The 288,358-nt window shown below is 37.8% G+C and overlaps 17 protein-coding genes and 1 long non-coding RNA gene across 43 annotated transcripts in view; 13 read left to right on the forward strand and 5 right to left on the reverse strand.

Moving 5' to 3' along the window:
- The first annotated feature begins 2,193 nt into the window (after positions 1–2,193).
- Positions 2,194–60,404, forward strand: slc8a3 (solute carrier family 8 member 3). 4 transcript variants are annotated; one of them, XM_065296365.2, is made up of 8 exons: positions 2,194–2,402; positions 16,646–18,502; positions 37,007–37,113; positions 49,722–49,739; positions 52,455–52,579; positions 52,668–52,767; positions 54,818–55,090; positions 55,237–60,404. In XM_065296365.2, the coding sequence occupies exons 2-8, from the start codon at positions 16,731–16,733 to the stop codon at positions 55,611–55,613; spliced, it is 2,772 nt and encodes a 923-aa protein (XP_065152437.1). In that variant the 5' UTR covers positions 2,194–2,402; positions 16,646–16,730; the 3' UTR covers positions 55,614–60,404. The 4 variants fall into 4 exon arrangements, with proteins under 4 accessions (XP_065152437.1, XP_065152438.1, XP_065152436.1 ...); XM_065296366.1 differs by lacking the exon at positions 2,194–2,402 and adding an exon at positions 2,429–3,016 and having other exon boundaries at positions 54,821–55,090; XM_065296364.1 differs by lacking the exon at positions 2,194–2,402 and adding an exon at positions 2,430–3,016.
- A 938-nt stretch (positions 60,405–61,342) lies between these two features.
- map3k9 (mitogen-activated protein kinase kinase kinase 9) lies at positions 61,343–73,390 on the forward strand. 2 transcript variants are annotated; one of them, XM_065296368.2, is made up of 11 exons: positions 61,343–61,993; positions 64,135–64,548; positions 65,306–65,486; positions 68,410–68,558; positions 68,747–68,922; positions 69,263–69,503; positions 70,011–70,133; positions 70,250–70,373; positions 70,462–70,574; positions 71,572–72,306; positions 72,481–73,390. In XM_065296368.2, exons 1-11 carry the CDS (start codon positions 61,618–61,620, stop codon positions 72,888–72,890), a joined length of 3,042 nt encoding a protein of 1,013 aa, XP_065152440.1. In that variant the 5' UTR covers positions 61,343–61,617; the 3' UTR covers positions 72,891–73,390. The 2 variants fall into 2 exon arrangements, with proteins under 2 accessions (XP_065152440.1, XP_065152441.1); XM_065296369.2 differs by lacking the exon at positions 70,011–70,133.
- A 4,280-nt stretch (positions 73,391–77,670) lies between these two features.
- Positions 77,671–80,501, reverse strand: LOC135786791 (tetratricopeptide repeat protein 9A). Its single transcript, XM_065296370.1, has 3 exons — positions 79,430–80,501; positions 78,854–79,036; positions 77,671–78,626 (listed from the first exon to the last, which is right to left on the reverse strand). Exons 1-3 carry the CDS (start codon positions 79,872–79,874, stop codon positions 78,544–78,546), a joined length of 711 nt encoding a protein of 236 aa, XP_065152442.1. The 5' UTR covers positions 79,875–80,501; the 3' UTR covers positions 77,671–78,543.
- Positions 80,502–81,408: 907 nt separating this feature from the next.
- On the forward strand, positions 81,409–84,761 carry med6 (mediator complex subunit 6). The gene is made up of 8 exons (XM_065296371.1): positions 81,409–81,558; positions 81,829–81,988; positions 82,117–82,208; positions 82,677–82,759; positions 82,854–82,962; positions 83,064–83,179; positions 83,292–83,319; positions 84,276–84,761. The coding sequence occupies exons 1-8, from the start codon at positions 81,537–81,539 to the stop codon at positions 84,428–84,430; spliced, it is 765 nt and encodes a 254-aa protein (XP_065152443.1). The 5' UTR covers positions 81,409–81,536; the 3' UTR covers positions 84,431–84,761.
- Positions 84,762–85,353: 592 nt separating this feature from the next.
- pcnx1 (pecanex 1) lies at positions 85,354–124,624 on the forward strand. Of its 2 annotated transcripts, XM_065296372.1 has the most exons (35): positions 85,358–85,627; positions 89,032–89,243; positions 92,504–92,609; positions 93,338–93,371; positions 96,886–98,502; positions 102,289–102,418; positions 104,565–104,758; positions 105,108–105,201; positions 105,288–105,345; positions 106,352–106,584; positions 106,669–106,822; positions 107,021–107,053; positions 107,699–107,870; positions 108,079–108,189; positions 108,291–108,382; positions 108,464–108,573; positions 108,970–109,075; positions 109,160–109,252; positions 110,530–110,680; positions 110,760–110,901; positions 111,425–111,602; positions 111,714–111,822; positions 111,921–112,050; positions 112,142–112,200; positions 114,543–114,758; positions 114,838–115,091; positions 115,172–115,402; positions 115,502–115,602; positions 115,710–115,860; positions 120,303–120,533; positions 121,153–121,427; positions 121,511–121,683; positions 121,936–122,387; positions 122,466–122,606; positions 123,535–124,624. In XM_065296372.1, the coding sequence occupies exons 1-35, from the start codon at positions 85,475–85,477 to the stop codon at positions 123,673–123,675; spliced, it is 6,837 nt and encodes a 2,278-aa protein (XP_065152444.1). In that variant the 5' UTR covers positions 85,358–85,474; the 3' UTR covers positions 123,676–124,624. The 2 variants fall into 2 exon arrangements, with proteins under 2 accessions (XP_065152445.1, XP_065152444.1); XM_065296373.2 differs by lacking the exons at positions 121,936–122,387; positions 122,466–122,606; positions 123,535–124,624 and having other exon boundaries at positions 85,354–85,627; positions 121,483–121,618.
- A 1,942-nt stretch (positions 124,625–126,566) lies between these two features.
- Positions 126,567–134,450, forward strand: lgmn (legumain). 2 transcript variants are annotated; one of them, XM_065296374.1, is made up of 14 exons: positions 126,567–126,674; positions 127,053–127,211; positions 127,309–127,406; positions 128,130–128,211; positions 128,308–128,390; positions 128,631–128,706; positions 130,680–130,742; positions 130,836–130,902; positions 130,976–131,094; positions 131,187–131,276; positions 131,399–131,608; positions 131,828–131,998; positions 132,287–132,354; positions 133,453–134,450. In XM_065296374.1, exons 2-14 carry the CDS (start codon positions 127,065–127,067, stop codon positions 133,493–133,495), a joined length of 1,317 nt encoding a protein of 438 aa, XP_065152446.1. In that variant the 5' UTR covers positions 126,567–126,674; positions 127,053–127,064; the 3' UTR covers positions 133,496–134,450. The 2 variants fall into 2 exon arrangements, with proteins under 2 accessions (XP_065152446.1, XP_065152447.1); XM_065296375.2 differs by having other exon boundaries at positions 126,591–126,674; positions 127,056–127,211.
- Positions 134,451–136,955: 2,505 nt separating this feature from the next.
- Positions 136,956–168,031, forward strand: LOC135786796 (uncharacterized). 2 transcript variants are annotated; one of them, XM_065296377.2, is made up of 8 exons: positions 136,956–137,177; positions 144,661–144,746; positions 147,589–147,837; positions 162,403–162,531; positions 162,679–162,722; positions 163,300–163,432; positions 163,637–163,747; positions 163,847–168,031. In XM_065296377.2, the coding sequence occupies exons 3-8, from the start codon at positions 147,597–147,599 to the stop codon at positions 166,951–166,953; spliced, it is 3,765 nt and encodes a 1,254-aa protein (XP_065152449.1). In that variant the 5' UTR covers positions 136,956–137,177; positions 144,661–144,746; positions 147,589–147,596; the 3' UTR covers positions 166,954–168,031. The 2 variants fall into 2 exon arrangements, with proteins under 2 accessions (XP_065152449.1, XP_065152448.1); XM_065296376.2 differs by lacking the exon at positions 144,661–144,746.
- Positions 168,032–173,191: 5,160 nt separating this feature from the next.
- Positions 173,192–176,686, reverse strand: LOC135786798 (uncharacterized). 15 transcript variants are annotated; one of them, XR_010546996.2, is made up of 7 exons: positions 176,508–176,684; positions 175,466–175,566; positions 175,241–175,258; positions 175,069–175,126; positions 174,908–174,980; positions 174,716–174,829; positions 173,192–174,316 (listed from the first exon to the last, which is right to left on the reverse strand). XR_010546996.2 is itself a non-coding variant. In XM_065296388.2 (7 exons), exons 1-7 carry the CDS (start codon positions 176,548–176,550, stop codon positions 174,308–174,310), a joined length of 411 nt encoding a protein of 136 aa, XP_065152460.1. In that variant the 5' UTR covers positions 176,551–176,686; the 3' UTR covers positions 173,192–174,307. The 15 variants fall into 15 exon arrangements, 12 of the variants coding, with proteins under 12 accessions (XP_065152460.1, XP_065152453.1, XP_065152451.1 ...); XM_065296388.2 differs by having other exon boundaries at positions 175,074–175,126; positions 176,508–176,686; XM_065296381.2 differs by having other exon boundaries at positions 174,712–174,829; positions 175,074–175,126; positions 176,512–176,672.
- Positions 176,687–176,765: 79 nt separating this feature from the next.
- On the forward strand, positions 176,766–181,407 carry LOC135786797 (CD276 antigen-like). Its single transcript, XM_065296378.2, has 5 exons — positions 176,766–176,950; positions 178,207–178,551; positions 179,505–179,852; positions 180,576–180,863; positions 181,098–181,407. The coding sequence occupies exons 2-5, from the start codon at positions 178,485–178,487 to the stop codon at positions 181,313–181,315; spliced, it is 921 nt and encodes a 306-aa protein (XP_065152450.1). The 5' UTR covers positions 176,766–176,950; positions 178,207–178,484; the 3' UTR covers positions 181,316–181,407.
- A 2,939-nt stretch (positions 181,408–184,346) lies between these two features.
- Positions 184,347–187,383, forward strand: LOC135786800 (programmed cell death 1 ligand 1-like). The gene is made up of 4 exons (XM_065296391.1): positions 184,347–184,617; positions 185,658–186,005; positions 186,113–186,397; positions 186,630–187,383. The coding sequence occupies exons 1-4, from the start codon at positions 184,557–184,559 to the stop codon at positions 186,851–186,853; spliced, it is 918 nt and encodes a 305-aa protein (XP_065152463.1). The 5' UTR covers positions 184,347–184,556; the 3' UTR covers positions 186,854–187,383.
- A 928-nt stretch (positions 187,384–188,311) lies between these two features.
- Positions 188,312–191,058, forward strand: LOC135786483 (programmed cell death 1 ligand 1-like). The gene is made up of 4 exons (XM_065295951.2): positions 188,312–188,353; positions 189,630–190,017; positions 190,125–190,409; positions 190,641–191,058. Exons 1-4 carry the CDS (start codon positions 188,312–188,314, stop codon positions 190,853–190,855), a joined length of 930 nt encoding a protein of 309 aa, XP_065152023.1. The 3' UTR covers positions 190,856–191,058.
- Positions 191,059–194,842: 3,784 nt separating this feature from the next.
- LOC135787552 (uncharacterized) lies at positions 194,843–197,269 on the forward strand. 2 transcript variants are annotated; one of them, XR_010547099.2, is made up of 5 exons: positions 194,843–194,887; positions 195,089–195,173; positions 195,575–195,655; positions 196,278–196,334; positions 196,432–197,269. It is a non-coding gene; the product is annotated as an uncharacterized lncRNA (long non-coding RNA). The 2 variants fall into 2 exon arrangements; XR_010547098.1 differs by lacking the exons at positions 196,278–196,334; positions 196,432–197,269 and having other exon boundaries at positions 195,575–196,271.
- A 3,227-nt stretch (positions 197,270–200,496) lies between these two features.
- On the reverse strand, positions 200,497–208,348 carry LOC135787553 (uncharacterized). The gene is made up of 8 exons (XM_065297515.1): positions 207,740–208,348; positions 207,557–207,669; positions 206,689–206,792; positions 203,418–203,592; positions 203,215–203,329; positions 203,039–203,124; positions 202,846–202,934; positions 200,497–201,409 (listed from the first exon to the last, which is right to left on the reverse strand). Exons 1-8 carry the CDS (start codon positions 208,232–208,234, stop codon positions 200,682–200,684), a joined length of 1,905 nt encoding a protein of 634 aa, XP_065153587.1. The 5' UTR covers positions 208,235–208,348; the 3' UTR covers positions 200,497–200,681.
- A 1,570-nt stretch (positions 208,349–209,918) lies between these two features.
- Positions 209,919–224,411, reverse strand: mfsd2aa (MFSD2 lysolipid transporter A, lysophospholipid a). The gene is made up of 14 exons (XM_065296392.2): positions 224,082–224,411; positions 220,879–221,016; positions 220,255–220,379; positions 216,700–216,823; positions 215,706–215,784; positions 215,414–215,583; positions 215,207–215,297; positions 213,152–213,273; positions 212,754–212,837; positions 211,969–212,052; positions 211,773–211,885; positions 210,564–210,707; positions 210,144–210,323; positions 209,919–210,040 (listed from the first exon to the last, which is right to left on the reverse strand). The coding sequence occupies exons 1-14, from the start codon at positions 224,169–224,171 to the stop codon at positions 209,983–209,985; spliced, it is 1,602 nt and encodes a 533-aa protein (XP_065152464.1). The 5' UTR covers positions 224,172–224,411; the 3' UTR covers positions 209,919–209,982.
- A 7,679-nt stretch (positions 224,412–232,090) lies between these two features.
- mycla (MYCL proto-oncogene, bHLH transcription factor a) lies at positions 232,091–235,258 on the forward strand. Its single transcript, XM_065296393.2, has 3 exons — positions 232,091–232,439; positions 232,886–233,466; positions 233,987–235,258. The coding sequence occupies exons 1-3, from the start codon at positions 232,414–232,416 to the stop codon at positions 234,541–234,543; spliced, it is 1,164 nt and encodes a 387-aa protein (XP_065152465.1). The 5' UTR covers positions 232,091–232,413; the 3' UTR covers positions 234,544–235,258.
- Positions 235,259–238,799: 3,541 nt separating this feature from the next.
- On the forward strand, positions 238,800–248,245 carry tacc3 (transforming, acidic coiled-coil containing protein 3). 2 transcript variants are annotated; one of them, XM_065296395.1, is made up of 17 exons: positions 238,830–238,927; positions 239,593–239,632; positions 241,025–241,196; positions 241,523–241,641; positions 241,764–242,918; positions 242,993–243,059; positions 243,148–243,322; positions 243,422–243,483; positions 243,969–244,096; positions 244,298–244,379; positions 244,492–244,641; positions 244,723–244,790; positions 247,266–247,309; positions 247,392–247,552; positions 247,635–247,741; positions 247,869–247,989; positions 248,087–248,245. In XM_065296395.1, the coding sequence occupies exons 3-17, from the start codon at positions 241,026–241,028 to the stop codon at positions 248,156–248,158; spliced, it is 2,682 nt and encodes an 893-aa protein (XP_065152467.1). In that variant the 5' UTR covers positions 238,830–238,927; positions 239,593–239,632; position 241,025; the 3' UTR covers positions 248,159–248,245. The 2 variants fall into 2 exon arrangements, with proteins under 2 accessions (XP_065152466.1, XP_065152467.1); XM_065296394.1 differs by lacking the exon at positions 239,593–239,632 and having other exon boundaries at positions 238,800–238,927.
- A 1,985-nt stretch (positions 248,246–250,230) lies between these two features.
- kcnk1b (potassium channel, subfamily K, member 1b) lies at positions 250,231–263,168 on the reverse strand. The gene is made up of 3 exons (XM_065296396.2): positions 262,201–263,168; positions 258,795–259,190; positions 250,231–251,696 (listed from the first exon to the last, which is right to left on the reverse strand). The coding sequence occupies exons 1-3, from the start codon at positions 262,553–262,555 to the stop codon at positions 251,434–251,436; spliced, it is 1,014 nt and encodes a 337-aa protein (XP_065152468.1). The 5' UTR covers positions 262,556–263,168; the 3' UTR covers positions 250,231–251,433.
- A 3,314-nt stretch (positions 263,169–266,482) lies between these two features.
- Positions 266,483–288,358, forward strand: part of map3k4 (mitogen-activated protein kinase kinase kinase 4) — a 40,081-nt gene continuing 18,205 nt past the window's right edge. The window contains exons 1-11 of one of the 3 annotated variants that reach the window (XM_065296399.2): positions 266,483–266,726; positions 277,978–278,153; positions 278,884–280,163; positions 282,217–282,474; positions 283,803–283,955; positions 285,112–285,269; positions 285,690–285,806; positions 287,203–287,302; positions 287,390–287,473; positions 287,565–287,834; positions 287,921–288,070. In XM_065296399.2, coding sequence (XP_065152471.1) covers positions 266,704–266,726; positions 277,978–278,153; positions 278,884–280,163; positions 282,217–282,474; positions 283,803–283,955; positions 285,112–285,269; positions 285,690–285,806; positions 287,203–287,302; positions 287,390–287,473; positions 287,565–287,834; positions 287,921–288,070 — 2,769 coding nt within the window. In that variant the 5' untranslated portion in view covers positions 266,483–266,703. Of the gene's footprint in view, positions 266,727–266,881; positions 267,052–277,977; positions 278,154–278,883; positions 280,164–282,216; positions 282,475–283,802; positions 283,956–285,111; positions 285,270–285,689; positions 285,807–287,202; positions 287,303–287,389; positions 287,474–287,564; positions 287,835–287,920; positions 288,071–288,358 lie in introns of those variants that run through there. The other 2 variants (XM_065296397.2, XM_065296398.2) reach the window with 2 other exon arrangements.

The following is a 288,358-nucleotide window of genomic DNA, read 5'->3' on the forward strand; positions in this document are numbered from 1 at the left end:
ATGGCGGCACAAAATGGCGACTTCCATGTAAGGGGACCCTCGGTATATGTAGGTAAAAACGTCTCATTCTAAGGTAATAAATACATAACATTATAAAAGGTCTTTATACACCACTGATAATATAGTTTTGTGTATTATTTTACATTTCTGTCAAGAGATCCTTCTAAAAATTACACACTGCACCTTTAAATAAATCATAATAAATAATAATAATAAATAAATAATTCTATTCAAAAAGTGAAATTTGTATATTACATTCATTCATTACACACAGACTGATATATTTCAAAGGTTTATTTATTTTAATTTTGATGATTATAACTGATTATAACTAAGGAAAATCCCGAATTCAGAATCTCAGAAAATTAGAATATTGTGAAAAGGTTCAATTTTAAAGAGACCTGATGCCACACTGCAACATCTGCAAAGGGAAGGAAAAGATGTGGTAGAAAAAAGTGTACAAGCAACACTCTAAAAATGACCCATAAAGGGTAAATATTGGACAGAACACACCTCTAGGTTAAAATTGACCCAATGGCGGGTTGTTTTAATCCAGTTGATGGGTTATTATACCCCATGGTTGCTTAACATCAACCCAACATTGGGTAATTTTTAACCCAGCATGTGTTCTGTCCAATATTTACCCATTATAGGTCAAAAATAACCCAGCCATTTTTAGAGTGAATAGGGATAACCCTGGAGAGGATTGTCAAACAAAATATATTATGCTGTGGCTTTCCTCCAGCCAAGTAAAGTGTGCATGTGCGCAGCCCAAAGTAATCAACCCACTGTACCAGTCTCTTCTAATTATGGTTGCCCTTCACATGACCAAATCATTTATCACACATGTAACAAAGCTAAAACAAATCACCATAGACACACACACACACATAATGACCTGTTAACACAAGCACCAGCTGTTCTGTTGGGGAAGATTGTGGGTATTTACAGTGAAGGACAATCAGCTCAATTGGTAGAGCATTGTGTCTTTTGGTAGAGCATTGTGTCTTTTGGTAGAGCATTGTTGGTAGAGCATTGTTAGCAGCGCAAAAAATTCACGAGTTTCAATCCCCAGGGAACACACATGATTAAATGTACAGTTGTGTGCAAGGTCTTAGGGCACCATGAGTTTTGTTGTTTTGGCAATTGTATAGTGACCATATATATATATAGTGACCACCTCTTTACAGAATACAAACAGAAAATGTGTGTGTAGTCCTGCCGTTTTTTGTATTTAGTGTGAGCATTGCACTTGAGGAATAACAGGAACCTGTTAATTTCTAAATCTCATATAATGTCATTAAGACTTCAATCTCCTTAAAAGAGGAGTCTGTGCCCATAGCATCCATGGAGCAGCTGATGCACCGAGAGTCAGAGAACAGTAGATATAGACCTCATCTGTCTGACTCCTCCTACAGTGAGACAGGTGTGTGACAGGCAAAAGATTCATCAGCTGAATCAGCATGTATGTCCATCCTCACCCATCTCACTTACCGGGGACGACACCTTAGTGGCCAACTCTAATGCACGCTGATAGGGAATTACCACAACACGCACACAGCAGATAAAGAGACATTCATCTCTTTGTCATCATTAACAGAGGTCAAACTGTGTACATCCTCTGACTACACAAAGCTACAGCGCAAACAACACACTTCACACAGTAAGAATTAATGGGATAAAGATTAAAATATTGAAATGTTAATATAAATAAGCTATAAAACAGTTTAACTTGAATGTTCCCTAATGATAGATGAGTTCCTAGTTTAACACATTTACAAGGTTGAATAAGTCAACATAAAACAGCATTTGCAACTCATTTAACTTTGGTAATGACATCTTGCAATATTCTAATTTTCTGAAATACTAAATTTGGAATTTTCCTTAGTTGCCAGTTATAATCATCAAAATTAAAAAAAAAAAATAGACATTTGAAATATATCAGTCTGTGTGTAATGAATGAATATAATATACAAGTTTCACTTTATGAATGGAATTAGTGAAATAAATCAACTGTTTGATGATATTCTAGGACATTTTCTAGGCTTATTGTGCAACAGAAAGGTTCTTTATGAAAATTGCAAAGTGTACATTGGTCAAACGTGGTCTCTGAGGAGAATGTTTTAGCGCATCACCCGTCCTCCACGCGCACAGATGTGATGTTACATGCACATGAATTATAGTGCATCTTCTCGGTCCCAGCTGATGTGATGACGCAGACGCGTGTGTCCGCGTGCGTCCGGTGGAGGGTGTGTGTTTCCAAGGCAAAATCTAGGGAGGCGGAGACAGGGGGAAGAGGTGAGAATTGCTAGACGACTTTAATTCCCGGCATTTTTCATCTATCAAATCAACCCTCCAGTGATGAACGAAAAAACGAGCGGTTCACGCGCAGAATCCAAACGGTAAACGACAAAACGGGTTTGCTCAGCGCGTGGATGAAATGTACACGTGCTGAAGGAAGGTTATACGATTTCTGCTGAATCGGGATGCTTGGTCACGAAATGAAACGAGGCCCGATCGGTTGTAAAACAACAAACGTGTTTCCTGCGCTATAACGTAATACACAGGGAAAAAGAGAGAGAGAGAGAGAGGAGGGGGCGCGAGCGTTCGTCTGCCGCTGTTGCTCGTGGCTCACGTAAGAACCGATCACATGGATCTCACGGTTCCATTTTTCAACGGCGCTTCGATCTGAGCGCGCGCTGACAGCCCTGGTGACCGGCGCATCCATCAGACCCGCGCGAGGGTAAGAGGCGTCACTTCGCCGGTTCCATCGATCTGCCGGAACTGGGCAGGCACAGGAGTCGGTCGGTGTGCGTGCGCGTGTGTGCGCGCGTGTGAGGAGGGCGAAAGCGGCCCTGGGGTATTTCTGCCACCAAGGAGCAGCCAGCTGCGCGCTTAGCGGAGAGCCGGTGAGACGCACGGGAACGAGATCCGTATAACATCGGATCCGGCTGGAATATTTTGCGTCGCCCAACATCGTTTTGGAGGAAAGCGTTGTCATTTGCTCAAATCACAGGTACGTACCTTTGCGCGTCGCTATTGGTTAGTCAGCGATAATTAGTGCAGCTTGAGCCACAAGCGACTTTATTTACGGATAGCGGATTTTGCGGTCGACGCGCGCTTAGTGGATGTGATCGGCGCTGTGTGGAATTACTGTGGATGTCTCCAAATTTGCGTCACAGGTCTCTGATCGTTTCCAGCATACCACCCAAACCTTTAGCGATCACTGCCATTATAACGTTCGCAGAAATAATGACTATTGCATTGAATTGTTATGTTTAACAGAAGATTATATCAGAATTATCCAAAATTAGTGTAAGACTCATTTATCAGGAGAGGTGTCGGTCGGGGCGGGGGTGAGATAATTTATGATACGAGGCTCTGATTAGTGCATTAGTGTTTTTTTGCCGGATCCTCCTCCGTTTGCTGTTTAACAGAGGATGTGCGTTTGCCTTGTCAATCACTTGCGTCTTCATGCGCGTGTCTGAATGTCTCTTTGGCCCCTGGACTCTCATGGACGCATGGATGCAATTTGTCCCGTTCTCAGACGCATCACTTAAATTTGCACATTCCTGCCAAACAGACTGGCATCTTGTAAGATGGTCAGATGAGAATTGATTTAGTCATGTAATGCATGTTCCTCATGTGCTCTCTGGGTCCCTCTCCAAACAGGTAAGAAGCATTTGCTGAGATATGTGATTAATTCGGGACAGCTGACACCTGCCCCACTCTCTTACCCTCTGTTTATAACCCTATCAGGTGTCTTCCCAACTGGGCATTTCTTAAAATAGGTCGAGGGAGGCAGGGGCCCAGCTCCTGTTTGTAGGTGTCTGTAGTTTGCCCCTTTCTCCTGTTACCCAAAGAGACAAGTACTTTAGCAGGCCAAGGAGATTCGGGACTTTGGGAAATAGATATGCAGCCGATGGCAAACTTGCTGGCTCTTTAATTGTTGGGCTGTTGTCTGGCGTTCAGCTCGATTTTGTTTTAGTGGCATGATGTTTGTGCTTCTAACGCATCACTTGTGCGTGTGGGCATACAACACAGTTGTATAAATATGGATATACACAGACATGACTGGCTGCTTGCAATTTCTTTCTCTAATGAACACACAAAATTTGTTAGCTTAGAGGCCTCATTAGTATGTTAATTAGCCTGCGTTGTTCATTGGCCTTATGTGTGAATGTTTGTATTCAATAGTCTGATGTGAGAAACTAAGACTCCTCTCTCAGCAGCAGTTGTCAACAGTTGCGTACGTAAAGATTCACTGAGGGTTCTGGTATGCCGGCCGAGGTGTGATATACGAGATGGAGAGAGGAGAATGCGGAGGAGTCAGAAGGAAATTTTCCAAATTTACTTTTCCCACAATTTACAACTATAGAGTTATATCTGTATACTAGAAGCTCTTTGTAATGGCACGGTTAAAGGAACAATCCAGCCAAAAATGAAATGAAAATTCTGTCATAATTTATTTACCCATGTGTCTTTCAAAACCTGTGTAATTACATTCTGCATTGGAACACGAGTGGAGTTATTTATAGCAGAATGTCAAAGTGGCTTTTTTACATAATGGCAGTGAATAGTGACCACGACTGTCATACAAAATTTTAAAGGGCACCCATTATGCAAAATTCACTTTAACAAGGTGTTTAGATATAAATGTGTGTTGGCAGTGTGTGAACACAAACACCCTACAATGAAAAATCCACCCACTTCTTCTTTTTTAATCTCCATTAAACCAAATCAGTCTCATTAGACATGCCGTATTGAATCTCTTGTTAATGTGATGTCACACTGATAAAGCCCCGCCCACTGCCACTGACTTCAAGCCATGCATTACCATAGTTGTACACTGTCTGCCATACCTCAATAGTGAGATCAGTGGCAGCTCGTGACTGCTCTTCCGAGGGGCGCACATTCAAAATATGTGGGTGATTCTCACGAAAACCGTGTCCAGCATCAGAATTTTTAAAAAGCCCTTGAAGACAATTTTTTTGGTGCACATATAAGATTAAGGTCTGAACTTACTATAACCCTTATTTTTGGAGGATTTAGAAAATATTTCCTACAGAATTATTCACATTTGTTTAGATTATCATTATTGAAAATTATCATTACCGCAACATGATATTACATTTAATATATGCATTTACTAACTCAACTTTCGGTAATGAGAACTAAAAAGTTGTCTGGGTACTATGACAAACAAAATTTCAACTTTTATCTGGAGAGAAAAATAAGAACTGCTTACCTGGTAGCCATCTTGAGTGTCACAGTCAATTATGTCCCTTCCAGCAAATTTTTTTTTAAATGTTAGTTCCTTGAGGGCTTAAACAATCATTGAAAATTGTTGCGGAGGATGAGAATATTTTTCTTGGACACATTTATATTCCTTATTAGTGTCTCTACATTTATCAATGATCACCAAATACCACATGTTTCTTTACTGTAAATGTTTATAGTATAACATGCACTGAAGCTTTTTATTTTTTAGATTTTTTTTTAATTGTAAATTTTCCACCCAAATCCAGTCATGGACACGTTGCGGTAATGAAAATTTTCCCCTTAAATGTGGAAAAAACAACAAAATTGGTTTGTATGATGTCATTTGAAATCATGTGCAAAATATTACATGAAGAGATGTTTGTAGTATGTTTCTTATTTTGATACTCTTACTTTGCATTTAATTTTTTTTATCAAAATGTTTCATGACACCTCATAAGTCTAATTTCGCGAGAATCACCCATGTGTTCGTAGTGTCATGTGTGTTGCTCGTGTTTTCAAAATTTGTGTTTGTTGCGTCATGTTAACCTATGTGCATTACGTGTCTTGTCAAAATAAGTGCCTGCTGCACACGCGTCAAAATCGTTTATGATAAAAAGACGCTCACGTTCACAAAATACACACAGGACACTCCCTTAACAGTAAACTGCCTTACCTGGGTAACGTGAGCGTCTCTTTTATCATAAACCCTGCACATAGGTTCACTTGACGCGCCGAACACATATTTTGAAATTACGAACACCACGCATGACCGGCTACATACATGTTGTGACAAACTTCGCATCGGGCGCCCTCGAAAAAAGAAGTCACCGGCCGCCTCAGATCTATTTTAACTAAAAGTCTCTTTTTGGGTGTGAGGAGCAGTAGCTTATTTGCATTTAAAGGTACAGATACAAAAACAGCATGTTTTTGATCCCAGCCAAATTGGGGCATGCTGTTATAAAGATATGTTGGGTATTTTCAGCTGAAACTTTACAGACATGTTCTGGGCACATCTGAGACTTATATTTCATCATGTAAATATAGGCATAATAGGTGCCCTTTAAATGCAAGGGCTTCATTAATTAATTCGGTAAACCTGCTTGATACTGGAATACTTTTTGTCATTCCTTCAGCTTGACACCCCATGGCTAACCTTTACTTTCATTGGTATTCCTGTAGCTTAACTGTAGAGCCTTGCAAATTTGTCACCCTTAGTTCTTGTCTAGATAATAAACTTCAACCGAAGGAAATGATACAGCATGAGAAGATAACTTTATTTTCAGTTTTGGGGTAAACTATCCCTCTAAAGAAGATAATTCACATCCTCTTGTCTAGACAAAAAATTTCAACATGAGGAAATGATACGGCATGAGAAAATGATATCTAAATTTTTAGGGTGAACTGTCCTTTAAAATAACAAATTTGCGTCCTCTGGATAAAAAACTTGAATGCAACTGTTTGCAATGTTGCTCGTCACTTACTAGTGCCACTTGTGTGTGTTGAGATCCAAAAGATTGTATTTGCCTGCAACCTAGGTATTTCATTGCCATGGGAACAGCCGAGATAGTAGAAAGGTTGTTACCCATGATTGGCTCATCAACTTGAAATGCTGCCAATTATGATTCTTGAGAGGTCTGACCCGATCACACCGTGACTTAAATTCAAACCCTCCATCTGCGTGATGGGAACTCCATGGTTTCAGATGCTCAGACAGCTTTAGTAGTTTTGCTGAAGGCTCGTGGTTTAATCTGTTGATCTGTTTGGTTGGATCCTCCACTCAAAAGCAGACATTCAGCTAAGTCTTTTGAACATCACATCGGATTTATGGTTTTCGTATCATAAGATTATTTACGATACTAGCATGGCGGGCATTGCGATCTGTGCTCGTAGCCAAACACTACATGCACAAAATAACATCATACAATTTAAAAACGTACAACACTAAAAACCCTCCTGAAAACACTACACATCCTTAAAGGGACACTCTACTTTTGTTGAAAATATGCTCATTTTCCAGCTCCCCTAGAGAACATTTGATTTTTACGGTTTTGAAATCCATTCAGACAATCTCCCGGTCTGGCACTACCGCTTTTAGCATAGCTTAGCACAATCCATTGAATCTGATTAGACCATTAGCATCGCGCTCAAAAATAACCAAAGAGTTTCGATATTTTTCCTATTTAAAACTTGACTCTTCTGTAGTTACATTGTGTACTAAGACTGATGGAAATTAAAAGGTGTGATTTTCTAGGCAGATATGGTTAGGAACTACACTCTCAAACTGGCATAATAATCAAGGACTTTGCTGCTGTAACATGGTAACTTTCAATAGCAGGGGACTATTTTCAGGCACTGCACTACAAAGTCCTTGATTATTACGCCAGAATGAGAGTATAGTTCCTAGCCATATCAGCCTAGAAAATTGTAACTTTTATCTTTCCGTCGGGTACACAATGTAACTACATAAGAGTCAAGTTTTAAATAGGAAAAATATTGAAACTCTTTGGTAATTTTTGAGCGTGATGCTAATGGTCTAATCAGATTCAATGGATTATGCTAAGTTATGCTAAGTGTGATATCGCAAGACCTGGAAATTGTGTGAATGGATTCCAAAATGGTAAAAATCAAATGCTTAACATTTAAAAAATTAGCCTTTTAAAAAAAGTGGAGTGTCCATTTAAACACCCCTTGAAATGCTTGCACAGTTTCTTCTTCAGTGCTTATGTATTCGCTATTGAAAATAAGTGTGTGCAGGACTTCTAAAGTGGCTTATCTCTTTAAATTTAAATTAATAGCTGTCACAGGCACATGATCTATGATTTGGAACTTGGTAGTTTGTTTCACGTGGTCGTAGGATTAGGGTGGGACATTCTTATTTTGAAAAAGATCTGATGTGTAGTGCACAATGAGTCATCATCCGTTTCGTTGGTCCATTGTCCCAGATACACACATGAGCAAAAAACATCCAAATTCAGTTTGGATTTAGTGTGGTCTTTGATAAGCAGTTCTGAATGATTATCAGACAATCTCTTCATTTTAAATTGACTGTTCAAATACACATCATGTGTAACAGAACAGAATAGCCTCTCGTTCTCCAGCCTTCCTCCATGTGGACATTCTGAGGAAGGAACACAAACAGTGTAAAAGTGTTTGTGTGTCTGTTCTGCTGTATTTTTTGTGCATTACTTTTTAATGCTGGCATTGACTCCATGCTGAGAAAGTGAAAGAGACTGTATATTTGTGTGTGTGTGTGTGTGTGTGTGTGTGTGTTGTCCTCTCTGTCAGCACTCTGCTGCCTCATGGGTGTATTTGGAATTATGTATAAGATGTTTTTCATGTTCAGAAGTGTATTTACTTTCCTTCAGGACTCTCACACACAGGAGACCTGCTGCTTTAGAGACCTGGAGAATCAAATTGTGGTTTTATTAGATAGTGCTTTCGGAGGGTCATATTGGGAGTACACACACACACTGAGTTCATCTGACCGCAGAGCAGAAGATCTCATGGGGTTCTTCTGTGTGGGTGTATAGCAGTGAGATCTTTCATTTCAGTCCTTTATGCAGCTAACACACAATAATGCACCATGATCTTGTGAGCATCACCTTATTAGCATTATTAGACAGAGAAACCGGAAAGTTTCCTGGACAGGGTTTAGATTAATCCAGGACTAGGTCTTAGTTATATTAAGATATTTAAGTAGTTTTTACATCCAAAACTTACAAAAAACCTTACCGGTGTGCATCTTGAGAAAAAAACAATGGCACTGATATATATTAAGATATGATAGTGAAAGATGTTTTTAAATTAAAGGGACACTCCACTTTTTTTGCAAATATGCTCATTTTCCAGCTCCCCTAGAGTTAAACATTTGATTTTTACCATGTTGGAATCCATTCAGCTGATCTCCGGGTCTGGCGCTAGCACTTTTAGCATAGCTTAGCATAATCCATTGAATATGATAAGACCATTAGCTATTTAAAACTTGACTCTTCTGTAGTTACATCGTGTACTAAGACCGAAGAAAAATTTAAAGTTGCGATTTTCTAGGCAAAAATGGCGATATTTCGCAGTGGCCGAAAATAGTCCCCTGCTATTGAAGTTGCAACTTTTAATTTTCCGTCAGTCTTAGTACACAATGTAACTACAGAAGAGTCAAGTTTTAAAAAGGAAAAATATAAAAACTATTTGGGGATTTATTAGCGCGATGCTAATGGTCTAATCAGATTCAATGGATTATGCTAATCTATGCTAAAAGTGGTACCGCCAGACCTGGAGATCAGCTGAATGGATTCTAAAACAGTAAAAATCAAATGTTTGCAAATGAGCAAATTTTCAAAAAAAATGTCCCTTTAAGGCAGCTCAAACATGCATTTTAGTGTGGGAGTAGGATAAGCCCTGTCCTGGAAACTGCCCCAAAGTCTTTTAACTTAATGTATTGTTTAAATCTAACTTTGAGTTTAAACTTTTAGGCAAGACATGGAGCAAAGTATCTGATTGTAGACAACATTTTCAGTCACAGCATCAGATTAGGACTATTAAAGGAACAGTATGTAGGATTGTGGCCAAAACTGGTACTGCAGTAACAACTTGTGGCCAATTCACAACATGACAACATAAACATCAGTTGAGGGCTGCAACTCCACTTTTTAAATGACAATATCCTGGCCGGACCACTGTTGTGAGTGATATAAGTATTTGAAATGAAAATGATTTCTTAATGTCTAGTGACATATCAGGGCAATTTTATGATTAATTGATATACATTTCTTACATACTGTTCCTTTAAATAATCTTCAAAATTTTATTGTCCGACTTAATTCTAACCTAATCTGTGAAACCCAGCTAAAAGTCATTTTTTACAATTGACTATTTTCTACATGAAATGTAAAGAATATTCTGCAAAGATATACTGTAACCTTGATATTTCTAATATAGAGTAAGGTCATGTCAAAGATCGAAATCAATGTAAAATCCAACTTTGGTGCTTTAAATCATTAGATGATGAAACTTTAGGGCCCTATCTTGCACCCAGCGCAATTGACTTTGTCAGTGACGCATGTATCATTCGTATTTTGCGCCGTCGCACAGCGGGGTTTTTCCCTCCACAGATGCACGTCAGCAAACTAGGGAATGAACTTGCGCTCCCTGGGCGGTTCAGCGCAAAAAGGAGGCGTGTTGCGGCGCAAACCATCTCTTATGCTATTTTGCAGTTTCAAAAAACAATTGCGCTACTAACCAAAAAAAACTAGTCTAAAGTCAGTGGCGCGTTGCGCGTGGTTCATTATGCTATTTTAAGGGCGCATGCTTGACCATAATGTATAGCGTGCACAACGCGCATACACTTTGCTCATCTAATCTACACAGATGCAACAGTTATTTTTGCAAATCATAAATTGTTACACTTAAAAATATTAATACACGAGATAAGGGGAATCATAGTGGTGAGCATTGTGGTGATAGTTTTTATTTATTCTCATGCAAATAACGATTAAAATATTTTCATAACTTTGTTGTGTGGCTGTATTACGTTTATTTTATGTAAATAATAGTTAAAATGTTTTCATAAGAAACCTTAATGTATATGAACTTGATTTGTAAGAGTACTTTGGGGTTGGACCTTGCTTGCGTTTCTTGGGTCCGATTTCAAAGCCCCCAAACCCTTTCAGCGGTGAGGGTGGACGCAGCGATGTCCTCTGCTGGCGTCAAGTCCTGAGGCAGATCCACCTCCCGTTACACGGCGTGCCCGATTTATGCTGGCAAGCGTGGGATTCCCCCGTACAAGGACGTGGGTCTCCTCGGCTGTAAACCGCTCCTGGCGTGCGCCTGGTAAATCCGTCATAATAATAGCAACCCGCCATGGAACTTGCGCCCTTGCGTTTAAAGGGAATGTTGGCTAGCGTTCTGATTGGTTTATTTGACGTTATGCCCAAACCACACCTATGAATAATGAACCTACTTCAGACCAACCCCTTATTGATTTGCGCCCGGCGCAAGAGTTATTTCTCACGCCGGGAAAATAGCAACAGCGCCCAAGATCCGCCCACAAACTCACTTGAGCGTTGCGCTTCGCACTTGCGTTTCAGATCGTTAAAATAGAGCCCTTAGTCTGGATTTTTACAGACAGAGTCACAATTGTTATTAAGGTGTATGCTACAAGTTTTGTCAAAATCGAGGTACCTAAGATAAATTCCAGGCATTGTAAAAGGATTCCTGCGTTATTAAATCAAATAGTTGTTGGCGTGCTTACCAATTTCGAAATGAATGCCTGTTTTGATTAATCTTGGTTTTTGGAAGATTGTTGGCAGTGTCAAAAACATTGTAATTGTTTGTTTAATTAACAGCTGTTGATTCTGTACGTCGTACTGAGAAATACAAAGAGGAACTTTTAGATAAAATTATACTTACATCCCCATATAATGCTAAATTAACAATATGCATTTCCTTTATGCCGCAATAATGCTTTCTAATGATCCTGTGTTCTTTACAGAATGTTTAATAGTGTCAAAAATTCATCTTATACCCAACCATGACATATTTTAAAACTCTCTGACCTTTGTTTCGTGTTCTTTTTTTAATTTTTGTCCATGCAAAACATTTCAAACAGTAAAAATGAGCATGTCCAAAAGCCATGCTTATAGTCTTAATAGTCTTACTAAGATGTACAGTACTGTGCAAAAGTCTTAGGTCACCACCACCAGCTTTGTTGTTTTAGAAGTTTTTATGTCCATCCATATTTATTTTTCAATCTATTTTATTAAGATACAAACAGAAAATACAGGAAATATGTACAAAAAAAAAAATTCAGGACTAAATGTCTTCTTTAGGCATCGTCAGTGTTTAGTGTGACCTCTCTTGGCACTAAACACATCTTAAACGTTTTTGAGAACTTTTTTTTAGAAATTAGGATTTCATTTTATTTAGGTTTAAGAGATCCTGCAGTTTCCTGCTATTGCTCAAGTGGAAGGGGAGTTTACCCTAAAAATTTCACATCAGTTTACATTTTTATACAGTTTTTATACTATATACACATTTCCTGTATTTTCTGGATGTATTTTATTAAAGAGATTATATATGATCATCATTGCAAAAACAACAAATCTAATTCTGACATGATGGCCTAAGACTTTTGCACAGTACTGTATATCATACAGTCTTTTGTATGCAAGAAAACTAAGATTTCAGTTCTAACTATCCAAGAGTATGGGCTTTACAGGGGCAGTAAGACAATTAACCCCACTATGGATATGGGCAACAAAATATGATGTTGTGCTCCAGGGCTTCTGCTTAAAATAAATATGTATTCAGAATGTTAAAATTGCCCACTTAAGGGATGGTTTGCAGTGTTGCTCTAACAAACCGAGCATCGCTGCCAAAGCCAATGTTTTTTCACAATTTTTGTAAAGAAAACACGCATATACAGCCACAGAAAACTCCAGGCTGGACTTTAATCATCATTTCAGTCCAGTGTCCGTTGAAATTCAACAAAAAGAAAACTTTGGAAGTGATATAAAGTCATCCAACAGCAAATGTAAAAGACTGAGAGCATGCCAAGACTCATGAAAGATGTGACTAAAAATCACATCCAAAATAAATAAAAACATTTTCCGCAAAATACATTATAGAAATTTATTTGTACTTGTTATCTCTTCATTATTGAAAATCTGAAAAAACACTGCATCTTTTTTTGTTATTTTTACCATGATTTTTTTGTTATTTATACCATGTTTTTTTTTACCAATTCAGTAAATAGTCAGTGAATAAATTCAAATAAAAACATAATTTTTTATTAAGAATTTGGTAAAAATATTGTCGGTAGTTGCCAGCATGAAACAAAAATTGTGTGTGTGTGTGTGTGTGTGTGTTTGTGTGTGCATATTCATGATGTAAAATCACCAAAAACCTTCTTTCCACTGGTAAAATAGTCCTTGACTGACTTGACAGCAGTGATTCAAGTGTTTACTTGACTAAGGGTGGTTGCTTAGGGTACTGTGCAGTAATCGTTAGGTGCAGTGGTCATTGACCAATCAGAATTAAGGACTGGAACTAACTGCTTCAGTCCTGATGGTTGCACCACATGATATTTCATAAAATGAACATAATTGGACAACGTTTGTTTGTATAGTATGATTGCAACAATAATACAAATGCTCTGCCATTTCGTACAGGATTACAAAACACTTCATGCCAGTTAGTGCAGAAAATAAATGTGAATACATTTAGAGTACTTTCAAAGACAGTCGTGACATGATATTTTGACACTAAATAACAAAAAAATTACAAATAACCAGTGGTTTTTGAAAACTTAAAATGAGTACATAGACATACATGGTAGAAGTACTAAACATGATATTTTTATAAGAGACAGCTCCAAGATTATTTCCTTTTTTCTTCTGAATTTGTCTTGGCATGCTCTCAGTCGTTAACATTGCTTATGTTGGGTTTTATGACTGTCGTTTACATTGCTGTTTTTAAAAAAATTGGTTGTTTGTCAGTAAATAAACCATCTGGTTGCTGTGATCCAGTGGATCAGATTCAAATTCAACTGAGATTTCTTAGATGCGCAGACACAAACCCGCAAAAGGCCCAGAAGCACACACACATCCTCATCTTTGTAAGATTTTATGAGCGTGATTTTAGAGTCATAAAAATATTCCTGTCCCACGCGTTCTAGTGTGTTGCTATGGTAACAAGTGCTGACTCCACGGATAAGAGTGATCTTTAGCTTCAGACGCTCAGATCCTACACAGCGCCACCTCAGATCACACACGCATTCTCTCAGTGGAGCCGCACTTCTTGTTTTTGGATATTGCGTGTGTATAAGTTTTATAATGTGATGTATGGTATTGTAGTATTGTTTTTAAAGTTAAACTCAAATCATGTTGTCACTCATTCCAATCAGTGTGGCAATGCAGAACATCCCAGTAGTGCAGAGGCCATCTGAACTCTGTTCTTTTGTATATTTGGTAATGGAGAGAGAGAGAGTGGTACTGTAGGGCTGCTCAAGGCTTCAGGCAGGAATATTTGCTTTACAAAACAGTTTCCCCTCATTAGCCCTTTTGTTTCTACACTGATGATAAGTGATTACTTACAGCCAAGTGTGTGTGTGAGTGTTCATGTGTGAGTTTGTGTGTATGTTACAGTCTATGTGCATGTGCCAATGCATGTGTATGAGGGTGTGTGTACATTTGTGAGTGTTTTGAGAGTTTTGTATGTGTATGCATGTGAGAGTCTGTATGCATTTGGGTGGGTGTGTGAGTGTCTTTGTGTAAGAGTATGTGTGCATGCATGTAAGAGTTTTTTTGTGTGCGTATGTGTGTAAGTTTGTGTGTTTGATATGTCAGTGTGTGTGTGCCTGAATGAGTGCCTGCATGAATTGTGTGCATATGTGAGTGTGTGCGTGTAAGAGCGTATGTGTGCATATATGAGTGTGTGCAAGAGGTTGTGTGTGCATGCATGTGTGGGTGTACTTGTGAGAGTGTGTATGAGTGCAAGCTTGTGTGTGTAGGAGTTTGTGTATGTGTGCTTATGAGAGTTTGTATTAATATGTTAGTGTAAGACATCAAACTGAAGGGGCTTATTTCGCGATGACAACTGGATGCCTGTACATTATGCCGCTTATTACACGGTTATTTGCCTCATAAGTAGGGTAGGCTTATAAAATTTAGATTAAAAAAAAATTATTTTATCTGCTTATTTTTAACAAATGCAGACCTTCCGCAAAAACGCGTTTAGAAAAAGACGTTCAAATGTCACAAACACACTTAATTTGGCTTAATCATTTGTAAATATTATGTCATATATGTTATTAAAAAACATATTTATATTTAGTTTTTGTGTAATATTAAACTGTACCTGACAAAATTATTTGCAGCATCCGATTTACAGTGTTATTAGTTTTGAGTGGTTGTTATTTAGGAATAACAAACCTGCAAATGTCGCGAATGGCCAATCAAAATCAAGCATTCCAACGAGGTGTATAATAATTATATTTCATTCATAACTAATAAAAACTTTTTTTTAATAAAATACAATTGTTTTTTACGTAATACTTGCATTAATTGCATCCAAACTTTGGTTTTCCTTCAGTTTAAGTAATAATATAAGTAATACACAGCAAAAAATTATTTTCAAGAAAAAATTTGTCTTGTTTTTGTGTTGTGTTCAGTAAAAAATATCTAAAAATTCTTAAATTAAGATGATTTTTCTTGATGGGCAAAACGACCCAAGAAAATAAGTCTAGTTTTTAGACCAAAAATATCAAATTTAAGTGATTTTGTGTATAAAACAAGCAAAAAAATCTGCCAATGGGGTAAGCAACATTTTTTAAGCACTAAATTCAAGAAAAATTCAAGAAAATCTGCCCCATATGGCTTAAATTTGATTTAAATTTGATATGTTTGGTTCAAAAAACTAGACTTATTTTCTTGGGTCGTTTTGCTCATCAAGAAAAAGCATCTTAATTTAAGAATTTTTAGATATTTATTCTGAAAACAAGACAAAAATACTAAGTAAGAAAGTCATTTTTTTGCAGTGTAATGTTTTAACTGTGAAAAAAGGAAGACACAATGTATATATTAATCCACGATAAAAAATAAATTCAATTGTGCATTCAAAATTTTAATGTGGTGATCAGTAATATTTTGTTCTTCACACACACACACACACACACACACACACACACACACACACACACACACACACACACACACACACACACACACACACACACACACACACACACACACACACACGCACACACGCACACACGCACACACACACACACGCACACAAATAAACACACACTGCTTCCAACTCCATGTGGATTTAGCGGATCTGCACCCACACACACATTGGTCCCCACTGGTGCAGTGGGTTAAAAGTGTAATGAAATAATCTGTGTCCTTATTAGTTAATTATTTCCAGCTCTCTGGGATAACCCTACAGAGACAATCTCACATTTTATTACAGGAGAGACGCACACACCCGCTGCCCTTGGTCTGTTATTGATGTTTCCCGATGCGTCATTTCAGACATTGCTTATTCCGGCAACATTCACACCTGCTGAGTGAAGCCTTTTGGCTCTCCGCTGTGTAAAATAGACCTTTTACCATGTTATACAACACACACTACTTACAAATATCTGACCCTGTGTGTGAAATCCAGGCTAAAGTATTAAAATCTAATTTGATTTCAGTCATTGATTTCACTTTATTGAATATCAAGGTTAAATTGTCACAGAATGATCTTTACTTTATGTTGGATGATTTTATGTTGAAAACTAGGTTTTCACAGACTGGGTCACATGAAATAAAGTATAATGGCTCTATGAAAATTGACAAGTTAGTGTGTGAATCAAAGTTTTTCCTTTTCTCTTCTCTTACAGTTGGCAAGTGGAACCAAAGATAGCCCAGTGCTGGATTCCAGAGGGATAGCAAGAGAGCACAGACCCTTGAGGTGAAGGAGGGTGCATGGATCGCTCAAGGACACAGACTTATGCCTACCTCTGGTTGGGCGTGGTCTCCGTGGCGACAATCTTCCTCTGTGCAGAGGCCCGTGCCACACCAAGTCCACCCCTCCTCAACAACATCACATGCGTCGATGAGGTTCCTCGTTGCCAACCTGGCATCATCTTACCCATCTGGTACCCCGAGGACCCCTCCATGGGTGACAAGATCGCCAGGGTAATAGTGTATTTTGTGGCAATGATCTACATGTTCCTTGGGGTTTCGATTATTGCAGATCGGTTCATGGCTGCCATCGAAGTCATCACCTCCCAGGAAAAGGAAATCATCATCAAACGACCGAACGGTGAGACGACGACCACCACGATCCGCGTGTGGAACGAGACCGTGTCCAACCTTACCCTTATGGCATTGGGCTCCTCCGCCCCCGAGATCATGCTCTCCGTCATCGAAGTATGCGGACACAACTTCCAAGCCGGTGAGCTCGGCCCGTCCACCATTGTAGGGAGCGCTGCCTTCAACATGTTTGTGATTATCGGCCTGTGCGTGTCGGTGATCCCAGAGGGGGAGGTTCGGAAGGTGAAGCACCTGCGAGTATTTTTTGTGACGGCAGCGTGGAGCGTATTCGCCTACATCTGGCTCTACATGATCCTGGCCGTGTTTTCGCCCAACGTCGTGCAGGTGTGGGAAGGTCTTCTCACGTTGGCGTTCTTCCCTATCTGTGTTGTTCTGGCCTGGGTGGCCGACCGTCGCTTGCTATTCTACAAGTTCATGCACAAGAAATATCGCACAGACAAGCACCGTGGGGTCATAATCGAGACGGAGGGGGACCGCTCCAAAGGCATCGAAATGGATGGAAAGATGATGAATTCTCATTTTGTAGACGGTGGAGCTGCCAGTAACTTGATAGGCCTGATCGAGGGAAAGGAGGTGGATGAGTCGCGCCGAGATATGATACGAATCCTGAAGGACCTGAAACAGAAACACCCGGAGAAGGAGCTGGATCAGCTGGTGGAGATGGCTAACTATTACGCACTCTCACACCAACAGAAAAGCAGAGCGTTTTACCGTATCCAAGCCACGAGGATGATGACAGGAGCTGGGAACATTCTCAAAAAGCATGCGGCAGAGCAGGCCAAACGCAGCGCTAGCGTCCAAGAAGTTCACGTAGAGGAACCCGAGGAGTTTGTGTCTCGCATCGTGTTTGAACCTGCCGTTTATCAGTGTCTGGAGAACTGCGGAGCCGTCGCGCTCACGATAGAGCGTAAGGGTGGTGACATCGCTAAAACAATCTATGTGGATTATAAAACGGAGGACGGTTCGGCGAACGCTGGCGCAGACTACGAGTTTACAGAAGGCACCGTGGTGTTCAAGCCTGGTGAGGTCATCAAGGAGATCACAGTCGGCATCATCGACGATGACATCTTTGAGGAGGATGAGCATTTCTTCGTGCGACTCAGTAACGTGCGTGTTCTCGAGACTGAGGATGAGGTGCTTTCGGCCAGTAGCCTGCCGTACCCGAATGCTATGATAGGATTCCCCGCCGTCGCCACGATTACCATTCTTGATGATGATCATGCAGGCATTTTCACCTTTGAAAGTGAGTCGATGCACGTGAGCGAGAGCGTGGGCATCATGGAGGTGAAAGTGTTGCGGACGTCAGGAGCCAGAGGAACCGTCATCATTCCCTTCCGTACTGTGGAGGGACTCGCTAAGGGTGGAGGAGAGGACTTTGAGGACGCGTACGGAGAGCTAGAGTTTAAAAACGACGAGACCTGGTAAATATGTCATTATTTACTTTGCCTTACGTTGTTGTAGGCTTTTTTACACAGGATTTCTCCGGATTTTATACAGGGTTTTCCCATTAATTTGGCAGGTCATTGTCACCTTGGCTGTTAAGCTGCATGAACAGCTCCCCAAAAAAGTGAAGTTGTAATATTTGGGTAACCTACTTTCTGGGATTTTATGTTTCTTAAGGTTTTATGTTTGGATTCATGTGTCAGTTGCTCATATGTGGTCATGTGACACGGCTACAATGACTGTAGTGAAAGAGCAATCGTACAGTAAAGAGCCGAAAGCTTAAATCCTTTTTTTTCTGCTTGTTTCCTTTCTGTTGTAAATAATCTGAGGTGACAGACAGCAGTCAGGACGGACGATTTCATGACCAAGAATACTTGTATACACACAGGATAAGATCTGAGACTGCCTACATAAAGTCTTGTGTGATGGTGCGTTTCGGTGATGCAGGGTTCTTATCAGTGTCGGTTTGTGTGATATTACTTCATAGTCAAATGTATTTGTAAAAGACAGATCCCAATAGCATGCAATAATCACTCTGACATCCACACGTTGGTGTGTTTAATCTTCAAAACAACACATGCTGTCATTCCCATTAGGTTTGTGTCTCAGGTTTCTCTCTGGAATGTTGCTGTTTAATTAATCCAGTTTATTCGTATGAGGTCTGGGACGAGATCCAGTAAATCTGTAACACACAGACCAGAAAGAGAGACATGTGGTGCTTTGGTCCAGACATGCTGGTGGATATTAATAGTTCAGTAAGAATATTTGCAGCATATTCAACATGACACCCCCTCTCCCCTGCAGTCCATATGTTATTCAGGATGTTCAAGGCAGGATGGCATTCAACTGTTAAACGAGTGTTATTAGTATCACAAGTATTATAGTGTTTAATCTTTTTTTGAGTTTAGGTATATAACAGTCAATTTTATTCGGAAACACCAGTTTAATTTATTTATTGAATAAGGTTACACTGCAAAAAATGACTTTCTTACTTAGCATTTTTGTCTTGTTTTCAGTGGAAATATCTAAAAATTCTTAAATTAAGATGCTTAAATTAAGCTAAATGACCTAAGAAGATATGTCTAGTTTTTAGACAAAACTATACAATTTAAGTGCCTAATTTGTGCTTAAAACAAGCAAAAATATCTGCCAATGGTGTGAGGAAAAAAATCTTGAAATAAGTTTTCTGTTTTCTTAAACACTTAATTCAAGCTAAATTTTCTCACCACATTGGCAGATATTTTTGCTGGTTTTAAGCACAAATTGACTTAAATTGCATAGTTTTTGTCTAAAAACTAGACTTATTTTCTTAGGTCATTTTGCTCATCCATATAATACATCTTGATTTAAGAATTGTTAGATATATATACTGAAAACAAGACAAAAATACTCACTTTTTGCAGTGTATTAATGATACAGAAGAAATTGGGGGTCAATAAAGGGTCAGAAGTGTTATCATTGTGACCTCTCTTCACTGAGCTTTTCTGAAATATAGATTTAAAGTGTGATATATTCAGGTTACTGCTGGACTACGGCAAATTTTGCAAAGAGAAAACCTGGAAAATAAGGGAATTAAAACTATATAGTTTTAAAAAATATAGTTATGTTCTTCTTTAAAATATTTAAAATGGTAAACCAAGAACATAATTTTGCCTTTTGGGTAATATATTGCTGTGTTGCAATGTTGATGTTGGATTTGTGAGATTTTTTTAGATCAATTTTCTTTAGATCAATACATTTTTATTAAACTAGATCAACAATGGGTAATTAAAGAGCACCAATTGTCAGAATCACAGTGTTGTATTAGTAAGGGAGAGCGGGGCACAACCTAATGCATGTTGGCTTTGGCTCTATCATTTAAAAAAAATATTTAAGTTAGATTAAACATTTTCTTACACAACAAACACACATCTCTGCTATAAATATACACTTAAAGTGTGATCGTGGGAACTACCGTTATTGTACAATTACCCCGAAAGTGACAGGAGTGCAAACGTTACAACTTACCCCATATGTGGGGTTCATTGTAACAAACAGATGATTTGTTGTAACACCTGCTAGAAAATTTTGTTTAAACACAAAACAAATCTATAAAATTCTGTCTATATACTAAAGGTTGGATATTGTTTATATCTGCCAATAATAGATAGATATCCACACATTTATCCATCCATGATCCTTCATCTAACCATCCATGCATATAAAAATATTTTTTTAAGGGCTACACAATTAAGGCAAAAAATCTATTTCCCCAGATATTGTATGAACAGTTATTATTTTGGTGAATAGTATTTACATTGTTTTCATTACCATTGTATACCTGAGGCTTAATTGTAACACTGTGTTACAACAAACCCCGCTGTGTAAAAATGTTTTCAATCCCAGCTATCAGTTAATAGGAGTTGCTGACATGTTTTAAAATGATTGCACGGCCCTGTAGAAATATGTAATGTAGCCGTGTTGCAATTAACCCCGTGTCAGTTTGTGCCCCGCTCACACCTACATGTTAATGATATGCAAAAGGTACAAATCCCAAAGTAAACACTGACGCGAGTTATTGTTTTCTTGGACTATAACAAACACACGGATTGTAGGCAACAGTTTACTTACTTGGCCTGTTGACGTGGACACGGCAGTCATATCATAATTTTGCCCGCTTCTGACTCACAGCCTGTAAATAGTCTATGTTTTCATATTTAAATAATTTACTACTGACTAAATCATGATTCAAACTCATGTTTTAAAAGGTGCACAAATAGAGACATGATTTTAATGTTTTAGTATCCTTATCTTACCAATCTGTTATGTCCTGCTCAAGCCGTGCTGGCAAAGTTGATCGATCAGCTTGTTCATCTGCATTTTCTGGATCAGATTCGGCTCGTATTGATAAAAGATGATATTTACTTCTGTCAGTATTGCATTGGAAGCTAATCTTCCAAACATGGTAAGGAGCGTCAAATTCCCGGCTGACGTCAGAGGTATTCAGGCCAATCACAACGTTCTGGTTAGCTGTCCAAGGACACTGAGCTTTTCAAAATATTTTTTTTAACAATAAACCACGCAAACTCATTGTATCAAACTAGGGATGCTAAACAATTAATCGTGATTAATCGTTAGCAGAATAAAAGTTTTTGTTTACGTCACATGTGTGTGTAAACTGTGTATAATAAATATGTATATATATATAAATATGAACACATTCATGTATAATTTTAAGAAAAAAAAATGTATATATTAAGTATTTATATTTATATATAATATAAATTATACATAAATATACAAATGTATATACACATGTAAACATTTCTAAAACATATACATGCATGTGTGTACATTTATTTATACAAAGTTATTATACACAGTTCACACACATATATGATGTAAACAAAAACTTTTATTCTGCTAACGATTAATCGCGATTAATCGTTAAGCATCTCTATATCAAACAAAAAACACCAAATAACATTGTTTTTAGCAACGTAATATGGGCTCTTTAAAATTTAGTAAAATGTCGAAAGTAAAGACTATTAAAATAAATTGATCATAAATGACCACAAAAGTTCTCTCTCTTCTGTGTCTGTTAGTGTAAGTTTAGTGTTAACATATAGTTTATGTGTGACTGTGTGTGTAGTGTGTGTGTGTTGGTCGGGGATCTCCTTCTAGGTTGATGCTTGTTATATTCCCATGATGCTGCAGCACGATGCACCAGAATGCACCAGGAACCAACTCTCTCTCTCTCTGTTTCTCTCGCTCTTTTCTTTTTCTCTCTTTTTCTCTCACACACACATTCTCTTCATTTTTTCTTCATTTCAAAGCCTCAGGACTATCTTTCTGGCCCAGTTTTTAAGATGCCGTTGGCAGTAATGTATTATGCAGCGTATGTTATTTGTTAATTACGCTTTTTGTGAGCTTATTGTAGGTCTTTTATAAGGTTGAGATTTTGTATTTAATGAGTAAGTATCTGTAATTTGAGTCAATGTAGTTTGTGGCTGAAATATGAGGTGCTTTAGTTTATGACTAAGTAGTTGTTATTTAGTTACTGTAGTTTATTGTTACTGTATGAAATAATAAAAGCTGTGCATCTCAACCCAAGCATCTAAATTTCTATGCAATATAATCTAAAGCATTTTTGTTTAAAAAACCATCTGTCTACTGTCAGCTCGGTTTCTCATTTCACATGCAATGAGGATGTTTACATAAGAGTATTGGTGCCCTTTTAATTAAAAGGGTCAGAGAAAATTGTTTGTCATAGCATTTAAATGATGACTGTCTTTGGCACAACAATTACTTTAAAATTAAGTAGACTTCAGGGAGAAAAAAGTCACCCTCTGATTCTCCTCTAATTCTTTGTTTTCCTCTGTCTAACATCTCGATGGGCTTTCAAATTTTTGTAAGTCTGCAGTTAATGCCGCACTTCACAGCTCAATGAATCATTCAGATAAGTAAACATTAGTTGTTAATCAGTAGATGCTTTCAGCGAATATGCTTTTTAGCATAGACAACAAACTTACATAGAATTTACACATTTTAAAGCCCAATAAACAGAGAATGTTTGTATGGTGCTGGTTTTATGTGTAACATCACAGCAAACAAACACAGGCAAAACATTTAGTTTGAAGAGATTTTACTTACATTCAGTTTAAAGGAACACTGTGACTTTTTGGGACTATATTTTATTCACCTAATTCCCCAGAGTTTCATAAGTCCATACATTCCCTTTTCATCTCTGTGGATCCCGTAACTCTGTCTGACGCACCCACTGCTAGCCTAGCTTAGCACAAAGACTGGAAGTAAATGGCTCCAGCTAGCATACTGCTCCCAATAAATGACTAAATAATGCCAACATTTTCCTATTTTTATGTTGTGATTTGTATAGTCACTGCGTGTACAAATAACAAGGTCATATGAAGTAGCCGCCCAAGTAGCAGTGCTTCGCCTTTTGAGGCTATAGTTCTCAATATGTATTGGGGTGTAACGGTTCTGGGTAAAGAATCAAATCGTATCGTTATCCTCCCACGGTTCGGGAAGCGGCACGCGAAGGAGAAAAGACTCTAATGCTACGTACACACCAAACACGGGGACATCGCGTTACTCGCTCTAGATTACTCGCAGGATTTAACTTCGTATCATGCTAATTTTTCCTCGAAAACTTGTTTGAGGCGAATAGCGCATGGTTTCGCTGCAAACGTCAACGTCAGAGGACACGTCTGATCGCGTCTTTGCATTGACTTTGTATGTAATCTACTCGCGCAAATCGTTGAACTCGCATCTGGTGTGAACCCACAGTAATAGAAGCACAGCTTCATTTAAGTCTACTGCAGAAGCGATGCTTAAGAAAACGTGGACAAAACTGTAAAATTTGCGAGTGCCGTATATGCTCAAGGAAATAGATCTAATATGATGAGTCGCTTGTTGCAACGTCATCACCAGGGTGTTGTTGATAGCACACAATCGCAGGTGAGACAGAAACAGCACACATTGCCTTCTGTGTTTAAATGTTAACAAACTGATCTTCTTGCGAAAACCTTGAAGATAGTAGCTATAGAAGCTACCGTATTTTATGTTTATTTTGAAGTGCACTTGCGCGATGTTACCAAGGAGGCGAGCCTGTCATTTGTTCATTCGGTGCTAAAAAAATGGCGGTTTCAGGTGCTTCATCGACGTTAATGCAACCTTCACATAAAAAGTCAGAGATATGGAAGCATTTTTGATTTTGCAAGCAAGACGACGACGATAGTGTTGTGGCTTTTAATTTCTTTTTATTAATTACCCACTTGTAAACTGCTGTTCACTGTTCTTTTTTATTAATACAGTATTTGTATTAAATCTATATTCATTGAGTTGAATTGAATTGAGAATCGAGTATAAAAATCGATCCGAGAACTGTAACCGAAAATTAAATCAAGAATCGAAATCGAATTGATCTGGAACATCTGAATCAATACGCAGTCCTTATGTATATGGTTAAAAGATGGTTATGTCTCATAGTAAATTATTTGTAAATGCTGTGACTATAAAAATCACAACATATTAATAGAAAAAAGTTTGGGTTCATCCAGTATGCTAGCTGGAGCCATTTACTTCCAGTTTTTGTGCTACGCTAGGCTAGCAGTGGGTGCGTTAGACAGAGTTACTGGATGCACGGAGATGAAAAGCGTTTGTATGGACTTATCCAATTCTGGGGGATACAGTGAATAAGCTAAAGTCCCAAAAAGTCGACGTGTTCCTTTAAGAGAAGGATTGTGTTTGTTTCTGTGCGAATGCGAGTTAACTTGGCTCTTGTTTTACTGCATCCACAGTCGACACAGACGTGGCAACTCCAGTAAATGAAAAAAACTCTTGTTAGAGAGAGAGAGAGAGAGAGAGCGAGAGAGAGAGAGCGAGAGAGAGAGAGCAGATGAGGAGAGCTGTATAAATAATGGATTGAGCAGCAAAATAGGATAAATACATGATCCACATAAATAAATTTTGACGTTTTAAGATAAAATGGAAGGATGAAAAAGAAAAAATGAGGAAGATCGGCTGATTCATAAACAGTAATTTTGTATTGTTTTCCAGTAAAAATATCAACATTCAACAGCCTAAATATTTCAACATCCACATCCAAGTAAGATGAATTTGCTGAATCTCCATACTGTAGTTAAACTGTGTCCAGAAACGTCATTCATTTAGTTAGAGCATCCTTAGTGTTTATAAAAAGTGGCACCGTAGTAAAAACACAAATAAGCACAGAAACCTGTTAATAAACATGGTGTGAGTTGCAGACTTGTGTGTGGTTTTTCTCAGGATGGACTCTCTGGTGTAATGTCAGGAGTGTGTGATGTGTCTCAGTATGAGTTGGTACAGTGGCACGCTGTGTTTGTTTGAGAGCTTGTGTATGCTTGAGGCGCCAATTCAATCTGTAGGAGTTTAAATTCAGTTTGATCCCAGCTCACTCTTTAGCTGTCTTTGGACAGATCTAATTTTCCCTGAGGTAGTTAGTTAAAAGCGTGCTCTGTGAAAATTACTGCGCAAATTACCTACTGTTTTTCAGCGAACTTAGAGATCCGCTGAATCGAATCCTGTCTGGATTGGAATGAGCAATTTTTAAAATAGTTGATGCATAGATCAGTCAGTAGGTAAATTGAAAATGAATAATGATCAGTCATTTATGAATAATATTTTAGGGACACATTTCGTTTATCTTCTTTCATGCGTTTATAAACCCCATAAGCCAGTTTTACAGGTTGTCCATCCTTAATACTTTTTACAGTTGTGAGATTTATCCTGGGTCACAGTCGAGGCAAGAAGGTTGCACCGAGTTGAGCTTCTAACCATCGAGCCATTGTTATTAACACACTGAGAAAGTGACATGAAGCCCCATAGAGTTCCTTTTGTAATCTTGAGACGGTTCGTCTGAGGGCTGGCAATAATGTTACAGACAGGGATCGATCAATAAAATAATTACAGCGCCAGCTGACCGTGAAACAGATTCCACTGTGCGACTATACAGTGATTTTCCACGGAGTACATCCTTGTTACAGTCACTCTGCAGCTTTGAAGAATTGTCAGATTATACTATTGGTGAAATAAAATGACTTTCTGGGATTGAAAGATCTCATTTTAGAGCTAAAAGACAATTCTTTAGTAATAATTGTAGAGTTGGGAAATATTCAGATTTTTCAGGCTTATAAAATATATCTCAATATTGATATTTGCTCTTACAGTGGCTTAAAGGAATACTTTTAATCAGATGAATTGTAATTGTAAAGAAACAGTCATTAGCCTGGTTTTCTTTATGGATTTCTGCAAAAATCTATTGCGAAATGATAAAATCGCACTCTCGAACCACTCTCGCACAACGCGATGTCATCCGCTTGTCAGTCTAAGCGGTGCCATGTAAAGTTGAGCACAACTATTATTTTAATTTAAAGGAGGAAGGGAAGTAGGTGAACGTTTTCGGTGAGGGTTTGGGTTAGGGAAGAGAACAGAATATACAGTTTGTACAGTATAAAAACCATTACGTCTATGTAATGTCTCCACAAAACATGGAAACTAGAATGTGTGTTTGTGTATGTAAACTGACCTTATGTTTGAGCCTGTATTAGACGAAGATATGGTATTTAAGAAATAATCAATTGTTTGGATATTAATGGACGTTTCTGAGTGGTAAGTTTGTAAGGTTTTTTTTAGTGATGCACCGATGTATCGGCCGCCGATATTTATCGGCCGATTTTTGATGAATTTGAAACCATCGGCATATCGGCAATAGCACGAGAAAGGCCGATACCGATTGTTTATTAATTAACTGCATAAAGAAATCCATTATATGTAAAAAATTAGTTAATGTCGTTAATAAAAAAAATGCTGAATAGCAAAAACCACCTTTGAAGGTTGTCATGTTGTCTTATTATATTTGTTTTAGCTTAATTTGTGCCTCTCTTATTATGTTGGTCAGTTGAATGTTAATTAGATCAAATCCGTGTTCAGGTAAAAATAATTTGATGCAGAAATAAACTAGCTAATAGACCAACTGTATAGTATTGTATACAAGTGTTTAATATCGGCATCGGTATCGGCCAGAAGTTGTCTGTTTAAATCGGTATCGGCCCAAAAAATCCTATCGGTGCATCCCTAGTTTTTTTTTCATGGACCTCCGAAACATATCTAACGTCAATAGTAGAACTTTAGCATAAACGCTAGCATATGGCATTAAAGGAATAGTCTACTCATTTTCAATATTAAACTATGTTAAGAAGAGTAGTTATACGAGCAAGTTTGGTGGTACAAAATAAAACGTAGCGCTTTTCTAAGCGGATTTAAAATAGGAACTATATTGTATGGCGTAATAGCACTTATGGGAGTACTTCGACTTAGCACAGTAACACCCTCCCTTTCCCATTATGAGAGGGAGAAGGAGAACGGACTTTTCAGGCGAGTCGAAGTACTCCCAAAAGTGCTATTACGCCATAAAATATAGTTCCTCTTTTAAATCCGCTTAGAAAAGCGCTACGTTTTATTTTGTACCACCAAACTTGCTCGTATAACTACTCGTCTTAAATAGGAAAAACGTTGATGTGTTTGGTCACTTCTAACTTTAACTCTGTTTGATACCATTGAATGAATGGGGCTAAGCTAAATGCTATCAAAGTGTCACAGCGCGCGCCAGCGCTTACGTGCACGCACTAAGGTATGTATCAACAGTTCTTAGTTAAGGTAATAACATAGTTTAATATTGAAAATGAGTAGACTATTCCTTTAACTAAAGCACTATCTCGCAGTCACAATTTTCTTTTTAGTATTGTAACAACATTGTACTTATTTAAATGTGTAATTTAATCTTGGGAGCGTGAATTGCGAATGTTACAGTTGGTGTTATGTTGAGATTGGCCTGTTTCCAGTGGTCTTTTGCATGCACGAGGTTCCCTGCTGAAAAAAACAGCATCAAACCAGCATGGGAATTATGCTGGTCTATGCTGGTGGTCACCAGCATACCAGCACCAAAACACAACATATGCTGGTCTTGCTGGTGGTATGACCAGCATGGGATGCTGGTGCTAATGCTGATTTGGTGCTGGTTTATCTGGTGTTCACTAGCAAACCAGCACCAAAACACAACATATGCTGGTCTTGCTGGTATGCTGTTTTTTCAGCAGGGTTAACATTAGACGGAAGAAACCATCGTGTTTGAGGCGCACAACATGTCATTACCATGTACAGAACATTTATTATTCAACTAGGTCAGGGGTAGTCAATGTCGGTCCTGGAGTGCCAATGTCCTGGAGATTTTAGCCCCAACCCTGATAAAACATCACCTACCTGTGGTTTTCAGGTGACTCTTTAGACCTTGATTAGTTGTTCAGGTGTGCTTGATTAGAGCTGGAGCTAAACTCAGCAGGACATCGGCTCTCCAGGACCGATGTTGCTTACCCCTGATCTAGGTAAATATAGCTTTTCATTCTACAGCCCCTTATAGCCTACTTGCGAGCAGCTACGTATGGGTGTTTCTAGGATGTTATAGTATGAAATTTTGCATTGTTAAAGAATGATTATGTGACTTTTATGCACATAAGGTGAGCTGAAAATGACATGTATAGAAACAGTTTCCATTGCAGTTTTGCTTTATATTAATTATTTAAATCTATTGAATCAATCTATAAATGTGCATTCATCTTTTAAATATTAATTTAGTTGACTGGTGGTATACACTGATTAAAAAAATAAACATTAATGGCATTAATCAAAACACTTACTTTGTCATATTAAGAACACTGTCATTGCTGCTGTCATCCTTGGGACGTCGTCGCTGAACTTTTTTGACAGCGATCAGCTGTAAAATGTTTTGGTCCTGCTCGATTTTCCTTGACTTCGTGTAAAATAATGGAAAGTTTTTCATAAGATCCCCTGGGGTCAATGTGTTAGCATGACACATACATACATTTCCTTCGCACGAGTGCCTATCATGTAAATTATTCAATTTTGATGGCTTACGCTTCTTCCCCACCACAGGTTTATCAACGCCTTCAAAATAACTATTTTGTTTTTGTTTGTTTGTTGATCACGAAGTATAAAGTAGATGAGGAAAACTTGAAATCTGTATTCAAAGCGCCGCCCTTATTGTTTACAATGCGTGGAATTGTGCAATGTGATTGGTTAAGCAGACTTATTGCATTCTGCAGAGAATGAAGACTAGCGTTTGTTTGTCTTGGTTTGGAAAAAATGGAGAAAAGATGACAGTATAACACAACGGATATCAGATTTTGCGTAAAATGAAGGATTTACGTTTTAATACTGATCAGATACAATGCTGATTTTGGCGGTAACAGTTAAAAAAAATGCAGTTTATCGCGTTTTGGAACCAAACTCTTCATCTATAAATACTCAGTCAATATTAACTATATATACACAGAATGTTTTTCACATTATGGATGATTTTATGTAGATACGAGTAAATCACAAAAAAAGACTTCAAAGACTTGGGTTTTCACAGACTGGGTCACGTATTTACTGGATAAAAATAGCAGTATAAGATATAAATTACCAATACAACCAAAGTAAATTGAAATCAATTTTTATGCTCCTAAGCTTCTAATTTTACAGACAGGGTCACAGATGTGTGTAATATGTAACTATTGTTTTATTTTAAATAATGTATTGATGCAGGCTGATCCACATACAAATTTATTGTTAATGCACAAAAATATTTCATTCATTCATTCATTTAATGTAAGTATACGACTACAGTATATTGTGAATATTGAGTATACCCGCTAGCCCTAAGCACTTATACTATCATAGCTGGACATTTGTCAAGTATCACCCCCACCATCTCATGAGCAGTTCCCATGGTGATGTTGGCCTGTGGGATTCAGGTTAATCAGAGGGTAATAGTGCGGTCTCTCGGTTCAATACAGACACAGCCCCATCAATGTCTCACAGACAAGAGCCACAGCATCACACTACCAGCAAGCTAAGCATGTTATACATGCAACCAACACCAAGGTTCCGGTCTGTTGTTAATAGCCACCAGTGGACTGTTGCCTGAGGTTAGCTCCAGGAAACAATGTTAACAAGACTAAATTATCTTGTGTGGACGCACCTGCACATTCTTATTATTGGGCACTCTATGTGTAGAGGAAAACCGAATAAAGTATCTGATAAGGCTGGAATGTATGTGCAAGCAGCCAGGGCTTTGCTCCTTTTCAGCTAAAGGATGCTTTGTCTCCTTGGCAACCGCAGAGAACATGAGCTCGCAGGCATGTGCATGCATGGTGTGTGTTTTTGTTGAGTCAAATTAGTCTGTAACGTGTATCTCTGATTGTGTGTGTATTTGCCCATCAGTGCAGACATGCATGCGCTGACACAAACACACACACACACACACACACATATACTCACGCCAACACACACTTTTCACTGCAGGGTTTATTTTTAGCACGTGTCTCTTATATAATCAGGGTGACACTGGGGAGAACACAAACCCTCTCTCTCTCTGTTTCTATCTCTCTCCTTCGTTTCCTCCTCATTCTTCATTTAGGTCTGTGTATGTGCTGTAGGCAGATGAGATGAGGTTTTCTTAGTTGCATGTTTTTAGTGTCTCTGTGCCTGCGGCTTTAAATCACTAAATATAAACGAAAAAATAACGATGCAGTCGCACAACTAATACACACAGAACATCTTGCAACTAATACACACACAGAAAACCTTATCACCTTATTTGTACATGCACACCCACATGCTTTCTTACAGTTGACCACATGACTGTGAATCGATGGCTATGTTTGGAATGCCGTACTACTTACTATTTTTAAAATGGGATGCAGTGTAGCGTAAATGGTATATGAGTTTTCTATAGGCATGGAATACCCCACCTTGCTTGTATGTTTCGCAATATGTTTGAATACTGTATCCCACAATGATAAGTGCCCAGCTTGACCTTTCATTTTTAGTGGACCAATTAACTTGAAGCTATAGCAAACAATGTTAGATACTAGTATGTATACTAGGTGGAAGTATCGGGGAGAGCTTTTGGTTTTGGCTCAATCGTTCAAAAAATATTTGAGTTTGATAAATTATATTTTTACACATCAACACACACATCTCTGCTTCAAATACACATTTGAAGTTTGTTTCTATTACTTATCATTCTTGGACAATTACACCAAACGGGACAGAAGTGCAAACATTACAACTTACCCAATAGGTGGGGTTAATTGTTACAGGCAGGGGGTTAGTTGTAACACTTGCTCAAAATTAAGTTTGCAGGCAAATATTTCAATACTATTTTGTCTATATACTTGAAGTGGATATTGTTTATAAATCTGTCTATAATAGACAGGTATCCACACTGTATTCATTCATCCAGCCCTTTTCTAACAATAGTTCAATTATAAATGGATACAAATGTCTAAATATGTGAGAAAAGGCAGCACAATTATGACAAAACATTTTTTATATGTGACCCAGTCTGTAATAACCATACTACAGTTTCAAAATCTAATTCTGAGATAATAAGCATCAAAGTCTGATTTTAGCCATTCATTTCATTATGATTTTAATCTTTGACGTGACCTTATTCAATCAATATTAAATATATGAAAAAAAATACATTTGACACACGATTTTTGATAAGACAGGCACATTTATTTTGTTGGCAGCCAGCAATCATTTAAAACAATGGCAAGAATTGCGCTAACATTAGCGGTTTTCATATCGTAAGTGCTGAGGGGTTAGTTGTAACACAGCGTTACACTTAACCACGCTTGGTGAAAACATTTTCAGGCCCACCAAAAAAGTTGCTAAGAGCTGGAGACATATTTCAAAATGGTGCTATGTTTTAGTCAACAAGACACTGATTAATATGACATAACATTGGATTTGATATCTTACACACCCAACTTAGAAACCGAAAAAAAAAACTATGATGAAAAAATTTACTTACATGCCACCAAAACACTCGTTCATCAATAACTCTCTGGAAAAACATTACACATTTACATTAATTTGCGGGAGATTGTCTTTTGGCGGCGTGAAAAAATACCGGGAAAACTAAATGCTCAACCTTGTGAAACAATGTAAACAGTCCGTGTTACAACTAACCCCACGTTAGTTTTTGCCCCACGCTCCCCTACATTTCTTTTGTTTTTCACTCATCTCTTTATTTACTCCCCTTTTTATGTCTTTCTTGTACCCTATCTTCTAGTAGTGCTTACAGTATCACACTTGCTGTCTGTACAATATCTGATGCAAAATACTCAATATTCACTTCCACTATTTTAGCAACACTCTTATGTCTTTTGGCAGTATGCTAACATAAGTCATTGCTGTGTCATCCAATGTAAACAATGTCTTCTATGAGTAGATGACACTGTTAGTCAGATGTGAAGATCCATTGATACGCTGTCAGAATTTTTTTCCAAAAATGGTCCCAAAGCTGTCACCGGTGCAGTACCTTTTAAAAATTCCTATGTGCCATTTAGGTATAGATATGTATAATAAATTTGGTACTAATATGAACTCTTTAGGTGCAAAGGTGTACTTTTTGAAAGGGTACTGCTGCCCCAGTGACAGCTGGGGAGCTTGTTTTTGGGCAGTCTTTATATTTGTCTTAAAAATTAGACCTTTGTTCAAGTTGATGGAAATAACAAACCTCAGATATCTGCATTGATGACAGACACGGCTGAGTTTGAATTGATGTTGTTTGCTGTGCAGTTCTCAGTTGACTGTGTGCTGTTGGCGAGTCTTAAAATAGCAAATCAGATTGCCACTTCAACAGGTTTCTCAGCAGGTGTGTTTTTTAAGTGGGAGGAACCTGTTGGACACAGGGAATACATTGGCGGTGTAATGTCTTTTTGGTAGCACTTTATTTTACAGTACGTGTACTTACCTTGTACATATATGGCTAATATGTTGTCATAATAGACAAATGTGTGGTACTTACTTTTGAGTATCTACATGGTAATTAATGTGTATTGTTACTGTACTTACAAGTGGTACATTCTTGGTCGTTATTATGTAAATACTATGTTGTACATTCATTTGTAAGTACAGTATTGTTTCTTTTTAGTTACAGTATACCTATACTATACAGATAGTATGTATCTGGTATTACCCTGTACTTATCTAAAGTTACATAATAACTACCAAGTATGTAACACGGGTAAGTACAGTAATGATACAATTTAATTAACATGTAGATACACAAAAGTAAGTACCACACTTTTGTCTGTGAGTACAACATATTTACCATATATGTAAAAGGTAAGTACACATACTGTAAAATAAAGTGCTACCTTTTTTTGGAGTGTTATTATGCTGTGATGAAGGAAGGTGCAAGACTGAGAAATCTTATAAAGCAAAATTGGGCGCAAAATTGGGCGCAAATGTATTTGCTATTTAAACAACATGGCGCTAAACGTTAAAACAGATAATTGCGCTGAGTTGAAACTAGCAAAAGATACTTGCGTCGTGCGTTGCGCTGGGTGTATGATAGGGCCCAAAGAGTCTGAGATTGGTAACTAGTACATCAGGTCACTCACTAAACATGCAGCCATGTCCCATTCCTTTTGTCTTATTTCGCACACTGCCTTTATTTACAGTGTACCATTATTGTAACTATTATCTATTTAGATTAAATGACAAAAAAGTTGCAAGAATTTCTATGCTAAGAGAACCATGCATGACGTTTGCGAAACTACCGCTCCAGTGTTTACAAGTGTGGGGAAAGAGGACCGTTACATTGTTGTATGTGAAATAATACTAATTAATGTCTTTGTGTCAGATTATTGTTTAAAATGGTCCACAAGAGTGCGTTTCATATATGCAACGTGTGACCTTTCGACGTGATTACATGTGGCGCATCACACAGCTAGTTCAAGACGAGAAGTTGTGGTGTAAAAGTATATATTTTTTATTATTTTTGGAGAAAATAAAGATCGTTTTGCTAGATAAGACCCTTATGTCTCGGTTGTGATGATTTAGAGCCCTTTAAAGCTGCGTTGAAACTTGCAAAAATGTAAACTGTTGAGGGCCACTAAAGCCCACTATATGACGAAAAATCCTGGAATGTTTTCTTCAAAAAACATCTGACGCAATTATTGGGATTTTTTATGAAAGTGGATTAATAATCCTTTAAAAACTGTTGATTAACCGGTTATCGGCAAGTATGGACCTTAAAGTGAATAATGTTAAAATGTTTGTGTGAGGTGTAGTGAGAGGGGATAGCAAATGTTAGCCTCGTATGAAAACCTGTGGAAGACTATGAGATATCCTCACTAATATAGTGCATCAAATCTGCCTCTGTGTGTGTGTGTATGATTTTCAGTGAGTAAGTGAGTGAGTAAGGATAGAGAGGACATTTGGGTATAATGTGTCCACTAATAGAGGAGAAACAGGGCAGAGAAGAACAGAATAAGAAAATGAGTATGTCTGACTGAAAGACAAATTGAAGAGACTAGAGGGGATGTGTGAGTCTGAGGACAGCTGTACTGAGCAACTGATCCATATGGATCACACACACTGAGATACTCTCATTGAAACACACATGAAACAGGTGTTACTTACAGTCACAGAGAAAACCAGGTCAACATCCATCACATGCCGAGTTATAAATACATACACACATGCTGAAAACATTGAAAGAGTGACAGAGTGAATGATAGAGAGACGGATGTTGCTGATCAGAAGTGTTAAGTAGCGAATGGTCATGTAAGGAAAGGAGCGGTTTCACACAGTCCACAGGGTCCAAAGTTGAGTTTACCCGAAACACATTCAAGGGGTGAAGATGATGATCATTCATTGACAGTCATTCAAAAGTCGCTGTGTATGATAGATAGATAGATAGATACTGTAGATAGATAGATAGACACTGTAGATAGATAGATAGATACTGTAGATAGATAGATACTGTAGATAGATCTATAGATATATACTGTAGATAGATAGATAGATAGACACTGTAGATATATAGATAGACACTGTAGATAGATAGATAGATACTGTAGATAGATAGATAGATACTGTAGATAGATAGATAGATAGATAGATAGATAGATAGATAGATAGATAGATAGATACTTACTGTAGATAGATACTGTAGATAGATACTGTAGATAGACAGATAGACAGATAGATAGATAGATAGATAGATAGATAGATAGATAGATAGATAGATAGATAGATAGATAGATAGATAGATAGATAGATAGATAGATAGATAGATAGATAGATAGATAGATAGATACTTACTGTAGATAGATACTGTAGATAGATACTGTAGATAGATAGATATATACTGTAGATAGACAGATAGACAGATAGATAGATAGATAGATAGATAGATAGATAGATAGATAGATAGATAGATAGATAGATAGATAGATAGATAGATAGATAGATAGATACTGTAGATAGATACTGTAGATAGATACGATAGATAGATACTGTAGATAGATAGATAGATAGATAGATAGATAGATAGATAGATAGATAGATAGATAGATAGATAGATAGATAGATAGATAGATAGATAGATAGATAGATAGATAGATAGATAGATAGATAGATACTGTAGATAGATACTGTAGATAGATACTGTAGATAGATACTGTAGATAGATAGATAGATAGATAGATAGATAGATAGATACTGTAGATAGATACTGTAGATAGATACTGTAGATAGATACTGTAGATAGATAGATAGATAGATAGATACTGTAGATAGATACTGTAGATAGATACTGTAGATAGATACTGTAGATAGGTAGATAGATACTGTAGATAGATAGATAGATAGATAGATAGATAGATAGATAGATAGATAGATAGATAGATAGATAGATAGATAGATAGATAGATAGATACTGTAGATAGATACTGTAGATAGATACTGTAGATAGATACTGTAGATAGATAGATAGATAGATAGATAGATAGATAGATAGATAGATAGATAGATAGATAGATAGATAGATAGATAGATAGATAGATAGTCTATTATTTTTGACATAACAGCTCAGGCAATTAAGGAATTAATTAGTGACTGTAATTAGTCACATGTCATTTACGGCTAAGGTGATTGGCTTGGTTGTGGGTCAGTGACAAAAACGGTTTGGCAAGATGAGAAATTCATATTTTGTTTTAAAAGCATGCATCAGGTTTATTTCAATACACAGTGTATTTATGTTAATTTTATGCAATAAAAAAAATTATTTGCACCATTTTTATGAAAGTTAAGACTAAATGGACATGAAAATGTCAAATGGTGTAACCGCCAATTGCCCCAAAGAATGAGAAATATTAAATATTTTATCCACCTTGATGGCATGTAACCATAATCTTAAAAAAAAACATTTTAAAATATAATTTTATTAGTTATTTCTAAATGTAAATTTTAATCTGTTTAATATTTGTCCTGACATATGCTGAAAACAGCTCTGTTTACTACAAAATCTTGTAAAATTGTATGTAATCTGTAATGTATGTGATAAATGATGTAAAAATGTATGTACAAAAATCATATTACACTAAACTAGGTGATTATATTTTATTCCACATTTTTCTATGAGTATATTTATATTTTAATTTTAAAAAACACTAGTTACACCAATTGACACAGACCGGTTACACCACATTGACATTTTTTCCAATTATCCCCCAAATATTCTTTCAAAATGAAATAAAGCCAGAAATTTTAGACTTTAGGTCTTCAAAAAAGAAATTTTTATACTAGAAATCTGCAAATTTATTTTGAAATTTTAACCCTTTTATATTTAATTTATCAATACACACAAAAATAATTAACGTCACGTCATTGACCCATATACAGAACCCTTTCACCATGGTTTTACTTTGTAGACAGCTCTTCTGTCACCATCTGATTGATTGTTCGTGACAACTCAACTAATAAATCTGTAAAAGAAAACATAGGGTGTTTGCAGGACCTATGAACTCAGGACAGCTTTATGACCCTTCACCTCTAACACCCTCTCTCTTTCTTTTCAGTAAAACCATACAGGTCAAGATTATTGATGATGAGGAATATGAAAAAAACAAAAACTTCTACCTGGAGCTGGCAGAACCTCGCATGGTGGATATGAGCCTTCAGAAAGGTAAAAAACACGCATTATACTCGCACACCATTGGCTTTCTTTTCTGTTAATTTCATCCATTTTCCAGTGGTTCATATTATGTCATGTCACCAACACTTTTAGTTTTGTTTATGCTTTGTGGTCATTGTTTTTCATTGGTTTTCATGGTTAGCAGTGAGTGTCTTGCAGGATTTGGGATTTACTATATAGTACATTCACACGCAAATTGACTTTAAAGTCTTAATTAAATCAAAACTGACAATTCCTATTTTTTATTTAATATTGCAGTGTTTATTACAAACAATTTATCCATGTAATTCATTTTTTTTTAAATATTCATTCCCTCATAAAATTTTATCAAAATCTGAAAATGTACTTCCAATGATTCTCTGATGACGTCAGCTAGGCGGCTTGGGCGGGAGCATCATTGACTCCGCCCCCTACAACTGTCAGTCTGATGCCAGTTCCATTTCTGAATGAAACGCCTACTTTTCTATATTCAATCACAGTGGAAAACAAAAGCCACGCCCACCCATGTGATATTCTGTTTCACTTAGAAATACGTCACAACACGTAAGTCGATCTTTATTTAGATTCTGATCACAATTCGTAGGTGTTACCAGTAGAAAACATCCTCAATAAATCAGTAAATATTCACAGTTTCTGTCATAACTACTGTTCACTTTTGCGTTGGGATTTGGAAATGACGTTTTCCTCAGGGCTTTGAACCAGATATTTTTCCCCAATTGGTTCGTTCCGATCAGAAACAGTATTTTAACGTTTCCGGTTTTCAGTTCAACCCTAAAATTAACGTTCCTGAACCGGTTAATAACGTTCCATGTCAGCTGTGGGACATACAAATAAGTAGGCTGATCATTAGGACATTAAACTTAAATTATTAGTCTACATAATTTTAGCGCAACTCTCTCTCAAGTTTATACAGTACACCAAGAGTTCTGATCTTTGAAGAGCATAGGGATAATCACGTTTGATTGCGTACAGAAAATTGCTTACTTAAGCGCCTTTTTGTGGTTAAGTTGTTTAAAATCACTTAAGTGTTTACATTTGCAAGCCTTTGAAACACGTGCAAATGATCAACTTTCACCCTATTTAAATTTGCGTATTAATCTGCGAATCGCAAGCGAGCTGAACCATTGGTCATGATCTATACAGATCACGATCAACTGCGATCCATTACATCACTAATTGGTATTAAAAAAAAAACATCTTGAAATACTTGGTAGCCTACAATATTTACCTCTTATTACTGAGCATTAGAGACTTGGGCTTGAGTCGGCTACTTGCTGGTGGCAAGCTGGTGTGAACTTCACCGAGTATTGCATAGAAATATTGTCGAAGATTGAAAAAATAACGGTATTAACTGGTTACCATTTTCTTCACGTGTGATGTTGGACTTAACAAGTGGTTTAATTAGAAAACAGTTGCAACAGGGGCGTGACCAAGATGGCTGCTGAATGAACCGATTTGCCTTAAAGTGACTTTGACTTTTTCCACATAAATCCAACAAAGACCCAAAGGGCACAGCTCTAAATTTGACTCAACTTTGACTCACATGTGCAAAGGTGACGTTTTCTTAATGCTTTATAAATGGCAACATTCCAGTTGTTGTCTTGCAGTTTTGCACAGCTATTCCTATGGTTTAGGAAGTGTGTTGCTTTATCCCTGACTCATTTAAACAACCTTAAACGCCTGGCAGGTTCTTAAAGAGTGAGACAATTGAATACAAACACAAAGTAGCCCCAGACAGTTAAGTGTGTCTTTCAATATCCCTTCATAAATCAAGCAGATGAGGTCAATGTTACAGACACCCACACCACAGCGCTGCGGGAAAGTGTGTGTGTGTGTTTGCATGTACGCATGTGTCCTTGTCCTAGTATTGTACCCTTCAGAAAGAATGAGAGATGAAGAACAGCTGGTCCTCTCTGTTTGCCTTCCCATCTCGCTTGGACACCATTCAACAAGCTATTTATTTACGAACTTACCTAAGCCCAAGAAACAACATGTTAGCTCTGTTCAAAGTGTAGTAGTAGACTACCTACTGCCTCCATAGCCAGCTGCCTATAATGCATCTTCTGGTATGACTCAGTTGTAGTGCTTTACAAATAGCTGGTGTTTTACAAATAGCTGTTTGCAAGCGAAACACACAAGACTTACAATTAAATTTAGGATAGGCGATGCTAAATGAATAGGAATATATGCATAAATGTACATAGCACACATACAGTACTGTGCAAAAGTCTTGCCATGCCTCCGTTAGATGTATTTTTTTGTATAATGATGACCATATAGATATTTATTGGTCTAAGAATTTTTAATCATGTTTTTCATTACTAAATCAAATATGCATTTTAATAATCAACATTTCTCTAGCGTTGGCTGCCTTTTCGTATCATCTTTTCAATGAGAGCTTCTACGAGCTTATTGCAATGCATTTGAGGATTGTCTTCTGTGTGAAGGATGTTGCGTCCTCTTGTTTACGTGTACAGTATAAATTGATGACAACCATATTCAGACAAAGAACAAACAGACATTTTAAAACTTTAAACAGTGATTAATCTGTCAACACGCACACAGTTAGGATCTAAACATCACCAAAGAGCAGCAACATCCCTTCAGACAGATAAAACATGGTGTTAGATGTGTTGTAGGTGTTTTTGAAACCAAGCCTGTAATAGGAGATACATCACTTCAGATGCATCAGAACACGACTTTAAAACTGCTGATGTTGTGCTGTCGCTGCAGAATATGTCAAAGCAGTCGTAGGATCTAAAGCAACGTTTTACACTTTATGCATCTAAATAGGGAGATGCTGTCTTTTACATGGAGCTATCTTATCCACTAAGTATATAGGTGGGACACTTAAAGAGAGAGATGGGTAGTAAGGAGATGTTTAAGACAGAAGGGGACAGATAGACGATACAGGTAAGAGAGAAGTGAGACAGGTGCATAGAGAGATCAGATGACTGGATGAATTCTACTAAAGCAAAGTCCCTTTAAGAAAATTAGGCGGTTGTGGCTAAAAGGGATACAGCAACTGCTGAAATCTTGCCGGATCAGCGCTCCAAACCTAACATTTTACGGGATTTAGTCCGTAGGTGTATCGAATCTAGCCCAAAACCGCCGTTCCCATCTTAATCCTACCCCCAAACTTAACCCTAAACCCAACATCTCGCAAGATTTTGGCCGTAGCTGTATCCCTTCTAGCCAAGACCAAGTCACATCACAGGGCGGCCGTGTTTGCAATGCCTCCGGCCAGTTATTTTAGTGATGCAAGACTAAAGTCTTATCTTCTTGAATCACTAAAATCACCATAAAACAACATATTTCTGACTAACAATTAAACCTGACATAAGCTGTACCATAACTTTTGTTTCAGAAGATCAAATTGCACTAAAACGTATCTTTATCAAGGTTATTTTAGCTACTGCGCATGTGCACAAGTTTGCAAGCGCCTCTTACAACTCTATACAGAGAATTGTCGGTCTTTATCAATTTATGATTGGTTCTTTTAAAGGAAAACAACACCGTTTTTCAATATTTTACTAAGTTCTTACCTAAACTTAGACAAATGAATACATATCGATCTTTTTGCAATGCATGCACTTAATCTTTGTGCAGCGCCTCGTGAATGTGTTAGCATTTAGCCTAGCCCCATTCATTCCTTAGGATCCAAACAGGGATGAATTCAGAAGCCACCAAACACTTCCATGTTTTCCCTATTTAAAAACCGTTAAATGAGTATTTACACGAGTAAGTATGGTGACATAAAATAAAACATGTCGATTTTTTTAATTGGATAAAAATGAGAACTATATTGTATGGCGGAGGAGCACTTAGTTTGCAACACTTTCGACCGTTCGGAAATGCGACCGTTGGTTAGTTGTCACATGACCTGCGTGAGCGCGCATACCGCTCATAATGGAAATATTGAAAAACGGTGGTGTTTTACTTTAACTAGAAGGCGGGACTTCTATCACCATAACATGTTGAGCATTGCATTGTCCCCTATTCAAAGTAATAGGAGCGCTCAATCTTGTTATATCCAATATATTTATTTGCAGTTTATATTTATCAGCTCACTAAAATTTGACCTGTGTGTGTGTGTTAGAGAGAGATCACTGTCTCACATGTAAGATTGTGTTTGCTGTTATTGCGAAGGGTTTTCTTGTGCGTATGAAGGTAATCAACTGAGAATGAGCCAATGACAAGGACGTTTTGTGTTAAAATCTCGACACCTGCATCCCACAATTCCATTACCTCATGCAGGGCGCAATAAGAGGAGAGCAGTCTGGTAACCGTTGCCAGGGCACCATCAGCACTGTTGCTTTTGCCGAAGTGCAATAGATTTATATTGAGCTGTTGAATCTGGAGCTGCCAGGATAGAACGGTGAAAGAAAATGTGACAATAATGTTGCTGAGATTAAATTAGTTCCTTTCTGCATGTGTCACATCTTGTATGTGTGTTATCATAAAGACTAGTTGCCTGGAGCTGGTGATGCTGCACAAATTACAGGTTAATAATCTGCATCAGGCCCCTCCGCCCTACTCCCAGAAACGTTCAAGCATAAATTATAGGCTTCTTATTTACAAATCCAGCTTCTCATTATGGCTCGATATTTTCTTTGCAGCACACACACACACACACACTTAATCAAAACTTCTTTGTCAGCATCTCATTCATTCTCAGATATATAAAATTACAGCACTGATTAGAAACTATTAAAGTGCAAATGTGTGTGTGTGTGTGTGTGTGTGTGTGTGTGTGTGTGTGTGTGTGTGTGTGTGTGTGTGTGTGTGTGCGCGCATGTGTGTGTGTGTGGATTAGGTTTTCCAGAGGAAAACTGTATTGCTCAAATGTTGCTCTTTCATAGCTCTCGGATTTATCAGTTATGTGTAAATCATCAGCTTGGTACGGAAGAGGATAAGGGCCACTGGTGAAAAAAATATTTGAATTCTGACTTTTTTCTCAGAATTCTGACTTTAATCTCAGAATTCTGACTTTAATCTCAGAATTCTGACTTTAATCTCAGAATTCTGACTTTAATCTCAGAATTCTGAGATTAAAGTCAGAATTCTGAGAATAAAGTCAGAATTCAAATTTTTAGTTTAAAGTCAGAATTCTGAGATTAAAGTCAGAATTCTGAGATTAAAGTCAGAATTCTGAGTTTAAAGTCAGAATTCTGAGAATAAAGTCAGAATTCTGAGTTTAAAGTCAGAATTCTGAGATTAAAGTCAGAATTCTGAGAATAAAGTCAGAATTCAAAAAAAAATTTCACCAGTGGCCCTAATCCTCTTCCGTAGCTTGGTCTCGGATGTTTCTCTTAAAATTCCTTTGGAGAAATAAAATAAAATAAAAATTGCAGAATTTGCAATCTGAGCTCAGCTTGTGACATTTTTAAAGTACACGTGAACTGGAAGTCGCGATCAACTTTACTTTCGTGTTGTGACGTATTTCCGAGTGAAACAGAATAGAGGGGGCAGAGTTAACGGATGCTCCCATCCAAGCCGTCTACCTGACGTCATCAGAGAATGATCGCCACAAGAGGGTGGAAGTACATTTTCAGATTTTGATTGAAGTTTATGAGGGCATATGAAATTTAAAAAGTTATGACTTACACAGATAAATTGTTTATAACAAACACTGCAATATAACAAACTCTTTCCCCAAGTTATCTTGTCAATTAAGAGAAAATGCTGCCCTACCAATGACGAGTTTTTACGGCAATCCATATTTCCACTATTATCCACTAGGTGGCACTTTTAACCAACTTATAAAACACTAAAGCATCCACTGTATCCAAAACAGTAAAAACTCTGTGTATTTCAAATTATCTCACATAAAAAAAATTATTCATTCAATTTATTCAAATTTTTTAAGGTAAGTGGTTGCACTCAATTTAGTTAAGCTACATTTAAACAAAACAATTTGTAAAATAAAATAAAAAACTTTTGTTTAAATGTAGCTTAAATAAATTTATTGCAACCACTTAATTGAGTAAATTGAATGAATCATTTTTTCAGTGCAGCTGAAGAAACGCTTAGGTTACTCACGTAACCCCGGTTCCCTGAAATAACGGGAACGAAGCATTGCGTCAGTTAGCTGACGCTATGGGGGGAAACTCCTGTTTACTCCGTGACTGAAGCCTATTGGTTAACGTCTGTACAAAGTACAGACCAATGACGTTTGAACCCGCGCGCGGGAGGAACGCGTCCCTATATAAGCGCGGTTCAATCGTCAGCAGCTCATTATTATTCGACTGAAGCGCGCAGCCGAATAACACTCGCTGCGTAGACGTTTGTAGCACGGCAAGAGACGCAATGCTTCGTTCCCGTTATTTCAGGGAACCGGGGTTACGTGAGTAACCTAAGCGTTCCCTTTCAATACGGTTCACTTCGCATTGCGTCAGTTAGCTGACGCTATGGGGGAACGTAATCCCATCACGCCGTGCATACACAACGTACTGAAGTGCCTTACCGGAGAGACACTGCGTGTGGCCCTATACCCGGCATATTCACAGCTTTAAAAGCAAATGTGTAAGCACCATATAAATTGTTGACGCGCACACGGTGGGGTTTTAAACGCACCGGGGGCACATAACATAGCACAAGACGGCGAGGTATGCGCCGCGGCTGTGCGAGATAAGTAAATTCAGAGTCACGTTGGTGAGCTCGCTGAGCGCACCGTGGTGTACACATAAAACGCATGAGCGTGCATGATTGAGCCGAGAGAACCTGCGCTCGTAGGGCAGGGACGTCTAAGCTGTACAATCTGACAACGTAGACGGCGAAGACCAGCCGGCCGCGTAGCAGATATCAAATATAGATATAGATACCCCTGTAGACCAAGTTCATGAAGAAGCCAAACTCGCACAGAGTGGGCTCTATATAGGACATAGCTCATAGAGGGGCGTGAGCCGGTGCGATGGTTTCAACGATCCATCTAAATAACCACTGTTAGCAACAGACATACGTAGTGAGTGATCTGCGCAGCTCACGAACGGCCGATCTGACTATAATATGCGGCAGAACGGTTCGTAGCGTGGGATTATACAGATACCACAATAGTGTGAACCCCGGTGCACCCTCGAGCGCATCGGGATGCATATAGGTAGTATTATAGTGCACAGATCGGTGAGCTTTCCAAGCGCGCCGTAAATGTGTATTGACTATAAATTGCACGGGCACAGGTGAACACTTGAATACATCGTGAATGCATATAGATGAATCAGAGTGTTATAATGCACAGGCCGGCAAGATTCTCGAGCGCGCCGTCATGTGTTCTGATAATAAATTGTGCGCACACGGGTGAACTCTTCAGTGCACCGTGAATGCGTATAGATAAATCAGTGCACACAACGCGCCGTGAATGTGTACAGATATGATTGATGAACGTAACGGTGGGCACCCAACGCACCGTGAACGTACACAGATGAACAACAATGTATGTGTCACAAAGCATAACACAGCTGTGTATACAGGTGAGCTTTCCCAAGCGCATCTTATTGTATACCAAAATGTTATAGCGTGTACATGTGAGCTTCTCTAAGCGCACGGTGGACGCATATAATTAAAACCCATATCGTGCATACAGGTGAGCTAATGGGCGCACCTTTAATGCAACAAACCTCAGTAGTGCGCGAAGCAGGGATGTCGAAGCTGTAAACTGACAACGTGGACGGCGGGGACCAGCCGGCCGTGTCACAATTGTCAAATGAGAAACCTCTAAGACCATGCCCATGCTCTAAGACAAGTGAGCATAATTGTCACGGGAGGTGATAACGTCAACGATCCATAAATAGCCTGTATTGACAGGTGCTCTAGTGAGTGATCTGTGACGCAGATAAACAGCTGATCGTCTGATGTACGTCAGACGTATGTGTCATACAGGACCTTGGACAGTTCCAGAGCGCTGTGCCTCGGGCACCGTCCGCATCTGAGAAATGACAGGCTTATGAATAAAGTGAATGGCCAGCCGTAAAAGCATGGTTCGCTGTTACCGCCGCCGTCCGCATCTGAGAGATGACAGGCTTGTGAATTAAATGAATGGTCGGTCGTAAAAGCGTGGTTCGCTGTTATCACGGCCACATAGATATAGGTAGGGGAGAGAGCCGCCGTGCCTCTGTAGTGAGGAGAAAAGTGTTCCCCCGGCGATTCGCGGGGGGTTTTTACTTTCAAATGTCACTAGACAGAATGGATCAGACTTTGCATAAGGACGCCTCGTGAAAGGTGTCCTAGCAGCTTGTGTCAATGTGTCATAAGGCACGTAATGTAGGTCGTGTCCCACGGATGCCATCTCCGCACGCCCATCGTAATGGGTTAATATTGGTAGTTTAAGCATGAGATGCGTATCACCCTGATTGAACATAGCTTATAAAGCGATGCAATGGGTTTATAAAGGAGATGACTCGTCAGCTTGTTCAGGGGGCGAGATCTCAGTCTGGTTCGGTAAATAATGAAACCACCGTAGATTGCCCGACCGCATTATCACAATAACACGGTCGAGAGTGCTGCAGTGCTAAATCATCCTCATAATGTACCGTATTCACAGTACAAGGTGATTTATATGAGACAAACGGCGTTCCACGCGCCGAAGGCTGATTGCCGTCGTAAAGCGTGTTCAACCCACAGCAAATGCTGGGCTAGCTCGTAATGACAGCACTTCATGCAGCCGTGTGTAACTTAAGCAAGCTTCCCGGCCGTCAGCTCGGGGCGGGACCTTTGCTTAGTCAAACTGAAGTGGACTTATGAACAGAATGCCACGATATTCAGCTCTCTGAGGCTCGTTAGAGGGGTACGTGTGCCCGTCTTAAACGAGATGCCGCGCGCGTCTGACTGTGCGCGCGCTTTAAGCTTTGAAACTTATTGTGGCGGGTAGCAAGCTCACTTGAGGTTGATATTACCCTTAATATCTCCGAGTATTGGAGCGGAGGTGTGAGCGTCTTCGGATCCGCTAATATAAATCAGCTATATGGCCGAAAAACGTCATAAACCGCTTGGCTGTAAGCCTTTGAGTGGCCGTCCGGAGAGGGCGCGATTCAAACGCTTGGAGCCATGCAAAAGTCTGAGGCTGTCCTTCCTCTAGGAAGAGAGAATAACAGCCGTAAGACCGTGCTCGTTTGCGCCATCAGCATCGTAGCGGAGAAACTGAGGTGGGCTGCGAGCGAATTTGGCAGAAAGGTGTTAGAGACACCGTACAGTCGTGGGGTGTCAATACACAGTATATGGCCAAACCGGGGTCTTTTCGGCTAGCGTCGATAGAATTATGGACAGCGGACCGTGTGTGCGTATTACTGATTGCTTGTCAGTAAGGCGATAAAGTGTTTAGAGACACCGTACAACCGTGGGTGTCAATACACAGTATAGTAAGCACGGAAATTACTCTTTTTAGAGGAATTAAATACCGTTCGCCACTATAGTGAGGTCGCATAACCGACAGTATTACACAGTATGTTTGGATAAACAGCAAACAGAAAACATTACAGGGCAGTCCAGCCGAGGCGCGACATAACCCCTTTTCTCCCAGACAGTTTCGTTCTCTGTTGATGCAGCTGTGCTGCGGAGACCAGAGCTCAGCCGTTCAGGTGCACAAGCCTCAGTAGTGACGGTGACCGAACGGCTCACGGAGCAGGGTAGTATGTCTAGGTGGTTTAATGTCAGACTGAACCCATCGCAGAGAGGAAGTCTGCCGTGAGGCCCGCGGTTTTGCCGTTTATTAAAAGGGCAGAAAAACCGGGTATATATATAAGAATGTACCAATATTCAGCGCACTGATATAGGACGGGACTGAATAAAGGGAGGTATTCGGGCCTCAGTATATTATAAACAAATTCGTTCTGCCTCTGATTCCGTCTAAACCAGAGAGAAATTACCAGGCAGACGAAAAATGAGCTATCTGAAGTGAGATCGGCTCAGGCCAGTAAAGCTCTATAATAAGTGTTTTAGCGCTCCAATAGAGGCGTGTCCGCCTTATCGAGCAGACGAATGAGATCGTGCCGCTCCAGGAGGGGAGGGGCATGAAGCTCTCTTATAATGAGTGTTCTTGGTGCTCCAATAGCGGCGAATCGGCCCTATCGAGCAGACGAATGAGATCGCGCCGCTCCAGAGGGGAGGGGCATGAAGCTCTGTAATCGTTGAACACTGGACAGCTGCATTTAGAGGCAGCGAGCCGTAATACCGCGTGCTAGCTAAGCCGTTAAGAGACCTCACCACTGTGGGGAAAGGAGCGAGGGACTCCGCGAGCGTGGAGCACGAGTGGCTGTGCTATGACAGAGACAGGAGCAGACCGCCCGTGTTTGCTTGTCGTATGCATCTATCCAGGTCTACGGTTCCCCGCTTGTTCATCTCAACAAGAGAGGAACGGCAGAGGGGAGCAGCAACACAGACAGAACAGCCATGCGTCGTGACGGTATCACCCGATGCACTCGGGGGATTAATATATGTGCCAGAGATCTCGCCACTGAATGTAAGAGGAGCGAAGGGACTCTGTAAGCATGAACGGTTGCGGTGTGACAGAACACAGGGGGGGTTAGTCCGTGTGTGCTTGTCTATGCATCCATCTAGTCTCATGGCTCGCCGTGTGTTCATCCCGGCGAGAGAGGAACAGCAGGGGGAGCACGAAACATGGATAAGACAACCAAAGCATAAGCGCGGTCCCGGCGTGGGAGGTGCCAGACCGGTAACGCGCTCGGAGGAAATTCATAGCAGAGAGGCTCACCGAGCCGCTGTGCTGGACGCTATTACAACAGCGCCTGCTCTTTTAGCTTATAGCTTTATATTAAAAATATTGATCTTACCGGGCGGCCGCAGGGGAGACCTCGTCAGGCGTGTGTCCGCTGCACAGGGCTCGTACCACGGCAAGCGAAGGCTATCTTCGGTTCTCGGCCGGAAAGCGGCAGGGGAAGACGCTAGACCTGGACTCTGCTATCTTCGGTTCTCAGCCGGAAAACGGCAGGGGAAGACGCTAGGCCTGGACTCCGCTGCAGGGCTTTTGTCAACGGCGAGGTAAGGCTTCTTCTTTTTCTTCGGAGCAGCGAGAGGTTCGCGCTGAAGGAGAAAATAATGAGCTGCTGACGATTGAACCGCGCTTATATAGGGACGCGTTCCTCCCGCGCGCGGGTTCAAACGTCATTGGTCTGTACTTTGTACAGACGTTAACCAATAGGCTTCAGTCACGGAGTAAACAGGAGTTTCCCCCCATAGCGTCAGCTAACTGACGCAATGCGAAGTGAACCGTATTGAAAGGGAACCTATCTATATTTGAAAGGTGATAAAAAACATATGAAGATAGGATAAAACAGATTTTTCGTTTGAAGGTCTGTTGTTTCGTTTAATATATTATTTATATGTTTATATATTTAAAGAAGAAAATTTTCTTCACTGAAAAAAATAATTAATTTAATTTATTACATTTTTTAATGTTAGTGGTTGTAATCAATTCATTTAAGCTACATTTAAACAAAAAAAATTGAACTTAAACTTAAACATTAAAACTTTTGTTTAAATGTAGCTTAAATAAATTGATCAAATTGTGCAACCACTTACCTTAAAAAAATTGGGTAAATTGAATGAATAATTTTTTTCAGTGTGGAAAACATTCAACTTTTGTGAAAATCAAAAACAATGCTGGCGCTGGCAACTTTTTAAAAAAAACACTGGCGGGTGAAAGAGTTAAAAAATAAGAATTGTCCCTTTTGATTTCATTGGGACTTAAAGATCTCTTCTGAAACTCTAATGGAGAAGAAATATCTGAGATGCAGAAGACTTGAGAAAAAATTACATTTATTCTCCTTTTAATCTCATTGATGTCTTGAAGGGATATTTGAGATAATAAAAAGATCTCACATTTTTCTTCCGGGTTTGCATACATTGTAGGAACCAAATAGCCATGCAAGGTTTATAAAAGCCAGAAATCAATTACATGTGGCATTCAGCTCACAGCCACCATGCAGAACCTAAAACACATTTCTAACATTGATTTAGTTACAATCTTAAACTTAAAGGCCTGGTTTAACAGACAAGTAAGCTTTGGGGGGAAAAGGTTTTTTGTGAGGGTTCAGGGTATAGAAATTAAAATAAGTGCAGCAGTTAGTGCAGAAGTAAAAGGAAAGAAAGAAGCGTATGTTTATGTTTGTGTCTTGCATGGCTGTAAGGAATCTTTGACTTTTGCTACAGCTGTCAAATACCTCAGTGCAACATTCACACACACACACACACACACACACACACACACACATACACGCGCACGCACGCACGCACGCACACACACACACACACAGTGTGAATAATGAGCTTTGTTTTTAGGCTTTAGCACGTCTTTGTTCTGTCGCTTTTAAAATGCCACTATGACACTCTTGTTGCTAACGGCAACCACCTGCTGTAGCTCTTTGGATGAGCCCACACTATCACATCTGATCACATCTGCACACTCACACCTGTCCGGCCCAGAGATTCTGGCGAGGGTGATGAAACGCCGCAGGCTAGGAATATTTTTATTCATGTTATCTGAGTAAATAAATCCTGTCCAGCATCTCACTGCTTTGTGAACTCCCTCCACATTTATCTGTCTAATGTTTTCTTCATGTCATTTCATGTTTTTTTCCCCACTCCAGCTCTGTTATTAGCTGATGGTAAGTTTGAGTTTGTGTTTGTGGCTGATCATACAGATGTAACTTAGATAAGGTTTGGGTTAAAAAGTGCACAAGACCATGTGCTTTGGGTTGCAGTATGGGGTTTTGGGGTGTGTTTTGTGGTGGTATGTGTGTGTATGCGTGGTCTTAGGATGATCTGTTGTCATCTTAAAACTATTTAAATCAACAACAGTTGTGAGCATAACACTCCCACTTGTAAATTAGATAACGATAACATTATTTGCACCAAACTTTTAAGCTGTTATTTTCCTAATGCTGGGTACACACCAAAAGATACTCAGGCTGATTTAATGCCGTTTTCCCCCTTCCGACAATCCTAGCTATGTCCCGGTTATCTTGATGGTTCTGCAGATTATCTTATCAGTTTTCCCTTGGTGTGAGGTGTGTTAAGAGTGTCCGAACTTGATCGGAAGAACGTTGGAGCCGCCCCGATCGCAAATCGTAAATATTAAGCATGTTTAATATTTACGATTCGCGATCGGGGCGGCCCTTGAGATTATTACGTGAAAGGAAACAATATCCAATCAGAAAGCGAGATGATGGAAGACGGAAGCAGTCATGGTGCAGCACAAAGTGAAGTTGATGCAAAGTGAACTTGTACAGACCATGTTCCCGCTGTCTCTACAACTTCACCCAAACCCTTTTCTTTTTATTCCATGAATTTTCTGTGAAAATCATTCCAAACACTATCATTAAAATTTCTTCCTATATCGTCCGCCAGGGTTATTATAAAGTCACGTGAGATTTTGCGAGATTTGTGTGTGTTCACAGTCAAGACTCTGGTTGAAAATCTGTTTGTGTGGGTGGTGTGCTGTCTTTGACACAGATGTAAAAAAGATGTAAGATGTAAAAAATCTATTGGTGTGTACCCAGCATAAGACAGAAAGGATTCTTGATCTCTGTTTTTATAAAGTGAAACCATATAGGACCATGGCACCAAAAGTATCCAAATGACTTTCATATGAGTCAGTATAAATGAATGAAATTTTTTTCCTCATACTTCTCTAATCATGTGTGTTAGCATGCATAATTTTCCCATTTGTAACAATCAATACATTTTTGCCTTTGGTCATGAAACATAAAATACATGTCAATAATTATTCATTTAACATTCTTATCATTATATTTTATTGTGACATAACAATTTTACAAACAATTTTCACTAAGACCTTTTTATCTGTGTTAAATGAAAGAAGTTAATTTACTAAATATTCAGTAAATACCCTGAATTTAGGAACATCTGAGGAAAAATTACAGTAATCTAAGTAAGGGAGTGTGGGGCACAACGCTTTTCGGTTTTGGCTCAATCATTAAAAAAATGTATTTTATTTGAGTTTGATTAATTATATTTTTACACATCAACACACACATCTCTGCTACCAATGACCATTTGAAGTTTGTTTCTATTACTTATCATTCTTGGACAATTACACCAAATGTGACGGAAGTGCAAACGTTACAACTTACCCCATATGTGGGGTTAATTGTAACAGGCAGGGGGTTAGTTGTAACACTTGCTAAAAATTAAGTTTGCAGGCAAATATTTCAATACTATTTTGTCTATATACTTAAAGTGGATATTGTTCATATATCTGTCTATAATAGACGGGTATCTACACTATTCATCCCTCATCTAACCATAGTTCAATTATAAATGGAAACAAATGATAAATATGTGAGAAAAGCAGTACAATTTAGTCCAAAAAAAAAAAAAAATATATATATATATATATATATATATATATATATATATATATATATATATATATATATATATATATGTGACCCAGTCTGTAAAAACCATAATCAAGTCTCAAAATCAAATTCTGAGATAATGAAAATCAGAATCTTATTTTAGCCATTAATTTCATTATGATTTTAATCTTTGACATGGCCTTATTCCATCAATATTAAAGATATGAACAAAAATTCATTTGACAAACCATTTTTGATAAGACCAGCACATTTATTTTGTTGGCAGCCAGCAATCATTCGTGTGTAGCCTATTTATAACAACGGCAAGAATTACGCAAACGTTAGTGGTTTTCATATTGTAAGTGCTGAGGGGTTAGTTGTAACACAGCGTTACAATTAACCCCACAGGGTCAAAATATTTTCAAGCCCACCAAAAAGGTTGCTAAGAGCTGCAGACATATTTCAAAACGATGCTCAACAAGACACTGATTAATATGACATAGCATTGTTTTTTGTATTTTACACACCCAACTTAGAAACCGAAAAAACATATGAAGAAATAATTACATCTCACCGAACTCTTTCATCAATAACAATAAATATCAATATGGAAAAACATTATACATTTCCATAAATTTGCGGGAGATCATCTTTTGGCAGCATGAAAACAATATGAGAAAAACAAATCGCTCAACCCTGTGCAACAATGTTGAACCCCACGCACCCCTACTATAATTATTTGTAAATAGTTATGACCCTATGAATATTTAAAAGAACTACTGAACTCAACTACAAAGTCCCTTTTAAAGGGACAAAAGTCCTTTCTTTGTGCATTATTCTTGATCGTACAGGTACTTACACAGATTACAGTATGCATGTGAGTGTTGCCGTATTTAAACCGCACTTTGCACATTCTTACTAAAATGATTTGTTTGGTTTTTTGTAATTGTAATTTTTTGTATTTATAAACGGCATTAACTCTTTATCTGTCTCATTTAGATATCCAAGACAGAAAGATGTCATCAGAGGAAGAGGAAGCGAGAAGAATAGCAGAGATGGGGAAACCAGTTTTGGGAGAACACGCAAAGATAGAGATCATCATTGAGGAGTCATATGAGTTTAAGGTGCCTTTGGCATTATAAAATGATTTTAAGTTTTTATATTTATTTTTCATTGTTGCAATAAAGCTTTTTTCCTGTGTGTTTGCTGTAGAGTACAGTAGATAAGCTTATTAAGAAGACTAACTTGGCTCTGGTCGTGGGCACAAATACCTGGAGAGAACAGTTCATGGAGGCTATAACTGTCAGTGCAGGTGATTATCAACACTGAACAATAGAAGAGAACACTGGGCAACTCAGAAAAGCTCTGAACAACATGCTAGACAAACCCAAAACACTTTATAGTGTAAAGCAAAACACAAAAAATATAACCTATAACACTGTTGATAAGTGTTAAGAGTTTGGTTTATTACCAAAACTGCACTAATCTTAACACTGAACATCTGATCAGCGACAAAGGAAGTAGGCAATTTCTTTCTGTCCTTAGTTAAAAGAAACACTTTGTTTTTCAATATTTTACTATGTTTTTACCTCAGCTTAGATTAATTAATTCATACCCATCTTTTTCGATGCGCTTCTTGAATGTGTTAGCATTTAGCCTAGCCCCATTCATTCCTATGGCTCCAAACAAAAGTTTTATTTTGTGCCACCATACTTACTTGTGTAACTACTCATGTAACCGTCTTTAAAGGTGACATAAAATGATTGAACGGAGTATTTATCATTGTTCTGTGATGTGACATGTAGACAAAAAATTTTTTGTTTGGGTCTGTAATACCTTAGAAGCTTCCTAAAAACCTCTCTCAGATAGCTCTATTAGAGTGGGGGGTTTTAAACAAGTGGTTTTGCACCTATTTGGCTCCCCCTACTGGCTTAACTTGCAATCTCATTACTGATTGGCTGACTTTGCTGCCACCCAAAAAATTTAGCCAATTATTTTAAAGTGGAGGGGCAGTTAGATGCCTGTGATGTCATAAGCATCAGTTTTTCAGATTGGGACGTTTTCTGGCTGACATTTCTAAAAGAGGAATTTCTACGAGACTGATATGTTTAGTATGTCTAGCACTTTTTGTATGTTCGTGAATGCGGGTAGACTACCATTATTCAACAAAGACAAGGTAAAAATGGTTTTTCATTCTCTGTCCCCTTTAAATGGGGAAAACATGGAAGTGTTTTGTGGCTCTAAATTCATCCCTGTTTGGAGCCATAGGGATGAATGGGGTTAGGCTAAATGCTAACACATTCACAAGGCGCTGTACAAAGATTAAGTGCACGCATAGAAAAAAGATAGATATGTATTAATTTGTCTAAGTTGAGGTCAGAAAATAGTAAAATTTTGAAAAATTGTGTTTTCCTTTAAACGGATACTCTGATTTACTGTTATAAAAGTATATAAGTTTCTTTCCAACTTCAATGTAAGGTAATTTGTATCGACAGCATATCCTAATTTGTTAATAATAAAAAAAACAATGCAGTAACCATGGTTCCAGTAACACACTTACAATAGAAGTAAACCAGGCCAACATCCCGGAGAGACAGAGCTCATATTTTTGTTAAAGTACTTACATTAATTATTCAGCAAAACCCCATTTACAATTCAAGCCGTAAAGTTGTCTGAATCATCCTGAATACTTTTCAAGATGATTAACTTCCAAATCCTGTGGATGAAGTTTGCTTTATGTAGACCAAGGAAGTCTATAATATGGTAAAACATACATCACATCCTACACTGGCGTGTGCATTGTTAATGTAATGTCTCTGCTAATTGTTTAAAGGCACAGTATGTAAGATTGTTTGCAATAAAGTTGGGATCCGGGAACCGGATCTTACTCAGAACCAGTTCTGTTTTTTAAAAGGAACCGGAACCACACAAAATTCTTAAGTTTCGTTTCTAAAAGCGGTTCCGGTGTGATGCACGGGCAAAGCGCTGGGAGCGGTCACTTTAAATAGCCATGTTTTACCTCATGAATATTAATTACGTTGAGCCAGTATTTACAGTCACGCAACCAAATTAACGCAGCTTACATCATTCATGAACATGATTTGTGAGTCCTATCAGATCGATTCTTATTGACAGCATAGGTGAAGACTACTCCCATAATCCCTCACTCTTTCACGGCGTGCAAGCTACACAGTTGCTGTAGTTCAGCAGCCAATAGCGGCGAAATTACATATGGTGCCTTTAATGTGTGTGATGCAACAATACTAACATTATTATTTGTATTTTTTCTTCTTCCCCAATCTTTTATTTATTTCCCCCTATTTTATTTCTTTCCTTCCCTCTTTCTTTCTTGTTTTTATCAGGAGATGAGGATGAGGATGAGGGGGGAGAAGAACGGCTGCCATCTTGTTTCGACTATGTCATGCACTTTCTGACTGTGTTCTGGAAGGTTCTGTTTGCCTGTGTCCCACCCACGGACTACTGGAATGGTTGGGCATGTTTTATTGTTTCCATAATTGTCATCGGCCTTTTGACGACTGTGATTGGCGACCTGGCCAGTCACTTTGGCTGCACCATCGGCCTGAAAGACTCGGTCACTGCTGTGGTGTTTGTAGCCTTGGGAACATCTGTCCCTGGTGAGTTTATGCTTTAATTTGTGTGTGTAACACCTTTATTTTATTTACTGCTTGCTTTCTATATCCTCAACTCATAATGTTAGTAAAAGTGTTTAACTTGTAAGCCATAATTTTCTGTAAACTGATTTCTTCCTCTCACTTTCTAGATACTTTTGCCAGTAAAGTTTCAGCTGTTCAGGACACATACGCAGACGCGTCCATCGGTAACGTGACCGGTAGCAACGCCGTGAACGTTTTCCTGGGAATCGGTGTGGCATGGTCAGTGGCTGCCATCTACTGGCAGATGCAGGGTCGTGCGTTTGAGGTGCAAGCAGGTTCCCTGGCTTTTTCTGTCACCCTGTTCACCATCTTTGCCTTCCTGGCGGTGGGCGTCCTGCTGTACCGGCGCAGGCCTCACATTGGTGGAGAACTGGGGGGCCCGCGAGGGCACCGCATTCTCACCTCGCTCTTTTTCTTCAGCTTGTGGTTTCTCTACATCCTCTTTTCCAGTCTGGAGGCTTACTGTCATATACAGGGCTTCTAAAGAGAGCAACACGAACAGGGTGGGAAGGGGTCGTGGGCTGGAGATATGGAGAGCAAGGTGGACACGAGCAAACTTCTGCTCATACACGAAAGAATAAGAGCTAAGGACTGATTCAAAACGCTTGCTATGGTTTTAAATAGGAATGAAGTTGTGTTATGAAAGAAGAGGAGATGGGTCATTCGTCCTTTAGATCTCTTCATCCTGAGGATCATTAATTGAAGAGTGTGAAGAATTTGATCTCATCTCCTTTAGGGGTGGGACCGTCTTAACCTGGAGTCTGAGCTTTTCACAGTCTATATTTTTCTCAACACATACTGAGAACAACTTTTTTCTAATAAAGTATTTTGGGAAAAAAAGACAAAAAATAACAAAAAGAAATAAAGGATTCAAAGGACTATTTTCAGATCTGCTTCCGGGATAAGAAATAATATTTCAAGAGAAAAAATGAAATATATAACTACATGAAATCTGTTATTGAGTGACATTTGAAGGACCCATAAAGTTTATTTATTTTTCCTTGTTTAGTTTGGTAAGAACCGACACAGAGCTTACGGCTTGGATTGTCAGGCCTGAGTTCCAGCTATAGGGAAAGTGGCTTGGAAAAACAGAACGTTAAATATGAACAATGGCTGAACACTGCATTTTCTCCCTGATATTCCTGTATGGATATAATCTGCTTCCATATATTTTCTGTATTTTTGTGTATTACTTGCCAAGTGTCGTTATATAGGGGCTTTAGAGGGAAGAAAAATGGGATACGTGGAAAATGAGGCCTTTTGCATTTAAAAGTGCTACACTCACATCCAAACAAACCACTGATGGAGATCGCACTGCATCTGCTATTACAGTTGTTGTTGTTTTTAATCTGTTTGTGTTTTAGTCGTTCGGTGTCATTGAGCGCACATGAAGCACCCCAAAGAGTTTTCCCACATAGACCCACCTCACCCAGAGAGTCGTCCAGTATAGAAATACAAGACCATTTTACCAAGAGTTCCCCAAATGTGCATCTAAACACTGTGTGAAGTGTCAGTGATGTTGTCGGTGAGTGTTTTATTCAATGCAGCCGATGTGGCTTGTAATGTTTACAGGCAGGGTCCAAAATTAATGCTCGCCAGGTGGAACCTAAGTTACAGTGACAAAGGAACTGCAACATTGTACATGGATTTGTCGGAATAATACACTCAGTGTTGGGTCAAAAACTGAAAAATTTAGCTGTTGGGTTGAAGTAACCAAGAAAATGTTATTTGACCTAAACAACCCAGCATAGGTTAAATTACAACCCAATGGGTTGGGTCGTTCCTTTTTGACCCAACACTGGGTTGAAAATAACCCATGTAAAAGATATACAAATGATCTGCTAATAAATTTGTGACAGTTTGTGCATCTTTTGACAACTTTTATGTCATGTACCAAAAATTTATCTCAGATAAGGTCTTAGGCCACCATGCTACCATTAGATGTGTTGTTTTTGCCATGTTATAGTGATCATATATAATTGTTTCTCAGTCTCTTTAATAGAATACATCCAGAAAATACAGAAAAGGTGTATGTAGTATTAAAAACTGTATAAAAATGTAAACTGATGTGTCAAGTTTTTAGGGTAAACTCCCCTTCCACTTGAGCAATGGCGGGAAACTGCAGAATCTCTTAAACCTAAATAAAATTAATCCTAATTTCTAATTTTAAAGAAATTAGTCTTTTTACTTCATTCTGCTCAAAAACGCTCAAGATGTGTTTAGTGACAAGAGAGTTCACACTAAACACTGACGATGCCTAAAGAAGACATTTAGTCCTGAAAATTTTAATTTTTTTGTACATATTTCCTGTATTTTCTGTTTGTATCTTAATACAATATATTGAAAAATAAGTAAGGATGGATATTAAAACTTCTAAAACAACATGTCTGGTGGTGGTGGCCTAAGATTTTTGCACAGTACTGTATTTTTTCCAAACCTTTATAAAATCACATTTTCCTAACATCTGAACAATGAGGAACAAAATCACGTCTTATTCAAGTGCAGTTTTAGTAAAAGACAGAAATTGAGTTATTTTGTATTTATGTTATGCTGTGAATGACTTGCATTGTTTTACGGTAATGAGCAAATGAGAAAAACGCTGAATTATTCAAATGTGGCAGAAAGTTAATTTTGGACCCTGTTTACAGGCCTTTACGAAGCGAGCGCAGAAGAGTACAAGCTGAAAAACAGCTAAATAGCCTTTTGTGATATTGTTTCTGAGTCTAATAGAACGATATCGTCAGAGAAGAAAAGGTTTTCGGCGTAGCTGCAACGCGTCAGCTTATTGTGGGTCGGTTTTAAGAGTGGTCATCAATTCATCTGACTGACTAAAGTGTTTTTTGTGCCTATTTTTGCTGTAGTGAGCAAAACAGGAGGATGCGTGAGGGGTTTCTGCATTATCAAGGGAAGTGATGACAAAACATAATTGTTTAGGATGGCCAATAACACGCAGAGCACAGAACCAAAGAACAGAAGCCCACCTGGAAACTGCAGTGGTTCTCTGGGCCACTGGGGGGGCCACATGCTCTGCTTCATCTCTGTTTATACATCGCATGCATTTTGTGTGTGTGAGGGTGTGTTTGTTGGTGTGTGTCATCACCAAATTAGGCCAGATCATTCGTATGCTGTTCAGCAGTATTAAGTTCATTTTAATATGTTTACATTCATGTGCAGCTGTGTGTGAGTGTGTGTTTTGAGAGAGAATGAGAGCTGGTGAAAATGTCTTCTCTGAATCTTTCTCCAACTAAATGCACTAAAAACACACAATTAAAGGTGCACTGTGTAACTTTTAGGAGGATCTCTTGACAGAAATGCAATATAATATACATACGTATATACATACGCTGGCATACACCGTGGGTCCCCTTACATGGAAGTCGCCATTTTGGACCACCATGTTTTTAGAGTAGCCCTAAATTGACAAACAGAGCGCATTTTGTCACTACGTCTCAGACGATGACGACATGCTGATTAGCTTCTATGTGTTTCAAAACGGAGGGCTGAGCTGTGGATCAGAGTCCTGCACGGGTCCATTTTTGGAGACCCGCTCCCGCCCGTACCCGGAAAGTTCAGCACCAGATCCGACCCACCACCCGTGATAATAAAAAAAACCTACCTACATAACCCCTGCTGTGCTCCTAAGTCTCATCTTGAAATGCTTGCTATATGAAGACGTTCAGCATCCGGCTATCAACGGCAAAACTTGCAACTCCTGCAATGCTCGCTTCAACTAGGCTACGAGAAGAATCAACAAAGGTCGCGCACTGTCGCAGTGGTGGTGACGTGATGGGTCAAATGTCATATGGTGCGCGTGTAATGGTAATTGGCGTGCACACCAAAGCTTTTACGCCCGCGGCAGGTGCATGTTTTCAATTGATTCTAATAGAAACTCTGCATTTTTCAAATAAGCCGGCGCTTGGCGTTTTTTCCGCGCTCGGCGCTGAGCGTCAAAAGTTAAAAGAGATTTAACTTTAAGTGAAAAGCTCCACTCTTCAATGTCAGTTCTCACATGGCCATCCAATCACAGTGGAAGAGGGGCGGGACAAGTATTACAACAACCAACCGGCTCAACATACAAATTTTGCACATATTTTCATTCGCGCTACTACCTGCCCGCACTGAGTTAATTATCCGCCCGCATCCCCGCCCGTGAATTTTAGGAATGTCACAATCCACCTGTTTTAGACACTTTTATGCGGGTATCTGCGGGTACCCGACCCGTTGCAGGACTCTGCTGTGGGTGCTGCTAAAATCTACACACAGCACCTTTAATGTATTTTTTTATGTATTTACATTTTATGTTTTTGCGTAAGGCACTGCCAAATTTAGAAATAACAGGAAACCTAACTAAAGGAAATTATGATGCTATCTAAAGGAAAGAAAATAAAAATATTCTCAACAGTGGTCAAAAGCTTTTAGACCCCACTGTATGTTTATAACGATATCACAATTACACTGTTATTGCCTGAGCACTTATTTGGGGAGTTGATGAGGTTGAATGAGCTTTGCATAAGAAATATCTTATCTGATCTTTAACACATCTGATTATGAAAATAGTGATGCTTGCAAGATGGGTGTGTGTGTGTTTCATTGCCGGTGTTTGTGGGTACCTCTGAGTTTGTGGTGGCAGTATTGTAAACCCACATTCAGCATCATTCAGTCAGATGCTTCCTTTTACTGGACTTTGTCTTGGACACAGTTGTTTGGCAGTGCTTTTCTGTTTCTGCCTAAGTCAACTCACACATGCATTTGCCCATACATAGACATTTTATTTAGCTACACAGTGCTGATGCCTGAGAAGAGCTGTTTTGAATAGAAATGGCTGGGTCTCCAACTGGTGAGATGGTTGAGCAGACAGCTGCACATCAATTTCTTGCCAGTGTTGAGCTTCTCTACTGCCAACTAACACTTCCAGCTGTTTAGATGCAGAGATTTAACAGAGATTATAGATGATGTCACTTATAACCTAAGTCACTTAAGTCTTACAATGGTATCAGGGGTCAGACTCTCTTACACACACACACACACACACACACACACACACACACACATAAAAACACTCCTCTTCAGCCTGACTATGAAGCAGATGGTGATTATGTTCATCTATTGTTGTTTTCTTAATTTCTGTTTTTTACTCTCACACAAAAAAATCATGTTTTATTTTCAAAGATTTATGCATGAAATTTACCTTAATTTAATTAATTTATGTCCGCTAATTTATTTATTTTAGATTCTTTTGGTCAACAGAAAAATAAAAAATATATTTGAAAAATGATTCTGATATCAGTTGTCATAATTGTTGTGTGGTGCACATCTATTTCCGTCAGATTGCACGTGATTACCAGCAGTCAATTAGCACGTCATATGTTTTATTTAATTTAAATCATAATGCTGTTGCCGGCGAAGAAATTTGGTATCCAGAAATATTCACTTTGCTTACCACAGTGTGAAAAAGATTTCGTTTTGCTTGAATACACACAGAAGTGTCTTGATTTGTTCAGTGTGCTGACAGTTTCCACCGACACAGGAAGTTAAGGCGGGTCATATTATTTTACCCCGCCCCTTTTTAAAATAACCAATAGCGTTTCGTTTACCTCACAAACTGGAATCTTTTTTGTTTTTTAACAGCGATTTTTTTTTCATAAAAATATATATTTTATTTGAATGAAAAAATAACAGAACAATAATACAAGAAAATTAACAAAATTCACAATAACTAAAATAGAAATGATGAATTATGATAGTGAGGGCTCAAACAGCTCAACAGTAGTAAAGTAGTGTTTCCCTCATGTTTTCAGATACAGAGCGCGTTTAAAATATTGTTGAAATTTGGTGGCAAACATCTTAAAATGCGGTACTGTATATGTTAGATACTTTACATTTATGTATATGTTTATAGCCAAAAGAAGTCAGGTTTATTAGCCAAAACTCTTTTCCGGTTTCTTTGCCTGTATTAATAACATATCATATATCCTTTGCTAATATATTAGTACATATTCAGCCAAAAACGTATTTTTAATTTCATGGGGACTTCGCTTTAGTAATGCGCTCGTGCGCTGTCCCGTGCCCGTGGTGCTGAACTCACTCTACCGCATTTACTGTGTGAAAGAGATTTAATGGGCGGGTCATAGAAACAGCAAACGTGATTGATGCCCCACTGCGCCAATCAAACACTTGGAATCAGGGACTCTTTAGCACGTTAAACCACTGGAATCAGGTGCTGGGAGGGGGACAAGTGCTGGCTGAGGAACGGACGAGGGGTGCGGGACAATGTTGTAGCCAGTTTAAGGAAAAAGTGCATTATGTTCGGCACCGACAGATCATTTAACGACCCGTGCGGATCTGTTTGTGTGATATGAGGTGGGAAACGGGTCCGGTGCAGGGTAAGGCGAGAGCCTGTTCGGATTAATTGTGTATCTCTGCAGATACTCGAGCTCTGCGGCAGGCGATGAGCTAAACCGTGCCGGTTGCCCCTATGGATCGGCACCATGGATGCTTTCAGTTTCCCCTTTAGCAACAGCAAAGAGGGCGATGAAACCGCGGAGTCCTCGGGCCGACCAGGGACACGTCTCCCCGGGCATGGCCCTGCAGCGGCGGCGACCCCGTCCGGAGCTGGATACTGGACCGCCGTGTTTGATTATGATGCCACCGCTGAGGACGAGCTCAGTCTGCGGAAGGGGGATCAGGTAGAAGTGCTGTCTAAAGACTCGCTGGTGTCCGGAGATGAAGGATGGTGGACGGGTATGATCGAGGACCGCGTCGGTATTTTCCCCAGTAACTACGTAAGCAGCGGTAATGTTATCTCGGAGAAGATTCTGGATACGCCGGAGGAGTATTGCGATTATTCGGTGCCTCAATTACACCGTAAGTAACGGGGCGAGTGGTACCCCGTTATCCACGGATCTAAATTATAGACAAGAGATGGCTGCTGCGTTCATTCTGTAACATTTATCTTTTGCCGTGAATGTGTCTGATTTATTTACTTTTTGACAACACCCCACATGAAAAATACTGTTGTATAATTCAGTATTTACAATAATCAACATTTGTAATTTGTAGTAGGCCTATACTTTACAATCTAAAAAATGCTGGGTTATTTTCTAAACAATCCAGCATAAGTTAAAATGCCACCCAAGGGGCTGGACTCATCCCTTTTTGGACCTTTTTACTGTATTTGTACTCTGTAGGACTGTATTGTGAATTGATAGGCTTATATTTTGCTATAGGCTACTACAGTATTTTTTCTTGTGGGCTATGTGATCAAAATGACATTCAATTTGCTCCCTGCCAGAGGGTTAAAAATATAAACTTGCTGAATTAAACACAACAAGCAGATGCAGATGTGTAACATGATTGTTAAATTAACCTCGTTTAGTTGGCCCAGTCTGTTTTATACTTGGTCCTTAGCTGGTTGACCAGCTCCCATGTCCAGCTGTTAACTGGTTTGTGGTTGGTCTAAGGCGGTATTTCTCAACTGGGGGGCCAATGGGGCTCAAGGTGACTTTAAAAAATGACAAAGTAAGCATTAAAATACATATTTCTTATTGTTTGGTGGTTATTTTCATAACATATAGTATACGTAAACTGTAGAATATTTTACTTGGATTTTTTTTGTAAACAATGCTGGGGGGCTTGGAAGTCAGAATGGAAGTTAAAGGTCCCATTCTTCCTGTGTTGTTGAAGCTTTGATTGTGTTTACAGTGCGCAATATAACATGTGTTCATGTTTCACGCGTAAAAAAACACGGTATTTTTCACACAATTTACTTATCTGTATAGAGCAGTTTTCACTGTCCTAAAAACAGGCTGATGTCTTCCTTGTTCTACGATGTCCCTCCTTCAGAAATACATAACAAGTTCTGATCGTGTAGCTTGTTCAGTGTGTTTGTATAGCTTAGCAGTGCCGTTTTAGCTAGCTGGCGACTGACGTATTCCTGTGGGCTGAGTTTAGTCAAAAACTCTTATATTGACATCATTCAACCAGGAAGTAGAGGGCTGTAGTCCAAACCATCCATTCGCTGTAGTCTTTTAAAGGCCTTTTAAATTCTGTTAGAAAATATATCGCCTGGCACTTGAGGTTCAGGTATTATTTAAGCTATTAGCAACATTACACACTAACTAAGGTTTGAAAAATGGGTTCAGTAAGAACGTGACCTTTAAAAAAACCATCCTTCGGTTTAAGATGACCTTATGAAAACTAGCTAATATGTTTCAAAACAGCTACCTTTATAAGCTGTATTTTCATGCAAGGAAAAGCCTTCACAACGTTTCCTACAGTCTTATCAAATGAACAAACATACAGTTATAGTTATTACTCAGATGTAGTCTGGTTTCAACATCCACAGTTTAACAGCTCTTAGCTCTTTCCTAGCATCAGTTTTGCAGAATCATCAAGCTGCCAGCATTTCAGTTCAGATTCAGAGCAGTACAGGACCAACACAGACCTATTTGTGTGCGTCTGATGCTTTAATAGTGTTTACTGTAGCCGCGTGAATGTGAGCTTTACATGAACCTTTTTGTTTTTATTTTGAATGTGAAGTGTTTTGCCGTGTGCTGAAGAGTCAGTGTGGCTGTGTTTTATATATCTCATGCTTTTTGTTATTAGTTGTGGTGTGCCTGTGTTTCTTGATGTGTGGGGCTGGTGGTCGTCTGCTTTTTATGGATGGCTGCTGGCCTACTTTTTATCATGTGGTACCTTCCACCTGCAATATTAATAGAAGACACAGTGCCCCAGACACACTGTCATTAAACGAACAGCGGGGAGGAGAGAAGCTCAAACACGATTGTGTTTTACTGTCTTCAATTTTTCTTTTATCTCAGCGTTAGCCATTATAACGGCTGTCAAAAACTCATGTTTGCTTTCACATACTGGACAGCATCTCTCTTATTCATACACTTTCTCAGTTTATACATGGGTGCTTATTCACAATATCATTTTCTCATGTGTTGAAAGATGTAATAACATTAAGTTAAGTAAGCCACAGTTTTCTCTCTTCCACTCTTCAGTGCTCCATATAGATTTCAGTGAGTTGGTCTTGGAGGAAATGATCGGTGTTGGAGGGTTTGGAAAGGTGTACAGTGCCATTTGGAAAGGCAGGGAGGTTGCAGTGAAAGCAGCCCGTCGGGACCTGGATGAGGATGTGTCTCAGACACTTGAAAGCGTCCGGCAGGAGGCCAAGCTATTTGCTATGCTGAAACACCCCAACATCATGGGCCTTCTGGGCGTGTGCCTGCAGGAACCCAACCTCTGTCTGGTCATGGAGTACGCCCGCGGTGGGCCGCTCAACCGGGTGCTGGCTGGAAAACGCATCCCTCCTCACACGCTTGTGGACTGGGCTGTACAGATTGCACGTGCCATGCTTTACCTGCACTGCCAGGCCATCGTACCTGTCATCCACAGAGATCTAAAATCTAGCAACAGTAAGCAATCTTTTATCAGATCCTATGATAGACAGACAACTCTTTCAAAATGCTAAAGGCAAAAATACCTGCCATCTTTAGGTAATAAATGCATTTTTAATTGTCAAAGAAATATGTTTTTATAACAATTCCCCCCTTTCATGGGAAGAATGGCTGTTGCAGTGTGTTTTTAGTGCCTGATTTATGTAATGGTGTTAAGTGGGTTGTTATTCTGTGTTTAGCCGTTGACTTGTCGGATTGAATCCTGTAAACCCAAAGCTTGTTACAGAGGATTTCCCATCATCTTGACTCCTTGTCATTTGATTGGCTCCTTCAAACATCTTCTGGTCTTTTATAGGCTGCTGAGATATTGCTAAAATAAGACCTTGATGTTATTTAATGGTCAACATTTAATCAATGTCAGCTTATTGTAATATCACACACTCATAGATACACACACATATTAATTTTAAGTAACACACATACTTACATATCTAACCATATCATCCAGATAATGAAACCGGTTGGAGAATGCTGTGTGCCTTGACGTTTAAAGCTGGTGAAATTATTTTGCTTTAAACAGTCGAGCACCAATCACCTTAACATTGTTTGCTTGTCAATCAAATAGCCTAGCTTATGAATTTGCTGTTGTTTTGTTTTAACCATGAAGCATCTTGTTCCTTCATTGCTGGATCCCATTGTTCATAATTTTAATATAACTTTGCTCCATGCTAAAATTGACTACATCTTATATAATGTTATAAACTCTGACCCACAGTTTTGATTCTGGAGCGTGTGGAGAATGATGATCTGAGCAACAAGACTCTTAAGGTGACAGATTTCGGTTTGGCTCGAGAGTGGCATCGGACTACGAAGATGAGTGCGGCAGGAACGTATGCCTGGATGGCTCCTGAGGTCATCCGGTCCTCGACCTTCTCTAAAGGCAGTGACGTCTGGAGGTATGTGTATGTCTGTCTTTACTACCTATCTAGTCCCTAAATTGGGTCTAGAATCATCTATGGTTAGTTTCATCCATATTAGTTTGTTTATAGACTATAGATCAGTGTTCTTACCACAGGGCGATCGCTCACTCGTAGCATTGTGTTTGATGGAGCATGTACTTTTTTTAAATGACCATAATTTGTTAAATTTTCTACCCATTTTCAAACGGTTTGGTTTGTTATAAAACGTCAGAGATGTACCTATGACACTGCATACTTAAAGGGGCAATACGTAGGATTTTAAGTGTTTTATTAATCAAAATCAATGTCTTTATTCATAAATATGTCCTCGTTGGTGTCAAATGACCTCTGCCAGTGATCTGACTTTCTCCTCTTTACTTACATTGAATGGGTAAGTCCAAGGAGGCATCCATATCGTTCCGCCGTATTGATAAACTATAATAGCAGAGAGGAACAAAAAGCACTTGCCTACCAACGCTTTTCCACAACGCGTTTTCATTCAGAACACATGAACCAGCTGCAACGGAAAAGGAGATCAGCGATTACATAACGGCTACCGTAGTTGCAACACGAATTCGGAAAGGGGAGGCGCTAGAAAGCACTGTTCGTTTGAATGCAAAATACAATTTCACCACTAGATGGGGGTAAATCCTACTTATTGCCCCTTTAATGAATAATTTTTATGAATCATGTTAAAGCATCCAGAATTATTGCCACATTAATAACATTTGTAAGAAACCAAACATTTGAAAATCGGTAGAAAATTGAGCAAGTTATGGTCATTTAAATGTATCTTCACCATTAAAACACAATGCTACGAGTGAGTGAGCTGTCTGAGGTAAGATGGCCGCCAGGCGACGACGTTAGAGACTCCGCCGTAAAACATCTAGCCTTTATACATATCTATGCTTGAAACAGTAAATGTGAACCCTCCTGGCAAACTGAAAAAAATCTGAAACTAATTATTGTTAATTTCACATTCTCTATTAAAAAACCTTCAAAATGATGTATGATTTGTTGGAATCTGACAAAAACGTTGACGGAGTCAGCAAAGTCAATTTATAGAAAAATCTAATTAAAGTCAGTCAGTGTGCTTAAGATCGTTTTCCTATCTTATCGCTCTTAATAACTCAATTAAGTCCTGCACGTTATTTTCTGATTTCTGCATTATAAAACCGAAACCAAAATGTCAGACGCACAAGTGCTTCACTTTCCATGGACACGCATCCTTTGAATTAGGAAATATTTACACTGTAAAAAGCAAAAAAGTTTGATCAAAAATGAAAAACTTAGGTTGAAAATGTTTAAATATATTTTAGGTGTTAATTTTAAAGTCGCCATGAAACGGAAGTGGCGATTGCCTTTTTTCCCCGTGGTGACGTATATCCGAATGAAACGGCTTCTGAAGTTAAATAAAGGCAGGGCTGGATTTGAATTTGTCCATCGAGATCTGATTGGTTCGTTTGAAGTTGGGTCGTGTTGCTAATTGCTAATCGCTGCAATCTTCTCCCGGACTCCGCCCACCTGCCATACCATGTGACCAAAAGAGAGAGAGGTCGTTTTGAGGAGGGGACGAGATATGAGTTTTTGATTAAAGATTATGAGGGCACATGAATTTTTTTAAAATAATGAAACACATATATAAGTCATTTGTAAAAAAATACCACAATATTCCAAAACAAATTATAGTTTTTAATTTCAAATTCATTGCGACTTTAAAAAGTTTTTCACCTTGTTTCACTTAAAGTGAGAAAAATGTTACAAAAAAATGTAGGTGTTACCAACTGAAGTAAGTTTTTCAAGTAGAGCAGCTTTCACTTTTTTACATTGTTTCAAGGTACACATTTTAGATGTTCACTTACAGTTTGCAGCATTGAGATTTCTAGACGAGGGCTTAAAGGGGCCATGTCACAAGACTTTTTTTAAGATGTCAAATAAATCTTTGGTGTCCCCAGAATACGTATGTCAAGTTATAGCTCAAAATACCATATAGATAATTTATTATAGCATGTTAAAATTGCCACTTTGTAGGTGCAAGCAAAAATGTGCCATTTTTGGGTGTGTCCTTTAAAATGCAAATGAGGTGATGAAATGCAAACACTGATCACAATGATGGTGGTTTGTTGAAATTAAAACTCAGTTTTGCTGTCAATTATTTTTTGTCTCTCTCTTTCTCTCTGCACTAAATGGCAGTGCCGTGGTTGGATAGTGCAGATTAAGGGGTGGTATTAGTATAATAAGATCCCCTTATGACATCATAAGGGGAACCAAATTTCAATGACCTAATTTTTCCCGTGCTTGCAGAGAATGGTTTATCAAAATGAAGTTACTGGGTTGATCTTTTTACATTTTCTAGGTTGATAGATGCACTAGGGACCCATTTTTACCACTGAAATATGGAAAAAGCCAGATTTTCATGCTAGGTAACAATGTATGAATTTATCATACATAGGGTGACTAATAAAAGATAAAAAAGAGATAAACATAAAAAAATAATTTTATATATTATTATAATCTTTTTGCAAGATGACATGTCTGTTTTCTTACTGTATAGCTTCTAATGTTTGTACTTCATGGTACTTCTGTTAGTCTACCTTGAGTTTGTTCATAGAAATTAATTGTAATATTTATATTCCTGTGTGCGAGTTTCCTTTTGTCTTGTTTTTAAAGTTTCTCTGTCTTTTTGTCAGCCAGTTGCTCTCTGCAGCACTGATTTTACATTAGACAAAATTAAACTTGAGATCACTTTGAAATGTTAATAGGAGTGTTTGTAGACCCCAGAACTGACATGTTTTTGTAGTGTTTGTGTTACTGTCACAGTGGCTGTTGCCTACTATTTCAGGCAGAAGTAATGTTTTGAAGCTTGCGGTTGTCAGTAAAGATTTGTTTGAACTCCAAACTCTTTGTCTCTTTTTCTCAGCTATGGAGTTTTGCTGTGGGAGCTGCTGACAGGAGAAGTGCCATTTCGTGGCATTGATGGTCTGGCAGTAGCTTACGGTGTGGCCATGAATAAACTGTCTTTGCCCATCCCCTCCACCTGTCCTGAGCCATTTGCTCGACTAATGGAAGGCAAGAAAACTTTTTATTTTCAGCTTACTAGAAATTGTATTAAGTTTACTGTACTGGTTTACTTGAATGGCTACCCTCTATTAAATGAATAGTTCACCCAAAAATAAATAAAACACCCCCACCCACTTTCTTCTGAGCATCTGCTTAGCTGACAAGCTGTCTACTGTTTGTTGTTTCATCTGCTGTAGACTGTTGGAATGTAGACCCACATGCACGTCCCCATTTCACCAGTATTCTGGACCAGCTGACAGCTATTGAGGAGTCAGGATTCTTTGAAATGCCAGCAGAATCATTCCAGTCCCTGCAGGATGACTGGAAGCTGGAGGTTCAGGAGATGTTTGACCAACTCAGAGCCAAAGAGAAGGTCTGCATTCACACAAAACACTCACAGACACACTTTTTCTAAGCTACAACGAACAAAAGTATCTAAACATCACACACACACACACACTAGATTTCTATTGTTTTTATGCATAGAGCTAAATAAAGCTTGTTCATCAGAAACTGCATGCTTTTAATAAATATTTGATTTTCAATCAATTCTATGTGAAACTCAAATCTTTAGTGACACCAAAATAATTAATGGCTTAATGTATTTCTGCATTTCTTATTCACTGGATATTTGCTGTAAGTGATCACGGTTATCAAGTTATACATACCACACAGAGCAGAATGATGGGTAAGAGGATGTTTTCTTTCTGTAGGAGTTACGTTCTTGGGAGGAGGAACTGAGTCGTGCAGCTCTACAGCAGAAGTACCAAGAAGAGGCCTTACGACGGCGTGAGCAGGAACTGGCAGAGAGAGAAATTCACATCTTGGAGCGAGAGCTCAATGTCATAATCCACCAGCTCTACCAGGAGAAACCACGCGTGCAAAACCGTCATGGAAAGTTCCGGTGCAGTCGACTTAAACTGCGTGATGGGAACCGCATCAGCCTGCCGTCCGGTTAGTATTTCACGGGGAGAATCCTAATTTGAATTAATTCAAGTGAAACTTCAGTTTGGTTTTAATAGTCATTTTACATGGCCAGCTATAACTCTCACACAATTTTGGGTAGATTCCTGTACCTTAAGAACCTACATTGTAAGAAAAAAGTCCAAATATGTACCCTAGCTGCCAGTGGGGCAGCACGCTTTAAAAAGGTAATTGTATGGACCGTTAGGTACAGATATGTAAATATTTAGTACCAATATGTACCTTTGAGATACTAATATGTATTTTTGAGGTACTAATAAGCTCTCTTTGGTCCCAGAATGTACTTCTGAGGTACTAAAATGAAATCCTTAGGTGCAAAGCTATACTTTTTGAAAGGGTACAGCCCCAGTGACAGAAAAGGTACAGTTTTGTACCTTCATTTCTGAGAGTGTATGTCTGCATATGAGTGTTTGTATCATGTTATGTGCATGACTGCATGTATGTGGTTTTATTATGCTTTGTGTGTGTGTGTTTTAGATTTTCAGCATAAGATCACAGTACAAGCATCTCCATCTCTGGACAGGAGGTGGAGCTTTCTAGGCAGTAACTCCACCCCTCCAAATAGTCCCCCTGTTTTGCCACGCCTCCGAGCAATCCAGTGTAAGCGTGTGCAACTGCATGATTGTGCAGTACTGTGTGCATCTATACAGTATCTATGCAAAACCTACTGTATGTACTGTCAAAGCCAAAATCTTAATAGAACTTTATGATGACAGTAACCCCTGGGGTTGGAGGTCAAGCATGGGGTCGTAATGCTGCATTTCAGTTTGATGAAGAGGAAGAAAGAAAATGTACACGCAAAAAAGGGAGAACCCAAAGAGAACACAGCGCTGATGAAAGGTGTGTGTGTGTGTTCATAATTCTTTACCAAATTTGTTTACGTATAAATGTATGAATTACTGTGTTCATGTGTCTGTATATCACATAGTTTGAGGACTCCTAAAGAGGGCAGTCGGCAGCGTTCCTGTAGTGCTCCAAACCTGCGCCGATCCCCCAGACACAGTCCTGCTGTACCCGGAGTGTCCAGCCTGGCAGAGACTGGTAAAACTCGGTTTACATTACACTATAACATCACAAGTGCATCAAAATCCAGTGGGTGGGGCTTTGTTTGTGTGACGTCACATTAACAATTTATACTACAGTGTTTTTTTCTTCTTCTTTATTTATTCTTTACACCATTCCGGCATCTAAAACAAACGGTGCTATATAGCACCAAAAGTGGTTCCAGAACCAGTTAATCCATGCAAGTTAATACATATACAGGTTGAGAGGGACAATTTGGTATTTCCAATTCACCTAACTTGCATATTTTGGGCAGTGGGAGCAAACCGGAGTTTGCTGTGAGGCAACAGTGCTGCCCCTGCATTGGTTTAATGGGAATTTTTTTCATTGTATGCCAACATTTATTTATGCCCAAACACCTTGGATTTTGCATAATATGTGCCCTTTAATTACTTGTTTTTAATATTTATATATAATGTAAAAGAATAAAAATATAAAAAATTTGGCTCTCTGTTCAGAAGTACACCAATAGATTAAAAACACATACAGCAAATATAAACCGGTGCAGATATAAACAAATATACAGATGGACATACACAACATATATTAGGGTGTACAGTAGTCCTACTATTATTGCAAACAAACAAATACAAATAAATAGGGATAAAAGACAGAATGTTATAGTGCATAGCCTAAAATGCTGTTTAAAATGAATAATTGTGTTGCTAAATTTGTCTGTAATCAGTTTTGTGTGACTGTTGATTAGAAACATATCTTTACAGAGCATTAAAATAGTATTACACTGGCACTGTTTGAAATAGCATGACAATTTACTGATGTAAAATTCTCATTATTGTGCCAATTTACCCAACTTCAACTAATTTTAGATTACGTGATGAATTTGATGTAAACACAGAATTACAGTTGTATCAACAAAGCAAATAAGCAATACACAACAAACCCCCTGACAAGTATGGGGTGATGTGATGATGCAACATTGTGAAATCTCTCTGCCCCCCCAACTTTCTCTTTGTAGAAAATGAGGACTGCTGCTTCCCATCTGAGTCAGCTGATTCTCCTGGCCAATCATACCTCTGCATCCCATTCCACAGGGATGGTCCTGCTGCGGAAAGCCAAGGCACAGAGAGCGGTACGACTGCTACGGCTTCTGACGCATCTCCCAGTTATACGCGTCGGAGCCCGAGCGGAAGCCGTAAATCAGAGCTGGTGTTGCTCGGTTGCGGTGCGGTTTTGGCTGCCGTGGCTTTAGGCCATAACCTACTGGACCTTGTGCGTGTGGAGGAGAGTGTCCGTCCACGATGGGAAGGGTTGTTTCACCGTGCTGGTGGTCAAATTCGCTGTACCAGCTCACCCACAAGGAAACTTTTCAAACGTGAAAGCCCCCGTCGCCCTCCCCCTCTGCCTGCTTCCCAAACACTGCTATCTCTCTCATCTATCTCAGACTGTAACTCAACCCGATCTCTCCTTCGCTTTGACAGCGAAGAGCTACTTGTGATCCACCCATCTATGCCACATGCCCCACAACCTGTACAGACTCCGCCTCCTCTGAATCCACTGGTCAACACCCACCTGGAGAGCTTTAAACGACACCCTCGACAGTCTCTCACACCTACACATGTGCCCTCTGCTCCCAGTGCCACCTGTAAGCTTCGTCGCACACCATCAGATGGCGCAATAAAAATAGGATCTGCCCATAATATCCATAATCACACCGCAACTACGCCCTCCAAAACATTACAGGAGCAGACAGGTGAGAAACACATCTAAACTTCTATAAAGCCTAGACATGATATTTAATAATATAAATATGATAAAATTTACATAATTAATAATATTTATATTTATATAAAAAATATAAACACATGGCAGTAAGGGTATGAAAATATTTGAGTTTGCTAATGTGTTTTGTGATGCCACTGTGCAGTGAGTCCATGGAATCTAAGCGAGGTCCCCTCCGAGGTGCCCCGTTTGCCTGACCCGAATCTTATTTTTCCACCTACACCACGTCGCCGTTTTCAGCCTGAGCGCCCCAAGACTCTTGACTTCCTGGCTAGGCCCCGCCCTTCTCCGCGAGCACGCTGTGGATCCCAATGGGGTGAATCCCCTGCTCACACCTCTAGCACCGAAACCCCATCCACTGTGGAGTTTGGAGGAGCTGTGGCTGTTCTTCCTACTCCAATGGAACCGCCAACCCCGTTTTCCCCTTGGGTGAATGACAGCCTTTTGGACCAACAGGATGAGGGACAAGGCAAGGATGGGACACGGCCTCTCCCATCAGATCCCAGTTTAACCCGAGATTCGCCTTATAGAGTGCGGCCAGGGTTCTGTTCCTGATTTCACTTTGATGGAGTTACCCCACTTATCCAAATTTCACACGGTGATGGTTAAAGGGATAGTTCACTTTAAAATGAAAATTCTGTCATCATTTTCTCATGTTGTTCTAAATCTGTATGAATTTCTTTTTCTGATGAACACAAAAGAAGATATTTTGATAAATGATGGTAAGCACAAAGCTGATTATAACAATTGACTTCCATAGTAGGAAAAAAATATGATTAAATTCAATAGGTACCATCAACTGTGTGCTTACCATCATTTATCAAAATATCTTCTTTTGTGAAAAAAATATATAAAATATCAAAATATCAGAAAAAATTTGTTATACAGGTTTAAAAATACATGAGGATGAGAAAATGATGGCAGAATTTTCTTTTTTGGGTGAACTATCCCTTTAATGTGAATTACAAATACATGGGTACAGATGTCGCACTTAAAAATTTAAATTTAAAGGGGATAGTTTACCCAAAAATGAAAATAATGTCATTAATGACTCACCCTCATGTCGTTCCAAACTCGTAAGACCTCTGTTTATCTTCGGCACACAGTTTAAAATGTTTTATATTTAGTCTGAGAGCTTTCTGACCGTTCATTGAAAATCTATGTACGGCATACTGTCCATGTCCAGAAAGTTAATAAAAACATCATCAAAGTAGTCAATGTGACATCAGTGGGTCAGTTCGAATGTGTTGAAGCACTAAAAATACATTTTGGTCCAAAAATAACAAAAATTACGACTTTATTCAGCATTGTCTTCTCTTCCGCGCCTGTTGTGAAGCGCATGCATGAGACTAAAGTCACATAACTGCAGTGACGCGGCTGACATGTTATCCTTAGACATGTTTGCAAAGGTTTTTTTTAAAAAACTTACAGCATACGTCTCCCTCAGACTTTAAATGAACACACAAAAAACAGCTGGGGTGCACCAGATAACACGTCAGCCTCGTCACTGCAGTCACGTGACTTTAGTCTTGTGCATGCGCTTCACAACAGGCGCGGAAGAGAAGACAATGCTGAATGAAGTCGTAATTTTTTTTTTTTTTGGACCAAAATGTATTTGCGATGCTTCAACACATTCTTATTGACCCACTGATGTCACATGGACTACTTTGATGATGTTTTTATTACCTTTCTGGACGTGGATTTTCAATGAAGGGTCAACAAGCTCTCAGACTAAATATAAAACATCTTAAACTGTGTTCAGAAGATGAACGGAGGTCTTAAGAGTTTGGAACGACATGAGAGTGAGTTATTAAGGACATTATTGTCATTTTTGGGTGAACTATCACTTTAATCTAAATGACGTCCATTGCTGAATGCAAGGGTATAAGGGCACATCCTTAAAACCTGCAGTAAAAAGTTCTGGTTATACAGATGTGACCCTGTCTGTGAAATCCAGTCTAAAGTCTCAATCTTATTATGAGATTAGGAAAATCAAAATTTGAAATCAATCATTTGTTTCACTTTTATTTCAATCGTTGACATGCTCTTACTCAGTCAATATTGAAGATATCAAGATTATATTTTCACAAAATGGTCTTTACTTTATCTAGGATGATTTTATGTAGAAAACAGTAAATCACAAAAATAACTTTGGCTGGGGTTTTTACAGACTAGGTCACAAATATTCACTGATGGTTTTACAGAACTGATTACTTTTTGATAATTCAGATGTTCTGGTCCAACTGGTAGTCCTAAGTAAAGTTGCTTCTACAAGCTTTTCCTCAGTAAACCGTAAGGTCTAACTCACCTCCAAGTATAATAAGCTACTACAAACCAGCTGCTCCTTTAATAACCACACTGATTTCTGAGTCCTTTAGTACAGTAAAAGTACAGGGTCTGCCGCTTTTATCTTGAAGTATATTCACCGGGACCATTTTTATTTGCAAACCCACTTTTCTTATTCGTACTGAGTGTATAAGCTGTCCTGTTGCACTGTATTATCATTCTGTTTACTGTATGTCTTATTGTATGTACACACATCTGCATGTTTACGGTAAAGTTAGGTTTCATGAACTTAGCATTGCACTATAGCTGAAAAAACTGGACTCTTATTTTCTGCCTCTACACTGTTCAGGTTTCAGAGATTGTACACCGAAAGAAGTGCATTTTAATGGTTTTATGAATGTATAGTTTTGTTATATTTACACCATTCGGGACCACTGATTGTTCTTCTGTGGTTTCTATCGTAGCATGACGCACATAAGTTCAGCCATTCCGAAACATATAATGCTTCTACACGATCCAAACCTCAATTTTCAGTATTAAAGACACTGCTGGGAGAATTTTTTGAATAGTCAGGTATTATCGCAGTCTTCCAGCCATGAGTGCGTAGTATGTGTGCGCGAGTGTATGTGCCATCATGCATGTGTATCTTTCAGTGTACTGATGGATCTATGCTGTTTGTGTGAATGAGAATTTTGTTTTTGAGATTTCATATTGAATTTTATTTTGTTAGTAGCAACTTTTGTGCAATATTTGTTACACATTTTCATGTACACATTAATTCATAACTGAATGTATTTATTTATTTATTTATTTTTTAAGTTATTTTTGTATTTTTCATGTTACTTTTTTGTAATTTTATGATGAAACTGAGAAGTGTTTCCTGAACATGCTCAGACACGCAGAACTGAACATTCTTTCGCCTATGCTCACCTGTCTAGATTGAGGTGTAGATTTGTTGTCTGCTGTGTCTCTCAAACCCTAAGTCTTTTATCTCAGTGAAGGCAAAAGTTCCTCTAGAGCCAAAACAAACACATCTGCTTGTGTCTGTATTTCATTTTCTGTCACTTAAAGAAATAGTTCACCCAAAAATAAAAATTCTGTCATTATATACATTTTAGTTTCTTATAAAAATCTGTTGTATGGCTTCGGGAGACTGAGCACACAGATGAATATATGTGCACAAGTCCTATGGACTACTTTTATGATGCTTCTGCATCCTACTTGAATTGGTTAGAAAGTCTGAGTTTTGAGAATAATACATTCAGTGTCTCCCTGAAGAAAGTAAGTCATACAGGTTTTGAACAATATGAAGGTGAGTCGATGATAAAATCTTTATCTTTGGGTGAACAATTTGTCATGTCTGAACTTTCTGCAATGTTGGCTGAGGATCAAAAAACTCCCTTTTACTATTTGGTTATGGAAGGGAGGTGTAGTTTTCTTCTACTGACTTAAAGAAATGTGTAGCCAATAACAAGAGCATCTTGTCATTCATTTATGCTGGCACAGTGACTGCTGTCTTGAAGATCTGTGTTCGGGGTTCAAAAGCTGCTGCTATAAAATTTGTACGTGCTCCTGAGCACATTAGACTTGTATAAGAGCTCAATTAAAGCCCTGAAATGCTGAAATTTGGTGTTTTGTGACTGAGCGTCTCTAGGAAAACTCTAGGAAATAACATGCAAATATTACTAATGTCTGCATAGGAGTATTTTGTATTTGTAAGATTGTATCGTTAACAATACAACCTCATTGCACCATGTTACTCCATCCAAAAGTAAATGCCTATACTGCTAAAAAAAATCTTTAGAAATTACAGTATTATTAACAGCTGTTTGCCAGTAACTTACTGTAGATTTATATTTATGGTATTTACTGGCAACAGTTTGTTTAAAGTTAAGTGAACATTAAACATTAACAAGTTTTTATCTTTACAAAATAAAACTAAAATAAGTCTTATGCAAAGCATTCTGGCAAACAAAATCTGAAGGGAAAAAATAAAAAATTGATGAGGATTCCCAGAATGCTTTGCATTAGGCTGTTATGTTATAGTTTTATTCTGTAAAGACAACGACTTGATAATGTTTAATGTTGATTTACCTTTGACCAAACTGTTGCCAGTGAATAACAAACATTTAAATCTACAGTTAGTTACTGCCAACAGCTGCATAACTACAGCATTTATTTTTACAGTGCACAAAAAGTGTTCAACAGTTTAGGCTTTCATTTCTCAGTTGCATACACTTGTATCTAGCTGCTTTAAAGCCAGCATGTCTAGGACTCCCATCTGTCTCCAAGGATGATTTCCATGGAATCTTACCATGGCAACCATAATGGAGCACTATTTTGTCCAATCCTGCAGATTGGCTGCAAGTAGAACCCAATACCAGTTGAGTACAGAGAGCTTAAATTTTTAAGAAAAAGTCCCTAATAAAACCTGCAATTTTTTACATTTGTGATAACCTAGTTACAATTGCCAAATTAAAGGGGGCATGTCTTTTTTAAGATGTCAAATAAATCTTTGTTGTCCCCAGAGCACATATGTGAAGTTTAGCTCAAAATACCATATCAATAATTTATTATAGCATGTTAAAATGGCCACTTTGTGTGCAAAAATGTGCCGTTTTGGGTGTGTCCTTTAAAATGCAAATGAGCGAATGAAGTGCATCCACTGATCACAATAATGGTGGTTTGTTGAAATTGAAACTCAAATGTGCTGTGAATTATTTTCTCTCTCTCTCTCTCTGCACTAAATTGCAGTGCAGTGGTTGGATAGTGCAGATTAAGGGGTGGTATTATTATAATAGGAGCTCCTTATGACATCATAAGGAGAGCCAAATATCAACAACCTATTTTTTCATGTGCTTGTAAAGAATGGTTTACCAAAACTAAGTTACTGGGTTGATCTTTTTCACATTTTCTGGAGAGATAGAAGCACTGGGGATCCAATTATAGCTAAACATGGAAAAAGTCAGATTTTCATGCCATGGCCCCTTTAAACTCTTCACTCCTCACAATGACGGAACATCATAAACAAAAAATACACTCCCAAGTATAACAATGACCACAGTTTATTTACTCCTACATGCTTTTTTTGTGTGTGTGACACTTAGATTCACATGCACAAACCTTAGCACCACTGTGTGTGTGTGTGTGTGTGTGTGTGTGTGTGTGTGTGTGTGTGTGTGTGTGTGTGTGTGTGTGTGTGTGTGTTTGTGTGTGTGTGTTTGTGTGTGTGTGTGTGTGTGTGTGTGTGTGTGTGTGTGTGTGTATGTGTACGTACACGTTTTGCGTGTCCAATCTTTGCATCCACTGCGATGCGAATGTGGGTGTTAAGTAATGTGCAGGTTTTATATAATCGTTGTTGGCATCATTTTCATTGGTAGTGACACTTAATTGCACTTCAAATGAAGCAGCTTCATGTATATATAAAAAACTGAAATGACATCTGTTCACAAGCTGGCAGTTTCTGAATCTCTAATTCAGAATTTCTCATGAAAAACAGTTGCAACGGTCTTAAAACAATAAGTTAATAAAAGAAAAACAGCAAGAACACTATGCAAACCATAGCCACTAAATGATCTGCTTGTGTTCTGTGGAGCACATCTTCAGACCACAATGGTTTGGCAGCAATGAAATACAGTGAATAAAAGTAAACCTTTTGATATCGCAAATAATCACTTCTTTAAAAAGCATATGCAAATGACATTGATATCCCTGGTCTCCATCCCTGGTCTTCATGGTCTCCTCCAGCACACCTGATTCAGCTCTTCAGTTTAAGTGAGAGGTTTCTGAAAGGACGTCAGCTGACACAGGTGTGTTGACTCTGGAATAAAGACTCCCATGAAATACCAAACCTCGTCCACAGAGAGTGCGATGAGGGGAGTGTGGGGTGTCCGCAGTGGAAAGCTATTAAAGCATGAGCTGTTTATGGAACTTCGGATTTCTCTCTCTGGGCATTTCGGCGAATTTTCATTTCCGTGAGCTGAATGTAGCGGATGACATTTGTGTCTGTCCCACAAAAACACAAATGGGAAACAGCTGTTTAAGCACAGTAAATGCAGACAGGATGTGTAGTGACCGAGGAATCTCATTGGTTTTATGATTACATAGAAGTAAAGTATAGCATTTCAGATTGTGTTCATGTGTAAAGATGCTTTTTTCCAAATTGAACCCATGACATTTGCTTTACTAATGCTCTACCAGTTAAGCGGGACTGAATGTTTAAGTTGACTGACCTGTAGGCTGTTGTTTGTGTGACTCCTTTAGGTAGTGCAGGGCTTTGTTGTAGTCTCCTAAGTGATAATACGCCACACCAGAGCGATACAGGGCTTTAAAGTTCTCCCCCTCCTTTCTCAAAACCTTCAGGCAGTATTCTTTAACTCGTTCGTAATTCACAAGCTCCATCTGCAACAGACAGGCTACACACACATAATATATTATGGTTATGACATTCATACTTTAGGTTTCTGATTATGATAACTGATGTATACATGACTATAAAGTATGCAGTCTGTGAGGCATCACAATATAAGTCATGCTGCAACAACCCATGGCATGATCCATGACGTCATCCTGCGTGCATTCATAGACATTCATAATCCCACTGCTTATTTTTTTTCAAAGTCACATATTTTTAGGACTGGCTAATGTAATAGTTTGAGAATCTACCATTGAAAAGCCCATATAGGTCTATCACTAATTAGATTATTTGGGGAAACCCCCTTCAATGTCTACCCTGTTTTAACAGGTCGCGCTTAACAGGTGAGATGTATAGTAAAAACGTTTTGATGATACATTATGTACTTTTATACCTGCCAGGCTGTTGTAGCATTCCAGCTCCGCGTTCTCCACCGCACCTTTCTGCTCGTCCGTAAGATTGGATTTACTGATGCTGGTCAGGACGGTGGACGGAGACTTGCTGGTGTCCGGGTCCCCCAGCACGCGACAGAGACCCTTCATTTCAAGCAGCGCGCGGTGGTACTTCCCGATGGCCTCGCGGTATTTCTTATCCTTGTAACACTGCGTGCCTTCCGTCTTGAAGTCCAGGGCCCGTTTGACCAGTTCCGCGGGCTCGTTTTGGCTTTTCACTACCGTAACGTTCTGAAGAGGCGCGTGCTGCTGGTAGCGCCCGTCTCCACGGCTCCGTCCACCGTGAGGCTGCGTGACGCACGGTGACGAACCGGTGGACATTGAGCTGCTCGTAGCGATGTTTGCCTTACGGATCATTGCCTCGAATCTACCCTGTTCCAAGCTCATCACAGTGATAAAACTATCGGGGTGCAGTTTTTCCTAAAGCCCCCTTCCGTGCCCGTATAACGTCTTGATGAGTGGGGGAGCCGTTGTTCCGACAGCAGATGCTTTTTAAGATGGATTCCCCGATGGTTCACACAACACCGTGAAATTTCCCTCTTTTTCACACCCACTCTCTTTAACTGACAGTGCGCGGCACGTCCTGGTCTTACCGAATGACTCAAACGGGAGTGAGCGTGAGCATCAAGGCGCGCGCGCACTCGCGCTGCACTTAAGAAATGCGGTCATCACGAATGGAGCGCGAGAAGCGGTCTGTCAGCCCCCTGTGCGACGTCCAGTTCCCATTGAAATCCAGCTGAGCTCAACTCAGGCGTTAACAAATGCATTTTACTTGCTCAAATGATTATTTATCGTGACGTGTTTTCTGCCCACGGAATATAAAACTGAAAAGACAGCAGCTGTCAGACTATTTAAATACATTTATCCATCCTTTTGATCCTCCCTTGGTTTAGAAGACTCAGAGTTCTCTTTCATTATGCCTATTGCCCACAGTGCATTGTAATCCACTTTAAACAGATGAATTTAAATAATTTTTTTGTGGGAAATGTTTTCCCACAGGTGTGTGTGTGTGTGTGTGTGTGTGTGTGTGTGTGTGCGTGCGTGCGTGTGTGTACAGGGCCAGTGGGTGTGTCGTGATTGCGGTAAATCGTGCCGGGTAGGGAATTTGACCACTTTTTTATTTTTTTACACACATAAACACATGTGCGCATGTAGACTACACAAATAATGAAGGTGTAGGCTATATCGGATCAATAATTATTATTATTTTTTATAAAAAGAAAAGTTTTGTGGCATTTGGATTTGACTGACTGTTTAGCTATTTATTATGTATCTAATGTTCCTTTGTTTTTTTCTATGCAAATTAATCTATTTTGTTCTGCAGGGTCATGGGACTTGGAACGCCACGTTCCACTTATAAGATATATTCTTGAATAATATGGCAGCGGGGAGATTTTTCACATCTAAAATAATATTATTTTAAAAATAATTTTTAAGGCCCAGGATTGATTTAATGGTTCGTGTGGACAGGTGTTTTAAAATGTTATTGTCATTTAAAGCTAACTACACTTAAAATAAAGTAAACAATTGAATATATCATCACAAACGGAAGACATCTAAACATAAGCTGGAGGCTTCAGAAATAAACTTATAATAAGGAATAATAAGGTTAAACAAACAAATCAAACGGTGCACACTTTTTTATTTTTTTATTATTTTTTTGCCAGGGTTTCGAAATACAAAACATTAAATTAAAATATACAGAGATTTACAGATTTTATACTTTGGTATATTCAAATATTACAACATGAAATTTTTTTTATGTCTTAATAGCTTTGGTATTTTTGAAAGATGAAAGCGCTTTGATGTATTTGGATTTATAATAATAATAATAAATAATAATAATAATATAAATATAATAATAAATTGGTGTTTTTAATGAGATAATTTATTGCGATGAATATAAAACTTAGCTAGTACCAGTAAAATATTAAGTATATAATACTAATTTCTCTTGTTTTGCTTGTTTTTACAAAAAAGCATACGTTGAAAGAAACGTCATAGACGTTGGACGGTAGTTACGCCATCATCCCGCGCCTGTTCGCGAAGATGGCGTCGGTCGATTTAAGAGGTATTTTATCCCAGATTTCACAAATGTATTATTAATATTGATTATTATTTGAGTGTTTTATTGTCGTTGTTAACGAAGAATGCCTTTCGGGTTTTTTGTTTTTATAAAAAAATGTAAATCACTCCAATATTTCTGCTTAACGATGTTGTTGTTGCTTGTATGAGAAGGCGCAAGTCTTCAGTGTTCCTTTTGTTTGTTACATTTCTGTATCATGCACATGATTAGCATATACAGTTCATCTAAAGCCGGCTTTTTTGTTGTATATGACAGATAACTTGCTGGGGATCTCGTGGGTAGACAGTGGCTGGGTGCCCATCCTGAACCCCAGCAATGTGCTGGAGTATTTTTGTGAAAGAAGCAACCCTTTCTATGAACGCACCTCCAATAACGAGATGGTGAAGATGCAGAGATTAACACTGGATCACCTCAAGTAAGCACGTTAAACTTTAGAAACCTTTGTTTAATTTCCTAATCGATTAAGATCATACATCAGAGCTTGCTGACTTAACAGGAAAAGTGTGTGATGTTTATATGACCAATTTGTTGCCATGTGTGTAGTCAGATGGTCGGTGTGGAATATATTTTGCTTCACGCTCAGGAGCCAATTCTGTACATCATTAGAAAACAGCAGAGACAGTCACCTACACAAGGTGAGTTACTGCACTGACACACAGCTGTTCAGTTTTAACTGCTTCTGTTGATTTTGTTGTATGTCAGTATTGGGGAAACATTTGGGAAATTGATTGAATCCGGTATATATATATAAAAAAACTGAATGGAGCAGGCAGGATTTCTTTATTTGATTTACATACATTCACAAGTTTGCATTAACATGTAATGAAATTAAGCATATTTGGCTGGGAATAATTAGCCCGAACCCAGAGTACTTCCCCCTCTTTAATTGGGATAAATGTAACAGGAGAGAGTTAGGCGATGGGGTGGAGGAGGGATGCTGCATAAAACTGTCACAGGACTGAAGTGAGGGACGACCATATACAGAGACTCCCGAACTTGGTTAAATAAACTTTTTGGATAACTTTATAATTTAAAATTTAAAGGTGGAAAGAAAAACATTTTAAATGGCCTGTTTTAATATTTTTCTGTGGTTTTCTTTGCAGTGATACCCCTTGCTGACTACTACATCATAGCTGGAGTGGTGTATCAGGCACCTGACCTAGGATCAGTCATCAGTTCCAGATTGGTACATGCATAACTTGCGCTCACTGACCTTAATGCACCCTCCTAAACAAACTTTCAGAACTTTAATATTTTATGTTTATTTTGATGTGTCTCAGCTCTCAGCCGTTCATGGGATCCAGTCAGCATTTGATGAAGCAATGTCCTTCTGCAGGTATCACCCATCCAAAGGCTACTGGTGGCAATTTAAAGACCAGGAAGAGAAAGGTAAACCGACACACATACAGCAGTGGGAAGACATTTTTTAACGAGAACAGTATTACCTGTCAAGAGATGTTACATTTTTTGTGTTGTATGTGTGGTAATAGAGAGGGTGAAGCCTAAATCAAAGCGGAAGGAAGAGCCCAGTTCTTTGTTCCAGAGGCAGAGAGTTGACACACTGCTATTGGACCTACGCAATAAATTTCCTCCGACTTTCTATCAGGTATAATAAACATTTCTAACTGTTTTCTGAATGTTGTTTCAGAATTAAGCGCTTGCAACCAGAATTTGTAGCTCTGATACATTTTCAATAATTTGGTATCTCTCTGTTTCAGCAAAAACCTGGAGAGAAGCCTGTCCCAGGTACAAAAAACACCTTTGCACAGTCCAAAAATCAGTTTCTTAATTAAGTGTTCCTTAAATTTAGAAACAGTAAGATGATGATTTCTTAACCCTGGAGAACCCACGGGGTCAAATTGTTTCAATAGAAAAAATGGGTTTTTGGATTCTCCTTGGTTTTCCAGGGTTAATATTGCAACCACATAACTTATGATTTTGAAGCTACTATAGTTTAACTGTAATAGGTATTAAATATTTTTGGTTTAGTGTCTAGTTCGTATCATATTGCACTAGATATATTTAGAGATAATGGATTTTTTTGCTTTAGCATAAATAAACAAACATACATGACATAAATGCATACAACACATGTAGAGGCTGACATTTTCTCTGATAAAAAGGACAACCTGGAGGGCAATACAATGTATATTTAAAAAAATATATATATAAACCTGTAATGTGCTTTCCTAATTAAAGGGATAGTTCACTTTATAAATGAAAATTCTGTCATCATTTACTCATCCTCATGTTGTTCTAAACCTGTATGCATTTTTTTTTTCTGCTGAACACAAAATAAGATATTTTGAGAAATGATGGTAAACACACAGCAGATAGTGACCACTGACTTCCATAGTAAGAATAAAAAAAATATATATATATATGATGAAATTCAATTTGTACCATCAACTGTCTGCTTACCATCATTTATCAAAATATTTTCTTTATCATTTATCATAATACTTCCAAAATATTTGTATTCCTTCTATGGAAGTCTATGGTCACTATCTGCTGTGTGTTTACCATCATTTCTCAAAATATCTTCTTTTGTGTTCATCAGAAAAAAGAAATGCATACAGGTTTAGAACACCATGAGGATGAGTAAATGACAGAATTTTCATTTTAAAGTGAACTATCCTTTAAGACATGAACAGTTGTTGTGAACAATAAGAATTCACTAACACAACACTTTTCCCCAATAGTGGAGGTAAAGAAAGAGCCAGAGGTACCACCCGAGACCGTAAAGCCACAAGAAGAGAGGGAGACGAAACCTCCAGCCCCACCTGGACCTGCCAGGCCAGCCAGCCAGCCTACACCCAACAAACCACCACCTGAGAAACGTGCTCGCCTGCAGTGACATAAACAGAAATGCTGGCTTACCCGATTTAGCCTCAGTATGAAGTTGCCTACGACCTTGATTCATTGTTGGAGTACTGCATAAAACAAACATGCCTCAGGACTGTGTTACTGTATATAAATATTCTTTATACTCATTTTTTGTAATAAGGGAAAACTATGTTCTGTATTTTATTGTCTTTATTTCACTATTGTGTTTATTGTGCCATTGACTCTTACATGCTTACATACAGAGTGAGAATTAATGCTGTTAGTGATCTTGATAGCATGATTTTGTTTTCATGCATATTTTGTACAGCCCTTTAACTAATAAATAAACCTCAGTCTTTGTATACCTGTGTATTACTCCAATAACTGTTTAAAACTTGTCTTTGGCATTCTGGTTGTTTACAAGGATGTTTATGTTGATAGTGCGCAGCGCCCTCTAACGAAAATATTCAGAAGCACTTCTTTTTCGCTGATTCACAAATCCATTAGCTCTTTGTAGTAAAACAGCCTTTTATGCAGCACGTGTTTTTTTAAATAGAAATTGTTTTATACACACAACAATTACAACCAGCTTGACCCACTTTTACCACCTGGGAGTAATAAACGGTATGCGCCAATAACGACGGTACAACAGAAAAAATGTTTGGTAAAACAAATATTATCGACATATCCTTTATATTTCCCTTTAAAGTAGGTTTATTCATAAATAATAAAAGTTTATTCCTAAAAAATAAAAAAGCTGTTCGGTCATTATTAATTTTGTAGTTTTTTTTTTAAACGTGATGTAAAAATCACAGCGCACCGTCCCAGATGTTATTCTTTGGCGATGCTCGCCTTTCGCCGCACGGGAGCGCTACAAAACAACGCGTTTGTCCCTCGCTCGCAACGCCACTCTCTAACCGAACTGTACGCAAACAACGGAGGCGCGCGGGGCACGACGGGACGGGAAGCGCAGCGCTGGAGGACCGCAGAGAAGAAGATGGCTGCGACGGGGCTCGAAAGGCCAGCGCCGTGCGTACTACTCCGAGACGGCTAGACAGGGGACAGGGGGGTAAAAATGGGGTCGCAGACCCTACAGATCCTGCGGCAGGGCGTGTGGGCGTCGGTGACGGGAGGATGGTACTACGACCCGCACCAGAACACATTCGTGAACGCGCTTCACCTTTACCTGTGGCTGCTGCTGCTCTGCCTCCCGTTCACGCTCTACATGGTGAGAGACGCAGATGTCCGTTATCTTCCGTTATCTTAATTTTTCTTTCTAACCATTTGTCTGTGTCTATTCATATGTGTCCTCTCAGTCGGTCCATCCGAACCGTCTGTCCATCTCTTTATACTTCCTATTTTCTTGCGTACATCTCACTGCTCCCTTTGTATATTTCCCTTCACCCCATCTGCCCAATACCTTCAATTTCTCTTATGAAAATTCACCATGTTTTCGTTACAGAAACAATAGTTTAGCTGTGTTATTTGTAGTAAAAAATATAGTAAACACAGATTTACTATGGTTTCTCTACAAGAACCATATTGTATCCATGATGTTTATTGTAAAATATAAAGTCATACAAATGTAATCAGTCAGTCTATCAAAAAAGCATAGTAACTGCACTTTTACTATAGTAAATCTCTACATCTTTTCCTGTTACATCCCTGTCTCGGTTGATCTCTCCTTTAACTCTATTATTGGTTGCTCTGTCTGTCATGTTGGGCATTGTTTTTTTTATGTGGTCTGTTTGTGTTTTATGGTTGTGTCAGTTCAGTTTTTTTTAATGTCTTGATCAGACTATCATGAGTGTAGTTGCATCATTGTTTATGTCATCAGGCTGGGTTTTCTTTTGTTGTGCCTCCCCCTTTTGCCATAGTCAGTACTCATCAGAATTCATACGTGAATTGTTTTGACTCCCTGAACATCCACATCCAAAAATGGCTCTAGTGGTTTCTGATGTGTTTAGACAAAACTCTCCAGAATAAACTGAAACCACATGTTTCTAAATTCTTTTAGTCCAAACCTTTTATTGATGCCACATCTTTACCAGCCACTCTTCTTGTAAAAATTTTCTTTGGTTTGCAGTCTATTTAAAGGAATAGTTCACCCAAAATGAAAATTAGTCCATATTTTACTTATCCGCAGACCATCTAAGTAGTGATGCACCGATGTATCGGCCGCCGATATTAATCGGCCAATTTTTGATGAATTTGAAACCATCGGCATATCGGCAATAGCACGAGAAAGGCCGATACCGATTGTTTATTAATTAACTGCATAAAGAAATCCATTATATGTAAAAAAAAATAGTTAATGTTGTTAATAAAATAAATGCTGAATAGCTAAAACCACCTTTGAAGGTTGTCATGCTGTCTTATTATATTTGTTTTAGCTTAATTTGCCTCTCTTATTATGTTGGTCAGTTAAATGTTAATACGATTCAATCCATGTTTAGTAAAAATAATTTGATGCAGAAATAAACTAGCTAATAGACCAACTTTATAGTATTGTATACAACAAGTGTTTAATATCGATATCAGCCAGAAGTTGTCTGTTTAAATCTGTATCGGCCCAAAAAAATCCTATCGGTGCATCCCTACATCTAAGGTGTATATGACTTTTTTTCAGCCAAACACAGTCAAGAATTACATTAAAAAATATCTTTGCTCCTTTTTGCTAAAATGCCATTGGATAGTGCCCCAATTTTTAAAGCTCCAAAAAGCACATCCATCCATCAGAAACTAATCTATACGGTTATTAAATGTCTTCCGAGGCAAGCGATGGGTTTTTGTAATGCTGGGTCAGAGGTCATTCTCCAGCCTGACCTCAACTCTCTTGTGAAAACGTGTAGAGCTGTAGTTTATAAATGTTTTCCTGCAAGAACCCATCACTTCAGTTTGAAATACATTAACGGTCCCGTTCTTTCTGTGTTTTTGAATTATTGATTGTGTTTACAGTGCGCAATATAAAATGTGTTCATGTTTCACGTGTAAAAAAACATAGTATTTTTCACACAATTTTCTTATCTGTATAGCGCTGTTTTCACTGTCCTTAAAACGGGCTGATGCTTTTCTATGAATTCCCTCCTTCAGAAATACTTATCGAGTTCTGATTGTGTACTTTGTTTAGTGTGTTGTGATTTGATAGCAGCTTAGCTTGCCGTTAGCTTAGCTGGCGACTGACGTATTCCTGTGGGCGGAGTTTAGTCAAAAAACTGTTCTACTGACGTCATTAAAGCAGGAAGTAAAGGACTGTAGTCCAAACCGGCTGTTTGCTGTAATTCTGTTAAAGAAAATATATCGCCTGGCAGTGAACTTGGAGCTTTATCATTTTACAGGTATTATTTATGCTGTTAAAGCAACATTACACACTAACTAGGGTGGGATCAGAAAGAACGTGACCTCTAAATAACCATATGGATTAGTCTTTGATGGATTGATGCACTTTTTTTAGCTTTAAAAATGGGGCACTATCCAATGACATTACAAAGCTGAGACTAGGGCTGTGACGATGCATTGGGCTTCCCATTAAAAGGATCTGTCTGAAGGCTCAATTTCTGTGTTAAATCCACAGCTTGTGCGTGAACTACGGCTTATTGATCAGTTGAAAGTCCTTTATCAATCTAAAATCACTAAATCCCAGACAAGGCTTTAGCCTAGTCCCAGACTAACTTAAAGGCGAAGGGCACGATATCTGAAAAGCATTTTGGAAAAAGGAGTTGGGCCAACTACCGAAACACACTTGTAGCCAATCAGCAGTAAGGGGCGTGTGTACTATACAACATTGTTGCCTGGGTTGCGTATGTGTGGGGCAGGTCTATCAACAGAAGGTCCAGACTCTATTGGTGTAGGTGCGTGTTTGTTTAGGTAATTTCAAATGTCAACATTGGCTTTCAGAGATCATTGACCCTGCCTTCAAATGTTAGTGTTGTCTTGATGGAAAACAACTTGCTCTGAACTATATCAGTGCGAGTGTTGTGTCTCAAGATGCACACCAGTAGTCTTTATTCATAAATTATGCTTTTAAATGCATAATTAAAATGACTTAAATATCCTATTTTAGGCCTAGTCCTGGCTTAACCTAACCCAAGTCTGGGAAACCACCCCTACGAGTTTGAGTTCTCATCACATACAGTCCTATAGAAGTGCCATATTTACAAAAATCTACCAATTTATGTCCCTCCCAGCATTTTTACAGACGTTTAAGGGGAAATGTGAATCAGGGATATGTGTGTGGTGGATATAAGGACAAGTGTGTATCTCTGTAAAAGACACAGATGCTTGTTCAGTGCCAGGCTGTTTATAACTTCTGCCCTGTGGTTGTGACTGAATTATGACTGCTTCTCTGCATAACCCTGTAACTCGGTATAGCAGGTTTCTATATTTATATATGATGTATTTATACAAGGACGGTGATAGGGTTGAAACATAAGCATTTTTTTTAAACCCAGTGTTTTGAAAACATATAAGAAAAACTTGTTTTTGTTTGTGGATTGTTTTTAGACATGGGGATTAGTGTGATTCTGTAGGAGCCCATACTATATATCCACTTTTTATATAGCACCTCTCATACTGTATATCAAACTCAAAACCATTAAATTTGCTTTATTTTATCTCTCTATTTTTCTGTAGGCATTGCCCCCCACCATGGTGATTGTGGGTATCTACTGCGGCGTGATAGCCGCTATGTTTGGGCTGCTGAAGGCAGTGAATTATCGTCTGCACACTGCGCTGGATGAAGGGGAGGTGGTGGATCTGCGTGCCAAAGGGAGTGAAGGGGGTCAGGGCGCAGAGCGTCAACGTGAGGGTACCAACATCAGGCAGGAAGACTCAAATGGGCCTGGGTAAGAATCACTTATGAGCATGTTTCATATAAATTAAAAAACGGTTTCTGATAAGGCTAAGAACCTGCAAAGGAATCCAAATCAACAGTCTGATTCAGTACATACAGGGTTAAAAATCAGCTCTGAAAATGCACGTACCCAGTTCAAGATGGTTTTGAGTTTAGTAGTCTGAGATTTTCTGATTCAGCTAAGTAAAGTTCTGATTCAAAGCCATAGCCGCGGTGCTCAGTGGTAGACGTGTTTTTAAGAGCTAATCTGCTGTCATGCTGAATGCATTCATCACCCACTGAGTGAGAAAAGAAGGGAGGAGGGAAAGGGGTGAGAACTCGAATTCAACTTCACAAATGGATGAATATTACGCTTGTGCCCTTCATCATCACCCAAAAAAAGTCTGCAAACTATCAGAGGTGAATAGTTTGCATGATGTTGCACATTATCTATGAGAGCAAGCATTGCTGACAGAGTCAGAACATGTTAAACGCACTCTCTAAAACCATGAACAAAGCAGTTTAGTGACCTGTTTTTACCAGCATCAAAACTTTACACTCTTAAAAATAAGGTGAGCTTCACGATGCCATAGAAGAATCATTGAATGAATGGTTCTTAGAGGAACCAAAAATGGTTCTTCTATGAGGAACCTTTTAAGCACCTTTATTTTTAAGAGTGCATAGCTTATTTTAATACATTTTCATCTGTATGTGAAAGAGAAACTGAGAGGTTCTTGAATGGAGAATCACTGACAATGGCACACACATAGAGTACACATCTGGAGGGACATTCCTGGTTGTCTGGGTCAGTGCGTGGTAAGACGACAGTAATTGGGAAAATATATGCCATTACTGTTTGGAGGATCTTATTTCATCCAAAGACCTGCATGTATCTACTAAATGATACAATGGAAACCTTTTAAAGAAGTGTTATGATGTCACTACCAGTCATGTCATTACACTGCCCTGTGGTTTGTAATGTGATGTTTTTAACCAAGCGAATGTTGTAAGAATATAAATGACACAATCTTAAAGAGCCACTAGTTTGTTGCTAAAAAGAATGTCATTTTGCAATATGCAGTGTTTTCACATGGTTTATGGTTCAAAAAACTAATTTTTTTCACATACAATTATTGTTGCTCCTCTATGCCACGACTTTCTAAAGAGCGTCAATATCTACAAAGCTCATCATTCTGAAAAGCGCGCTGTGCTCCAATTTGCCCGCTATCCAGTGCGCTGTGATTGGCCGAATACCTCAAGCGTGTTCCGGAAAAGTGCACTCCTTACCATATTTGGAAAATCAGCTCCCAAAAGGGGGATAATATCGTCTTTACTATAAATATGAACCCGAATCTGATCCAGAAAATGATCAATCACCTTGGCCAGCGCCGCAACTTCGCGAGCAGGCTGTAACAGATTGGTAAGGTAAGGATACTAAAGCATAAAACCTTGTCTGCATTTGTGATCATAGAAACGACAAACAAGCGCTACTCTGCACTGAACAAAACTTGTATTTGAATAATGATTTAAATAGTAAGTAGTAAATTCTTTAAAAATGAAAACATGGACCTACTTATAGGCTGCGAGTCAGAAGTGGGTGGGATTATGATTACGTGCATCAAATCCATGTCAACTAGCTTCGGAAGTAAACAGTAGCCTACAATTCTTGCGTTCGTTGTAGTCCAAGAAAAGACATTTCAGTTGGAGACAATAGCTCGCGTCATCGTAGTCTTTGTGAATTGTAACTTTACAGATCGTTAAAGGAAAACACCACCGTTTTTCAATATTTTGCTATGTTCTTACCTCAACTTAGAATAATTAATAAATACCTATCTTTTTCAATGCGTGCACTTAATCTTTGTACAGCGCGTCGTCAGTGTGTTAGCATTTAGCCTAGCCCCATTCATTCCTTAGGATCCAAACAGGGATGAATTTAGAAGCCACCAAACACTTCCATGTTTTCCCTATTTAAAGACTTTTACATGAGTAGTTACACGAGTAAATATGGTGGCACAAAATAAATTGTGGCGTTTTTTTATAATATAAAAACTGAGAACTATAGACGGTTTCATCGGACGCACGTGATACACGTCTGGATCCGAACTTCCGTTTTTTTTTTTTTAATGGTCTGACTAGTTGCTAAACTGATCTCTTGAACAAATGCCTCCTCGAAAAATAACAAATGTTTTGGTTTCCTAGGTAATCTATGTGTTGTTTTTTTGCTTGTTATATAAATAAACTACGTTTAAAGAACTTTGTTTTTATTTATTCTTAGCGGAGCTTACCGGAAGTTACGTGCGGACCGCAACAGCTGCTTGTTTATGTTGTTACTGCTGAAACGGTCTATATTTTATGGCGGAACAGCACTTCGACCTTGGGCGCAGTAATATTGACGGAAGGAGTAGTCGCAAGTGATGATGTTAATGTGCCCGAGGTCGAAGTGCTGCAAACTAAGTGCTCTTCCACCATACAATATAGTTCTCATTTTTATCCGCTTAAAAAATCGTCATGTTTTATTTTGTGCCACCATACTTACTCGTGTAACTACTCATGTAACTGATATCTTTAAATAGGGAAAACATGGAAATGTTTGGTGGCCTCTATATTCATCCCTGTTTGGATCCTAAGGAATGAGTAGGGCTATGATAATGCTAACACAGTCACGACGCGCTGTACAAAGATTAAGTGCACGCACTGAAAAAAAGGTATGCGTTAATTAGTCTAAGCTGAGGTAAGAACATAATAAAATATTAAAAAACTGTGGTGTTTACACTTACATACCCAAAGAAATGTAAAATTATGAAAAGGAAGATAGAGGCTCTTTAAGTAAAGCTGAATTCCCAAGTATTCCCAGAAGTCTACATCCGGTCTGCTTCTCAGCTCATAAACTGGCGTGTCAAGCTTGAGTCGTGAATATTAATTATGTTATATGATGGTAACCCTACTGATCTGAAGAAAGGCAAGCGTGGGTAGGTGAATATGGGTAGGTGGGTTTTTCATCGCTCGGGCATTAGTTTCAAGCGGCTGGCCACAATAATTTTTTCTTCGCACTGTTAGTGCTTCCAATATTAGTCATTCATGAAATTGATCTCTGCTAAATGACCAACACATATTAGACACTAGATATGATGACTCTTGGATGGCGCCTGAACCGCTGGGGCTCTTGGGCGGGTTTGGTCATAAATGACATTGTTAACATCCTGGAGCCCTGAGGGACCGTTCCTCAGTTAGTGTGTTGCTAGGTAACCAACCCCTTTCTGTATGTGTGTGCAGGGATCCGGGAGGTGGAATAGAGATGTCTGATTTTCCACGAGAGGAGACGCCACCGGTCGACTGCAGTTCACGAAACTCTTACGTAGGAATGGACTCCAGCCATCAGGTCTGTCTATGTGTTTGCATGTGAACACATTTATTCCCTAACTACAGGCACTTTTTGCAATCTTTTTTTGCATATTATGCACTGATTTGGGGAATTCTGCAGGTTTCTGCATATGTGACCCTGGACCACAAAACCAGTCATAAGTAGCATGGGTATATTTGTAGCAATAGCCAACAAAACATTGTATGGGTCAAAATTATAATTTGTTTTTAATGTCAAATTATTCGGATATTAAATAAAGATCACGTTCCATGAAGATATTTTGTACATGTCAGACCATAAATATTTAAAAAATGTATTCATTATTAGTAATATGTGTTGCTATGTGGACGACTTTAAAGGCGATTTTCTCAATGGTTTTTTTTTTTGATCCCTTAGATTCCAGATTTGCAAGTAGTTGTATCTAGGCAAATATTGTCCTTATGTTGGTTTGGTGGTCCAGGGTCACATATGTAATAAGCAAAGATGTTACATGTGTATTTTTTGGATTATAATACTGCTGGTCCCAGTGCATGTGTTGGATCATTAATTGTTGGTTAAATTTAAAATCATAGAGCAAAAACTCTTAACTGTAAACAAGGTCTAACTGGTTCAGACTAAATTAATTACTGTCCGCATGCTAAATTAGTAACAGTGACGGGAAGTGACAGACATAATGGTCTAATGTAAAAGCTTGTGTCATTGATCTCGCTCTCTGTTTTTCTCTCTTTGCCTCTGTCTCTCTACAGATAACGTCCCACGGTGGTGCAGTCACAGTGAAACGTGAGACATTGTTGTTTTTTTCACTTTTATGTTTGCTTGTTTCTGATTTCTGACAGTCTTGTAACTCAGAGGTTCCCAAACTTTACATTTTGCGACCCACCTAGATGGGTATAATCTGTACCGGGACCCACCAACATTTAAAAATGTAAATATGAGGAGAATGCACTTTTTTTTTTACTTTCATAATTGAATAGTTGTTATTTTCATAATTTCCTTATTTTATAAATGAAATGTAAGTTTAATTGCAGTATCAAAATAACTTATAGTATATCATGTCAAAATCCTTGTAGCCAAGGGACTTTGCATGACTCATTTTATCCCACTGTGCAACCCACAAGCGGGTCTCGACCCACAGTTTGAAAACCCCTGTTGTAACTAATAAATCTAACTGGTCATCTTACGTCCCCAGTAGTTCAGTTTTAACCAAATATGAAAAATATTCTGAAAAAATGAAAAATTATCTCTCTAACTTTTTTTGGGAGCAAAATAAGGTAATTTGTTACATTCTATGATGTTGATTTTGCATACAATTGAAAGTTAATTCCGATAGATTTTGTCAGGCCTTGAAAATGAAATAATATAAAATTAATTCATGCACAGAATGTTCGGTAGCTAAAACTATTCGGACGAAAATAGCAAAAGAGCATCTTTCTCGGATACATTCATGTTATTCTATAATGGCTGCTATTTGACCGTGTCATAAACATTTTATTGTCCTATAAATTGTATTTATTTTCACAATTATTTGCTATTTACGGCCAAATGAGTTTGGTTGGCAAACATTAGGTGCATCCTTATAATCCAAAATGTAAAATATTAAAACTAAAAAACTTCCCTCATTTATGCTTTCATGCATTAGGATTTATTGGGTTTGCCAGAAGTGAAATTGAAAATATATCCTTGCGACTTATGACTGGTTTTGTCATCCAGGGTCACATTTAGTTCATCATTTGTTTCTAAAGAATTTGAACCATTGGGTAACTATCAGAGCTGTTTCACACAGTTCACATAAGCAGCATTGCAGTGTAACATAATTTACAGACAGCAGCATATGCCTCTAAACCCTTTACACTGTGTCAGGCTACATTATATCATAAAAAGGAACAATTATAGTTAATCAGTTATAAAATGGTTATCAAAAGTAAGATCAAAGAGAGACGTGAGATTTGCTGCAGACAGAAGTGATGTGTTAGAAGGTCTGCAGTACTGCGAACACGAGAGAGAGAGAGAGAGCGGTTTTAAGGATGAGTTAGATGAATAAATAAGTAATAAAATGTGACTACCGCCTGTGTTTCAGGTGTTGGAAAGGTTCCAGATGACATCAGTTTGAGTTTGGGTCAGAGTTGTGAATCTTAAATAACACCAACCAAAATATAATGAAATGCAAATTAGCCTGCTGAAAGTTTAGTATTGATCTTACCTAACACAAACTTAATTTACTTTACACTGTCAGACAAACAAATGGTACATAGCTGTCACTGGGGCAGGAACCTTTTAAAAAGTACATTTTTGCAACTACAGAGTTCATATTAGTACCTCAAAGGTTCATATTGGTACCAAATGTATACATATCTGTACCTTAATGTTACATATTAGGACCTCTTTAAAGAATACTAGCCCAGTGACGCTTGAGATCATTTTTTCTGACAGTGTATATGGCTTTGGCAAGTAAAAATTAATGTAATAGACGCATTAAAGAGCTATAGACTTACTAGACTAAAAACATTTTTGTCATTAAAATTACAGACAACTCCGGATACAAAATACAAACAATTTTATCACAGTGAAAATTTACAATCAGAAAAATTCCTTAAAGCTACCAGTATATTTTTTGGAGTATTATTTCTAACTCACTTGCTATTGAAAGGTGTTGCTAAAAATAAGTTGTTTGCCACTCTTTTACTAATGAACATAAAGAGATGATAATATAATAAACATGATCTTCATTTACATTTATGCAGAAGTTTTTATTTGTAGCGAATTGCAGTGCATCCAAGATAAACTTTTGATCAGTATAACCCCATTCACACAGCACTTTGATACCAGAAACTTTCAGTAAAATTAGCAGAGAGCCTTCTGTGTGAACACAAACACGTCCCGTAAATGTTAACATTGCTGACATGGTAACATTGCTGTAACTTTTACAGAAAGCGTCCTGTGTGAGCAAAAGGCAAAAACAATGCCGTAAGGGGTGTGCCGTAGTAAGGATGCGCGGGTCATGACAAGGGGGATTTAAATGCAGATTAACATTCACAAAGAGAAACTTCTACAAACTGGACTGAAGCAGAGATCAGGGAGTTCCTCACCCTCCTTTATGATTGTATCATAAACAAAAACATGCGGTTTCTCCAGAAATGCAAACTTCAGACGCAACAAAAAAAAACTTCCAAGCGCCGGACTTTACGTCACGTGTCTTTACTGGATCTTTACGGCATGTGTGTTAATGCACATACAGATTTTGAAAAATCATTGGCAGTGTGAATAAACCGAAACCAAATGATCCCTGGACAAATCCCAAACGTATTTTCCATGTATTTTTTGTAATCTCTGATTCTCTGTGTGAAAATGGCTTATGAGTGTTTCCTGAGAAACAAAACAACAAACTTTGCATTGTTAACACAATGCTCTACCAACTGAGCTTCAGGAACAAACCTGAAAAAATGTATGTAATGAAAATGTGAATGGATTCATAAGAACTTAAGGTGTATATGAGAAGCTTCGAAGCAAAACCCTCTAATTGCGTCTGACATGATTTCTTGTAAATTAGCATTTGGATTTTACAAAGAGTGTGGTATTTCTAAATGGGGGATTTGAAGAGAAAGTATTTGATGAACATATAATACGTCCCGAGAGCATTTGGTTAATATCATTATCTAATTTTTGACGGAGGTGGCGTTTAGTGGCTGTTGCATCGGAGTTCCTCAAAGTCACAGACAAGCCATATAACACATTTTAGTTTTGAGCAAGTATGAGACTTGGCTGTACATTTTAATTTTTTAGTTTCCTCCAACTGTGGTTTTGTTTAACTGGAAATTACAAAACCACGAAAATAAAGCTGAAACTCTTCGCTGACATGAGAATTGGTAGGACACTTTGGTCTGCCCTTTAAAAGGTTTTTGTAAGTGATGAGAGAGTCATTAGTTAAAAAAAGTACACCGAACGATTATGTCAGCACTGCACTCTGGTCCAGACTTTTTAAAGCACACAAGTAAATGACCTTAAGGACAGTGTGGTTTTTGTGAAAGTTGAATAGTGTGCAGAATGTAGATCTAATTGTGCTTGGCCTATGACTGCATGAGCTTTTTACACTTCATCAGTGTTCAGGAAACTGGGATTATTTTGTTAAAAGTCATTGCTTTCTGGTCTCATTTGGGTGACTGTTGTGTCCTGGACTCAGAAGCAAGTGACTTATTTGCTTCTTGCTTTTGATGTTAAAATGAACACTGAATTTGAATAAGCAACTGTTAGCAAGCCATTTGTTGTTTCACTTATATGTTCTTTTTTCCCTCTATAGATTTGATGTCGGACCCAAAGATGTTCTGCCTTGTGTCCAATGACTCTTTCGCCTCCATGCAGCCGTCAACCTCACTGGCTCAAGACCTGTATGGCTCCACCCCCCACCCTTTTAGCCAATCACTATCCTCTTGTGATACAGAAATTACTGCCCATCTTTCCACCCACTCGCAATCTTTCCGGAAAGAATCGTCTCGTCCTCGTGGGTTGCCTCGCACATCAAGCTCTGCCGGATCTGCTTTTCCAGATCCTTCTCTGCCTGAGTTCAGCCTGTATCCTCCACCACGCAGGGGAGGACTGGATCCTGTTCGCGAGATGGAGTCCTCCAAATCACAGAGGGCGACGGAGAGCTCAGAGCAGGCAGACTCCGGAACTCCCAGCACATCAGTAACGGAATGTCACAGGCCTTCTCAAAGAAAGCGCTGTGGGATATCACGGTCCATCTCCCGGGAGACTGGGGACGAGGAGTGTCCCGGGGAAGGGGGATCTGGGCTGTACCAGTCAGAGGGTGTTCAGGGGCGTCGGGAGAGAGCAGGAGGGTGTAGTGCGGAAAGTTTACGGAGTTTAAGCACACGCAGTAGCGGCTCCACGGAAAGCTATTGTAGTGGAACCGACAGGGATACTAACAGTACCTTGAGTAGTCTACACAGTGAGCAAACCAGCTCTACGCACGTAGAGAGCCTCCTGTCACTGTCTGGTGACGAGAAGGTGACTTCAGGACACAGTGATCCACGGAACTCTAATGTGGCCTCGGGGGAGGCTAATAAAAACCCCCATGCCAATGAACTTGCCACTAAACTGCCCTCCATTGATGCCCCCAACTCCTCAATCACCGAGGGCCAAAAGGGAGAGGGGACTCTGGAGGGGGGGTCAAGGACTAGCGTTGACGTCTCTTGTGGCATCGCTCACCAGCACAAGGAGGCCGAGCCAGACAAAGCACGACGCAAAACCGGCAGTCTTGTTCACCGGGCCGCCTCCTCATCTGCCGCCAGTCGTAATGGCCGACGACGTAACGGTAAGCAGCGCGCAAGCAGTTTTGACGCCAGCAGGCACCGGGAATATGGTTGTGGGCGCGGCATGGCAAAGCCTCGCTCTGCTGTGTTCGTGAAAGGGGAAGAAGACTCCAGCGATCAAAGCGAACTTAGTTGTGCCTCCAGCCTGCACTCCACCCACCAGCTCAGCACAGACTCTTCATCCAGCACACCCCACTCTTGCCCTTCCCCTGAGGATCGTCGTGGCCCCCTTCGGGCCAAAATGCACAGTGTGCAAAACTCAAGTCAGAAAGATAAAGACAAAGTGCGAGATAAAGAAAAGGGAAAACGCAAAGCTTTACGTCACACTCCTAGTACAGGCAGCGCTAAAACACACGCTCGAGTGTTGAGTCTGGACAGCGGCACTACTGCTTGCCTTAATGACTCCCATCATTTGGGGGCGCCAGCAAGTTCCAGACCTCTTACCACTTCCAAGTCAGACCTGGAGGCAAAAGAGGGGGAGGTGCTGGATGCAGCGTCGCTGCTGGGAAGGGCCTCTCATCTTGAGTCAGTGACCCGATCCAGGAACAGCCTGCCTTGTCCCATTTCCCTCAGTCACACACAAGACCCAGCGACGGGATCACGTGGTGAGTGCACACACACATTGGCTTCACAGTAGTGAGTGCATATCCGCTTGTTAAGTCATGATGAAGGAATACTGTGTCCGTGTCCAAGCTTCCACTCATTTCAATAGAGGATATTATTTAAACAGCTGTTTATGAGCAAAATGTATTCTTTACACCTTTAAGCGAAAATTTTATAACACAGCCGTCTTCAGATTCACAGAATCAATGACCGCAATATATTAATAATTTGTAAAAAAAAAAATAATGCATGTCCATATCTGGTCATTTTGGATTGTGTTAGGTACAGATAAAAATTAGGATTGGGTGTTTTATTGTTCGTTTTGCATTATGATACATGTGTATGTTTGCATAATTGTTTATGTTATTTCCCTATGGCATTTCAGTTCGGTAAGATGTGAAAGTGGTACATGACGTCAGACTTAACAAGCGGATACATGCATTTATGTGAGGTCATGAAGTGGTGATCTCATGGTGAATTCATTCTAAAGTGTGCAACATTTAAAGGAATAGTTGAACTAAAAATGAAAATTTGATCAGTAATTACTCACCCTCATGTTAAACAGATGAAGATGTCAGACAGTAAGGGCCATATTTGATTCCCCTTCTTGAAACTTGACAAATACTATGAATCTTTGCTATGAATCAACATGATAATAACCTGGTTGCTCAGAATCAAAAGATTTAGGCTTGGGACACGTAACGTTAGATGAATTTCAAATCTTAACCAAATAAGATCAGCGTTACCAGAGTTTACAAAATGGCAAATTTGCATCAACACAGTTTGAAATTAAAAAATTAATGTGTTATTAAAATGCTTTTTATTCTTGAACATTACAAAATGTAGCATAGGTAAACACAGTGGTCTGATTGAAAACTAGGCATTTAAAATATAATATAATATTAAAATGATATAATATTATATAATAAGAAAATTACTCTTTACTCTTCAATATTAATAATTTTTTTCTAAGAAATGTTCAGTTTCCTGTAGCAAACCGCCAAAATCACAGTGTTCATAAAAAAAAGAAAAAATCTAAACCCTCCTGAATCTGTTTATGTTTGGATTTGGACTATAATTGTTTGCTTTGGTTTTGATACTGTTGGTTAATAATTAGTTCCTCTTCCTCTTCTCCATCTTTCTCTGTGTTTGTGTGTCTGGAGCACAAAGTGTGTTACTGTATGAACACAGAGGCGGACACTACTTAAGTATGTTTTACTTTCTACACAAAAGTACATTTGTATGTATTTGTATTTTATCAGTGTTTTACTTTGGAAAACATACATTGCAAAGCATATTATCATAATTTTTACTCCACTACATTTCATAATTACAAGTTTTTGGTTAATATTTAAGTACATTAAACATCTAGTATTTTTTTTACTTAAGTAAAAAATACTTTTGTACTTTTACTCAAGAAAAATAAAAGTAAACAATTTTTTATGTAAAAAGGTATTAAATAAATTTTAATATGCAATATGAAAGGAAATCACAGTGTGATTCTATGCTTTAGAATGTAGTGAAAATTTTTTAGTAAAGTAAAAATTTTTCCCAAGACAAACACTCTGATAAAGCACAAATGCTTTGTAAATTTACTTAAAATACTCAACTAGTGTCCGCCCCTGTATGTACAGAGCAATGTGTCATTGTGTTTGTGTGTGTTGTTACCTGGTGTTTGTGTGTATATCGTACCTTTATGTGTTTTTCCATGTTTGTGTTTATGTGTACTCTTTAGACTTTGTGTGTGTGTGTTTCTGATGTGCAAACTGTTTTTGCCCATAGGCCTTTTACTTACAAAATAGCTGAATCAAAAAAACTGGTTTACAGCCCTTCTGGCTCAGTATCCGCTTGTTTAAACTTTGTTTATATAGTAATATAGTTTTACTTTTGGATGGTGAATCATCAGCTCAGCTCATTCACAACAGGTTTGAAGTTCACCTGTAGATAAAGTGCTTGATTTCAGTACAAAACTGCTTTCCACCTTAACAATCCCACATTTTACTTGAAAACAAATGTGGAAGATAAGTCACCCTGAAATTTTGAGAAGAGCTGTTGTTAAATGTTGTTAAAAAATACGCTGTTGTAAAGGCAACCAAATAAACTTATAGGGAGGAATATCAAAAACAGGTTTATACAACAACATAGGTGTTTGTTGCAAGTCCTTTATTGAAAACATGTTATGTTATAGCACATAAGGGATAAGAAATGAAACTATACTTTTTATTTCAATTCAAATTATTGCAAACAAAGATAAATTGCTCTGTTGTTTTCCTTACTTTGGATAAAATAACTTTGGGTAAAAACGTCTGCTAAATGTACTTCTATCCAGCGGATCTATTAGATGCATTGATAAATCCAATTATCATTGATCTTTTTGGTAGGTAATTGCAACTAATTGTTCACAGAATAAAAGTTTTTTTTACATATAGGTGTATGTATTGTGTATAACAATGATGTGTGTGTGTGTGTGTGTGTGTGTGTGTGTGTGTGTGTGTGTGTGTGTGTGTGTGTGTGTGTGTGTGTGTGTGTGTGTGTGTGTGTGTGTGTGTGTGTGTGTGTATATGTAAATAAAAAACACACACATGCATGTATATAATATGAGACAAGACAAATATGGATGCTTTATGCAAATGTATGTTTATTATTAGTGAAAGAGTCAGCAAATCCAGTTAAAGCATTCATACCATAAAATCACTGGTAAAACAAATAGATTTGGTACACACAGTCAAAAATAATATCAATATATGTTAAACTTTTTTCTTTCTTTTATTGTTTGATTGACATTGAGACAGACAGCTTTAAGATCTACTGTAATGCAAGGATCTAAAATAATGATACACATCAGATAATTTTTTAGATATTTTTTAAACTGTTATTTTGTCTATGTGTGCATATATCAGGGTCACATGCCTCTCTTTAAACATCAATCAGGTCCCGAACAACTATTTTAACATCAAGCAAGTCCTGTATTAATGTTTTAAAACAGTAACCAAAATCTCAAACGCGCAAGTGGATGGACACGCACCATTTGTAGTAGTTAAGCGTTACAACCTCTTAGAAAACGTACAAATAAATGTACAAATAAAAAATACAAAAAATAAAATACTAATAATAAATTGCGCATTGCGATAAACGCACGTTTAATAAAATTTGTGTCGTTAAAATTAACTTACGTTAACGCATAATTAACACAAAAATTCAGTTTAACAACACTAATTGTATTAATGTGCGATTAACGCAACACACAATTTCTGTAAATTAAAATATATTTACATAATAATAATAATTATTATTATATATGATATAATTATTATTATGTAAATATATTTTAATTATATATTTATATAATTATTATACACAGTACTCGCGCATATATAATGTAAACAAAAACTTTTATTCTGCAAACGATTAGTTGCATTTAGTCATTATGCAGCTCTACTTTTTAGATTTGAATATTACATATTTATGCATTTGGAAGATGCTTTTTACCCAAAATGACTTGCAGTGGATTCAAGGTATACAGTTTATCAGTAGACCTTTAGTATGTGTGTTTTTTTACTAGGAATCGAATATGTTACCTTTGCCCTACGCAGTGCTCTGCCAATTGAGCTACAGTGCTTTGTATCTGTTCTATCCCTTTAGCTAAACATCAGGCTCTCTACATTGGTGATGAATTGGTATGATTTTTTTGACTCAGCTGTTGTTGCAGATATGTAGGATGCGTTTGCATGAAGCACTGTATGGTGCTAATTTAGTGACGGACCCCCTGCCTCTCTTTCCTAACACAGCCCCAGGAAGCGATGATGCAGTCACATTTCGCCGCGAGCGAAGTACGTTCCGTCGACAAGCGGTACGAAGACGGCACAACGCAGGAAGTAACTCCACGCCCCCCGCCTCCCTTATCGGATCGCCGCTCAGGTACGACTCACCTGGATATTCAGGATCAGTCTTTTGAGGAACAGCATGTTTGACTCACCTGTTCTGGTCTCCTTTTCATCACTTTTATTTAACTGCTTCCATTTATTTTGGCACTTTTCCAGGACACTGCATGAAAATTTTATTCCTCTGCATTTGCTACTCACAAGTGACTCTCCTCCTACTAGCCTACTCTTCGGAGGAGACTCCTTGAACATGTACCCAACATTCTTGAATGTTGCTTTTTTAATATAGTTAATCCATATTTTAATTGTTTCCGATGTTTTCTCCCCAGTGTTTTTGGTCTTATGTGTGCTTTCACTTGATTTGTCATGTTCTGATTAACTGCTATGCGATGTCTAACTTCACCTGCCACACTTATGCTGGTTCTTGAATCTTATTCAATGTACAAATATGTACGGCGGCTCTTTATACACTTATTGAATAAACATTACTTTTAAAGGAACAGTATGTAGGATTGTGGCCAAAACTGGTATTGCAATCACAAAACTTGTGGCTAAAACCGGTACTGCAATCACACAGCTGGTGGCCAATACACAAAATGACAACATAAACATCAGTTGAGGGCTGCAACTCAACTTTTTAAATGACAATATCCTGGCCGGACCACTGTTGTCAGTGATATACGTATTTGAAATAAAATGATTTCTTAATGTCTAGTGACATATCAGGGCCATATTATGATTAATTGATATACATTTTTTACATACTGTTCCTTTAAGTGTCACATTAATTCTGACATATCAAGAATATCCCACATCCACTTTTAATGAAAAGCTTTGATCTTTGAATGGAAAGCTGCATAAAATCATAACCCCATCAGGAATCAAAAAAATTAAAGTGTTTCATGGTTTCTTATAGGAGACATATCATAAAAATATGACTTTAACTGTGCATTCAGACTGCCACCGGCGAGAGCGTCAAAGTGGCCGGAAGTCATTCATTTTCAATGAGAGCCGGCGGCGAACTCCGCGTCGAGGAGAGTTGAAATCAGCTCAACTTTATGGTAATGAGATATGACGCGGTTCGGCGGCAACCAATCGGAAGGCGGAAATGTTCACCGGCAACAGAGCGTCCACTACAACTTTCCTTTAGCGTCGTTGTCAGGGCAGCCAGAGCTTTTATTGACGCTCTCGCCGGTGGCGGTCTGAATGCACAGTAAGAGCTATAATTGGGTCCCCCGTGCTTCTTTCAACCTAGAAAATGTGAAAAAGTTTAACCCAGTAACTTAGTTTTGGTAAACCATTTTCTGCAGGCATGTGAAAAAATTGGTAATTTAAATTTGGCTCCCCTTGTGATGTCAGAAGGGGATAATACCGCCCACAATCTGCACTATCCAACCACGGCACTGCCATTTAGTGCAGAGATCAGCTAATTTGCATTTAAAAGGACACACCTGGCACATTTTTGCTCACACCTACAAAGTGGCAATTTTAACATGCTATAATAAATTATCTATGTATTTTGAGCTAAAACTTCACATAAGTACGCTGGGGACACCAAAGATTAATTTGACATCGTAAAAAAAGTATTGTGAAATGTCCTCTTTAAAGACCCAGATACAATTCATTGTATTCATGTTTTACTCTGTTTACCCTCTTAATATTCTGTCTGTAGCCCGAGTTGTTATTTTTTTGTCATTCTGACTTCAGATTTTATTTCTTTTTAATCTGTCCTTCAAGGGGTTTTATTTAGTTTATGTTATCTTATATTCTTAATTTAAATGGTAATACATACTGGTTTTATTACTGTACACTTTTACATTTAATAAAAGGTAAAATAATATGTTGAAATAATATAATATTTTTTTTAAACTTATTTATTATTTTTTTATGAAAATATATATTTTTAATTTTGTACTTTCAAGTTTATTCACAACAAAGGCGTTCTTTCTTTCAATCTGTTTTGCTTTTTCTGCTGGTGAAATCTGAATAGTCACCCTGTTCTATTTTTGTTTGGTGCGCCTCTCATTTTACATTTCCTGTCCATCTCTCATAACTCCTCCAGAAAGCCCACCCCATCTTACCAATCTCTGACTTTGCAGCATTTTGCTCTGCCTTGTTTTTACACACACACACACACAGAGAGTGTCACTCTCTCCAAATCATATTTGTTTCTACTCCCCCAGTCTGCAGGAGGCTCTGAGTCAGGTATCTCAAGCCTCAGGGTCACAGGTCAGAGGTCAGCCGTCCCGCACGTCCTCTCAGGTGACTGTATTGAGCACTAGCGCCTCCCTGCTGGTCAGGAACGGAAGTGCGCAGCTGGAGGGCTGCCCAGATAAGGCCTCCACTGTGGGTGTGGCCAGCCTGCAGGATGAATTTGGTAAGCACTGTACAATTACTAGTATTTACCATCATACTTTTCAACATCATCCGTCATGGTTGCATGCTGTATGTCTCACTGGTGTGTCACCTGCATGATATCAGTTGTAAATGTGTTGTTTGCTAACTAACCACATCTGGAATCGTTATTCAGTCAGAGTAAATGGTTTCATTGGAAGTCTGTGTGAAATATATCTTGTTTGATTTTTTAAAATATTTGAATGAGTCTATTTTACTCATTTAAAAAAATATATTTACAATGGTTCTATCAGTACCTTGCTTGCATGGACGCCACATTATACAGTATATGTCACGTGTAGCCTGACATCCTGTGTATTTGTATGACTTAGGGAAGCTGTCCCCTCCTCTTTATGAGGTTGGAGGATGCGATGTGTCCCTGGTGAACTACGAACCCGCAACCAGGCGAGCCTCCAACAACCTCTGGTAAGTTATAGCACAAACATAAAGCAAACCCAGAATTCTTTGCTGATAATCCAGACTTATTTACCCCAAAATGATTTTCTTTTCAGGGAAACAGACTCTCACCTCTCCAGTTCTACCTCAGTTCGTTTTTACCCTCATGATCTGGTTAGTCCTTATAAACAATCACAAAACCCATATTTTTGATTCTCACGAAATTAGACTTATGAGGTGTCATGAAACATTTTGATCATAAAAGTAAGAGTATCAAAATAAGAAGCAAACAGTTACAAACATCTCTTCATGTACTATTTTGCACATGATTTCAAATGACATCATACAAACCAATTTTGTTGTTTTTTCCACATTTAAGGGGAAAATTTTCATTACCGCAACGTGTCCATGACTGGATTTGGGTTTTTTGACATGGAAATATTTATAATTAAAAAATAAAAAGCTTCAGTGCATGTTATACTATAAACATTTACAGTAAAGAAACATGTGGTATTTGGTGGTCATTGGTAAATGTAGAGACAATAATAAGGAATATAAATGTGTCCAAGACCAATTTTCTCATCCTCCACAACAATTTTCAATCATTGTTTAAGCCCTCAAGGAACTAACATTTAAAAAAAAATTGTTGTAAGGGACATAATTGACTGTGACACTCAAGATGGCTACCAGGTAAGCAGTTCTTATTTTATCTCTCCAGATAAAAGTTTAAATTTTGTTTTTCATAGTACCTAGACAACTTTTTAGTTCTCATTACCGAAACATGAGTTTGTAAATGCATATATTTAATATGCAATATCATGTATTTTTAATAATGATAATCTAAAAAATTTAAATTTTATTGGAAATATGTTTAAAATCATCTAAAAATAATAGTTATAGTAAGTTCAGACCTTATTCTTATATTTGCAAAAAAAATTGCTTCAAGGGCTTTTTTAAAAAATATGATGCTGGACACCTTCTAAATCTGGATTTCGTGAGAATCACCCAAAAACATTGTATACTTCCTGACTTCCGGGTCTGTGTTATGCTGAGATACATTTCTCCCACACTATGTGTATTGTCATCATACAGAGTTTTGTGTTTTTCACAATGGACCTTGTTTATGGACAGTAGCACAGCTGAGACAATAACCTCACTGTGTGCGCGTGTGTGTCTTCAGATGCGTCTAAATCGGCTGCTGTCCATGGACCCAGAGCTGTTGGAACAGCACGACGTTGACGGCAGTCCTGACCTGCAGGTGGTGCCACACTGCACGCAGGACTCCTCGCACAATCACACACACTCGCACACACACGTACACAAAACCAAGCAGTACTACAGATTCTGGCTGCTGCCGTACCTGTGGGTCGGGCTGCACTTTGATAGACTCACACTACTGGCCCTTTTTGACAGGTACACACATGCACAATGTGTATTATTCAGTTTAGATGTGAATTACCTCATAGCCTGACAATGCTGTATCTGTGTGTTTATCAGGAACCGAGAGGTACTAGAGAACATGCTTTCTGTGGTTCTGGCGGTTCTTGTGGCCTTTCTGGGGTCAGTGCTGCTAGTTCATGGGTTCTTCACTGACATTTGGGTCTTTCAGTTTTGCCTTGTTATTGCCAGCTGCCAGTACTCCTTACTGAAGGTGAGAATCACATACACATGCCAGTGAATGAATGGAGCCTTGGAAAAAAGTGCATTTATTATTATTTTTCAATAAAAAAATTAAATTTTTTGTCAAAGAGTGGCGAAAATCTAGATGCAAAGGACTTGACAATCATTTCAGACACAAAAGTTCATAAATTACTTTTTTAATGAAAAAAAATCTATTTTCTTTACTCAGAGCGTCCAACCTGATTCTTCCTCCCCCCGACATGTGAGTAGCAATCGCACAAAAAACACTCAATATACAGTAGCACACTATGAAGCCTTAAAAACAGTACAGTCACACTTTCGGCAAACCGAGTTCAATTCCCGGCTTGAGGTCCTTTGCCGAGCTCCACTGTACTTTAAAGGAAAACACCACCGTTTTTCAATATTTTACTATGTTCTTACCTCAATTTAGACAAATGAATACGTACATATCTTTTTTCAATGCGTGCTCTTTTAATCTTTGTACAGCGCGTTGTCAATATGTTAGCATTTAGCCTAGCCCCATTTATTCCTTAGGATCCAAACAGGGATGAATTTAGAAGCCACCAAACACTTCCATGTTTTTCCTATTTAAAGTCTCTTACATGAGTAGTTACACAAGTAAGTATGGTGGCACAAAATAAAACTTTTGTTTGGAGCCATAGGAATGAATGGGGCTAGGATAAATGCTAACACATTCAAGAAACGCTGTACAAAGATTAAAAGTGCACGCATTGAAAAAAGATAGGGATGTATTAATTCGTCTAAGTTTAGGTAAGGACATAGTAAAATATTGAAAAACGGTGGTAATGTCCCAAATAATAACTTAAAAAATGTAAAAAGAGATGAGTAAATGATTTTCTCTTTATTGTCTTTTCTATGTTTGTAGGGTCATAACCGTATCATCGCTTATAGCAGGCCTGTGTACTTCTGTCTCTGCTGTGGGTTGATTTGGCTGTTGCATTATGGGAGTGTAAACAGCACCACTAGTTCAGTAACTCTGTATGGAGTCGCTCTCACCAGCTCCGTCCTGCTGTCCCAAGCTCGAGATCTCCTCATCGGTGAGCACTGCCGCAGAAGAGGATGTTAATTCCCAGATGATGAATATGGAGCATGAATCTGCATGCTGTATAGTTTATCTCAGCATTCCTGCGGATATGAAATAAGCGTGCCAGAGCTGAGCACGGATAAATTCCTGCTGATGTGACGAGACTGAACTACTCCAGCATTACGAACTCTCTATCTCTTTTTTTCTCTCTCTCTTTCTAGTTTTTACCCTGTGCTTTCCCATCATCTTCTTTATTGGGCTGCTTCCTCAGATCAACACATTTGTCATGTACCTACTTGAGCAACTTGACATACATGTCTTTGGGGGAAACGGTAAAAGCTGTTTACAGTATATACGTTTACGTTAGGATAAATGAACTTAAAATTGAATTAACACTGACTTAATAATGTTCTTTAATGTTCTTCAATCCCAGCATGCACCAGTCTGCTCTCAGCGCTCTATAGCGTTCTGCGCAGCATAGTCACTGTAGCGATGCTCTACGGGTTTTGCTACGGAGCCCTGAAGGTGATACATTGCTCTCTCTTCCTTTTTAATCTCCGTTTGCAGTTGTTTTGTATACATTCTGAACATTGTGTGGGTTTTCAGGACTCATGGGATCCTCAGCACATTCCTGTACTTTTCTCAGTGTTTTGTGGGCTGTTGGTTGCCATTTCGTACCATCTCAGTCGCCAAAGCAGTGACCCCTCCGTGCTTATGTAAGTCCTGTGTGTGGGTTTGTGCTTTTGACAGATGATGCTGGTATTTTTATTGCTGCCAGTATTTGAGCTGTTAGTGTTTTTAATATCTATTCACTGGGATGTCTCTGACATAGTTACATACATAGTTCCAGTCTAAATAACCTAGATATTTTTGTTATTTTAGTCTGTTTACATGTTTACTGTTTTACATAAAAAATAACAATTTAATGAACTATACATTATCTGTTTTTTTTTTTAAAGCATCAGGAGCACAGAAAGCTGTATTTAATAGTGTTGCATAAAACCAGCAGTGTCCGTTTGATGTGATATTATTTACAGTTTATATAGCATGGTTTTCATATATCATTTGTGTTCTTTGTAAGATTTAATGTTGGTGTGATGTCATGTTTGTAGTTCTTTAGTGCAGTCAAAGGTCTTCCATAACGTAAAAGAGAAAAATCCAGAAGATCCCCTGGCTGAAGTTCAGGATCCTTTACCTGAGAAACTCCGTAACTCTGTGGTGAGCAGGATTTTTATATCTTGCACACATCTTCAACTGATTCACAATGATGCATCTGCATTGCTTCTTCTTCTCTGGCTACAGAACGAGAGATTGCAGTCAGATGTAATTGTGTGTGTGGTCATCGCCGTGCTGTATTTCGCCATTCACGTGAGCACTGTCTTCATCGCCTTACAGGTAAAACACTGTGATCAAGCTTTGTATGATTCAAACCTGTTTTAAAGGAATAGTTCACCAAAATTTTTTAATTCTGTCATCATATTTTTACTCTCATATTGTTTCAAATCTGTATAATTTTTTTCTAGTGAACACAAAGGAAGATATCTTGAGGAATGTTTGTAACCAAACCGATCATGAACGTTTTGGTTACAAACATTCCTCAAAATATCTCTTTCTCTGTGTTCATCAAAACCAAGAAATTTATACAGGTTTGTAAATTATGACACAATACATTTTGGGGGGGTGAACTATCCCTTTAAAGGATTAGTCAATTTTCTTAAAAAAAATCCATATAATTTACTCACCACTATGTCATCCAAAATGTTGATGTCTTTCTTTGTTCAATCGAGAAGAAATTATGTTTTTTGAGGATTTTTCTTATTTTAATAGACTTTAATGGACCCCAACACTTATCAGTTTTAATGCAGCTTAAAATTGCAGTTTCAAAGGACTCTAAACGATCCCAAATGAGGGATAAGGGTCTTATCTAGCGAAATGATTGTCATTTTTTGGCAATAAAAATAAAAATATGCACTTTTAAACCACAACTTCTCTTCTTCCTCCGTTCGTGTGACGCGCCAGCGCGACCTCACATAATTGCGTAATGACGTGGAAAGGTCACGTGTTACATATATGAAACGCACATTTGCGGACCATTTTAAACAATAAACTGACACAAAGACATTAATTTGTATAATTCCACATACAACAACTTCGTAACGGTCCTCTTTCTCGCTTGTAAACAGTGGGGCATAGTTTCGGATACATCATCCGTGACCTCTTGATGTGATGACATATTACATGAGGTCGCGCTGGCGCATCTCACGAACAGAGGAATACGAGAAGTAGTGTTTGAAAAGTGCATATATTTTATTTTTCATGCCAAAAATTACAATTGTTTCATGACCCTTATGCCTCGTTTGGGATCGTTTGAGTCCGTTGAAACTTCAATTTTAAACTGCATTAAAACTGTTAAGTGTTGGGGTCCATTAAAGTCCATTAAAATGAGAAACATTATGGAATGTTTTCCTCAAAAAACACAATTTCTTCTCGACTGAACAAAGAAAGACATCAACATTTTGGATGACATGGTGGTGAGTAAATTTTCTGGATTTTTTAAGAAAATTGACTAATCCTTTAAAACTCTTTGGAGCTGATTTGCTTCTATTTGAAGATAATGCTATCTAAAAAAATGAACTGTCCTTGATCCTAACTCTTTCTCTCTTCTCTTCTAGCCGTTTTTGAGCTATGTTCTGTATGGTCTTGTCGGGGCAATAGGGCTGTTAACTCATTACCTGTTGCCCCAGATGAGAAAGCAGTTACCCTGGTACTGCTTTTCACATCCGCTGCTCAAAACCAGGGAGTACTATCAGTTTGAAATCCGAGGTGAGTCTGCACGTCACATGCTGGTTCTGTTAGGATACAGTCATGTGTAATGGTACTGAAGAGTTCGTTATGTGTGCAGGTGCCGCCCATGTCATGTGGTTTGAGCGTGCTCACGTGTGGCTGCTGTTTGTTGAAAAGAACATCCTGTATCCGCTTGTTGTGCTGAATGAGCTGAGCGGCAGCGCGCAGGAGCTCGCCAGTCCCAGAAAACTCAACACGGAGTTAGTATTGTCTTTGTGACCTCCTGTCTTTTGCCTTTTGGTTCTGTTGCCATTTTTACATTTGCATAGATTGTAAAAATGTGGCACATATGCATTCTGTCTTTGGTATTATATTTGAGTCTAAAGACTTTCTACACAGGTGTATAGTTTTACACGTCTTCAAACAGTTATAAAATGCATTTAGAGGCTGTATTAAGGTGTTTTTGGTCATCAATCAGATCACAAATGGACGACGCTTAAGACGGGTGTAAACGGGGTGTAAAACATTTTGAGTTTGTCCACTTTTGACTACATTCAGACTCTTCTACTCTCCGCCTATTGATCTAAAGCAGGGATGCCCAAACTCATTGAAGTGGCTGCTCTTCGCTTCTTTCATTCGTTTCATTTTGCGAGCGTGTGAAAGTTGCGCGTTTTGAAATATCAGAGAAGGTGTCTCTCTCGTCTTGTGATCTGATCGACCAAAACATTGGTCTACACTGTCATGTACAAGTAACATTTAATTCTGTCTTTCTCTCTCTCACAGGTTTGGAGCTCTAATGATAACTATTGCTGGGCTGAAACTGCTTCGTTCTTCTTTCAGTAGTCCAACATATCAGTACGTCACCATCCTCTTCACTGTGCTGTTTTTCACCTTTGATTACCAGCAGTTCTCCGAGACGTTGCTGCTTGATCTATTTTTCATGTCCATCGTCTTCAGCAAGGCAAGTCCTTATTATATAACAAACATTTCTATTTTCTACTCTTTAGAGTCAGGAGTTTATACTTTTTGTATACCAAACTTTGTGACGTGTTGTGACCCTTGTGTTTTGTAGTTATGGGAGCTCTTTTATAAGCTGAAGTTTGTTTATACCTACATTGCGCCGTGGCAGATCACCTGGGGCTCCGCCTTCCATGCCTTCGCTCAACCTTTTGCGGTGCCACGTATCCTTAGCACAAAATGTTTTGGATTTAATTTATTTTAGCAGCTGTACGAGTCAGTAGTGTGTTTTAGCAGTTCTTCCTTGACTCTGCCACTTCAGATTCGGCCATGTTGTTCGTTCAGGCCATCGTTTCTGCTGTGTTCTCCACTCCCTTGAACCCTTTCCTTGGTAGTGCCATTTTCATCAGCTCCTATGTAAGGCCTGTGCGCTTCTGGGAGAGAGAATACAAGTAAGATACTTTGTATTTCACTATTATATGTCTTGTTTTCTTGTGTTATGTCTATTTTAATTTGTGCTCATATACATTGTTGTATGTTTAGTACTAAGCGAGTGGATCATTCCAACACCAGACTGGCCTCTCAGCTTGACAGAAACCCAGGTACAATTTTAAAGTTTTTCAGTTTTGTCAATAACAGATATTAGTGATGCACCAAAATAAAATCCTGGGCCGGAACCGAGAATTCTGGATGCACATATCAAAAATAACCCAAGTTTTTGTATAATTGCATTAAAGGTGCTCTAAGCGGATTCATGCGTTTTAGACCATAAAACATTTTTTGTTACATACAGCAAACATCTCCTCACTATCTGCTTGCTGCCTGCCCGCTGATCAAACTTTAAAAAACGCGATCTCTGTATACAGCCTAGGCTTCACAAACTGCAAAAACAACAAAGTGGCCAAACCTACCATCAGAAACGATAACAAAGTGTTCCAGCCAATAAAAAACAAGAAGGATTTGGGGGTGGGGGTTAGGCACGTTCATGGAAGCACGGAAGGGAGGGGGAGGGAGAGGAGTTAGCTACGCTCCGTTTGTTTGAAAACAGTTCAAACATTAACAAAAATTAAAGTCACACAGATTTTAAAGTCACGATTTTACATTTCCTTTGGTGTGTACGTGTCTATTAGTACATATTAACGAAATGCAAAAGGTACATACCCCAAAGTAAGCAATGACACGAGTTATCATCTCCAAAGTAAATCTCTTTTCTTGGACTACAACAAACACACGGATTGTAGGCAACAGTTTACTTACTCGGATTGGTGATGTAGTCAAAGAGAAAGACCGACATTATCATCATTCCTCCAGCTTCGGACTCACAGCCTGTAAGTTAAGTCCTGTTAGCATTGAATTGTGATGGTGAGGAACGTCACATTTCCAGCTGACTTCAAAGGTATTCAGGCCAATCACAACATACAGATTAAGTGGCCAATCAGGGACACAGAGCTTTTTAAATTGATGAGTTTTGTACAAAATCCGTGCGTTTAAGGAGGAGAGTGAAATCTGGAGCTACAAAAAGTGTACGTTATATGGAAAATAATGGGTTTTTTAACCATTAACCACGCGAACACATTGTATTATACCAAATACACAATATAACATTGTTTTTAGCAGTGAAATAGGTGCTCTTTATTATTAAACTTTTTATATTAAACAATTTCATTAATTTTACAAATCTGAGTTGCCAATAAAACGAAATTTCGGTGCATTACTAACAAAAACATCAATTTAGACTTTGGAGAACATTTAGTCTATAATTGTTTTCTTCAGAAAATGTACCAATACATATCTAGTTTGTACACTGCAAAAAATTGAATGTCTTACTTAGTATTTTTGTCTCGTGTTCTAATATAAATATCTAAAAATTCTTAAATTGGGATACATTTACTTGGTAAGCAAGTGGCTGAAGATAATAAGTCTTGTTTATTGAAATAAATAATGAAAATCAAGAGTTTTTTTTTTTTTACTTAAAGCTCCTGTTCTTTCTTTGATTTTAAAGCTTTGATTGTGTTTATAGTGGGCAATGTAACATGTGTTCATGTTTCACGTGTAAAAAAACAAAACAATTTTTTTCACACAATTTACTTATCTGTATAGCGCTGTTTTCACTGTCCTCAAAACGAGCTGATGTCTTCCTTGTTCTATGAAGTCCCTGCTTCAGAAATACATAACAAGTTCTGATTGTGTAGTTTGTTTAGTGTGTTGTGATTCAATAGCAGCTTAGCTTAGCAGAGCCGTTTGAGCCAAAGCTGGTGACTTACGTATTCATGTGGGTGGAGTTTAGTAAAAAAATCTTTTTACTGACGTCATTAAAGAAGGAAATAGAGGGCTGTAGTCCAAACCGGCCGTTCGCTGTAGGCTTTAAAAAAAGTAATTATTTTGAAGAATATTTATCGCCTGGCATTGAACTTTGAGCTTTATCATTTTACAGGTATTATTTATGCTAATACAGCAACATTACAAACTAACTAGCGTTTAAAAAATGGGATCAGGAGGAACGTGACCTTTAAAACAAGTCAAAATATCTCCCAGTGTAGTAAGAAAGATAAACTTAATTCCAGTTTCAATTTAATTCAATAAACTTAATTTAAGTTTATTTTTCTTACTGCCCTGGCAGATATTTTGACTTGTTTTAAGTAAAAAACCTCTTGATTTTCATCATTTATTTTAATAAACAAGACTTAATATCTTAAGCCACATGCTTACCAAGTAAATGGATCTCAATTTAAGAATTTTTTGATATTCATATTAGAAAACAAGACAAAAATACTAAGTAAGACATTCATTTTTGCAGTGTATTTATTGAATATTATAGCATCAGATTACTTAACTAAAAACTTTGATTTTACTTTGTTTAGCTATCTTTGTCCATCTCTATATTTTTTATTTAGTTTCTGAGATGTTTTTAAACCTGCAGCCTCTCTCCTCCTCTTCTCCTCAGGTTCAGATGATAACAACTTGAACTCAATCTTTTATGAGCACCTGACGCGTTCCCTGCAGCATTCCCTGTGTGGAGACCTTCAGCTGGGCCGCTGGGGAAACTACGGCACTGGTGACTGCTTCATCCTGGCCTCGGATTACCTCAATGCTCTCGTTCACCTTGTCGAGATCGGCAACGGACTCATAACCTTCCAGCTCCGAGGACTTGAGTTCAGGGGTAAGGAGATAATAATGGAAAGTAAGTTACCATCTTTCCTTTTCTCTCGCTTGCTCACTCTGCTCTCTCTTTCTCTTAGGGACGTACTGTCAGCAGAGAGAGGTCGAGGCGATAACAGAAGGAGTTGAAGAGGACGAAGGCTGTTGTTGTTGTGAACCTGGTCATCTGCCGCACTTGTTGTCCTTTAACGCTGCGTTCGGCCAGCGCTGGTTGGCCTGGGAGGTTCTGGTGACTAAATATGCTTTAGAGGGCTACAGCATTACCGATAACAGTGCCGCGTCTATGCTGCAGGTGTTTGATCTGCGGCGAATCCTCACTACGTACTACGTCAAGGTCAGCAGATATTCTCTCTCTCCTAAACCAAACTTTTTTGCTTTGACTTCCAAACTAAACATTGTGTGTTTGTGCTGTAGAGCATTATTTACTATGTCATCGCGTCTCCTAAACTGGAGGAGTGGCTGGCGAATGAAGTCCTGCTTGATGGTCTGAAGAGCTGTGGGGAGCGCAACTACGTTGATCTAGATCCAACCTTTAATCCGAACATTGATGAGGACTATGACCACAGACTGGCCGGAATCTCCAGAGACAGTTTCTGCTCCGTCTACCTCAGCTGGATCCAGTACTGCAACTCACGAAGAGAGAAGGTAAACACACGCAAGCGTCTTTGATGGATATAGGAAGTATGCTAAGATCTTGTCACCTTCCCCTCACGTTCTTTCTCTCTTTTTTTCTGTCTGTCTAAGCCACTGGACAGTGAAAAAGACTCTCAGTTGGTTCTGCTTTGTTATGGGCTGTGTGTTTTGGGAAGGAGAGCTCTAGGAACTGCATCTCACCACATGTCCAGGTGGGGGCGCACTAATGCTTTTTGCAGCTAGTTTGCTGTGCTTTTGAGGTTTTCCAAAAATGTTGTGATTAATTTTGTGGTTTTAATTTGTGTTTCCATTCTCAAAGTAATCTGGAGTCATTTTTGTACGGGCTGCATGCCTTATTTAAGGGAGATTTCCGGATCTCATCTGTGCGGGATGAATGGATCTTTACCGACATGGAACTTCTGAGGAAAGTGGTCGTGCCTGGAATACGCATGTCACTCAAACTGCACCAGGTGAGATGTTTATATGCGTGCATTTATGTGAGACTCGGGTTATCCATATTTACATAAATTACATTTACACTATTAGAAAGGATGTGTTAATTTTTTACACATCTTTGTGCGTTAAGCTTTTAACACATTGTGTGTCATTTTGTGTTTATCTTGTGTTAAAATAAATCACAAGTTGTGTTAAAAGTAACACAAAATGTGTTTGGTAAATTCTGGGACATAGAGAGGCTGTTTACACTTGGCATTAACATACGTTTTCGTCGATCGGATCACAAGTGGACGACGTTAATGCCAGGTGTAAACGGTGTTCAAAACGTTTTGAGCTCGTCCACTTTCGACCACTTTCAACCACATCCAGAGGTAGTCGAAACCACTTTCGATCGGATCGCTTTGGAGTTGCGGAACGTATATGTGGTTGAATGTGTTCGAACAGCAACACGCGACCGCCTTCCCTCTGCCCATTTATCTAATCTGAGGTATTAAACACAAGTTTTACGTCTTTTTTGACTTCTGCTGTGAACATACGGTGAACAGCGCTATTTTTAGCCTTTCATTGATAAAACTAAAGCGGCGCTGATCTCCGTAGCTTCGTTTTGAAAGTGTGTAAAAGTTTCGCGATCCTATTTCATCAATTGCGCTGAAAATTCAGAGAAAGCTCTTACATACACACGTACAAAACTCTGTGCAGCATGTTTACTTGCTAAACAAGCAGTGGACTCCGACATAATATTAGTTTGCGTCCATATAAACTCATAATTACTCCCGCTCGGGTTTGAATGACAGCAGAGAGACTCGCCCACCGTCTCAAAGACCACCCCCTCACAGTATTCAGGACAGAAGCGGTCGAATGTGGACAAAAGAGACGGATTTTAATACCAGGTGTAAACGTAATGTGTCTCTCTCGTCCACTTGTGATCCGATCGATGAAAACACATCTTAATACCAAGTGTAAACAGCCCCAGTGTGTTTTCCCAGAATCAACACTAATGTGTTGTTTTTAACACATTCGTTCTAAGATTGTATGGGTTTGGCAAATGCTTTTATCCCTGGGTCTGTGAATCGAATAGGAATCAGGGCCGGCTCCTAGGCTAAGCCCATCCAAATGCCTTTCTTGCCCACCCAATCAGAATATAGTCAAAGACACCATTCATAGTTTATTTTACTACAGTATATACATTGGTCAACAGCAGTCTGAGGCGGGCTATGTTAGGGAATTAAGGAAGGACTATAGACGGTCCTAACAAATCAACACCAGAAAATTGCAGTATTTTTTATTTGCTAAAAGCAATGTCACTCTAAACTCACGACTCATGAGGTGGCCTATGTCTGTAGCGGAGAATCTGATGTGACACAAGATTTAAAAGCAGAATTACTTGTGTGCAATACTGTATGAAACTTTTAGCCTGTTGTTTCCGATAATCTCTCCACCTTAATTCCCAGTCATTTGAGTCCATTTAGTAGTCATTTAATTATGGATGGTCCGTTCACGTCTCAGGGTTGGAAATTACTGTGGGTTTTGGGCAAAAATGCAACAAAGATGAATAAAAATGCCCCTTAAATTCAAGACAAGGGGACAAACATGATCCTTTACAATTAAACCAAAAATGTATTATGACTGTCATGATCAAAATTAAAAGAAAATGAAGAAAAGCACAGATGACAGCATTAGATTTAGATCTGTTCACTTTGCATCATATATTTTATATGCATTATTTTTGCAGTGTTGAGAATTACAACCAATCACAGTCGTACTTGTTGAATGTAATGGACAATCAGTGTTGCTTAAATGAAATTAAAGAATTTGGTTAAAGTGTGCCACGTGAGTTTTTCATAGATAACAATGTGCAGATGCAAATAAGAGAGTCATTGTTCTGTAAAGTCAGACTTCTTAGTATATAGCAGAATTGAGTCACTAGTCCCTTTCACACATACAGTGTTTACTGGTAATTTACTGGTAAATTGCAGTTAACATGTCATGTGTGAACAGAACCTTTCCGGTAAATCAGTGCTCCCAATTTACCAGTAAGACAGGTTGTAAGATTAACGGTAATTTGCCGGTAAGCGCTGTGTGTGAACGAAAAATATAGCATTACCGGCATTTAGATGACGTCAGACCGCGCTGACAGATCGGGCGGGCCAATCAGAAAGTTTTTTATACAGGTGACGCAGACTGTTTACGGACGTTTCCACACACATGTTGCTTAAAAGTCGAGCACACCTGAAGTTAACATCCACATTTCTTCACCAAAGTTGTTTAAAACCGCTTACCATCTAATTGCCAAATTGCCGACGTCCTTAGCACACCATCTGTGAAGCCTAATGTGCAAACGCGCAGGTTCCGTTTGACGCCGCCACGCAATGTTGTTTGGTCACGAGCAACTTCGCGACCGTTTGCCACAGATGTGAAAACAACAAAATACGGACCGTGGATATTAAGTCATAACCCGCCGTTTACAAATACGACACGGATGGAGCTCGCCGGCCGCGCATCATAGGTAACTTCCGATTTCTCTCCGAGTTTACCGGTATTTTGATACTGATGTGTGAATGATGTCTTACTGGTAAAAAGACGGAATGTCACTGCATGTGTGAACAGCACATTTTTGTATTTACTGGTAAATTCATTCTGGTAAATTCATGGTAATTTACCAGAATTACTGTGTGAAAGAGGCTACTAACTGTTTCATTGTTGTTTGGTAGCTAGCTTTCTTTATACAGGGTTCCCAAGGGTCCTTGAAAGTTTGTAAATCTGGGGGAAATAATTCAAGGCCCTGGGAAGTTTTTGAAAATATATATAAATGGATACAGGTCATTGAAATTGCTTGAATCTATTTTATGCAAGAAGTTTTCTTTAAAAAAAAATCCATATTATTCCCTGTTTAGTGTAGGATAAAATCATAAAATTTCTAGCCTTTATGCACACGTGCTAAACTGTTCGCTATAAATGCTTATATCTTCTGTATGCGAATGTTGATTCATACCAAAATGCTTTTTTGCATAGGTGTGTTTGACACATGAAAACGTCTCGGGTTACGTATGTAACTGTTGCTCCCTGAGAAGGGAATGAGACACTGCGTCTCCATTTCCATATTTCCTGTGTCCCTGTAACGCCATCTTTGGCAATATTTCAGATAGTGATATACTTCCTGGCTCCCACATCACCCTGTCTTTGTCGTTAAGCCTCACCATTGGTTGAATTTGATATACACATTCAGACACACTTACCCCTGGAGGCGTCCGCAAAGTGTCACTGCAGTGACGCAGCGTGATTTCCCTCGAAAGGGAACTGTAACAATGTATCTTAAAAGGTAACACAATGTAACCTTGCTCTCACTTAAAATGTGTCCCCACATTTAGTCCTTGAATTTGAGGGTATTGGACCTGAAAAGTTCTTGAAAGGTCCTTGAATTTAAAGTTAACTAAGGTTTGGGAACCCTGTTTACATTTATTTGCAGTTTGATTAATAGTTTTTTTTTCATTAATGCATGAAACGGCAACCTAATAATGTATAATCTTTCTTAGCTCGTTAATATGCCGGGTAAAAATATTGCACAGACTTGGATTAAAATACATTTAGAAAACAATAACTTTAATCTCATAATTTTGTGTATATATATTGCCCACCCAGGATATCTGCCAGCCCACCATTCTATAGGTGGCAAAAACCATCCATGCTTTATCAGTTGAGCTACAGGAACACCATATCATATGTGATGTTCTCTTTTCTATGTCTCTCTGGAATCACATTCGGGTCTGATAGCTCAGTCTGATACTTTGTATAAAGATTGCTGAACTGTATAATGGACCATTCTCTTCACTGGCATCCGGTGTCCTAAAAATTTTAGTTTTATACATTTAGTTTACATTTTTTTTAAATATGCTCATTTTCCAGCTCCCCTAGAGTTAAACATCTAAGTTTTACAGTTTTGGAATCCATTCAGCTGATCTCCCGGTACCACTTTTAGCATAGCTTAGCATAATTCATTGAATCTGATTAGACCATTAGCATCGCACTCAAAAATGACCAAAGAGTTTTGATATTTTTCCTATTTAAAACATGCTTTCGTAGTTACATTGTGTACTAAGATCGACGGGTAATTAAAAGTTGCGATTTTTCAACTCGAAATAGCTAGGAACTATACTCTCATTCTGGCGTAATAATCAAGGAACTTTGCTGTTGTACCATGGGTGCAGCAGGCACAATAATATCATGCAGTACCCAAAAAAAATTGTCCCCAGCTAGGTATCTTTTAATTTGACTTTGAAGTTTGAAGTTACATTTAAAGTTATCTAGCTTACTTCCAGACCCGGAGATCGGCTAAATGGATTCCAAAACGGTATTTCCATTAAATAATAGTGTTCCTTTAAATAATATAAATTCAATCTGCAGCCAGTCGGACATACTTTAACATACATTTTAATGAAAATAATCTCCATATTTGCAGGATCACTTCACATCCCCTGATGAATATGAGGAGTCGTCTGTACTGTTCGAGGCGATCTCGTCCCACGAGCAGATGCTTGTTATTGCTCACGAGGGAGACCCGGCCTGGCGCAGTGCGGTGCTCTCCAACTCTCCCTCTTTGCTCGCCCTCAGACACGTGCTGGATGAAGGGACCAACGAATACAAGATCATAATGCTTAACAGACGTCACCTCAGCTTCAGGGTCATAAAGGTGAGTAAGAACAAAAGAGAAAAAACATTGACTAGAAAAGATCAAACTTTTTTGGTGGGTGCTCCCATGTGTAGGGTGCATCCCTTCGCACCCCCTCCAAAGAAAATTCATGACATAAAACAATCTCACACTTACAATTTGAATTAAACAAAACATATTAAATGATACTTTTTAGTGCTATTGGTTATTAGCATTACTGACGTTTACACCAAAATTATCATAAATTAATGTATTTTATAAAATCTGCCCTACAAAGGCAAAAGAGTGTAGAAAAATGACTTTAAAGTTTAGACTTTTTAGTGTCTTTAGTTGTCAGTTATTTTCTTCTTGATTTTTATTTTCTTGAAAAAACAACAAAATTGACTCAAGATATCCACATGATAAAGGAGGTCTTGAATGTCCCAAAAATATCAATAACAAATTTTCGACCAAAAAACGAAGTTACTGCCTTTTGCCTTTGTAGGGCAGAAATGTCCTAAAACTTGGCACCCCCTGGCATCATCTCGCACCCCCTAGTTTGAGATCCACTGCGTTAAGGAGAGAATTGGCACCTGTTTGCATAAATGTGATGTTAAAAAAACTCATTATTAATATTAAATAAGTAAATGTTTGTTCTCAGGTGAATAAGGAGTGTGTGCGCGGCCTGTGGGCAGGGCAACAGCAGGAATTGGTGTTTTTGCGGAACAGAAACCCAGAGCGTGGGAGCATCCAGAACGCCAAGCAAGCGTTACGCAACATGATCAACTCTTCATGCGACCAGCCAATCGGATACCCCATCTACGTGTCGCCCCTGACAACTTCTTACTGTAACACACACCCGCAGCTGGGACACATACTGGGTGGACCAATCAGCATCGCCAACATACGAAACTTCATTGTTAACACTTGGCACAGGTGTGTGTGGGTATGAATGAGAAAGAATGTTTTACTATTGTAATCATATTAATAGTGCTGCTCATCTCTCTTTGTATCTGTAGACTGCGTAAAGGTTGTGGTGCCGGCTGTAACAGCGGTGGGAATGTGGAAGATTGCGATGCAGGTGGTCTGTCGTGTGGCAGTGGGAATTCTGGGAATTCTGGGACAGGTGCGAGTGATTCCCAGCATAGCTCAGGACCCACAGCTCTGCATGCTTATGCACATCACTCGCTAGGTAAACGCATGCAATCATACTTACTGGATGAACACACAGACTGTTACTGTTTAACATGTATTCTAATGAGGTCTTATTAATACATGCAAATCCTCGTTTTAGGTTTGGCCTAATTTGTGTAACACTTTAATGCAAAGCATTTCAACAATAAATTGCAAAACTAAAAAACTTAAATATCCTTACCCACTTTTGTACAATATCAGTTTCAGATAAATAATTGACATACCTACAATAATCTGTCTCTCTCTCCAGGAATGAGTCAGAGTTCTCAGTCTGTGCAGTCGGGTTTGGTGCGCCAGTCACCCGCTCGCGCGTCTGTAGTGAGTCAGTCGTCCTCGTATCGCCACAGCAGCAGCCGTCAGTCTTCGCTCCGTACCTCTGTGACCGGTCTGGAGCCCTGCAGACGCTCATCCAGCAGCCAGCTGTCTCTCCGCACGCTACCCACCTCCCTCCAGTTACGCCTGGGCACCAACGCCTCAGCCGCTTCTGACCCGCCCGGCCCCTCCAGCTCTCTCTCCGCCCACTCCATCCCGCCCTGTAAACGACATGCTCACACGCTCGCAGGCCTGCTGGGAAACGAGGCCTTAGGGCTGGGGACAGACCACCATCCTTACCCCCACCATCATCTTCATCACATCCACCATCATTATCAAAATCCATCACTGTCCTGTTTGAGGAGGGATGATATCTCTTACAGAGTTCAGGTGAGCATCTGATTGGCTGGTTATAGTATGTTGCGTGTGGATTTTGTTACATTTATACATTGATTTGTATGTTGGTAGATCGTTGATGTAAGTCAGGTGTTGGATGTAATGAATCAGTCCAAGAGGAAGGAGCTGGTGTGGCCCGACGAGAGCATGAGACAGAGAGCCGGGCGAAACTTCTGGAGAGAGTGGGGCCCCTTAGAGGGCATGGAGGGTCATGTGAGTACATCACACACTCTTTAAAGGAAAAGTTCACCCACAAATGACCCTCATGTCATTCCAAACTCCGTTCATCTTCGGAACACAGTTTAAGATGTTTTATATTTGGTCCAAGAGATTGTGGACCCTTCATTGATAATCTACGTATGGTAAACTGTCCATGTCCAGAAAGGTAATAAAACATCATCAAAGTAGTCCATGTGACATCAGTGGGTCAGTTAGAATGTGTTGAAGCATCGAAAATACATTTTGGTCCAAAAATCACAAAAATGACGACTTTATTCAGCATTGTTTTCTCTTCCGCGTCTGTTGTGAAGCGAATGACGTATGACGCGGACGTGTTGTCTGGTGCACCCTGGCTTGGGTTTTTTTGTGCCTGGGCTTCGTTTACAGTCTGAGGAAGACGCACGCTGTAAGTAAAAAAAAAAAACTTTGCAAACATGTCTAAGGATAAAACATCATCCACGTCACCGCAGTCACGTGACTTTAGTTTCACGCATACGCTTCACAACAGAGAAGACAATGCTGAATAGTCTTAATTTTTGTGATTTTTGGACCAAAATGTATTTTCGATGCTTCAACACATTCTAACTGACCCACTGATGTCACATGGACTACTTTGATGATGTTTTTATTACCTTTCTTGGCATAGACAGTGCATAGATTTTCAATGAAGGGTCAACAAGCTCTCGGACTAAATATAAAACATCTTAAACTGTGTTCCGAAGATAAACAGAGGTCTTATGAGTTTGGAACGACATGAGGGTGAGAGTGAAAACAATTATGACATCATTTTTGGGTGAACTATCCCTTTAAAGCCTTTACAGTGTTTATTATTATGGGTGAAATTATTTATTTTTAACAGTGAATTTAGTCTTACATTTATAGTTACATTTATTAATGATAAAATTATTCATTTTTTTTTTAGGTGGTTCATCGATGGGTGCCTTGCAGCCGTGACCCGGTTAGTCGATCTCACATTGATAAGACCATCCTGCTGGTCCAGGTGGATGATAAACTGGTTCCTATTGTAGAGACAGGAGTGATTGAACTGGGGGCAGAGGTCTGAGGACACACACTTTTAATGTCAGGCCTCTGCAGGTGCCAGATAGTGGACGCTCCAAGCTGCTGATCGGGAGCAGGAATCCAGGGAATTGTGCAAACAAAGAAAATACACACACCCTGCAAGAAGCACACTTGCTGAAATCTGGACAGAAAGCTGCCTTGCTCTGTGTTTCTCGAATATGCTGCATGAGAGATCAGCTTCTGTAGACTTTTCTCTCTCTCTGCTTCTCCTTTATGAGCAGCGGTGGTCTCATTCTGTCTTTGAGTTTCTATGCATCTCATCAGCTCTTTGTAAACACATGCAAACACACGGGAAACACTAAGACGTGCTTGATACACAGACACAGAGGAAACAATTTTTTATTGCAGCTATAATTAAGTTTTATTTTGTATATTCTGCCAAATTAAATCGGGTGCAGTGTTGCCCTGGAAATCCAGTGAGTCGTGCTGCCAATTCAGACAAATAATCATGGTGGGGATGGTGAAGATGATCAAATAGAAAGCAGGTGCTTCCTATACAGACCTCTTCTTCTTCATCCCCACATATTTTTTTGAGGATACATTTCAGAAAAAGGTTGAGAAACTTTAACTTGCACTATGATTTTTTTTTCTTCTTTCATTTGTTTGATTTGCAGATGTGCACTACTCTCTTAGATCACAGAAATTATTTATTTCTATACGGTTTAAATCATCACGATTACCGATGCCTTTGGAATGATTAACGCAAAATCATCGACACTTTCATTTTCTGCCACTTTGACCGTTTTTATTTTTCGCTTGAGGACAGATGTGGTTTTTACCACATGTAGTTATGTACGAATATATATATATATATGTGTGTGTGCGTGTGTCTGTAAAAAGATTTGGCTTTGAATATTTATTATTGTATTTACATTTTGTTATATTGTTTTTCATTTACTGGACAAATAAAGATGCATAAATATGGAAATCTATCGATTTTGCCGAGTGACAGATGACATTGCACTTTAATTCATTCTCATAAACCAGAGTTTATATGGTGGTTGAGGTCATATACATGTGACATGAGGGTGAAGGTTTCTATCTCTCATGAAATTATCAGTTGTCAGCTGATCAGTTAAGCTTTGATTTAATTGATTAAATGCTGTTTTTCTCTGTACTGATGGTGTACAGCCATGGCCAAAAATATACATTTTCTGCGTTAGTGATTTTAGATAATTTTCTTAATATGGTATACTGCATTTCGTATAATTACTAGCAATTCATAAGTGTTTCACTACTATTCTTTATTCATGGCTGTGTTCCTGCAAAAAATTTTACGAGCTCATTCCCATGACTGAGAAGCAATGTTTTAGGATGCTTTACTGTTGGCATGACACAGCAATGATGGTAGCGCTCCCCTTTTTTTCTCTTGACAAGTTTCTTCTGAATGCCCCAAACAATTGACAAGTGATAACTAAGTTGCTCGAGGAACAGAACATCGAAATTTTGGGTCCATAGCCAGAAAACTCCCCAGACCTTAATCCTACTGAAAACTTGTGGTCAGTCCTCAAGAGGTGCGTAGACATACAAAAGCCCACATATTAAAGTATTTTAATATCATAAAACATAATAGGGACTTTTAAGGGAAATTTTCAGTATCAGACATGTACCCATTAACAGATACACCTGTGAAGAATGACTTTTAAGAATGCGCTTTTGAGTAAAGGGTCTTCATATATTAGTAATAGTGCTGGGAAAAGATTAATCGCATACAAAATAAAAGTTTTTGCATAATATATGTGTGTGTGCTGTGTGTAATCATTATGTATTTAAATACACTCACATACATATATACATTTCAGAAATTTTTAATATATATATATATATAAATTAAAAAGTTATATATTTATATATATATATATATATATATATATAATTTATTTATATACAATATAGAATATATAAAAATATAAATAAATATATATACACACATGTTTCTGAAATACATACATGAATGTGTGTGTATTTATAGATACATAATAATTACACACAGCACACACTTGTATATTATGCTAAAAATCACTTTTATTTTGTATGCGATTAATCGCGATTAATCTTTTCATAGCACTAATTCATAATATTAATTGCTGTAATAAATTACTACTAAAAATCATAACACAGATGGACTAATCTTACACGACAGGTATCAGATCAAAAACCTGCAAAACCAGCATATGTTGTGTTTTGGTGCTGGTTTGCTAGTGAACACCAGCTAAACCAGCACTAGCACCAGCCCATGCTGGTCATACCATCAAGAGCAGCATATGTTGTGTTTTGGTGCTGGTATGCTGGTGACCACCAGCTAAACCAACATAATTCCCATGCTGTTTTTTTCAGCAGGGTGTATCTTATTCTTAACACCAACTAACAGAAGCATGAAACACAACTGCTTGCCTTGCAAATGTGTTATAACATGGGACACACTGTCCTGTAAAAACGGCACTACAGATGACATCACGTCAGCATTAAAAACCTCTAGTTACAGTGAAACATCAGTCATATGACAAACGCATGATTGATCATGCGCTGTCGGTTCTTCTCCCCAGATGGTAAAAAGCACAGGTGTTAATTCAAATAGATGAAACTGATTAATAAATGTTGTGTAACTAATTTACTAAATCCCCTAAGATAACAGTGGCATTTCCCTAAATCATTTCTTACTGTAATACATCCTCTTACGTCGTATTACTGGCGAACCACAACAGACATGCGGGTATAATTTTATTTTAATGATTTTTTTGTTTTGTTTTCCAGCGAAACTTACGGCACATGACCGACTAGTCATGCGGTTATTTAAGGGCCCGCCCGTTCAGGGACAAGAAAATTCTGATTGGCTAACGTACTCAGGTTCTTTAAGATGATTGGATGGCGCACAACCTGTTTCTGTTTTCGGAGAGCGCGCATGCGCACTCAACGATCAGCCTGTAATAAATATCGCGTCGGTCGAGATCGAATATGTTCTTGCGGTGCCTACAGTAGAAGGTAAGCGCACAAAAACTGTTGTTGTCTTTGTTTTGGTCATTGGTTTATAGAAATGGCTTGTTTCGTTTGCTTGCGCTATTAAAAATATGCAGTTGAAATTTTTGTGTTCGGCTGTATTTGCAGCCCAGATTTCCTTGTCTGGGAATGTGACTCATTTGTCCAGACCTTTGTAAAGTCATTATTAGGTTCCATGTTTGTTTATTACTGTAGTTGTAACCGTACTTCCTATGGTGTTTTTTACTAGTTATTATACTAGTGCAGTATAATAAATAATGTATCATTTAAATTTATAGAGAGAGAGAGAGAGAGAGAGAGAGAGAGAGAGACTAGACATGTAATTTGATGTTTTTTAAAGTATGCATTGTATTTTTATTCTAGTAGACTGCAGAGATGACTCCACAGACAGTAGGTGTTTTAGGCCTCATCCTAAGTGTGGTGCTGATAGTGAGTGGTTTTCCTACTGAGCAGCCAGAAAATGGGAAGCACTGGGTTGTCATTGTGGCTGGATCCAATGGCTGGTACAACTACAGACATCAGGTGAGAGTGCAGGGCGTTTTTGGGCTATTTTTCTTTATACTTGTCTATTACTTTAACTTGAATTGCTTTGTATCCTTTTGTATGTGTGCATAAATAGGCTGACGTTTGCCACGCCTACCAGATCGTCCGTAAGAACGGAATCCCAGATGAGCAGATTGTGGTGATGATGTATGATGATCTGGCTAAAGACCCTAAGTGAGCATGACCTTTTTCTTAACTAGTGCTATTGTATTGGTAAATATCTGTGATTGTAACCATTTCCAATTGGTTTGAGGTTTGGAAGAGATCATCCATGATCTGGGAAGTTGCTTTTTTCTTTCATAACGGTTGTTGATAAAAACGGTTAAATAGCTTACTGTGTTATTACTGTGTAATTACTGTGTAATGCATTTGGATTGCTAAGACAGTGTATTTAAAGAGCACACACATAAAGCATACAGACTGATGCTTTACAGAAGTCACAAACATCTTACGCAAGCACCAAGAGCAGAAAGTGATGCATGATGAAGCATGTTTGGATATAGTTTGTTTTAACTTCAGGTCACATAATTCCACTTTGTATATTTTTGACAGACTACAGTTTGTCAGAATATGCAGTTTATGGTAATAAAGGAAAATAAAAAAGTTAAATTGTAGACATTATTTCCTTTGCACAACTGCACAACGTTGCACAACTGAGATTTCATAGTGACTTCTTTGAGTTTATATTTAGGTCAGGTGTTCTGGTTTAATGAACCAATAAAGGAAGACGATTGTAGTTTGTTGTGACCTTTGGATCAGTCACATGGTTCTGCGGGTTAATTGTAAACTTATGTTAACCTAAAAAGAAAGGTGTGGTTAAGTACACTGGTTTGACTAAATCGCAACACTGACATACTTGCGGTATAAAGTGTCATATGATTGTATTTATGTGTCCAGTAACCCAACCCCGGGAGTGATCATAAACAGACCCAATGGAACCGATGTTTACAAAGGGGTGCTGAAGGACTACACTGGTGATGTGAGTCATCTGAGACTTCTAAATCTGATATTTGAGATTGTAAACGGTGGGTGTTTGCCATTCGTTGATTCAAAATTTTGTGTGTTTGTGATTTAGGATGTGACTCCTCAGAATTTCCTGGCGGTGTTGAAAGGTGATGCATCTGGTGTGAAAGGAGGATCTGGGAAAGTGCTGAAGAGGCAAGTTAACATAGGGATGGGGTCAACGGGTCGTATGTGTGTTTTGTGTCTCCAACATAGAAACAAGAACATTAAGTTAGTATCGAAATTAACATATGGGGGATTTTAGTGTTCTCCCCCCTTCAGTTACAGGAAAACTATGTTTATTTCTCTTTCTGCGTCTCTGTTTGTACATGCTGAGTCAGAAATGCTGTTTAACAGGTCTTGTGATTTTTTTTCTTTGTTTCTTCCTCCTGGCAGCGGTCCAAATGATCATGTGTTTGTCTATTTTACTGATCACGGAGCCCCAGGTCTAGTGGCCTTTCCTAATGATGAGGTAAGCGCTTTTCACTTCCTCTGTTGATTTTACTGAATCAGATCCTTTCAGGCGATTAAACACGCTACTTCCTTAAAATAGTGTATAGAAATGTAATGAACATGCAGTGAAATGTTTTCATGTTTCGCTTTTTTATTGTATAACATATAGGTGCTGGTCATATAATTAGAATATCATCAAAAAGTTGATTTATTACACTAATTCCATTGAAAAAGTGAAACTTGTATATTGTATTCATTCATTACACACAGATTGATATATTTCAAATGTTTATTTCTTTTAATTTGGATAATTATAACAGACAACTAGGTAAAATCCCAAATTCAGTATCTCTTATATTACTTAAGACCAATACAAAGAAAGGATTTTTAGAAATCTTGGCCAACTGAAAGTATGAACTTGAAAAGTATGTACAGCACTCAATACTTTGAGGTGTGGCTCATTTTGCCTGAATTACTGCAGCAATGCGGTGTGGCATGGAGTTGATCTGTCTGTGGCACTGCTCAGGTGTAATGAGAGCCCAGGTTACTCTGATAGTGGCCTTCAGCTCTTCTGCATTGTTGGGTTTGGCATATCGCATCCTCCTCTTCACAAGGTTAAGGTCAGGCGAGTTTGCTGGCCAATTAAGAACAGGGATACCATGGTCCTTAAACCAGGTACTGGTAGCTTTGGCACTGTGTGTAGGTGCCTAGTCCTGTTGGAAAATTTAGTCTGCATCTCCATAAAGTTGGTCAACAGCAGAATGCATGAAGTGCTCTAAAACATCCTGGTATACGGCTGTGTTGACCTTGGACGTCAGAAAACACAGTGGACCAACACCAGCAGATGACATGGCACCCCAAACCATCACTGACTGTGAAAACTTTACACTGGACCTCAAGCAACGTGGATTGTGTGCCTCTCCTCTCTTCCACCAGACTCTGGGACCCTGATTTCCAAAGGAAATGCAAAATTTACATTCATCAGAAAACATATCTTTGGACCACTCAGCAGCAGGCCAGAAGCGAGATGCTTCTGACACTGTCTGTTGTTCAAGAGTGGCTTGACACAAGAAATGCGACAGCTGAAACTTATGGCTTGCATATGTCTGTGCGTAGTAGTTCTTGAAGCACTGACTCCAGCTGCAGTCCACTCTTTTTGAATCTCCCCCACATTTTTGAATGGTTCGCGGTGACCCCTTTGCTTGTACACTTTTTTCTACCACATCTTTTCCTTCCCTTCGCCCCTCTATTAATGTGTTTGGACGCAGACCTCTGTGAACAGCCAGTCTCTTTTGCAATGACCCTTTGTGTCTTGCCCTTCTTGTGCAAGGCGTCAATGGTCATCTTTTGGACAACTGTCAAGTCAGCAGTCTTTCCCATGATAAAAATGTGTAGCCTACAAAACTAGACTGAGAGACCATTCAGTTATAATCATTGAAATTAAAAGAAATAAATATGTAAAATATATCAGTCTGTGTGTAATGAATGAATGAAATACACATATTTCACTTTTTGAATGGAATTACTGAAATAAATTAATTTTTGATGATATTCTAATGAAATGACCAGCACCTGTATCTGATATAACAATAATTGGCAAGTTTTATTAGCAAGTTGACAACAGATTTTGAAACTTTGTTTCAATTCAGCTTATTACTGTGTTCTCAAATTTTGTCACGCACAATATTGCAAACATCATATCTAAATCTAAAAAATAGTGTTCCTTCCTTATAGGAATTAGCTTTTGTGCTTTTAAAATTTGTCTTGACAGCAGTAAATCAGCTGACATTAAAATCACTCGTATGAGTAACCCATTAACTTGTAGACGGTTGCTATATTGACATCTTTTCCAGTAAATATGTGTTTCCCTGCAATGTATGAGTAATATTGCTTCACATCTCAATTGACGTGATCATGAGTTATTTTATATTAGGGTTGCTGTCATCTCAAGTAAATTATTATAAATCCCGTCTCTCTTTTGTCTTGTTTTAGCTTCACGTAGAAGACCTGATGGAGGCCATCAAGTACATGCACAGCAACAATAAATACAAGAAGGTAACTGTTACTTGTGTTTTTATCACAATTTGATATAAAGCTGCAATGCATTATTTTTAAATCTCTCTCTCTCTCTCATACACAAACACAAAGATGGTGTTTTATATTGAGGCCTGTGAGTCTGGCTCTATGATGAAGCCTCTTCCAGTTGACATTGATGGTAAGTTACTCTGACATCATCACATGTTGTGTGTGATTTGGACAGTTGTTATAATCCTGCCTTTGTGTTTTAGTGTATGCCACGACCGCAGCTAATGGTAAGGAGTCCTCATACGCCTGTTACTACGATGAGGCCAGAGACACTTACTTGGGAGATTGGTACAGTGTCAACTGGATGGAGGACTCAGACGTGGTATGAATACACAAACATCTGACAAAAAATTTATACCACACGTGTAATTCCATTGAAAGATGGTTTAAACAGTGTTTCTTTTGTTTTTATAGGAGGATCTGAGCCAGGAAACACTCGCGAAACAATTCAAGATCGTGAAAGCCAAAACCAACACCAGCCACGTGATGCAGTACGGAAATAAGGTAATTTGGGCAATTGTGACTTGTCACTTTAGGTCACAAAGATAAGCAAGTGTCGGCGAAAGCAGAAATGCTGTTTTGGTCAGTGACAGTAATGTAACCTTTTCTGTGTACTCGTATTTCAGACGCTGTCCCACATGAAGGTGGTTGCCTTCCAGGGTAACTCGAAAGGTCGCGTTGAGACGTCTGAGCCCATGTCATTACCTGTGATTAAGGAACTTGACCTCATAAGCAGTCCCGATGTGCCACTTGCAATCATGAAGAGGAAACTTATGAAAACCAATGATATCAAGGCCGCCCACGTTCACCTGCAGGAAATCAATGCACATCTGCAGGTATGAGACCCTGGCATGTATCAATCACGTCATACTGGCCCTATCATATAAAAGGAGCATGATGGGCTGTGCTGCTTTATATCGTAAAAAGAATTGAAGACTCAAGGTGAAATTTTTTATTATATTTAGGGTCAAGCCCTATCTAAATATACCTTGTTGAGCATGACCCTGTGATTGCTGCTTGCGGATATATTTTGCACTTTTTTTTGTAAAATGCAGGTGCGGGAGCTGCTTGCAAACACCATGCGTAAGATCGTAGAACACGTGGTGCAGGACAAAGAGGAAGTGCAGACTTATCTGGATGGGCGGGAAGATCTCACACAGTATGCCTGCTATAAAACCACCGTCAAACACTACAAACAGCACTGCTTTAACTGGAACCAACAAGAGGTATACACAAGCAACAGGGGTTTTTGTATCCTGTAGTATTGGCTAGAAACGCTTGACCTTAAATGTTACACTTATACACTTAACTTTTATTTAACCTTTTAAGACCTGTATGTGGACATCACATTTTTTGTTGTTTGCACCATAATACTTAATTCTGTGGAACCTGTTGAACACAAACTTGGACAATTACACTGCTTCATGTTCAAAGAAAAATATTTGGTTTTTATATTTATTGGTTTTTCCTAACTTAGTTACTGTTGACTAACTTTGTTCCTCTGTGTGTTGCAGTATGAATATGCTCTGAGACACTTGTATGCTTTAGTCAACCTGTGTGAGGGAGGATACCAGGCCAATAGGTAAAAACACACATATATTTTTAACTCTCTCATAAACCATTTTACAGCTCAGTGTCTTAAAGGAAAACACCACAGTTTTTCAATATTTTACTATGTTTTTACCTCAACTTAGACAAATTAATACATACCTTTTTTTCAATGCATGCACTTCATCTTTGTACAGCGCGTTGTGAATGTGTTAGCCGTTAGCCTGGCCCCATTCATTCCTTAGGATCCAAACCGGGATGAATTTAGAAGCCACCAAACAATTCCATGTTTTCCCTATTTAACGTCTGTTAGTTACATGAGTAAGTATGGTGAACTGAGAACTATATTATATGGCAGAAGAGCACTTAATTTGCATACTAAGTGCTCTTCCGTCATACAATATATTTCAAATTTTTTATCCGCTCAAAAAAAGCGCCATGTTTTATTTTGTGCCACTATACTTACTCGTGTAACTACTCGTGTAACAGTCTTTAAATATGGAAAACATGGAAGTGTTTGGTTGCTTCTAAATTCATCCCTGTTTGGATCCTAAGGAATGAATGGGGCTAGGCTAAATGCTAACACATTCACGACGCACTGTACAAAGATTAAGTGCATGCATTGATAAAAGATAAGTATGTATTAATTCATCTAAGTTAAAGTAAGAAGATAGTAAATATTGAAAAACGGTAATGTTTTCCAAGTAAAAATGCAGCGTAAAGCCCTTGGGGATGTTTTGGCGCCCCCTTCCTGCAGTAGCTGGTCACGATCTTGTATCTGGGATAGAAAAGTGAATAGAAGAGCTCATGTATGCCTGAGCATATAAGGATTTTGTTGCTGAATAATACAAATATACCCATACAAATATGATTACAAATACACTTATAGGATTCTTGTTATAAAACCATGCACACAGAACAGTTCAATGCAAAAATACACTGGAGACAAAAACATAATGCAATGTAAAACAGGCACAACTAACGCAAGTAGTACTGTAAAAAATAAATGCATTCAAATCAGAAAAAATTATATGATATTGAAGTTTTGTTTATATAAATATATTACACAAGGTTGTAAATGAAAGATATTTTGTTATTCAAACAGTGCTTTAATATCTCTCTGTTCTCACAGAATCACACTGGCTATGGATCATGTGTGTTACTTCAGACTGTAGAAATGTGAACCGCTGAGGGCTTGTGTTGGATGAACTTCACTTTGCACTAAAGAATCTGACTGTGGGGAAATCATTAACATCACACTGCGATCGAATCCTAGCTTTGGTTTTAATCTGTTTGAAAGTGTTTTTATGAGGAATTTCACTTTTACATTTTTATTGTGAATGTTTTACAGCTTTTATATTTTACTCAAAAGTGGTGTGTTTTAGGCTGCTGCCCACGAGAACTTCTAAATCCTGACAACTTTTTTATTCCCTGAGATATTTCTGCACCTCAGTGACAGTTATTGTCAATCGAGTAATATGTCGAGTGTATAAACCAAACTATTTGCATGTCCAGCCTAGAAATAAGGTTGAATTCTATAGGATGTTAAATGGAAACAAAGATACATTTATTTAAACACTAGCATTGTGCTACACAATATACTTGTTATATATGTATTGAGACATGACAGTGCCCATTTTATCTTCTTGTGAAAACAATGTAGCTTAAGCATTTATTGGTTGTATACCTATTACAGTATAGATATATAATATCGTACATTAAGTACAAAACAAATTATTTACGTAAAAACGTGTGGTCATACCTAACAAGAAGTGTCTTAAATGACTGAGATCAGCTCACAAAAACAGCTGCAGTTTAAGCAGTTAATAATCAGGTTTGTTTTGTGTGATGACTGTAGTGTTAGGCTGGTTATTTTGTCAAGTGCTCTGCATTAAGACTAAATTCAGGCCTCATCCCTCTGAACTAAAGGAGGAGTTGTGTGTAAAAAAAATTAATTTTGTTTAGATTTGGTACGCTGATGGAAGGCAAGTTTGCACAGGTGACAAATGAGCTAAAACTTCTGAAACTATACTGAACTACTGTACAAGTTATTCTGTCAATATTCTTAATTTTTGTTAAGCAGTGTCATTTGATTTAAAAAAAATTAAATAAATGTATTAAGTCTTTGAATTATTTTTTTTCTCCAGCCAATGTAAAAATGTATTCTGTGAACAAAAAAACAGGGAATACTATATAGATGATCATTTTATTATAAAGAATTTATTTAAAATGGAGACATGAACCAATGACATGATAGGGGACATATACCAAAAATCTAGTTTAAACTCATTTTTACATTGATGATAAAACATTTTATTGGGATGGTTTGCATCGTCTGATGTTGCCATAATTAAAAATATCTAAATTTATAAAAGAATAAGAGCGGTTTTCTAGTCACATGACAATCAAAAGGCTTTATGTGTGGTTATACCAGAATGACTTTGTCTCTATGAGTCGGTTTCATGGACAGGGTTTAGGTTAAACCAGAACTAGGCTTAAGTTATATAAGGATATTTAAAGGGGACATTAAGATGTAAAATAAATCTTTGGTGTCCCCAGAGTATATATGTGAATTTATATCTCAAAATACCTTATAGATAATTTATTATGCCATGTTAAATTTGCCACTTTGTAGGTGTGAGCAAAAATGTGCCGTTTTGGGTGTGTCCTTTAAAATGCAAATGTTTTAATCTATGCACTAAATGCAGTGCCGTGGTTGGATAGTAAGATTAAGAGGCGGTATTATACCCTTCTGACATCACAAGGGGATCCGTATTTCAATTGCCTATTTTTTCACATGCTTGTAAAGAATGGTTTATCAAATATAAAATTACTGGGTAGTTTCTTTTTCACATTTTCTAGGTTGAAACAAGCACTGGAGACCCAGTTATAGCACTTAAACAATAAAAAAGTCAGATTTTCATGATATGTCCCCTTTAAGTACAAACATACCTTTCAAAAACAATACCAGTGTGCATCTCGAGACAAAACAATGGCACTGAAATATGTTAAGATATGTCATGGCAAGATGTTTTTAAATTATGGCAGCTCAAACATGCATTTTAGTCTGGGACTAGGATAAGCCCTGTCCGGGAAACCACACCTATGTTATTTTCTTCAATATCATATTGCTTGACATTGATATTTTAAATACATAAACTGTCCTGTTCTCTGCAGAGACATATTGAATAAATCCGAAATAATATATAAATAATATTATATACTATCGATAACAATATGTATATTAACACAAGTAATGAAAAAAATATTTGAGCGGGTATAAAAAGAACTATGAAGACAATAAATATTACTTTTTTTTTTTACTATAGTTCTGCACAAGTGTGGGTTATGTATTGTACAGATTATATATTTTTTTAAATTATATATTTCTTTTTTAAAAAAAAGATAAACAGATATTGAATGTTTGTGTTGCCATTTAGTCAAATTCAGTACAAATGCTTTACTTTTCTGTTCTTCCTCTCCATGTTTGTTACAGAGCTATGACCTGTTTGGACAGGTAAAGTTACCTAACATGTTATTGGCAAACAGGTAACTTACTGGGTTACTATTTAAGTAGAAAAATATGTTAATGATCCTTATTTTGTATGTGAAAGAACAAGATTAATGTTATATTTAATAGGTCATCGGTTGATCTTTGTTTACGTATGATTCATGTGTGCTACTCATTGGTCTGCAATTTAGCAGCCTGCCAAACTCTAAAAAGAGATTATTATAGGTGAGATGTACCCTTTCAAATCCATTACATCATGATGTGATAGCTCTTTGTGTGTCTGTTCAGGTTTGTGTCAGAAGCATGTCCAAAGTAGCTATTTGAAATGCTCATAAATCTGCCAAAAAATGTTTTGATGTCTATATTTTCAAGGTATGTCAGGGTTAAATTGAGGGTATCCAATCTACGGTCCTGCATAGTTTAGCTACAACCTCAAACACACCCGCATGTCATTTTTAAGTAATCCTGAAGACCTTGATGAGCTGGTTTTGGTTGACTTGAGTTGAAGCTAAACTCTGCAGGACATGCAGTGGCATACTGGCATATGGAGCAAGATTTAGATTTTAGATCTGCCTATCCAAGGACATTAAGTGAATCAGGTAAAATTCAGCCTGTACGTCTTCTCCAGCAATCTCAAATCAGGACATTTCACAAGCCAGGAAATTCGACTCATTGTTCAGATAGGTGGGATTAACATGCAACCCCTTAGTCATGAATATGATTGTGCTGGAATGACGACAAGATAGTGTACACTTATGATATTGCAGTAATGCTAACGGTAGAATTACTCATTGAATTAAATACTTAAATGAATTCATAATGTTTACATGTAAAATTTAACTAGGTATAGACTTTATGGTGGCTTTTCCTTCATTTTATTTTCTAATATTAGAATCTAATGCCATGTCCCTGATGACTAGGCACCTCCATAACAATACATCCTGCCTCTGACACTATTGACATATAAATCACACGTGCTTTGATCAATGTATTATGTAATCATCATTTCTACAGGATGTATATTACGAGTCTATCAGTCTGAATCCACGGGGAGGCGCTAATGAGCAGTCATTGATCAAGAAGCGCTCGGAAACTCCCTTTAATTCTCACCTGGAGCTTCTTCAGGATTAAAAAGCGAGGAGGAGGAACTCAAGACAGAGGACACAGTCTGTAAAGACTGATCTCTGACTGCTCACTGCTTTCCATGGAATAAAACGTTTTGTAGGAAAACTGGAATATTGCGGAAATGTCTCACCTGAACTTCACAGGGCAGATGCACGTGGACTGTCCGATGTAAAGGATTTTACAGCCTGACGAGGAAACGGACGGATCCGAAAGTTTAAGAGGTACCTAACTTAACAGCCCTGCCTAATCGTCACATATCATATCTCTTCTTATTATTTTGTTTTGAACGTTTAAAACCCGATCTAATGCACTTAAAGAAGAAAAACACTACGAGGTTTGATAATATATTTAAAGTGCTGCCGCCTTATTGTAAATGCGTTTAGTTTTGAGAAACTTTTATTTCAGCAGTGTGCGTATTTTTCTTTCACTTTTAAAAATGTATTTTCACTTTTCATACAGAGATATATAGGTGTATGCATATGTAATTTATAAGTCAGTAGTTTTCAAACTGGGGGCCGCCAGATGGTGCTAGGGGGGCCTGTTTTATGACTTAAATTTGGTCATCAAACTTCAGAAAAATAAGGATATCAACTAACAAAACTATTTAATTTAATTCCTAAATGTTAAAGTCAAATTTTTATGTCAAGTATTTTATTTGGGGGTTGCACTATATACAAGAGGGGGCCCAAATCTGACAAGTTTGAGAACCAGTGATTTAAGTTGCTAAAATGCAGATGTTGTGTTATTGTGAATTGAGTCTCAAAACATTTGTAGTTCACCTTGAGTGGGTTTGTATATTAACCCAAAACAGATAGGAGACCTGCAGGGATTTGGAGGAAGAGGAGGGAAAAGAACGACTCCAAGCACCTAGAACATTAGAGCTGTTGTTGATCATAGTTGACTTGTGGGAGGGCGAGAGAGAGAGAGAGAGAGAGAGAGAGGGAAGGAGAGTGGAAAAGAGAGAGAGAGAAAGGGAGACTGAAGGTATTGTTGATTTTTGGGTGTGCCTCTGTACCCGTCAGGCTGCCATGCATGGGCTTGTTTCTGTAGAGATTCCAGATCAGTTGCGCAAGTGTGTGCAGAAGCTTGAGGTGTGTGTATGTGTGTGTGTGTGTTTGAGATGGATTGAAGCCACATCACTGCCCTTATGTAGGAAGCTATGCATGGAAATAAAATGCTAAACTGACTTGAGTGGCACTGTCCCTTTAGTTTAATATATGACTCATTTACTTTTCTCTTATCTTAAACAATCACACACACCCTACTTTGGTGTTTATAGGTTTTTGCGCAGCCACGTGGTGCGGCCTAAGCCGGTTGGTATGTTGATGAATCCTGATATCTGTGGACATTTCGGAGTAACCTAAATACAAAACCTTTATTCTCTTAAATTATAATAATTGGTTCTCACAAACGTGTTTTCTGAGACTGTTTGAGTGTTTTCCCACACTGCAAAATGTTGTTTTTTTCTGGAAAAATAAAAACTGGTTTCTCTTTGGCAGCTGATCTGAGATAATGTGACAGACAATTGCCTGGTTTCGCTCCAGGGCACCTTGGTGGTGAGGTAACCCCTTATAAACTTTTAAACTGGCATATCGGATGCATTACCACCGTGCTGCCACCACCACCCAACAGATTGATCACCGTGATAGTTTAATCAACATCCTTATGCTTTTATCACTTTTTTTATGTATGTTTCCCTTTGTGGAGGAATTTATTTGTATGGTGTGCTAAAGTGGTTTTGATCTTTAAACCACTCAATGAAACTTGTTAATCTGGCATTTGATCATTGTATAATCAGTTATCATAACTTCAGGACTAATTAGGACAGGCCTGTATGCTCAAGGATAGTTAGGCAGACGCTGACTTTTTTGGGATTATATGAGAGTGAAATGTAACAGAAAGTGAGACGGTTTTGGATTAAATGGATCTAAATTAAAAAGTGATTAGTTGTGTTCGTTATGTTTTTAAATAAAAGGATAATGAAAGTGTTAACAGTATTCTTACCGTTTTGGAATCCATTCAGCCGATCTCCAGGTCTGGTGGTATCACTTTTAGCATAGCTTAGCATAATCCATTGAATCTGATTAGACCATTAGCATCGCGCTCAAAAATAACCAAAGAGTTTTGATATTTTTCCTATTTAAAACTTGACTCTTCTGTAGTTACATTGTGTACTAAGGCAGATGGAAAATTAAAAGTTGCGATTTTCTAGGCAGAAATGGCTAAGAACTATAATCTCATTCTGGCGTAATAATCAAGGACTTTGCTGTCGTAACATTGCTGCAGGAGGTGGAATGATATTACGTAGTGCCCAAAAAAGTCCCTTGCTATTGACTGAAACTAAGGGGACTATTTTCGGCTGCTGCGTAACATCATATACATCAAATAGGTAAAATATCAAAACTCTTTGGCTATTTTTGAGCGCAATGCTAATTGTCTAATCAGATTCAATGGATTATGCTAAGCTATGCTAAAAGTGGTAGCGCCGGCCCCGGAGATCAGCTGAATGGATTCCAAAACGGTAAGAATCAAATGTTTAACTCTAGGGGAGCTGGAAAATGAGCATATTTTCAAAAAAGTGGAGTGTCCCTTTAAGTATTAATGTTGTTAGGTGTGAAATGATGTAATGGCCCGGCGAGCATCCATCCATAAAACCATCACATTAGAAATCTAAAGGAAAACAGGATGAGTAAAGGCGGCGGTGATGATAGAAAAGGAGGAGCTGGAGGAGGAACCCATATGAATTATACAATTATCAGTCTTTCAGGAATGCTGTTCCTGCGTCCAACAAGCTGCTGCAACGCTCCTGAACGCAAACGCACACACATAGTTAAACACAGTTAAGACTGTATATGGGGATGAAATTAGACAGAAACATAATACAAGACCTCTTATGAAAGTGAATTTGTGATTATATTTCATCATATTAAAAAATACACATCGCTCCAGGGAATTTATTTCATGTCACACGGATCTCTAATATTAAAACCTACCCGGGGTGGTCTTCTCATATTCATGTGTTTTGTGTGTGTTCGTATTGTGCCATTGCGCTAATATACTGTAATAGTAGCTGTCAGAGAAAACCGCCACTCCCATGCGGACAGTTAATGTGCAGTTAGCATGTCTGCACTTTTCTCCATCTGTTCCTCAAGCTGATCCACAGGGGGACTGCAGCCCTCAACACTTACAGGGGAATTCCTCCTCCTTATCCCAGAATTGCAAAAGTTTTAGCTTTGCAGACGCCTTTCTCAGACAGACATTGTCGTGTCTCACACAGTTGTGATGTTGCATGTAGTTGCCAAGTAATGGCTTATGTGTAACCCACTCAAGATGTATCACATATGAGTTAATGTCTCCTCTCTTAGACTGGAAAACCCCTCTGTAGGAGGAATAGCTGTTTGTGTAACATCTAAACCTGAATGGTGGACTCAAACATACTGTAGTTTACAGTCTACAGCATGCTTTGTATTGCGTGCTTTTGTGTGTATGTTAATGGGACTCCAGCTTTCCTGGTTTTTACCCCTCAGGCTTTTGATCTTCCAAATTTCCTGTAACCCACATGAACACAGATACACACCCTCACCTGCTCATCTCTGCTGCAGCTTATGCAGGTGTGCTAAGCCACGTGTCATTCTCTTGCACTTGACAAAATGTGCCGTATTCAAGGCCATTGCATATACTGTGCAATATAGAATACATTAATTTCATTGTCAGTATAAGGGTGTCACGATTTCGATTTCAAATCAAAATCGTTCGAAATAAAATCACATTCTCAAACTTCGAATTAAAAATGAAATTGTCGATGCTGCCACACCCCCATATCACGTCCGGCTTGCCAAGCGGGAAAATACACGTGGTGAGTCCTGCGAGTCAACCTCCTCCAACTTCGCTAGTTACACACAGTCAAAAGATAGCATGGCAGATGCAGAAGACACCACGCAAGCTGCTCTATACATGGGAAACAAAAAACAGCAGAACAGAGCACGCACGCGTGCACAGCCGAGCGGCGTCTGTGCCAGGGCCGGTTGTTTCTCTGAACTGAGATCTGTTTAAGTTTCACAACAACTTATTTCAGTTGCTTAAAGGAATATTCCATTTTTTAAAAAGAAAAATCCAGATAATTTACTCACCACCATTTCATCCAAAATGTTGATGTCTTTCTTTGTTCAGTCGAGAAGAAATTATGTTTTTTGAGGAAAACATTGCAGGATTTTTCTCATTTTAATGGACTTTAATAGAGCCCAACATTTAATACTTAACTCAACACTTAACAGTTTTTTTCAACGGAGTTTCAAAGGACTCTAAATGATCCCAAACGAGGCATAAGGGTCTTATCTAGCAAAACAATTGTCATTTTTGACAATAAATATAACAAATATACACTTTTAAAGCACAACTTCTCGTCTAAATCCGATCCAGCGCGACCTAACGTGAATGCGTAGTGACGTAGGAGGGTCACGTGTTACATATAAAAAACGCACATTTGCGGATCATTGTAAACAATAAACTGACACAAAGACATTAATTAGTATCAGTTGACATACAACAACGTAGGAACGGTCCTCGTTCTCAACACTTGTAAACACTGGGGCGGAGTTTCGTGTTTGTCCTCTGTGACCTCTTGACGTCATGATGTATTGCGTGGGGTCACGTTGGCGGATCACGACCGGATTTAAACGAGAAGTTGTGCTTTAAAGGGGATATTTGTTATTTTTATTGTAAAAAATGACAATGGTTTTGCTAGATAAGACCCTTATGCCTCGTTTGGGATCATTTAGAGTCCTTTGAAACTCCGTTGAAAGAACTGTTAAGTGTTGAGTTAAGTATTAAATGTTGGGCTCTATTAAAGTCCATTAAAATGAGAAAAATCCTGCAATGTTTTCCTCAAAAAACATAATTTCTTCTCGACTGAACAAAGACAGACATCAACATTTTCGATGACATGGTGGTGAGTAAATTATCTGGATTTTTCTTTTAAGAAAATGGAATATTCCTTTAAGAGTTACGAAAACAGCATTTAAACATGACTTATTGGGGTATAGTCTCACAATCTCGTCTGACGGTAATAAAATTGCGTTTTTAAGGTGCAAAGTACTGACAGGAATGTTCATCTGACAGGAAGTTTCATTTTATCAGGTATGTGCGTGTACCATGTTTTTCCACTGGCAGGATGACTAACATGGCAGGGCATCTCCGGGTTCAAGGTCAGATATTATATTTTGTAAACGTCTAGTCTAAAAATGGCATAGCATTTTATTTGTGCTTTCAAAAAAAAAGTAAAAATTGAGAATTGAATCGAATCTTGACATTTGAAGTGAAAATGTAATCGAATTGAGGATTTGGAGAATCGTGACACCCTTAAAACGTCCGCTGTGATGTTTTAAGGGAAATGGGTATAGTTCACCTAAAATGAAATTCACTAAAACTGTATTTTACTCACCCCCATTCCATCTCAGATATATGTGACTTTCATTCTTTGGTGTGTATTAGTACATGTTAAAGATATGCAAAAGGTACAAAGTAAACGATGACGTGAGTTATTGTCTCCAACGTAAATCTCTTTTCTTGGACTACAACAAACACACAAATTGTCATTGTAGGCAACAGTTTACTTCATGGTATTGGTGATGTAGACAAGACCGACATTATCATAACTCCTCTCGCTTGACTTACAGCCTATAAGTTAACTCCTGTTAGCAACCGAATCTTTTAAACATGGTAAGAAGCGTCACTTTTCTGGCTGACGTTTCAGACCAATCACAACGTACTGATTAGCTAGCCAATCAGGTTTTGTACAAAATCCATCCGTTTCAGTAAGAGAGTAAAATAACCATAAACCACACAAACACATTGTATTATACCAAATACACAAAATAACATTGTTTTTTAGCAATGAAATAGGTGCTCTTTAATATTATGTCATGTTATATGGTGATCAAAATATCAAAAGCTCCAAAAAGCACCATCATAGAAGTAAGGTGTCTTTGCAAGTAAAATATATATGTTTGTGAGATAAAACGGTTCATTTTTTAGCTTATTTAACAACATAACAACATAGAAATGTAAACCAAGCAGAATTGAGAAGTTCATTTAAATAAGGGGGCATGTAGATTATGTGAAATCCTATTGGTTCTCAACCATCTCCTGAGAAAACGCGCTTGAGATCTTTCTCAAGTACCAATAATATTAATATTGTATTATGTATTAGTAAGTTATTAATGCTTTGCTATATTTGAATGTATCGCTTGTATCTTCTTGTTTATACACTGTAAAAATTCCTTGTTGGACTTACATTTTTAAGTTTAGTCAAGTTGAGATTACAATTAATTTCAACTTTCTTAAAACTATAAATCATAAAAAAAGTTTAAATAACTTAAGATAATTCAACTTTATTTTTATAATTTATAGCAACTCCTCACTTGTTAAAAAAAGTTAAAATAAATGTAAATAATTAAACTAAAGTTAATTAAACTTAAAAACTTAAGTGCAACAAATATTTTTTTAAAGTGTATACAATTATTTGTGCAAATTATTTGTGTTCAGCTGAAGATAGGAAATCATATAATTTACATTTATGCCATGGGCTGGAATAAAGGTAAATTATATGATTTTCTATGTATTGAAGAAATCTTCAAACTATTTCTGTAATTTATTTGTTTTGCCTCTTTTTTTTCTGAGATCCTGGGTGAAAAAAAGGTGCATTAGCACACTTAGTTTAAGTATACTTCGTAAATTTTCATGCACTAATATTCTTACATAAGTTGTCTTTATTAAAATAGACTAAGGAACATTTAAGTGCACTCAACTTTATTGACACCATTTATTTTAAGACACTAACAAATGAATTCAAATATTACTGGTATTAAGTATACTTTAACTACTTCTGAAGTAGAAAAATTTTATTAAGCACACAAATAGCAATTTACTGCAAATGTACTTGCTAGTATAAAAGTATATTTTTAGTGCATTCAAGCGTACTTTGTTTTATCTAAGATAACTAGGCATGCATTCAATAATATTCCTGTTTAGCTTAGGTTTGAATCCAGGGAACACATATTGATAAATATGTATACGTTATAAAGCCACTTGCATATAAAAGTGTAAATGTTAAATGAGGTCATATGTCAGCTGATGAAAGGTTCAAATTACTGCACGTTATGTAGTAGCCTAAGCAAAATTGAGAAGATAGCCTTGTACAGTGTGCTGTGCATTTCCCGCGCTTTTGCACACGTTTTTTGGGAAGGTTGAATTCGTGGAAGAAATGAAATGGTTGAAATGTTTTTGTGTGGAACATTTGAATCCGCCCTAAACTGTTACTAGATCATATGACACACAGACACACCTTGACACCCCGGTAGGAACAGCAGTACATTCTTCTCAGGCCTGTGAGAGTTTCTGTATGGGAGTGTGTAATTGTGCGCAGGTATGCTTGTATATGTGTTAGGATTAAACTTCAGGTGAAACGAAACAGACCTGTAATGTCATGCAAATAGGATCCTGACATGTATTATAATCATTTCTAATTTTACGTAACTGAATGCAAATGAATCACCGGCGCATTCGCAAAAAAGCATGCGATCTGCCATGTGAGTCTGTGTTTATACCTCTACTGTACCTAGATCAGACTGATGTGATAACAATAAAAAAACATGCATTTAACTCATGGCACTTCTGCATGCTTTGTTTGTTTCTGTGCGTTTCCAGAGTGATGAAGTGAGTCAACATACCGTGATCTGATTGGCCCAGTGATCTGATTGGTGGAGTGATGCTAGAGATCTGACAACTTTAATGTGAGGATGTCTCCTTCACACATACACCCCCTTATGATGCGTCTTTGCTGTTTATGTTTAACAGCAGCATCATTTCCAAATTGCGGTTTACTTTATGCATTTATATCCACGTGATGTTCAGTCCTTTGTGAATGTGTGTGTGTCTCTAATCTTAGTGATATAACCTCCCTGGGTAAATACATCTGATGGGTGTGTTTTTGCCTGTTTATTCAAGATATCTGTGTTTAAATGCTTTACACATAATATGCGTTTGTGTACAGTATGTGGTGTGTATCAGTAACTGTGTGTGTATTTGTGAGGGTGGAGCGGATGACTAGGTGTATAGGAATGGTGTTTGTAGCTCATTGAGTGAGTATGATTTAAGATGATTAAGTCAGACCCAGGACCTATAATTTGTGTTTGGATAACAAGTTTACTTTTTATCAATTTTTTTTTTAATCAGGACATGCATATGACTGTATGCCTAAATTTAAGCATTTGTTAATGATAGGTGTAGATGAAATGGCCAAACCTGTTCATTAGAAAGAATGTTCACATACTTTTGGTTGTGCAATGTAATTATTGCATATAAGAATTATAAGACAAAGGTGAATTACGAAAGATATTATAAGTAAATGTTGTCAAGCATATGGGCAAAAATTTGTGATGGGCATATATTAATCTAGATTAATCTCATACAAAATAAAAGTCGTTTTTGCATAAAATATGAGTTTTTGCTGTGTGTTATTTTTAGGTAGCCTATATATAAATACACACACATTCATGTATGTATTTAAGAAACATTTGGGTGATTCTCACGAAATCCAGATTTAGAAGGCGTCCAGCATCAGAATTTTTAAAAAGCCCTTGAAGCCAATTTTTTTGCACATATAAGATTAAGGTCTGAACTTACTATAACCATTATTTTTAGAGCATTTAAAAAATATTTCCTATAGAATTATTTAAATTGTTTAATTAAAACTTAACATTACCGCAACATGATATTACATTAAATATATGCATTTACAAACTCATGTTTCGGTTATGAGAACTAAAAAATTATCTAGGTAGTATGACAAACAAAATTTTTACTTTTATCTGGAGCGAAAAAATAAGAACTGCTTACCTGGTAGCCATCTTGAGTGTCACAGTCAATTTTTTTTATGTTAGTTCCTTGAGGGCTTAAACAATGATTGAAAATTGTTGTGGAGCGTGAGAAAATTGGTCTTGGACACATTTATATTCCTTATTATTGTCTCTACATTTACCAATGATCACCAAATACCACATGTTTATTTACTGTAAATGTTTATAGTACCACATGCACTGAAGCGTTTTTTTTTTTTAGATGTTTTAATTATAAATATTTCCATGTCAAAGAACCCAAATCCAGTCATGGACACGTTGCAGTAATGACAAATTTCCCCTTAAATGTGGAAACAAAATTGGTTTGTATGATGTCATTTGAAATCATGTGCAAATATTACATAAAGAGATGTTTGTAACTGTATGCAAACATCTGTATAATATATATATATTTTTATATTCTATATTATATTTATATTCTATATTATATATTAAAAAATATACATTAAATATATATAAATAAAAAAATTCTTAAATGTGTGATATGTATATATATGCATATATGTATGTGTGTGTGTGTGTGTGTGTGTGTGTGTGTGTGTGTGTGTTTAAATATACATAATATTTACACACTGCACAAACTCTCATATTATGCAACAAATTACTTTCATTTTGTATGACATTAATCTAGATTAATCTATGCCCAGCACTAGCAAAAATACAATTGCAGTAGGGCTTCATAAACATGTGAAGAAATTGACAAATAAATAATCAATCAATCAATCAATTCATAACAACTAATCGCACCTAATCTTTTGCAGAAAAAAGTTTTTGTTTAGATCATATAAGAGTGTGTACTACGTATAATATTTATGTTTATATAAGTACACACACATGCATGTATAATTTTTAAGAAAAAAATTATATGTTAAGTATTTATATATAATATAAATGTAAACATTTAAACATTTCTTAAATAAATGTCTGTGTATTTATATATACATAATTATTATACACAATACATACACACATGATGTAAACAAAAACTTTTATTCTGCAAATGATTAGTTGTCATGCAGCTCTAAATAAAAGGTAAAGTACAAGAAGATACAAAAGTTGTCATTGGTACATTTTCAAAAAGTAAACTTTTGTAACTAAAAGGTGCACATTGGTACCCTAGATAAGGTACATACTGGTACCTCAGGTACATATTTGTACCAAAATGGTACATATTAAGACCTTCCGTCCAGTGACAACTTTTGTACCTTTTTCTTTGTAACAGTAAAAGAATCGACATATTTGGACAACAGGAAATCATTATTTTCAGCTAGCTATACAAGACACTTTTAGAGAAGATATTATATTTTTACGGCCAGCCTGTGACATCTTGTCATCCAAGATTATTAAAATAATAATTATTAATAAAATAATAAAAATATAAACATTTGTAAAAAGCAAAAATAATGACTTTGGACACCAAATCACCCATATACTGTAGAGGTGTAGTGTTTGAATGTCCTCTTCCTTCAGTCTGTGGATTTACCATTTGTGGTCATGTAAATAATGACAGATGTTTGATTTTCTATGAACTTTATTTTTATTTATTTACTTTATTATACTTCTGTTAGCCCAATTGGTAGAGCTTTGCATTGGCAGCTCACAAGGATGTGGTTTGATCCCAGCAACACACATACTGAAAAAAACGTTTACCTTGTAATGCACTGTAAGCCACTTTGAATTAAATCGTAAATGTAATGCACTTTTGATTTTGTGACAGACGGCGTGATGTCTTCTGGCCGTGAGTCTGTGGGGGACCTGATTCCTCCGGATATGCTGCAGGTGTTCAACGAGGAACGACAGGGCGGCAGAGGCAAACGGGCCAGGAGACGGGCGGGATCCTTGAGCCGTGCTTTCAAATGGTTGAAAAGACAGCGCAGGAAAGCCCGCCGCAATGTTACGGAGTTACAAGGAGACCTGCTCGACCATGGATCACCTGTGGAGTTACCACCCATTACACTTAACACAGGTAATACTTTTATCACCACCTGCTTCTGTAACAGGAAACACCTCTACAAGCTTTTCAGCAAGTGTTTTTAAGAGTATCGGTGGTTTTTAACTTAGATGCCCTGCATTCTTCATTTAATGTGTGTTTTGTTTCCTTTTTACTTGGAGGAGTTTTATCTTTTGCATTACTAATATCTAAAACTAGTTTTGCATTTTTCCATAACATAAACTGGTTCTGTAAGCAAATGTTTCTCAGGGAAAGAAATAACGACGTGGGTCCATCTTGTGTTTTGAAAGAATGTAGACGAGTGAGCCTATCAAAACAATATAGACAATATAGGTCTCATCGGACGCATGCACATACGTTCTGGCAGTTTTGCGCCTGAACCGAGTGAACTTTTAGTCTGTATTTATTTATCAGTCTAGCTAGGGGCTTAACTGATCTCTGAAACAAATACCTTGTCAAAAATGAAATGTTTTGGTTTGGTTAAGGCAAGGGGAGATAATGAGCATGGATCACAACTCAGTGGAGAGGTTTGGCAGCCAGACAAGAATTCAAGCTAACATTGTATACATTAATTTTACACAGTAACATCAGCTCAGTGTAATATTTGATATGCGTAAGATATGATATAAATATATATATAAACGAAGGTAATTTACTTCCTTTGTTATCAAAAACAAACTACTGTAAAGGTTGTTATTGATTCTATGTGGAAGTTGCGCTTAGTCCACAAAAGCCGTTTGTTTATGTTGTTTCTAAACCGTCTATATCACTAATATATTGTGATCATATCATTACTAATGTGCTTAATACATTAATGGAAAATCAATTTATATTGATTTATTTATAAAAAATATTTATTAATATATTAGCATTTATAACTTATTTATATTTTACCATTAGAAATATTTCTGTGGTCTGTGACTAAAGATTTTACACATACGGGTGATTCTCACGAAATCCAGATTAAGAAGGTGTCCAGCATCAGAATTTTTTAAAAGCCTTGAAGCCATTTTTTTTGCACATATGATTAAGTTTTGAACTTACTATGATCATTATTTTTAGAGGATTACAAAGATATTTTCTAATATTATCATTATCGCAACATGATATTACATTAAATATATGCATTTACAAATTCAAGTTTCAGTAATGAGAACTAAAAAGTTGTCTAGGTACTATGACAAACAAAATTTCAACTTTTATCTGGAGAAAAAAAATAAGAACTGCTTACCTGGTAGCCATCTTGAGTGTCACAGTCAATTATGTCCCTTAAATTTTTTTTTTTTTTTGAAAATGTTAGTTCCTTGAGGACTTAAACAATGATTTAAAATTGTTGCGGAGGATGAGAAAATTGGTCTTGGACACATTTATATTCCTTATTATTGTATCTGCATTTACAAATGATCACCAAATACCACATGTTTCTTTACTGTTTATGTTTATAGTATAACATGCACCGAAGCTTTTTTTTTGTTGTTTTTTTTTTAAATTATAAATATTTCCATGTCAAAGAGCCAAAATCCAGTCATTAACACGTTGCGGTAATGAAAATTTTCTCCTTAAATGTGGAAAAAATAACAAAATTGGTTTGTATGATGTCATTTAAAATCAGGTGCAAAATAGTTCATGAAGAGATGTTTGTAACTGTATGCCTTGCTCTTTTGATACTCTTACTTTGCATTTACTTTTTTATCAAAATGTTTCATGACACCTCATAAGTCTAATTTCGCAAGAATCACCCATACTGGTGGATTAGCCATTACCAATGCTGTTACCAATAATGTTAGTTTATGGCAGCTATGCTGTGGTATAAAAATGTAGTTAAAGATATCACCGACAAATGAAACTTCTCTCATCATTTACTCACTCTCATGTTGTTACAAACCTGTAAAAATGTCTTTGTTCTAATGAACAAGAGAAGATATTTTAAGAAAAAAAATTATCATGAGCCCTATTCACTTCCTAGTATGGAAGTCAATGGGGTCTCTTATCAGTTTGTTACAAACATTCCTTAAAATATCTTCCTTCGTGCTCATCAAAACAAAGAAATTTATTTAGGTTTGTAAAAACATGAGAGTGAGTAAACGATGACAGAATTTTCATTTTTGGGTGAACTATCCCTTTAAAAACTATATGTTGGACCAACGAAGGCTGACATGTCAAGTGACCTTTATTCTTCTCTCAAACTTCTCTCAAATACCAATAATATTGAGTATGTGTGCTAACGCTAGCCTTGTTTGCATTGTGTTTATCACAAAGTCACAAGTTTTTCCGAGTTGAAGTATAAACATGCGGTGAAGATAAAGGTTTGCCCTTTCCTGAGGTCACACGAAGTGCTGTTTGTGATAAAGTTTGTTTGTGTATTTTTCTCTGTCTGCAACAATACGTTTGTGGTGTAGCTTGCAAAAATCAGTATGGGATATACAGAAATGATTTCTTGGTTTGAGGTATTGTATGTTTTCAATCTCTTTGTGACCTTTGTGAGACTACACCTCAACTCCACCCATTTATTGAAGCGAGAAGCCACTTAAACACACAGACACACACTGGACTGAAAGAACAGATTGTGGCTTTTATGATGATCTATACGGTGCGTAACCACAAAAAATAAACAGCTTTTATGTTATGGGCCTGAGGTCATGGTCGTTACCTGCTGCTGACGGATTATTCAAACACTTCGCTTTTCCCTTTATCATTAAAATGAAAGTTTGACATAGAAATTGTGTAAACTACCTGCAGATCGACTACTGTACCTGATGCAGACTGGGAAAGGTGGCACAACTGTGTATTTGTTCCTGTGTGTTTCTGTGACATTTGTGGAAAATAAAACATTTAAATTACTGAATAAAACCTTTAAAGTAAAACCTAAACATAAGAGGCTGATTCAAAAATGCTCATTTACACGAAAACATGTCCGACACACTTGGAGGTTTTTGCATTTGAACTCGTATTTTTCATGTTAATTTTTCCTGAGATACAAGTACAACTATATTCCTACTTGTAAACATAGCTTTGTAGACTATACTTACCGTTTGCTCCTTTGACAAAATGTTAAATGCTTTCTCCTTCGTAATTCAGTTTAGATAAAAGCATCTGCTAAATAAATAAATGTAAATGTATGCTGAATTCAGACTTGGATGGATAACAGCAGCTTTACATTGGGCCTGATAAACAATTGTAATCTATCATGAATGTGTTTCATCATCTTTTTTGAGGGTGTGATGTGATTGTGGTTCTTGTGAATGGCCGTCTGTATTGACTTTCAGAATGTGTCACTTGGCTAAATCTTAAAGTGTGTTTGGTAACCTTGATAAGATTATCAGCTACTGTTCCCTTCCAGTATATTTCCAACACATAATCTCTGAAGAGTATTGATTTACTTATTAGGTGAGTTGGAGTACATTGCTGAGCTCGATGTGGTTTGCTCTCTTGGGAAAGGTAACAATTTGTCTTTTTCTTTAAGTGGTCCTGTCCATGCTAAACGTCAAGTGTCCTTGGTGGTTGCTTAAGTTGCAAAAACACATCTTAAAATACATTTAAAAATAGGTAACACTTTACAGTAGGGTTGTATTTGTTAACATTAGTAAATGCATTAGCTTACATGAACTAACAATAAGCATATATAGCAATAGTTAATGTTAGTTCATTGTGCATTATCATTGTTAACAGGACAACCTTTGATTTAAAAAATAAATATATTTGTAAATGCTGAATGAACATAACATAAAGTTAATAAATGCTATATTGTTAGTTTGTTAGCTAATGCATTATCTAATGTTAACAAATACAACTGTATTGTATGGAAGCTGTGCGAGGTCATCCATGTTTTTTTTTTTTGCTTGCTTGTAACGACTTAATTTCTCGTGATCTCAACATAACAAAAGTTATTTTCTTGTTATCCTCACACAATAATCCAAATGTCATAATGTAATTTCTTGTTCATAATATTTTGTGTATTTTGAAGGGGACTGTTAATGCTTATGAGTCGGGGTCTTCGCTGTTACCACACGTGTAGCTAATTGCCGATAGACTTAATAAATAAATAAAGTTGGACGTTTGATGTTCGTGAATTAAAGGATCCGTTTTCTTTAAAAAATTTACTCACCACCATATCACCCAAAATGTTGATGTCTTTCTTTGTTCAGTCGAGAAGAAATTCTGTTTTTTGAGGAAAACATTCCAGGATTTTTCTCATTTTAATGGACTTTAATGGACCCCAACACTTTTAATGCAGATTAAAATTGCAGTTTCAAAAGACTCTAAACGATCCCAAACGAGGCATAAGTGTCTTTTATAGAGCAAAATGATTGTCATTTTTGGCAAGAAAAATAAAAAAATGCACTTTTAAACCACAACTTCTCGTCTTCCTACAGTCCTGTGACGCGCCAGCGCGACCTCACGTAATTACGTAAAAAGGTCACGTGTTACATATATGAAACGCACATTTGCGGCCCATTTTAAACAATAAACTGACAGAAAGACATTAATTAGTATCATTCCACATACAACGACGTCGGAACGGTCCTCTTTCTCCACACTTGTAAACACTGGGGCGTAGTTTTGCATACGTTGTCCGTGACCTCTTGACATCATGACATATTGCGTGAGGTCAAGCTGGCGCGTCACAGGACCAGAGGAAGATGAGAAGTTGTGGTTTAAAAGTGCATATTTTTATTTATTTTTTATTTATCGTTTGGGTAGATAAGACCCTTCTGCCTCGTTTCGGATCGTTTAGTGTCCTTTAAAACAGCAATTCTAAACTGCATTAAAACTGTTAAGTGTTGGGGTCCATTAAAGTCCATTAAAATTAGAAAAATCCTGGAATGTTTTCCTCAAAAAACATAATTTCTTCTCAACTGGACAAAGAAAGACATCAACATTTTGGATGACATGGTGGTGAGTAAATTATCTGGATTTTTTTAAGAAAAGGGACTAATCCTTTAAGAGATCATCTTTAAAGTAATAATTTACTACAGTGTTTTTTAAGAGTTTGAATAAATATCAAAAATTGAAAAAATGTGCATTATATCTGACAACCATGTTGGCCTCTGTGACACTTTGTCATCCCATTTAAATGCTGTTAAAAGTAGAAATGTGTATATTATGGAGTTACTTCAGAGACAGTCCCTGTATCCACCACTTTTAAATTGGTAATTATTGACACTATTTCAGCTTGAGCGAATCCCTAATCGAAGTAATATCTCATTTGTTCTTCCATGCTTATTTAGCAAAATATGCTTTTGCTGTTTACAAACAAAACAACACGTAATATGGAGTACACGCAAGCTTTAATAACATCACAGGAATACAACTTTTGTTATCTTAAGGTCACAAGAAAAACAAGCAAGCAAAAGTAAATATAGTACACAACCTGTCTCGGCTTCCGTAGTATTAATGTTTACCAAAAAAATATAATATAACTTAATAAAGTCTGTATTCCTGCTAGGGTGTGTGCTAAATACATTGGTTAGTGCGTGTATTTCCAGCCTCAGGTTGCCTTGGCACAGTCCATGACAGGAGTGTTTGTTCCAGTTCCCAACCTCAAAGTATTAACCCTTATCTTAAACAATAGCTATAGTGCCATTTTAGCAAGACCCATTAATAAAAAGGTCATACTAGGAACACGCACAATATTGTGTTTTGTATCCTGTATCCCAGACCTTGCAACGCAAAAGCTTCCTGCGGGATGTTGCTGGTTCAGTCCGAACAAAGAACAGTTACCTAAAACTGACTTCCCATGAAATGTTCAGTTTTCCAAACAAGTGACCTTCTGAATTTGCCTTTGTCAGTCATACCTTGCCACCTTTTTGACCACTGAGCCCATGACAGTTTAGGAGATGAAGACAGAGTTTATGTGTGTGTGTGTGTGTGTGTGTGTGTGTGTGTGTGTGTGTGTGTGTGTGTGTGTGTGTGTGTGTGTGTTTATTGTTATTAATGGGTGTGTTTGTGCAGAATTCAGAGTATGTGTTTAAGCAGAGTATTATCCTGATGATATGAAACAATGAACGGGTGTTAAGTTGGTAAAACTGGTTCTTTGTTTGGCATCTGTGAAAGGAACCCACAACAGCTCTGGGCCAGTGGAAGACCGAGTGAGAGAATGATTTGTGGTTTTGTTCTGTTTAAAGGTGTCCTTTTATGCCTTGTCACAGTTTCAACTTTATGTAGTGTGTAATGTGGATGTATGAGGACATAAAAGGTCTCCCAAGTTACAAAGTTCAAAGTCAATTTCAACCAGAGATATTCTCTTTAACAGAAAACACTTTTCAATACTAAAATAAACGGTTTGTTAGAACTACCATGCACTTCTTTCACCTATGCAAACATCACAATATCACTAATATTACATTTTAACCCAAGACATGTTCAAAAAAAAAGGGGTTGATGCCTAGTTAAGCTGCTTTAGTAGTGTTGCCATGTCAAAGGGACCCTAATATCACCCCTCTGTTCAGCTTTTCTAAGACAAAGAAATATTGATGTACTTTTAATTGCAGGCTCACCTTTTAACTTTTATAATTGGCCGTACACAACAGAAGCTAATTTAATTATGTATGTAATTTACTGACGTAAGAAGTAAATGTAAAAACACAATTGGGTGATTCTCTCGAAATTAGACTTATGAGGTGTCGTGAAACATTTTGATAAAAAAGTAAATGCTATCAAAAAAAGAAGCATACAGTTACAAACATCTCTTCATGTACTATTTTGCACATGATTTTAAATGACATCATACAAACCAATTTTGTTATTTTTTTCACATTTAAGGGGAAAATTTTCATTACCGCAACGTGTCCATGACTGGATTTGGGTTCTTTGACATGGAAATATTTATAATTCAAATATCTAAAAAATGAAAAGCTTCAGTGGATGTTATACTAAAAACATTTATAGTAAAGAAACATGTGGTATTTGGTGATCATTGGTAAATGTAAAGACAATAATAAGGAATATAAATGTGTCCAAGACCAATTTTCTCATCCTCCGCAACAATTTTCAATCATTGTTTAAGCCCCCAAGGAACCAACATTTTCAAAAAAAAAAATGTTGTAAGGGACATAATTGACTGTGACACTCGCGATGGCAAGCAGGTAAGCAGTTCTTATTTTTTCTCTCCAGATAAAAGTTAAAATTTTGTTTGCCATAGTACCTAGACAACTTTTTAGTTCTCATTACCGAAACATGAGTTTGTAAATGCATATATTTAATGTAATATCATGTTGCGGTAATGATAATTTTTGATTATTATAATTAAAAAATGTAAATTTTTATATAGGAAATATTTTTCAAATGCCTTAAAAATAATGGTAAGTAATAATATAGTAAGTTCAGACCTTAATCTTATATGTGCAAAAAAAAAACTGGCTTCAAGGGCTTTTAAAAAATTCTGTAGCTGGACACCTTCTATATCTGGATTTCATCAGAATCACCCAAAAAGATGCAAAATTTGCACAGGGCGGTGCGAATGACGCGAATTGGGCGGATTTTCAGCTTGAGTTGAATATATTCATGAGTCATGACACAGTTAGACAAGTTAAATCCCATGAGTAATACTCACACTCACGTTTGTTAACGATTAACATAGGTTGCAAACGCAAATTTTGCATGTTGAAGTAGACTCTGTATGACTAAGCTTGTGCTATTTAATGTGCACGTCTGGTGTGTAATATCTGCGAGTTGCCCTACACACGACGCGGCACTTCTCGCCTGGTGTGCTGAATGATTTCTAACATTGCATCCAAAATGTAGAAGAAAGGGTGCAGGGTTGTTCTGGTCAACTGTTTATTATTTGACTTGGGCTCAACTTGATAAAGCAAATTTCATTGCATTGTTAGTTTTTACAATAATACTACACCGGTGAAGCTTGTGATTATGGTAATAGGTGGGACATTTCTGTAAGGTGGTTGAGCCGATGACAAATTGGTCCAGCTTAACCATTCAGGGGTAGATGTTTTGAAGGGGGTGGGGTTTAAAGAGACACAAGCTACAAAAACTATTAGACCCCAAAAACGAAATAAATACTTAGTAAAATGGCATAATAGGACTCCTGTTAGGGATAAAGAATTATTGCTTTTTGAGATACAGCATCTATATTGATGTTGATGTACGTGTTTATCTAAGTGACCCTTTCTAGAAACCAGCTTGTGTCTTTCACAATAAACTTTTTTTTGGAAGTTTTGTGTGTTTACTGCAGGCTCTTCGAACTGCATTTGGTACATGTTAGCACATATAAGGCTGAAGTGTATGTTTTGGCCAAAAGCAATGCACATCTCACCTAGCAGGCTTTAATGCACGTCTGCAGCTCTGCATTCACAGGGATACCATCAGTGTAAAAGAATTATTACTTTGTGTCTAAACATTTTAATTTATTAGCATTAATTGTCATATTATTGATGTATTTTTGATTCTTGCAACTGTGACTGTGTTTGTTAAATCCAACTAATCCGAAAGAACAAGTATCACATTACTGTCATATGATACAGGTGTGTCAGGCAGAAGTTTTTCTGTCAGCGTTCAGAAAATCAGCCATGACTAAAGATCTGTGTGATGTTTGATCTATCAACATGCTTTTATGATTTCGTATGACAGGGCTCAACGCAAATAATTTTTTATACTGGCCCAGTCGGGCCAGTGGTTCAGGTTTTCACTGGCCCCAATGAAAAAATTTCAGTGTCACATATTTAAAAACAATTATTTAAAAGTCAAATATAATTGTATACATATACAACAGGCATGTTCCAACGAAAAAAGGCTCCTAACTTTTCTGCTTTACCTGTAAACTGACAGCAAATTGTGCACAATATAGCAAAGTAAATGTCTGCTTTCAAGATGTTAAATAATTTTCATTGATGAAAATATATTTTAGTGACTGAGGGTGAAGCACTGGCCTGATCGGGTGTGTGACAATACTTTTTACTGGCCCGAACGTCTCTCGCGCTTGCCCCGGGCCACCGGGCAGTCCTTTATGTGGATCCCTGTATTAGCTTTAACTGAAATGCATTTGTCTCTGTAAACCTTGGATTTGATCGTCATTATTTATGCTTTGTGAAGGATAATGCCTCAGGGACAAACAGACGGTGTTCCCACAAAGATTAATTCAAAGACCCGTTCCACAAATCTTGTGAAGTGACGGGCTTTATTTTGCCAGCTATTTTATTTGTTTCAGCATCGACCGTACATGCAAACGACGTGGCGCTGCAGGTAAAGTTTCGGTGCTTAGCATATTTTTGCTTAACAGAAAATAGTAGGCTACTATAAACCTGTTTATCAACACAATCTTTTGTAATGTCTGCGTATATGAAGCATTTTCACTTTGTTTTAAAAGACGTCGTCTATCAGGCGATGCAAGTTGGCACAGGTCAGAGACGAGATACACAAACACATCTCTACTTCAGTCAGACTGAACAGAGTAGGTGCAAATTGAAACATTTTGATGCAAGTTAAATAAAAGTGATGCCTCTATTAAGTTACTTTGTAACATATTTAAAAAATACTTTTACTTTCAAATCAGATTTCATGATGGCGAATCAACAGTTAAATAAACGCCCTGTGTGCAAGCTCAATGTATGCCTTCCGTCACAGTCTGTGTAAACTGACTTTATACAATAATTTTCCAAGTAAAATAAGATATGTAAATGGCCCTGTTAAATTCAAGTAGATACCTCTGCAGAGCGTATACCTCTGCAGGTGGGAGGAGCTTACATCAAGTAGGCTGGATTTCCCAAATGGGTTGGGCTTGCCTAGCAGGCTTCAGCTAACACTTGGTGTTTTCAGCCTTTGTTTACATGACGACAGCATAGTTTATGTCAAGCCCTCAAACTTGAAAATGTTGCTGTGGTTTGAGTATAATATTTGTTTCTGTAAGATGGGACAGACAGACTTGAATCACCACTTAGCAGGGATTGTGATGCTTTCTGGCTTTAGAGCAGGTAACAAACCACACCTGCGTGATGTCATCAGACTCAAAACACCAAGGATTTAGTAAGAGCATGGATTAGCGACAAGGATCAGACTCTCACTAAATACTTGATGTTTATAGTCTGATGACATCGTTTACATGACGACCTCACACTTTACAGTATGTCAAGCCTTTAAACTTTAAAACTTGTTTTTTGGGTTTAGGGTACAATGTATGATTCCATAAGATTGAATAGTCCTGAAACCATACTACCTACAGATTCAAAATATCACGTATTTACACTAAGCTGCAAGGATTGTAACAAAACTTCCACACTACCGCCCATAACATTTAAATAAACCCATCAAAATCCTCTAGAGATCTGTACAGCCCACTTGCGGCTGACCCACCTATTTGCAGTTGGCTCCGACTTCAGTTTATATTGAGGGACAACTTTTCGGTATCTCTCTTGATTCCAACACGGAAGTGAACTGCAATACATCAACTGGCCGCTAAAGACAGGCTCCAAAAGGAAGTCAATCCTATATTTTTACAGCCTGGTACAAAAAGAAGTCTACATAGCTAATTTTGCCTTACATGATTACCCTCATCTGTTTGAATTATATTAAGCCTTAAAGGGACACTGCACTTTTTTGAAAATATACTTATTTTTCAGCTCCCCTAGAGTTAAACATTTGATTTTTACCGTTTTGGAATCCATTCAGCTGATCTCTGGGTCGGGCGGTACCACTTTTAGCATAGCTAAGCACAATCCATTGAATCTGATTAGACCATTAGCATCATGTTAAAAAATAACCAAAGAGTTTCGATATTTTTCCTATTTAAAACTTGACTCTTCTGTAGTAACATGGTGTACTTAGATCGATTGAACATTAAAAGGTGCAATTTTCTAGGCAGATATGGCTAGGAACTATACTCTCAAACTGGTGTAATAATCAAGGACTTTGCTGCGGTAACATGGCTGCAGCAGGCGTAGTGATATTACGCACTGCCTGAAAAGTAGTCCTTGATTATTACGCTAGAATAAGTGTGTAGTTCCTAGCCAAATCGCAACTTTTAATTTTCCATCGGTCTTAGTACACGATGTAACTACAGAAGAGTCAAGTTTTAAATAGGAAAAATATCAAAACTCTTTGGTTATTTTTAGCGTGATGCTAATGGTCTAACCAGATTCAATGGATTATGCTATGCTATGCTATGCTATGTTAAAAGTGCTTGCGCCAGACCCGGAGATCACCTAAATGGATTCCAAAATGGTACAAATCAAATGTTTAACTCTAGGGGAGCTGTCCCTTTAAGTTCTGCATAATTAAGGGCGTGGCTACTTGAGTGACAGGTGGATTGGCGCTGCTGTCACTTCCATCGAGCTAGGTGGGTGTGGTATTGGCAACCAGGCACCTCAGCCTCACCCACGTTCCACCTCTTTGCCATTTACCAAGATGCCTCCACCCACTTTGGGCTTAAAAAAATACTCTTCAGGTTGACCTACATGGTCACTACATCCACGTTTTTTACAATCTATGGCAGTGGTCTCCAACATGGTGCCTGTGAGGTGCCCGCCAAAGCATATTCTATTAATAGTCTCAATTGTGATATTTATTTTTTGCATATTTTTTATATGAGCTTGGCTTTTTCTAAACAATGATAAAACATATCAACAAATAAAATTAAATTTACATTTTGAGTAGATAAATATCAAAAAGTAGCCCTCCAGTTATCTCCATTGTGGTAACCTTTGCTAACCAAAAGTTTGGAGACCCCTGGCCTGATCTATGGTTTATACCCATCTTGTTAGATGATGGTTTTACAGTTCTGCTATTTGATTGCCCCCTTTTGTTTAAATGCAGCATTGCAGCGTCTGTCAAGCAAGATCCTGGCAGAACAAACATAGCCTGTGGGAAGCAGCTGCCAGTGATGAGATCTACTCTGTGCATTTATATTAAAAGTATCTGACTGTCACTCATTCTAGCACATTGTGTTCCTTTTTTCCTCTTTTTCTGTTTCTTTTTCGTTACTTTTATTCGTTTTTTTAGTTTATTAATGTTTTCCTTTACAGTGGTTTTGCTTTTAAAAGAGAACTTTTACATGGATGTAGTGTGCGAGAATTTGACACCCATTGCGGTTGCAGCTGTTTTGACATTTTCCATTCGCATGTCCATGCATGTTGCCATCTTATTCTGTGCTACTTTTATTTGAATTTCTTAGAAGGTTATCAGATGGCAAAATGTGAACTATAAAGGTTACTGTATCCTATTGTACACACCACCTCTATCAGATTACAGAGCTTTTAATCTTGTCACGAATGTATTTAAAGTTTTATAAGCTGAGCCATGTTTAAAGCTGCGGTAAAATATCAATAATTGGACACCCACGATCTCATACTCTGGCTTATGTTCACCTTTCATTATAGTCAGAGTTTTTGGGCATGTACGTTCATGCATTCAAATCTTTACTCTTAAAATCTAAATTAATAATGCATTTATCATTAGCATATGAGCTCTATTAATTCTGTTACTTTATTCAACATTGGTGTCTACCACATTGCTTTACTGCTTCTCTTTTAAAAGCACAAGATTTATGCATTCGCGTTGTGCTTAAGAATGCACTGCCTCTGGCTTATTGCTTTATTATACAGTATGTGAATGTGTTCTTCCTCAGGGCTGAACTGATGACCTCTTTTATAGTTGTTTAGCTATTTGAATCGTCCAAAATTGTTTCTGAGAACTTGTTATCTGTAGTCTGTTTGTCTCCTGACGCATATCAGCGGTAAGTCAAATACATGAGAAACATATTGCAGTGTCATGAACGACCAGAAAAGAGTTTTCTTTCTTTGTTCTTGAAATCAGTCTTTTACTTTTGTAGTTTATTTTTAACAGTTGATAAATTAATTTCATAGGTGAGCAGATTTGGCGAGACATATTTGCATGTGTAAAAGCACATTTCTAGAAAAGTTTAAAGTTTAGCATACAGTACTTTTATGCCAAGATTCTTTGGTAATTCAGAAATAGGATTGGTTATGTGCAAGAAATTAAACATATCAAAGCAAAATTTTAACCAATTATAGATGTAATTGCTGGTTGTCGTCTTTCATTATAAAGAATAAAGCTGGATCAGGAACAGCGGTTGCATGTAATATACAAGTAGGTAAGGCTTGTCTGCTGTCTGGTATGGTTTGGAGGTACACTGAAATGGATTAGGGTTTATACCACTTATTGCACTTCTTGCTGACCAGGAAACAAGTACAAGTTATTTAAGTTCAACATTAAAAGGGATTCCACATCTTTTATACATTACAGGTTAAGATTATATTCAAGGATAACATGTTTTGTTATTAAGAAAACATTACTTTGGGTAACTTAGGAGATAAATGACATGCCCCTTATTGATTGACTCATTGCTGCCTTTGTTTCCTACAGGAGGTTGAGTAACAAGTTTTGTTTGCCATAAGCACACCTGTGCCATTCCTTTGCTAGTACTCCCTCTTCTGGAAAGTAAGAAAGTCAATAGGCTTAATGCCCAGCTGCACTACTTCCTTCAGCCAGCGCATTGTTTCCTGTCTGCCATTATTGGACAAACTGATTAATCCAGGTGTGCCTGAGCTCAGTAGTCACAAGCAAACTGATTTAATTCAGGTGTTTAATCCAATAAGGAGCTGGCTGAAGTTCAGGAAGTAGTGCATCTGGGCATAAAGCCTATTGGTTGGAAGACAAACAACCCAGAAAGAGATCCCTTAAAAAACGTTAACATTAGGTCAAAATGACCAAATGGTCAAAATAAGTGAGTTTGAGGCACAGTTTGTGTGTTTTTGTTGAAAACATTCAGAATTACTTTATAAACAAATTCAGTATTGCTGAATTTTAATATTGCTGGTTCCTGTGTAATAAATTACTAGTTCTCATTTGGAAGTCGCATTGGATAAAAGCATCTACCGAATGAGTATTTGTTAATGTAAATGTATGCTTTAGGCAGAGGTGGGAAAATGTCTCCTGGCATCAGCTCTAGACTACTGCCATCACAAAAATATAAAAAAGTAATAAATGTTTTTTTTATATATTTTTTATGTGTTATCAGCTGGATTGATGAGCAGTTATATTATTGAGGACTTTAGGGAGGATGCATGTGTGTAATTTTGCTGTACTTATAAAGCAGTTTTCAAGCTCTATACATTGTGAACATCACATACAGTGAAACTTTATTTGTCTATCATCTGTGGATTTATTAAATATTAAAGGGGACATTTCACAAGACATCATTGGTGTCCCCAGAGTACGTATGTGAAGTTTTAGCTCAAAATATCACATAGATCATTTATTATAACATGTTTAAATTGCCACTTTGTAGGTGTGAGCAAAAATGTGCCGTTTTTGGGTGTCCTTTAAAATGCAAATGAGTTGATCTCTGCACTAAATGGCAGTGTCGTGGTTGCATAGTGCAGATTAAGGGGCGGTATTATCCCCTTCTGACATCACAGGGGGAGCCAAATTTCAGTGACTTATTTTTTCACATGCTTGCACAGACTGGTTTACCAAAACTAAGTCACTGGTTTGTTCTTTTTCACATTTTTTTTAGGTTGATTGAAGCACTGGGGACCAAATTATAGCACTTAAACATGAAAAAAGTCTGATTTTCATGATATTAAACATTAGTCCCTCTGTTTCTTTCTGTAGATAATGTCACAGGCTGTCATCCCATCCAGGAGTTCCAGGAAAATGTGTTTGTGGACGTTAATCGGCCCAAGTATTTGTTGGACCTGCACACGGAGGCCCAACAGGGCCTAAAGCTACTTCAACATGAGGGTAAGAGAGCTCAACCAACAAATCCTAATCTTCAATGCACACAATTTGAACAGGAAATTTAAAGCAAGCACATATATCTTTAGTTTAACTTTTATGATCAGTTTACGTTATTTTAAGTTAACCGCTGATGTTTTGTTTATGTTCCAGAAAATAAAAATGGGATTGACTTCCCTGATGACCAGAGTATGATTGTAAGTTGTCCTCTATCTATCTAGTCATTTAACTTTGAGTTTCTATTACAAAAATTTTTAGTTCTGTTATAAGTAGTGATTGGACAATATATTGCAGAGGCAGATATATCGGCTAATGCCGATAATAAAAAAGTCAAAATAGAATTTTTTCCATCTGCCAGTAAATTTCTCTATTATTCAGTGTCACTCAATGTAAAGCCAACACCACACTAGTTTAACACACTTTATTCAAACAGTACAGTAGGATGTCAGATACACATTTATTATGCTTTGTAAATATGTTTTTAGTACTTTAAAAGGGGTATATTTATAAATGTTATGCATAACAAATGTATTTTTACTATCACCAATTTTCTGTTTGGCTCTTATTTACTGTAATAACATTTGTGTTATATCGGCCAATCAACTTGCTTATTATCGGAATTTGTCACAAAAACCGTATCGGTCGAGCACTAGTTATAAGCTATGTTTAGAAATAAAATCATTCTCCTTAAATGTCTGGATGTTACTGGATGTTGCATTTAGTTAAATAAGTTAAATACCTTGCTTTGGAGTATTAACTGTTAACAATTTACAGTCAACAGTGACAACTCGGACCATGGACAGCATGGCCTTCAGTGAGTTAGGAGGCTTTGAGTCGGAGAGCACAGCTGTCGATTCCATTTCGATGCGCTCCTCCATCTCTACACGGTCTGGACTCAAGCGCCAAGGTGGCACCTCACACACAAATAAACATTTACTTTGATCAATTCTTTACCATAGGTATTAATTAAACTTTAAATTAATATCTTATATGTAAAAGCTATTAGGATATTATTTTATGCTTAATTTATTAGAAATATATCTGCTTAGGTGGCCTAATGTTTTTCGCAGCATGAGCAAATAAGTGAATATTTTCTCTTTTCCATCTCCAGCCTCAACGTTTAGACCTCTTAAGCCGGATAAGACTCAGGAGAAGACCAGATCTCATAGGAGACATGGGAGAACTGTTGGTGGTATTCCGCGACACGTCCAGAAAGAACTGGGTACGTTTTACTGCGGTGTACTATTAATGTGAACCGTAAATGATTTAACCATAAGCAGTGTGTTTACTAATTTTAATTCTGCATATTTCCTATCTGCAGGTCTGGACAGGGCAGCATGGATTACCACCAATCCTGCTGATGGTCAAGTACCCAGTGAAGCTGCTGTTCCCCTTCCTGCCATCATTTCCACTGTGGATGGTGCATATACCAACCTGGGGCAAGGGAACGTACAAGTAGATAACGTGCACCCAGGGCTCCCCACAATGGAAAAATCAAAAGATAACATTCTCTTGCAAAGGTTTTTAAACAACCCTGTAGACCCACAAGGGTCTGGAATAGGCCCGTCAGGAAACCCGTCAGAGAATTCAGTGATGTCCATCTCACCTCAGGCCACTTACATGTCGACGATGATTCGAAATGCTGTACTGCCACCATCTGTGGATGTAGTGGAACTCAGTCGCAACCGATGCCGCAGCAGTGTCCGAACCGTCAGTAAAAGCAGCCTGGTGTCAGCCAGCCCCGCTCCGTCTCGCGCATCCTCCAGAGTTTCCTCGCAACGTTCCACAATCCGCTCAGACATCAGCGAATATAGCAGATCGGGATCTTCAGAAACATTGGTGTCCGATTCCTCTACGATCTCCACCAGTAGCACTCCCCGTGTGGCCAGCAGAGTAAGTCAGGTTGAAAACACCAACAGACCAGACAAGAAGAAAAATCAGGATTTCAGTTCCCATAATGCCTCAACTCGGGTGAATGGGCACACTACGGACGGAAACACTGGGGGTGCTTTTAAACGTAGTCTCTCCGTGATTAAAAGGAGCAAGACACCTCCACCTCCTCCCAGCAGATCACTCTCATTACACAATAAAAAGCAGGCAAGAAACAGATCTGAGTTTCACCATAATCAAATTGTATCCCCATACAGCAGCCAGCCCGGTGAAAATGGCCCAATATACCATTCCAAGGATATCCAGCCAGCCAATGCTTTAATAGCAGATCTAAAGAAGAGAGAGAAGCTTCAAATGTCCTCAAAGCTTGCTGAATTTAAGAAATCCCTTTTGTCGGCAAAAAGTTTAATAAATGGCAAGACTTCCCCAGCAGTAATGGCTGTCTGGACTCTGTTGGATATTCCAGACCATCCCAACGTACAGGCTCCCCCAGCTCCTCCTCCAGAGACCTGGGCTCATAACCAACGCACTTTTGAACTGTTGTGTGGGCCAGGACCTGTTAACTACGCACGCTGGGCTAAAAAGAGAGGTCTTAAAGTTGTGGATGTACCCGTGCCTAAGGCCCTACCAAACACACATGGAGTAAAAACATCATCCAGCCACATTTCAACTCCGTCACCTCCAAAGCATCATCCACCAGTGCCGATCACCATTCAATCCAAACTCCCTCCAGATAAAATTCCTCTGGATTCTACGCCAGCTACACTTTGGTGGCAAACCAACCCCCCTCCAGATACCGCTCCTCCACCCCCTGCATCACTTGCGGTATTGTGGCAAACCGCACCACCTCCGCCACCTCCAGGCACTGCTCCTCCTCCTCCACCAGCTGAGGTTTGGTGGCAAACCAAATCCTCTCCAGACACTGTTGATTCTTTGATCCCTCCACCTCCTCTGTTTCCCCCTCCTGCCCCTCCACAAAATGATATTGTTGTTCCTCCACCACCTCCAGCTACACGACAGTCTATACTGACAATGCATTGGTTACCACCAGATATCCCAGCACCACCACCAAAAGAAGTTCCTTCTCCTCCGCCGCTGCAGCCCCCACCACCACAAGAAGTTCCGCTGCCACCACTACAAGAATATTATCAGTCGTCACAAACACCACCACCGCAACATGTTCCGCCAACACCACCACAATCAGTTCCTCCTACGCCACCTCTGGCACATAAAGTCCCACCTCCAACACCACCTCCGGCACCAAAGCAAATCCCATGCCCTCCACCACATGACATCGTCTTAACATCGGCTACTCGCCAAACTAATGTTCCTGCTCCTCCTCCACCTCCTCCTCCACTCCCTGCTAATCTAAAATTAGAGGCCAGACTAGTGACACCTGAAAAAGAGGAGAAATGGTCAAGCAGTCCCACTGTGCCTAAAGAAGAGACCTCCACTCCCATGATTACCCAGTCCCTCTTACAGACGGTCCGTCTCAGGTCAGTGAGGTCAAATCCGAGCCAGGCTATAAATTCCTCACAGCCAACCCAAAAATCAGGTGTCAGTCAAGATGCCCCTCCAAAGCCAGCCCGAAGGTCTTTGATTATCACATCGCTGCCCCCGGATTTGGATGCTCTGTCTAGCACAGAGCCAAAAACTGAAGCCCCGGCCCCCAGCGCTACCATAAATGCAACCATCACATCAGACACTCTGCAAGAATCAACTGAACCAGAGACTAAGTCAGTTAGTGTAGATCAAAATACACAAAACACGATACTTGCGCCAACAAGCTCATCAGTCACAACGACACCAACTGAACCTAATATCAAGCCATCACCTGCTGAACCACCATCTGAACCTGTGCCCATACCAAGCACAACAGTACCAAAAGATCAACCGATCATCAGTGAGCCAAAGACCGAGCCTCATGCCGAAGAACCCTCCAAGAGCCCCCAACCTTCAGTAAAGCAAGAAAACAACACTGAGAGACCATCAAAGCCAGATGAGCGATCAAAAACCCAACCATCAAGTTTTAATCAGCCTATTATCACTTATACGCCACACTTAATCTCTCCACCAGCAAACCCCTCCATGCGTCTCCAAGATGCCATTCGTCTAAGAACTGCAGCTAAAGACACCCAACCGATGCGCTTTGGCCTGCGTTCCCCTTCAGCAGTCACAAGTGGAAGTATTTCACCCAACTCTCCTGCATCCACGGCCAGCTTCATCTTCGCCAAGAGCCCCAAGAGGGTTGTAATAGAGACAGCAACATCTCCAGCAGCCCAGGCTGATCTGAGGAGGACTCTGGCTGCAGAGTTAGCGTCTGTCTCGGATTCATCTCACGTAAAGTCTAATGACTCAAACAAAACCGCTAACAAAGTTCCTCCTCCTGTTGCCGTGAAACCCAAAGCTAAGGTTGACAGCGCCGCCCAGAACTCTGCAGAGACCGAGTCTATAGCTGAGAAAGGGCATGCGCAGACAGAGACTGTACAAACTGCCGGACAGGACGTACAGACAGAAACTTCTGAGAGCAAGAAATGAATGAACGCATGCGTATATGTGTTAATTAATTCATGATTATTAGCCCTTGAGTTTTCCCTTTGTTGAAAAATCTGTTTAACAGTTTGAACCTATAATCTAAAGCCTGGTTTTGATTGCAACAAAGTTTAGCAATTTTAAAGTATACCAAAAAAGTCTTTATGTACAGATAGGCATATTGCACTTTTTGTACACTGGTTTAGTGTACTTGATTTCCATTGATTGTGGGAATGCAAGTCACTGGTATTTTGGTTTTCAAAAAATATTTTGTTTTATTTATGTGCGTCCACAGTCCTGGACAGGAGATATGATGCCTTCCAGTTCTGTCTCTAGTTGTCCACTGGGTAGTAACTGGATAGAAACCGCAGTTTCATATCAGGAAAGTACCATGAGATGGAAGTTAAGAGAGACCGGTGAAACTCTGCGGTGTATTTGTAAGAAAAATCATCATATGCCAGAATATGATCGTAGTATAAAAAGAAAGGTAAAGAATGTAGATGAAATGAAATCATGAAAGAAGGGAAGTTAAATAAAAAGCAGAAAGGTGGGAGCATGGACCACTGATTTGGAGAGGGGGTTAATTTAGTTTTTTAATTTATGACCTTACCAGTATATTATTTAAGAAACCCATTTTACTTTAAAAACAAAGTTGACAAATTCTAATAATAACCCCCCATGCAAATTGTCCTGCTATTCATACGTAGGATTGTAGAGGAGTGTAAATGGAGCAAAGTTGTGTTTTCTCACGTAATTGTGAGTGTGTATGTAGGGTCAAGCAGGTGTTCGGAAAATCATGAAAGAAGTTTGTGTTAGTTTACAGTGTCAGTGTACAATACAGTATACAGACTGGACAGTTTAAATGAAAATGAATGTTTGCTTTTAATATATACATTTTCTCATGCACTATGCTTTTAAGGATTATGTTCCTATAATTTCAGCATTTATTCTGTCTCTAATTATAATCTCTTATTAGGGAGAAATGTCTTATTTACAGAAGTCGCTTAAGAATTCTCAACAAAGATTAAAAAAGTTTATTCATTGTGTTTAACAATGTTTTGAGAGTAAAAAGTGCAAAAAAGTTGCTTCTTGCTGACTCATTTTTTTGTTTAGGAATAAAACCATTGCCTGATCAGAGTATACTTTCAAAGATACCTTTTTGCAAAATTACAAATAAATCGTCCCCTTGGAATTAAAAGGTTAAATCTGACATTTTTTCACAATTGAATTATTTACATATAATAAGAATGTTTTCTTATTCTTAAGTTTTGTGACTTTTATTAAAATGGAGTGCAATTAAATGCAAAAAATTTAAAACGTAATATCTCACAACTGCACAGAATACAGATGGAACCTTGTTATAGATGATTGTGGACCTTAAATTTTGTCATTGTTGCAAATGTGGTTGTCTTGATCATAAATATTATTGGTAAAATTGTATGTCAGGAAACAATGATTTAACACGTTTTATTAGCAAATTTTATATGTTTAATTTCTATAGTGCTTACCGAAAGCAGAAGAATTTAGACCAAACTTACAAAGAGTAAGTTTAATGAGTAATTTAATGAAAAGTATCAGCATTATCTTTTATATATACTATATAATATAGTAAATAATTTATCTTCCATATTTTTAGTTCAGTTTGTAATGTTTCTATAATTTCAGTCTATTACTTTTATTCTTATTGAAGGTTCTTTGTCTGTGCACTAGAGGGAGTCATTTTGCTGTTTAGCGTGGTTCAGCAGCACTATAGCAAGAAGGTCTTTGGTTTCAAGTACACCCAGTAGGATAATGTCTGATTTACAGAATTTGAGGCTGTACTGGTCTTCGATGTCATTGGAAAAGGGCATTGTATTTTACATTAGAAGTTTACCCCAGGAATTTCTAGGGTTTTAGGACAGTTTATGTAGATTGAGGTTGGATTTATATTATTTTTAAGAAAGTATGGTTTGCAGCAAACATTACTTAAAGACACTTTAAAAAACACAGTCATACCTCATAAATCAGTATACCGTATCATGAAGCTAATAATATTTCTAACAAACAAATAAATATACAATATTATAAAAGCATTGACACCTGTCAGGTAAAAGAAATCTCATTTATTTATGTGTTGTGGGAATCTCCCTGGTTTTACCTTAGAAGCACATTTCCACAGCCTTTTGTGAAAAAAAAAAAAAAAATAGCCCTAATTCCAGCGTTTGACATTTGCAGTCAAAACTTGTAATATGATTTCTCAGAGACTGCATTATTACCAATATATTGAACCATCTGTTTATTTTTTCATAAACCCATGATGTCGAAACATTAGAAAATATGAGAAAAAAGGGGAATCCAAGGCACTCTTCATTAAAAAGCCTTTATTTAGACATGCAGTCTAAAAACAAACGGTGCTATATAGCACCAAAAGTGGTTCTTTGCTCGTAATCATAGAAGAACCATTTTTAGTGCCATATAGCACCAGTGAAGCACCTGTGTAGAACCATATAGTGCTTTGTAGAACCATATGTGGTGCTATAGTGGTGCTATATGGCCCCTATATGGTTCTACACAGGTGCTACACAGGTGCTTCACCGGTGCTATATGGCACTAAAAATGGTTCTTCTATGGTTACGATCCAAAGCAACAGTTTTGGTGCTATATAGCACCGTTAGTTTTTTTAGAGCTAATGTTTTTTTATAACATTAAAAACATTCAACTGGGCAGCAACCCACGCGTAGCGGCACAGATAGCCTTCTTCAGGGAACTGATCAAACAATCAATCTTTACTTTAAAGGTTAGCTAATCACAAACGCCTGAATGACATCAACAAAGGTAATGAATTCCCAAATGTAAACAATACAAGAAAAGACCACTAGATGGCAATTTCTCTAGGGTTAGGACACCAATAAATAGAACTCTATAAAAAAAAACTCAACCGGGCGAGCTCTCGCGTGGTCACCTGGAAAAGTGACCTCAATGCATTCTGTGCTCCCATGAATGAATTATCACTGCAAATGAGACCAAAGTTCAAACCCAGATTTTACGGCAATGTTAAATGGGGGAAAAAAACATGAAATAACAAAAATATTATGAACATAAAAAATAAAATGAAAATATCACAAAACATCTACTTTTTATTCACGGTTGACAAAACATGTCGTTTCAAAGTTAAAAAAAAATTAAAACAGTTAAACCGCAGGTATCCGGCAGATGTGCTTAAATATAACAAAAACGCACTCTCTACATCCACGCACTTCAACTATCTAAATCTACCACTAAATCTATCGATCTTTACAGTCACGGGGTGATAAAGATTGTATTTTATGATTTAGATTGTTTTTTAACAAATAAAAATAAAATAAAATAATGGTGACAAAGCTACACTGTGACAAAAATAGTATCTTGTGACACAGCATTTCCTAGGCGTGGCGACTATTCGAATGACGATCTGATAATACTTTCGCCTGATTCCGCATACGAATAAAGACACACCTGTGTTTACATTAATTAATTACCACTGCAAATGAGACCAAAGTTCAAATCCAGAATGTATAGCAACGTTAAAGGGGAAAAACATGAAATAACATAAAAATAAAATGAAAAATAAAACACAAAACATCTACATTTTATTCACTGTTGACAAAACATGTCGTTTCAAATGTAAAAAATTAGAAAGGTTAAACCTTCAGGTATCCGGCAGATATGCTTAAATATAAAAAAAGAAGACTACATGCACTCTCTACATCCACACACTATCTAATCTACCAATAAATCTAGTCTTAAAACATGCCTCTGTTTGTTGTGGAAACGAGTACAGGAATGTGTGTAGCCTACAGGTAGGTAGACTGCAGCAGAACTCGGCGTAACCAGTAATGGCGAGAAGCCTGTCTTGCAACGTAACAAAGGAGGAGCTCAAGTACTTAAGGCGAGACTGAAAAATCTGTCAAAGTTCACTTGCAGTGATCGAGAGAGGATCTCTGGTTCTGGGCGATCTCTGGTGTTGGTTATTTTTTGATCGTGGAAATTTGACATGCGTGCGTCTCTCCATTACAAAGATTTTGGAAAAAGTTTTTTTCCAAGGTAAGATTTTTATTTACCCATGTCACTTCTACAATAAATATCTTATTATCATTTTATGATCGTTAAACTTAACGTATTTCATTGCAAACATATCTGCTCTAAAAATAGACATATTATGCTATTCTCTGCCATGAGAGGATTTTGCATAATTTAAACTAGACAGAGAATTATGCAAATGTGCAGTGGGGTAGGGTACAGTTGAGATGCTGTGTATTTCCATTGCTATTTTTACTGTTATGTTTACATTTGTACTGTTTGCCAAATCTTTTCCACTGTTAAATATCTTGTTTCTATTACACATATGTTTAAAGTGAACATATCATGAAAATCTCAATTTTTCCCTGTTTAAGTGTTAAACTTGGATCCCCAGTGCTTGTATCAACCTAGAAAATGTGAAAAAGAACAACCCAGTAACTTAGTTTTGGTCTTTGCAAGCATGTGAAAAAATAGGTGATTGAAATTTTGCTCCCCTTGTGATGTTAGAAGGGGATTATACCGCCCTATGCCCTATCCAACCGCAGCATTGCCATTTAGTGCAGAAATCAGCTCATTTGCATATATAGGGACACACCCAAAATGGGTGCACATTTTTGCTCACACCTACAAAGTGGCAATTTTAACATGTTATAATAAATTATCTGTGGGGTATTTTGACCTAGTACTCCACATACTCTGGGGACACCAAAGATTTATTTTACATTTTAAAAAAGTCTTGTGAAATGTCACTTTAAACTGAATCTGAATTAAATCAAGCAAATAAATAAATCTAAATAAAAAATGGTACAACTGTACTTTACATTCTAATAAATAGGCTTACAGCATGAAGACTGTGTGCCTGTATCATTGTACTGTTTCAACTGTACACTAAAATGGGTACAATTTAGACAAAAATGCATCTTAGCTAATTGTGGAAAATAAAAACTAATTATCATTATCTATATGATACTTTAGTACACAAGCAAAATAAATTGTGTGAAAAATCACTTACTTTCAGCATCTAGTTTTTGTGTAGTTATGCAGAAAGCTGAAAGTGTCTCTACTGTTTTCAGTCTACCCTAAATTTAGTTAACTGTGTCTTTTATGTATTTAGATGTATTTAGTTTGTTTTATTACATTTTCAAATATTTCAACTGGAGATCTCTCTGTAGTCGGGCACCAGTGTAAAAGACTGCTGCATTCACACTGTGATGGGCAATACAGAAAGCAATAATGATCTACCTCAAAAATAAGGTTTTGTGTCTAATACAAGTTCATAAATACCTGAATACTGCAGGCACATTTAATGTTTTGCTAATAATAAATAGTGATGAACACTGGATTGCAGATGCGTGAGGTGAACTTAAAGGTATAGCGGAAGATTTTCGTTTTCCGGGTGGATCACCACTGTTATTGGTCATCCCAGATGTCAATCATTCTGATTATATGTTGACGTATAACCGTCGCACGTGCTCAAGTACAGGTCTCTGCGGAACAAAAAAGGGGTGTTTCCCAATTGGGGGTGTTTTCAAACTGGGAGTAGGCGTTTTTAACCATCCAATCAAAAACGCACGGAAGCCCTGACGTCATTCGGAAGCCCTGAAAAGCCATACATCATTATAATTTACTTTCGCGTTTTTGATTTAAATACAGGAATAAAAAATAATGCAGCATGTCACTTTTTCTGAGTGCCTAATTGCGGACGTATGGAAACATTTTCTTTACGAATTCGCCTAAAGAAACGTGTGATAATTTTAAGTTGCTAAAAGGAAGACAGATAACTAACATAAAGTTACATATAAATATGTACCCTTACGAAATATGATGGTTTTATTGTGGTAAAAGTGTAGTAACCATGTTTTTTTTGGTGTATTGATTACTATCAGCAAAACCATGGTTTTACTACACGGTTTAAATATGGTTTTTGAAAACCTGGTTGTCAAAATATGACTATTTTGTGGTTACCATGGTTTTACTACAGTAAACATGTTTTTTTGTTTTAACTGTAGTAAAACCATGGTTATTTTTCGTAAGGGCAATTCAGTCAGAAAAATAAATAAATATCCAAAGGGATACAAACTATTTATTGTGTAATATATTCAAAAACTATGAAGTAATCTTGAATCATTCAGAAACCATTTATGCCAGAACAGTATGTTGTTGAGATTCAATATGTAAATAACACAGAAAACACGCAACAGAGAGCGAGAGTGATATGTATTTTATTTATATAAGGCAAACAGCAAATTTTATTATATTATGGTGTAAGCCTTTTTCATAAAAGCTATAAAAATGTGACATAACTGCACCAAATCAACAGATGAGCACCATTAAAACCAAATACCTTCCACAGATCAATAGACAGCATTTTACATTTCGTTTACGCAAGTTATTTATAATTAACTTTATTGTAAGTGTATTAGGGTCCCCCCATCAATACAAATATAAAAGCACATGATTACTTTGGTCTAACTTGTCATATTTTTACAGAATGGGCTTTATATGTATTACTGATATTTAACTGACCTTGTAAAATGGATTATAATAAATAAAATATGTGGACCTGAAATGATGACTCAGAAAAAGTTAAACATTAGGATCAGTTTATTGACTAACCATATAGCCAAACTCATAGTCTAACACTTAAAACAAATTATTTTAAATGTAATATTCTCTTAGAGAAGTGTAATAAAAACAGAAACTAAAAAGTAGAAATGAATATACAAGAGATAAAGGTGACAAAAAACAAAAACAACATTAGGATCAGTTTATTGATCGCATAGTTACATTCCAAAAAACAAATTCTCAGTTTAAGTGCAAAATATTCTAAAAGGTGTGCAATAAAAACATCTAGGGGCGGTTTCCCGGACAGGGATTAGACTAGTACTAGACTAAAATAAATGTAAGAGCTGCCCAAACTGAAAACAACTTGAAATAACATATCTTAAAATACATCAGTGCCCTTTGTTTTGCCTCAAAATGCACAGAAGTAATGTTTTTAGTAAGGCATGTTTGTAAAAACTAGTTATAATTTCTAATTAAGCTAAGGTCTAGTCCTGCTTTAAGATAATCCCTGTCTGGGAAACCACCCCCATAGTTTCAAATTAGATTACTTTTCCTCCAGCCTCATAAAAACGATGTGTCGATTCCACAAAATCCCTCGCAGTCATCACAGGACTAAAACCCTGCAACACGCATCTTTGTCCTCTACCTCTGTAGCCTGCTCCATGATTCTTGTACAAGGTGTCACACTGGAGGCATCTGGATATTGAGTAAGGAATCGTGTACAGGGTTCTGTAGTTCTCATTAAATGCTTTCCAGTTCACCACACCTGATAAAAGTATAAAAAAAACTGATCTCATTCACAAGCAACTGCATTTAGTGCAACAATGTACTGACCAATGTTATATGTTAATTGTGAAAGAAACAAACACAGCCGTTTTTACCTAACAATGATATCAAGTAAGATGGTTAATAAGACACTAATAAAACCTACTGTCCAGCCACCGAAAAATTTGCCAGAAACACAAAAATTCCTTGCATACAATGTAAAGCAACTGCATGTAAGGGCAAGTTTGCGGATTGCAAAATCGCCATCATGAACCAAAACTTCCAGCAAGATTGCTCAAAAAACTAGCAGAGGAAGCTGTAGGGCAGGGTTACCCAAATCTTACCCCGGAGGGCCGGAGCACTACAGAGTTTAGGTCCAACCCTAACCAAACTTACCTACCTGTGATTTTCTAGTGATCATGAAGACCTTGATTAGCTTGCTCAGGTGTGTTTGATCAGGGTAGGAGCTAAACTCTGCAGTGCTCCGGCCCTCCAGGCTAAGATTTGGGGAACCCTGCTGTACAGGAACAAAAGTAGTGGTCATAATAACCCAATTGCACTTTAAAGATTGAGTAAAATGGCGAATACAAGCCTGCTGTATTTTCAAGGGTGTGTCACTGAGGAGGACACAAGGAAGAGACGGGTTGTTCAACTTCGTGCAGTGCCTAAAGAAACGACAGGCAGATGATGTTAAAGTACCGCGAGTTTGTTTCGAGAACCATATGGAGAAATCTAATTTCGACTAGATCTCACGTTACTTTGACGTCATCCGCCTGTCGGTTCTTGCAGCGCCACATGCAGTCGAACAAACCTAATAGAACATCAATAATTTGAGGAGAAAAAGAGGAAAACAACAAATTCTACTTATGTTTTTTTTATTGTTTATGGTTTAATATATTATATGCCAGTGTTTCTTCTTACTTACTGAAAGAGCTTGAGTCACCTGTTATGAGAATAGAAATGTTCAATTATTGACAATCAACATGTTCCTAGTCCTAATCTATCCATCTTTCTAATAGACCTGGCACTGCACACAGTGAATACTGTTGGCTCTGTAAGTTGCTTAGGATAAAAGTCTGATAAATACATGAATGCAAGTTTAAATGAAAATCTAAAATTTTATCATAATGGAGGACTGCAGTTACATTACCAGTTTACGCTGTGACCGAGTCAATGGCTTGCTCCAGCAAGCTTTAGTAGGTTTTATCATATGTAGTGTGGTCATTTGAGGACCCCTGTTATTTTCTTTACCTAAAGACACAATAAAGACAAAGACATATTATAACTGTGCATAGCCATATAAAAATTATGCAAAATATCATTACTTGCACTTCAGAGGTAAACCGCTTAAGTGTCACAGATATGCCTATATCGCAAGATAGTGACTTTGACCGGAAGTATATTTTGATTGGAAGTACCAATCAATATAATATGGACTAACAGCTGCTTGTTTTCTCCCAAACACGAATTTACTTGTTTAAAAATAACAATAGCAGATAATGTCCATTTAGGTGTTACTTTGAAATGACTGAATAATGTTTCAAATGTTTTATATTTTTTAGCATTATTATCAAAACATATGTTAGACAGCTGGAAATGTTGAATAAAATAACGAGACCCTTACGAAAATTAACCATGGTTAAAAAAACATGGTTACTGTAGTAAAACCATGGTAACCGCAAACTAACCGTGATTTTGTTAACTATAATGAGTGTAGTTAAACCATAGTTTTGCTGATAGTAATCAATACACAAAAAAAAAACATGGTTACTACACCTTTACCACAATAAAACCATGGTTAATGTTCGTAAGGGGACATACCTATTCGCGTATGCCGTCATTACGGGGGTCTTAAGTCCAACATGTGCACATTTGGAGAAATACTTACACATTTTACTTCTTATTTCTTTAGACTGAATAATTATTTATCTTCCAATTCCAAAGTATGCGACCTGAGGATCTAATTGTGGTGTATGAGTGTTATTCCTCGTTTGTTTGTTTGCATGCATTGCTTACTTGCTGCGTTTAAATGCGTTTAAAGTACGTTTTCCCTTCTTCCGGTCAAAGCCGCCATATTGTGACATAATATGCAATATTGTGAGTGAACGTTACAATGAACTTAGTCGGTAACAAGCAACAAAATAACCTACATTAATCAAAAGCATTACACAAATCGGCAACAATTCACTTACATGCATATGCAGGCGATCTCTCTCGGTAGCAGGCGGCGCTCATCGCAGCGTCAGGGAATCGCCCACTCAATTTGAGCCAGTCAGACAAAGAGGTGGAAAAACACCTATTTCAGTTTGAAACCGCCCCCAATTGGGAAACACCTCTTTTTGTTCTGCAGAGACCTCCTACTCCACGTGCTCGCCTCTACGTTCGCTTTCTGCACATGCGCACTTTCACGTGTATGTGTGTTGTGCTACGGTTTCAACCATTCTGCGTTCTCACTGTGTTTTTTTTCAAAATGTCTGAGGGTCGCAAGAGAAAAAGTGTCTACGAATTGTATGACAAGAAGAGAAAGGACTATAAATAAAGAAACAAGACCAGATGTTTATGGGAGACTATTTCACACGCTGGCGTGAGCTAAAAGGACAGGTTGGGCTTCCAACGCGAAGTTTCTACTGGAAAGGTACATTTTGTCATGCTATTTGGAGAAATGCATTTAAAATCACTGCTGGTAAAAGTTGATGTAAGCTATGATTTGCGATGCTAGCCCTGGCACAAGTCACGAACCGCACAGACACGCTAAACATGCCGACAGAAACTTGTAAACAAAGCGAAGAGAAGAACTGAGCTGAGCTCCTGCATGCTCTCTCTCTGTCTCGTGCACGCGTTTAACAGGCGTTCCCTCTCGGGAGCATTTTTTTTAAAATATCGAGGGGCGGTTCTTTTAAATAATTCGGGAAAATCTTCCGCTATACCTTTAACCACAAAAGAACAACACAAAAGTTGTTAAACTTATAACCTGCTAAAATATGAATCACGTGCGTGGGCTTATTTTATGAATATAATTTTTTACCACAGTAACACCGTGCTGCTTGTATATTTTGTTAGAAAACAATGACGGGTGACTCTCCTATAAAATCTGGTGCAAACAATAGAGAATATATCAAAACTTCTCATATATACTCTATCTCCTTTGACCTTTATAATGCTTTATATAGTATGTGAAGATTAACACTGTCAATAGAATACATAAAACATAGATCAGTCATCTTATAAAAGATTTTGTAAGCTTATGGACAATTTCAACGATTTTAAAAAGTATGAAAAATTAAGTAAATAATAGGCCTACGTGATGTAATCCATGTAATGGAATCTGTAACAATAAAACAGTATTTGGAGTATTTTAAAATGTAATTTAATAACAAGTTAATTTTTGGAATATGATTATGTAATCCAGATAACATAATGAGTTACTACCCAGCTCTGATGGCACCTCAGCTGTTTTCCTGCAGCCTAGAGAATCCGCTTGTTAAAGTCAAACTATGTAAGAGTTTTGTAATGGCGTAACGTACACTAATACTATAACATTTTATAAAAGACAAATTACTTTCTGGCCATCCAGGAATTCAGTATTGAGATAGGGGTTAAGATCACGATTTTTTGATGCATACAGCACACTGTAGAAATCTGATCAAGCACTGTGTGACGTCAGACTAAACAAGCTGATAAAATGTTATGGCTGATTCTCAAGCCATAAAATATAGCATTACATTTTTCAACCTATCATTGCACTTTTCCTTTTAACTCTGTTTTTCTGTAGTGATTATAAAATGTATATATATTGCAAAGTACTGAAAATTGAATAATATAATAAAACAATAGAATTGTAGTTGTGAAACCCAATTAAGTATGTCTCACTATGAATTTTCTTTCATTCAGAGTCTTGGGTTTAAAGTAACTTTGCCAGGGGGCACAAAACAACAAAATTATGGAGATATTCAACTACTTCTCAAAGTTCTGAAATGATCAAGACCCCGGCCTGACCAGCTAAGTCCACTTTGACCACACATGTAGACCAGCATGCTACACCAGCTAAAACCAGGCTGGGAGACAAACTAAAACCATCTTACCAGCTTATGCTGGTTTTAGCCTTTGTTTCAGTAGGTGATCACTGGTGTTAATCTGGTTCTTCTGCATTTGTCAAAAGGGGCTTGAAAATGAATCTGAAGCATCAAGTGGCATTCCTCTGCCTGTCTCTTCTTGTATTTGAATCTTCTTGTTTCAGTAAGTCATCTTACAGTATATTAACAAAGCTCAGAATGATTTAAATTACACTTGAAGTTGTACAGTACAATACCTAAAAATACTATCATATCGACACTAATATCACAGAACAAGAAGTTTGCTTTTGTTTACTATTGTAAAATATTTAAGTTGATGATGGCATTTCTCTTACATTATAATTAAAAGGAATAAAGGCTCCTCTATGCTTACAAATATTTAGGATTACATGTGCATACAAGTTTATCTACAACTGAATGGGTTTTTAGCTTAAAGGAACAGTATGTAAGAAATTTCTATCAATTAATCAATGGCCCTGATATGTCACTAGACATTAAGAAATCATTTTCATTTCAAATACTTATATCACTGACAACAGTGGTCCGGCCAGGATATTGTCATTTAAAAATTGGAGTTGCAGCCCTCAACTGATGTTTATGTTGTCATGTTGTGTATTGGCCACCAGTTGTGAGATTGCAGTACCAGTTTTGGCCACAATCCTACATACTGTTCCTTTAAAGCAACACTAAAGAGTTATTGCTCTTTGCTCCCCCTACAGGTTAAACGCGTAATTGTTCATTAGCACTGTCGTAAATACTGCAGCATAGCTGGCTCTGATTGGATTGTAGGTCTGCCGTAAAGCAAGTTTTTGTAGTTTTCACTCGAACTACAGAACCACTACCCGACGGTTGGAAACTTCTTTAGTGCGATTTTGGCCAATAGAGGGCTGCAAAGCGAATATGAAAGTGCCCTTCACCCTGTTTTGAGTGGATGAACCACTGAAACTTTTTTGGAAACGTTATTTTAAGGTAAAAAAAACTCTTTGGTGTTGCTTTAAGTAAAGTGAATTACCTTTTGAAATACTTGCTGAAGTACGCATTTCATCAGCCCAAATTAATTTATGCAATAAATCATGTCTCTCCTTTAATAGATATTTTCTCCCTTTCATTCTTCAGCTGAGTTTGAAATTTCTGTGCCCAGTGGTACTGTGACCGGGGTTTACGGTGAGCCACTGATCCTGCCCTGCACTTTCTCAGTTGACGGCTCATGGGATCTGAACAGCACACTTGTTGTTTGGCAACATGTTGGCGATATTATACACAGCTTCTACGTCAGCCAAAACCAACTTAACCGTCAGAATCCTCTCTATGCCAAACGCACCAGCCTGTTCAATCAGGAGATAACACAAGGAAATGCATCACTCAGATTGGATAAAATCACTCTAGAAGATGCTGGCATGTACACCTGCTCCATCAGCACTAACGCAGGCAGACAGGAGAAGAGTTTTGGAGTACACATTGCAGGTAATTATAGCTCCTCCTAGTATTCATATTCAGTGCACCATTTGAGACAATTTCTACTGTAAACCTCAACTGAAGTCTATTTTGTGCCAGGTGCTACACTTTTAGGTTTTTTGTTTTTATATTGCTGTCAGACATAAATAACAAATATACAAACAAATAACTTATTCTTATGTCAAACAATACTTGCCAACCAAGCAATCAAGTTTTATTGTAGGCTTAATAATCCTCTCAACCATTCAAAATAATAGTTATATAGAACTCCGACTAAGATAAACACTAAAGCATCCAAGGCTAACACTGACGTCCTCTCCTGCTGATTGTTGTGTGGGCGTGGTTTTCTGGGGGAAGTGCCCATAAAGAGAAGTGATACGTAAAGCGCACCCCTGAAACGTCCAAAAGTTTTACTATTTTTTGACGCTTTGCATTTGTTAAGCCCAAGGAAACCAACTCTTAAGTCAGAATGCATGAAATACCGTTGAACCCCCCCCCCCAACGCAATAATGTGAGTTCACCCTAATACATCTTGGAAGATGGAGATTGAAGAATGATGGGACAAGTGAGGGATTATGGAAGGGCAGACTAGGACCAGTAAATCTTTCTGCACAGGACATCATTCATGTGTGGTGATTAAAATGAAGATGGACTGTGTAGTCAAATTCTAAAGCAGAATAAAGTATTATTTTGTGTTTTTAGTTAATCTCTGTTTCATTTTGCTCCTTTCAGCGTTCTACTCTGAACCTCGGCTGAAGTTTATTTGTCTAATTGAAGGGTTTACCCTGCTGATAACCTCAGAAGGTGGATATCCTTCCCCTTTTCTGCAATGGCTTAAAGAAAATTCAGAAGATATTACCACTCAGACACAAACAGATATCACACACGACATACAGACAGGACTTTATCAAGTGTCTAGTAGGATAAATCTCACTGAAGTCACCAACTCTTCTCTGACTTTCATACTGCACAACAAGCTCCTGGGACAAGACATCAGGAGAGAGATCCAGCTGTACTCAGGTCAGGAAACGTTTAAATGCCCTATAAGAATAACATACACACACCTTCTCTTATCACTGTGCAGTGAATTTCAGATCTTTAAAAATTCCACAAAATGACACCTGATACAGTTTGATATTTAGATGATTGTCAAAAACTGTTTGCAATCTACTTCTCACCACATTCTTTATAGATGTGTGCGGTTTCCTGTGATAGAAACAGTGATTGACGTAAATGTTTCATTTTCTTATACAGATAAAAGAGAAAAGCGACAAGAGTCCGTTTACAGATGTCATGGATGCGTTACACTGATCCCTGCAGTTTTGCTGCTGGTGCTGATCATAATAAGTCTTATGATCGCGTTCATTAAAAACAGAAGAACTAAACAAAACACCTTTATTGGAAAGGAATTTAAGCTTGTAACCAAAGCACTAAATGGAAAACTTCCATATGATGATCAATCAAACATCTGATGGATTTGAAGTACAACTGTAATATACTGTAAAAACCTTGTTTTTTATAAATTGTGTTTGTAAGTTTACTTGTTGTGTGTACAATGTTTATATACATAATATATTCTAAATATTTGTATTTATAAAACTAAATTATATATATATATTATAAAATAAAATGTGTATAGAAATGTAACTAGTCTTACTTGCACATGCCCTGATCGAGATAAGAAATGCGCTGATCTAGTATGAGAGTCCAAAGCTCTAACAAGGAGGTTTAAGGCCATAAGCTCTTAACGTCTGTCGCTATAGCACTTCTTGAGGTTGGGGAGTGAGGTTTATGCTTTCTGCCAAAAAGACATTTATGACGATAACATTTATAAAAAAAATGCAATGCAAAACATTCACCGAACCAGCCATAACATTATGACCACCTGCCTAGTATTGGGTAGGTCCCCTTTTTGCCACCCATCTAGGCATGGACTCCACTAGACCTTCTTTTTTCAGAACCAGCATTCACTTTTTCAGTAATTTGCCCTATAGTAGCTCGTCTGTTGGATCGAACCACACGGGCCAGCATTCGCTCCCCATGTGCATCAATGAGCCTTGGCCGCTAAGGTTCACTGTTTTTCCTTCACTGTCGAAAATAAAGGTACAAAGCTGTCACTGGGGCAGTACCCTTTAAAAAAGATCCTGATATGTACCATTTAGGTACAAATATGTATATTTGAACTGCCAATACGTACCTTTAAAGTACTAATATGCACTCTTTGGGTACAAAATTGTACCTTTTTGAAAGGGTACTGTCCCAGTGACAACTTTTATACCTTTATTTCTGAGAGTGTTGCTTGGGCCACTTTTGACAGGTACTGAACACTGCAGACCAGGAACACCTCATAAGAGATGCAGTTTTGGAGATGCTCTGACCCAGTCATCTAGCCATCACAATTTGGCCATGTCAAAGTTGCTCAGATCCTTACATTTTTCCTGCTTCCAAGACAGTGGTTCTCAAACTTTTCGGAGTGTGGCCCCCCCTTGTGTACGGTGCATCCCTTCATGCCCCCCAAATAAAATATAAAACATTCCAACACTTGAAATTTGAATTAAACAAACCATGATTCAATATAGTGCTGTTGGTTAGTAGCCTTATTTTTTTAGGTTTAAATACACAGAATTTATGATAAATGAATGTATTTCATAAAATGTCATTAAACTAGGGCCCCCCTGGCACACTTTCAGGGCCTCCTAGGGGGCCATGGCCCTCAGTTTGGGAACCTGTTCTAACAGATCAACGTGTTTGTCCTCAAAATTTTTGATATAAAGTTTTTATATTGATATAAAATTAAAGTACAAAATGGAGACCAAATTAATGGTTAAAATAGAGAGAAGTTATTGTAAGCCAATGCATTTTAATTATGTGCAAATAAACTCATTATTTATTATTATATTTCATTTATTAACATTAATAAACTATATATTATAATAAATGGACAAATAAAGGGATGCAATGAGGTTCCGCTCTATTCTGAAATATGAATCCCAACTCTTACACCAACACAAATCTCTAACAATGATCAACGCTATTGTAAACTGGTTATCCTGATAAAATAAATGTAAGAGCTGCCCAAACTGAAAACAACTTGCACTGACATATCTTACACCAATGCCCTTTGTTTTGCCTCAAAATGCACACAAGTAAAGTTTTTAGTAAGGCATGTTTGTTAAAACTAGTTATTTTTCCTAATTAAACTAAGGCCTAGTACTGGCTTAAGATAATCCCTGTCCGGGAAACCGCCCCTTGGTCTCCCACTTTTAGACAAATCACCCTTTATGAATTTCAGATTGTGTTTATTTGGTAGGTCTAACAAACAGCCAACATAGTAATTAATCATTTTTTCTTTTTTTCATCATGTGATAAGAAAATAGTTTGATGATGACATATTTTCTTAGGTTTTCCTGAAATTTGATAGGCTACTGGTCTTTACATGTCTATTTTACAATGACATTGAAACCTGTACATTATAATTTACATCACAAGTTCGGCCCAGGAACAGTCTCCGCAAGTTATTTTTATTTATTCAAAAAATAAGGTTTACAGCAAACTTTACCGGTCTAATAAAAAAACTCATGCCTCATAATCAGAACATTACAATCATTGAATGATGATATTCAAAACAAATTAAACAAAGTGATATTATACTTGTCAGGTAACCGGGTTAAAGAAAAAACTTTTCATGTGATGTGGGAATCTCCTGCTTTTACCATGGAAATACTTTTTTTTTAATACATATCACACTCTAATGCTTTACCCCATGAAACAAAATTAGATAATTTAATATTAGAGTGTATGTATAAATAGGAAAAAATGCTTTAAGGTACATGGCAAATACAAAACATGTATTTTAAATGTACAAAATATTTCATTAATTTTCGTTTTTTTAATTTATGCCTTTTAAATAGTTTCCTAAAAAAGTGGAGATCTTTACAGGCATGGGGTGAATTTTTATTTTATTTTATGATTAAGATTGTTTTTTATCAAATAAAAATAAAATAATGGTGACAAAGCTACACTGTGACAAAAATAGTATCTTGACGCAGCATTTTCCAAGGCGTGGCGGTGGCGAGCAGAAACCACTTATAGCTCGAATGACGATCTGATAATACTTTCGCCTGATTCCGCATACAAATAAAGACACACCTGTCTTTACATTAATTAATTACCACTACAAATGAGACCAAAGTTCAAACCCAGAATGTATAGCAACGTTAAAGGGGAAAAACATGAAATAACATAAAAATAAAATGAAAAATAAAACACAAAACATCTACATTTTATTCACGGTTGACAAAACATGTCGTTTCAAATGTAAAAAATTAGACAGGTTAAACCTTCAGGTATCCGGCAGATGTGCTTAAAATAAAAAAATAAGACTACATGCACTCTCTACATCCACACACTATCTAATCTACCAATAAATTTATCGTCTTAAAACATATGCCTCTGTTTGTTGTGGAAACGAGTACAGGAATGTGTATAGATTACAGGTAGGTAGACTGTAGTAGAACTCGGCGAAACCAGTTAGCGAGAAGCGTCTTTTTTTGTCTAGCAACGTAACAAAGGAGGAGCTCAAGATAAGTACTTGAGGCGAGACTGAAAAATCTGTCAAAGTTCACTTACAGTGATCGAGAGAGGATCTGTGGTGTTTTGCGATCTTAAGGTTTTCCCAGGATTCACCTTGAATAAGCGTGCGTGGAGCGTGATATGAACCTGAAACTTCAAATCTTCTGCCTGTCTCTGCTGCTTTTCGAAGCATCTTGTTTCAGTAAGTCATTTTCAACACCATTAAAATTACTATGAAACTCTAACATAACATCTTCACGAAGCTTTTCTGAGCGTAGAACAGAAGTTTACTAAAGTTATGAGTTTACTAAAAATATTAGTTTATTAAAAATAAGGTGCTGAACCTTTCAGCCAAAGGTTCTCCATTCTTTTTATAGTCTATTTTACTGTAAATAACGTTTTGTAGATAAGTTCGTAAGGAATCGTGGTCCTTTATTTTTTTGGGAGTGGGACTGGGACATAACAGTGAATATGTAACATAGGACTTTAAACAAACGTATATAAAATCCATTCGGTTTATATGGTGTTAGGGAAACGTTTAAGGTAACTTATTATTTTATTAAACACATACATCCATTAAACCATTGTAAATATGAAAACTTATTTTCTAATTAATGTTTATAAATGGTTAAAAGTGTAACAATAAAAGTGAAGGAACTTTAAATGTATATATTGTTAAAAAAATTGTATAAGAATTAAAAAAATATTATTACAATATATGGCAGTCTTTACTAGGAAGGTTTAAAACTAAACTAAAAAATAAAACCAATTTAATTAAACTAATTGCAATGAATAAGATAATATGTATGGTAAATAAAATCCTGGTTGCCTTAAATATTTAAGTATATCAACTTGGATTTACATCATTTCACCTTACTCTTTAAAACATTTAGTTGAAATGACTAAGTTGATTATCATGAAAAATTAAAGCAACCAGGGTTTTTTTATAGTGGAGAACACATGAAAACTTTTCACAAATTTACAAAAGATCATCTTCTGACAGTGAAAGAAAAAAGACAAAAGATAGATTGCTTGGCCCTTTATAACTCTATAAAAGGTTCCTTTTTTAAGACAACTGAACTTTAAAAGTTTTGGACCTTATTTATCCTGTTTTTTGTGTTTATGCTACTTTGCAGTAATGCAAAACTGTTATAAGTGCTATAACTGTTTGTAGAGCCCAAATGTTGTTTTATGCATTTTAGATTGTCTCTAACATTCGTTTTCTCTGTTTTTTCTTTTCAGCTGAGTTTGAGATTACCGTGCCCAGTGGCACTCTCATTGGCTTTTACCACGAAGTGCTGATCCTGCCCTGCACTTTCCCAGTGGACATCTCATGGGATATGAGCAGCACTGTTATCACCTGGCAGCGTGGACTGGATGTTGTCCACAGCTTCTATTACAGCCGGGACCAACTTGACCGTCAGAATCCACTCTATGTCAAACGCACCAGCCTGTTCAATCGGGAAATGGCAATAGGAAATGCATCACTCAGACTGGACAGAGTCACTCCGGAAGATGCTGGCGTGTACACCTGCTCTATCAGCACAAACTCAGGCAGCCAGAAGAAGAGTTTTACAGTAAATATTGCAGGTACATACACTGTTTACAATATTAAAAGATAAAGTAATCTCATGTTCCCAGATCAGAGTAGCACTCATACGGAGTTTTAAATGATTGTCTATGTTCTGTTATTATAGCGTTCTACTCTGAGCCTCGTCTGCAGTTTTTTGTGCTAAATGATTGGGTCAACCTGCTAGTGACTTCAGAGGGTGGATATCCGTCACCTACATTGCAGTGGCTGCTAGAAAACTCCGATATCACCAACCAGACACAAACACACATCGCACAGGACACACACACAGGACTTTACAATGTGTCTAGCAGGATAAATCTCACTGAAGTCACCAACTCTTCTCTGACTTTCATACTGCACAACAAGCTCCTGGGACAAGAAATCAGGAGAGAGATCCAGCTGTACTCAGGTCAGGAAACTTTTAAATGCCCTATAAGAATAACATACACACACCTACTCTTATCACTATGTAGTGAATGTCAGATCTTATAAAGTCAGCAAAATGACACCTGATACAGTTTGATATTGAGATGATTGTCAAAAACTGTTTGCAGTCTACTTCTCACCACATTCTTTATAGATGTGTGCGGTTTCCTGTGAGAGAAACAGTGATTCACGTAAATGTTTTATTTCCTATACAGATAAGAGAGAGAAGCGAGAAGAGTCAGTTTACAGATGTCATGGATGCGTAACACTGATCCCTGGAGTTTTGCTGCTGGTGCTGATCATAATAAGTCTTATGATCGTGTTCATTAAAAACAGAAGAACTAAACAACACACCTTTATTGGAAAGGAACTTTCTGAAACCAAAGCACTTAATGGAAAACATAATGGTCATTCAAACATCTATGTACAAAGTGTATGAATCCTTGAATTTGAAGGACTTTTTTTCTTTATAACTTATTTGACGTGTGCAGCTTTGACCAAAAAGTATGTTTTATATACTGGTTAACATTTCAATGCATTTTTTAAGCCATCTGTTAAACACAGCGAATAGTATTGTCTGTCATCCAAACTAACCAGATCAAATGTATTCAGTGAGGTCTTAAACACCTTACATGGGTACTCTTTCACGAATTATGGTATTTTAGTTTTTGGAGAAGAACAATAATGCATAATTTATTTATTAATTTATAACCAAAATTCTGGTCCCATTAAAGAAAGACTGGAGTGAACTATTTTTATATTTTATTTATTATTTATTAGTTGATTTTTTTCAACCAAATTTCTGGTCCCATTAAAATGAGACTGGAGTGAATTTCAAGTTTAAAGATTTTAAAACCCAGCATTTAATAGATCATGAAAAACCATTGACCGTTTGCCAGTTTCTACAGTCCACACTGTTGCTGTTAACTTTGTTGTCATGTTCAATAAATTATGTCAGGATTAATCAAAGTAGACTGTTACACCAGCCTTGCTTCAAGTCATGTGATCTGTGCTTTAAAAGCGCTGTTTTGTCATGATTGTTTTGTATAGTTAAATAAGACAGTTTTGTTACATGAGTGTTTATGTGATGAGTATTCATTTGATTTTGTCAGAAGTTTAAGGCAACATACTTTTCTAATGTCTTAATGGTTCATACTGTATTTGTAATGCCAGATTTTTTGGTGCTATTTTTAAACTCTACCTATGGGCAGGTTCTACAAATTGCATGACAATTCATAAACTATTTATTGAATATTGGTTTTATCAGAACTAGAATTAAAGGAAGAATGAAACCGACAAGTTCATGTTCTTAAATTTGCTTTTGGACACATTTTAAAGATGACATTTTTTAAAAGTTAGCATTTTACTTTTCATGTATTTATTGTATTAGTATTGATTCACTGTGTAGAGTTCAGCTATAGTTTTTTTAAGCAATGACTCTAAAAGTCATGTTTGTATGGTTGACCCATAAAAAACAGCTTGAAAGTTCAAATTAAACAATGTTCTGACTCACAAGTGAGATAAGTGTTGTCTGTGTTTGTATAAACTTTATATAGGATTATATAAAAGGGCTAAATATGTTCATCTTATTCTCTCCCAAATTCTTCTTTCAACACCCCTTTCCATCAGCTCCAGTTCAACTGAAAACTGTGATGCCTCTAAAATACGACAGAACTATGACTACTTTCTTATTGTTTAACCCACTTTCGTTTAGTTTCACTCTAGCCACTAAAGCCAAGAAATACTATAACGGTACTTTGACATCTAGTTACCTCATCGCTTTCCTTGAACGCATCATTAAGCCAAAGGTCCATTCTTTCTATAGTCTATTTTACTATAAAGAAGGTTTTGTAAAACAGAAAGGTTCTTCTGGAATCGTGTTACTTTATTTTTAGGAATGGGACATATCAACCGTGAATCTGTAACATTGGACTTAGATGTATGTGAGTGAGATGCTGATGTGTCAATTGTCCTCAACCTCGATCAAAAGGTTATACTATCATGCAATAATAGATTGTCCACGACATCTATGACTCAAAGTCCCTTCTTTATTTTAACAAAATCCACTTGAATCATGTTCAGTCATTTACATTATTTTCTGTGTGGTTTCTGAAATACAACAAATAAAAGATGCATTTAACATAAGTTTACAAGTAATATACTAAAGTATACATTTAGACTAATGCAACAAACAGTAAAATTAAACATATGTAGCACTGGGTGAAATATTCACAAAACTAGCAATAACCAATATACCATCTAACACAATTAGGGCGATTGCAACAATAAGCTAATTTTAAACAGTTTTGCCTATGCTTGTCATTACACGTAAATTAGTACACATAAATATGCTCACAATTCTTAATGCATGTAAACAATAGTATAGTCTATCTCAAAGAAATGTAACTTACAGTCTCAATGACGCACACATCTGAGCGACCGAACTATTCAATCAGAACTTGTCTGGACAGGCCCATAACTCCGCCCACATATTACGTCGGCAATCAACTACCAGGGTATTTTATACAACATACATCCATTAAACTATCATAAATAGTAAAACCTATTTTAACCTGTTCAGCACTTTGGTCAGCTTTTCTGTGTTTAAATTGCTATATAAATAAAACTTACTAAGTGTAAGAATGAAAGTGAAGGAACTTCAAATGTATAAATTGAAAAACAAAATATATAAAAATTCAAAAAATATTTAAATTCTATGGCAGCCTTTGCTAAAAGGTTTTTAGAACTAAACTAAAAATGAAACCAATTTAATTAAACTAATTGTAATGATTAAGATAATGTGTATGATGTAGTTGAAATGACTACTCAAGTTGATTATCATGACAAATTAAAGCAACCAGGATTTTTTTACAGCGTATCATAATGAGAACACATCAAAACTTTTCACAAATTTACAAAAGATTGTCTAACAAAGAAAAAAACAAAAGACAGATTGCTTGGCCCTAAAAGGTTTGTTTGACAATGAACCTCTTGTTAGTTTATACCCTGCACACCCCTACTATAGAAATGCTATTTAATACAACATGGGATTAAACTATTTTGCAGGTGAACTGAACCAGTCCTTTTATAAGACAACTGAATTGTATAAGTCCTGAGCCTTATTTGTCCAGTTGCTACTTTGCAGTAAGGAAAACTGTGATAAGTGCTACAAGAAATGTCTTTGTGGGACCCAAATGTTGTTTTATGCAATTTAGATTGTCTCTAACATTCGTTTTCTCTGTTTTTGCTTTTCAGCTGAGTTTGAGATTACCGTGCCCAGTGGCACTCTCATTGACTTTTACCACGAAGTGCTGATCCTGCCCTGCACTTTCCCAGTGGACGTCTCATGGGATCTGAGCAGCACTGTTATCACCTGGCAGCGTGGACTGGATGTTGTCCACAGCTTCTATTACAGCCGGGACCAACTTGACCGTCAGAATCCTCTCTATGTCAAACGCACCAGCCTGTTCAATCGGGAAATGGCAATAGGAAATGCATCACTCAGACTGGACAGAGTCACTCCGGAAGATGCTGGCGTGTACACCTGCTCCATCAGCACAAACTCAGGCAGCCAGAAGAAGAGTTTTACAGTAAATATTGCAGGTACATACACTGTTTACAATATTAAAAGATAAAGTAATCTCATGTTCCCAGATCAGAGTAGCACTCATACGGAGTTTTAAATGATTGTCTATGTTCTGTTATTATAGCGTTCTACTCTGAGCCTCGTCTGCAGTTTTTTGTGCTAAATGATTGGGTCAACCTGCTAGTGACTTCAGAGGGTGGATATCCGTCACCTACATTGCAGTGGCTGCTAGAAAACTCGGATATTACCAACCAGACACAAACAGACATCGCACAGGACACACACACAGGACTTTACAATGTGTCTAGCAGGATAAATCTCACTGAAGTCACCAACTCTTCTCTGACTTTCATACTGCACAACAAGCTCCTGGGACAAGAAATCAGGAGAGAGATCCAGCTGTACTCAGGTCAGGAAACTTTTAAATGCCCTATAAGAATAACATACACACACCTACTCTTATCACTATGTAGTGAATGTCAGATCTTATAAAGTCAGCAAAATGACACCTGATACAGTTTTATATTGAGATGATTGTCAAAAACTGTTTGCAGTCTACTTCTCACCACATTCTTTATAGATTTGTGCGCTTCCTGTGATAGAAACAGTGATTCACGTAAATGTTTAATTTCCTATACAGATAAGAGAGAGAAGCGAGAGGAGTCAGTTTACAGATGTCATGGATGCGTTACACTGATCCCTGGAGTTTTGCTGCTGGTGCTGATCATAATAAGTCTTATGATCGTGTTCATTAAAAACAGAAGAACTAAACAAAACACCTTTATTGGAAAGGAAACCAAAGCACTTAATGGAAAACATAATGGTCATTCAAACATCTATGTACAAAGTGTATGAATCCTTGAATTTGAAGGACTTTTTTTCTTTATAACTTATTTGACCTGTGCAGCTTTGACCAAAAAGTATGTTTTATATACTGGTTAACATTTCAATGCACTTTTTAAGCCATCTGTTAAACACAGCGAATAGTATTGTCTTGTCATCCAAACTAACCAGATCAAATGTATTCAGTGAGGTCTTAAACACCTTACATGGGTACTCTTTCACGAATTATGGTATTTTAGTTTTTGGAGAAGAACAATAATGCATAATTTATTTAGCTACATCCCGCAAATTTTCTTGCAAAATATTTAATAGACTTGTGTTTTATTTTTTTTAACCGAAATTCTGGTCCCATTAAAAAAAGACTGGAGTGAACTATTTTTATATTTTATTTAATATTTATTAGTTGATTTTTTTCAACCAAATTTCTGGTCCCATTAAAATGAGACTGGAGTGAATTTCAAGTTTAAAGATTTTAAAACCCAGCATTTAATGGATCATGAAAAATCATTGACTGTTTGCCAGTTTCTACAGTCCACACTGTTGCTGTTGACTTTGTTGTCATGTTCAATAAATTAGTCAGGATTAATCAAAGTAGACTGTTACACCAGCCTTGCTTCAAGTCCTGTGATCTGTGCTTTAAAAGCGCTGTTTTGTCATGATTGTTTCGTATAGTTAAATAAGACAGTTTTGTTACATGAGTGTTTAAATGATGAGTATTCATTTGATTTTGTCAGAAGTTTAAGGCAACATACTTTTCTAAGGTCTTAATGGTTCATACTGTATTTGTAATGCCAGATTTTTTGGTGCTATTTTTAAACTCTACCTATGGGCAGGTTCTACAAATTGCATGACAATTCATAAACTATTTATTGAATATTGGTTTTATCAGAACTAGAATTAAAGGAAGAATGAAACCGACAAGTTCATGTTCTTAAATTTGCTTTTGGACACATTTTAAAGATGACATTTTTAAAAGTTAGCATTTGACTTTTCATGTATTTATTGTATTGGTATTGATTCACTGTGTAGAGTTCAGCTATAGTTTTTTTAAGCAATGACTCTAAAAGTCATGTTTGTATGGTTGACCCATAAAAAACAGCTTCAAAGTTCAAATTAAACAATGTTCTGACTCACAAGTGAGATATTTGTTGTCTGTGTTTGTATAAACTTTATATATGATTATATAAAAGGGCTAAATGTGTTCTTCTTCTTTTAACACCCTTTTCCATCAGCTCCAGTTCAACTAAAAACTGTGATGCCTCTAAAATATGACGGAACTATGACTAATTTCTGGTTGTTTAACCCACTTTCGTTTAGTTTTACTCTAGCCACTAAAGCCAAGAAATACTATAACGGTACTTATTTGACATCTAGTTACCTCATCTCTTCCTTGAACGCATCATTTTCTATAGCCAGCTGTTTCTCAATATGCGTTCTTCAGCGATCTTGCGTCCTTGTGTCCTCGCTCTACGTCATCATTAACAGTCGAAGTTCAATTCCAATTCTCACAAGTGCTGTGTTCTCGCGACCTTCTGAGTTCGTTCTTCCGAGGTCGCCTCACAAGACCACTCTCCACGAGAACACAAGTCCGTTCTTTGCGTTCTTGTAATTGAGAAATAATATGCTTGCTATATAAATAAACTACTTTAAAAGGTCTATGTTGTTATTTATTCTTCGCGGAGTTCACCGGAAGTTAGGACCACGAAAGGCTTTATGTTGTTACTGCTGAAACCGTCTATAGTATATAAGATGTATAACAACATACAGTAAATTTGGGAGATACTTTTTGAATGTTGTTTAATAAAATAAGGTATTACGTTTTTTGTTAACTAGATACATTTTATTCCCTTTACAAGAAATCTTGTGGAAAAAGAGTGTCATTGTAAAAATAGTGTGATTTTGAAACCCGATGTTTATGCAAGTCAAATGTCTTACACATTTCTTTTCTGATTCATACTACACAAGTATGGGACAAGAAATAATTCAGAGATTGATTGATTGATATTTATCCCGAAGGAAATTTAAGACATCCAGAGATTATTATTTCAGAGAAATAATTCAGAGATTCAGCTGCAATGCCCTATAAAATATGTATTAAGTGTCTAATTAAATACTTTAACAGGGATACAAACCTACTCTGTCACTGTCTGAAGTTAGCAAAATGAGTAGGATGAATTGAGGTTGATTGTGATACGGTTTCATTTTGAGATGATTGTCTATCTGTTTGCAGTCTATCTGTTTGCAATCTGTATTTCCCATAGTCTTAACAGATTATGCCGTTTCCTGGAACTGTGAGTACAATTTCCTTGTATAAGAAAAAATCAAGAAGAGCCAGTTTACAGGTGCCATTGATGCTTAAAACTGATCCTGGGAATTTTGCTGTTGCTGATCAAAATGAGAGTTCATTCTTAAGAATTCTCTCAAAAGGAATTTCCTGAAACTCAAGCTATCTCAGTGGAAAACTATGATGATCAGTTAAAAATCTGATGTACTAAACGTATGAATCACTTTCTGGACCCAGTTGTTCAAAAGTAATCCATTGGAATTCAGATATTGGATTAGATCCAAAATTTCAAAATGGTTGCCCAGGTCAAAAAGACGTAGTATTTAATGTATTAAAAATATACTTAAAATACAAATAGTATGTTTATAATACATTTGTATTTCCAACATACTTATTTGAAGTGTATTAAAAATACGTTAAATTGCATTTAAACATATTTTTTAAAAGTATACTAGAAGTACACTGGTAATAAATATATACTTAAGTACATTTTTAAGAAATATGCTAAACTTAAGAATATTTTTAATGTATTTATATTAAGTGTACTAGAAGTACATTGGTAATAAATATATACTTAATTACATTTTAAAGAAATATGCTAAACTTAAGAATATTTTTAATGTATTTGTATTAAGTGTACTAGAAGTACATTGGTAATAAATATATGCTTTATTACATTTTTAAGAAATATGCTAAACTTAAGAATATTTTTAATGTATTTATATTAAGTGTACTAAAAGTATGCTGGTAATAAATATATGCATAATTACATTTTTAAGAAATATGCTTAACATAAATGTACTTCTAGTGAAGTTTTAGTATATTTGGATAAAACATATTTTTTTCAAAACATGATTCATTAATTGTAATAAGCTAACATTGAACTTTCCTCAAGCATTTCAACATTATATCATTCCGATTGCATAATAAACTATTTTTTCAAAGATTTGCTTAAAATCTTACGTTTGCTAGTGTTTATGTTCAAACAACACACGTGACACACGTGACTAAACCTGATTGGTTGTTGTCATAGTAACACGTCACGGTGCTATTTGAAAGCAGGGCTGCGTTCAGCCCCGACAAAACGTTGCACAACGTTTATTAAACAGAAACGTTATGCATTGAACACCCTGTTGTGATGATGCAAGAGTTGCAACTACGGTAGCTGAGAGGCCATTCTTTGTGTTCTTTTTTAAATGTTTCTGAAGCCTGATGAAATCGTTATAAATGTGTGTTTAATACTGTAAAATACCCTCGATGTTACAGTCACTGACCTTGCCGTCTAGAATGAAAGACAACATTCCAACTTGAACCCATTGAGAGAGCTGTCTCTTTACTGTCGCGTGGTTTTATACATCTTGCCGCTGATTGGGCTGACATTTCTGACACACCCACCAAACAAGAGAAAACGCTTCTAAAACCTGTTGCATTCCGTTGCACATCGTTTCAAGGAAACATGTCGTTCAACCCGGAAACCGTAGCAAAACGTTGTGCACCGGTGTGAGATTGAACGTGCCCCTGTAGTTGTTCAGTGAGTTCAGTTCACGAGGTGCATGTGGTTGCTTGCGTTAAACGTATAAACTGTTAAATTAGATGGCGACTCTGCATTAAACGTATTTATTTAATTAATCGGCGATCGTATTTCACCAGAGGACTAAGATAAAACAACTCGATTTAAAATATGAGCAGTTTTAGTGGATCTGACGTCAAGGGAAAAAGTATTTCGCTTTTTGTTTGGAGATGAACGAGACAACACGAGGGTAAGTGATGACAGATTTTCGCATTTCTTTATTAAGTTAACTATTAAATAAGTAAACATTAAATTACATTTAACCCAGCTTCTTTATGTAACGTTATGTCTGTGTTGCGTGTGGTAATTTGAACATGTTTATTTTCTGACTAAAGTTAGGCATTTCTCTTAAGCATTTCAGAAATCATTAAAACCTTTCGGTTTTTTTTAGCACAGCGACATAAATATGACCAACCAGATCCCAAGTAGACAGGAACAAATGAAGATATAGCGCATAGAAAGACTTATTCTTGGTGGTAAGTTTGTTGTTGCTATTTGTTTTCACGTTTAAGTTTTTCTAATGTTTCTCTTGCAACGCTAACGTTAGTTTAAAATGAATGTTTGAGCTGTCTTGCCTGAAAATACCATGATATGACCATATGGTTATTATAACTCCAGTAATGTTCAATGACTAATGTTTATATCAGTTCAATCTTGACAACCTTATTGTCTTTTTGTTTATTTTTAAATGTATTTCTAATTACATATGGACACAAAAATGACATTGTAAGAAGGGATACTTTTATGAGAGATTGTAAAACAGCCTAGGCTGGGTTTGATTATATTATATTGTCTTAAATATATTGTACTCGGGGTAAATAATTCTTAAAACGAAAACAAATCATTAATCATCATTTACCTGCCTGTTGTTTTTCAGATCAACTGCTATTGACATTTTTGAATTGGGACAATTGTGGAGTGATTCGGAAGAAAAACGTTTGCAACACATCCATTCCAGGTGGCTAATTTCTGTCCTTTTGAATTATTCTTGTAAAAACCGTTTGTTTTTATTGTAAAGCTGTAAGGGACTTGGCCTAGTCATCCTTGCATATACCATTTGGCAGGGCACCAGACTAACTTTTTTTACTAGGAGCACAGTGGCCCCCAACTGAAAATTTTAGGGGCGCAACCAGAAAATTAAGGGGCACACACGGTAAAACAACATGCTAACCAAATATTCACATGTCTACTAATTTATACTGTATTACTAATAAATACTTTAATTATAGATTCAGAAAGTACAATGTACTTTTTCAAATTCAGTGTCATATCACAAAATAAAGGTCAAATTTGCTGGTCGCACATGTGCGACCGGATGTAAAATTCAGTGGCACACTCTCAAATTTTGGTGGCCACCATTTGATAGCAGTCTGGAGCCCTGTTTGGCATCATTTCTGATTTCCTTAAATCTCCTTAAACAGAGGTGAAGCTTAAGTTTGCAAGACCACAATAGACAAACAATGGAAAATGATCTAGGTTCAAATAAAACACAATTATCAATGTAAAACATGTCCTGTAATACACACAGGTTGCTTTATTTCATGAGCCTGTTCTAATCCTATCTTCATTCCCACTTTTAGACTGCTCTGACAGATAAAACTGACACACTTGATGAGGACACAGTCAAGCTTTAAAAGGTAAACTGAGAAGTTAACAAAACTTCCATACATGCATATCTATGCCAATTATTCATTCATTATTGGTTAATTGGTATATTCTGTTTCCTTTTCACAGACCGTGTGATAAAGCAGTCTTCAATTACTACGGTGTCTGAATTGCAAGAAGAAATGACCCTCCACTTAAACATGTGACATCTAAACTGTTTTGTGTTTTAGTTCAGCTTTTTATAGGTTTATCTTAAGTTGGTTAAAGGCGGAGTGCACTATTTTTGAAAGCCAATGTTAACATTTGAAATTACCTAAACAAACATGCCTCTACCCCAATAGAATCTGGACCTTCTTTTGATAGAGCCACCACACACATACGCAACCCCGGCAAGGATGTCGGTTAGTAGACACACCCCTTACTGCTGGTTGGCTACAAGTGTGTTTTGGTAGTCGGCCCAATTTCCTTTTCCAAAGCGTTTTTCAAACATTGTGCACTCAGTCTTTAAATTGCACTTAAAACATTTTTTTTCAGTAACTTTTTATGCAGAGAATTACATTATGATTATTATATAATCATTGCTTATGAATATTTAGTGATTGCATATTCATAGTGTACTTTTCATTAATACATTTAATGTTAATGTTGTACAATTTGATAGAAGTAGCTCTGTAATTGCATTTCTCTGATATTTGTTTTATATTGTTTCTCTTTGGTCAAGAGATTATGTATGTCTCTGTGCTTGATTAATTTAATTTAGGTATTTTTGTAATGTACACAACACAATATGAAGTATATTAAATTGTTCTGTATTCAAAATCTGTGTATGTGTCTTAATATTTAATGATTTTAATATAACATTTTAAATATTAAAAACAGCTTTATAATAAAATAGTAGTATAATGCTAATACATTTCTATTAATGTAATGCTAGTATATTTCTAATATGCTGAAGTACTATTAAAGTGTTCTTAAAGCACAGTTAAATTAAGCTTTAAATGTATTCTAACTGTATTTTTAAGTGTATGAGAAGTGCATTTCAAATGAATTTTAAAGAAGTACACTTAAATTGCACTAAATATATTTGAAGTTGTTCCAATTTAACACAATTTCAATATATTAAATATAATGCAAATAGATTAAAATTGACTTTAAATATATATTGAAATGCATTTAATATATTTGAAGTGGGTTCAATATAATACATTTAATATGCATTTAGTATAGTAGCTTTTAAATATATTAAGTATGTCCCAAAAAAAATACTATTTAAATATATTTCTTTTTCACCTGGGTGTTCATAATAAAAAAATGGATTCTGAATTTGGATTGAATCACAAAATCCAAACTAGGTTTTAATGTGGATCAAATCGTCACAATTGTGTTGGTCAAAACAATTTAGCAAGATTGGGATTTGTTTGATCCCAAAAAGCAGGATATTCTGATCCCAGCAGAAGAGTGGATTTCAGGAACAAAAATGTAATAAAAAGTAAGGGAAAGTTGTGTGTTTTATTGTCTTATCAAGTAAAAACACTTAGTTAACCTATTACTAACCAAAGTAGCTATAATAGCCAACATTGACATGTGATCCCATTTAGGATGTAGTAGGCTAATCCAAATTTGCTATTCTGAAAAAGTGTGTATCTGGATCAGGGTGATCCAATCCAATTTTGCTTTAAAAAAAACAGGACAAAAGTGGGATGTTTACCTGGATAGCAAAACATGGGATTTTATTTTGATCCCGATTAAACATTTTGAACAACTGGCCCTTAGATTTTGCAGGAAAAATATAATAAAGGACTATTTTTAATAATGTATTTGAATTAGAAGCTTTGAACAAATAGTATGTCTCTTTTTAGTAATATGTGATGCTGATACTTTTCATTGGTTAGTATTTCAATGCCTTTTATTAAGAGATAAAAAGCTAATAGTATTGTCTGTCCCTCGCTTAACAGTATCTGGTGAGGTCCTCTTTCAAGAATTATGGCATTTTACAATTTGGAGAACAATTTTGTATAGAATTATTTGATATAATTATGTTCTTGATTTTTTATTTATTTCTTGACAGAATGTCTGGTCATATTAAAATGAGACTAGAGTAAAATCCTATTTTAATAGTGCTGTAATCATTTTAATAATTCCAAATAAAAAGATTACCCAGCATGCACTGAATCACAAATAAATTGTTGCATTGTTTGACCATTTGCTAGTTTTATCTAGACTGTTGCTGTCGATTTTGTTGTCACAACCCTAAATTGCAGTGGTGTGAAAAAATGTTGTCCCACTCCAGATTTATTAGGTTTTTGCATATGTCACACTTTAATGTTTCAGATCATCAGACAAATGTAAATATTATTAAAAGTCAAAGACATCACAAGTGAATACAACATTACGTTTTTAAATGAAGGTTTTTATTATAAAGGGAAAACAAAATCCAAAACTACATGACCCTGTGTGAAAAAGTGTTTGCCCCCTGTTAAAACAACTGTGGTTTATCACACCTTGGTTCAATTTCTCTAGCCACATGCAGGCCTGATTACTGCCACACCTGTTCGCAATCATAAAATCACTTAAATAGGACATGCTCGACAAAGTGTAGTAGACCAAAAGATCCCCAAAGGTTACACATCATGTTGAGATCCAAAGAAATTCAGAAACAAATGAGAAAGAAAAGTATTTGTAATCTATCAGTTTGGAAAAGGTTATAAAGATGTCTAAAATGTCTAAGCTTTGAGGCTCCAGCAAACCACAGTGTGATACATTATCCACAAATGGGGGGGGAAATGGAACCTTGGTGAACCTTTCCAGGAGTGGCCAACCGATCCAATAAGCAACTCATCCAATAAGTCACAAAAGATAGCATCCCACAACAACATCTAAAGAACTGCAGACCTCACCAGTCTTAGTTTAGATAAACATCTTGATGATCCCAAAGACCAAAGGGAAAAATACTCTTGTGTACTGACGAGACAAAATGTAAACTTTTGGAAGGTATGTGTCCAATTACATTTGGCATAAACGTTACACCACATTTTAGAAAAAGAACATCATACCAACAGTAAAATATGGACTGGGGCTTTTTTGCTGCGAGACGTGCTGTGAAAAGTGGAAATATGAATTCTGCTGTATACCAAAAAATTCTGAAAGACCATGTCCGGCCATCAAGCTGAAGTGAACTTGGGTTCTGTGGCAGGACAATGATCCAAAACACACCAGCAAGTCCACCTCTGAATGGCTGAATAAAAACAAAATGAAGACTTTGGAGTGGCCTACTCAAAGTCCTGACCTGAATCCTATCGAGATGCTGTGGCATGACCTTAAAAGGGCAGTTCATGCTCAAAAACCTTCCAATGTGGGTGAATTAAAACATTCTGCAAAGATGAGTGGACCAAAATTCCTCCACAGGAATTGCAAACTCTTGATTGCAGATGCTGCCGCTGCCAAGGATGGACAAACCAGTTTTAAGGTTTAGGGGGCAAACACTTTTTCACACATGGTCATGTAGTTTTGGATTTTATTTTCCCTTAATAATAAAAACCTTCATTTAAAAACTGCTTGTTGTGTTCACATGTGTTATCTTTGATTAATATTTAAATTTGTTTGGTGATCTGAAACGTAAGTGTGACAAATGCAAATAAATCTGGAGGGGCAACACTTTTTTTAAATCACTGTATGTCAGATTACTTTAAAGGTAAACTGTTACACCTGTCACGCTTCATGTGAAAGCATTTGAAGAGTATTCATTTGATATTGTCATGAGTTTTAAGCAACATACTTGCTAAAATCAAAATGGGTCATATTGTATGTGTAATGCTAAATTATTTGGAAATATTTTTCTGCTTGCCGGTTTAACAAAGTACATTACAGTTCTTAAAATATTTTATATATTATTGTTTCACCAGAACTAGAATTAAACAAAAAATTGTTTTTGGACATTTTTAATGCTAAGTTTAGTATATTTTAATTTAGCTATTCTTAAAAGTTAGCCTTTTATTTTTAATTAATTTATTGTATTGGTATTTGAATCAGAGTTCAACTACTGTATGGTTTGTTGACCGCAATTACTATAAAAATCATACTTGTTTTTGGTTATGGGTCAAACAGACAAGCTTTGAAGTGAAGCTTTGAACTATGTTCTGACTCACAAATGGGACAAGTGGACATGTTTGTACAAACTTTACAATGCAAGTGCATTAAATAGGATTATATAAAAGGGAAAATATGGACACGACTCTCCATTCCTAATAAAGTCTCAAATTTTGATCAGTAAAGAATAAACATTTTCTGAAATATGAACTTTAATTGTTCAGTGTTACCCAGTTGTTTTGTTTATTCCTCAAAAGAACAAAAACAAAAAAGACGGTTCAAGAAGCTTTGAATCATTTGTCAGAAATAAAATAATATTCTGGGTCTTTCGCAGTGTCTAAACTTCTCACAACACCCTTCTCCATCAGCTCATCCAGTCCAACTTGAAACTCTGATTCCTCTTCAGACTCTAAATATGATGGGAAACCCAAATGCCCTTTTTTTGTGTTAAAGGATGACAGAATCACATCACGTGGTTCTTCTTCACCAAGTGTCGAGTCATCCATTGTAGAACTTTCCACTGTCTCATCGACCAAACCGGTCATCCTTATTGGATATTTTCCCTTACCAAAAACCTCCTTTGGCCAGGAACTCTGCCCCTTCATCAGATTCTGTCTCATCCCGTGTTGTGACCAGCCCAAAGATGTAGCAGGCTCCATGGAGACGACTTCCGGCCTGGTTTCTTTGGTTTTCAACCTTGTATTCTCCTTTGGCTTTTCAGACTTTACAAAGCTTTCACTGGTAGCCATCAGAATCTCCACATCACCCTCTTTGAAATCCATATTGCTGGTGTGAGACTCATGTTTCTTAGCATGGTCCTCAGAAGATCTCAAAGTGACAGAAGCAACAAAATCCTTGTGATTATGTGACCTTTGGGGATCTTTGGCCAGCTTGGCTTCAAACCAAATAGCATCATCTGTGTTATGAGCCAAAAGTGTGGAATCCAAAGTTGAAGCAGCAAGATGTGAGAAAGGAGAAGTCACAGGATCAGTGAAGACTACTTGATCACTGCTTACGAACCCTAACACAGAAATGAGAGGTTATGCTTTAAATTCATTTGACAAGGAAGATATGCTCTAATATATAATCGAGCTATTTAAATTTTTTACAGCTATACAAACATTTATAGTGCTATAAATGATTTTTAGTATTGTGCGAGTCAACCATGATGTGCTTAAACTGTAAAAAAACAAAAAGATTTTTGTACGATTTTTTAAAGAGTATATTTTATCCGCTTTTGCGTTCAAATTGGTTAAGCAACATAACAGGACATGGCAAACAGTATTTGATATCGGTCTTTTTCTTTTTATCTCTATATGAGCTTAGATGCAAAACACTAAGTGCTTCTGACATGGATTCTGAAACCAAAGTGGTATTTCTGAATGACTTGAAGCCAGGATTAAGTGGATTTGAATAAATTTTGTAGTATATGATGGACGTAATACATTTTTTGACAGAGGTGGCATTTAGAGGCTTTTGCATATATAAATATTAAAGGGACAGTCTACTTTTTTAAAATATGCAAATTTTCCAGCTCCGCCTGCGTTAAACTTTTTTTTTACCGTTTTGGAATCCATTCAGCTGATCTCCGAGTCTGGCGGTACCACTTTTAGCATAGCTTAGCACAATCCATTGAATCTGATTAGTCCATTAGCATTGCGATCAAAAATGACCAAAGAGTTTCTATATTTTTCCCATTTAAAACTTGACTCTTCTGTAGTTACATCGTGTACTAAGACCTACGGAAAATTAAAAGTTTTGATTTTCTAGGCAGATATGGCTAGGAACTATACTCTCATTCTGGCGTAATAATCAAGGACTTTGCTGCTGTAACATGGCTGCAGCAGGCGCAATGATATTACGCAGTGCCCGAAAATAGTCCCTTTGGTAACTTTCACTAGCAGGGGACTATTTTCAAGCACAGCATAATATCTGTGTCTCCTGCAGACATGTTACAGCAGCAAAGTCCTTGATTATTACGCCAGAATGAGAGTATAATTCCTAGCCATATCTGCCTAGAAAATCCCAACTTTTAATTTTTCCGTCAGTCTTAGTAAACAATGTAACTACAGAAGAGTTAAGTTTTAAATAGGAAAAATATCAAAACTCTTTGGTCATTTTTGAGCACGATGCTAATGGTCTAATCAAATTTAATAGATTGTGCTATAGCTATGCTAAAAGTACAGCCAGACCCGGAGATCAGCTGAACGGATTCCAAATCGGTAAGAATCAAATGTTTAACTCTATGGGAGATGGAAAATTAGCATATTTTCAAAAAAAGTGGAGTGTCCCTTTAAGCATACATTCTTTAGATTTTTAGATCTTATTTTTAGCATGTGACTTTCGCATAAAACACACTTATTTTTTTTACTCAGTCAGTACATGTGCAGTAATTTTTTGGTCAATTTCACACAGGTATGTCAACACTAACCCTTTGACAACCTTGCTTGTACTTGCCTTCATATATTAATCTCTTGGATTTAGTTTGATTACAGACTGAGTCACAGCAGTCACAAACAGAATCATGACCAAACACAGAGATCCACCTGTCAAAGAAATCGGTGTCGTGATATCAAATAAACCTCAAAATAAAAGCAGTTCAAGAGCCATTTGTGACCGAACATAATGCTTCATGATTTTTCTTTTAAACCTGTGTTTTATGTGGTTGTAGAAGCAAGCCTTCTGCACTGGAGTCGAGCCTCCACCGGAAACAGAGAGCTCACAATGGAGTGAGACCTAAAACAGACAAATCACAACTAGAAAATGACGTCATGCGCAATGAACCATAAAAACCTTTTCAAAACTTAACTATAAAATCAAACACACCTGGGCATCTGGAGCTTCAATAAACTGAAAAGCACTAAAGAAGAACTGAACAATGTTGTCTGCTTTTGTAATCCTGAATCTAGCATTCGGATTTATTCGGCTTTCTCGAAAACAACTGCATGTGCGCAAGGGAAAAAGTTTGGCAGTGAATCAGCATTCAAATATGTTGCTCAAGTAAGACAGATTCATCCTGGCCCACTTACCCAAAGTTGTCTATGATGGTATGTTTAGTGGCTCGGTGCAAAGTTTTGGTGGTAGTCACATAACAGCTGTTGATATAGAGTTTGACATCAGGGTACTGATGTCGAGCTGAAACTTGGACATTCACCCTTTGACCCAGCAGATACACAGCAGATCTCACTGGAGAAGACCACGAATCTTGACCCCACACACACATACAGTGGAGGAAATACGTAATGAAAACTTCAGTACATATTTTTCCAATGAGGTTATCACATAACATTTTCACCAGACATCAGTATTAACTAGGGCTGCACGAGTCATGCTAAAATGTGAAACTCAATTCTCTGTGGGAATTGAGATCCCGATTCTCTCACCAGATTCACTCTCTTTTTATAACAAAAACATTTATTATGCACTTAACTTAAATAGATTTGCTACAGGACTTTCAGTTATAATAAAGTGTCTTAAAAGTCTCTTTTCCTTGTTTTAGACCCCTTAAAATTTAGAGTAATTTAAAATTTGTTAGCTGTTAAATAGCACCTGGGCCAACCTTAAAGGAACATGCCCACATTTTGGGAATTTAGCTTATTCACATTATTCCCCAGAGTTAGATAAGTCCACATAGCTTTCTCATCTCCGTGCGTGGTTTAACTCTGTCTGACGCAGCCTCCGCAAGCTTAGCTTAGCACAAAGACTGGAAGTAAATGGCTCCAGCTAGCATACTGCTCCCAATAAGTGACAAAATAACATGAACAATTTCCTATTTGTGTGTTGGGATTTGTATTTGTATGCTCGCAGCACCTGGTGAGGAGCAGAGAGTTTGGTCAGAGTTGTGCAAATCACTCCGCCCATGTAGCAGTGCTTCGCCTTCTGAGAATATAGTTCCCAGTATATTTACTGTTAAAATATGGCTGTGTCTCATATGACCTTGTTATTTGTACTATACAAATCACAACACATAAATAGGAAAATGATTGCGTTATTCTGTCACTTATTGGGAGCAGTATGCTAGCTGGAGCCATTCACTTCCAGTCTTTGTGCTAAGCTAAGCTTGCGAAGGCTGCGTCAGACAGAGTTACAGCACGCACGGAGATGAGAAAGGTATGTATGGACTTATCTAACTCTGGGGGATACGGTGAATAAGCTAAATTCCCAAAATGTGGGCGTGTTCCTTTAAAACTTTAAAAACCTTAAACCTTTAAAAGGCTAAACGATCAACATTTTGAGGCATCGGAGAGAAACGCAGACATGTTATAATGTTCACCTCGTGCTAAAAACCCTTTCTAATGGTGAACTTGTGACGGTGACACAGAGGCCGTTTCTCAATCTGAAGGCTGCCTCTGGAGGTCGCATTTCTAAGCTGCGCATCATCATTTTAGAATATTAACAATTAACGTTATAAAGTTGACTACTATTTTTAGTCATTTATAAATTGTTGTAGTATGTTTATGACTTGCGAATGTAATGCTCCGTTAACTCAAGGCTTGATGACGTATGCAGCCTGCAGATGCGACCTCCGGAGGCTGAAGCCTTCCGATTTAGAAACGTACCGAGGTAACTAATTTCCTTGCCTTCTTTCGGAACCAATGTTGTTGCATCGTCACTTTCTTCGTCGCCACCAGGATTTTCCACAATAATGCTCGTTTATCCTCTCTTTTTTGTTAAAATTGCCACTCCAAAAATCCACCAAGTAAACACGTTTAGGTCTGCCGCCTTGTTATACGTCACGCGAGTGACAGCGGAACGCCGCAAATGAGATGAGAGAGGAGAGAAACGATCGGGTCTGATTGGTGAATGAATAGGGGTTTGGTTTTACCCTGTATGAGTGCGTGTAGCAAGTTTGACTGATATTATGGCTGCGTCCGAAAACTCGAAATTGCTGCCTTCTGCGGCAGCTTTCCAAGGCAGGAAGGCATCAAGGCATGTCCAAATTCAATGTTAGGTTTATTTCCTGTCTCCTGAGATACCTATGCTTGGGCGAGGGCGTACAATAAGAATGTGATTGGTCGTGATTGGTCGAGTTCGAAAAAATAAAATGGTGGCCAAGGAAGCGACTGGAGCACAAATTTTGTGTAAATAAAGGTAGATTTTCACTTAGTTTTTACACCTTTTAATTACATTTCTAGCGAGAAATATGTATTGTAGTTTTCAAATATGTGATTAGTTATCACAAAGGCGCTCTCTGTTTCTATTTCAAACACGCTGCCTTTGAAGTGTGTCCGAAAACCTTTCTCTGAGCTGCCTTCATGCCTCCGAAGTCATTTCCTCATGAGGCAGCGAGGCAACGAGTCACTGCCTTGAGTTTCCGGACGCAGCCTATAGCATCTTGTATTGTAATGTAAATACGTGAATGCAGCATCTGAATACAGGGAAATACTGTATATGCAAGTGAATCGCCGTCATTTAAAATGAAGATCGCATTTATGTATGAATCGAAATCGTGATTCTTTTTCCGATTAAACATGCAGCCCGTCCATAAATAAAGGTATGTGCATTGGATATATATGAAGAGTGGTTCCACAACGCAATTAATCCATTTTGACTAATTTGGGTACAAACTTGTTTTCTATACCAAGAAAGTGACAAGATGAAAACCACTATTTTCTGTTATAAACTTTCACATAGCATCTTTAGGTTATATAAACAGTCAGGGTTGTTCACTGATATGCTCACACAAAAATCGCTGCAAAAGATGCTTTCCAACAGGTGTTTTACGATTCGTTGTAAACTTGTGGACCTATTTTTCCAAACGCCTTACACCCGTATATTCTCCCTTTAGAGCTTGAATATTAGAGACTCCAGCCCAAAATGGCACATTTTTGCTCACACCTACAAAGTGACAATTTTAACATGTTATAATAAATTATGTATATGGTATTTTGAGCTAAAACTTCACATACGTACTCTGGAGAGACCAAATATTTATTTTACATCTTAAAAAAAGTCTTGTGAAATGTCCCCTTTAAGATTATGTTTTCAAATACATGTTATAAAAGGACTCAAACTAAAACTGCATTTCTTGATGGTATAAGTAACAGAGTTCTCAAAGTTTGTGATGATCAACTTTGTTGGGTGACTCACTATATTTCCAATTTAAGTTTGCGATTGGAAAGGGTACTCATCTTATGGGATGATGTTAAATTCTAAATACAGATCATCATCACAGAATTTATTCCATATTTAAACCCACTAATCGACATCATTTACAAATAGTGTTGATTCAAAAGAGTTGACATACAGGACAGGTCATGGTGAAACTGGTTGCTGTGTGATTCACCAGCATGATCTTACCGTCCATCAGCTGGATCCGGAAGTCACCCAAACGGCTCCTGATACTTTTGCGCAATGGTACAGCCCATGTTGGTCTTACCACTTGATTGTGCACATGATGAGGTCTAAATAATAAAATCATAGATGTAGCATTAGCGGGGCACGAGCAATTGCCAGTGATTTTGAAATTAGGCCTACTAAGTTAGGAAATGCAATTTTAGAGGTTTTAATGACTAAAGAAAAATGTATTGGTTTTAATGGGAACTATAAGGGTCTATGTGGGTCTCTATTGGTAATTAGGTGGATGGGAACCAACAGAACATCTAATCCAACTGGTAAAAGACTCAACACACACACTACAAGTAATTTTGTAATAGATTTAATCAGTGCTCGAATTCAGGGGGGGCTGGGGGATCCGGGACCCCTTATAAGAAGTCAAAATTATACTTAGGGGGTCCCTCAAATATTTTTATTTTAGTAAAGATAATGCTGACAAACACGTTAGTACGTTTTGTGAATGAAATTGATGTTAGTTCAAATAATTTGAACAGCTTTTTTGCTAAATGATGCACTCAACTTAAACACCACTAATAGGCCTAACACATTTAGGTACTATCTAGTCGAATTTTATATTTTGAAATGTTTAATAAATTTGTTTCTAGCCTTTATACAAAAAATATTTTGGGAATTATTACATAAATCATACATTTGTGTTTACAGGTAATGTGTTGCCTTTTTTAGTTTGCGGCTATGTCATTTTGCGTGGTGGGGACCCCCCAGAAGATTCAATTTGAGCACTGGTTTTAATGGTTAACAGCTGATGGTTTGTAATTAGCCTATATTTATTAATGGAAGCCATACATTTAAATTTTTTTTGACATTATGTTACCTTTCAAAACGACACTCCACAGCCACATTCACTCGATGATACCAGAACCAGTGTCGGTCAGAGAGAGGCACGTAATGAAGCACAAATTTGTAGACGATATATTCAGGGAGTACCTTTAATGTAGAAGTTATGTCATACTTAAATAATAAAAAAAGATTTAATGTATTTTAAATAAAAGCTTACCTGTTTTTCACTCTGACAGTCCGTGAGCGCGTAAATAAACAGCAGATCGTTGTGCGGCTCGAGCACTCTGTTACTTTTGCAGGTTTCCCCAAGCGTCAGCTCCTCTGGGGTGGCGGAAAAACCGTAAAAAATCCGCTTTACCCTTAGGACCAAACCGGTGCTCGAGCAAGTCGCAGACACGTCTGGTAGGTGGTTGAATTTGTTCAGGTAATCGTCAGTAGGTGCACTCATGGCACGTATTTGGCCATCGAGCCGCAGTCGCCCTGGTACCGACCCGTTTCTAGACCCGGTGTGTTGTTTTTGGCCCATGAGGTCTCGGGTCATTATGAACGAATCCCTCAGAAGTTTCACTGAGTGTTTATCGAGATTTGTTCGTGGGTGGTCGATTCTTTCATTGACCGAAGGTAGAGACGTGACACGGTAAATCAATCTTGAACTAAAGACAATTGCAATTATTAAATTCAGAATTACACGAGTGAAAGTGTTTTCTTTCATATCAGGAATTGAGTTAAGTATGATGTATGTGTTTTGCTTCTTCTACAGGTAGCGTTTATCCTAATTTTACAAACTACACAATCAAACGAGCTTCTGAACGTTCAGGTGATTAGCTGTGATCGTCTATTATCAGTGAAAAGTTGATTGAGGTAATCTGCGCATGACAACGATGACGTCACGCACTGTTCGGTCTGCACAGCGTTGCATGAAATCAAACACCGTGTGATATGGGTCGATAGAGGGCACCAAATCGGCACACAGATTCTTCACAAAGTTTTAATGCAAGAAATAATTACAACACATGCCAAGCTAAACAAATACATAAACAATATAGACAAAACGTATTTGCAGTAGGCTACACATTTAACAGGCCAATATAAATACCCAATAGGCTTTATGCCCAGCTGCACTACTTCCTGAACTTCAGCCAGCTTCTTGTTTCCTGTCTGCCATTATTGGACAAACTGATTTATCCAGGTGTGCCTGACCTCAGTCACAACAACAATAATCAGACACACCTGGATTAATCAGTTTGTCCAATAATGGCAGACAGGAAACAAGGAGCTGGCTGAAGTTCAGGAAGTAGTGCAGCTGGGCATAAAGCCTATTATGCACATATATTAATGAAGACCATAACATACATGTAATGAACATTAGTAATTCTCTGTGATGTTTAAAAGGCATTTCAGGTTTTTCAGAAACAAAAACATTCCTTTGAAAAGCCATGAATTTCAATAACCTTTATCAGTTGGGTAAACACATAATTCCAGAGACCATTCCTCAGTCATTTTTTATGTCAGGAGTTCACAATAATAGACTGCAAGTCACGCAAAATATTGCAGACAATAATCCAAACCTAAGGTTTCTTAGGCTTGTAAGGTATAAATAGAAAACTCACAGTATCTTTCATCAATAATCACTATCCACACTTTCAGTGCATACTTTCTCACACATTACACAAAAACGGTGACAATTTATAATGCAAAAACCATACTGTACAATTTAACATTGCATAAAGACTTATTAAATGTTGCTTTAGTCTTTAACAGTATTTCCTTTTTTTTATTGACTATTTCTTTGGCACACCTGAAAAGAACAGATGTCCTATAAGCTGTGATGGCAGTAAATTAAGACCTTATTCACCCGTGTACATTTCTGCTATTAATTGGGAATGTAGGCAAATCTCACTATTTTGTCCAGAATAAGGCACTATAAATAAATACAAAACCATAAAAAAATTCAACCTAATCAACTGCCCTACAGAACGATTTTAGATCTTTAATAAATAAGTGAAATGGTCCTTTCTTGTTTCAATATAAATACTTTACCCCTTCCATTTGTGCGAAATCAATGCATATGTCTATATAACATTGAGGTAAACACATTTTCTGAAACATATGCAACTTAACATTTCCCTAACACACAGAAAACAACGTACAAATCCATCTTTGCAAATGTGAAAAGAGTTTTTATCTGAACTTCTGGATAACTTCATTATATAAGTCCACCTCGTTCGCAAGGGAGATGTTAGAAAGCAGCAAACAGTGACATGTTGTTATTAAGGCTGTAAACATTTATGTAGTTGTCAAAACAGTAGTGCAGATATTTAAGGTCTGTATCGATCCTCTGTTGGTAACCAGATGAGTGTCTCTTTTGAATATTTAGCTTATAGTTTTCCTCTTTGCATCGGTTTAGATGTGATTTGGCACCCTCTGCAGGCCACATAGGGAATAGCAATTGCTGGTATTTTACGCTTTGATATCAGGCCTCAAGGCCTCCATCTCAGAGTCTTGATCTACACTTCTCCTGCAGGGAACAATTCGACATTTAAACAAAAACTTATGCCAATGAAAATTTCAAATGCAAAAAAATGAATTAATTCAGGCTTATTAGACGTCTATGAACTTACAGCAAGAGCAGCTGCAGTTCTTTGTTGTTATATTGCCTGCGTTTTTCATCGATGGGATACAATTTAAAGATGAGTAGCCCAAGAGCTATAAGTGATACAGGAGCAACCGACACCAACATTTTCAACGTAAAATTTACTGAATCAGGCTGAACACAAGCTCCTGTTACGTAACCTGCGAAACTAAAGAGACAGAAAACAAAAGCAATTCAGTCAGATGAAATATGAGGGCAAGTAAGTGATCACCATGTGTTCGTGACAACTGTTGTGCTGGCTGTTCATACAAAAATGTCCACAGGAAATTGGTGCATTAAAGTGATAAAGAAAAAAGGAAATCTCGTCGACAGATTTTGTGAACTGATCTGCTTTCACAGAAATGCTAGGTTTTTAACTACACACAAAGACAATGAAAGAGGTAGCTACCTTAATGCTAGCGTTGACACCCCAAGCGACACCCCAGAGGCAAATTTGGTAAAGAAGACATAGAAAGAGTAGAAAATAGCCTCGTGGCCTTGAGAGTCAGGATTCTGGACTTTGAAATCATCCACCACGTCAGGAAGCATTGACCTGGAACACAAGCACATCCACTTTTGTGTCTGAAAATCCAAACTTAATATTTAATGACTTACAATGTTCCCATGAACTCATTCTTGGGAACTCCTATACTAATATTTACTATCCATTACTGAGTGAATGTAAATAAATAATGACACGAGAATATAATTATCATTATGTGACCTTGGACCACAAGACCAGTCATAAGTAGCATGGGTATATTTGTAGGAATAGCCAACAATACATAAATACGGCTAAAAAAATAACCAAAGTGTTTCAATATTGTTTTTCCTATTTAAAACTTGACACTTTTGTAGTTACATCGTGAACTAAGACCAATGAAAAATTAAAAGTTGCGATTTTCTAGGCAGATATGGCTAAGAACTATACTCTCATTCTGGCATAATAATCAAGGACTTTGCTGCCGTAACTCTTTGGTTATTTTTTTGCGCGATGCTAATGGTCTAACCAGATTCAATGGATTATGCTAAGCTATGCTAAAAGTGGAACCGTCAGACCCGGAGATCAGCTGAATGGATTCCAAAACGGTACAAATCAAATGTTTAACTCTAGGGGAGCTGGAAAATGAGCATATTTTCCAAAAAGTGGAGTGCCCCTTTAAGTAAGGATCATGAATTTCCTACCATAAATATCCTGTATAAAAAAATCTATTTATAATTAGTAATATGTTTTGCCAAGGATTCATTTGGACATTTAAAAAGGCGATTTTCTCAATATTTAGATTTTTTGCAACCTCAGATTCCAGATTTTTAAATAGTCGGACAAATATTGTCCTATCCCAACAATTACTAATAAATAAGCTTATTTATTAAGCTTTTAGATGATGTATAAATATACATTTCAAATATTATGGCTGGTTTTGTGGTCATGGGTCACCTTTTTTACTATAACATTAGTAGATAGAATGTGAAATAGTACCGTTAGCTGGTTAAAAACAACATAAGAACCATATCTTATTCACTCCTAATGTCTATTATAGTATTTTTTAAGTATTGGAAAGAAGAACTAGATTTCTGATATGTGTTTTTTGTATTATAGCCACATATAAACACTTACCAGGGTAGAAGGAAGGCTGCAGCCACACTGGCACCAGCCGCAACAGCCACAATGTACGACACAATGAGGTTGCTCTTCAGACAAACTATCAGGATCATGAAAGGCGCCGCCCACTAAAACACACACACCAAAGTCATCATCAATTCTATCACACAAATTTTACGCCCTGACGCAACATGAGAATCGAGATACATACAGTAATGCCAATGTACACGGCAGTTTTCTTTCCAAAGCGGCAGAGGAACCACTGCCACAGGGGGATGGTGACAGTGGCCGAGAGCTGGAAAGAGAAAACGCACGTTCATCTTAACACTTTAAAGCCTCACAACTAAGTGTTTTGAGTTCAGCAGAAACAAATCTGTTTAGGTTGCTAAAGTTTAAAACACTTTTCATCTGTCCTTCTGTTGAGTGATATTAACTCTTTCACCGCCATTGACGAGATATCTCGTCAATTAAGAGAAAACGCTTCCCCGCCAATGACGAGATTTTCTGTCTTTCCCCAATACCGCTATTATCCACCAGGTGGCGCCCTTCCGCAACTTTTTAAACTCTGAAGTATTGCCCTTTGGCAAGCGGCTGCATGTCCGTGTCTGTTTTAAAGATCGCTCTGAATGGGATCTCTATGAAAAGTCTGTCACAAAATGGAATTATCTCTGCTTTTTGCTCAAAATGTGGTTTTTGCAGAAACCTACCCATATTCAAAAGCTGATTACAAAAGAACCACTGAAGGTAGGATGAAACGGGTTTTTTTTTGTTTGAAAGCAGAGGGTCTGTTCTTTCATTTGGTATATTGTATGTTTATATATTTAAAGAAGAACATTTTCTGGAAGGCATTGCTTAACCAAAAAAGGCACCAAAAACTTTGGTGAAAATCATGAAAAACGCTGGCGCTGGCTGGCAACTTTTTTTAAAACGCTGGCGGTGAAAAAGTTAACATTAAAACAGAGCAAGCACACAAACACTTATAATAAAAACACTCACCATTATGACCAGTAAGATATTTTGAAACTCGTTTCTGAATCCCAGCGTGTATTTGATGAATACAGCAAAATTTCCTTCCAATAGCTAAAAAAAAAATGATGAATTCAATATAAATCCAATTCTAAACTAATGCGAATTATTATTATAAACCTAATCTCATGCATTGCAGCCTCTATTTCTCTCTCTCATGTGTTAACACATGGATGATTCTTCATAAAAGTAGAAAAGTGCAATTGTACATTATTCACAGACTAATTAAAAAACACAAAGTTGTGTCTTTTATAAATATTCTATCCTCTAAACAAGACCATAAATAAATGCTGTCTTGTTAAGAAAACAAGGCTTATTTTGAAAAATAAAACTTTTCCAAAGATGCTGTCATGATGCGCGTTTCTTACCATGAAAGCCAGAGATGTGAAGAGAAAGGCCAGCACCAGTTTAACATACGGCCCGTGACTCATAACCTTCCGCAGACCGGTTCGAAATGACGCACGCCTCTGCGGTTTCAACCTGGCCTCACCTGAGAAAGAAAAAGAATCGTGAAAATCATTAAACTACTATATAATTAAATAGTGCATATGTGATAAACATTATCAGCAGCTCCGATCCTAAATTCTGATTGGATGCAGATAATCTACTACATGTGACTGAAATTCTGTATCAATGTCGCAAGTTGATACGTTGCTAGTTATTATACATTATAAAGTTTTACAAAAAAAATAAACGTATCGATTGCCCACAAAAGGCCTTTATTAACCCCTTGGAGCCGTGTGAATTACTTTTCTGAAGGATGGATGCACTTTTTTGGGCATTATAATCAGTAGCACCATTTACTACCATTATAAAGCTTGGAAGAGCCAAGACATTTTCTAATTTAACTCCAATTGTGTTTGTCTGAAAGATGATAGTCATAAACATATCGGATGGATTAAGGGGGAGTAAATCATGGGGTAATTTATATTTTTTGCTGAACTATCCGTTTAAGGGTACAATATGGATTTTAGCGGCATCTAGTGGTGAGATTGTGAATTGCAACCAACCTCAATTTCAAAACGTAATGAAAAGCTACCGTAGCTGGCACAGGACAAACATGTCCTTATACATGTCGTCTGTATAAACCACTGATAATAGAAAAATGCATATTATATTGCATTTCTTTCAAAAGATCATTCTAAATGTTACACATTGCATATTTAAAAAAGCGGTACTTAAAGAACACATTTTAACTTGAGCCTTTGTGATATATACAGTCATCGTACTTGAACGAACATCTGGTGAATTTCAGAACTGAAAATGTTCTTGTTACTGAAATATCAACTGTTACAACTATCAACTATCAAACCCCCTCAAAAATGGCAGGTTCTGGAATGTACCCATTTATGACGTAAAAGTCTATTTTTAAACACCGCCTCCATGTAATGTCTACTTCGGTAGCCCCGCCTACTGGTTCGCGAAAACCGGATAGCGTCAAAACAACAAACATGTCGTTAAAGACTGCAAAATATGAACACAGGAATCCAATATTAGGAATGCGTGGTTGAAGTTTATTTAAAAAAAAAAGTTTCAGCTCAAGAGGGTAAAACAATTAGCGAACAAGCTACAGATCAACGCTGGATTTGCAGAGAGACTGCAATTAAAAAGCAATGCTGTTCCATCAATATTGGATCGGGACAGAATAGCGCAGCAATTTTATGCGAGTAAAACATTTTAGTACTACGTGTCACTATTGCTTTGTTAGAGATCGCTTGATATGTCCTAGTTGTGTGTAACATCCGTGTCTAACCAAAAAGTTAATGATAAGGACTTACTAAGCTCTCACAAGCTGTAGCATTCTTGGTATTACTTTGTCTGTCTGTGGTCAAGCCAGCAGTGGTTTGAAAACACAGTCAAGCGTTTTAGATTCTGATGCGACGAAAAACTTTTTACTACGAAAAACTTTTTACTACGAAAAACTTATCTAATCATAGCAGTGGGCGTTTACTTCCAAGTCTTCAATGCGGCCCACACATCAAAACAGAGCGTTTCTCAAGCCAGCCTCAAAACCAGGGTACAAAATAGCCTATTAGTTGATCTTTTTGAATGTAAAAACAATGCAAACTTCATAAGTAGACCTCAGACAATAGTTTTAAACAATAAATATGCCAGATTCACTGCACCTTTAAGTGATAAAATTATACTACGGGGGACTTATAAGCCTTAAGTTAAGCTTATGAAATAAATTATTCGCCAGAAAATTTTGTGTTTCAATTATTACTTTTAAATTTGGTGTTATCTACACTGCTTTCATGAAAAACATGTTGTCTAATAACATTTAAAGCCTATCACTGTATCACATGGCTTCTTATGATATTGCTTTATTTGTATACATGTTGTGTTCTACACTACAGTCTGTACTGACTCAGTTTAAATAATGTGAATATATATGTATGCGTATATAAAGAAATATAACTTACTGTCCTGCTCTCTTACTCCAAGAAACAGCACAACAGCACAGAGAACATAGATTATACTTATGGCTGCAGATGCAATCATGTATGCACACCTCTGTGTAATAAAGAGAGAAAGCTATCAGTTTTTACAGATGATCACTTGCATACTGTTGATGCAAATATAAAACATCTGTTTTAGTTTGGCTTAATTCTTCTAATTTCCCCCCTTACCTCATTAAATAGTTTTTCATCCAGTGAGATCTGAGAGCTGTTGCCCTGCATGGAGTGATTGGAGCTGTTGGTGAGAGACGTAGTGTTAATGCAAGGGCTGTGGGCCATGCCCACAATCTGCCCTTGAACAGCCGTGCCAATTACTGTACCCAACACCTCTATGGTCATGCCTGAAAGAGAGAGAGAGAGAGAGAGAGAGAGAGGTAGATTTAGGACAGATATTATATTGCACAGCGTAGCTGTTAAGTGATATAACTGTTTAGGTCATGCAAACGTATGTGGATATTCTTACGGTACGCTGTGGCTGAATCTCGTTCTTTCTGTTCAGTGCTGATGAACATGGTCAGAGCAGAATACGGCACGTGAAAACACTATAAACACACACACACAAATGAGTATTTACTGACTTACAATGAAATGAATATATACATATGCAAGGATTATACACTATCAATCAAAACTTTGGACATTTACTCTATTACAATTTTCCACATTTTAGAGTAATAGTTAAAGTTGGGGTGCATGACCTCTGAAAGCCAATGTTGATATTTGAAATCACCTAAACAAACGCAACCCAGGCAACGATGCTGGATAGTAGACACACCCCTTACTGCTGATTGGCTACAAGTGTGTTTTGGTACTCGGCTCAACTCCCCTTTCCAAAAGTTTTTTCAAATAAGTCTTTAACTTACTAAAAGTATGAAGTGATACAAAGGGAATTTATGGGAGTAATGCAGTCAACAAACATGTTAAATTGAATTAGAAGCAACCCTGGGATGCTGAAATCATATTCAATGGAAAATAAAGAAATCAGAACATAAGCACACTTTAAAGGTCACGTTCTTTCTGATCACCTTTTTTAAACCCTAGTTAGTGTGTAATGTTGCTATAATAGCATAAATAATACCTGTAAAATGATAAAGCTCAAAGTTTACTGCCAGGCGATATATTTTCTTTAACATAATTCACCTTTCAAAGCCTACAGCGAATGGCCGGTCTGAACTACAGCCCTCTACTTCCTGCATTAATGACGTCAGTAGAACAGTTTTTTGACTAAACTCCGCCCACTGGAATATGTCAGTCACCAGCTATGCTAACGGCAAGCTAAGCTGCTATCGAATCACAACACACTAAACAAGCTTCACAAGCTACCTTTAAATTAAAGTAATGCATCTCATTTAAAGCTTTTAAGCATAAGCCTTTAAAAGTTTAACCTTAGGTTGTCAAGATCATGAGAGACATGTACAATTTGTTTCTTCTGTAAGTGTGCGAGTGTGTTTACTTACCGTCTGTAGTGTCTGAAACAAACAGTAGAAGACCAGATACCACAACATCTTGCCATTCTCTATGGGTGGAACAACCCATATCAAGAAATAACAAAACACAGCTGGTATGGTGGACACCAGAATCCTGCGTAGAGAAAGTATCAATCATCATCATCTTTGCTGTCTAAGGTTAAGACAATGCTAATGCTTAAAGGGATACTTCTGCCAAATATCAAAATTACCCCATAATCTACTCATCCTTAAGCATTCAAAATACACATGTTCATCTTCCTTCAAAAACATTTAGGGGCGGTTTCCCAGACTGGGATTAGACTAGTCCTATACTAAAATAAATGTAAGAGCTGTCCAAATTGAAAATAACTTGCACTGACATATATTAAAATACATCAGTGCCCTTTGTTTTGTCCCTAAAAGTGCACACAAGTGATGTTTTTAGTAAGGCATGTTTTTTTTTAAACTAGTGATAAAAGCGTTAACGCTTGACGGAAGGCTTGTCTGAAGCGTGGCCAACAGCCAATCACAGTGGCCGCAGCACATGCTCAGATCTTCCATAAACGTAATTGGCTGGCTCTGCCTAGGTTATTTGCATAAGGCAATCTGATTGGCTGACGCTCGCGTTGCCGCTTGAAAAGTTGAGAAATTTTCAACTTCTGCCGCGAGCAATGGCAGTGACGTGGCGCCGACGGATCGACAATTCAGTTCGCCAACGCTTGACGTCACCCATTAAAAGTGAATGGGAAGCGTCAACGCTTACGCCCCGTGTGAATGCGCCGTAAGGGTCTAGTTAAACGGTTGTCATTTTTGACACAAAAAATAAAAAATATGCACTTTTAAACCACAACTTCTCATCTATATCCGGTCCTGTGATGCGCCAGCGCGACCTCACGCAAAACGTCATCACGTCAAGAGGTCACGGATGATGTATGCGAAACTACGTCCCAGTGTTTACAAGTGTGGAGAAAGAGGACCAACCTCTGACTTTAAACCCTAAAAAAGTGCATTCATCATCATAGGTAATCCACACAGCTCCAATGGGTTAATAAATGTCTTCTTATTAAACCTGTGGAGCCGTGTGGATTACCTGCTTGAGGGTGAGTAAATAATGGGGTAAGTTTAATATTTGGCTGGACCATTGCTTTAATGTGAGAAATGACCCCTTAAACTATCTCCAATAGACTGACTAACTTCATTGTTAATGGATCACTGATTCACTGTTAACTGTAAGCCAGTTGTAGGGTTATGTCTAATATGGAAAACAATTCATCACATAAATGCATTTGGCTGCAAGCTAGTGCACACAGAAATACATTGCATATATTACATTATAAAATATTTTTTGAATGCAAGGATATAAAATATATGTGACCCAGTCTGTGAAAACCCGGCTAATGTGATTTTGTAGGATGATTTTATGTAAAAAAAGATAATTCTGTGCAAATATAACCCTTATATCTTTAATAATATTTCTGAGTAAGGTCATGTCAAACATTAAAATAAACCTGAAAACACAGAGTGAAATCAAACTTTGATGCTCCCAATCTTATAATTAAATGATGAGACTTTAGCCTGGATGGCCTCTGCTTTTCATCTCTACAGGACAACATCACAGTCTATTACTGCAGTGGGGTGGCTGTCTATAGACAGTCTCAGCAGTTACAACATTAACAAGTGGCTTTTGTGGTTATTTCCTGTAAACTCTGCTAAGAATAAATATCAATTTATTTATATAACAAGCAAAATAAACAACATGTAGATTAACTAGGAAGCCCAAATATTTGTTATTTTTGATGAAGAGTTCAGTTTAGCAACTAGTCAGACCATAAAAAAAAAACAGTCTATACAAGCCATGTTCTCCAAAGCACTTTCTCATAATACACAGCACTGTCATCATCTTCCCATCAGGCTTTTAACCTGCACGCTCTATGGACAACTGGGACTTAGCAGAGGAATAGCACTAAACTGCTATACCACAAAAGATGCATCAATATACTGATGACAACTATTGATTTTCAAATAGGTTTTATAACATTACATGTATAGAAATATTTGCCTTACTACATTTATGTCTGATAAAAATATGTAATGTTATATTGACCACTGCAAACATAGCATGTCTCAGATATGTGTATCAAATATAATTACATTTCCTTTTGCTTTTCATAGCACTTTTCATATTATTGCCTTTCTAGAATGATCGCTCTGCTGTTTCTCTCACATTTGGATAAAAGCGTCTGCTAATTGTAAAAATCATAGTGCATTATGCAAAAACATAAGACCCAAAATGTCTTAAATCACCAGCATTATGCCACTTTAATTCAATTTCATACTTCCCATCCACATATGGCTGCCAAATCAAACATTATATTTACTTTTGTTTTTATTACACTTTCTAAAATTATCATTCTTGTATAATTTATCCTTAATAAACTCAGAACTGAAACCACCTTAGATTGACTTCTGCAAAACTGTTTTAAACTGCCTCTCACATCGCCTGTATGCTTTGAAGAATCTGATTGGTCAATTCAGGTGGTGTGGTCCGCCCAGCCAATCAGAAAGCAAGAGGCTTTTTCTGCATTTGACTCATCTGTCTTTCCCACATGTGTATACAGACACACACAACACACAGATTATAATCACATTTCACATAAACTCTGTTATTTTTTATCTCTGTATTCATATTCAATAAACTAAATATCAGCAACACATTATTTGAAAGACCATTTCTGGGTTTTTATCTGCTTTTTGAAGCGTTTCACCCTTGCTCTTGCACACTCACATTTGATTTTGCATTTGGCAGAGGCTTTAATTTTTTAGGATAAATCTCATTACCTTAACACAATTCAAATCTTCTGCCTACAAAACACATAGCAGATGGACCCAGCCCGGCCTGTCAGTATGCTATGACTGCGGCTAGTTTTTCATCTTATTCATGCATCTCCTTTCAATCATTATTTCCTTTCTTTCCTTTGTAAAACCCCACCCATTCCCAAAAGTCACAAGATTGGACTTTGTTCCTATTCCCTTTTCATTCCTCCACAATTTAGAAGAAAGTATAACATGCATTTGACATTAGCTGCGTTTTCATTAAAGATTTGCGCAAAACTTTAGCATTTAATGTTTGACTTCATACAGCGCAGACCAACACGCAGATGACATCAAAATCCTGCAATAGCGGCAGAGCAGTCGACACCCGAATCACTTAGTTTTGATGCCATGCACTTGCCAGTTCTTGAGACGCCGCATGAAGTCGACCACACCTCTTCTGCCTTGTCCCCCAATCAAACATACAGCACCATATAAAAAATATAATGTGACTTTTATGCACGTAAGGTGACCTGTTGTTGTAAAAAATTGCAGTTTTGCGATATATTCCTTTTTCGAATAGCATGAAAAACCACCTTACCCGAGCATAAAAACTTTTTTGCAATAAATGGGAGTTTATGCAAAAATGCTGTGTTTCCATTATGTGCATTGTCAATTCGCCAGTTCAATTTGCACAAAATTTTAAGTGTAATGAAAACACAGCTATTGTTGGCGTATTTGAGAAGTACATACCAGGGCATCATGCGTCCATGGCGTGTCCATGGTGATCTGCTTATTAAAAACCCAACTGTGGGATCAGTCACAGCATCCCAGGCCCGACCCACAAACAGGATTACAGAAGCATTGAGTGGATCCAACTAGAAAGACAGATTCATTTAAGAGTATTACAGAGATTACATTCACCATGCTGTACCCAGTATACAATTCACTACTGTGTAGTGTACTTTCCTGTCTTAGATAATTGTTTAACCCACATCACGCTGCATCTAATGCCAATCTTTCATTGGCTCCGTTGCATTGAATACAGAGACCTGATTGGCTATCGCTATAGAAACCGTACTCAATAATGTTGCAGCTGGACTTTTAACTGAGATGACCGGAGCAGAGTACTGTTAGAGTCAAGACACAGTATTCACAGTGTCTGACAAAGAGGCATAATGCTTGGTCTTTCTTTATCTCATTTTTGCGATAAGTCATTGTTCATTTGTTTTGACTGATTGCACCAAAAAAAAATCACAGAGTGATATGATACAATAATATAATCCTAAACTTTATGTTTTACAGTTTTTTTTAGTTTTGAGATCTGATGATATAGTTATTCTATATATATCATCGCTGTACAGTATGTGCACTCACCTGCGCAACATCCAACAAGAAAATTTGCAGAAAGAAGCCCAAGGCGCTTCCTGTGATTTGATACGGAGCACCTCCGATCGCAAAACACACCTTACTGCACACAGTCAGAGGAGTAATCCTCTCCTGCTGTGAGGAAAACTGATGAAACAAAGACAGAGAGAGAAATTAAAAGGAACGGACAATGAAAGTGATTGTTAAAAGTAAAACAAGAACCATAAGAGACCAGTGAACTTTTCACAGCGAGAGGACAAAATAAAATTCTGGAAAGTTTATTTAGTTTGGATGCGGTTTGTGCTTTGCGATGTCCATCTAATGCTCTTTTGTTTTCACATAATCCCAGCGCTCTGCATGAAAGATCCTTTAGTACAGCTGGATGTGTTTTAATGTTCCAGTTATATAATAATAATAAGATCTCTGCACGCTCTGTTCTGGCTGTGCTGTGACATTACAGAAAAACCTCAATGTTAAATATTCTGTTTTTGTTATCAGATTATTTGAAGTGGACAAGTGGATGACATAAAGCAAGGACCGATAAAATATATCATCATATGAGTAAATGTGATAATATATTTCATCATATATATAGCGCTCCTGTATAGCTCAGTGGTAGAGCTTTGCATTATGGGTTTGAACCTTGTAATAGTCGCTTCGATTAAGCCATTTGCCAAATGCATGTAAAAGTGAAATGTAAAAATAAGAGTGAATTTTAGCAGAAGTCACATTCGGCTACTTCCTCTGAATCGGTATTATCAAAACTCTTTGTTAATCACCATTCCCTGTTCCTCTATTTCTAGACCACCTCAGCCTTAAGCTCAGAATTAGGATATTACCTCAAGTAGTAACTAAATTAAGTAGTAACATTAAATTCATGCAGTTAAAGACATTGTTTCCGGATTGAGGTGAGGAAATCCCGAGTTGCCCGGAATGTAGCATCAGCAGACACTCGGATTGGCTAAGACATCGATACTTTTGGGGATGCACTCAAAAAATATATATATTTTTAAGGTTTTTCATTTTGTTCGGTCAATTCAGTGTAAGCCAACACATTTGTATTGATTTTTCTTGTTTAACCTCCTAAGACCCGGGTTTTGGTTTGCCTTTTTTTTCAGATTTCTACCAACTATTTTTGGGTAAGGAAGAACCAATAAATAAAACCAAATATTTTTCTAAGAATATGAAGCAGTGTATTTGTCCATGTTTGTGTACAACATGTTCCAGTTACACAGAATTAAGTATTATGGCGCAAACATCAAAAAAAATTCTTTTTCAGGTCTTAGGAGGTGAAATACAATTCCAATGTGCAATATACATAATTAGGTGACTCATGGACATATCTTAATCTTTTCTTTGTTAAGTAGCTTTCTCGGATAAGCTGCAGTCATGCGAGCAAAGGCTTGGATGAGCTCTTGTTCTACTTTCTCTATGCTTTTACAGCTGGTCTGAGTTGAGCTGGACAACACGCACTTGTTCGACCAAGATGACTTTGGGGCGGGACAATGTCTGTGGTCTTCGCACCTGTGATTAGTTGTTCGATTTAATCAGTGACACGCATTATCTTTTGTTCCACAATCCATGTGCAGACAATCTTATTTTTAATTTGACCATTAGGCATGTGAAAGTAGGTCATTTATGTTAAAAGAATACTTTTGTTTGATCCATGCAATATGCTGCAAACCAAACAATAATGTCAATTTGTTATGCATTACATGATCTATGTGTATAGAACAACATTAATCATTTCCATTGACTGCAACTATTCAAAGAATCGAGGTCTCAGCTTCATTTGATATTTTAATAGTTACTATGTGTCTTTTGAGCAGGATGAATGATAAGGTTAGTGTTCACTATTATGTTGAAAATTTGAGGATTACCAAAGTACGAACAGTGAAGGATTCACTTGGTGCAATTAAATATTCGTCTTAACCGAACCATACCAGAATGCGGAGGTCTGCACTGGGTCGGTATATGATGTGGGATCGTTTGGGATGCAGTGACACATGGCTGCATGTATTTGTGCTGCATGTATCAGAATGTTTTGCAGTGACAGCTGAATTCTTGCGCTCCAGCCCGGTTAGCCTGCACGCCCTGCCCCTGAAACAAAGCAAACCGTGCCAGAGACTATGTCTGCAAAGTGAACCAGGGTATGCTTAAGCGTACCACACCCTGGTACGGTGCGGAGTGATCACACTAAACAAACGAACCGTACTTTGGGGGGCACGCTTAGCGCGAGTAAACCTTTAGGTTGAGGACAAGTGGGCTGTCAGCATTCTTGCAGGTATGCTGCTTTACTCAATGCCTGTGCCATAATAAACTCTTTGTTGCTTTTTGTGAAAAATAAATGTGGTTACTTGTTAATAATTTGTCTGACTGAAGAATTTACAGTTAACAAACTCAAAAGACGTGTGTGGAAATGTGTATCATAATTTTATTACGTTAAACCAAGTTTAAAATGTCTGTATTTTGAGTGTAACAAACCTATACAACAGGGTGTATAATAAAATCTAAAACAAGGTGACTAAATAATCTTTCAAATAGACTAATAATCATCCCGTAGCTGATATTTCTAAAACTAGCTTCGAAATATTTTTACTGCTGCTTTTTTATAAAGTGAGAAAATGAGAGATCCTGCAGCGTTTATGGAGTTCTGCGCAATGCGCATGCTCTGAAGTCTAAACATGATTTTGAACACTGAAATGTCACGTTTAAGTTCAGTGTAGTTGATTGAAATATGTCGCTAACAGGATGCGTTTTTGAAAACGTTTGCATTTCACCGACGACACAAAACAAACGCACCTCAGCAAATTATGCCTACAGATAGCCTCGTTTGATGTACATTTAAATGTCAAAGGCACACGTAAATGTCGTTACACGTCCCCTATCCGGCTTTTCTCATAACAGACACGCCTCAGCGAACACAGTAATTTAGCTGTAACAATTAAGTAGTCAGTTAATAATTATTCACTTAAGTAAACCTACATTTAGAAATACGCCGGTACCGTTGTGCACTCATAAAACTGTTACACCTCTTCCGTTTAAAACGATAACGGTCGCGCGCGTATGGCACGTGCTGTCGCATTCGAGACAAAAATGTTACAGCTGAATTAACCTAAATTATCAACAATTAACTGGTACCTGGAACCAGATATGAATGTATGCTAAATGAAATATCAGCATATGATTTTTTTTTACTCTGCTTGACCTACCTTGGCAATTTTTATTGCATCTTGAGTCACGGGTTTGGTCGTAGGTAACAAACCGGCTGAAATTTGCTCAGCTCCCTCTCCTTTTGCCATAACACTGAACAGGTGTCGCTGCCGGACGGATTTATAAGTTTGTCCGGTTAAAGTATCAGTACCGTTTCCACTTTTGCGTATCAATGAACTGAGATGCTGCTTCGTCTCCACTCCACTAGTGTCTGCTTCGTTTGAATGGTGAGGTGTCCACGCCCACGCTCACGCTCGCTTCTCTCCACCGTCACTCCGCGCAATGGGGAAAAGCCACGCTGTACAAGCAAACGTTCAGATGAGTCTCAGGAGGATGGGGAAGTCTCATTTGCAGGTGCATTTTCTTTAAAGTGACTAAAAGTTTAAAAGAGAAAATAATGAACAGTTCAAAAGGAACACACCAAATATTTAGGAATGTGATGCTTTTATCCAAAGTGACTTACAGTGCATTACAAATTGCTTTTTACCATGTGTGTTTCTTGTGTGGAGAACTCTAACATCAAATATAGGAATCATATTTTTGAACATGAAGACTTTGAAATGTCACGTTTAAGTTCAATGTAGTTGATTGATATATTATGTCACTAAGAGGATGCGTTTTTGGAAACGTTTGCATTTGTTAATGGTTCCCTGACACAAAACAAACGCACATTAGCAAATGTATGCATACAAATAACATGTATCCTCGTTTGATTGACATTTAAAGCACACGTGAATGCACTGACACGGCTTATGCCTATGGAGAACTCTAACATTAAATAAAGAAATATAAAACTCTAGCATTAAATAAAGGAATATAAAACTCTAGCATCAAGTTCTTTATTCACTTACTATCTGTAACTTGGTGGAAATGACTGAGAAAGACTTGAGGGACTCTAATTTTAAAGACATTTTTTAATTTTTAAACCAAAAATTTGGATGTTTCATGAGGGTAAAACGGTTGAGCTTTTGTTCGGAAACCTGTTTGGCATTAAAAAAAAAATTGTCTCCTGAGGATGGGGAAGTCCCATTTGCATGTGCATTAACTTGGAAATGACTCTTACCTAAAGTTATGCCTGGCTCACACCACAGGATAATCGGGCCGAATTTACCCCGATTTTCCCCTCCCGAGAATCCGAGGGAAAATCGGGCAATGGACCTTGATCGGCTCCGAAGTTCGGCCCAGATTATCCTGTAATGTGAGACGTTTAAGAGTCTAAACTTACACCTTGCGATATGCTCTCAAGCAAATCGGGGCCGCCCCGATCTTATCAAACATGTTTGATATTTAGGATTTTAAATCCGCATAATTACGTCAGTACTTTCACAATAATCAATGAGAGACGGAGATGATTGACAGCTTTCGGGACCGCGAAGCAAGCTGCAGTACGGGTAGACAGCGCAGCCGGAGAAATAGTTTGTGGAAGTTAATATTTCATTCTACTTTCATTCCGCCACAACTGAAGCTCGTTGGGGCAGACAGGCGATTTAAAATATCGAAATGAATTCCTCGCTTGATTCACGTTGTTCACTCTTTTATAAACATTATCTAAAACATCTTAAAAACAACAGAACATGATGATGGTCAGTCACATCACGCACCTGCAGCTATTCTGTGTATAGAGGAAATTTAATAAAATAAATAGGCATACACGAAATATGTTGCACTTAAATAATTAGCATATTAACAAAACGAATTTAAATTGATATGACGATTTTCAGTTCTTTTTTGTGACGTGCTCCACAAACGCACAGAAGCTGATTGCTGAAACACCGCACACTTGTGAATCTGATGCGCCTCATATCCAGACTTACAACGTTTCACATCAAATTACATATTTGTCCAGAACCATTGGTAATGTAAATACTGAATTTAACACTAGACACTACACTGCAAGATAGAATAGATTAGAATAAAAGAGAAACTTTACTGTCATAATAAAACTATAATGAAATTTGTTAAGAAGCTCTCAAAGACCAGTAGCCTCAGAAGAATAAACAAGAAAAATAGAATTTACATAGTATATAGCTAAAAATAATATCACTGCAGAGCAGTATATATACAGTGGAATTAAATAATGCAAACAACAGTGCAAAATAGAGTTTAACCAAGCATAAGTCATTTAGCAGCAATGCTTATAAACCTACAATAATATTCCTGTTAGGAAGAAACAGGAAAACAGAGCATTGATAGAAATAGCATACATCACTTAATAGTAACTCCTAAATGTGCAAAAGTGATATATAGGCTAGCCAATTATATTTAAAATATGTTTTTAAATAGATGTTTAAATTTAAATAAATCTTGCATAAGGACTAGACCCGAGTTGGTGCTAGATTGTGCACACATCTACAGTATGCATTCAAACACTGCCTGCATAACACATCCTTAAAACATATCATGATCATTGCCATAAACAAGAGCTGAGGAGGAGAAATCGCCTAGGTTTCAAAATGAAAGCTGCTACTTTGTAAATATTTAAAAAGAAATCATAATAAATGTATCATAATCTTCATTCCTTTATATACTCTTCTCCTGAGGTGATGTGAAGTGCTTGCTCTGGCAAGATAATCCTAATAATATCCTTTAGTGTGTGATGCACTAGGATTTTAAATTCCTGTAGTGTGGGCATGTTTAAGATTTGAGAGAAGAATATCTGACAAGGTTCTCCTTATGTGTGTGCTGCAACCAGATTTCATAATCTGCCAGGATTTAAAAAATCCTGTAGTGTGAGCCAGGCATTAACGTGAGAAAATAATAAACTGTTTACAATTAACACACCAAATATTTAGAAATGAATATTTTTGCATTTGCCAGATCTGTCACAATGATTAAATAACCGTCTCATCGCAATTCTTTGACCATGTTGCAATGATTTCAGATCACCCCAATGATTGCACATCCCTTTAAAAAACACAAGGGGGAGCTGCAGTGCTGTATAAACGAGACAGTATCAGATGGCGCTCCTTAAAGGCGTTCTAAGCGAATCTGTGTGTTGATTTTTGAAATGTGTTTTCAAACAAACTGAGCGTAGTTAACTCCTCCCCCTCCCTTCCGTGCTTTCATGAACGCGCCCAAACCCAACCCCCAAATCCTTCTTGGCGTTTATTGGCTGGAACACTTTGTTTTGTTTCGTGGTGCAGGTTTGGCCACTGTGTTTATATTGAAGTTTGTAGAGCCTGGGCTGTCTACAGAGATCGCGGTTTTTTTACAGTTTGATCAGCGGACAGGCCGCAAGCAAATAGTGAGGAGATGTTTGCTGTATGTAACAAAAAAATTTTATGGTCTAAAACGCGTGAATTCGCTTAGAGCGCCTTTAACTGACAGTGTAGCGTGATACATTGCAAAGCCATTCAATACAGTGGAAAGAAATTTAAACAAATGCTGCAAAACTTTGATAAGTAGTTAGAACTGCCAGGTAAAACACACATTTCCAAAACAGCAATTTATTTTGGAAATAAACTTTATTGTGTTTATTTCTTATGAAGAATTTTCAGTTTTTGTAAGATATATTTAAAAAATAATAACTTTTAAATATGTGTCATGTGTTTTAATTTTTACTGGCAGGTAAACTTTGCAAAAGATTTAAGTTAAATAATCACAACAATGTGTGAAAATGATTTCATGAACAAACAACAAAATGTAGGAGAATTAAATGTCAAGGCAAACAATTAATTATAAACAGCCAATTAATTGCCATAATCGTCACAATTTATTAGACAATTAAGTATCAGACAAATTTCACATTCATGACAGCCCTTTTGCCAGATGCTTTTATCCAAAGCAACTTACAGTGCATTACAAAGTGCTTTTTTTCATGTGTTTCTTGGGAATTTAACCCACAACCTCTGTGCTGCTAAAGCAATGCTCTTCCAATGGCTGTTGCATGTTTTATTGACAGGCAATCTTATTTTTATTATTGTGTAATAATAGCACTTTGATCAGCCTCGGCAGTTTTTAAATGTGCTTTATTAGTAAAGATTGTATTGTATGAAAATTGCACAGTGTTTGGGGGCTTTATAGAGGTATGTTATATAGATATGTCATGGTAAAGTAATAGTTGTTGGTTCTTTTTTTACAGCTTGTTGTGATACATAACCTCACATGTTGGCTAAAGCAAAATAGTACTTTTATATAGACATTTGTCCTAACTGTTAAAAGGTCATAGTGACTGAAAACACACGCACACGCACACACACACACACACACACACACACACACACATCCAACAATTCTGTGGACAACTGTTCCTGCTCACATGTGTTCTCTCAAGCTTTTGTGAGTATTACTGAAGCACTCTCACATGACATGGTCTTTTAACGAACTCTCTTTTATTGCACTCTAAATGTGTGTTTTTGTGCGTCCCATAGACCCTTTTACAGCCCACATGATCAAATAGCCTGCGTGTGCATCTTGGCAAAGAAAGTGGTGTTGTTCCCCAGTGGTTCTAACGTGTTAGCAACTCAGAAAGTTTATCAAAACAGTTTCCCAACATCAAAATGTCTTGTTGTTGCGTTTTGTTGCACTAATATAAAATACGTATATATGTATCTGGCCACTTTATATTTGGCCATCTGCTAACGTCTTATGGTAGCTGTGTTGAAAAACTTGATAAAGTCAACTTTTTAAAAAAAAAATTCTCTGTCTGTGTTGCTTCCACTGCTGATTCTTGCCATACTTCTGTTGCCAAAATGCGCGCGCATACGCTGCCACGTCATCATTGTGTACAAACAGTAAAGGGGTCTATTCGAGGTCATTAAGCTGTTGACACTCCAAACACTACGTTACATGTTTTTTTGTTGTCGTGGTGTGTGACAAACACAGCATATTGTAGAAAAGAAGCAACTTATTCATCATCAACATATCGAAGAAATTATAATTGCCTACTACTCGATTCTGGGCTTTGCGTCTACGACCATATGAATTTCAGGGTGTGTGGCGACATCTGCGGGGGCAATAATGTAATTACAAGCTAGATAAAAACTAATTTAGTCTTTACAGGAATACTGAATCAAAATATTTAATTTCGTAATTCATTCAGCAGATTAGCAGATGAGGTTTTTATATGGACTTTAAATGAACAGAGCTATAAGAAGAAAAAAACAGATGACATAACCTGTATTATCGAGACACAGCAACAAGAAATCAAGAGGAGGTTCACGGACAGGGATTATCCTAGTCCCAGACTAAAATGCATGTTTGAGCTGGCTCAATTTAAAAAAATATCTCACACTGACATATCTTAACATACAGCAGTGCCATTGTTATTTCTCAGAATGCACATCAGTAAAGTTTTTTTTTTTTCTAAAGTATGTTTGTAAATACTACTTACATTTCCTAAAATAACTTAGGCTTAGTGCTGGTTTAACCTAAACCCTGTCTGTAAAACTCCAAAATGCTACAGCCCCACCAAGGGCCAGTTTCCCAGACAGGGTTTAAGTCTACTCCAAGATGTATTAATGGAAAACAGCTTGCACTGAAATATCTTAAAATATATCAGTGCCAATGTTTTGTCCTAAAGTACACCAGTAATGTTTTTGTAAGGAATGTTAATATGTTTGGAAGAACTACCTAAATGACATAATAAGAAAGTATGTCAAAGATCAACAACAATACATTTTAAATTTCGGCATAACACACTAACACAAGTGTTAAATAAATTAAATGTATAAACCTAAAGTTGCAAATGGCAAACGATTTATTCAGAGCTCTTGAAAAAAACTCAAATCTGTCTGCATATGGTGGTCTCTCGGTCTATAATGTAGCTTATGACAAAACTGTCTGAAGGCATTGGGGATGGGGGGGTTAAAGTGGAGTGTAAGGGGATTAAGCACTTAACAGGACCACTTTGAAAAAGAATATTGTTTTAAAACACACTTATTTATATGGCCAAGGGATGAATTCCTCAGGGATAAGGGGGCCAGTTGCCGCCATCTTTTACAAATTTTGGCTTCGCCCATAGCTTGCTTTTATTTTTGTTTTTCTTTCATTATCAGTTATTGTTCAAGCATACAAACAATCAATTATTATTTATCTGCAACATCTATATGAACAATGTCCTATGAAGTAGTTTATTCTTCTTCCTTTTTTTTGTCTTTAATAGGTATAAGTGTTTAAGTAGATTACTGTAAATAATAACTGACGTGAAAGGTGTGAAGTGTCCATCCTTTCTCCATATGCGCATGAGAGTCTGTAGAACAATACCAGCTCCCATCAAACTGATGAGCGACTGCTAGCCTGAAGCGCTAACCCTCCCTTAACCCTTTGTTATTGGGCTAATCTGTTGCCTTAACAAAGACAGTGGCAAGTTTTTGCCTCTATTGAAGAGGGGGATGGTGGGGTAAAGAAGAGAACGATAGGCAGAAGAGCAGGAGAAAGAATGATTTACAAAACAGAGTGGGGGATTTGGGAACTATTGGCATGTCATTGGATAATTGCTTTTGTCTTGCTGAGTTGTTCAGAGTAGGTTGACTTAAGAGGATAGATAGATAGATAGATAGATAGATAGATAGATAGATAGATAGATAGATAGATAGATAGATAGATAGATAGATAGATAGATAGATAGATAGATAGATAGATAACATAAAAATTATATTTGAATTATGATTAAATTGTTTTTTCATTGTTTTCTATATTTATATAATTGTATATGTTTTATGCAAATGTATGATTACTAACCTTCAAGGCAGTAATGAAAAAATACGATGTATTTCTCTATTATGATAGAATGGGGGATGAAAGAAACAAAAATAATTCATTCTTTTGTTTCTTTCATGCTGTTGATGGATTAGGAGGTGCCATGTTGCCTTTACGCGGTAGGGGGCGCCCAAACGCCAACCGTCTGGGGCGTATGAGTGGAATTGTTGTTATGTCTGTGTTACATTGGCCATTGTAGGCTTTTTGACATTTACATTACATAACATTTATTCATACAAACGATACAGCATATAACGTTTTTTCTTTTGGTGCTGTAAAAAAGCATATCAGCCTGTGTGGTGTCCCAACTTTGATGTTTATTAATGTCCGAGATGCTACAAAAACTGAACTAGAGACACCATTGGTCAGTAATTCCTCATTTTCATCATTTTTCTATGTGAATTTATTGTTTTATTACTAAACAATTGTCTTCCTATATTACAATGACTAAACAGAAGCTAGACACATTTTTCCCATTAAAATCTCATTAAAATAAATCTACATGCTTTTCTTCACTACAAGCCTGCTGGTTGGTAGATAGATTAGTACTGTATCTGCTTTGGTCATTTGTGCAAATGTGTGATGGCCTGTAGGGTAAAACAATCACACTCCTTTGGACTGTATGTTCACACTTTACCCGAGTTTAATGGGCTTTGGGGGGGGCATGACCGGACGACCCTCACATAAACATAACTTTTAACTGCTCTGTACTAGGCCAGAAATCGTCCTTTTTTTTCAGAATTATAAAAAAAACATTTAAAATAATCCTTTAAACATGTTTGAATGTGCCTACATTACAAACAAAGGAAAATTGATTTCCTGACTACGTAGTTTGGTGATATAAAACTAGATCTGACTTCAACAAACGTAAAATATTAACCCAGATTTTCACAGTGGAATAGCTGGGACAGATGTATGGTAGTTTCCTTATTTTTTATATTGTGCCTTTAAAATGAATACTTTAATTCGTTTCTACTTTTCTGCATTGACTAAAGTGTTATTTAATCGTGAAAATGAAGCACACCAAACATTTTATATGAAAATCTACGTTATAAGTCTAATAGATGTTTTACTGAATTTTTTAGGATAGAGAGGAGGGAACATCCACCGCGTGCGTTTAGGTTAGCGCTTCAACAGTCCAGACACAACATATTGATTAGGTTAGCTGAATACATGCATCAGAAGATCATTACAAGTTAATATCATCGGAATAGTGACGCAGAGAGGGTTGTATTTTCATTCAAATCCTCATTTTACTACCTTTACATTCACAATAAACGCTGGTTCACACGGTCTCCCCGCCCCACGCCTCCGGTGGGTGGGGCCAGGCTGCGCTCTCTCACACAAAGACGCAGAACTGGCGCGAAAGCATATTTACCGGCAGCGGGCTGGGGGAGGGTGCGGCTGCACTGCACCACGCCGATCGATCGTTGCTGCCGTTGTAACAGGACACCTACTTAATTTACGCAAGAAGAAAAAAACTTTTCTCGTTGTTCAGGTTAAACGGCCGTGAAACAAAGGCGGTCGAAGTCGCACGCGCTTTTTGTGGCGAGCGCGTGTGTCCACCGGAGTTCTGCTTGGTCCCGCAACCGGACGCTGCGCTTCTTTGTTCTGTCTATCCCTGGACTTTCCATGTCTGCGACCACATGCACTAAGCGGTAAGTGCAATTTAACATTGCTTTGGATAAACGAGGGTGAATTAAATTCACTTTACGACAAACTTGTGACCTTTTTGTAAATTTCCTGGATTGTTTAAATGGACCATGTGATTCGTTTCCCCCTTGCATGTTACCAAACTGTAATCTTCAAAGAACACGCTATTCATAAAAAGTACAACCTGGTATTCTAAGGAGTTCCTGATCAACGATTACTGGTTACATTCTGTCCTTTTCATGTTAATAAACGACTTTGACTTGTTACTTTGGATAGATAGATGGCTAGATAGAAAGTTAGATGGATAGATAATACTAATTTATCCCACAATGCAAGGTTTTGATGCAACTACATATCTGCAGTTCTGCATGCGTAGTAATTCTGCACTATAGAAAGCGAGCGGCGCACGTGGGTGCTCGTTATTCTAATGACGTTCCCGTTGTCTCCACAGACACGCGTGTAAAAGTTCCGCAGCAATGCCTGGAGTAAACACGCACACACTATACGGCTGGGAGATGGAGCACTACTTTTACGACCAGATGGACACTGAAGAGGACTTCTTTAAATCTACAGCCCCTAGCGAGGATATATGGAAGAAATTCGAGCTGCTTCCCACCCCACCCATGTCGCCCTCAAGGACGCTGGATGGAGACTTGCTACTATCCCTACCAGGAGACCGACTCGGGTGGGCACCACCAAAGGTGTTAACGTGTGATGATGAGTACGAGGGGCTGCACAAGTTTGACCCCTTGGACATTTTTGGCAATCTTGGTTCTATCGTTATCAAAGACTGCATGTGGAGTGGGTTGTCCACGAGTCAGCGGCTGGAAAAAGCACAAATGACTGCTCATGTTCAGACATCTACAACACAACACCCACAGAAGGGTCTTCGTGCTGCACCGGGCACGCCCGTAAGCGGCACCCAAGCTGCACAGTGCGTGAACCCAGCAGCAGTGCTTGAGCTTCCTGTCCCGCATAACAGGAAAGTGACTGCAGGGTCGTCTGGCTCTGAGTGCCGTTCAGATTCATCTGGTAAGCGTTTAGATGGTGGTAGTAGTTGTTATGTGATGTGCTTTGTCAATGGATGGTGAATATATATGGTGGGTGACTAGATCGGTAGCATGCTTGTTCCATCTATTGGTGTATTCAATACACATTTTGAGTGACTTCATAATAAAACCCACCCTTTTTACCTCCTCAAGCCATGAAAGAGGCGTGTCAGATAAGATACTTATCCAGATGGCCTATAGCCCCCTGTAAACAGACTTTGCAAACACTGATGTTACGCATGTGCCGATTCAAATTAATTGTATTATTCTATTGTACAGACAATACTTTTTGTTTTGTTTTGACATAACCCTTTAAAAAAAGGAAGTTACTTAAAGCATCGCGCTGTAGGGAACTGGACTCTTGACAAGGATTCTGACAGATTTGACTAAGATTAATAATAAAAACTTTTGATTTGTGATGTTATTGTTTTAAAGTACTCCTATCTAGTTAAAATAGTTCTGTGTTGTACTTTTTCTAAATTGGTTATATTTTGTTACCTCAGATGATGAAGAGGAAGAAGATGATGATGAGATTGATGTGGTGTCCGTGGACAACCGACCAAAGCGCGGTCGCCCTCCAAGCCGTCGGACGCCAGTAACGATCACCGTGAGCGCAGATCCATTTGGGCCGTGTCCCAAGCGTTTCCACGTGTCCCTACATCGGCAACAGCACAATTACGCTGCCCCTTCTCCCGACACGGACCCAGAGGATGATGACTTCGATGATGTGGAGCCCATGAGCAAACGGCCACGCCTGGAGCCTCCTTCTCCGCTCTCCTCGCCCGCCACCTCGGACTCCGAGGACTCCAACGAACAGCGTCGTAACTTTTTGGAGAGGAAGAGGAGAGACGACCTGCGTTCCAGGTTCCAAGCGCTCAGGGAGGAGATCCCAGGACTGTCTGGTTCTTCAAAAACCTCAAAGGTGGCCATTCTGACTCAGGCGACAGACTACTTGCTAAAGCTGCATGCATCTCAGCGACGGCAAGCTCAGGAGAAAAGAAAGTTGAAAGCCAAACAGCAACAGCTTCTCCGCAGGATCAGTCTATTGCAGAACTCCTGAACAAAAAACAGCCACTTTACTTCAAATCATCTCAAGGATTCACAATGCTTATTATGAACTCTATGGAGATCTATGAAATCCATGTTAATTCTCGCCCTTTTTTTAAGGGATCTGTACATTTGTGTGTATGCGCCGAGGTTTGCATTGCTTTAGACCTTAACTGAGCCGCTGAATTCTGCGATCAGATGTGCTCCTGATGTGACGCTAATGAAACTTCCATGGTTTGCAAAGCCATCGTTGGTGGGTGATGTGTATGCATGTGGGGTGTTAAGGTTATAATGTGAGGGGAGTTGGGTTTGTAGGGTATTGTGTAAGGTGAGCATGTGTTCAAAAACACATTTTGTATGTTTTTGTGAGCTTACAGGAGGAAGTCTGAAATGTCATGTTCATAATGATCTGTACAAAATCTGCTGTAAATACTGTATTCAGAGGATGCTCTCCTCCTGTATCTACTCATGAACAGCACAGAGAATCTATTTTGTTAATAAATAAAGCATCTATAAAATGACCAAGTGCTCTTACCTTGTTTTTAAATTGACTTGCTTTATATTACTTTGCATTTATCCAGATCTTTACTGCACTCTCATCCTAACCAGTTTTAAATGGGTGAGACACACTAAAGAGATTTCGTTTTGGATGTCCATTTAAGACCTTTCTTAAAGTCACAAAATGCTCTTTGCCAGGGTTTTTTCCCGCTGTTGCAACTGAAAGAGGAAGGACTCTAATCTAGAATTAAATATGTAATTCAAAAGAGATCACCTTTGCCCTGCGCTATCCTGAACAACTGGTTAAACAGTCATGTGGAAGAATTGAAGTGTGACAACTAGTGGACAGACTACATCCCTGGTCTAAATGCGGATTATTTTGATAAAGTTTATCACATTAAATGTCAGATTTTTGCTTTCTGACTGCTTGTTTCAATGAGTTTTGTGGCAGTAGAAGTTGGAGAAGTGTGTTGTGGGATGCAGGAAGCAGAAAGAGGAAGTGATGCAGCCAGCCCTTGATCCTTTTCCTGTGTATCTGATTTTCTTCACATTACTGGGATTCTTTGAACACGAGCTAATTTATAGGCCCACATAAAATCTGCACAAGCCAAAAAGGAAAGAATTTATATACCCATCATTCATTTGTGCAATATTTTGTCTAACTTTAACTTTACAAAGTCAAGCACGTCGTACATGGTAGTTAAATGTTTGCGTGAGATGAATTTATTATAATTAAACTTATAGGGGTGGTTTACCGAACAAGGATTAGACTACTCCTAGACTAAAATAAATGTAAGATGTCCAAACGGAAAACAATTGCACTGACACATATAAAAATACATCAGTGCCCTTTATTCTGAGGCAAAACGCACACAAGTGATGTTTTAGTAAGGTATGTTTGACAAAACTAGTTTTATTTCCTAATTAAACTGAGGCCTAGTCCTGGTTTAAAATAATCTAAAAATAAATTCAAAATGTTCATTCAGGTGGGTTGGTTTTAACAATATGTGCTAGAAATTGTTACACTGTTAAGGCTTTCCCCCCCATCACTGAAAAAGAGGTCATATCGCTCCCCTTTCCCTATATTCAAAGACAATTACATAAGAATCCATGCATAAACAATCTACTTCTTGATATTGACATCACCTCTACCATACAATGACCCAGATTTTATTCCCACTGAATTACAGGAAGTCAAACTGCTCCAAACAACCACTGACACACTGATCCTAACTGAGATAATCTATGCCACACACACACAATATTACATTGCCTTTTCCAAGTACCTACATTTATTTTTTTAATTTCTATTTCTGGTTGGTTTTCCCAGTCAGAGCAGGAGTTATGTAACTGCTCTAAGTTGTGTTACTTCGAGAACGGGCAGGTTTTTTGTCTCGGTCTGTCTCTCACCTCACTGCAGTCTGGCTCAGATGATTTGTTTTTATTCATGCCAGGGTGTGGCTTTATACATTTAACTGGCTGTAAAATGAAATGTGACAGTCAAAACAAACTGTTCATACTGTGCACGCCTTACCATAATCAAGTACGATTTTGTATTTAGGGTGCCTGATTGTTCAGTTGTTTAATATTCATATCTGTATGTTTTGTAAAGGTGCAGCTTAAACCGAGAAAGACCAACTCACGTCTCCACATCGCCATTCAAACAGTGAAACTCTCTAAAAAAAGCATACCAAGAAATCTAGAAAGCATTGACCAGATTTACTGAGGTGGTGACACATGCATACATACATACAGTATCTGCAGATTCTTATACATGCATTCTGTGTATTAGTGTGCATATTTGGATTGTGCCTACAGAGTACTTCAAGGTGTTGATTTCAGGACACCCCACACAGGACCAGACATGAAAAATTAAAATATAACCAATTAAATTATAATGATTACATTATACAACTATTTAATTTTCTTAGTGCACGCAGGTATAATATTACAAACATTAAACTCTATCCTGAGTGCCTCAATTAAGATTGTCAGTTTGCATGTCTTTGAGAGGCTTATGTGGTGGTGTAGGGAACAGCTGTTACATTGTATGAATGCACTCAGATGAATGAAGAGAGCCTAACTGAACCCAGGCCAAGTCGCATCATTTGAAACCACCCCCTGCACTGTGATTGGCTGATGGGGTTGTAGCTCAGAGACAAGGGCGTGAGATTGGCAGAGGTCTTTGTCTGTCTGGTGGTTTTGTCTTTAATGAGATTTTAGACTCAGTCAATGGAGCAAAGCTTAAATTTTAAGTTAAATTCATGATCGGAGAAAATGGCACTAAGATTGTATATGTATTTCTGTCTGTCTATTAATAAATTGCATCCAAGTTAGATCCACGGAATAAATTAATAATGATTTAATTTCTTAAAGGATTCACAAGAATGTGTGGAAGCTCAACGGTTCAAAAACTCTGTAAATTATTATTGTAAATATTATCTTTGAAATTGTGAATTATATACAGAATCAAAAGAATTAATTTTTTTACACATTTGTTCAAAAATGTATTTATGGATGTTTATGGGATCAGTAATGTAAACCCGCTCCATTCATTGAACCAAGCACTGTACTTTAGCAGTGTACATTTTTCACTTTTTTTCATTTATTACACTAGTTTCCTTGTTTTGTATAAATAAAAACAATGTATATTGCAAATTTGTAATGATTTGATGTGAGCTGAATGTAGGTCAATAGGGTGGGTGTGATCCAACACAACTGCACTGGCTGACCACCATACAAACATGCTATTGTTATGTAACTTTCTTCTCTTCCTTGCCCCTCCCCCTTCTCTCTATTTCTCTCTCTGGCCGTTTCGGCGTGTCTCAATCCGATGGCTGCAACTGCTGAGGTCACACATGCAGGCAGCATATGTCAACAAGCTTGATTTATTAAAGTAACTGAGTATTACATTCTCAAGTCATAAGCATATTGCAACAATTTACGATTAACTTAGAATTAAAGTCAACTTTATAATTGTTAATATTCTGAATTAAGACGGTCTTGATGACGTATGCAGCCTGCAAATGCGACCTTCGGAGGCTGCAGCCTTTGGATTGAGAAACGGCCTCTCTCTTTCTCTCTCTGCCCTTCCTGTTTATTTCTCTCAGATTCAACAGACTCATCAGATTCAATAGCTTTTGGACATGATAATGGGTTAAAATTGTCAATACATAAACATTTAATAAACACCAAGTCACACAAAATTTCAAAAAATCCACACACAGAAAAGTATTGGCTACATGTACCTCGTATGTTTATTACCGTCTCAGTTGTAATGCGATGCCACCCTCTAGTGGTAAAATTGCTTACTGCCTACAAAAAGAAAACAATTTCAGTCTTTTCAGTCATCAAGCTGCAAGTTTGTTTACACAACTTTACATTTCCCCCTGTACGCTTTTAAACAGCTTTTTTGATGCATTATACAACGCGTAACTGCACACATGACGCTAACACACAATTATCGAATATAAATAAATGTTGAGGATAAAACACGCTTTTATGATGCAAAAATAATTCAGTAAATATTAAATAAGCAATAACATTTAAACGTCACCTAATTTAAACGTCAACTGTGGGGAAAAATTGGTTAAACGAGGTCATGTTTATCTGCAACCGCTTTGCTAACTCTGACTTGTTTCGTTGGACGATTTCGATGTCAATCAAACGTATATCCGCTAGCGCAACGCAACTTGACGTGGGATACTATTGGTCAATTCATATAATCATCCCGCCTGACGAGCCTCATTCCTTTCATTTAATTGGCTGAGGCGAAGCAGTTTAAATTTGAACAGTTTTCAAACGGCAGAAAGTTATAAACGTGCAGCAGAGCTTCGTGTCGCGCTCGTTGTTCAGAGACGAAAACGGTTTTTGTGTTAAAATTTTGCAGTTTGATTAAGGTATGTATTTTTGATGACATTATACACACATACGAGACAGCGATTATGACATTGACAAGCGATTAAATAAGCTATAAAAATGCTAAAATCGTCTTTCTTTCTCCTACTTGTGTTGTTAGAATTTGCTAATGTCCAGTAAGTGAGTTTAACTTAGAATTGAAACGTATTCAATTGTGTTTTACGTGCGGAGATGCTTTTTATTCTTAGCTTTGTTATGAAATGTATTTATTTTGATGTGAAATTGCTAATGACAGGTCAATTCGAGTAACATTACATTTGATTGGGCCTAATTTACTAATAGAACTTATCAAAAGCCCAGGCTTGTGTTATTTGCTATTTTGGCATTTTAACTGGTTTCACTGAAGCTAACTTATTTATTTAAAGATCAGATATTATTTGTGAGCACATGACAAGCAACTGTTTTTGATCTGGTTAACACCCAATCGAAATCGAATTTTCTTTCATTTGTGCAAGGGAAAGTGAGAAGGGGAGAGCTTGTTCTCGGCTCTAAATGTATGTTCAGGTTCAAATAATTGGTTAAAAATCCAGTCAGTGTATTTTGCTAGTCAGTGAGCTGTTTATTACCTTTTCAGATTGACTATAGGCAATGCAGAGGTTGAAAAGTGCCTTAAAAAGCTGACAATCTTATTATTAATCCTACATAGTTCAGCAGAATCCATGGAAGGACAGATGAGGCCATAAGTGGTAATGATTCTTTGAAGATTTTATGAATCTCTTCCTTGTTCCTTTCTTGTTTTTATAAAGCTCATGCCCTCAAGGGATTGCCACAGTGCAGGCAAAACCATGTAGCATCATTTGTATAACGCACATTAAGAAAAATAAAAGATTAATGTAACTAAGTGTTTAAGAATAGCCTTTGACCATCTCTCTAAGGCATGATGTCATCACAGATGAAGAGCCACTTTCTGTATTCCAAGCACTCCTCTGAACTTCACTGGTTTGTGTTTTAGTTATTTGGGTTGTGAGTTTTTGCTCTGGTAACCACAGTGGTATATTGTTGCTCAAAGATGTCAGAAATTCTACAGATTTTAACGGTCTCAAGTGTGAGATCAATGTTGTTAAAGCGATACTCCAGATAAATGTCAAAATTATCCCATGACTTGCATACCCTCAAGCAATCCGAGATACAAATGTCCATTATCTTTCAGACGAGCACATTTGGAGTTATTTTCGTAATTGCCCTTGCTTATCCAAGCTTTAAAATGGTAGAAAACAGGAATCAGGAAACAACTTCTGACTTTAAACCCCAAAAAAGTGCATTTATCCTTCACAGAGGTAATCCACACGGCTCCAGTGGGTTAATATAGGTTGTCTGCGCTGTGATCTATGCAATTGTGTAAGATATATGGAGGAATGTTTGTAACCAAACCGATCAGAGGCCCCACTGACTTCCATCGTAGAATACCATGGAAGTAAATGGTGCCCCAGATCTGTTCTTTTTTTCAAATATCTTCATTTGTAATCATCCAATAATGTAAGAAAAATAATAAAAATTCAAACATTTAATAAACTATAATAACTAGCATCTGGTAACGGCGCCATCTTAAATTTATGTGAGAGTTTTAGCGTAGTGAGCGCTTGTTGCCATGGGTACATTGCACAGTGAGACTCATGAATCTCGTTACTGGAAGCTAGTTGTTATAGTTTATGAAGTTTAAAATATGGGTATTTTACTTACAGTTTTGCATTGATTACTTGCAAAAGACCTTTATTAACCCCTTAGAGCCATGTAGATTACTTCTGTAAAGGATGGATGCACGTTTGGGCTTCAAAGTCAGAATTGGATTCCTGTTTTCTTCCATTATAAGCTTGGAAAAGCAAGGACATTTACTAAAATACCTCCAAATGTGTTCATCTGAAAGATGATGGATATACTTGGATTGCTTGAGGGTGGGTAAATCATGAGGTCATTTTGATATTTGGCTGGAGTATGGCTTTAAGTTCTTTTGGTATTGGTTTGGAAGGTGGAATGCCAGCCTGCCATGGTCTTATCAGTAAAAGCAGCTGTGCATGTTGCCCACTGGGCGTGACTTACCAAACGAATGTCATCATGTACTGTCCGTTTTTGTCTTGCAGTATGAGTTCTGTGGCGGTGAAGGAGAATCAGGGAGTTTGTGCTGTACGGAAGAACAGCGGTTCTGAAGATTTTTGTGATATTTTCTTATTGGAACAGCCGACCGGCAGGCCCTCGATCCTCCGGCAGTCGCAGGCTGACAACATTAACAGGACTGCACATAAAGCAGCAAAGGTGGGCTTGCCAAGCTTTTTTAAACTTGAGCCTTTTCAGCACAGTGGCTGTTTTATATAAACAAATCATAGGTTAACAAAGTAATCAAAATTAGCGGTCAACCGATTATTGGCACCGATAATATTAAGCATTTTTTTAATGTTTATCGAAATCAGCCTTTTTCAAAACGAATTTGCTGATTAAAATAAAATAATTTAATTTGAAATGTGCCATTTAATGTGATACATTAATTTTACACAAGATAAACTGCATATATCGGTTCAAAATGTCGGTTATCGGACTATTTGATCTGTAATGAGCAGTAAAAATTACGTGTTTTTGGATAGGTTTGTTTCCAAACTCCTTTGCGAGACCCAGTCACAAAGAGGATTATGTCCCCAAGCCGCAAAAACGGGAACGCAAGCCAGGAGGACAACACACAAATATTGGAGACTTTTACTGACCAGTAAGTGTATTTACCTGGAGTTTAAATTTTGGGATTCATAGGTTTCCCATAATGTGTGAAAGTGCTATAGATTAAACTTTTTTTTTTTACTTAATAGCAAATGTAACACACTTGTTTTACAGGAGTTCCCTGTTGAGCACTTCTACCACACCAGTCAACATGCAAAGTAACAGCACTTCCTTACCTGACGATGATATGCTTATTCAGAGCAAAGGAGTTTACACACTTGATCTTGACAATCTAGATGCTGTCAACCCTTTCTTGGGATCCAATAAAATGGCAAATTCTCCTCCCAAATCTTCCGATTTACTTGTGACTCGGGAATCAGAGCTTACAGAGTCAAGTACGACTACAGCCACTGTTTGTGACGTTAAAGATGACCAGAAGGTTCTCGATGTGTCAGACACTCCACTAGATGAGACCCTCCCGTTTGTCCCATCCGTAGAAAATTCCCTTGCAGAAATATCTTCGGTAGAGGGCACAGTCATCATCAAGACAGACAACAGTGAGAAAAGCATCACAGAAACTGAGGAGTCTGATATTACTGAACCGGCACAAGAACCGCAGCAGATTTCGGTTGTGAAAGACCAACCTGAGACTCAAGACTCGCCATTACCTACTGCAGGATCGTATAATTTAGATTTTGACAACATTGATTTACTCAATCCATTCCAAACTGGTGGCTCAAAGATCCCAAACTCTCCTATGCTTGGTAAGAATGTAGAAGTTTCTGATCCACCCCTGCCAAGCCAAGAAGTCATACAGGAGCCAGAGATCTCAGTCCAGACGCCCCCAGTGGTCCCTGATGCTCCCTGTCCATCACAGGAGAAGTCGCCTACCACAGAGGGCTCCTCATCTACAACGCCACCTAAAGAGAACCCAATGCTGTTGGAATTTAACTTCAATGATGGAGCGGAAGTTAAGTGCAAACCTCCACCAAAACGACTTGGGGTCAAAAGACCTCCGGGGGCCAAGCCTGTAACCAAAAAGACTGAAAAGAAAGAACCAGAACCCAAGAAGTTGTCACCTAAGAACTCTGAAGAGACTGAACCTGTGGATGTTCCTCCAGTTAAAGGTTCTTATGCATTTGATTTTGACAAATTTGATGACCCAAACTTTAACCCCTTTGGTACAACGGCTAAGATGGGTAACTCTCCACCACGTGGGATCCAAACCAGCCCAGTTTTGAACCAAGATGATGTTCCTGCTGAACAGCCTGAAATCTCTGGACATGATGATCAGCCTGAGGCACCCGCACATGAAGATCCCAAGCACCGGTACATAACTTGCTTGCGCATAATGCATTAAGATTCTGGTTAAAATTATATGCATAATGACTTTTTTTCCACAGGTCTCCTCAGGCTATTTCTGAAAGCAATGCAAGTGTGGATAAAACTGAGTCCTTAGTACCCATGCTGGTAAGGATGTCCTTCAACATTTCTCTCTAAACAAATGTGTTGCAATGCTTTATGATGTTAAGTCTTGTATGCTGACTCTTTCTTACAGACAGCAAATGATGTCGAGGCATCGGCTGCCATCCACACTGAGATCCCTCATAGCCCAGCCACTCAAGAGCCAGAGGTCACAGCCACTCCGGAACCCAAACAAGATCTTCTTAACCAGACCTGTGAGCTTGGTATGACAACACCAAGTGAAGATGAGTTTGTGCCGGGTGAATTGTGTGAGTAAATGCGTTTGTACCATTATCTGAACAAAACCAACCAAAGCCGTTCTGTGGCAGCACTAAACATGGTGCTTACAACATATTTTTCTGTCACAGTCATGCCAGGAGAAGATTTTGATGGGCAGATTGATTACCTGGAACAGTTTGGATCAAATAATGTGAGTGTTACCTTTGACTTCGTCTTTCAAAACAACCTGGCTGTGTAAAATTAAACCCTTAAGGGGGATAGTTCACCTAAAATATGAAAATGCTGTCATTTACTCGTCCTCAGGTTGTTCTAAACCTGTATGCATTTTTTAAAATAATAGATCTGGGGCACCATTCACTTCCATAGTATCTTTTTTCCTACCATTATAAAAAGTCAGTGGGGCATCTGATCGGTTTGGTTACAAACATTCTTCAAAATATCTTCCTTTATTCATATTGTTCATCAGAACAAAGAAACTTCTAGTGTTTGTAACAACATGAGAGTTAGAAAATGAAGACAGAATTTGTACTTTTTGGGTGAACTATCCCTTTAATAAAGTTGGGCAGGTAGCAAAATGTTGTTTATTGGTCTACTACATATAACTTTGGATGTTTACACTTGGTATATTGCTAAACAAATAGATGTTGAGAAATAAAACGTGCCTAACTTTTATAGTTTAAGGAGTCTGCGTTGCGGAAACAGTCGCTGTATATGAAGTTTGACCCATTGCTGAAGGAAAGTCCAAAGAAAAATGCAATGGATAGTGCTGGATTCAGCCTGCCACGTCCCTCACTTGCCTTCAGGTGAGATTGTTAAACATACAAATTTTTCTTGTGCTTTATTGAAGCATACATTTTTATTGGATGCTATTAAATATCTTGGTCTTTTGCTACTTTTGCCAGCTCGAGAGCTTTAATGCAATAAATTCTGAATGCATAAAGCAAAATTTGAAATGTGCGAATTTTTCTTCAGGATTGCGCAAATTTACAGTGTGTTTGTTTTAGGATGATGGAAGCTGCAAAATCCGAGGGAAGGCAGAGGTCTCAGAGTCTCAGTGCGAAGCTGCTGGAAGATTTCCCTCCACCAGTAAGCTTAAACTCCCATGATGCACTGCTTTTTTGTAATGAAACCTTAAAGTCCCAGCATTGTAACAAATTTGACGTTTTTCTTTTTTTTTACCATTTGTGTGAATTTCCAGGTGGTGGACAATGTGGTGCCAGATCCAACTGTTCTGGACTTACTGGTTCCCACCTTAAAACAGCCAGTGAAGACTGAGGAGTCTATCATAGAGGTTCTGAAGTACAGTCAGAGAGACATGGACGCTGCACTACAGAGAGCAGACAGACAGGTTAATGTTTGTTCATGGCTTTATACGATATGAGCAGAACATGTGAGGTGGGACTCAAATGTTTTGTTGTTCTCTTGTTAGGCAGAGGAGAGGCAACAGCAGCTGAATACTCAGATTGAAAGATTGCAGCTGGAGAATCAGCACATGCTGTAAGTGTGGAGTCAAAATGCTTTTCTTTTGTTTTTCAATGAGTTGTATTGGTTCTCAAATCTCTTTATTTGGTTAATCAAAAATATTTTTACAAATCCTTATCCAGCAATTTCAGTATTTTTGTGATGATATAAGAAATTATTATTTGTGACCCTCTCTGCAAAATTCAAGCTAAGGTCTCATTATCTTGTAATTGAGAGATCAGGAGCATCAAAAGTTCAGATTTCAGTCTTTGACATGGCATAACTCGGTCAATAATAAAGATAGCAAAGTTATATATTCATTACATTTATGTAGCATGAATAATGACTTTAGCTGGGTTTTTACAGACTGTCACATTTGTAAACCCAGTGGTTCCTTCCCAAGCTGGGGAGTGTGAGATGGTGCCATGAAGGGACATTTTATAAAATACATGAATTTATCATTAATTCTGTGTATTTAAATTTCAGAAAAATAAGGCTACTAACCAACAACACCGTTGTATCATTTAACGGAATAGTCTACTCATTTTCAATATTAAAATGTTATTACCTTAACTAAGAAGAGTTGATACATCCCTCTATCACAGGGGTAGGCAAGTTAAGTCCTAGAGAGCCGCAGTCCTGAATATTTTAGCCTAAGCACTGATAATCTAACCTGATGTCTAAATCCTAAAGACATTGATTAGCTTGTTCAGGTGTGTTTGATTAGGGTTGGAACTAAACTCTGCAGGACTGCGGCTCTGTAGGACCGAACTTGCCTACACCCGCTCTATCATCTGTGTGCGTGCACGTAAGCGCTGGAGCGCGCTGCGACACTTCGATAGCATTTAGCTTAGCCCCATTCATTCAATGGTATCAAACCGAGATAAAGTTAGAAGTGACCAAACACATCAATGTTTTTCCTATTTAAGACGAGTAGTTATACGAGCAAGTTTGGTGGTACAAAATAAAACGTAGCGCTTTTCTATATTTTAACTATATTGTATGGCGGAACAGCACTTTTGGGAGTACTTCAACTCGCCTGAAAAATCCACTCCCCTTCTCCCTCTCATAATGGGAGAGGGAGGGTGTTACTGCGCCAAGTCGAAGTACTCCCAAAAGTGCTGTTCCGCCATACAATATAGTTCCTCTTTTAAATCTGTTTAGAAAAGCGCTACATTTTATTTTGTACCACCAAACTTGCTTGTATAACTACTCGTCTTGAATAGGAAAAACGTTGATGTGTTTGGTCACTTCTAACTTTATCTCTGAGTGGTACCATTGAATGAATGGGGCTAAGCTAAATGCTATCGAAGTGTCGCAGCGCGCTCCAGCGCTTACGTGCACACACACAGATGATAGAGGGATGTATCAACTCTTCTTAGTTAAGGTAATAACATATTTTAATATTGAAAATGAGTAGACTATTCCTTTAATGTTTTGTTTAAAGGATTAGTCAATTTTCTTAAAAAAAAAAATCCAGATCATTTATTTACCACCATGTCATACAAAATGTTGATGTCTTTCTTTGTTTAGTCAAGAATAAATTGTTTTTTGAGGAAAACATCCCAGGATTTTTCTCATTTTAATGGACTTTCATGGACCCCAACACTTAACAGTTTTAATGCAGTTTAAAATTGCAATTTCAAAGGACTATAAACGATCCCAAACAAGGCATAAGGGTCTTATCTAGGGAAACGATTGTAATTTTTGGCAAGAAAAAAAATGCACTTTTAAACCACAACTTCTCGTCGTCCTCCGGTCGTGTGATGCTCCAGCTCGACCTCACGTAATGCGTCATCACGTCAAGAGGTCACGGATGACGTATGCGAAACTACCACAGTGTTTACAAGTGTGGAGAAAGAGATCCGTTCCGACGTTGTATGTGGTTAGATACTAATTAATGTCTTTGTGTCAGTTTATTGTTTAAAATGGTCTGCCAATGTGGGTTTCATATATGTAATACGTGACCTTTCCACGGCATTATGCAATTACATGAGGTCGCGCTGGCTCATCACACAGCCGGAGAAAGATGAGAATTTGTGGTTTAAAAGTGCATATTTTTATAAGGTGTACAATCGTTTTGCTAGATAAGACCCTTATGCCTAGTTTGAGATCGTTTTGAGTGCTTTGAAACTGCTTTGAAAGTGTTGGGGTCCATTATAGTCCATTAAAATCAGAAATATCCTGGAATGTTTTGTTTTCCTCAAAGAAACATAATTTCTTCTCGACTGAACAAAGAAAGACAACAACATTTTGGATGACATAGTGGTGAGTAAATTATCTGGATTTTTTTTAGAAAATGAACTAATCCTTTAATTAAAATACTAAGTTTAAGATGGTTTCATGTCATGAATTTTCTTTGGAGGGAGCGCTAAGAAATGTACCCTCCACAAGGGGAGGCGCATGCCAAAAAGTTTGAGAACCACTGCGTTACCTATGGGACCCTTGGTAAATGGTTGACATTTGCATGACACACAAGTCACACTCTCTCTCTTTCTTTCCTTCCCTCAGGTTTATAGTCTCAGAGTTTGAGGCCACTATCACTCAGATCACAGGTATAATGATTGTTTGCTCGTAAACTGTTTATTCACATAAGCAATATGTTGTGAACCCAACTGTCTATGTATGCGTTTATAGATGAGTATAAACAGAAGGAAGACTTGGCTAAAATTGAGTTGGAACGAGTCTCTCTGGAAAAAGATCAGCTGGCCAAAGAATTGAATGAATTGGAACGATCCTTCTCCTCTGTTGTCAAACGTCTCGACAGATGCAAGGAAGTTATTGAAGGATTCAAAAAGGTGTGGTGTTTTTGTTTGGTTGGGTTGTTTAACTAAACTAGAAATTGGTTTTGTCTAACATTTTCTTTTCTTTCTCACATAGAATGAAGAGACCCTAAAACAGTATGCTCAGAACTGCATGGACCGACTACAAAAAGAGGAAAAGCGTTATCAAGCACTTAAAGCCCATGCGGAAGAGAAACTAGATCAGTATGAGTTTTTTTTCCTTATAAAATGCATTACGATAATCCATTACAGTCTAAAGTACATACGGTTTTATGATTGCGTAGCGTGGACTGATTCATTTGTGTCACTAATGACCCAATGTTTTTTCCAGTGCAAACAAGGCCATAGCAGATGTACGTACCAAGACTGGTGCAGAAGTGGCGACACTGCAGGTGCAGCTCAAGAGAGAGCAGCTTAAAGTACAATCCCTAGAAAAGGATCTGGAACAAAAGGTACACAAACGTGGCATCACTCTTAAGACCAAAGTGTACTTCACTTGTGCGCATGCAAACTTTATGGGTCATTTAACTGTTTGCTTTCTCTTCTCAGGCTAAAGAAGTCAAAGATGTCACAGAGCTATGTGATGAGCTGCTGCTAAAAGTACAAAAGCATGGTTTTTAAATGTGCTTTCTTTTATTTGTGTTGTGTCCTTTTTTATATGTGTTTGTCAAAGCAGTTTTAATAAATAATAAATGGAGTATTAATGCACTTTCTTCTGTCAATGCTTAAATTAAATTATTTTGGTGAGACGAGGTCAAGGTAACATTTTAACAGTACTTTTTTGTATGTGTGTATCAGGTAGTTATTTTTTGCTTTGATATATTTTACTGATTTTTGAGAATCTTTTTGTCCTGGAACCGGGAAAAGTCCTCTGTCCTCTTGACCTCTCAAACTCTTCTTCTTATTTTCTGAGAAATTTGTTCCTTAATCTTTGAACGAAGCAGTTGTTTTTAAGAGGCATAAATTGTAAACATCGGCTTCAAATGTACCGTAAACTGTGGTTACCATAATTTACCAATATATTTTGTTCAACAGAATAAAGAAACTCAAGGTTTAGGTTTTTTGTGAAAAATGAATTGCTACCATGCATTTCTCACAAAAATCATTGTGCGAGCAATTTAATTTTGTTTCATATGACAGTTTTACAGACTTAAGTATATATATTTTCCAAATATGTATTAAAGCCTGTTGATTTGGTCACTATGCAGATAAATAAATCCTTATGTGCATTAATAGTAAAGACAGCATTTATTCAATAGCTGTTCACACAATAAAACAGATCAAATTATAACAGTGTTTGTGCCCTTATGTGTACCTAAATATATTAATACACAAAATATATACAAATAAATACGATTCTGTGCTGCACTGACACAATGTAAAACAGATTGATCATAATGGGCCAGTTTCCCAGATGGGTTTAGATTAGGCCTTGGTTATATTAGGACATTTAAGTAGTTTTTATGAACACACCTTACAAAAACACTACAGGTGTGCATCATTATACACACTAGTCAACATTTGAAGTGGATCAAACACTTTCATAAAATCGGCTTTAACATTTTTTAACACCACCTGTTCTTGTCAACTTTAAGCTTTTTAGATCCACTTCAAATGTAGTGTATTTTAAGATATGTCAGTAAAAGCTGTTTTCAGTTAAGATGACCCAAACATGCGTCCGGGAAAACGCCCCACAGTGTCTCATGCAGCAAAACATCAACGGCAAATAAGCAAAGTATACAGCAGTGACATCACAATGCATTTGATTAATCACACAGTAAATATCACATAAGCACATTCAAGTTCCCTTTACCTGAATTTGGATTTAACATGTGATTATGTGTTAAGACAGGGCATTGTATGGCTCTAAACAGACACAACGGCCATTCAAATGAAATATTTGTTTTTAAAACATTCAGTTTTTATATTCTAATAAAATGAAAAAGTGTCAGTTAAACTGTTGTGACAATAGGCGTGGGAATTCCATAGTACCTCTCAATAAGATGACAGCTTACAATAACGATAGTATCACGATTCTGCAATTGTAGGTGTGTAGCGTGCCGAATCCGGTCCTATGATGATAACATATTGATATCTGCCAAACTATGAAAACAAAATGTCCTGGAAAAGGTCAACTTTGTCTCTTTATTAACTCCACATAAAGTTTTTTTAGTATGTAGAGGGCTACAGATTACCTTTTCTTACTGGGAGCACTGTAGCCCCTTACTGTAAATTTAAGAGTGCAAGCAGAAAATTTAGGGGCATACCTTAAAGGCACACTCCACGTTTTTTGAAAATATACTCATTTTCCACCTCCTCTAGAGTTAAACATTTGATTTTTACCTTTTTTGAATCCATTCAGCCGATCTCCGGGTCTGGCAGTACCACTTTTAGCATGGCTTAGCACAATCCATTGAATCTGATTAGACCATTAGCATCACGCTCAAAAATTATCAAAGAGTTTCGATATTTTTCCTATTTAAAACTTAACTGTTCTGTAATTACATCACGTACTAAAACTGACGGCAAATTAAAAGTTGTGATTTTCTAGGCAGATATGGCTAGAACTATACTTTCATTCTGGTGTAATAATCAAGGACTTTGCTCCCGTAACATGGCTGCAGCAGGTTGCGTTGCCCGAAAATAGTCCCATGCTCTGGTTAGTTAAGCCATGAAGTAATTTTTAGAGCATCTTGTTTTATTAATTTAATTATCGATATTTGATGCCAGCATATCGGTTCTCATATTGCACGGAGACAGACAACGGATACATCGCCAATGGATTGTCCCACCCCTATGTGACATTATAACACAATCTGCTGTAACCTAATCATACAGGTAGCCGTCAGTCTATTTCTACAACAGTCATTCTTATAATATAAACATACATGTATTTATTTGTAAACAACATTTCAAGCATGTTTCTTTAGCATTTACTAAATTAGCCACAAAAAAACTTTTAAGTCTTATCCAGGCAACCAGTAATGCTTATAAACTATTAGTATCAATTGTTTTGGTATGTAACTGCATTGTGCCAAAATCTCAGTACCTCAGTAGACATTTGATTTCATATGGGACTAACCACTTTCTACCTCAGGTTCAATTCATGTAAACTCTCTGAAGCATTTGAATATATAGAGTAGACTAAGGTAAAACAAAATGCTTTTTGTCCCTTTATAACACATCTAAAATATCCCTTAAGATACATGTTGTCTTAGCCACAATAGTCCCTCATTGTGAACAGTATGTTTGTGCTTTTACACTTATGCTACACATGCTAAATCTTCTGCAGTATATACTGCAGTACAGTGCATCATAGTTACTGATAATATTTCTACGCAGTAGAGCAAAACGGTTTCTATGAACATTAGTAGCAGATATCTTTGAAGTCTTACTCAAGTAAAGCTCACAAGGTTGATCACACAAGTCTGAAATAAAACTTAAAGACGATGTGCAACATCTACAATGTTTGATGGCATGGGTCTCCAACACCATAGGTCTCCTCACAACATATTTTTATATTAAAAACATCTGGCCAGACATGGTCAGGATGAGTTTTAGTTCAAGGGGCAAAAGGACTTTAAAACTATATTCAAATTTAGAGTAACAAAATTTAGATTTGGACTCTCTGACCTAGAAAACAAGATCATTACCGCTATCAAGAGTTTAGCATGCAAATATGCATGGTTTTAAATCCATATTGGTGGTGGATGGATATAAATACGTCCAAGAGCAGAAAGCTGAGCTGGCACTGCTTTGGAATATGTAAATATCAAGGTACATATTTAAGTAATTGTTGCCATTTTGGGGCAAGTGTCTGGCTTCCTGCTGTAGTAGTCAACCAATCACCTGCAAGCCACATGTTGGAGACCCCTTGGCTAAAGATGTCAAGATGTTTATCTGATTATCGGGTCATCACCACCAGGAGAGGTCAGGACAGGGAAATCCACAAATGCTTCGTGTTTATCCTCTTGGGGTGAATTGATGGAGCCATCGGCCATCGAGGAAAAGTTCAGTTGGTCATGCTCCATGATGGCCAGGCGGTCCTGGGGTTTCTGCTTCTTCAGGTAGAACATCTTTCTCAGTTGCTTCAACTGCTGGAGCTCGCAGAAGGTCTCCAACACGACCAGCATGGCAATCAGGCCAAGGAGAAGATAGACTGTGGGACACAAAGATGAGCTGGTTTTATTTATTATCACTTTTACAGTCATCTCTCTCGATTTTAGGTGCATTTTGAAGTATCGCATAAGAACCGAGTGATAGAAAATTCCAAATATGAATAGAAATTCCTTAAAGGGACACTCAACTTTTTTTGAAAATAGACTCATTTTCCAGCTCTCCTAGAGTTAAACATTTGATTTTTAGCATTTTGGAATCCATTCCGCTGGGTCTGGCGGTACCACTTTTAGCATAGCTTAGCATAATCCATTGAATCTGATTAGACCATTAGCATCGTGCTCAAAAATGACCAAATAATGTCCCATGCTATTGAAAGTTACCAAGGGCACTATTTTCGGGCGCTGCACAATATCATCTTCTGTAGTTACATCGTGTACTAAGACCGACGGAAAATTAAAAGTTGTGATTTTCTAGGCCGATATGGCTAGAAACTATACTCTCATTCTTTGACTTTGCTGCTATACAATGGCTGCAGCTAAAAAGTAGTGCCCTTGTTAACTTTCAATAGCAGGGGACTATTTCCAGGCACTGCATAATAACTACAACCCTTTGGTCATTTTTGAGCACGATGCTAATGGTCTAATCAGATTCAATGGATTATGCCAAGCTATGCTAAAAGTGTTTGCACCCGGAGATCGGCTAAATGGATTCCAATACGGTAAAAATCAAATGTTCAACTTAAGGGGAAGTTGGAAAATGAGCATATTTTAAAAAAATGTGTAAAGTGTCCCTTTAATTCGCAAAAAAGTTTTTTCGGCCGATTGACGTGGTTTTTGACGTATGCAATAAAGAATAAATGCGAATAATGGGAGATGAAAACGCATTTGCGGAATAAATTCTGACATAGTAAACATTAAACCCACGTGACGGATCGTCTAGCTTCATCAGCTGACGTTGTCTTTCTCATATATGGGGCTCGATGTCGTCGCAATGCCCTTGCTGCTAGTGCCTGCATCAAAAACTCTGCATTTCTTCTTCTGTGCACAACATACAGTTTGGCAATTACAAGCTGCACTGCTAGTAAATTGATAGCTCCAATCATAACTAAATGCAGTTCTGTCTTAATTTTCTAAGCGTGCTTTGTTTTATCTACTGTTGGTTACTAGGTTAATACTAGGGATGCACAGATACCGATACTAGGGTCTGAGAAATGTCTATGTTTGAGCGGCGTGTAAGGGGTTAATGCCTCTTATGTTGTCCAAAGAGGCAGAGTTTACAACAAACTGGAAAACTAGTCCTTTGTTTTTTTGTTAAATTATATGACTAAAGCTGTTACCTGTAAATTTAAATCATGTTTTTTTATTAAGTACTCGGTATCGGTATCGGCAAGTTCTGAAATGCAAGTACTCGTACTCGTATTCCAAAAAAGTGGTATCGGTGCATCCCTAATACCACTATCTTTCGCTCAACATCAACAACTTGATGTAAAGTTATGCAATTCGCATTTATTTGTTTTTCTTTCTTTTTGCAAATTTGGAAAAGATTGGAAACCCAGCTATTGTTTTCACTTGCAATTGTCATCTTGATTTAGTGCCCTTTGACCTTGAGGTCTGTTTACACTGTTATAAATAGACACTGTAACACCTGTTGGCCAACAATTTGTGTCAATTATAAGGTCATATGATTATCTCTGTTTACTTTCTTTATACAACATCCTGATCTTGTTTGTGCATGTATGATCCTTGATTATTATTTTGGTGTTCTATTACATCATGAAGCCCTCTTGATTTTTTTTAAAGGTCCCGTTCTTTCTGTATTTTTGAAGCTTTGATTGCGTTTACAGTGCGCAATATAACGTGTTCATGTTTCACGTGTAAAAACATGTGGTATTTTTTACACAATTTACTTATCTGTCCTCAAAACGGGCTGATGTCTTTCTTGTTCTATGAAGTCCCTCATTCAGAAATACGTATCGACTTCTGATTGTGTAGTTTGTTTAGTGTGTTGTGATTCGATAGCAGCTTAGCTTGCCGTTAGCTTAGCTGGCGACTGACGTATTCCTGTGGGCGGAATATAGTCAAAAAAACTGTTCTACTGACGTCATTAAAGCAGGAAGTAGAGGGCTGTAGTCCAAACCGGCCGTTCGCTGTAGGCTTTGAAAGGCAAATTCTGTTAAAGAAAATATATCGCCTGGCAGTGAACTTTGAGCTTTATCATTTTACAGGTATTATTAATGCTATTATAACAACATTACACACTAACTAGGGTTTCAAAAAATGGGATCAGAAAGAATGTGACCTTTAACACCTACAAATAAATAATTAAGTGATGGATCTGCCCTGCCACAACTTTTTTTATTCATTACCTTGTTTTATCCTGGAAATGCATTGCATTTCAAAAAATAAAATGGGCTGTGAATGGTGTTTTATATGCTACCTGTTTACATTTACATTCATGCATTTGACAGATCAGTGTGTGCTCCCTGGGATTAAACCCACCACCTTTTGTGTTGCTAACCCAATACTTTACCAACTGTGCTACCAAAAATAGCACATACATTACACAGCATCAAAGGGAGGACAAGAAATGGTTAATTTATATGGCCTTGTGTGCTTTCTCATCTTCCACAACTACGCTATAGCACACATGACCCGTTTTGTACATCCCCCGCATGACGAATAGAAAGTGGACCACCTGTGCCATTTAAACCCACATAAGGATGAAATCCAAGTGAAATTTTCAATGTGGTCTGTAATGCAACCGCTAGATGGAGTGGTAAAGCACAGTGACCCAAGAGCATTTTATACCCTGCAAAACAGTCCTTGAGTGAATTGCACTTCCTTTGTACTTCTTGTCTGTTTCTATGACAACAGACATATGAAGATTTTTTGATATACAGGAAGTCAGACAACTATTTTATCATGCTGAGCAGTGCAGAAAGGAGCAGGGTTTAATCTAAAGGCTTGTGTATTTAGGCATTAAGTATCATTATGAAATTCTGACGAAGACAAAAAAGGCTTGAGTATTATAAAAAAAAATTACTAAAATTCTGTATATTCATACATCTAGGGGTGTGCCGGTTTCAGAATTGGTGATGACGGTTATGACGTGAGTCAAATGTGACGGTTCATCACATAACCGTCTGTGGGGGGCGTTTTGCTCGTTTAAATGCTCGTGGATTGACGGGAAAGTGTCATTTTACCATAAAATCATGAATGTGATGCCAAGTGTGTTTTAAACAGTAATAACTTTGAACAATTTAACAGAAAGCAATGAAATATTAAAAAAACACACTGTTGCCAGAAGACTGCGCTGTCACTCTCTGCCCAGCATAAATTAATCCTCTATCTATCATCTATTTTAATAATCTTCAGAGAAACAGATTTGTGCATTGGGCTTTTTATGTCTGTAATTGTGTCTATATCTGTCATTACATGGACCAGAACAGCACGAAAACAATGTGGATTAAAAGCGTATTGAAGAGGTTTTGCTCATAAATGCGCAGGTAAAAGAAAGTAATATGAACTTGAGATTGTTATTAAACGCAGCCGGTGTAAAAGCACAATGGCCACGCGCAGCAAACACTCTCCGCAGACGCACTGCACAGTGCTCACCCGGCGTTTGAATAAACTAGACACTGATTAGCTACTTGCTCTACGTTTCTTTAAAATTAACAGCAAGACAACTAGCAGTGAATGTGCGTTGAAGAGAGTTAGTAGATTAGCATGGGAGGATTTGAACTTGAAAAGCGGAGTGTACTGACGCCTTTCCGCGGTTAAAACAACATTCCTTCTCATGGTCATTCATGTTTATTTGATGCTATAAATTAACTAGAAGGAAGAGATGATTGGAAAGGTGAGACTTTGTTTAATATGTTAAATCTCAAAAGTAACCGAAAAGTAACCTGGTCTGTCCTGTATGTCAGCGCGTTGTCAGTGTCTGCTCCGCTCTGTATTTTTCACTGCGTGAGAACGTGAGGGGGCGTGTAACACAGACTGTTAACAATTGTTTTAAATAGTATTTAAAAATTCTTTATGATAAAAAATGTTTTAAAAAATATTTTAATAACACGGTTTTGGCGGTTATAGAGTTCTAATGACGGTGTTCAACTATAACCGTCGGTCTCACGGTTATATAATGACCGTCACACCCCTACATACATCCCTATACAATTTCTTAAAAACATAATCATTGATATCTGAAGCCAATGTTGATATTTAAAATTTCCTAAACAAACACGCCCCTACCCTTATATAATCTGGACCTTCTTTTGATAGACCCGCCCCACACATACGCAACCCAGGCAACGATGTTGGTAAGTAGACACGACCCTTACTGCTGATTGGCTACAAGTGTGTTTTGGTTCTCGGCCCGACTCCCTTTTCCAAAGTGTTTTTCAAAAATCATGCACCCCACCTTTAAAGGACCAATGTCTCGATTTTTAGCGGCATCTAGTGGTGAGACCATGAATTGCAACCACATCTCACCCCTCCCTTTCAAAACTGGATGTGACTCATAAGCCTTGAAAAGTGAAGCCTCTGGCTCTTTGATTGCCCCCTGGTTGCTGGCTGCAGTACAAGTCATAAACCCCGCCCTCTCCATTCAAACGAATGGGACTCTACACTAAATTAAAAAATTACACTTCCAATAAAAGTTTCCAAAAGATGGTTTTGGTCATTTCAAGTAGGTGTTATCACGCTGATATATGTTCAAGTCTTCATTATTGTGGTAAGTTTCATTTTAGCTTGTAATTTGATGCAATAGAAACGGGGAGTGACGTTTTGATTGATTGGCGTGGTTGAATTGGTCGCGCGGGCGTTTGGGCGGAAGTTTGATACCGCGGCTCCGCCTCTGGCTCCACGGACGATACCTTCTGCGCATGCTTTTGCTCCAAACTGACATTTTTACGTAACATGGCGGCGACCGTGGTCGGACATTTTTGGCTTCAATTCATTGCAATGGTGGGAGGCGACGTCGCGTCGTCCATCTTTTTTTCTATGTTCAAAATAGCAGCCAAAAGAAAAACACGTCATCGTCTGAGACAATCGGTGTGTCCCATTTCAAGGGCTGCAACCTTATGAGCATTCGACCTTAAAAGGTGAGCACTCGGTCTTTCAAGGTGGAAGCCTCAGAAGTTCGCGACGAGAACTGAAATGAGACGGTCTAACCTTCGGAGGATCCATAATTAGCGTCACCTGCTGCACGCGCCCACCTGCACGTTTCTGACTTATTAAAATAAATATGACATCATAAAAAATATTAATTTATTTTAGAAAAATGGCACGTTGATGTATATTAAACCATTCAACATGCCAAATTAATCAACCTTAGAAATATACGCAACATAAAAAGAATATTATTAACACAAAACATAACTTATAATACTAAAACAGTGACAAGAAAAAATGTTTTCTGATAAATACACTTTTATTTAATAAAGGTTTTAATTTTTTTATTTTAGAATATCCACCCATTATATTCAGCCGTTGCAGACGCGCAATGACTCTTGGGATATCCTCGGCTGTTAAGGATCCATTCGTTCTATCCTTAACATCGCGGAGAAATGAGGACGCATTTTGAGGCTTCATTCTAAGCATCCTTTGAAATGGGACGGCCTTACTGGCCTTAAGTCGCGCTGCTGTGACGCAATCGGTCTTAAAATACGTCCTTAGAAGGTCGCAGCCTTTGAATTGGGACACAGCTAATGTAATGACAAAACATGCCCTATAGAACAGTTTTTATCCGTTTAGGGCAGGGGTGGGCATCGAGGGCCACAGTCCTGCAGAGTTTAGCTTCAACCTTAATCAAACACACCTGAATGTCATTTCCAAACAGTCCTGAAGACTTCAATTAGATTTTTCAGCTGTGTTTGATTAGGGTTGGAGCTAAACTCTGCAGGGACACTGGCCCTCAGGACCAGGAGTTGCCCACCCCTGGTTTAGGGGTACTGTAAAAACATGACGGCGGGAAATGGTGACATTCATGTAAGGTGACCCGCGGTGTATGTAGAAAAAAAACGTCTCATTCTAAAGTAATAAAACCAATACAGTTGATTTTATAATGTCTTTATACAGCCCTGAAAATATAGTCATGTATATTATACACTGTCAGAAATAAAGGTACTAAACTGTACCTTTTCTGTCACTGGGGCTGTACCCCAAGTTTCCGTTTGATACCATTACAGGAATGCAAAACAGAATACAATTTTGGGTAGATTACCTTACCTTAACTCTTTCCCCGCCATTGACGAGATTTCTCGTCAATTAAGAGAAAACGCTTCCCCGCCAATGACGAGATATTCCGTCTTTCCGCAATACCGCTATTATCCACCAGGTGGCGCCCTTCCGCAACTTTTTAAAACCGGAAGTATTTCCCTATGCCAAGCTGCTGCATGTCCGTGTCTGTTTTAAAGATCGCTCTGAATGGGATCTCTATGAAAAGTCCGTCATAAAAATGGAATTATTTCTGCTTTTTGCTCAAAATATGGTGTTTTTGCAAAAACCTACCCATATTCAAAAGCTGATTGCAAAAGAACCACTAAAGGTAGGATGAAACGGTTTTTTTTGTTTGAAAGCAGAGGGTCTGTTCTTTCATTTGGTATATTGTATGTTTATATATTTAAAGAAGAACATTTTCTGGAAGGCATTAAACTTTGGTGAAAATCATGAAAAACGCTGGCGCTGGCTGGCAACTTTTTTTAAAAACGCTGGCGGTGAAAGAGTTAAGGACCTACATTGTTAGAAAAAAGTCAAAATATGTGCCCTAGGTGTCAGTGGGGCAGCACCCTTTAAAAAGGTAACTGTATGGACCATTAGGTACAGATATGTAAACATTTAGTACCAATATGTACCTTTGAGATACTTCTAAGTATATTGAGGTACTAATAAGCTGTCTTTGGTCCCAGAATGTCCTTCTGAAGTATTAAAATAAAATACTTGGGTGCAAAGCTGTACTTTTTGAAAGGGTACAGCCCCAGTGACAGAAAAGGTACAGTTTTGTACCTTTATTTCTGAGAGTGTACTGCATTTTTGTTACAAAGCACCTTTAACTAAAATAGTTTATATATAAAATCAAAATATAATAGAACATATATTATATATAATAGAATATAATAGACACATAATAGAAACTCACGTACCAGTGATTCCCAGTTTGTAGAGCTCCCTAAATTTCTGGTTAAAGGCCTCTCCAGGTACATAATCACCCAGGCCGATGGTGGAGAGCGAGATAAAACAGAAGTAGAAGGATTCCAGAAAGTTCCAGTTCACTTCCATCACAGAGAAGATGGCAGCGGGAATGAGGAAAAAACAGGAAACAGCCACAATTGCCAGTAGGGTTGCGTGAACGAGTGCCACCACGGGTTTGGACAGACCCCAGCGTGTGTGTATGTACATAATGGGTCGCCATGTGCTGAACACCATGATCCTTTGCACCACAGCCGTGAGGAAGAGAAGGGTAAAGGGAATGCCGATCACAGAATAAATGATACAGAAAGCCTTTCCTCCATCAGATAGGGGGGCAGTGTGACCATATCCTGTAAATAATAAGATAAGACAGCCGGATAAGTCAATGAAATGACTGCGTATTGCACATATTATCTTCATCATATACATTTTCAAGAGATACCTGCATATAAAACAGAATCATACTATCCAGTAAAGGATGTTGCTTTCATTTCCACTCTTAGCAGTGTGAATCTCATTTGAGCTCATAAAATGCAAAAACCTCACATAAGTGATATGTACCCATACACTCAGCCTTAGGGTCTCATTAGATGCCCCAGAACTCTGGCACAGCCTTGATAAAAGCTTTAAAATGCAGACTAAAGTATTTTATAAATGAAAAGTATGGCACACAAGACACTTAGGATACAGGATAATAAACTGACTATAGATATACTGTGCTGTGCATAATTATTATTCATACTAAGTATGACACATATGCAAATGTGGTGAACAATAGTGATGCCACGTTCTGGTGTTATCATAAACAGCAAAGACCATTCAAATTCATGTAGGAAACACATGGTTAAAATGACTCATCAGATCTGTTTGCACACCTAACTAAATCCAACCTCGTGTTGCTGATTTCTCACAAGAACATGTTGCCTAAAGGGATAGTTCACACAAAAATTAAAAATGTGTCATCATTTACATCACCCTCATGTTGTTACATGCCCGCATAAATGTCTTGTTCGGATGAACACAAAGGAAGATATTTTGAAAAATGTTTTAACCATACTCGTTCGTGGACCCCATTCACTTCCATAGTAGGAAAAAAGAATACTATGGAAGTAAATGAGGTTTACGAACAATTCAAAAAAAGGGTTACATTAAAAAAGAAGCATAAACCATTTCTAGAAATGGTTTTCAAAGAAGAGTTTGGCAAAAAAAATTACCTAGCGACCAATTAGTAATGGCCTAGAAACAACCCAAAACACCCTGACATCAAGTTAGTGAGTTTTGCTGGTGCAGAAACTCACCATTTCTGCTAAAACTCGAAATATCTAGTTGAGAATGTATTTAATGTATAATTTGAACATTATACAGTACCGCATTTAAGTGCTCATAAAGAGTACACAGTGGTGTGAGACTTCAAAAACACCAAAACAACAAATAGCAATTTCCTTTAGATGTGACATCTTAAAATTTTTTAAATAAACCCTGGAAGCCTTTACTTAAAGGGATAGTTCGGCCAAAAATGATATTAAACCCATGATTTACTCACCCCTAAGCTGTCCGAGTTGCATATGTCCATCGTTTTTCAGACAAACACATTTTTGGATATTTTAGAAAATGTTTTAGATCTTTCAGTTGATTAAATGTAATGTTTTGGGGTCCACCCATAGTCCACGACCTTCAAGTCCAAAAAAAAGTGCGTCCAAGATGGCGGTGCTACCGGAAGGTAGTATTTACGTTAATGAAGTTTTAAATATGGATATTTGTACAACAACACTGCGCGGATTACCCTCAGAAGACCTTTGTTTATCATCCTGGAGCCGTTTGGATTTAATTTGTGAAGGATGGACGCACTTTTTTTGGACTTGAAGGTCGTGGACTATGGGTGGACCCCGTAACATTACATTTAATCAACTGAAAGATCTAAAACATTTTCTAAAATATCCAAAAATGTGTTTGTCTGAAAAATGATGGACATATGCCACTCGGACAGCTTGGGGGTGAGTAAATCATGGGTTTAATATCATTTTTGGCCGAACTATCCCTTTAATGTATGTTTAATTTTTTTATAGATTGAAACTGCTATAAAAATACACCTTTTCTAGATAATTTCTATTTAGGTTGTTTTTAAAGAGGAACCAAACACAAGAGAACTGCTAAAACATGACACACATGTGGGTAACTGAGCATTGTACATGTGAAATTTTCATTTTTCATCATTTCAATATAGCTCACACCTGCTATTCCTATACTTTTACTAAAATGAGAAGCATGTACTTACGTGCCTCCATGCACCTGTGCCAAATGAGAAAACTGTGGTTACTGCAAAGGCATCATTCCTCTATATAACACCTGTCACATGTTCAAAGTTCCCTATTAAGAATGAAGATCTAAAATATATTTTGCGTAACATGCTTAATGTAAATGTAAAGGCCTATATCTCTATATAACTTAGTGAATCTCACAAAATAATAAATGTTTTACATGTGACATCTTTAACAGAAATTTTTTCACATTATTGTCAGCATTAACTAAAGACAGTAGAGTAAAGAGAATAATGTTACAATGCCAAACATTTTAATGGTCTTATTTCTTTAGCTTTCTTTATTCTGGTGTTACAATGAAATTACCTGGACATTTTCTTGTTGGGTTTCAAGAAACTATATTCTGAAAACTAGATCAAATCTAGAGATCTGCTATGAAGTTTGTGTCTTTTTTAATGTCTGTGTGAGAACAAGATACTGTATCTGTCTAAGGTAACAACTTTGCTGTGTTAAGCCAGGTATTAAATGACACAGATGGGGCTGCTTTCCACAGTCAACAAAGAAAAGGAAGAAAACAAAAACGGAAGAAAAGAAACTGATATAATTTGTTGTAGGGAATGTGCACAAACTGGTGCTCCACCTAAAAATGAGTATTTAAATACAAATGGGGTGTCTTTACTACCTGTTAAAAAAGACCAATATAAACCATCAAAGAAATTCTATTGGATTTAACAGTTATGACGAGATTTGTACTGGTTTTAATAGAGAAGAGTAATGGTCTCTGTAGGTCTCTTTTGTATATTATATATTTGGTATATTTTTGTAATGGTTTTAAATGTTAAACAGTTCATGGTTCATAATTATATTTGTATGAGAACTATTAAAATATTCTTTTTTCAGCAAGTCTCCCATCATTGAGGCCCATTTAAAGTACGGCATTTACATTTGGGTCATAACAAGTTAACAAATAAATACAGTATCATCAAACTTAAAATTATAAATGGGTTGTTTTTGATCCCCAAGCATGTCACGTGAACATTTATTCCAGTTCATACTGTCAAATCTCAAGTTTAAAAGCAAACTGCATTGCACAATCGCTCACCTGTGGTGGATAACACAGTGCTGGCAAAAAACAGGGAGGATGTGAAGTCCCAGTTCCAGCTGGCCGATGCGTTGTTAAGGATGGATACACCATAGTTGCTTGCTTCGAGCGCTTTGGACAAGAACTCCTCCAGTCTTTCCTCAGACAGGCATTGATGTTCCTGGAGAAACTGACGTTTGGTCGCTCGGAGCTTCTGGCGCAGGAGATCTTCATACGGCAGCTCCACCGAAGAGAAAACGACCGCTCCGAATATGAGATATAGAATATAACCGAGGACCAGGAACAGAAAATACCACGCGGATTTGTTGCTTTGAATCAAGCGGACGCACGAATTACCTGCGAGAGATTGAAGCATCTTTAGGCTTCCTGTTAGAACAGAGAGTGATGTCGGGCTTATGTGTCGTTTAGTTTTGTCGTAGCCTATATAATGTCCTTTGTTAAAGCGGCTGCTCTGAATTCAAAGCTGAAATCATTCGTGAATAAAAAGCCGCGGTGCATAAGTATCGCATATACGCGATTGTGTTTAATTCGCGTAGATTTTCTCGCCCTTTGCTTTCAGATTGCACGAACTGGCGGATGATGTGGCGGTGAAGTGGTGCTCGCGCTCGGGGCGAAAGGGGGGACGTGACGTCAACGTCACTCATACTCGCCCACCAGGTAACATTAAAGGAAGAAAGATTATACTTTCGAAAGTGAAGAGGGATTCAATTATGCAGTTATTTATATTATTAGGAAAACATCATCAACGTGAAAAATATGTGTTCTTTGCAAACAAAAATCACATTGTAGGCTATATGACAAAGCATTTAGGAACAAAATGAAAACAAAAAAGCGCTGAACAGATACGATATATTAAAAGCTCTGAAATTTATGTAATTCTTCAAAATGTTTCTCTCTGTCAGCTAATGTTTTTAATTTGACAGTGATACTAGCCTACATCTTGTTTATTGCACAGAATGACTGAATTAATAAATAAAGAATCATTTAAAAAAACAAAGAAAGGGTGAATGGCAATTCTTCAACTGAATGTCTTTACTGAAAAAAAGTAAAATGATGACGGTCTGTTTTGTGATATATCCTATAGTTGCCCACGTTTCATCATTCAACATAGACTTTAACCCTGTGTTGTATAATAAAGTGTTTTAACCTGACTGATAACTTAACAGTCGCAAATTCAAGGCCTATGGCCCACATATTTCACACACAAAGTGTGATTTTTCGTCGGTCCCTTACACGCCTTGTTTTACGAAGATGCTCAGACGTAGTGCATACACAAGCGGGAGACTGTTTCTATGGCAACAAGCTTTGGAGCAAATTCCAATCGGAAGTAAACAGTAGGCCTACTGCATCCGGCTATAGAGCAAGTTTGTTCCATGTTGTGGATGTTTAATAGAAACTTGTCAATGGGAGCAATAAATGTTATCTTTATCTGGAACTATATTTTCTCTGGCGTCCCCTTACCCAAGTGCCAAAGGTTCAAAGGCACCGTTTGGAATTAATAATCTGCAGGTTCTGATAGGTTTGTTGGGATAAGGTCCCATCCTCATTTCCTCATTTGAGCATTCGGTTCCGACCCTGCCTGTGGAAACTAAGCTAAAATATTTTTTGAGATTAACTTTTTACTACATAAAATCATCCTACATTATGTAAGTTTAAGAACATTCTGTAAAAATATAACATTGGTAGCTTTAATACTGTATCATGCCAGTTTGAAATCAATGTGAAAATAATGGTTGAAATTAAACTTTGATGCACGTTATCTCCATTTGATTTTGGAAAATTTGGAACATTAACCATGGCAAAACTGAACATAAAAATACAAAAGTATTAAATGTGTTAAGGCAAAAAGTCTTGCAAAATGACACACTGGGCACAGAACGGTCTTTTTGTATTTCACACTGGGCACAGAACGGCCTTCTATTTGAAATTTGGCAAGGCTGCTACTCGAAATCTACTTGTAAGTAACTAACATATTACTTATAACAATAACACTGACATACACACACACACACACACACACACACACACACAAACAGAAAGATAGAGCGATGCATAACCTGGCTTATGCAACATGATCTTGTGGGAAATCAGCAACAAGAGGTCGGATTTAGGTTTGCAAAACCTGAGCATCAGTTTGGATCTGATGAGTCATTTTTTATCGGGTTTCCTACATGAATTAGATCCAACACATTTTCTGATAGAAGACCATTTTCATTATATGTTTGGATATATGTCCTCTTTGTGCTGTTGACTTTAAACTCACTTTTTACTCATATTATGAATAAAGATGCATTATGTGTCTAAGAAGCGTATGTCTACAGTGCAATAAATCTAAAAGACTGGTAGCAGTCTAGCTGTTAAAATCCTGAATGTCATATAAAAATATCTTACTGCTCTGTGCCTCTTGTCACTAAAATATAGTCAAAAGCACTGGTCAGAATTTTCTTAAAAAAAAAAAAAAAAAAACTACAAATCCTTCCAAACCAGCATTATGTGATATTATTTGGAGTCCTAAAATAGAGGCTGGTCTGTGATTGTGTGTAATTTAAAGATTCTGTATTGGTAATATGAGATTCGGAGTAATAAGGGTACGGCTAAGATTGATACCGATTAAACGATTGTTTACTGCTAAGCAAAATTAACTTGGTGGTGTATGTCTGAGGAAAAATGCTATAAATAATTAATATTTTGGAAAATGAAATGTGTGACATTGTTTTTCAAAAAAATTTGGTTTTATAGAATGATGATCTGTATGATGATCTTATTTTCGAAAACAAAGATTCATATCAATGAAGTTCAAGTCTGCTTCAAGAAGCACCATAAGCATCTTGTAAAAAGATTATTATGTATATAGCTATTCACTGTAAGCAGGTGTTTAAGGTAAATAGCGCCACCTATTGAGAAAACATGTTAAAGCAGCCGACACAGTCTCTAATGGACATACTGTGACTTGTGTGGCATGTCCACAATACATGTGTGCATATTTTTGGACATCCACCTAATCAATCCCTTTCCAAGTTTAGTGAGTTTCCTATAAAACATTAAACTTACAAACACTAACCTTCTGCTCTTTGCTCTGTTACTCCCTCAATCTTGATATTCATCCTATGCTTATTTGTAACCATTTGGTGTTCTGTCCAATATTTACTCAGCATTAGTTTAAAAATAACCCAGCAGAATTAAGAGTGTTCATTGAAAATGAATACAAAAATCTTGTTCATCAACATCAGGTGTTCTCTAAGACATACAAAGATATACTCTCAGAAAGAAAGGGGACTGGGACATACTCTTTAAGAGGTCCCAATATGTCTCTTTTTTATACAGATAGCTTATATATGCCAATATGTACCTTTGAGTTACTAATATTTAATCTTTATGTACAATGGTGTCCTTTTTAAAATGGTACTACCCAAGTGACTGCTTTTGTTCCTGTTTTTCAGAAAGTGTATGAATATCTGCCCCCCTATTAAGTATATGCATTATATTGTGTCCCCTTTATCTATTGCATTATATAACATTATAATTCTGTTTAATAACTATACTTATTCTCCCAATGATTTAGGTGAGTTTATGTCTATCAGACAATGAAAAATCAATAACATACAGTTTACATACAATCCATTGTACATGAGCACTGTGACAGAATGCAGGTGATTTTGATGATGATGTATGTAACAGCTATCAATTGCTTCTTTTACAAAAGTATAAACTGTCTTTTCTGAAAATGTTTAGATTTTTTATAATTTTCTTTTCACTTTTGTGTAAGTGCTTTGACCTACAGTCTTCAATTAAATGTTTTTTTTTATTGTAATTACTATTTATCTATCATTTTCAGATACAAAATATTTATTCGCTTCATGCCCTATATCAGAGTTTCTCAACCAGAGGGCTCACTAGGGGGCCTCAATAAACTTCCAAGGGGGCCTCATGACCTCATGATAATTGCTTATGCAACAGAACAAGCATTAAAATATGCTAAAAATATTAAAAATCTACTTTTTTCTTGTTTTATTGTAATAAACATACATGTTTGTAGTAATGCCAAGCTTTAATATATTTGGATAGAAATTGTGGAAATTCTGTGTGGGGCCGCCTTCAAATATTGTTGTGGACAATGGGGGACCTTACGTCAAAAAGGTTGAGATCCACCGCCCTAGATTAAAACACAAAAAAGGACAAAACCGGCAGATGGATCTTTTGTATAAGCTCTTTGTTCTGCAATTCCTGGGCGCGTCTGATTGGGGCGGCCGTGATCCGGCAAGCGAGTCTGGTGTACTGCACGAGCTGCCGTAGAGCGCGTGTCACTCCCTCATCAGCGGCTCGCTGGAAACATGGCGTCAGTGCACACACGGGCGAGCCTCAACTCTGCAGACGGATAGTGAAAGAAAAGTGTGCACCGGGACCTACAGCACCCACTTGTCTTTGCAAAGCTTTATTTTCCTGGAAATGTACTGATTCATGCACGGGTGAGAAGAGAGCCATCCCTTCGATTTGGCCCCGATTATGGAGCCTCCAGATGATACCAGGTAAGAAAAGCCAGTGACTGTGTGTTTAAGTTACAGTGTGTATGTGATCACGCAACTACACTGCCGGGATTCACGACACATTGCCAAATAGTGCTCCCATTGAGAATGCATTGAGAGAGACTAATGCGCATGCGCAGAACAAGTCTAACCCGCATCCTGCCACAAAGTGATTCCGCTTGCAGCGCAACACTTAAGCAAAATTGCACATTAAAGTTGCAAACTTTTTTCCAGGGGATTTAGAACGCTGCTTGAAAGGAAGCATGTGCACGATAATATCTGCCTGAAAAGCTCAACGTTAATGGACGTAAGCGGACATGTTGGTAAGGTAATGGGATTGTGCGTCTATGTGCAAGATCATTGTGTTCAGCTAGCGCGCGAGTTAACTTACTTGTATGTATGGTATGTGTTTTCCTTGTACTTTACTCTGTGCCTTATAAAGTGTCAAAACTGGGTGTTATTTAAATGCAACGTTGCAGGGACGGATCACAGTGTATAAAATGCTGTTTTTTGGGTGCGATTATAAACTTTTGTTGTCGGTAACTTACAAGTTTGTTTGCATCATTGCTCCGGTGCTGGTTCCACGGAAAAATCCCACACAACAAGTAAACATGTTACATTTACGTTTTACAGGCGCTTTTATTCAAAGCGACTTACATAAGTCATTCAAGGTACACATTTTTGTGTGTTCAGTTGGTTCCTAGGATCGAACCCACAACCTTTGCATTGGCAGCGTAGTTTTCTACCAATTGAGCAACAGGGATTTACGGTGTTTTTTTTACAACTTTTCAACAAACAGGCAAGATTGAATATAAAATGTCAAGCCGGTCCGTCACGAGTCCTGGCGATGAGTCAAACACACTGAGTTGGGGAAATGTTAGGTTTGCGATTCCCAGAAATCAGCCGTCTGCGCAGGAATTCTGGGATTTTCGTGCACCATCCTGATTTCTGTGTTTTGTAATCGGGGAATTTGAGTGTTTATTTGCTTTTGCATTACTGCTAGTTCACAGAAGTGTTTTGTCCCTGGCATTTATCCGGTTTGGGGCACTTTTAAGAGCAGCGTGCATTGCACAGCTGGTTCTGGCAGCTTTTCTTTCCCCAAAGCTCTTGTTGGCCTGAAGCAGTGGATCTTTTTGACTTCAAGGCCCCCCACTGTCAACAACAATATTTGAAGCCCCCCCGCACAATTCCTACCCAATAAAATATCATTGAGTTATATCCTTTACCCTAACGGATTAAAAGTATATTTGTTATAAAAATAACCAAACACTAAGTCACACCGTGATTTTGAGGTATTTTAGCATATGTTGTATGCTTGTTTTGTTCAAGTCATCTTGAGGCCCCCTTGGATGTTTGTTGAGGCCCCCAGCCCCCTGGTTGAGTAACACTGGCTTATAGCCACACATGCTTGCCTGCAGTGCATTATTTGCTGTCATAAATAAATGTTCAACGTTGCTGTCCCCTGTCACAACTTAACTTCTGCATTTGAGTTTTTCAGAGGTAGAAAAAGTTGTTTGCCCACTGTTATGTGCATGAGATTTAGCTGATAAAGCCCTGTGGAATGTTTGCTGGAGTGCTTTATATTCTTATAAATATAGTCTCTTTTTTGACCCCATGCAACGTTTGCCCTGAACTTACGGCGACAGCTTCTCAAGAATGCCTTGTTGTGTCTCTTTTCCAGTTATGCCCACCCCTTTGAGTAATTGTTCATGATAAACTGCATTCAGTGGAAAGTGTAAAGGACAGAGATAACTGTTAAGAATGCACGTTGAGAGATTTGACATGCCGTTTTAAGTTGTTGTTTTGTGTAAACTGGGATAGACTGTAAAATCATGTGCATTCAGAGATTTAAATTGCTTACTGTTGCGAGATTGTATTTCTTGTTCTAATGTTGATGACTGACGTGTTTATCAGTTCATGGTTGCCTTTAAATGTGTGGAGATCCTTGGAGCAAATGATGTTGTGGTGTACTTAATAATTAATTATCAATGTTATTGATTTATTCTGCAGCCATCAGGCAAATTGTGGGTCTTCAATTCTGCATGTCACATTGTACAATTATATTATAAAAATAAAACATTGTACAATTATGCTGGTGTTTGCATGTCGCTGTAAATCTCATCCCTGTTCATTTATTACCGCAAGCATTCCTCAATTCCAGGATGTGGTGCACTAAAAGAATGTTGACCTTGCTTTCTGCTAGCACCCATGGCTTGAACTCAATAATTAATTTCTTTGCCCTGTCATCTTTGATTTTAAGATATCACAATAATGCTCATCTATATTTAAATTATAATAAAATATTTCGGTAATAAGCTGTCATTTTGGTCGAACAACCACCTTCATTAAAACAAGAAGAAAGCTTGACCTCAGTGGACATACTTTTTAAATGATGATGATGCAAGCAAGTAAGTTGCATTAGAAATTTGCTGATTTACTGAACAAAATCAAAATTCAACAATTTAAATCAGAGCAGCTCTTTTATGCATTTTGAAAGGGCAGGACATTACATTTAATGTTTAATTTGTATGCATTTGGCAGATTTTTTTTGCATGTGTGTTCCCTGGGTTCGAATCCATGACCATTTACTGCTGCTGACACTAGGGCTATAATGGTTGTCAGAACCTCTGCACCACTGTGATGGTTAAGGGCGATCCATGGTGGTGTGCACGTCACAAACTATGAAAGATACACTCTTAAAATAGCTGGGTTCTTTTTGATCCATAATGGGTACATTTTGGACAGGACACACCGCTGGGTTAAAATTGACCCAATGCCGAGTTGTTTTAACCCAACTGTTGGGTTATTATTTAACCCAGCATGGGGTTATTTTTAACCCAGCATGTGTTCTGTCCAATATTTACCAATTATGGGTCAAAAATAACCCAGCCATTTTAGAGTGTATAAAGTACAATCTCGCCCAGCAAGATTCCCCTCTGCCTACTCCACCAGAAGCACGCACTCACAGTATACTTTTATGGATCCGAGCCCAGGCGTGCTTTCGTCATTAGGATGCGATTGTTTTGAACAAAGCAGGAAGTAAAGTGCTCTCTTAACATTGGAAGCCATCGTAATATTAAGTCTGTGTTTTTATTCGGAGTCGTTTGGTGTCATCGTCAATCATATTGCTTAGTTGCTCTGTCACAGAGTGGTCGCGCAATTGACGTCTCTACTTTTGAATCACGCTCTGGTGTGATTTGCAATCACATTGCGCGTTCCGCGCCTAAACCCAAGTAATCCGTGCTCAAGCCCACCTATCCAAGCCGTCCAGGGCACGATTGGTTTGGATAGTGTGAGTGCACCTTTAGTGTGCTATTTGCAAGAGGGGAGTGATGACCTGCTGGCTTGGGGGTGGAACAATGAGGAAAGATATTCTCTCTTGGTCAAGGTTGCGAAAAAGTTTCAATCTGCACTACCAGAATGCGTTTTTACTGCGACTTAAAGACATTATAACCGTGTGTTGTTTCACGGATGGAAGTGCTACAATAAACACGCACATAGGTGCCGATCTCGTGGGTGCTCCGGGGCGCAGCTCGAGCACCCACTGAAATGGCCTTTTCTTCGTTTACATTTTTATATTTCAAAATGTATGCACAATATGCCCCCCTACAAACCGCACCACCATTGTAAATTGGTGCATTACCATCGCAGTGGTGGTTGTGCCACCGTCACAGCTAGGGCTGTGCCACCTCGCATAGTACCCCACGGTTTGGGTCAGGTCATGTCAGCTCATCTCACTTTGGCTTGGTTAGCTTTTCCATCGAGTTTAGTAACACTTTGGAGTGGAGGGATTATAGGCGTGTCGTTAAATTTACGCTGCCTATTGCTGTGACATCATAGAAGTAAGAGCGTCGTTGTACATTCCCATACATTTATTTATTTCTCAGTTCGCCACAAATTTAAAATTGACTACCACAAATAGATGTTTTCACATCGCGTTTATCACTACCTTTGTCTTACATGACAGTTTCTGTACAAACACCTGTGGGGCCGGTGGATGTGCTCCACTGAGCCTCATTTAAGTTGCATTTAAGCATATATGTGAACGTGCCCGTTGCGAATGTCCCGCCACAAACTGCAAGTCTGGAAAAAAATTGGTGTTCCTGATTCTCAACCAGTGGATGTTTTTTCATCGCTAAAAGGGAGTTTGGGAACTTATAGCAGAGCACAGATGACAACATGTTTACTTGAGACAGCGCAAGCTAGCATGAAGGTAAAGCTAATCTTTTACATTATAGCGATGACGCTGGTAAAGACGATTCGCTCAGACCAATCAGTGATCTACAGTGTTTTCGCATCACGTAAGGTGACCCAAATCAAATCGTTGGGTACTATGCAATGGAAAAGCACCATAACACAATGCTGTACCACTCGGCTATACAGGAGCACATTTACATTTATACATTTGGCAGATGCTTCACTAATGGCGTTTGTACCAAGTAAAGCTGCATTTGTTGATACATCCGGATGTGTCAAGAAGATCTTGGATGATTGCATCCATTTTTATCAGTTTATGTTTGTGTGTTCCCTGGGAATCAAACCTACAACCTAGCTGCAATCACAATGAGCTAAGGGAACACAGGAGCGAGTATTGCAAATACAGTTATCCTGCTATGCTTTGAAGCTAAACGTAATATTCATTAGGTCATTTCTTTGGATGCTTCTGGTTGTTCTTTTCTCTACATGCATCATTTAAGTTTTGAGGTTTTTCGAGCCAAACTTCCAAACTTGCCTTTAGTTTCTCACATAATACCTACCATTATGCCTTCAATTGTCCAGAGAGGGTGTGCACCGGGGTGGAGGTTAGAATAGCGGCTTATGTCGATTTCTCTGTGCAGCAGAGGTATCGGCTGCACTCTTGCTCTCATACACCACACATTCCTTTTCTTCCTCTGAATGCTCATGGCTTAATGTCACCCACCCACACACAGTCATTCTGGCTGGCGGCATCAAATGATCATTATGTGGACGCAGGAAATGATATTGTACAAATCTGTGGCATGGTAATGGGAAATAGAGCAAAGGAAGTGGCTTGTTTAAAATTAGAGGAAGTCTGCATGAGCGTTCCTGGAACCCACTTTTCATAATGTGGCCGCGTGTGCTATTATTCGATTCATTCATCCACAGCCAACATCAGTCACACTGTTAAAAGCATATGCATGGATTGTTAGTCTGCAATTACAGCAATGAATCATAAATCTAATGGTGCCTGCCTATAAGAGGTCTTATATGTGACTAACCTGCACAAGAGGCCAACTTAAAGACTTAGTTTCATTTAGTTTGAGTCAATCATGTTATTAAAAATAATGAAGATAGTTTGTTGACAGAAGTTCACTTAGCAGCATGCTGTGTGAGGTTGTGCACAACTGCACGTGTTATGATGATGTGATGATAAAGAGCGAATCAATACAACAAAACTTCAAAATGATGCACTTTTGATGCATTTAGATTCAGAATAATGAAAGATGCAGGAATTAAGAAGTTACTGGATTTTGATAGATCTTGAGTTTGTTTTGGAGAGATGTGGATCTGTGTGAATGGTTATTGGATGTTTGGTTTAATTTCTTTTCATTCTTGCTGTGCAGAGTTTCTGGAAGGTCATTGCAAGTTATGTAACAGTGTTGTAGAGGGTAGAAAGCCACTTTGTGTATCCAAAAATAAAGATTTTGTCATTTATTTATCCTGAATGATCATATGGAGATAAAGCAGATTTACTTAATCAAAGTATCTTATGGCACATCAGGCATTTAAATAATTATGCATGGACATTTACATTTTTAGTAAATATTTCCAATATGTTCCTTCTTTCGTAAGTCTTGTTTATCTCATACTTGCACAAAATCCTGAAGGAGACCCCATGCATTTATTTTTAAACAGATTGTACCTTATGATCCTAGGAAATATCAATGACATGATGTTTTCATGAGTTCACAGAAAACCCCTCAAAGGAACATTAGATGGTGACAGTCTTGTTTACTTGCAAGTGTCATATTTATTTTAGGTGCATGTGGTCAAATGAACATATCCACTGAGAATATAGATCACTTACCTCTGTGTACATGTCTGTGGCATCTTGCCCACCTGTGTGTCAGTGATGACAGATAAATGTCATGTTCCTGATATGAGCTTCAGGGTCGCTTTTAATCAATCAGTCAGTAGAGATCGAGTCTGCTTGTTAAAGATGGTAGTGTGTGCATGGCTGCATGCACGTGCCATTGGCAGCAAAGCACTGCTATCCAGTCCTCATGTCTAAGTTACATAAGTTAGCGCCATGACTTATTTGTTCCCTGCTGTCAGTGACATGGTGTTCTTTTTGGTTTTGGCCGCATCTAACAGCAACATCATTTGAAAAATGATGATTCCATTTCGTCTGAATATGCATGGCATGGGGTTTCTTAGAAAATTCCCATTTGATTTTTATCCAAGAAACTAATTAGAGTAAGTGCAGGTCTTTCAAAAGAAAAATACAATCCGCCTTATCAGCCACTAAAGATCACTGTGCATCTGCCAGGGTGTATCTCACGAAACCTGTCAATAAATGCAAAGTTCTTTAGAGAAATCGTTTTTATATACATTTGTTATAATATGCATTTATGCATTTGGCAGAAAGTTTCATCTAAAGTAGCTTACATTGTATTCAAGCTATACGTTTTATCAGTATGTGTGAAAATCGAACCCCTGACCTTTGCGCTGTTAATGCTCTACCAGTTAAGCTACAGGTAAGGTTTGCAAAATATATGGGAATTAACAGAAATTAATGGAAATAAACTAGGCATTTGGAAAAAAGTTACAGGAATCTTAAATGTACTCAAAAAAATCTTGCAGCATCATTTTGTCTAAAACCTCAAGATTTAATGCAAATTCAGTTGAATTTCTACCCTGCACATTTCTCAGTCACATGCACACTGCTTACTAAAGGGACATTGAGGCCACACCCCCTGCTTGTACTTGCATTCTTCCATAACATGCACATAGTGATGCACCGAAATGAACATTTTGGGCCAAAACCGAAAATGTAGGATTCACTTGGCCGAAAACCAAACGGAAGCCAAAAATGGCTAATTTTATAAACTTTAAAATGTTAAACTTTTCTCTGTTTATTTGTTTACACTAGGGGTGTCACGATTCTCTAAATCCTTGAATCAATTACATTTTCGAATCTAAGGCCACGATTCGATTTTTTTTTTTTGAAAGCACAAAAAATGCTTTGACATTTTTAGACTAGACTTTTATGAAATATAAAATCTGACCTTGAACCCGGAGATGCCCTGCCATGTAAGTTGTGCTGCCAGTGGAAAAATATGGTACACACACATACCTGATAAAAACAAAACTTCCTGTCAGATGAACATTCCTGTCAGTACTTTGCACCTTAAAAGCGCGATTTTATTACAGTCAGTCGAGATTGTGAGACTGTACCCCAATAAGTCATGATTAAATGCTGTTTTCATAACTCTTAAGCAACTGAAATAAGTTATTCTGAAACTTAAATGGATCTCAGTTCAGAGAAACGACCGGTCCTGTCACAGACTCCGCTTTGCTGTGCATGCGCGCTTGCTCTGAGTTCAGCTGAAGGCAGGAGGCGCTTGCTGTTTTTTGTTTCCCATGTAAGAAGCAGCTTGCGTGGTGTCTCCTGCCTCTCCCATGCTATCTTTTAACTGGCTGTAGCTAGCTAAGTTAGAGTAGATTGACTCGCAGCACTCAACACGTGTGTTTTTTTCCGCTTGGCAAGCCGACCGGACGTGACATGGGGGCGTGGCAGCATCGACAATTCCATTTTTTTTTCTTAATTTCTTGGAATAATCGTGTTAAAGGTCCCGTTCTTTCTGTGTTTTTGGAGGTTTGATTGTGTTTACAGTGCGCAATATAACATGTTCCTGTTTCACATATAAAAAAACAAAGTATTTTTCACACAATAGACTTATTTCCATAGCGCTTGTCTTAAAAACGAGCTGATATCTTTCTTTATGATTATGCTTTTGCCAATAATCAAGCAACCCTATGTACCCAAAAAACACCCAAATGTTTGGACAAATTACTTATTTTTTATGTCTCTTATGCTCATTAAGCCTGCATTTATCTGATCAAGAATCCACCAGTATTCATTTATATTAGAATAATTTCTGAAGGATTTTTGATTAAATAAATCCAGGCTTGATGAGCGTAAGTATCAGGATCCTTCAAAATTTGAATTACTTTGCATGCATGTATGTCTGCACTATGTCTATGTATGTCTGCATGCATGTATGTGTGAACTAAACTTTAAACCTAAATTATTTTTTGTGCTGACACACATCTCTCAGAGTTGGCATTTTGTTTTCGATGCATTTTCCATTATGCCCCTAAAAGGCTGTTTGGTTGCAGTAGTTTTGTGACTACAATTCATGGGGCCCGGGACAAGTGAATAGGCCATCCCATTGAAGAGCATAGTGGGCCTGCGATCGAGTTCCCTTAAAGAAACAAAATCATTATTGTAAGCACATATTTACATATCCTGAACGTTTTTAGCAAAAGGCTGAAATATATTATCATAGATCTGATACCACTTTACAATTTAAACAGCCATCTGATGGCGAGACTTGCAGTCCACGTGTCGCTCGCGCACAATGGAGCGCTGCAGGCTCCAACAATGGCTCCAGTGGCGGGTGGGGTCAGAGTTCATTGCCCTCTTTTGACTGCAGCGAGGCAGATGTGATCCGCCCGGTTTATGGCTCCCGTCAAAGGCTGCAACATTCCACTTCTGCATGATTCGTTCCTGGTAGACTTGGCTGCGATATTAAGCAGAGTTGTATATGCAGCAGTAATTCAACAATCTGTGTCGCTTTCGCGAGGGGGGCAGGTCAGTCCACGATGTTCCCGGGGGTTGGATGCCTTTCGACGGGGTTGTAAGAGTGAGCCAGATTTCTCTAGACTTTTCCGGTTTAGGGCACAAGCAGCGTTCAAACGTCATGACAACCAATTACAAAACAAACAGCCGGAGTTGAGTGATTTCAGCGTTTCCTGTGTCATTCCTGAAGGGTTTGCTCATGGTTAGACTCTGCCCAGGGCTGCACCTTCAAATACAAACAATCTGTGTCCTAGAAGGGTTTTATAGAAATTCTCCAGAATGTTAGACAAAATAATGCTGCAACTATTTTGCAAGTTAATCTACTTGAAACGTTGCACAATGCTTGGTTTAAAAATATGTTTTAACTTGCACAAACATATGTTCATAGGTCAGTCGAATGTATATGCGTCTGAATTTTTGGGTAGTGTCCATATGTTAAATGGCGGCAATAGTCGAGGGGTGGAAAGGGTGGGTGTTCTGGCACGAGGACCACAATGCTGCGCAGCAGGTGTCTGGGGCATTTCAGGGCTGCCTGGAGACTCCCCAGGGACCTGGGGGTGATTTTATGTGAGTGTGGGGCAGATGGATGATTCTGGCTTTGCTTTTTGTAAGAGGAATCACAGATTAACTCAATCAAAGGCTGACCCCACTGTGAATCTGATCCCTTTTTCATTGCTTGACAATGGGCCCATATCAGTGTCATTTTCTACTACCACATGCACGTGTCCAAAAATGGCAACATGCACGGTTTGTCCCAGCACCATGATGATTAACTTTTGAATTTTTTCATACCCACTGCATGTTTAGTAGCAAATGCAGTTCATTTTTGGTGGTTTCTCTGTGTGTGGGATGCATTTCCTCCTCTGATGCAGTCTTGTTTAGTGTCGGTGTTAAGTGAGAAATGGAAGTTTCATTATTTTTATAATAGTTTGAACAAAATTCAAGTTGACTGTAAATCATAAAAAATAGATCTGACTCCAGGTACAATGCGAATGTCAAAGTAATCTTTAATTTTGTCCACACTCGGCACTTCTGGGTTAACCGAAAGAGGCCTGTCTTAAGGAATAGCTGTTTTTATTGGGAGCAGAACATAAGCTTGCAGGTTTTTATTGTGATATAAGGCTTTTTACTCATTTATCCTTTAAGCTTTTGGGTGATTATCACAAAATCCAGACTTAAAAGGTGTCCAGCATTAGAATTTTTAAAAAGCCCTGAAGTCAATATTTTTGCACATATGATTAAGGTTTGAACTTACTGTAACCATTATTTTTAGAGGATTTAAAAAATATTTCCTATAGAATTATTTACATTTTTTAGATTATCATTATCAAAAATTATCATTACCACAAAATGATATTACATTAAATATATGCATTTACAAACTCATGTTTCGGTAATGAGAACTAAAAAGTTGTCTAGGTACTATGAAAACAAAATTACAACTTTTATCTGGAAAGAAAAAATAAGAACTGCTTACCTGGTAGCCATCTTGAGTGTCACAGTCAATTATGTCCCTTCCAACAATTTTTTTTTGTTGAAAATGTTAGTTCCTTGAGGGCTTAAACAATTATTGAAAATTGTTGCGGAGGATGAGAAAATTGGTTTTGGACAAATTTATATTCCTTATTATTGTCTCTACATTACCAATGATCACCAAATACCACATGTTTCTTTACTGTAAATGTTTATAGTATAACATGCACTGAAGCTTTTTATTTTTTAGATTTTTTAATTATAAATATTTCCATGTCAAAGAACCCAAATCCAGTCATGGACATGTTGCGGTAATGAAAATGTTCCCCTTAAATGTGGAAAAAACAACAAAATTGGTTTGTATGATTCCATTTGAAATCATGTGCAAAATAGTATACAAAGAGATGTTTGTAACTGTACGCTTCTTATTTTTATACTCTTACTTTGCATTTACGTTTTATCAAAATGTTTCATGACACCTCATAAGTCTAATTTCGTGAGAATCACCCAAATGCAGTTCATTTTTTTGGTGGTTTCTCTGTCTGTGGGATGCATTTCCTCTAATGCAGTCGTGTTATGTGTCAGTGTTAAGTAAAAAATGGAAGTTTCATCATTTTTATAATAGTTTTTTTAACAAAATTCAAGTTGACTGGAAAAGCATAAAAATAGATTTGACTTCGTGTACAATGCGAATGTCAAAGTAGTAGTCTTCCTCTTTAAAAATAGCTGTTTTTATTGGGTGCAGAACATGAGCTTGCAGGTTTTTATTGTGATATTTGGCTTTTTACTCATTTATCCTTTATGCTTTTTTGTCGTATCATACACCTCAGTTTATTTTCTCCAATATGTGAACTGTAAAGTAATTGCTTTGAATTAGTATGTGCTGCTGTTTGCAGTGCTAAATCGAGCCATGATGTCACATTTATTTGTGTTTGCCTTTTGTTTCCTGTGCAGGCGGAGGGACTCGTCCGAAGACGCGCCTCAGCAGAACACTGATGTGGATGAGTCTTGGGACGAGCCCATCCAGGAAGAAGAGGCTCTCTATGGCACATCCCCTCCACTCACTGCACGCCAGATAAAACGCACGTCCAACAAACACCAGAGGACTGGCCAGGGGTCAAAGGGCAAAGGTGAGAGCCCTAAAAAAGCTAATTTTCTAAAACATATGGTCTAAGGCCCCCAAAACCAAAGCGGGGCACAGCCACATGACCTGTTGCACATTTAAGACATTAGAAAAATGTATAAATTCAGTTGGTTATCAACATTAGGATTAGTTTTAGTCTTAATAAGAACAGAAGTCATGTTTTGTGACACAGAACCACATGTACTACATATGTATATATACAGTATTTTGCAAAAGTCCACCATCTTTTTTTGTTGTGCGTGCCGTAATTCATTCAATTTCTCTCCCGTGCACTTAGAAGACTGCTGAAAATGACGTTTATACACGCATATGTGAACAGTTTTGCTTGTTGCCAATATAATGCACACTTATTGATAAAAGTATTATAAAACCTACATGAAATTGAAATAAACAAAAATAAACGTGCATAATGTATTTGAAAACCGGTCTGCGTGAAATCTGTTTTGTCATGAGAATTTTTTTTCCACCGTAAGTGGAAAAAGGCACATGATATGAGGCATCTAATGGGGGAATTCCCTCACATTTTCTGAAATGAATTTTAAGCTTTGTGTTTTATTGCAATGTTTGTGCATTACAACAAGCTCATTGGCAAGGTAATTAAAGTAAAATAAAGTCAAAATAAGCCTGGGAAAGTTTTCACTGTGAAATATTAGGTAATTTTGCTTCTGTTTACCCATTGTACAGTCATTAATTCTCATCTGTTTATTCATCTACAGAGAAGCAGGGTTCCTCCAGCCCGCTGTCTCAAAAGGAACGTGAAGGAGCGAGATCTGCTGAACCTCCCGAGGAGCACAGCAACAAGCTGAAGAAGCAGCGCTCTAACCAGCGCACCAACGAGCGGGACGGCAAGAGAGCTTTTGAGGGCTCCTTCATGCTGGAATCGGTTTCTAGGACCAGTAACATCGGTTCTAGAAACATGGACCCTCGCCGACCCTACCTGAGCCTGGGCATGATACCTATACGTACCCACCGGCAGACCTCTCGTTCCGACTGCCCGGCAGATCGTCTCAAGTTCTTCGAGACCCTGCGGCTGCTGCTCAAGCTCACGTCCATGTCATCCAAAAAAAAGGAGAAGGAGCAAAGAGGTCTGGAGAACATGGCCTTTATGGGCCAGAACAAAGAGGTGATCTGGCTGGAGTTGCAGGCCTGGCAGGCTCGTCGTAGCATTACGGAGCAGGATCTGTACCTGTTTACTGCCCGCCAAAACATACCTGACATAATCAACCAGGTGTTGCACTTTAAAGTGGACTATAGCATTCTAGTCGGGCACGAGAGCAACCTCACGACAGAACTGAATGACTCTTGCCATGGCGAAACCAATTGCAAGAACGATCCATTTAGCTTTAGCGACTGCACCGCATCCTGGGGAGAGATCAACACCGCGACTCCCTTTTCTTCGGCTCTGGAGTGTCGGGAACACTTGCAGAGACAGCGAGTGGCTTTTGATCAGGTGAAGTGGGTCATGTCGCTGTTGGAGTCGGTGGAGTCGTTGTACCCGTCACTCCAAACCTTGCAGAAGGACTATGAGAAATACGCAGCTCGGGACTTCCAGGGCAGGGTGCAGGCGCTCTGCTTATGGCTCAACATCACTCAGGACCTCAATCAGAAGTTGCGGGTGATGGGCACCGTGCTAGGCCTCAGGGACCTTTCTCGCATCGGCTGGCCCGTCTTTGAGATCCCGTCGCCTCGGTGCTCGTATGGTGATGAGGAGGCGGGCGAGAGCGAGTCCAACGCTACGAATTTGAGCGGGATGGCTAGCGACGGAGAGGAGTCGCCCCCCCTCACCCCAAAGTTTTCACGGCTCATGTCGGAGGAGGAGTGTCTCCCGCGGGACAATGAGACCCACTGCTGCCCCACTGCCATCTATAGGCCGTTTGTGGATAAGGCGCTTAAACAAATGGGACTGCGTAAACTGATCCTCAGACTGCACAAGCTGATGGATCGCTCGCTGCAGAGATCCAGAACTGCACTGTTGAGTCACATGCCGGCTCAAGAGGTAAGAGAGGTGCTCTGATTCATGCGATGTTTGTTTGGTAACACATTGTTTAAATGTTGTTTTAAGAGGATGTGTTTCCATTTTGTTTGTTTTTATGCATCATAGTTTGTCCAGATGATATGGCTTGACCTCCTTCTGCACATTTTGTTTAGGGAGACAATTTATGGAATCCTTAAAAATTGTTTGCAAAATGTGTAAAGTTCTTCTTAATTTGAAATCAGTTACTTAACATCATTCAATATTTAAGAAATAGGTTTTATACCCAGCTGCACTACTTCCTGAACTTCACCCAGCTCCTTGTTTCCTGTCTGCCATTATTGGACAAACTGATTAATCCAGGTGTGCCTGACCTCAGTAGTCACAACAACAATAATCAGACACACCTGAATTAATCAGGAAGTAGTGCAAATAGATAAAGCCAATTAACATGCAGTAGATGGGCAACATATAAACGTTTATGAATATTGAAAGTTAAAATTTTGCAGAAATGTGTTGAGCTTTCACTGAGTCAAGTCACTTTTATTTGTATGAGAGCTGCATAATCACAACTAATCGTTTACAGAATAAAAGTTTTTGTTTGCATCATATATATGTGTGTGTACTGTGTATAATAATTATGTAAAAAAAAAAAAAAAAAAAAAAAAAAAAAATATATATATATATATATATATATATATATATATATATATATATATATATATATATATATATATATATATATATATATATATATATATATATATATATTATACATGCTTGTGTGTGTATTTATATATATTTTTTATTATACACAGTACACACACATATATTGTAAACAAAAATGTTTATTTTGCAAATGATTAGTTGCGATTAATGCAGCACTTTTTCCACAACGTTTCATTGCTTCAAAGCAGTCATCCAACTGATATCCAAGTCTGACCAGCTAAACTCTTTTCCCTCCAGCATTTTTTTAAAAAGTGGCCCAGGGGCCAGCATTTTTTATGATATTTACAGGTTTAATGCCTTCCAGAATATTTTCTTCTTTAAAAATATTAACATACAATATATCAAATGAAAGAACAGACCCTCTGCTTTAAAAAAAGTTTAATCCTAAATTCATTTGTTTTTTTTCACCTCTCTAATATGGGTAGGTTTTTTTAAAAATTACAGATTCAGAGCGATAATCAAAACATACACAGAGTTTTTACTTTTTGGCCTAAGGGGATTCTTCTGGGTAAGAGCGCCACCTGGTGGATAATAGCGGAAATATGGATTGCTGTAAAAACTCATCATTGGCAGCGAAGCGTTTTCTCTTAAAGGGGACATACCATGAAAATCTGACTCTTCCATGTTTAAGTGCTATAATTGGGTCCCCAGTGCTTTTATCAACATAGAAAATGTAAATAAGATCAACCCAGTAACTTAGTTTTGGTAAACCATTCTCTGCAAGCATGTGAAAAATAGCTCATTGAAATTTGGCTCCCCTGGTGATGTCAGAAGGGGATAATAACGCTGTTTAATCTGCACTATCCAACCATGTCACTGCCATTTAGTACAGAGATAAGCTCATTTGCATGTTAAAGCAACACTATGTAGTTTTTTTTACCTTTAAATAATGTCTCTAAAATTATTTCAGTGATAGAACAACTTTTAACTGGACAAATTGTACTGTTTCTGCAACCTGAGCAGCCTCCTAGCTGCTACAAGCACACTCTGAAAGTGGCGGTGGAGGGTAGGAAACACAGCCCCGCCCCTCCCCCGCCTGCAGAAGAGTGAAATGTTTAACTTGCTATAATAAATTATCTGTATGAAATTGAATCTAAAACTTCACACATGTACTATGGGGACACCAAAGAGTTATTTGACATCTCAAAAAAAGTGTTGTAAAATGTTCCCTTTAATTGATTATATAACTCCTCAATGGCGGAGAAAGTTAAATATCTTCTAATACCAGCAAACAAAAATGTTAGATTTGATCTGTTTTGCTGCAGTAGTTTTGTGGTCAAATGGTGCAAATGCTTTGTTCATAACCATAATCATATGATGACATTTTTAATTGCTGTGTTTCTGTTAGTTGTCAGCAGCCCCAGGTTATTCTCTGCAGCACTGTGACTACCTTCCAGAGCTGTCTCGTCAACCGTCTGGCCCAGTGGAGGAGGAGGCGGAGTCTGGACGGGTTTCGTGGGAGGAGCTAATGGACATGGACCTACCTTCGTTTCGACCGGCCTTCTTGGTGCTTTGTCGCGTGCTGCTAAACGTCATTCACGAGTGCCTCAAACTGCGACTTGAACAAAGGCCTGCAGGAGAACCGTCCTTGCTCAGCATCAAACAGGTCATTACTTACACGCAAACATATAGTTGTATTTCCAAACAAGCTGGAATGTGCAAAAATTGTAGATACATCCCCTGTGTTTGGACAAGAGTAAGGCTGCAACAAACGATGATTTTCATAATCGATTAATCTAGAGCTGTGCAAAAAATTGCCTGCGATTCTGATGAGTGTTTCATCAGTGAAGTCGGTTTCTTGATTAGTAGTAAATCGCCATCACCGGCTTTCAGATGGAGCTGCATTTGCTACACCGAGCATTCACAGAGAAGCTATGCAAAATCGAGGAAAATTGACTCCAATAATCTATGCGATTTTGTCGAGCTTCTCTGTGAACTACGGCTTTGTGTAGTAAATGGCGATGATGACGATTTACTACTAATCAAGGAACTGGCTTTACTGATGAAACACGCATGAGAATCGCAGGCGATTTTTTTTTTTTTTGCACAGCCCTAGATTAATCGGATGAATAATCGAATCGGATGATTAATCGGATGATTAATCGAATCGATGATTAATCGGATGATTAATTGGATGAAAACATACATGGCATCTATACAGTTAGAGATTTTGCTTTATTAACTCTTTCACCGCCAGCGTTTTTAAAAAAAGTTGCCAGCCAGCGCCAGCGTTTTTCATGATTTTCACCAAACTTTAATGCCTTCCAGAAAATGTTCTCTTTTAAATATATAAACATACAATATACCAAATGAAAGAACAGACCCTCTCCTTTAAAAAAAAAAACACTTTCAAAAAAAAAAACCCGTTTCATCCTACCTTCAGTGGTTCTTTTGTAATCAGCTTTTGAATATGGGTAGGTTTCTGCAAAAACACCACATTTTGAGCAATTCCATTTTTGTGACGGACTTTTCATAGAGATCCCATTCAGAGCGATCTTTAAAACATACACAGACATGCAGCCGCTTGCCATAGGGCAATACTTCCGGGTTTAAAAAGTTGCGGAAGGGCGCTACCTGGTGGATAATAGCGGTATTGAGGAAAGACGGAAAATCTCGTCATTGGCGGGGAAGCGTTTTCTCTTAATTGACGAGATATCTCGTCAATGGCGGTAAAAGAGTTAAGCACAGACCAACTAATTGATAATGTCATTTATTGACAACTATTTACATTATTGATAATTACCGATTTTATTCTTTAGTTGTTGCAGCTCTACAAAGGAGTTTTAGGTGACCAGTTTTCGAGTCTTACATCATGGTCCTTTTCTGACTCTTGGTCCCGATCTCTTATTCCATATGATTTCCAGTCTTGTTTTCACAGTCTTATCTCTTGAAGATAATAAGGCCAAAAAATAATGATTGTGTATTTGTGTGTAGTTGGTGCGTGAATGTAAAGAGGTTCTTAAAGGCGGACTGCTGATGAAACAGTACTACCAGTTCATGCTGAGTGGCGTCATCACCGACCCTCAGGGTCTACAGACAAACGCCAACATCGATGAGTTTGAAGAGGATCTCCACAAAATGCTTGAGGTGAGATTTGGACTAGCTAGTGTTGTGACGAGCTATCAGTCTCTCTGTCTGTGTAAATAAACAGGTGTATAAATGTCACTTTGCTTCTGTATCACCTGTAGAGATCAGATCTGAGATAATGCATAAAATTCCAGTGTGATATGACCCAGGTTTTGCATAGTATGAGTCTCTACGTCTAAACATGCATGACTGGCTGTAATTGTCAAAACCAATAAGGATATTATTGACAAGATTGTTAGTATTACAATACTTTCACTCTGACTCAGCAGGGTTGGTAGCTTGTTTGCTTGTCCGCTAATCTGTAGCATGATTTTTATCGCCCTAAACTCTTGATGTAATTTCCCTCTTAGAGTCCAAGTATAATGTTAGATCAAAGTCTGTCAGCATGTCATCAGAGAGTTATTTAGAAAAGTGCTAAGTTAAATGCTTTGAGCGAAACCTATAAAACAGGTTTGTCTTCAGGGATAAAGGTCTTAACTTTTAATTGCTTCATGTTCTTATGTTCCTTGATCATCTTTTTTCTTATTGAACAGTTTGTGACTTGAGAGAATTGGTGATTTAAAGGGGACAGAGAATGAAAAACCATTTTTACCTTGTCTTTGTTGAATAATGGTAGTCTATCTGCATTCACAAACATAAAAAAAAGTGCTAGACATGCTAAACATCTCAGTCTCATAGAAATTCCTCTTTAAGAAATGTCAGCCAGAAAACGGCCCAATCTGAAAAACTGATGCTTATGACATCACAGGCATCTCACTGCCCCTCCACTTTAAAATAATGTGCTACATTTTTTGAGTGGCAGCAAAGTCAGCCAATCAGTAATGAGATTGCAAGTTAAGCCAGTAGGGGGAACCAAATAGGTGCAAAACCACTTGTTTAAAATCCCCCACCCTAATAGAGTTATCTGAGAGAGGTTTTTAGGAAGCTTCTGAGGCATTACAGACCCAAACAAAAACTTTTTTGTCTACATGTCACATCACAGAACAAGGATAAATACCCCGTTCAATCATTCTATGTCACCTTTAAAAAAAAATACTGTTAATTTAAAACAAACCAATGAATCAGACTTTCTAGATGTATACATCACATCATTCAGCTTGCGTCTTGCAGTTGTATTGCTGTTTGGACATCAGCATGTGTGTATCTGTCCATGCAGGTTTACTTTGACTACATGCGCAGCTGGATCCAGATGTTACAGCAGCTTCCTCAGGCTTCCCACAGTCTAAAGAACCTGCTGGAAGAGGAATGGAACTTCACTAAAGTCATCACTCCGTACATCCGAGGCGGAGAAGCCCAGTCTGGAAAACTCTTTTGGTTGGTGCAGCAAATTTTTGGAAATGCATTCTTAGGTTGTGATGTAAAAAATTAAATAATTCCTTGAGCAGAATTTAAGGTTTTAGTGAACAAGTTTGCATAAAGGCAGCACATATCTTGTTACACTTTGGATAATCTGATCCCATGTGGCCAGTGCTTTGTAGAGGTTTAAATAGGATCTGTAATGTTTTGTGATCTGATATCTCTAACCTTTTTCAGAGGTCAAATGCATGCAATCACTTTACATTCGTAGTGTGTATCCCGGACAACTAAGGTGGAATCTACTCAAATAAGGGTTTATGAACTGTTACTTTTGGGTTACATGCATATCATTTGCATCTGTAATTGATGTATGCAGTCAGGAAATCCGAGACTGCTTGTGATCGCATCACACAAAACATTTATTCCTGGCTTTTTCAGTGATATCGCTGGCATGCTGCTAAAATCCACTGGAGACTTCTTGGATGCCGGCCTTCAGAAGAGTGACAATGAGATCTCTGAGTGTGTGGATGACAGCACCGCCTCGGATGAAATCAGGTGTGTCTCAGAACAATAAGCAATAATCCTCTATGAATGCGTAGTGCGGTGTCTCTCATTGTGTTTCTTCCAAAAATGCTTTTCGGCTGAGTCTATTAAACAATTAAGGTTAAAGGGAGGTGCTAAAATTATAGAGTAGGACAAGAGACGTCTGTTGCCATGACAGCTGTGGTCTTATGAGCCAGAGTTCAAGTGTAAAATTATTGCCTAAATACAAAAGATTAAAGAATAGATAACTTGAAGTTTTATTTAAAAGCTTTACAGGTGGCATTACTGGTGACTTTACAGATTATAGGTAGAAAGAGTTTGGTTCCAAAACACTACTACCAAAAAGTAGTATCAAAATCTACCAAAATCAGTATCAGGTCAGTATTAAAAAGTAAATAATTTTATGCAAAATCCGAAATCTGCCGTGTTATTCTGTCATCTTTTCTCCATTTTTTTCCAAAACGCGATCAATGCCAGTCCTTGTTCTCTGCAGAATGCAATAAATCTGCTCAACAAATCACAGCGCACCATTCCACGCATTGTAAACAACGGCAGTGCGTTGAATACACACAGAATACTAGTTTTCCTCATTTACTTTGTACTTTATGATCAACAAACAAACAAAATCAAAATAATACTTTTGATCGCATTGACAAACCCGTGGTGGTTTTCTGTGACGGGGAAGAAACGTAAGCCAAGAAAATGCCGGCTGTTGCTTGTTCTCACACGACAGCATCAAGCTTCTGTCATGCTAACACATTGACCCCAGGGGATCTTATGAAAAACGTTCCATTATTTTACGCAAAGTCAACGAAAATTGAGCAGGGCCAAAACATTTTACAGCTGATCGCTGTCAAAAAAAGTTTGGCGGTGACGTCCCAAGTATAACCGCAGCAATGACAGTGTTTCTAATATGACAACGTAAGTGTTTTGATTAATGCCATTAATGTTTATTTTTTATCAGTGTATACCACTAGTCAACTAAATGAATATAACATGGCAACGATGAATGCACATTTATATATTTATTCAGTAGATTTATAGCTTTTAGAAAAAAAAATGGGGATTTATTACATTTTGCGGAAAAAAATAATCATCAGTTTTTTTTATAAATGTTTGAAAATCTAATTATGGAATTTAATTTTTTATGGTGTTATAACCTAAAGATGCTATGTGAAAGTTTGTAACAGAAAATAGTGGTTTTCATCTTGTCACTTTCTTGGTATAGAAAACACATTTTTACCCAAATTAGTCAAAATGGATTTATTGCGTTTTGGAACCAAACTCTTTACTTATTCACAGGTAAAACAACTCTACTGTTATCATCCAATTAGACTGCTTTGCCAGACCTAATAATATATTTTATATATAATTTTTTTAGCATTCATCCCATTTAATTTCATTGCAGACGTTCTGTGATTGAAACAAGTCGCTTGCTCAAAGAGCTCTTTCATGAAGCCAGGGAAAGAGCATCTAAAGCTCTGGGCTTTGCCAAGATGCTGCGCAAGGTGAGGATAGCACTTGCCATAAAGGTCCTGCATGGCGGTTTTTCGCAGTGATTGACCCTTTTAACCCTCCATTTTATTTTCACTTAGGATCTTGAGATTGCGGCAGAATTTAGCTTAACCAGCGGAGTGCCTTCTCTCCTCCAGTCACTGAAGTCCAAAAGTTATGTCAAGGTGATAACATGCTTCTCTATAGCGTTAATAAAACACCATACACATGTAGTAAACCTTATTAAATGGAGCATCTGTTTGGATTTTCTAAAAGGTCCATATCCCAGGACTGGAGGAGCTGCAGGTGTTTGTCCCTTGTGGCCTGATGGAGCAAAAGCTGGTCATCTTGCAGTTGTTGAACGCAGCGGCGGGAAAAGACTGCTCCAAAGAGCCAGATGAGATCCCAGAGGATGAGGCCTACCTGATCATGAGCAAACACGGACTGGGAGAGTCCAATGCCGATGGTGCCTGGGCCGAGTGGGACGGTACTGTTCTCAAACTGGTACCTCAGATGGAGACTGTGGACACTTTACGGGCCATGAAGGTATAGGTTAGATGTACGAAGACATTGATTTTTGATGAAATGAGGCTTCAGATATGTCACTTCCACATTTCGTTCCTGATTCCCAGGTGGAAAATCTCCTTCTGATTGTGATGCAGTCTGCACACCTGGTGGCACAACGCAAAGCCTTTCAACAATCTATGGAAGATCTTCTCACCCTCAGCCGGGAACAGACATCCAGTCAGCCTCTAATCGTCTGTGCTCTTGAACAACTCAAGGTGATTTAATCTTTTCTTATTTATTTGCGATTCTCACTTGTTTTATATCTGGAGGTTGTTGAGGCCTACTTTCATATCATATATAAAATGGTTTCAGTCATGTAATGTGTAGGTCGCAATCAAATGAAATGCGTGCTAGTGTCTGCTCACACATTATCATTTAGAGAGACTTGAGCCAAGAATCAATACAAACACACAAAAAAAAACTAATTTAAAGGGACACACCACTTTTTTGAAAATATACTCATTTTCCAGCTCCCCTAGAGTTAAACATTTAATTTGTATCTT

Source organism: Paramisgurnus dabryanus, chromosome 20 (genome assembly GCF_030506205.2).
Source record: "Paramisgurnus dabryanus chromosome 20, PD_genome_1.1, whole genome shotgun sequence".
Taxonomy (NCBI): Eukaryota; Metazoa; Chordata; class Actinopteri; order Cypriniformes; family Cobitidae; genus Paramisgurnus; species Paramisgurnus dabryanus.

Coding starts and splice junctions, on each gene's coding strand:
- LOC135786483 (XM_065295951.2), top strand. CDS start 188,312: ATGGGACATATCAACCGTGAATCTGTAACATTGGACTTAGAT. Junction 190,018..190,124: donor TTTTACAGTAAATATTGCAG/GTACATACACTG, acceptor CTGTTATTATAG/CGTTCTACTCTGAGCCTCGT. Junction 190,410..190,640: donor AGAGATCCAGCTGTACTCAG/GTCAGGAAACTT, acceptor TTTCCTATACAG/ATAAGAGAGAGAAGCGAGAG.
- lgmn (XM_065296374.1), top strand. CDS start 127,065: ATGACTCCACAGACAGTAGGTGTTTTAGGCCTCATCCTAAGTGTGGTG. Junction 127,407..128,129: donor GATCTGGCTAAAGACCCTAA/GTGAGCATGACC, acceptor TTATGTGTCCAG/TAACCCAACCCCGGGAGTGA. Junction 128,391..128,630: donor TCTGGGAAAGTGCTGAAGAG/GCAAGTTAACAT, acceptor TCCTCCTGGCAG/CGGTCCAAATGATCATGTGT.
- mfsd2aa (XM_065296392.2), bottom strand. CDS start 224,171: ATGGCAAAAGGAGAGGGAGCTGAGCAAATTTCAGCCGGTTTGTTACCT. Junction 213,274..215,206: donor TGGAGTAAGAGAGCAGGACA/GTAAGTTATATT, acceptor TTTCTTTCTCAG/GTGAGGCCAGGTTGAAACCG. Junction 211,886..211,968: donor CCGTGTACATTGGCATTACT/GTATGTATCTCG, acceptor TGTGTGTTTTAG/TGGGCGGCGCCTTTCATGAT.
- med6 (XM_065296371.1), top strand. CDS start 81,537: ATGGCGTCGGTCGATTTAAGAG. Junction 81,559..81,828: donor GGCGTCGGTCGATTTAAGAG/GTATTTTATCCC, acceptor TGTATATGACAG/ATAACTTGCTGGGGATCTCG. Junction 81,989..82,116: donor TTAACACTGGATCACCTCAA/GTAAGCACGTTA, acceptor CCATGTGTGTAG/TCAGATGGTCGGTGTGGAAT.
- LOC135786796 (XM_065296377.2), top strand. CDS start 147,597: ATGTCTTCTGGCCGTGAGTCTGTGGGGGACCTGATTCCTCCGGATATG. Junction 163,433..163,636: donor GTCTGGACTCAAGCGCCAAG/GTGGCACCTCAC, acceptor TTCCATCTCCAG/CCTCAACGTTTAGACCTCTT. Junction 163,748..163,846: donor ACACGTCCAGAAAGAACTGG/GTACGTTTTACT, acceptor TCCTATCTGCAG/GTCTGGACAGGGCAGCATGG.
- pcnx1 (XM_065296372.1), top strand. CDS start 85,475: ATGGGGTCGCAGACCCTACAGATCCTGCGGCAGGGCGTGTGGGCGTCG. Junction 92,610..93,337: donor GAATGGACTCCAGCCATCAG/GTCTGTCTATGT, acceptor GTCTCTCTACAG/ATAACGTCCCACGGTGGTGC. Junction 122,607..123,534: donor TAGAGGGCATGGAGGGTCAT/GTGAGTACATCA, acceptor TTTTTTTTTTAG/GTGGTTCATCGATGGGTGCC.
- LOC135786800 (XM_065296391.1), top strand. CDS start 184,557: ATGAACCTGAAACTTCAAATCTTCTGCCTGTCTCTGCTGCTTTTCGAA. Junction 184,618..185,657: donor TTTCGAAGCATCTTGTTTCA/GTAAGTCATTTT, acceptor TTTTCTTTTCAG/CTGAGTTTGAGATTACCGTG. Junction 186,006..186,112: donor TTTTACAGTAAATATTGCAG/GTACATACACTG, acceptor CTGTTATTATAG/CGTTCTACTCTGAGCCTCGT.
- tacc3 (XM_065296394.1), top strand. CDS start 241,026: ATGAGTTCTGTGGCGGTGAAGGAGAATCAGGGAGTTTGTGCTGTACGG. Junction 243,484..243,968: donor AACAGTTTGGATCAAATAAT/GTGAGTGTTACC, acceptor TAACTTTTATAG/TTTAAGGAGTCTGCGTTGCG. Junction 244,791..247,265: donor CTGGAGAATCAGCACATGCT/GTAAGTGTGGAG, acceptor TCCTTCCCTCAG/GTTTATAGTCTCAGAGTTTG.
- map3k9 (XM_065296368.2), top strand. CDS start 61,618: ATGGATGCTTTCAGTTTCCCCTTTAGCAACAGCAAAGAGGGCGATGAA. Junction 68,923..69,262: donor AACTCAGAGCCAAAGAGAAG/GTCTGCATTCAC, acceptor TTCTTTCTGTAG/GAGTTACGTTCTTGGGAGGA. Junction 70,575..71,571: donor GTCCAGCCTGGCAGAGACTG/GTAAAACTCGGT, acceptor TTCTCTTTGTAG/AAAATGAGGACTGCTGCTTC.
- mycla (XM_065296393.2), top strand. CDS start 232,414: ATGTCTGCGACCACATGCACTAAGCG. Junction 232,440..232,885: donor GCGACCACATGCACTAAGCG/GTAAGTGCAATT, acceptor TTGTCTCCACAG/ACACGCGTGTAAAAGTTCCG. Junction 233,467..233,986: donor GTGCCGTTCAGATTCATCTG/GTAAGCGTTTAG, acceptor TTGTTACCTCAG/ATGATGAAGAGGAAGAAGAT.
- slc8a3 (XM_065296365.2), top strand. CDS start 16,731: ATGGATCGCTCAAGGACACAGACTTATGCCTACCTCTGGTTGGGCGTG. Junction 18,503..37,006: donor TTTAAAAACGACGAGACCTG/GTAAATATGTCA, acceptor CTTTCTTTTCAG/TAAAACCATACAGGTCAAGA. Junction 52,768..54,817: donor GGCTATAACTGTCAGTGCAG/GTGATTATCAAC, acceptor TGTTTTTATCAG/GAGATGAGGATGAGGATGAG.
- LOC135786798 (XM_065296379.2), bottom strand. CDS start 176,550: ATGAGCGCCGCCTGCTACCGAGAGAGATCGCCTGCATATGCAT. Junction 174,981..175,073: donor GACAGGCGGATGACGTCAAA/GTAACGTGAGAT, acceptor TCGTTTCTTTAG/GCACTGCACGAAGTTGAACA. Junction 174,317..174,711: donor CACTAGAAAATCACAGGTAG/GTAAGTTTGGTT, acceptor TACTTTTATCAG/GTGTGGTGAACTGGAAAGCA.
- LOC135787553 (XM_065297515.1), bottom strand. CDS start 208,234: ATGAAAGAAAACACTTTCACTCGTGTAATTCTGAATTTAATAATTGCA. Junction 203,593..206,688: donor CCGGATCCAGCTGATGGACG/GTAAGATCATGC, acceptor TGTGGGGTCAAG/ATTCGTGGTCTTCTCCAGTG. Junction 203,125..203,214: donor TTGAAGCTCCAGATGCCCAG/GTGTGTTTGATT, acceptor TGTCTGTTTTAG/GTCTCACTCCATTGTGAGCT.
- LOC135786791 (XM_065296370.1), bottom strand. CDS start 79,874: ATGAGCTTGGAACAGGGTAGATTCGAGGCAATGATCCGTAAGGCAAAC. Junction 79,037..79,429: donor ATGCTACAACAGCCTGGCAG/GTATAAAAGTAC, acceptor ATGTGTGTGTAG/CCTGTCTGTTGCAGATGGAG. Junction 78,627..78,853: donor ACACAAACAACAGCCTACAG/GTCAGTCAACTT, acceptor TTTGTGGGACAG/ACACAAATGTCATCCGCTAC.
- kcnk1b (XM_065296396.2), bottom strand. CDS start 262,555: ATGCTTCAATCTCTCGCAGGTAATTCGTGCGTCCGCTTGATTCAAAGC. Junction 259,191..262,200: donor CACTGTGTTATCCACCACAG/GTGAGCGATTGT, acceptor TATTATTTACAG/GATATGGTCACACTGCCCCC. Junction 251,697..258,794: donor CTACAAACTGGGAATCACTG/GTACGTGAGTTT, acceptor TGTGTCCCACAG/TCTATCTTCTCCTTGGCCTG.
- LOC135786797 (XM_065296378.2), top strand. CDS start 178,485: ATGAATCTGAAGCATCAAGTGGCATTCCTCTGCCTGTCTCTTCTTGTA. Junction 178,552..179,504: donor ATTTGAATCTTCTTGTTTCA/GTAAGTCATCTT, acceptor TTCATTCTTCAG/CTGAGTTTGAAATTTCTGTG. Junction 179,853..180,575: donor TTTTGGAGTACACATTGCAG/GTAATTATAGCT, acceptor TGCTCCTTTCAG/CGTTCTACTCTGAACCTCGG.